This window comes from Calonectris borealis, chromosome 2 (assembly GCF_964195595.1).
Source record: "Calonectris borealis chromosome 2, bCalBor7.hap1.2, whole genome shotgun sequence".
NCBI lineage: Eukaryota > Metazoa > Chordata > Aves > Procellariiformes > Procellariidae > Calonectris > Calonectris borealis.
In genome coordinates, this window is record NC_134313.1 from 13,818,871 (window position 1) to 14,107,228 (window position 288,358).

Consider the following 288,358-nt stretch of genomic DNA (forward strand, 5'->3'; position numbering starts at 1 on the left):
CTGGAGAGGCAACGCGGTGCCCTTGAGGCGGAGAACAGCCTCCTGAGAAAGAGAAGCTCTCCAGAAGCGTGCAAGAAGGCAGAGAGGCTCCAACAGAAAAATGCTCAGCTAGCTGCCCTCACCGAGCAGCTGAAAGAAAGATGCAGACATCTGCAGGAGACCATCGGGCACCTGATGAACGCTCCCGTGCCACTGCCCATCCAAAGCTCCGCTGAGGAACTGTGCATGAAACGTTTCCTCAGCAGAGGGCTGGAGAAAGCAGAGAGCATGCCGGAGCTTTGCTGGCACAGGACCAGCAGAATGAATCCTCACAGAAGGCGGCTGAGGAGCTCCAGGCCCAAGTGGCTGCAGAGGACGAGGGCTCATATTACGTGAGCAGCCTCAGCCAAAGGTGTGAGGAGTTAGAGGTGCCGCTTCTGGAGATGACAGATGAAAACACCACACGGGCTGAAGAAAATTCTCACCTCCGTGGGCAGATGCGCTGGGCAGAAAAGGTTCAAGCTGAAAATGCTGACCTGAAGGGACAACTGACGCGAGTGGCAGAGGAGCGAAATTCTGCCATCCAAGCCATCAGCAGTCTTCAAACCCCGCTGGAAGCTGCAGAGCACAAACTGAAAGCTGTGAGAGAAATGGCAGAAAGTGCTGAGGGAGAAGTAAAAAGGGACCACGGAGAAGCCGGGCAACTGTTTCGAGCCCAGGTGAGTGAACCAGAGAATTGGTTTCAGAGCCCCTCCGAGTCACCTTGGGCAGAGGACAGTCTTGGGTCCTGCCTTCTTTCAGAGGAGGACCCCACAAGTGAGACAGAAGAACCAGTAGCAGACAAACAGTCCGTCATCCTGCGGGCTCTGGCACAACCACCGGGAAAGCTTTGAGCATCCATAGCTCAATACAGCTACAATCCTTTTGATGGTCCCAGTGAGCAGCCTGAACTGGAGCTGCCTCTAACTGCTGGACAATATGTTCATGTCTTTGGACAGGTGGATGAAGACAGCTGGTCTGTGGGAGAGCTGGCAGATGACACGAGGATTCATCCCCTCTAATTTTGCTGACGAAGATTCAGATGACGACCTGGAAAACGAGAACTGGGATGATCCTCATTATATTTTGCCTATTTTGGAGGAAGATGAAGAGAATCTAGATGTGGGTGATGGGGGCTAAAAAGCATAAATAAACGTAGCCTATACAAACCTCCAGAAGATCTACAGAAGTGAATTTGTACTTAAAAGTGATTTTTTTTTTTGACTTTCAGATTTCTGTAGAACGGGGGGACCTCTGGGAGGCAGCAGGGGCCTCCAACGGGCCACAGCAAAGCCCAGATGAGGCCCCGGAGCACTTTGGAGAGTAATTGGGGGCCTTGCAGGGTGCGCCCCAGAGCTGGACGCAGTACTCCAGGTGGGTCTTGCGAGAGCAGAGTAGAGGGAGAGCATCACCTCTGTCGACCTGCTGCAGCCCAGGATATGGTTGGCTTTCTGGGCTGGAAGCGCACATTGTCAGCTCATGTCCGATTGGATCGCTCATCCGCCAGTACCCCCAAGCCCTTCTCGGCAGGGCTGCCCTCAATCCCCTCATCCCTCAGTCTGTACTGATACTGGAGATTGCCCCAGCCCAGGTGCAGGACCCTGCACTTGGCCTTGTTGAACCTCATGGGGCTCGCATGGGCCCCCTCCTCCAGCCTGTCCAGGCCCTCTGGGCGGCATCCCTTACCTCAGTGAACCAACTGCACCACTCAGCGTGGTGTCACCCGCAAACTTGCTGAGGGTGCACTGTGTGGCAGCAGTGTTTGTTCGAGCCCTTCCCTCGCAGCAGACGGATGAGGTATGTCGGCATCCTGCCGTCACCTTCCTGGCAGGTAGTTTCTGCAGCTGCCTCTAACCACACATTCCCCTCATCACTGAACGATCAAGCTTGTGGGGGCCTGTTAAGATTTTTGGCGTATCTCATTGCTGAAATTGTAAACTCTGATTGTTTTCCATCAAAACTGAAATTCCATTCATTTGACGTTCAAGTTCAGCTGTCGTCTGAACTAGCACAATCTCTATCCCTGATCCGGGGCTGAAATCGGCTCTTCTTAACTCACAGCGCTCCTTCTTACCTACTTTTCATTATCTGTGTTCTCCAAAACTTCTGTAGGCAAACTATCTTGCCCCACAGAGACGAGAAGAGCTCCTTCATGGATTTCATGGGTCATGGTCACCCGAGGAAATGAAGGCTTCAGAGGTAGTGGTCTACACACTTCTCCCCATATCCCCCTCTGTGCCACCCCCAGTTGGGCTACAATGGGATTAGGGAACTGAACCAAATTTAGACGAAAAATCTTATTTAGGCTGCGGGGACACGTAGTTTAATTCTGTTCCTGTTGATTTCAGAAGAAACAAAACGTGTTTCCTCTTCACCTGGACTCTGACTGTATGGAAGTCATTTAGCTTTTGGAAGAGAAGAGAGTAAGGTGCACAACTCAAGAGAATATGAAGATACAAAATGATTTTGTTTTAATGAAAGTCTTCTCTTTTATTTGAATGGTTGCCATATTTAGATAATTAAGTAAGAATTCATAGGAATGAAAATCAACTTTCCCTTCTTCCCAAGGAATCCGAAAAATGTTGCTATGTACAAAATTTACAATTATATGCAATAGTTTATTGTTATTCTGGACTCCAAAATCTGGTATCACAGGTAAAAATGTTCACACCGAAGCTAGAGCAGGATGTGTCCATCCTGTACCTTTCATAATGTTCTATAAACTTTACGGGTATCCTTTCAAAATGATTGTTCTTCCAAGGATGAGAAACTTTTCTCACCTGAGATCTTGCTGCTGCATACAATTTTCATCATCCACAGCCTAACTAATTAAATTGTATTCCTTTTTGAGCAGGTGAGAAGTCAGGCAAAATGGGCCAGGTGTGCAAGTGTGTTTAGGTTTCTGTTTTCTGTTTGAGTCAGATGAAAGATGATATAAAGCAGGTGTAAAAAAAATAATCTACTGAGAAATCAATAGATGTTAAGCATCTAGTAACTTTGGGATTTAGATGGAAATCCTTTGTTTCATGAATTTTCTTACTATTTTTTGCCTTTCGCTTACGGAAGCTTCCATCGTTTTCATGGATTATTTGGCAGAAAGTTTTTCTGCTTTTGGTTCAAGCTGCTGAACCTCTGTAACTCCCTCTGTATTCAATGGGCACTACAGATACCCAGTTTCTCTCCAAAAATTAGAAACCTTGAACAACTCTGAAATAAAGCATTGTTATCTCTAACTCAACGTTCAATCAAATGACCACTGAGAGGATTTCTAAGATCCATGTGCTATTAAACGAATTGGAACTCAGTCCTGCTGTGTTACTAGTAGGACTTTGCTTCTTTACTCAGCTTCCTTTGCCAGTCAGAATCTACGCAGCTGCTCTGCAATGAGGAAAATTGCTCTGAGCTGGTGGGATTGGAGGTTTGTAACAACGCGTGCTGGAACACGCCCATGTTGCTAATGAGTGGAAGTGAGCATAAGGTGGCTGCAAGATGTCCTCTGTAACCCGAATTGTCGGTCTCAGTCCATGTCATGGTTCGCAGGCCCCCTCCTAGAAACGCTGCGAACAGACGTCCTTGCCGTGCACCTCAAGCAGTCAGCTCGGAGACAGCGCGATGGAGCTTCCCCATCAGCCCTAAAGGAGTCCTCCTAAATCAAGACTAAGGTGCAATGACAGCACAAAGGTAGACTGCTGCTGCCAGCATCGCCTCAGTTTGGCACGTAAATAGCAGCCTTCAGTCTCCTTATGCAAGTGCGTAAAACGCATAGTAATAAACTGTGACTTACCCCACTTTCAGGTGCCTGGCCATATCAAAAACAGTTACCCACCTAAATCTACTGCTACACAAATATGCCTCCACGGACAGGTGACAGGCAACACCAGTGTTGCACTGTGAGCAGCATTATGTAGATGTGTTCTTCCTGGGATCGTGATGCACCCAAGGTTTACATGTTAGCAGGCTTGGCTTTTTAATTAGGGAAAGGAAGCATCCATAAGCAGCAAAACAAAACAAGAGGCTTGAAATCATCCTCATTTTGTATTATACAGAATTTCTATATTCATCAGTACACAAGCGATTGCTAAACAGGTCCTCACTACATTTACTTGCAATTCAAAACAAGGTGGTTATTATGCAAACAGGTTAGCTTTGTGGAGGCATCTCCAGGGTGAGCTTAACCCTGTCCTGTTTGGTTCCTCTTGTCTAATTCTTATAGGTCTGTAAATGTTCATGTTGTTGTACAGAACTGTGGAGTTATCGGCCACGTACTGCGGCTGATAGTAGTTAGCCTGGATGGCCTTCTGCGGTGGTGGGGGTGTGAATGAGACATAGCTGTGGAAGGAATTAACTCTATGGAGAGGTGACGTGGGGGTTAAGTTGCTGCTGAACATGAGAGTTCTTGGGGGTTGCTTGCTCTGGTGGGTGCTGCCGGCTGAGAGGCTGCTGAAGGGATCGGAAAGAGTGTTGGCGCTGCCCTCGTTGCTGTCGGGGAGGCTGCGCTGGGGGGCCCAGCTCTTGCTGAACAGGAAGGGCATGATGCGCGGTGGAGACTTCGGTCCCCTCACTGGCTTGGACAGTGCGTAAAGGTGTCGGAACTCTTCATCAAACAGCTCCACAACTTGACCCGTGAACTTGGAGAGGAGGTTGCGGTGAACCTGGCCGCATAACCATGTGAAGCTGGAAGGAGAAACAAGGTAAGGGCTAGCGTTAACGTCAGCCATTAGGAACTGGATATCCCCGCGGGGGTGGTGCGAAAGGCAAATGCGTTTTACTGCCGAAGCTTCTTGTCTAAACACAGGATGAAGATGGTGTCGCAGTTGAATTTCAGGTCAGTTCACATCAGTGCTCTTTGACTGGGATCAAGCTTTGTTATTGCAGCTGCCTCTAAAACCTTCAAGAAACCTTGTAAAGTTATACAACCTCCTAAAGGGAGTGGTGATCCAGATCCACTGCAGGACTAAATGTCAGATACAATACCCGAGGTTTGGGTGTCTGTTCCATGGAAAGGAGTTTAGACTCCTCTTCTGGGTACCTCTCTTCCATGCACAATGCTTAAATTAAGGTCTTACCTTGTCTTGTCTGCACACACATAATTGTAGCTTCCCTGCAGAATGCTATGCCAGCTGGTAACTCTCACCCACTCAAAACTGACATTAGAACGACTAGTAAAAAATAACCATCCTTTGTTTTCATTTTCCCGTACTTTTTCTGCATTGGTCAAGAGAAACACATAAAAACCCAACCTCACTGTTACATCCCACTCCCACAAAACAAACCACCACACCTGACAAATGCTTATTTTCTTCACTACAGAGAAAATGAAATTATAAATATTTCCTACAGCCTTTCCAAAAATAAAAATGCTACTTTGCTATAAAGTAAGGGAGAAACACTGCAATAGTTTTCATTCTGGTAGTCCAGAGACACACCTTAGGATACCCCATAGCTTTTAAATGATTTTTCTTTTATGTGCTTCCCTAATCCACTTAGTAAACATAAATTTGTGCTCTTTTACAAAACCACAAGCCAGCCTGGTTGTGCTGTGCAGGCTGCCTTGTCTGAACAGGAGCGGCATCAATAAAATGAGCATAGTTGAGAGAATGAAATGTAATTACTCCCTGAGCTGACCGGGGCTTGAGCCGTGCAGCAGAGGATACAGAGCAGCGTTGGATTTGAACCCGAGGTTATTCTGTGTTGGCAAAACTCTGCCCCGGTTATTCCGTGACTTTATTAGCTACGCTGTTGTGCACAAGGATTGCCGAGAGCCAGATTTGGCTGTAGGTGTGTGCACTTTAAATCTTGTTCTTGTCATGTTTTGACAAAACTCCTGTGAAACTCAGTGGGACTGACAGCCTGAGCTGATGCTAAGGGAATAAAATCAGACGATTTACATCTGCCCGTTCGGAGCATTCTTAAAGAAGGTTGGGTTTGAGGCATACAGTGGTTTTATACTGTTGCTTCAGGAGCAAGGAGAGGAGTGAAGAAATCACTAGTTCAATGCCACCGGGCAACCCTACAATATATACTGTACATTTTATGATTGGACATGAAAATATACACTGAGTTACTAGAATACAGGTACTTCTCATCCACTTTGTTCAAATCATTCTAAATATGGAAAAAAACCTTGGGAGCTGAGGTAAACAGCACAGCAAGCTAACTCCCTGCTGTGTGGGTAACATCTGCTGTGCTAGCTCAACATTGCCTTCATTCACTAAGAAGCACTCTCTAAACCTTTGCAGCTCCTTTGTCTAACTGTTAAGGAGATAATAAGCCAGGAACAAATACCAAAACACGTGCAACTAGTCTGGGATATCTGCGCTGAAGGTTACAAACTCATGAAAGGGCTGAGGTGTGGAGTGGCCGGTTTATACTTTATGTGCTAGAGAGAGATCTAGTTTATAAAAGAAAATTTAGAGAGAAATAAAAATCAATTACACTTATAAATGGCTTTTAAAAACCCAACATAATCAGAGGAAAAACTGTTGCACCCAATTTTGATAATTTACTCCCACATGTAACTTCCTGGAGTACCTGACGGACAGATACTCATTTGTGGCTCATCAATCTTATCTGTAACCCTCGCAAGCAGAGAAAGTTGGATCCAATTAATAGCCCAAAGATTCCCCATGGACTGATGGCAAATGGGTCAGCTGTAAAGTAACAAGGTGAGACCTGTGCGATTTTAGACAAACATTTGTGGGCCTCACGTAGTGAGTCACAGCAATTTACATTCTGTGCACTTTGCTGAAGAACAAAGCAGAACTTGACATAAAGACTTAACAGGTTTTCACTGGCTTCATTCTAAGAGGAAATTCATTGTTTAGGTTTTAGGCCCTGTTTTGCTCCTTAGTTTACAATTCCAAGTGCTCTTTTGGGAAAGGCTTAGAGAAGTCTGTTATTGTCACTAGCTGCCCAGGAGGATCATTCTTCTACCAGGCCTCTTTGAGTGAAGCACATCAGAAAGAAAAGAAAGCACAAAGAAGCACTGCCTAGCTGGGGGCCAAAGCTGTATCACAAATTCAGTCATTAATAGATACTTCTCAGCCACCTTTGCAAGGCTTTGTCCGAAAACTTATGTTCTGTTCCAGATCCTTTCATCTATGATTGTCTGAATCAAACCCCACCTCTTCTGTCCAATCTTCATTTGCACTGGACTTGTTTTTTTCTGAGTGTACCCTCTGCATTACTGCAGCTGCAGTTCGTTAGGGATGCTCTCACCCCTTGTGTTTACTGTGCTACAGTAACATGCAGCGTTACACGCATTCATCTGAAACGGAAGGACTGGGTTTTTCAGCTGAGCTCAGGTTTGAATTAACCTACGCGCTAGTGTTGCCTGCTGGTGGGATAACCTCTGTATGAGAAGCTGGCGCCACCTGAACCAATGCTCTCGGCAAAGCACCCCAGTGTTAGGTGTTGGATACTGGCTCTGAAGAGGCCGGTGGCTTTCAGAGTGGCAGCCGGGGAGGTACTCAGCTGCCCCTGAGAATCAAGGTCTATGCTTTCTGCTGTTTTTGTTTTGCCTTCTTCAGGCGCACCGAGTCCATGCGCTACCTAACTTCAAATCAATTAAAAAAAAAAAAGGAATAACATAGTTATCATAGGATGGAGTAGCGTAACACAGAGACAGCAAAACAAAATACTGCATCCGAATCCCACACCACAGACATTGGTAATAAAAATCGAGAGGAAAACTGTAACTTAAAACACTTACTCATGCCTGCACTTGTGCAGACACATGGCTGGAACGGCCTTCAGAAGCTTCTCATCTCCAGCCTGCCCTGTGTGGCAGGCAGGACCTCTTATCCACACTAACCCAAGCAATGGCTTTTTAACATGGTTTTAAAAACCACTCCAGAGCAGGAGATGCCACAGACTCGGTGGTTCCTTTGCCTCTAACTAGTTGCCAGCTTCACTCCTCTTGTTGTCCATTAGGCAAATATATTTTGTCCCCAAACGCTTGGGCTAGAAGCAGTGAGCCAGGGTCCCTTTTAGAGCAGTATGTCCTGAAGGGCTATTTTACTTCCTCAGCCTTTTCCCCCAGCCGCTATTACAAAGTCATGCAGAGCACAGCACTTAGGTGAAATTTGCTGTTGTATTAGTTTTAAGATCTATTCCAATTTGATTTCCAACAAATGCATTGCAGAAGAGTTTGAGTCTGCTTTACTCAAAATCATTCCTGTTTATACCTGCAGAGGTTGGTGGGTAAGGTTTAGGGGTAACAGAAAACTTTCAGATTAATAAAGTGAGAGCTAGCAAGCCTACAGAAATGCCACGTACTGAGAGCCAGCTAAAACCCACGTGAATCTGCAAACTGGTGCTGAGCATGCTGAAATTAAATACTGTATAGATTTGTTCCTCACCACCCTCTCTGCCTCCTTGCTGGATAGGGGATTATGTAGTTTGACAAGGCTCTTGAGGTTAGAAGATATTGCAACAGCACTAGAGAATGACAGAAGTGACTCTGCACAGGACTTCGAGGGTTTTTCTCTTTTTTTAGGATTGAAAAGAGAAGCCAAAAGGAAGCTTCCTGGCTAAAGAAAACAGATCTTGTTCTGTCCCTCTTCTCCCACACATCCTTCACTTCTACTCTCTCTATAAATCTGCTGTTCATTTCCACACACCTTTGGGGAGGGATTAAAAAAAACCTGAAAGAACAAGAAAACCACAGAGCGGCCAATTAAAAAAAAAACCACTCTGAGCGTTCACTCATTTTTGTCTGATGGTTTATTTGGAAACTGAATGAAAACTGGTTGCCGGCCTCTGTGGACAGCTGAGCCCCGGCAGCCTGTGCTAACCCCACGCATCCACCTTTACCTTCCTTTCTATAGTTATGTAATCTTCCTGGTGGCACAGTTTTATCGGACTAGAGGCATTTAAGCCTCCAAATCATAAACCAGGATTAAGAAAAGCAATCTCATTCTTTTAATTAAATAATCACCTCTGTAATTTTTTTCTCTCGTCTTTTTGTATCTGGATTTCTAGGATACACTTCGGTCATTTGTGAAGCTTATCTATGTAGCCATGAGGCGTAGGAACTTTATTTGATGCAAGCTCAGAGTCTCCTGAAATTCCCTGACCTGAGGATCTTGGATCTTAATCAAAAACCCAGTTGTTGAGATGCTACATCCTCTACCTGAAATAATCATAGCAGCACAAAAGTGGACAGTTACAGACTAAGCTCACAAAAAAAAAAAGGAAAAAAAACAGGGAAGGTACAACAGTCACATAGACACAAGAATGAAGCACAAGAAAAAAATTGTTTTCCCTTTAATCACTAAACTTGTCATATGGAGAACAAATCCTCAGATAAGCTGAGTGACATATGCTACATTAAGGGATCCCGAGGGAGACGGAAATGTATCATGTCTCATGATCACAGCATCTGAGGACCCAAATAATGAGGAAAGCATAATATTAAGCTATACATATTTCTAGTTCTGCTCCAGGGCTGCACCAGCAAAGTTGTTTACCTTAGTTTCTGAACATTTAAATTAAATACCACACTCCATAAAGAACTAACATCAGCTTTAAAGCAAGTTAAATGGATTATTGACAAATGGCACATATTTGAAAACATGAGGGTTTTTGTTCAAAAAAACCTCTCACCTGTACAAAAATTTCTATGGCACTTTTTTGTGAAGTAATATTAAAAATCATAGAAGAGCACCTAGACATGAACTGCAATGGCTTATCTCACCTGTAAGATCCAGAGAGCACGTATCTCCAGTCGGAGATAAGAAATTTTTCTTGTATTTGTCCTGAAAATTTCCTGCCTGATTTGGCACAGTAAACCTCTCCAGTAACACTGCGGACTGAAATATTCTGTAAAGAAAAAAAAAAAGAACAGAGTGAATTCCTTTTTTTTTAACTTAAAAATCAGAAGGAAAGGGCCCTTTCCCCCCACTGCCTTTAGCACTTTCCCAATGTCTCTTATGATTTCTTCATGGACTCTCCAACGTTAAATTTGAAGGTTTGGGGCTAGAGGAAACCTAGCCAAGCTCTCTCACCTGCCACAGGATTACTTATTTCAATGGGGATATAAACCTGCATGGAAAATTCACGCAGATGGAGCTGTGCTGTGTAACGATAACTGGTGCTACCCGTACCGAAATGAGTACGAGATGTGACCATAGCTGTGAGCAGCCTGTTACCTCTGCTGACACCCCAGCAACAATTTGCTCTAGCCATAAGTTCTCGTTTTACGTTGGCTATGGCACAATACGGCAGGGCAAAACCTCTGCTCTTCCAATCACCTGGGCCTGCAAGGACGTACATGCTGCTCTTCTAGCACAGCCCAGACGAATGCCGCACTGCAGGATCAGATGCAAGTACACATGTGAGTGGAGAAGCAGGTCAATTTGACCCACGCGATGCTCTGTGCTGTCCTTGTACCTGAGCAAGCGCATTTAAGGCAGGCCAGGCACCCAGACTTGACTCTGCTGTCCATACACACACTTTGCAGAATCAAGGCCTTAGTAAATGAGTGGCACCAAGGATTTGGCTCACACGTTGTCGAAGCCTGTGTATTGTAGCAGCATACTTACAATAAATAGCACCGGACAAACACTGTTATGAGCACGTTTTATTAATTTCTGTTTCTTTATACGTTTGGGTTGGAATTCAGCTGTTGAAACGCTGGTGTCTGGTGCCCTTAAGGGTCTCCTGCCCGCCCTCCAGCTGCCGTTCCAGACGGCCGCTGCCTCTGCGGTATCAGCCATCCCCACGAAGATACCACAGGTGCCCTACAGCATCTCAAGCAACAACTGAAATGGTCCCTAGGAGGTTATTTTTAAGGTCAGTTCGCTCTGGCAGAGATAATGTGGATTAAGCTAACAGCCAGCTAAATTTGAGGTGTTATCTTTAAAACAGAGCTTTAACGACATGTTTTATCAGAAACCACCTAGTGCAACCATGGTATTGCCATGCAAAAGAGTTTTGTGTGCCCGCTACCCGTGGCTGCCAGACCACAGCTGCTGCAGAGTTATTGAACAGTTGTCATGCTTACGTTAGACTAAGGGACTAACTCCACTAGGGGACTTCAGCTCTGCTTTAAGACTTCAGGGCCCAGATTAGTTTCACTTAAGGACCTAATGGAAATGCTTTAACTTCCTGTAACATCCATGGAAAAATGTAGGCATCTTCAGAGAGGAATTAGGTGTGCTAATGCTACCTCTGGAAATCTCTTGCTCCCTTTTAATTACAAGGTGGACTGACCCGAGCATAACCATGCTTCTAGCTCAGAGTGCCTGAAGTTAGGCAGATGAATCTGAGCCTAAGAGCTTCACAGTCCCACAGTACCTTGAAGAGATCCTCAGCAATTTGCAACTTGTCGCACATCTCCGAGAAGAGATTTATATTGCCGTGGTCGAGCAACAGGTAGACAAACACCATGCGCTTGTTTGCTGCCTCCAGGAGGTCACAAAGAATCTCAGTGTCTGTGAAGACATCCATGACAATAGCTAGCACCTAGGGGGGGAAAAGCAGAGGCATTAGCAGGGTCAATTTACATAACTTAAGGTTGCCTGTGAGGCCACTGAAATGTAGTTTATTTAAAAAAAAAAAAATTCCAACAAACGCAAATCTTTGGAGATATATGTGAATATTTCTTCTGTTTTTCTCCCTAAGTGCCTGAATCAGTAAATCGATGAGACACGTTGCGTCATTGTTTTATTGCTCATATAAAGCCAATGTAACACACAACATACGCACTTCAGTTAAGCTCTTTTAATCATAAAATACAAGATGACCCATGAATTTGTGGGTGAGATTTCACCACTAGGAAATATATTGAAGTGCTAATCGGAGAATAATAAGGATGTAGCTAAAATAAGAGATCACGGCCCTTGTCAGACAGCTGACTAGCTTACATAAGTCAGATGCAAGAATCACTGGATGATGCTTTCTCTGTTACAACTTACACCTGGAACGGTCCTGGCTTTTTATCCTCACTCTGTCGTTGGTGATGAAGCGACAGACTGCAACAGCTCCATCTTTTTTTGTTTTTTATAACGATTTATAAACTAATTGTTTCATTTTAACCATACATCCATGCTTCCCAAGTCACAACTGGCAGGACAGTGTGTAAAAGTCTCGTGACTGGGCATAAAAGCCCCAACAGCTACTTAAATGCACAGCCTCCAGCCAGTGTGGATCGAGGGAACAGTAAATATGATATAAACCCACTTCCATACTCTAGCCCCTACGCTCAGCATTGGGCACGGCCTCATGAAGGTGCCGGTCTTCGCTGATGTCTGCTATTGTCCACGGGAAGGGTCATCTCCCTAGGGCAATTCAGTCCAGCTAATACCTGACTTATCTTCAGAAGGTGCCTACTTCTCCATGCACTAGAAAGGGAACCCTTGATAATTGCACTCTCAAGATATCATCTTCAATCAAAACAAACTTTACAGTATCTCTGCAGATCTGTCTTACTAATTGCTTCCAACTTGCACTGAATCTTACTCCAAATCCTGTGCCCACACCTGCCAGCAGGCTTATTCCCTTCGCCCCCGCGAGGAAATCCTACAAGACCAAGCACATCCTGTGCGGCCAGCACCCTGTTCAGGCAAGCCAAATGTTTCGCAGAGCAGTGAGGATCCCACACCTTCCTTCTGCTGCCAAAGCACGGTGCTTCAGAAAGGGCCTTGCCAGTGCTAGGTAAGTGGCACAATTATGTCCAGTATCTCACATCCACACTTACTGTTAACTCACTTCGTCTTTTTAAACGGCACAATACCACATCCAGCCTCACCGTAGCTCCAGACCACTCTCTCTAGTACTGCTTTTTCACCAGCTGTTCCCAATTTGTATTCCTGCACCTGACTTTCCTCTCTTACTTGCAGTACTTCTCGCTTCTTTTGCCTGAATTTAATTTTATGATTCGTGCCCGTTCCACAAATGTGCTAAGATTATAATACTACTATGTGCTAAGATTATAGTACTACTCGCCAATCCTTTGCAGTTTGATGTCATCCACAAACACAGTCTTTATTCTGTTGTTTAAGTCGTTAATGGATGTATCAAATACCAGGCTATCCAGGATAGACCCTTATCAGATACTAATTAATAAATACTGCCATTGAAAAAGTGTACTCAAAAAGCAGTTGCCAAATTTATACTGTGAGTAAGTGTTGTTCCAGCACCCTCTTGTAATGTAAATTAGATGGTTAAGAAGGTCACGTGAACCGTGGATTTATATTACTTTTCCCTCTTTTTCCCCTACAAGTTTTCTCCTTTTGGGACAGAAAATTGGCCTGGGTTGATACTTTACCTGGTGCTTATTTTATTATTCCAGAGACATTTCTTCTGTTACTGTATCTTTCTGATGCCGCCAACTTAAAATGACTGATCTATAATTCCCCTGATGTGCTGTCCACTTGCAGCCTTTGACAGGGCAGTTGCCAACGGGGATTCTTCTCCCCTGCCATTACACTCAGCGTTATCAGACCCAGCACTTGCCCTTGCCTGAGAATAATAAAGTGAAAGTCTGTAATTCCAGCGGGCTCCGCAGCCTGTGCCAGACAGCAGGCACTACAGCATGGTTTTGTTCCTGGCTGTTCCCCTGTGAAAATGCTAGTGGCGTCTCAAGTTTATACAAGGGGAAAACTCCTGGATGATGGTAAATACAGCCCTGAAATGTCAATTTTTTTTTTTTCCAGGAAAACAGGAGAGCTGCCAGAACACACATGACAGAGACTTTTTGTCACCCTCCAGCTGCTCAGCTTCTGGTTTCCCAGTGCATGGGCAGCCTGGCTTGCGCTGGCACCTCTCTGCAGCCCCTCTGTCACTTGTCTGTTGTCAGGGGCGTCATCTGCACCTTTCCCACATGCCAAGTTATGCTGCAGAGTCTCTGTACGAAGCCCACGTGGCATTCTTAGTGACACTGACATCAGGGATAAAAGGTATCAGGGATAAAAGGTCTTTTTTCTGAATAATTTCCTTCCTCTGGGGATGGCTGCTGGCACACCACGACACACATGCCGTTCTCCAGGTTCTCCTTCACTCACATCTCCCGTGAATCCCCTAAAACAATTGCTAATGGCTCAGAGCTCACTTAATTCTCATTACCGGTGCAATGGTCTGAACAGAGCAAACCATCCTGCTGGTGATGCACAAGAAGGGATAGAGCCCAGCTGCCCTTTCTATGGCACATTTGCTCTGCCGGGTTAATGGGAGTTTAAAAGAAGAGGGAATGCCTTTTTTTTTAAGTCACCAACATAAAAAGGTGTTGGTGTGAGTACAAAAAAAAAAAAAGCACTGCCTGTGTTCAACAACAGGCTCTTTACAGCCACTTTCTAGAGCAAAGCTACACTGCAACGCACAAGGCTGGTTTGGATCAAACACCATGTTTACCTGATCTTTTTAAGAGCAGGAAGACAACCGCGTGCAGAGGGAACAGCAATTCTCTCCCCATACCTGAGTGGTCTTGTTGATGTACCGGCGTATGATGTCTCTAATGTTGCTGTTCTTCTCTGTTTGGAAATACACAGTGGCAGTGGATTTTTCCTTTAAATAGGGCTTCTCCGCTGTAATCCATGTGTGCAGCAGAGCTGGCTCACTGCTGTCAGAAATGGTGGGGAAGTAGGTCCCTGAAGGGAGCGACCCGGCATCGTTCTGCTTTGTCGCAGCCGCCCCATCGGTGGCCAGGGACTCCTGTGCATAATAGGACTCCCTGGCATTATCCTTGATGTACTGAGCTTCCACCGAGGAGAGGAAATCCACCTCGCCCTCTTTGCTTAAAGTTTTGAGGTAAGAGTCTGTCCCACCATCCAGGAAGGCGTCGGTGGCCAACCTTATGCTTTCATTGTGGCTGAAATCCGCTTTTGTCAACTTCGGGGACTGGTTCTTGATATCCTCCAGCCTTTTCCTTATCTTGCCCATGTGTCTGGAGTGGCTCATGGCTCTTTGTCGCAGCAGTCGATCTGCCGGGCAGGCACCATGCATATGTGCGGCGCAGGCAGCGCAATCGTCGTCCTTGTTTGGAGACTGCATTCTGGCGTGAAATCGCCTCGGCTGAACGAATTAACTATGAATAAAAATAAAGAGATCTTATTACCTCAGGCAAATTCACACTCCCTGATTTTGTTGGTACAATTATCTTCAAAAAAAACCCGAAGCTTGCTTCTCAGGTGGTGGTGTACTTCGGCAACAATCTGTTTCCAGATGGGACACAAGTGCAAAGTTGATTAGATTGCTTATCTGAGAGGCACCCACCTCAGCCCCAGGGCATACGAAGGATTCGAGTCCAATTACCGGGGCCGTCCGATTTGGTTGTATTTCCCCTCCTGTCGCATCCTGTGAAATGTGAGCAAGGAAAGCACTCAAGCAAAAGCAGGTAGGCTCCCAAGCATCGTTGCACAATCTTCAAAACAGCTTGAGGCTTCTCTGTCTTCCCGTAGTATTCGTTAGGGAGCAAAAACAACTCTGACGTTGAACTGGGACAGAGACATCAGCCATGTCCATAGCTTCAGAACAGCAGAAAGGGTGACGGACTCTTGTCTGCACCTACATGCTGCCAGGCAGTCTTAAAAATAGACTTGAACATCGTCTCTGTGCCCCGTTCGTATTATGTTGCTATTACCATGGACGATTCACTCACTTACTTCTTTAAAGCTTTGTGACTATGCCATCCTATTAAAAGAAAAATACCCCTTCCCAAACATCCTGAATATTATGTGGAGGGAGGGTTGTGAGCTGGCCTCAAAGCATCAGAAATACAAACACTCATCACTTGATTGTGCACATTTAGGGCTGTTTGGTTGGTTTCTTTTTTTTTTTTTCCAGGCTGCAGCTTCTGGAGTCACGTTGTCCCCGTGGCAGCTCGGCTGCTGTGTCATTAGCAGGACGGAGGCGCAGGTTCGCAGCGGGGTGAGAGGCACAGTGCCTCCGGGGAGCCAGGCTGACTGGTATGACTGTGCGGGGGCGAGGAGAGGCAGGGTGGGAAGGCACCCGGCCTGAGGTATGCCATAAATACCTGGGTGCATGCTTTTACGCACAGGCACGTGTGACACAGTTTTCTCACACAGGTTGAGTTTGCCCTCGCCCTGCATAGCTCTGCATCCATAAACTGGTGTGCCACGGCTCCAGAATGCACATCTGAGCAGGGAAAGGGTCCTGCCGCTCTGACCAACGCACTCGGGAGCATGGACATCTTCAGGGCCACTCAGAGTGACACAGGCCCCGTTTTTCCAGGGTAGTTTCCCAGATTCTGGGTCTATGTGTGTGTCAGATGCCTTATGTGGGGGAAAAAAAAAGTAATTATACGGGAGGATGACACAAATGTATATATATGAAAAGAGAAAAGGGTATGAAATGGTTCAGATCTTAATCCCAGAGCCACGGAGGGCAGGAAACACCCACCTGGAGGCTGAGGAGAGGTGGTGGCAGGGCCCGTCCCAGAGCTCCTGGTGTGATTTTGAAAACTATCTCGTCCCTCCCCCCACCCCCAACATCCGCCCGCAGCTGTCAGACGCGGCCAAAAGTCACTAATTATCTACTGACCTGTTCTGCGCAATTATGCCGAAAATGATGCTGCCTAATGAACCCGACGTGCAAGATCGCGCCCTGTCAACGCTGATCGGGGCCTCCCTGTGCCCAGCCCGGCCATCACCCCCCACCCCGGCTAGGGCCAGCACTGTCACCTCGGGTCCCACATGGTCATCCCAATGTCCCACACAGTCACCCTGGTCCCCACATGGTCACAGCAGGGCCCCATGCAGGCCACCCAAGGCTGTCACCATGGGGCCTCACACTGCCACCCCAGGGAACCCCTGTTGTCACCCTGGGGTCCCACATGGTCACTCCCATGTCCCACATGGCCACCACAGGATCCCACACCATCACCATCAGGACCCACACGGTCACCCTGGAGCTCCATAGCCACCACAAAGCCCCACACCGTCACCATGGGGCCCACTCAGTCACTGCGGGGTCCCACACGGTCACCCCGACGCCCCACGCAGTCACCGCGGGGCCCTCCTAGAGCAGCCGGAGGACGGGCCAGGCCGGGGCGGGCCGTCCCTCCCGCCCCTCGTCCTCCCGCGGCGCGGGCTGAGGCGGCCGCCGGCCCCTCCGCGGCCGTGCCGGGGCGGGAGGCCGCCGGGGCGGGGCCGAGGGGCAGCGTCGAGGGCCGGCGCAGGAAACCTGCCTGCAGCCGCCTCGTTAGCGCAGTAGGTAGCGCGTCAGTCTCATAATCTGAAGGTCGTGAGTTCGATCCTCACACGGGGCAAAGGCGGGCAGCTCTTTTCTTCCTCCAGCGGGACGGGCCTCGCCCGGCCGCTCCGGGGCCCGCGCCCTCAGCTGCGACAGAGTCGTACAAAACTGCTCTCGAACCCCTCAGCGTTGTCGTTGCTGTCGTGATTTACGAAGCTGTAGTTCCAGGGCAAGGGCCTGCGTCGGCTGGGTGTGGGCTCACGGAAGTGACTTCCGCAACCTCTCGTGTTCAAAAAACGCGCTGTGGCAGCGGGTTTTCTGCATTCGAGCTGTCTGCAGGCCCGTTTCGGCATTTGGGAACGGGAAATCGGTCCCGCTCCTGCGGCGGGCTGTGGGGCAAGCGCGGGCCTCCGGCAGCGGGCAGGGGCTGGGAGCTGCCACCGGGCACGGCCGGGAACACCCCGGCTGATGCACCCCTGTGGCGGTGACGTTCTTATGAACCGTAAGTGTGTACAGATGCGGCCCAAGGTGCTAGCCAAAACCTTTATGGTTTATTTTTTCTCTTTATGCACAGAAATAATCACATGTAAACTCCAAGACAGTCGTCAGAACAAGGCACTTTTCTCATCTACTTCTGCCTCCCAGAGACGATCTTTGTTGCGTTTTTCTCCCTCTGAAAAGGAACGATGCCTCTTCCCCGCGCTCTGCTGAGGGCTGCGATGAGATTTCCGTGGATCCCGGTCGCCGCTCATGTGACTGTTTCTGGTTCTAGACGCAGAGGATGCTCATGTGATAGCCAGTGAAAATCAGTCCAGCAGTACAAAAATAATTGTTTTTATTTAGATCCTCTGTCCCCTTTCTTTATCATGAAACCTACCTGCTAATATGTATAACAACTATATGTATCATCTCCAGCAACGGAGGTTCCACAGCCTCTCTGGGCCTTACTTTCAGTGTTTGGCTCTCAGTGGAAAGGATTCTTTCCTCTAACTGCAAATTTCCCTGCTGCAACTTGTAGAATCCACTTACACATCACTGACAAAACCAACATTTAACAGTGGTTTGTTTCTTCAAGTCACGGCATTCACCAGAGCAAATAAAGTACACAAATACTGCAAGTGTAATAACTTAATGGTAAAAAGTGAGTTTATTTTAGAAGTAAAAATAGCATAATAGTTACCAAGAAAATAATGAGAAGGTTACAAACAACACACATTTTTCTAGCTAGCATTTTATTTTTATATAAAAATATTTCCAAAGACCTTTATAATAAACAATGTATGATCAGTCCTTAATCACGCTATACATATTTAGCATTTCACTGATTAATAATTTGGAAGTACAGATGAGGTCCAGAGCAAACCATCTCAAGGTGTCCACTTTGTAGCTTGGAAACGAGTTGGAGGATGTCTAGTTCGAGCCTGCGAGGTAAGCTTTTGTCTGAGCCGTCTGACTTCTGCCATCAGTTCCCGCTCTTGGCATGCCAGTTCTTCTCGTCTTCTGTCTAAAGACACTGAAGTGCAAGAAACTCAGACTTAATATTGCGACTAACAGTTTTCCATAGATACCATGAATGCTTATTGGAAAACTGATACCTCCTGCATAGAAACACTATGTTTTACCGGTACCGCTGTATGCGAGACAGCCCTAAGACCCGTAAAAGCAAGGAACAACTCCTCCTAAGTTCTTTGAAAGTGGTACCTATGTTTTATTACAAAAGGGTCAGATGCTGATGGGTCGCTATGGCAGGTCCATAGATACATGTTTCCCATTGTGTACAGTTTTGTACGTAAGATGCATGTGATTTTAAAATGTGCTTTCACTGGCCATAAAGGTTAGGACAGCCCAGAGGAAATGATTACAGGCTAATTCCTGACTATAACTCTCAGTAAGATTTTCATGAAAGACAGTTCTACATCTTCTCAACATCCCCAAATCATACATAACTATGAAGACAGGAAAAGCACAGGTAAAATGATCAGGTCAGAATGACATTAAACTAGGCTGAGATTTAATATGACTGTTCTCACAATGTGACACACTTCAGGCACTTCCTACCTGTGCTGCCACTGGTAGTGAAGACATTTTTTCAGGTGTGAAATAGAATACAACAATAAACTAGTTTACTATCCACTAAACACCTACACAATGAATAATGACTCAATCGCACAATGAGGTGTTCCAGTAATGCTTCTGAAATTAAACGTTAAAGAAAGGAGGGTTCTAACTGAGAAACTTACTGTGTGATGATGACTCTGATGCAGACAAATCATTCAGACAGATGTTTCCAGACCTTGGCACCTGCTGGAGTTCTACCCCCCTCTCTGTACGTCCGGCCTTTAAATCACGCAGTCTCTCTGTGGGAAATGGAGAGAAGGATTCTTTGTAAATTAAAAGTCTTTAAATTTCTAGTGAATTTTTCTAGCTTGAGGTGAAACCGGTTTTCTCCAGGAAGCAAAACTGGAACAATCACTCCAGCTAATGGCAAGTACAATTTGCTCAGAACTAAAAGTCGATGTTTCTAGTCTATAGGTCAAAGCTATGCATCACTGCACCTCATTTTAAGAAATTACAGCTCCACATATGCTGTTTCTCCCTATATAATTAATCTTCTGACAAATGGTCCAGTAAGATCATGTGGAATATGGCTACTTGTACTTGCAGTTTTAGGAGGAGACACCCATTTTAATAATTTGCAGTTGCAAATTACTCCATATTAAGAACATTAGGCAAATAAGGGCAAAGTCTGAAAAAGTTCGCCCAAAGCGATATTAATCACCTAATCTTAATACTAATCACTAATCTTGTGTGAGCCTTGCAGAGATGAAGGAATAGGAGAAATCTCTGCAAAAACGCACAAATGCAGCATTTGAGAAGGATGTACTGGCCAATTCAGGGCATAAATGCTTTTTTCCTGTGAACAAACACTTAGCAAAGTCATTTGTTGGCAGTGAGTTTGCTGTTCTTTACCTTATTTGACAGAGGATTTCTAAGGGATGCGATTTTACGATCGGCTTAAGCTGACCTAAACCTGTGCTCCTATCAAAAATGCCATTTATTTTGCTGCATCTGATCAATGTCAAACTGAGATTCCTTCCCAAGTCAGGTCTGGTATATTGGTTTCATGAAAGAATACTGCCAAAAAGTACTTATGTAAAGGAGTTAAACTTAAGTTTGTCCCTAATATTGGACACTTAGTTTGTATTCAGTTGCTGAATGCTTCATGCCAACATCCACACAGGAGAACTGCATTATCTATACACTCACCAAAATAGCCATCTTCTCTTTGCAGCTTTTCAGCCAATTCTAATGCATCATTCATTTTGTCTTCTAAAAACTGCTTCCTGTGCTCATTTGCAGCAGCAGCAGCCTTCTGCTCTTCTTCCAGTTGAGCTTTTTTCTGTATAACTTCTTCCCACTGTGCAACAGAGATATTAAATGTGTCCTCAACAGATGTGTTGCAAGGAAAAAGCAACAAGTAAAACCACCTGGATTCCTACAGACTAAACTTCACCCTTAAATCAAATTATATGTTATTAAGCTGAGTGAATGTTTCTTTTTGAAAAATTTCTCATTCAAACACCTGGAGAAAGGTAAAAGTCTTGGGTCAGAGAAAAAAAATGAGAGGAACTTACAGAATTAGGAATATGTTTTCCTAAGCCTAAAATATCCTCACCAATTTGCTCTAGTGCTTCCAGAAACTTCCAGTCAAAACAGGAAAGGAGATTCCTAACAAAATATTTCTTCAATACCTTTCATAGAATCATAGAATCATAGAATCATTAAGGTTGGAAAAGATCTCTAAGATCATCAAGTCCAACCGTCAATCCAACACCACCATGCCCACTACACCATGTCAGTTTTATGATGTTATGGGCAAAAGACAGTTACATTTGTGCCAGTCCCACTTAGAATAAGAGATAATGCAAATACCTTTTTTTCTTCTGCTTCCCTCAAGGCCTTCAGCAGTTCAGCTTCTTTCACCCTGTTGTCATGCAGAAGCTTGGCTATCTCTTCATAACGCTTCTCACGGTCCTGATCATCACACCTTAGTTTATGCAACGCTTGCAACCTCCAGTCGGTTTCAATGCGTTTCTGCTCTGCTTTGGCTAAATTTTCTTCAGTCACCTAATAAAACATCTTTCTTAACAGGAATCCAATTACTCTATTTCAAGTACGCAGCCTTACATACAGATAAGGTAAGATGAACTGAAGTGTTCTCCAGTATCACTCTTAGATGTCCCTGCTGGGAGACTGTACCTGCAGTGCCACTCTCCATTCATTACAGCAGGCTGTCTCATCTATCAGGGCTTCCTTCTCTTCTTCTTCATCCTTCTTATTCTTTCCCTTACCGAGGGTCTTTTTTTGTTTTGTTTTGTTTGGGTTTTATTTTTTTAAAAAATCTTTTGGAAAGAGGCATAATCCCTCTCCATGATTTGGGGAATTTTGCTTTTCTAGCATGTATTTAATATGATTTACAGGTGCCATTAACATAAGATGGATACCTGGATGCCAGTACTTCCACCCACATCCATCTGCTTCCAAAAATCGAAGGCTGTTTACAAAAATTCGGACCCATATGTTTATTTCTAGACAAAATATAAATGCAGATGCCAAGCATATGGGCAGTGGGTTAGCTGCAACTATTTTTCCAACCGTGCAGTTACAAGTTCTGAGCTTGAAAATCTGAACAATTCCTAATGTCAAGCTACACACATTCATTACTGTGATCCAGAAGACAGATTCTACAGCTGAATTTCCTGCCAAGTACTACCAACTGAAAGTTCCTTTGCGGCTTTTGTTTTATTATGGTTACAAATAAAACATGTTCCTTAACAGGAGGATGTCTTATTCTGAAAAGCACTTCTGAGTGTTATATGCCTTCTAAGTTCTGAGAAGTAAAGAAAAATTAATATTCATGGCAGGCCCAGAGAATTTCAGTATTAAATAGCTGTTTGGACACTTCAGTCAGATTTTTGAAAACCTCAAAACTTTAAACATACTGTCATAATCTATTAATATAGGTATCTAGAAATTAGATTTTTTTAGAAAATATTTTCATATTAACTTGAATTAGCTAATTGCAATTAAAATACTGTTAACTAGTACTACTTGTACTAGTTAGCATACTAACTCCCCAAAACACATGTTAAGATCCAATCATCTTACTATGTCAGCTTTCTGTTTTTCTTCTCTATCTATTTCCATCAATCTCTGAACAAGATGATCTTCCAGATCCACCCTTCTTCGACGGGCATCCACCTCTTCTTTCATTTGCTTTGTAACTGCCTCTTGATCTTTGATTAGATGCTGCCAAACACACAAACATAAATTATTGTTGCTAAGCTACTAACCCACATTTGTAATTCTGTCTCTTTAACATCTATTAGAATTTCATTAAACTAGTACTTGAATCCACACATCTCATCCCACTACATATCATAACTGTCCAAGAAAGTGATAGTCCCTGCTGTTTTATCCACTTGGAATTACACTAAGCCTGAGTCATCACAGAGGTCTCGCAGGTTGATACTGATGTAATTCCATTTCCTGGATTACAGTGGAGCATAAAAGCAGAATTCCAAAGCAGAATTAGATTAATCATGAAAATATTCTGCACTTTTATGGCACATTTCAGCCAAAACATCAAAATGTTTCACAAATATAAATCATGTTTCATGGTACAGGGACTTGTAATAAACACATCTGCAGCTTGAATGCAGAGATGATTTGCCAAAGTAATACAAATCATCAATAGATCTAGAAATAGAATTTTAACTCTCACCACCTTTTCTTCACATTCATCAGGGCACATCTGCACAGTTTTCTGGAGAAGACATAACCCCTTCCCAGGTCTGCAGGAATCTATTGAGCTGGGTCAGCAGGGTACTGAAGCAAAGTTAACATACACAGCCTTCTAAGCTTGAATAGAGCCCCTCACTGACGGCAGTAAAACAGTTAGTTCAGGGCATGGGCAGGGAAAGCCTGTCTACATAGAGTCTTGTGGGCAGACATATATCCTCAGTTAGTTAAATAATTGCTACCTTTCTCACCTAAAGAGGATGATCACTGTAGAATTAGTTCCCTTAAACAGCTGACTTTACATGTACTGGAACACAAATGAGCTTAGCCTGGTTTGCATTATGTAGCCACAATACAGCTGGCCGTGTATTTAATAAATAAATGCTGAAAGAAATTTAGCCCAGTTATGCTCAGCATGGGTTATAAAAAGTCTGTGGCCAAAAGCTTTAAAAAGCTGAATATAAGCAGACACATGCTTCAAAATAAGGGTTAGCTATCTGGATGTCCACTTCTGCTTGCATTCCATCGGATCTGCAGGTATGCAATATGGGCACATGTAGCTGTGATTTCTAAACACTTAACTTACTATTTCTAACCAAAACGGACATTACTAAAGCCTTCCATCGGCAGTCTTGCTTTTCAGTCATTAACTATTCATAATAATTAACTTATATTTAACTTTAAACAGTATTATTGATTAAAACCCTTTATTACTGAATAGTGATCTTTTTGAATTGTAAGTCAGTCATTTGAGAAAAGAACTGCACATTCCCGACGAACCATCCATTCTTTTTTGCTTAATGATGTTGTTGGCAATTAGACATTTTTTCATCAACTACATCAATCTGCTATACTGTTCTCTCCAGAAAACGTAGATACCACAGATGAAAAGGTGGGAGTTTCTGGGATGAGGAACATATTGTTATAGACTTACTTCTTATTTACACGTTCCTCGCTTCTCTCAACCAGCTGAGCACCCAGCTAAACCCTGCAGCAACCAAATGATACCTTTGCACAGAAGAATAAAATGGGGAGGATACGGGTATTTTCTCCCATAAAACCAGATAACAGTGATTCTACTAATGATTTTATCAACAGAGAGTTGATTCTAAAAAAGGTATCAGAGAAGAAAGGGAAAAAAACCAAGAAGGCCCCCTTTTTCCTTACAAAGTCTGGTTGAATGAACACAACCAAATCTGAGAACTGCAAAGGAAGAACCATTAAATACAAACATCTGTATAGTTCTCTAATAATTACCTGTTCAAAAAGCTGTCTTTGTGATTCAAGTTCCATCCGTCGTAATTCTACATCTTGAAGAGTAGCAGCTGTTTCCTGCTCTCTCATGGATGCCTTGAGAAGAGAAACACATGAAAATACAGCAAAGGAGACATTCTTCTCCGTTAAAAAACAATATCAAGAAAAATGTCCAAAACCCCAAGCCACACCCTACTTCTAAATTCTAGTTAACTTGCTGTCATACCATGAATAACAGAAAATATTGCATATCAGAAGTACAGGGCAAGGTGGAAAAGAGGCACAGAAATAGTTTTGCATCCAGTCAAGCATATTAGGGAAATGTCAGGATTGATCTAGCGCTAATAATCTGCCAGATGCAGCTCCAAATCAACTAAGGAGTCTCTGAACCCAGAACGTTGTGGAGGACAGGACACAAATAGGGAAGTGGCCACTTTGCACCTGGCAGAACCTGTGCTGAGCTGGAGCTAACAAATCTTACGGTGCCCTGACTGTGGAAAGAAACACACAGCTGCTCTGCAAAGTGTGGTGCTGAGACACGAGGAGTGGCCCTGCAAAGACTCGATTCATGCCCACGAGGTTCAAAAGCTTCCATTCTCAGCATCTGCATGCCATGGTGCTCGAGCTAGTAACATGGGAGCAGAGCCAGGCCTGGCCAGAGGCTGCTGCGGAGCCTCTCAATCAATGGCAGAGTTAATTTGCAATCTGGATATACAGCCCACAGACAGCTGAGAATTCACTAGTCCTTTAAGGAGCTCATTACATTTTTCAACACTGCCAATATATCTGGCTTTTATCAGGAATTTTGCCAGTTAAAGCAAGCCAGTGGAACATAGTAAGTGCCAAATAAAACTGTTAAATTATGCATTTGCCACTTAAAGCTTCCACCTCATGCTAAATACACCTCTGGGCTCACAAATCACAGTATATCAACTGAAATTTTAATTATGCATTTTTTCCTTGTTTATTTTCACTAATAAACCTTCAAGAAAAGAATTGCTTGAGCAATACTCAACCTTTCTCGCAATTTCGTCATCAAGACGTTTCAGTTCCATTTGACACTGATCTTGCTGGTATTTCAGAAAACGCCTTCTCGAAGCATCTAGAAATTGTAGTTCCTTTACTTTCAGTTCTCTTTTCACAGCAGCTAGTCTTCAAAGCCAAAACAAACAGAAACAAGGGAACTTGTATATATGAAAGGTCAGTACCAAACAGCACAAACTTGCACTGCAGTTATCCATTAGTTACTATGAGCTAATCTCTAACTTACAAAGCTTAGGACAGTTGCTTTCATTCTTTTAAATTGTGCAGTTTTCATTTACAAGACAAAATTAAATTCACAGACACACAGCCATCCTCTAATGGCAACATCCCCCATTAATCGTTGAAGTCCTGTGCCCTGTTTCTGTTCTACCTTAATAAGCACTAGTTCACTATTGCAATGATCCAGAACTGGAAACTATTCCTTACAATAATTGCCAGTGCCCTGGTACCTCTTTCTGCACAAAACTAGTCCTAAGTTTATTTGGAAAATATCAAACTCTTTCAAGGAACAAAACCACAAACTCAAGAATTAGTTTGCAAAGAAAGGCTCACTGCTCTCTCTAAAAAAAAAAAACAACTTACTCTGTAGGTTACAGAGGTTTAAGAGAAGTGCCTGTAGATGTGGTGCTTAGGGACACGGTTTAGTGGTAGACGTGGTAGCGTTAGGTTAATGGTTGGACTTAATGATCTTAAGGGTCTTTTCCAACCTAAATGATTCTATGATTACTTGTAGTTGATCTAAAAAACTATGGAGATGTTGAAATTTTCTTAAACCTTCACAACTACAAAATGTACAAACTAACAGTTCAGCTTCAGTACTATCATAACTCTTTGCTCAGCAACTGATATATAAAGCAGTCTTTTTTCTAAATCCACTAGACATACAAGAATGTGTAGAGTCACTGATACTAGAAGTGACTCTCATTTGCAGTGTGAGTCTGCCCACAGTGCAAGTCTGAAGTCTCGGTGTGCAAACACACAGCAATTGACTGCTTAAAAGCATTCACAATCCGAAGAGACCAGACAAAAGGCTGGGAGTTGAAACAGAAATATGAAGTGACTTGGCCTCTAATCTGCTGTATTCCCTCAGGCAAGGCAGTAATGCAACCCAGATCACTTCATTCCCACACCAAAATCTGACCCACCAGACCACACTCTTTCCCCACATTATAATTTATACAAATTAGTGGTTATTTCTCCTTTACTCATGGTTAAAAATGTAATAGCAGGATACAGTAGCCAGGCCCCTAATGTTTCTTATATTATAATACCTCTGCCTCTGTTCCGCCAGCTTCTCTTCTTCTTCCAGTAGCATTTTTCGCCTCTGTTCTTCAGCTTCTCGAAGTAATTCCTGCTTTCGATACCAGGCTTCATCTTCTGCTTTCTGTTCCTGTGCTTTAGCTTCTAATTCATGCGCTAATTGTCTAAATGGAAGGAGATCACCAGTTAACAATTCAGGCCAAGAAATTACTTGATTACTTAGAAATTGATGTCTGTACTAGTAAAGAACTGCTGCAATAAGATGTCATGAAAGAGTATGGCATCCCCTTTATGTACTGATAAAGTACATGAGGAAGAGTTACAATACTGACTGTTACAGACAACAGGGCATTTCAGATGAGTGCAGATATTTTCTTCCACACATTCTTAACAAAAAATAGTTTCTAAAGGTGCTGTGGCATCATGGTACCCACTGATTTCAATAGCAAGCTAAGAACTCCTGGCCCTTCACAGAAGTTTAGGCTCTGACTTACAAGCTTTCAAGTTTGAAGACTCACAGCCCAATATTTTCTACGAGTTAACAAACATTTTTTAAGATAATTTAACTTAAAAATGTGTCAAATCAAGTAACTCTTAACCTTTAGCAGCTATTTAAAGTAATCTTCCTGAATTTTCTTAATTGTCTCTCTTCTCAAGCATACAGATTACAGCAGAAGAAGGCAATTGTGTCCACCTGTCCCTCCCAGTCTGATACTGCCTTCAACAGTCCCATTAATACCTCTCTCGTAAGTATTCAATTTCATCCTGTCTGATCCTCTCCCGTTCCCGAGTTTGATAATCCACAATGAACTTGGGATATTTATTAAATACAGGGTATTGTCCTTTTGTAAGTGGTATGAAGTCATCAAGCATACGCTGTGGATGGATATCTAGTGGTGTAGCCTCCATAAGATGATAAGCTTCCTTAATCACAACGTTGATGTCCAGGTTGTTACGATGATGAAAGAAATACTGTAAGAGACAAGCTTCCATTTACACTCTACAAAAGATAAAGCAAGTTTTTAATATACCTATTTGGGAATAATTAGGTAAATTAGCAAGATCTATATTCCAAAAGTTTAAAAAGGGATTATTAAGTTAGCCCTATCAATTAGTAAAATATCACCGGCTCAAATGACTTGACCCAAACCTCTTCAAGTTGTAAAAGTATGCTCTGGTTCTTTTCCTTCTCTTCTAACGGCAGTTGCGTAAGGGATCTGGAAAGCTAGGTGTGAATTTAGAGTTTCCGACTGCCCGCACAGACTCTCCTACCACTGGATAAACCTCTCTCGACTTCTGGTGTTAAAACATGAAGCTTGGAAGTTCCTCTTCTTGAAGGACTATTCTTCCTGTCAAAGATCTTATTCACCAAGAAAATCTTTAAATTGGTTATTATTAAATGTAGCAATAATGTTGTCTGTTTAATGTCTGTCAAACTGACTGCTCACAAGCACATTTTCAAGGTGTAACCCTTTGTTTGCCTACAGAGATGTTTTCATATGAAAAAAACCTCCTCCTCCCATGTAAGGCTAAACATAGGGAAACATTTTCATTTAGCTTCAGAGAACATCAAGTAATACTGTCTAATTTTGCAAATCTGAAAGCAAAATAATGAAACAACATGACAGAATGACTGTGTCTTGTCTCCACAGGCACAAGTTCATATTAGATCCCCAAAAAAGAGGCAGAATTATTTTGTGGTTGATGAACTATTGACATTTACAAAATGGCTTTTAGTGGCATTAGAAAGCTTATGAAAGCTTTTAAAGATCTCATTGCATGAAACGGCAGGAAATTGCTCAATATTTTACTCATTTATTGTATATTTGTCAGGTACTAGATGACGTTATTCAGAAACATGTAATAATATATTATTAATGGGGAAATGAAACATCTCCTTCTAACCTCCGTAACAACAGATACAATGTTTTATATGTCTCTGTAAGTACCCTTTTATACGACTGACTTAAATATGAAGATGTTTACCTCAAAATCCCCTGTTTGATTACAGTGAAGCAAGGGAGCTCTGGAACATATAATATAGGCAACAACAATCATTAGAAAGTACGTAGGATGGTTGGAGAAGATATTGTCAAAGACTTTCAGCCATTCTTCTCTTGTCAGAACCTCAGAGAACAGTGTTTCTAGAAGAGGCCAAGCATAAACCTACATTATTTGGGAAAATGAACAAAATAGTCCGTTAGTACAATTTTACCATCCCTTTTAAAAAAATAATACGAATTTTTCTTGCCTTATACCAAGAATCTACTGATTTATGAAAGAAACAGGAACTAAACCAGAATATCTGAATATAAGTTTTATCACCCACTGTAAACATTCAAAATTAATATGGAGTGATTATAAATAAATTTCTTATTTCACTGGATGTCTAAATCTTCTGTTTAGATTTGTGAAGCTAAAATCATCCCTAATGATAAGTAGGGATTACAAAATTAATTCATTGCACCTATGTCCACTTTAAAAAAAAAAAAGTACATTTATGATTTGATAAGTAGATTTTCAAGCAATGTGGACTTAAAAACAAAGGACTTCTAAGAACTACAGTAGCATGTATGTGAGATTTATGATTATGGAAAAGGAAAAGCTGCAGGAAAGCAATGATATATTCTTTACACTCCCATATCATTCACTGTTATTTAATGAAAACTCCCTCAGAAAAGAATTATTTCAAAATAAAAGACTACTGCACTATCATTCACTGCAGCGACATTTTGTATACAAAAGTTGGCTAGAATATTACCTGTGAAGTCACATTGTGTTTTATTAAGTGCTGAAGTAGTTCTTTGTCATGATGTGCCAAAACATTTTCCATCATACTAAGGACATTAACTGGAGGATTGGGAAAATACTCAAACCAGTGCTGACAAAAATTAACTGAAAGAGAAAAAAAAGCCCAACACAACCCACTGTAATCCAGACTGATAAATTCTTGACAACCTTAAGGTGTCGTTATAAAGGCTATGAATTTAAGAGGTAGGTTTAGGCACCAAAACCTATTTAAGATATTCCCCCACTCCTCTCTCCTAGCATGTATTCCTAAACCATTCCCACAGTACACTGCTCCTCCAGCTGCACTGGCATGAGTGTTCGTGTCAGTACACTGTGAACCAGACTGGGGAACTAATCTGGCTCAAAAATAAAATGAAAAAAAGTCTGTGTGCTGTGGGACTAAGTGGTTGGAGGCAGATGGGAATACTTAAACCAGTATTTCTGTCTCATGAAACTACAGCCTGGATCAAGTAATTTTTAACATACTAAGAATAATTTCCGTAAACTTGGATACTTATTCACTAACAGCATGTGTTTGCAAAGTGGGTATGTATGCTTGGCAGCACATACCTTCTGTAGACTTAGCAGCAGCTGCAACAACTAATTTAAGTGTAAAGCACTTTAATTTAGAATGTTTCTTCAGAAGACAGCCATAGCCAGCTTTCAGCCAAATGTCTCATTTTGAGTTACCACATGCTTAGGACAACTAAACACAGTAAAACTTTAAAAGAGATCATTCCCTTTTGACTGGGAGTGGGTGAGGTGGGTGTGTGTGACTACTCTTCCCATGTCTCAGAGATTTTAGTTATTATGATATAATTATGCTAGATACATTTGTTTTTACTGATTAGACTTTACAAATACTGTTAAACTGCTAACTTTTTGCTAGAAACACTGCAAAAAGGAGTCTAATACCTTGTTTTTATTTACAAGCAGGTTTTTGTTTTAAGTATACAGTTGCTACATATTAATTCCTGGCAACACCTTTAGAAGGGAGCCTGATGACCTCTTGGGAAATACCTCATTCATTTCATCAGGAAAAGCTCTTTTGCATGGGAAAGCTTAAACATGTTGCAGCATATTTGAGTTTTTAAAATCATTACTTACCTACTACTGTAGCAACAACTTCAAAGCAGATCAGCTGGTTGTTCTGGAATAATTTTACAAATGGGAATGCTAGCAAAGGAATATAAGGCGTCTCAGCAAAGATAGCAGACCAGTGAGCTAGAGCTGATAAGGTCCTATATGCAAAGGCAAACAAAGGTGTAGAAAACATCAATCCAAACCCAAACAAAAATATAATATGCATTTTAGAACCACAACATAGAAAGACTGTAAACTTCAAGACAGATGCAGGATTATACGAGTTATAAAACCAAAATTGCATGAGGGCACTACTATTTAATTTTAGAATTTTCCTTACAGTTGATTCCAGCTATTGGAAACATTTCAGATCACTATATGAAAATAAAAATCTATAATATTTAAATAAATATAAATATATATTTTACCTCTGTAAAACTCTCAGCAGTTTCCTACTTTTGATGGGATACTCATTTTGAATATTCACAAATGCACTGTGGGTACCCTTATCTATTAGGCTACTGAATGCTAAGTGGTTTTCAGGAAGTTGTAATAAGGAACGCCAAACAAACATCCTGCAATTAAAAAGCAGACTTAGTCAAGCAACTTCTCTTTCATAGGCCAGTAAACACAAGCAATTTTATTTTGTGCAAGCATGAACATGCACATGAACATACCTGTACTTTGCTGGATATTCTCCAAATCCTTTCAGTAAGGCCCGCAGACGTTTCTTGTTTAATCCACCTGGCAATTCGTTCTACAAAATAGGGGATCAACAATAAATGTAAGGATTTCTCCTTCTTAATCTCTTTCCTTACACTCTAATTGATGATAGTAGCTAAATACTGAAGTTCCCAGCATACTGTATTTTTTTTTTAATATTGTGTCCCAACTATCCGTTACATAATCCTAGGTATTTCAACAACAAAAAAGATAATTCAAAAGGTCATTCATCTATTGAACTCAAAGAACAGCTGCCGTTGATTTCAGTCAGAAGGAAATCTGACTGACTAAACTATATATAATTCAATGAGGTATACAGCCAAACCATAAAGAATATTGACATAAGGAATAGATCATATTGTGATGAATGTTACACGAGGACATATATAGATATAGATGTGTATATACATGTGTGCATGTGTGTGTATATATATGAGAATATATATACATATGAGATGCAAGACAGAGAGAGAGAAGATGGCACAGTGATGACAGAAGGGAAATAAATGTAACAGTAATGCATCTTCTAAATAATTAATAAAAAATGAAATGGCTTCTAGGCAGACATTTGAGAGGTGCCAGTTTGCTAGCAGGGAAGCAGATCAGATCTAGCAAACATCCAAACGTGTCACAGGTTGCTTGAACAACTTCAGAGGTACCCCAGGCTGACTGGAGGCAGCTCTGGCTGTGTCACGTAATACTGGAGTACGCTAAACAGAGAGAGGAAATGGTACTAAAACTCCTTCAATCCCCTCTCTGCTCAAACATCCAAGTGAATCAGTGCCTGAACTTATTCTTTAAAGGAAGTGGCTAGATTTTTTTTTGCAATGAATTTTAAATGCTGCAGACTGGAGAACAAAATATTTGCAACTTCTTCCTACCTCTTTATTTTCAACTGATTTGTTCACTTGCAGTTTTAGCAATCTGGTTTGAATTTTGCTTCCTTTAGATTTCCAAGGCCGCTCTGACCTTCCTGAAGTCATTCTCATTGTCAGTTTATTTGCCTCTGACGTGCACTTGGACCAATCTTCTACTACTTTGAACATGGGTGGTGGAGGCTAATATTAAGTGAAAATACCTTGGTTAACATCTTGTAAGACAGATTAAAGTAACACGATAATTTGACGTTTGCTTTACTTCATATGCCGTATTTTTGAGCTTGATGGCCATAGCAAGAAGAATAGAGACACATTTATACCATAAATAAATATATATGGACTGTATACTCCTGAATAAGTATGCCAGTGAATAAAACTGCCAGCAATAAACTAGAAAGACTGTGAGAAGGTTTATGTAGCTTCCAAACCAACTCAAACATCATGTTATTTCCTTGTTTAGCAAACACTAAAATATAATTGGGATCATATAAATGTGTATAATGTACTGTTCAGGTTATTTACTTTAGTGTGTTTCTCAATGTCACTAAATATTTTGCATTTCTATAGCACCAGTTGAAAAGAATACAAAAGACCTTTACAAACTTTAATTAGTCTTCAGTGTCAGGGAGGTATTAATTCAATGTTGGAGATTGGGAAAGCAAGTAACAAAGTGGATATCCCAGTTCATGTCAAACCGGCAGCAAAAGTGCAAATGGAATGCATGTGTGACATCTTTACACATCCTTCCTCAGCTCCAACTCCATCATTATCCAAAGCTGGTTACTGTTTACTTCAAAGACATGGTGATTAAAGATATATGGAATTCTGGATTTAGAAACCTGACTCTCATTAATAAATTACTTTAATAAAATAAGAACTGGTATTTAGAATGTTTGTTATTTAGGAAGGATTAGGAGTATGATTGTGCCATAATGATGGATGCTGGTATACAAGAACACAGTAGGAAGAACAAAATCACAGTAACAAAAACACCATTCATGCCCGCAGTTTAAGACAGCATCAGTTGCAAAACATTTCCTATTGGAAACGGAACAGAAGCAGCACAATTACGCTGCTTCCACCTCCCCCAAAATGTCATTACAAAGAGAAATTGGTCCATACAAATTGCTGTAGAAATAAATACCATCTCCCCCTCCTCCCAACACCAGAAACAGAGTGATATATATACTTTAAAAACATCGTATTACTTGACAGGCTGGAGTAACTATGAAGGGAACTCTACAAGCCACTCTTTCTTTATTTGTAGTGTTAAATATGGCACTCCAACACATGTCTGCAAACTACTGCTGATACAAAAGTTATGCAGACAAGTATCAACTTTAATGGGATTTACTGCTGTTTTAAGAAATGTAAAACACTCTACCTTATTTCCTTCTTGAGTCAAAGCTTGGACACTGTATAAATTAAGGCTACCATTTTCCATTACTGATGCAATATACCGTCCATTGGGGCTAGTTGCTGCTGTACTAATTCCTTCTTCATGACTCCCAATGTCAAAAAGAAGTTTGCATGTTTCTATATGGATAAATCTCATAATGTTATCTTGACTTAACACTCCAAGGATCTATAAGTTAAAAGGATTCATCAATTAATATTGTCAATGTAAGACACAGAGGAATACCCAATTCAGCAATGACATTCCATTAAGCTAAAAGAGCAATTGAGCAAACATTTAGCACAGTAACTTCCCTTTTGTATGGTATGGGCCCATATCCCCAGTGTCCCCAAAAGCCCTCAACATATATGTGCTGAATCAACTCCAGTGTTAAGCTTTGTAAAAAACTGACCTGGTTGGAGCCCCCATCGAAACTGTCAGGGAGGAATTCCAGGTGACGGACAGCTCGTACTTTTGCAGGCATCTGGATTATTCGTATCAACTGCCTTGATTCTAAACACCATAAGTGAAGATGATTTGATTTTCCACCAGCTACAAAAATCCGGCCATCTCTAAATCACAGATGAGGCAAAGTTTCCATCAGAATACTATAATTTAAGTTAGTATTAGCTAAAAAGAGAGAGATTGTACATTTCCTTCTATGCTCTCAAATCACTTTTGAATCTGTCATTAATCCTGTCATACTCTCCTGAAAGAACAAAATAGCTCCTAAATAATAAAATTTGCTTCTTTAAAGGATAGTTTAAACCTTATTTTAGTGGTCATTAAAAATCAACTTACTTTATTTCAACTGCTATGGGACGGTATTAAAAACCGTTATTGATCCTTGCTGAAAGTATCAGTCACAGCAGAGTTCAAAAGCTTATCATAGTTCAATACTTCCACAAAACATTACAAATAAGGAAAGAAAACCTGCTTTAAAACTACAATCTTTGGAGTCCGCCTTTAGAATGTTTAAAATAGCAATTTACCTGGTAACTGCAAAGACCTTATAAAGTAATACAGAACCTTCTACGGGAGTTGGCAACTGGTATTTACAATGAAGAGTATCAAATTCCCATGCAAAAACAGAATTATCTTTGAAACAGCTGAGGATGGTGTTACTCAATGGAAGGAAAAAAACCTGGAAGAATATCGAAAAGAAAAAAAATGGAGTATGTTGTCAAGGAAGTACCCTTTAAATTGGACCGAAGTGCATGGCAGAATAAAACACAGCAAGAAACCATGACATATGGCTATTACTGTAACTGTGTAATGCAGCTGCAATGCAAGGCTGAGATCCCACGGGCAGCGGGGTCCCCTTCCCTTGTTACAGCCGAAGCAGGCCTGCTCTCCCTTTCAGTGGTTCAGAACTTGTCGTACCCTTTGCTAAGCCAGTTTAACTCACCGAAATGACACAAATTTTTATCTGTGTTATTTTTATGAACGTTAAACCATCTTGTGGAGGTTTCGGATGAGTGCCCGAGAGGACGTAATATAAACGGTGGGAACGTGAACCCAGGAGCAGGAAGGGATGGAAGACATGAGCCAGAACTGCTCATTCAACAACTGCTTGTTGTATCTTCTACAAACTGGCTTCAGCATTCAAATAGTACCAAGAGCCTGCAAATGCACTCTATGAAGCATTCACCTGTAGACTTAAAACTCCTTAGTTTTACGTACAACTATTAAAAGTGAAAAATATTGTAGAAAGTTTAGCAGTGTATTCTCCAACTATGAAATGCGGATTTTACTGTGAGGATGAATGAAGATAAAACCAGAAAGCTTATAAATTTTTTTTTCAATTATTCTGAACATGCTTATTGTTTTTGTGTAATCTCTTTCAATAAGGAAAAAAAATGGATTATTTACATTTTTGGATGTCATCAGATACATTCCTGCTTAATGACAAATTATTGGTTTAGATCACAGGTTCTATTTTCGCAGCAGCACATGCAGCTTCAGCAAATTCCTTGTACCTATAATTTTGAAGGTTAAATTGAAAATGTCTTCTGGTATCTGAACATTGAGGCACTACCTGAAGGACTCACTGGCTGAGATTTAGAGTCAGTGCTACGAAGTTCAGAGTTTTGGTCTGAATGGTCTCTTGGGGCCTTGAATATCTGTAAATCTGGGTACGTGGGATGGGATTCATCTTGCTGAATGTTAGTGACTGAAAGTTGGAAGTTCAGGCCAAATTAATCACTTCACAGTGAGCAAAAGTTACCTGTGGGGAAAGAGTCACCTCACCTACCAGAGTCATTTATCTTCAGACAGACTGAGCTGTCTGTCCTCCTTCAGGGACTCTGAGGAAGTCTAGACAATGAATTGAGAGCAGATGCCTATCATATAGATGGATGAAGTTTACATTTTGGTAATGTGGAGTACTGAACAGTTCCTAATTTTCTGCTTTGCCCTAGAAAAATACCAAAGATGGTCACAAGCAGCTGTTGAATAAGCAGTGATGCTTTGAAAATGGTCATTATAGATGTCTTCTCTTAGCTCTTCTTTCTCTTTTTTTTTCACCTGCTATGCTTACAGTGTGCAGCTCAGTCTCTGTCTCTTTAAATTAGCTTTGCCCCATACCAGCTTAACAGAAGGTGTATGTTGGAGTGCAACTGGGCTTAAGTAAAGAGGCACCAAAAAGTACACCGCAGAGATTGGTATGACACTACTACGATGGCTCAGACAGCAAGCAAGAATCCAACTTCGGCCAATGAGCGTTAGGGCTGCGGTCTAATAATAAACCTGATCTTTAATAAAGCTCTTATCTGTATGTCTTATGGGACGTGGGATGGGAGTAAGTATCATCATTTCTATTCTAAAGACAGGAAAGTGAAATCCAGATAAATATTTGCATAATGTCCTATCAGAAATGGTAGAGCCAAACCAAAAGTGCAGGCTCTTGATTCCCAAACAGTGATTTATTCATTCAACCATAGTCACTATTGTTTGGATTTAAAGGTTATTTCCATACTGTAACACCCTGATCCTACCAAATTCCAAGAGCCATTTATCAGTAAGAAGCCCCTACACATGGCCTACACAAAGAAAGATACTGAGCAGTAGAAAAATCTTGTCCACTAAAGAAACACAGCCATCTTTGGAGGGAAGACACAATAATTATTTTAGCAACATGCACTACACACCAGTTTTAATAAAACAAACAAACAAACAAAAATTTATGCGTGACCTTCCACAGTAATTGCTAGGTGACTACTTCAGGCTAGCAAAATTTCTGCCTGACCTAGAACACGGTGAAGACACTCAAATGAATAGCCTTGTTCTCTGCAAAATCAGCATGGCTTTTTAGTGACCAGCCTGATGAGAACTTTGGTTTGAAGTGGTGTTTGTAAGACTGTTCACTGCAGGGCAGCACGTGTGTAAGCAATGCTCAGGCACTGCGTCAGTACTTTCTGTAGTACTTATGCCAAAGTTTGACATTTGGTGGCGCAGGCAGACCTGTTTAAAGCAGCATAACGCTAAGGAAGACCTATTTAAACAACTCCCTGACACAAACACGTCATCCTTCTCATCCCCTGTTGTTCCAGTATAAGTGTCTGAGCAGCAAACCGAACCAAAGAAACCACTAAGCTGAAAAGCAGCAATTTCTTTTTGCTGAGTTACTTTTCAGCTTTGTTTGTTCCCACATTCAGTGCTTAGTGTGCATAGAAAGAAGAGCAGCTTTGGAATAAGCAGCTGAATGGGGTAGGTGGTGGTGACTGTTTGAAGTTACCATTATGACACCAAAACTGTTTTTTTAACAACACCCTTAAATCCCAGTATCATTCAGGTTGGAATCAATCTCCGGAGGTCCTCTGAGCCCATCCCCAGGTCAAAGCAGGGTCAATCTAGAAGATGGCTCCAACTTCCAGGTTAAATAGGGTTAGTCAAGGTCATATCCAACCAAGTTTTGAGTATCTCTAAAGATGGAGGTTCCTTAAAAGTTCCCAGCAGATCTCTGCAACTACTGAGTCATGATTCCTGTGGTCTGGGTGACATGACAGGATGACAGTTAAGGAGATATGCCCAAAGAACATAGAAAAGATTCAGCTGTATTTTAAAAAATGTTTTCAAGTACCGTGATTTTAACATGCGGTGTTACTCCTACTGAGGTATGCTTGTTCACCCTTTAGCAATTGCTTTTTACTCACCTTCTGTATACCCACAGACTGACGAACATTCAGCTTTCTTTTTCTTTGAAAGGTGTCCAAGTCCCACAGTTGTGCTGTATCAGTGGATGTAGTGATGGCATACCTGCCCGAGCCATGGACAGAGATGGAAGACACCGAAGAATCATGTCCCCTCATCCAACTAACTAGCTCCTTGGTTTCTGCAGGATTTGATGAAAAAAATGAAAAGGATATGAAAGTCATTCAAAGTGAAACAACTACTACTTTACTCTTTATTGCCAACACTATGCTGTGAAAGACACTTTTAAGCATACCTAGTATGTGACCATTTACCACCACAGCCCAACAAACAAGAAAAAAAGGTATCAGTCTTCATATAGTTATTATGCCTTAGAGAAACATAACCACCTCCTTATCTCCAAGTAACAGATTTTATAAGTTTTCTTAGTTCTACACAGAAAGCCAACTTGCACAGACTTGTTTAATTTAGCTTAAGAATCAATCTTAAAAAGTCACGAACACTGTGATCAGGTAAGTTCAGCATGCCTCGTAGGCAGATTATCCGATGTGAACACCCACAGTAATCTCAAAGTTGAAACTGAATGTTCTAGTTAGAATTCTCCACTTGTTTTTACTTGTAGACAATACGTATGGATGATTACGCAGCTATTTACAGGTGCAAGGAAGAAAGGTTTAATGACAACAGGCTATGACTATAGAAAGGCACAGTCAGAAAGCAACACCTCATTAATTCTTTTAGAGTCCAAAACATTTTTATGCTGTGTATTGCATACTAAGGAAATGGCTCCTCTGACTACATTGTCTCCCACTTGTGACTGCATGACCACTAATCCTCCCTCAGCAACCAAACTGTATTTGTGGCAATTACACTATTTACGTTGGGTAGTTTGCCTGACAGCCCAGGGGTGGTTCCAGCTGACCTAGTGCTGTGGCATCAAAGATGGGAAACGGCTATGAAGCAGCTCATGAAGCCTAACAGTGAAACTTTCTGCTGTGCGTACAGACGATTGAGTGCGTAAAGCTATTGTCACATGGGAAGATGACATGGGATTACAAAGTACGGCTTCTAAAGCAAAGGATGGAAGCTTAGCCCACCAACTAAGTATTATCTAATAGACCTCTAAGGATAGTTTACCCAATACTGACTTATGTGAATAACATTTGTATTTTAAGACATTCTTTAGTATGACTTGGTATCTGGAAACAGCACCATATAAACATGCAGGACTCTGGAATAATTAAGAAGATTTCTCTAAGTGCATCCAAAACCTAAGTTTGGTCTTACTGTGGATGAAAGGAAGAGAAAAAGCAGAGGATTTCAGACCTTAACTTCCTCTATTTTGGCAAACAGTGTGTTACATTAAAATCTTCACTAATAATATCAGACCCTCAAATTGCAAATGAGTGATTCCTAGGGCTTTTGAAAAAGATTTAAATCCAGATGATGAGAGACACTACAACTGCACTTTTTGATAGGTTAAGATTAACTTATGAAGAATGAATTCATAGAATCATAAAGGTTGGAAAAGACCTCTAAGATCATCGAGTCCAACCATCAACTGCACCATGCCCACTAAACCATGTCCCTAAGCGCCTCATCTACACATCTTTTAAATACTTCCAGGGATGGCGAATCAACCACTTCCCTGGGCAGCCTGTTCCAAGGCTTGACCACTCTTTCAGTAAAGAAATTTTTCCTTTCACCATTTAACATTAATCAAGACAGAGACACACAGCTGGCCTGTGAAGTTAATTTTAGATATCGCTTTTGAATAAGGATACAGATCTACTTGCAGCTCAAAAGCACTGACAGTTCTTTTAGTGTATATTGTCACTTTGTTCAAATATTTTACTGTAAATATAGTTAGCAACTGGTTCAGTTGCAAATTAACACACTGTTGACTGATTTTAGTTTGATTTTACATACAGCACCTCATTTTAAGCAAACACACAGAATTGCTTTAAAAAAGGTAACATATATAATTGCGATCCTGCGCTAGACTTCAGTTAAACAGACGCCTGCGTGACTCAGTGGGAACAAGAAACTTTGACAAAGCAAAGGGTTCGTTTACCCACAGGACTATAACCCCCACGGGCCCAAACTGTGGGGTTTTTTTTTGGAAGGACAGATGGCATGAAATACATAATAAGATTTCCATCAACAAAATTTACAAAAAAATTGAGATTGAAACTAAAATGTAGTTTTTTAGAACAATCCAGATTGTAAGCCTCTAAATTTCTCCTTACCTGTATCAAAGCACTTAATTGAATAATCTGCCAAAGCCACCAGGAATTCTGTCTTTCTGCGAAGATTAAATGCCAAAGCAGTGCAAGCCTGCATTGTCCGCTGAACGAGTTTGAACCTATTTAAAAATATATGTTCTCATTGTGTTAGGAAACTTTGGTTCATAATATCAAGTGAAGTAATAACTTAATCAGCTTCAATATATTTCACTGAGAGAAAAAAAATAACTCAAAAGAGAGCAAAGAAATCATATCTAATTACGATAAATATAAAAATATTAAAACTCAGTAGTGTAAAATTGAGAAGACTGATTAATATATTTCTACAAATTACAATACTAGGTCTAATTTATTGTAATTCATGGCTCATATTATTAACTGATCGGTACTGTTCAAAGAATAACTTCTTGTGGTAGTATTTAGTCACTTAAGTTCTATGAAATTGCTGTTCAGTTTAGAGTTACAAACTACTCAACTTTTGGAGCAGCTAATAAAATAATATTCAGGGAGCCTACAGGGGCTTGCAGTTTCAGCTCTGAGAAAACCGCTATTTCCACATTCACAGCACCATTAACTGAGGGTTAAAACCAGACCTGTGGCATGCTGTCCAGGCAAGTTCTATACCTCTGAATGTTACAGATGTCCAGACAATTAAAATGTCTTGATAGAAATACTCTTACCTGTTTCCATTCAAGTCAAAAACATATATATTCCCTTGGTGGTCTCCAGCGAGCAGAGAATCTCCGGAACTGTCAAAAGCCACATTCAGAAAACGTATTGTCTTTGAATGGTATCCTTTGACACTATGAATTATGTTTACTATAACTCTGTGAAGAAAGCAAGCAAAACAACCATGCTTAGAACTGTTTTATTATCACATATTTCTCCAAGGGCTAGCATTAAAATGTTCCTAGCTTATGGTTTTACAATTCTAATCATCCATAGTGTTCTATGAAAAATCTTCTTCCATGAAAAATACGTATTTGTAATATAAAAAATATACTAAACAAAGGAAGTCATTCGCTATGTTGGAAGGTAGTTAGGAGACATGTAAAGCAGATGGGGGAAACCTATCATTCGTGATCCTTTTATGTGGCTCCTAGTTAGCTGATTTTCAATTATATTATTAATGAATAACACTAACATATATGCTGATGTATCATCTACCAATGTATCTGAAAGCCCAATTCAGCACTCAGTAAGGAACCTGGATCTTCATTATCACTGTAAAGAAACATGCTAGAAAAATGAGAAGCTATGAACTACTGTAAGAAACCACTCAGGTTAGATTGGGGTGGGGGGAAAAACAGTTTTAATACCACTTCTTTTCAGAGTCTTCAAAAAGCATGATGCAAGCCATTTTTATCATTATTCACAGTGAGATATTATGGGACAAAAGTTGCTGTTTTTTCACATGCTATCCTTGTACCATGCTGTTGGCATAAAGTGGAGCCAGATGCAGAACCAAAGCCTGTATGCAGAATAAGAGGAGGGTTTCTCCAGGAAGCAGGACATTAAGATTTGGGAGATCTGCTACTCCTGGATTTTTTGGTTAACACTGGGGAAACCAATTATTTTCTACCATCACTTGGTTGTAAACTCAGAGTCAAACTAAATATCTAGAACTGTACCAGTTATCGGGAGGCTGCTTAAAGACTGCAGGGCACTTGCAGAAGACTGTGACCATGGCTATATAAGATGCTGATAGCTATCTGAGACACCAATTTCTAAGAGAGCAGAATATGCAAGCCAGGACCTGCATGCAACTGTTGGCGTATGTTACAAAGTGTGAGTGAGTATCAGAAGAAGAAGAAGGGCCGTACAGCCATGGTACAAACTAGAGACAAAACTAATTGTACCTCATTCTATTAAGCCCATTCTTTTCTGCGATAAAAGGGAAGGGCCATAAAAATGAAATTAGAAAGATGTTAAGCTAATTTAAATTATAATTAAAATTTAGTGATGTCAGGGTCTTTAATGTCATAAAAAAATCCCACAAGCAAAGTATGACTTCTGATTCTAAAAACACCCTGAAACGTGAGTAGTTATCAGTGTAGTTACAGCATCTCCCTCATCTTCCTCAACACCACTCTCTGCCTTTCCAAAGTCCCTTTGCCACTAACTAACCTAGGAGAATAAAGTCAGGAGTTCACAGAGCTGCATCCAGGTTCCCCACGTCAAACGGTATACAGGTACTCCGAAGCAGCATTCATACTGCTGCTCTTCAGCTTGGGCCAGACAGTATTTTCACATTTTAATTAAACTCTCCTGGGAATTCGCCTATGGTATTTTGTTCAACACAATGAAAACAAAAAAGCTAAAATGGGAGAGTTGTCCAGGCGCTTGCCCAGCCAAGCTGTGAGCACCCCTGAGCACGGAGGTTTCACAGCCTCCTTGGGGACCTGCGCCACCTTCAACGTTTTTCTCCGTTATCTAACCGGGCGCCCCCCGCCTCCAGCCTGCAGAAGCTCAGGTGGGCTCCAGCCCTGCCCCCTCCGCCCCTTCCCCTCGGCCTGCCCACTCCCTCGGCCTCTCCCCCGCGGCGCAGCGCTGGGGGCGGCCGCGGCTGCCGCCGGCCCGGCGCTGAGCCCCGGCTGCGAGCTGAGGCGGCAGCGCTGCGCGGGGCCGACCCTGCCCGGCCGCCGCCGCCGCCGCCCCCCGTCCCGCGGCGGCCGTTACCCCCGCCGCGCCGCCGGGCCGGGCTTGCGGTGCCAGATGGGGCCCTGCTGGCGGCCGCCCAGGTCGGAGCTCTCCATCCTCGGCCCAGCGCCGCCGCTCCCGCGCTCGCCGCCTCCCCTCAGGGCTCCTCCAACGGCCACCGTGGCGGGGGGCGCCGCACGCATGGTACAGCCCGCTCCCGCTTCACCAATGGAGGGCAGTAGGAAGGAGGCGGGCGCCCCCCCCCAGATGTCGGCCTGCTGGGGAATGGAACTGCCCGCCCGGCGGCCTCGGGGGCTTGCCGGGAGTTGTAGTTTCCCTGGCGGGGGCCACGCGAGGAGCGGGGGTGGGAACAGGGGAGCGGAGGGCGGTCAGCGTATCGTAAATGAAGTGGAGGCCACGTCTTATAGAAAACATATTTTTATAATATAATGTCGCGTCCTATCGGGCAATTACTTTTATAACATAATGCAATGGAACATTTAATACGTTTTTTCAGGCTTTCGCAAGCGCAGGGCTTACTGCCGGTTCACTCCTGTTACCAGCGGCCTGGCGTCGCCGAACACAGCCTCGGGGGCAGGGCCAACTGCAGGCCCAGCCCGCGGGGACGGCGCCACCGCCGGCAGCGGCGCCACCGTCACCCGGCAACGGCGGATCGCCCCCCCCGGAGGCGGGACTTCCGGCGCTGCCGTTGCCCCGGCAGCCGAAGGGGCGGGGCCGGAAGTCGCGGCGGCTCGGCCGAATTCGGCGGCGCCACGTCTGGCTCGGGGCTCCCCTCCCTGCCCGGGGCGGCGGCGGCGGCAGCAGCGGGCGGAGCGCGGCCGGACCCTCGCCTCACCCTCGCCTCTTCCTCAGCGGCCGGTTCGTAGCGAGGCCTCGGCGGCGGCCGGGCGCAGCAGCGGTGACATGTCGGACCTGGGGGACTGGTTCCGGAGCATCCCGCTGATCACCCGCTACTGGTTCGCCGGCTCCATCGCGGTGCCGCTCATCGGCAAGCTGGGCCTCGTCAGCCCCGTCTACCTCTTCCTCTGGCCTGACGCCTTCATCAACCGCTTCCAGGTACGGGCCGCACTACCGGTCCCGGCGTGCCCTGCGGCGCCCGCGCCGTGGGAGAGCCCAGTCCGGGGCGCGCTCGGCATTCTGGGAGTTGTAGTGAGCGGCCGGGTGTGCTGCGGGGCAGGGGGCTGCGGGCGGGGCTGGCCCCCTCCCCCGGCCTCCGCGGCCGTGCTGGGAGGGAGCGGCGCGCCGAGGCCGCCCTCAGGAGTCACCCAGGTCACCTCCAGCGGGAAGCCGGGCCTGCCTTCCTGCTTAACCCGCATAAGGCCTGCGAGCCCTGGGTTTAGCTAGCGCTCTGCCTCGGCAGGCCCCGGGCTCCCCACCAAGGTGACACGGGCTGCGGTGCCCGGTCCTGCCAGGGCCCCCGGGTGAGCCAAGGAGGGCTGTGGCCCTTGACAGGCCCTGGGCTTCGTCTTGCATCTCATTTTGGTACCTCTTTTTCCTAAGTTTTTTTGAGGGGTTGTTCTGGCTGGCACCGGTTGTTGTGCCATGGAGCTCTACACTCATAAAACCTGTGGCTGTGACTTCAGGTCACTTGCCCAGCCTCCCTTGTGCGATTGTGTGGGTGTGACTTTGGGAACAGGGGTTACAGGCAGGTGCGCAACTGTCCTAAACCGCAGGTGGCTGTGGAGATACTAAGGCAGAGCTAGAGAGGTGCATCTTTTGCACCTTCCTAGTGTTTCTTGCTTGGAATTTGAAAAAGCTTGTGTTCGGGATTGTCAACTTCTGTGCCTAGGCGTGGTTGACATAAACTAAAAACTGAAGTCCTGAGGTTTTGGATGTACAGTGTCTCTGGATGTCTTAGCAGTATCAAAAGTGGTCACAAACGGGACAGTCTCTTTCCTTGCATTCGGAGGTTACGGGTTCAGTGTTTTGCTGTGCAGGTGTGTAAGAGGAGAGTGTCCATGGGATGAACTGGAAAATGAAAGCGAAGGAAGAGGAAAGATCCCAAACTTTACATTTCTATTATGTGTGCTCATTATGTCTTCAGTGAAGAAGACTGAGTGAAAAAAAAGATAAAGATAGCTCTATCTGTAGTTTGTTTCATGTATTGTCTCCAAAATTTAGTAGCTTAAATGACTGGTTTTTTCATCTAGTTCTGTTATTTCTGCTGGAACTGTGATGTTCAGGATCCCAATACTTTATTTGGAAGTGTTGCTGGTTAAAGAGGTCATTCATAAATGGCCAGACGTTTTCTGTCCTTGCTACATGCTGCCATGGAGTTGGCTGTGCCTGGTATTGGTATTTGGGAGACTCTCTAAAGCAGGTGCAAAATGCTCAGAGCAGCGTATGCTGTCTGGAATGGTATGCTAAAGGCCGTTGTATGAATTCCTTGGCCTCTGTTCAACAGGTAAGAATGCATTCTGCCTTTAAAATAGGGCAGCATCCTTGCGAGCATATCCCTTTTGCACTGCAGTAAAGACTCAATATTGCAAAGATGTGATGGAAACCATCTGGGAAGTTGTGTATGATTTCTGTTGTAATCTTAATAGCTTTGCTTATCAGATTAAAAAAAAAAAAAAAAAACACACAACCAAATGTAAAAACTGTGGACACAGCAGTAATTGATACTTGGGCTATTTTTAATCTTCTCCTTCATCTTCCAAGTAATTGATTACGAATGTGGACAAAAAACCAATGCATATGAGTTCATTCTACAGTATATAAATATATCTCTTTTGATCTGGACAGATCTGGCGGCCGATAACTGCAACTTTCTTCTTCCCAGTGGGACCTGGAACAGGATTTCTCTACTTGGTGAATTTGTATTTCTTGTACCAATATTCATCACGATTAGAAACAGGTATGTTATCCATTAAATTGTATGCACATGGTGAACTCTGCCTGGAGTTGATAGAGCTTACCAGATAGAGCTTCTTTTGGGAATGTTTGTGGCAATGGGGTTGTGGCTGATTCAGACAGAATTGTGAGAAAGATGTGCCACTTATGTTGGTCAATGGGAAACTGCTCTGAAAACTGATTTTCTGTGACTGGCTCCTTCCCTTTGGCAGGGAGCCTGTTCATGTAGGATCTGAACTTGATACTTCTTTCAATAGGAGGGCCCGGTGCTTTTCGTTGTTGGATTTCAGGAAATGAGAGAGAGAGACTAAAAGAGGACGTTACCTCTGTTTTCTTGTGTCTGATGTCCTTTTACATGGAAGGGTGATAGAACATAAGTAATAACGGGTATATCCATCTTGAGAAAATAACAATGTCAGTTTTTCCTTTTTTTAAAAGGCAATGATGCTTACTTGTGTGATTCTATTGGTTATGTTGAATTGAGAGATACCTTGTACAAATGAACTGTACCCCTCTGTCAAATAGAATTGTGAAAAAGTTAAGGAACTAGTTGGATTTTCAGTTAGGGGGAAAAATTAAGAGTGGAAGAAAGGAGATCAAATAATGGATCATTTCTCTCAAAAAAGAGATTGTTCTTCAAAACTGTTTTCATTTTGCATTGCACAGTTCATTAAAACTAAACAAAAATGGTTTCAATTGAAGTAAATAGTTAAACTGACATATTTGCAAAGCTAAGCTCCTCCTGAAAGCCTTTATGAAATAGAATTTCTGTGTAGTTCTAATGGAGTCTTAGAACTGATGGTGTAAGTGGAAATGCATTGCAACATGATGTTTGGGAAGTCTCACAATAGAGATCCCCGGTAAACCTGTCATCCAGAGGGTATTGTGGAATCCCATTTAAGTCGTAAGAAGAGTAGCAGGGAAAGGGAGGAGTGGTGCCAGATTGTATTTGGTTGTTTTCTTAGTGAAAGTAAGTAGTAATTTAACAGCTAGAAACAGTTCCTCCTTCTCTTTGAGCCTTTCTGCAGTAGATTATGAACACGTGAGAGTACTGACAGTTACAACATTCTACTGTGCAAAGCTATGTGTAGTAAGAGTTCCTGATTAATATATGCAAATTATAAGATATCACTGCTTGTACATATACTTGCAAAATGCTCTAGTTGTCTATGCTGTGACATGTCTCATGGAAGGAAGTCAATTCTTTCAGCAGTAAATTTACATTCCTGCTGTACCACACATCTGGATTTTGAAACTGGGAAGTCAGCTGTGTTGTTGTTTGAATCAATGCATTTCTTTTATATTACAGTCATTTTTCTGGGTATAAATGAAGTTCTTGGTTAGGTCGGTCCTTCCTCTATGAAAAAATCTTGAATCCTTCTGGACATGGGAGGTGTGTAAGTTGCTGATAATATCTTTACAAGTGGAAATCAGCATAGGTCTATACCTCCTTTTGTCTGTGAAACTGAGGAAGTGAAACTTCTATTTTCAGGGCTGTACGTGGTTTTTGAGCATACGCTGGTGTTGCATGCTAGCTTCAAATTTAGCGTCAAAAATATCCATATGGTTTTGTACTGTGCTTATGCTTTCCTAACAAGCTGACCTCTAGCTTCCTGAGGAAAAGGAGATTGATGTGTTTTTGTTTTGTTTCTGTTGGAGAAGAACATAACAAATATCAACAGAGAAAGCAGAATATGCAGAGTTCACTCCCCAGCAGTATGAATGATGAGATTGAGTCTGCAGCTCTTCCCCGATGACTGGTTTATAGCCAGGGCCCTACTAAAGGACCCAGTGGGCTAGAGCTCGCCCCTGTGCTGAGCTTTTTGGCAGTCTGTAGCTCAGTTTTCTTAAGTTGACTTTCCAATGAATATCTAAATAGTTTGTCTAATATTCTTCATAGTAATCTCCTAGATAAGGAGAAGTGAAAAACTTTAAGGGAATAATACTTGCTTTGATTTCTTCCTATTCTGGAGGAATTCCTGTGCTGGAGTTTCTACAGGGTTAGTCAGCTTCCTCTCTTCATTTGTTTCTATTTGCTGTACGGCAACAGTAAGGAGAAAACTCCAGTTTATGTAGTTCTCCAACTTTAAAATTTTCCAAAAGATTTTTTCAAAGGTTTTTTTTTTCTTGTTGTGTAACTTGCATGGCTGAACTGAAATAATAAACTTAAAAAGACTAAAATATCAATTTTGTTTTACATAGGCAGAGATACTCTAGTTATTCTAAACAGCTAATGCTTAAAAATAGATTTTCTTTCTTTAAGTTTCTGGAGACATGTAAAATAGTTGTAGGAAGTCAAAGAGTGCTAACATTAAGCAGTGGCCTTCTTTCTCGGCATTTTGGTGTTTAATTTTTAGCAAGTAATTCACCTTGTTCATGGTGCGCCGTGTTTGTCACTGTGTGGTTTGGGTCTGTTTCAGCAGTATGCTCAGGCTTTCCTTGCCTGCATGGAGCTATATGAAAGTTGATAGGAGTCTTGCTCAAATGCCAAGGTCTGTGCCAGCCTTTTACCATAGTTTGCAAACTGTGTACTCTCCTTGTCATATATGTTAATTTTTCTGGAGTGTAAAAACTATCGTATCTCTTGAGTCTGACTAGATGATTCAAAGAGGATGCAATTTGCCTAAATAAGGACTGGTTTTCACATGACTCGATCATTAAACTTGGTGCTTCTGCTTTTGCTGTGCAAGTATATTTCCTTATTGTGCGCTTCTGACTGGCAGCTTCTTATGAAGGATAGGGTCCAACTCCATTTTGAAATCTTATGAAGTTAAAATCACTTATCTCCAGAGTCAAAGTGTGTTCTTTGAGTAGAGCTGCTGTGTGTGTACTTAATGCAATAGGCTGAATGTCTTACTTCTTTTGGTCCTGAATGTTGTTCTATGATAAGGCCTTTTAAAATTAAAAAAAAAAAAATGGTAAACCACAGATTGCATGTAGGGCAACTGTTATTAAGCTTTTCTTAGATGCCTAAAAGTAAAAAAAAGTCTTAATTTCTTATTAAGATTTCAGTACCTTTCCTAACAATTCTTTTTATTTGCAGGAGCTTTTGATGGAAGGCCAGCAGATTACATGTTCATGCTTCTGTTTAATTGGATCTGCATTGTTGTATCCTTCTGCTCATTATCAAACTTTTAGAATATTTTGGTTCTTCTGTTTCTGCCTAAAATACATTCAAAGACCAAGTTTTAGCAATGTGCTGGTCAGGAATCTCACGAAGCTCAGCAAAGGGAAGTGCGGAGTCCTGCCCCTGGGGAAGAACAGCCTCAGGCACCAGGTCAGGCTGGGGACTGACAGTCTGCAAAGCATCTTGGCAGAAAAGGCCCTGGGGTCCTGCTGGACACCAAGTTGACCATGAGCCAGCCATGTGCCTTTGTGGCAAAGGTGGCCACCAGCCTCCTGGGCTACATTAGGCAGAGCATTGCCAGCAGGTTGAGGGAGGCGATCACTCCTCTCTGCTCAGCCCTCGTAAGACATATGGGGGGCTGCATCCAGCTCCAGGCTCCCAAGTACAAGAGAGACATGGACATACTGGAGTGAGTCCAGTGCAAGGTCATGAAGGTGATTGAAGGGTTGGAGCATCTGTCACATGAGGAGAGGCTGAGAGAGCTGGAATTGTGCAGTCTGGAGAACAGGAGGCTCAGGGGTGTCTTACCCATGTGGATAAATACCTGATGGGGGAGGGAGTAAAGGAAACAGAGCCAGTCTTCTCTCAGTGGTGGGACAAGAGAGAACAGGCACGAAATGAAGCACAGAAAATTCCATTTAAATGTAAGAAAGACCCTTTTTACTGTAAGGGCAGTCAAACACTGGCATGGGTTGCCAAGAGATGTTGTGGAACCTCCATCCTTGGAGATGCTGCCACTGTGTCTGTGCTGTTGCTACCTCCCTGTAGCAATTTGCAGTGGCACAGCATGTGGAAAAAAGGGAGCGGTGACATCAGTGTGAACCACATACAGCCAGGAAAGCTAGCATGTAGAAATGCTGTCGCCTTTATCAATAGATTAACTATCTCTATTTGCATTCCACTGTATGAGGGGATTTGCTATTCCTGCTAGTCCTGTTGAGCCACAGCAGTAACTAGAAAAGCAATGTGGGTTTAGTTATGTTGTTAAGAAAACCATCAGCTTCATTGTGGTTGCAGGCTGTTGGCTGTGAGCTATTAGATGAATCTGATTGTGACTTGAGTTTCAAACCGGTCATTTAAAAGCTTCCAGTTGCTTGTTCCCTGTGTGATGTAAGGAGCAACCTGGATGCATGATCTGCGAAGATGCTTGGTGCCATTTTATACATATTCATGAACTGTTAAAAGCATTCTGATCATAGCAAAATTCTTCAGCAATTGTTTCTACTCAGCAGTTACTACAGCAAGTAGATCCTTTGGGTTCCAAGGTAGGAGAGTAGTATTAAAAGCCTGCATTGATGCACTTCAAGAAATTATTTATTTTCTATGACTCAGTGGCAATATATTGGAATTTTTTTTTATGATCTGGTATTTCTTTAGTTAGAAACCCAACATTTTAGTCTTTAAAAAACTAATGAAAGAATCCAGCTGTTAAACCTGTAACATGCTTTTATGCAAGGACTGATTGAGTTTGTAGTTAGCCAGTTTCATGATGGAGGGAAGGCCAGTGCATCTGTCAGCCCTTGGGGTAATGACTTGAGGTGGTACCTTGAAAGGCTACTGAAAAGCAATTATTGAAACTAAGTGTGTAAGTCTCTAGATCATTGGAGGTTTTTCATTTTTTCCAGTGGTTAACTTAATACTACACAAGAATGCTGTTTTAATTTTAAACATTAAAGACCTTTGCATGTGTGTTCAGTGTGTGTGCAGCTTCTTTTTGTCGTTCTAGTCTATCAGGTTTTGCTGCGTTTTTCTTAATGGTGCAATGACAGATAACTGGCTTGGCAATGGACATGCAGGTAAGTGCAGTGCAGTTTCTTAAATAATAATCTTATGGAGCTTTCTGGCTACTTAATGACTTTATAGAGAGCATTATCGGCATAACTGCAGAACGTAGTTAAGCTAGGCTGGTTTAGTTTGTATCAAAATGGACTGCTGTGTGTTAGTTTTTTAGTTTGGGTTAGGCTTGGCTAATGTCACAAGCCTGTATCTGACTGCCACTCCTAACCTAGTTAGGGAGTCAAGGAGTGAAAATTGGCTCTTTGTGCAGTCAGGAATTGCTCAGCCTTTTACTAAAATGGACACAAGATGTCACCTATGCACTGTTTCCTCTAATGAATGTGATCTGTGTTCTTACTTTTTATCTAAAAATGATTCTTGGTTCATTAGTCTTCTCAAATTCAGTGTGCCTTTTACTTGCCAACAGAAGTTGGCAACAAAAGTTTGGGGACAGACTTTTTAGCAGGGCCTGTTGCAACAGGACAAGGGGGAATGGTTTTAAACCAAAAGAAGGTAGATTTAGACTAGATATAAGGAAGAAATTTTTTACAATGAGGATGGTGAAACACTGGAACGGGTTGCCCAGAGAAGTGGTAGATGCCCCATCCCTGGAAACATTCCAGGTCAGGCTGGACGGGGCTCTGAGCAACCTGATCGAGTTGAAGATGTCCCTGCCCACGGCAGGAGGGTTGGACTAGATGATCTTTAAAGGGTCCAACCCAAACTATTCTATGATTCTATGATTTTTTGTGAAAAATGCAGCTTCAGATTCAGATCAGAACTGTGAAGTTCAAAATCCTCACAAGAATGACTAAAATAGTGGTCTAAAGAACCAGTTTCAATGAGGTAGTTCTTATCCCTCCACATATTAAGGGGGAAAATGAGGGAGTGTTTTTTGGACACAACAGAGTATCAGATAACTGCATGTCTTCAGCCTGCCTCTGCTATTCTCTCCTCATCTTATTCTGTCCCCATCACCCAAAGCCTGCACCAGTATCTCTAATATTCTGTACAATATTATCTTAGCATTTATTAGATCACTTATCAGGCTCCCCTGGTAGACAAAAATAGCGATCATGCATCTGCAGTCAGGACTGAGTTCTGTTAAGGGCTGTCTGTAACTTTGCACTTAAACTTTTTTTGCTGTGGGGAAGATGCCACAAATTTCTTCAAAAGCATGCTGAAGTCACCCATACATTGTATGAATTTTAGACTGATTGTGTTGATTTGTATATTTTTTAAAAGGTGCTTAAAATGGTTTTATATCTGCATACAAAGTATTGCTTAAAAGAGAATCGGTTGTTTGATGTACAAATGTGTTTTTCTTAGAAATAAGGGTGTTTTGCTTGTGTTGAGTGGCTTGCTTGAAAGTGAGAAGATAGAGTAGGATAACTGGGCCTCTATTCCCATGTCAAATACTTTCCAAAATTAGATATTACTTTGTTTTTCCAGTAAAATAAAAATGGTTTTAATAAAGACCCTAAGGTGCTTGTGTGACGAGTCAGACTGCTGGTGCACTGTAGGGCTGGGGGAAGGCTGGACTGATGCCGATATGCCAGCTTTAACGTGGAACCTGTTAAATAGCAGCACCCCTGAAGGGATGAGTTTTAACCTCTCTTCCAAACACACGAGCTGGTTTGTAGCATTAAACCAGTTCATGGAAATGTTGCTGGCACAGGCTGTCTTCGGTTTAGAAATCAGCAGATAGCTCAAATAGTGCTTTATATTTGTTTCACTAGAAATAGTCCAATCGGCCAATATACAGTCACAGTAGGGAGGTATGTGAAACAGTCTCATCTCCTGGCACGGAGCACGGGTTAACTCCGAGCTCTAACAAGGTGGCTTTGCCAAGGCTGGCTGCGGTACTCTGAAACAGTGATGTACTGGTGCACCTTCCCTCTGTGGTGCTCTGAGGGGGACGCAGCTGGCAATTCGATGGAGTAACACTTCATCTGGCGTATTAGCTTAGCTCCAGATGAGTGTGTTTGGGTTAGTGCCCTGGGTTGTGAATGGAAATGGTTGCGGCACAGATACATCGCTGACTCTGCTGTAGGTGTGCTACCAAGCAGCCGGGAGCAGAGGAGTTCGCCACAGCTGCTCTTTCGCTTGGTGCAAGTTGGAGCCCTTTGCTTTGGCGTGGTCTTGCAAAAGGGAATGACCAAGTAGGTTCTCCAGCTTAGCTTTCTCAATAGCTTTTGAACAGATCCATGACACAGGATGGCAAAGATCCTGGGGCAATCTTTAAAGATTTTGCTGATGTATCATGCTTACAAGACATTTTTGAAGCTTATAGCTCCTGCTGCTTGTTTAAGTTTCTTGGGCTTCTGTGAAAGTGATGGTAACTTTTTGCCTTTTTCTTTTTTTTTTTTAAAAAAAACATTGCAGTTGCTGATGATTCCACTCATCATGTCAGTACTTTATGTGTGGGCCCAGCTGAACAGAGACATGATTGTATCATTTTGGTTTGGAACAAGATTTAAGGTATGGTATGTCAGACAGGATATTGGAAAGGTTTCTTCCCTGAAGATGCACATGAAGGCGGTGAGGGGCAAATTATAAATATTTTCTCATATTAAAGATGTCCCATGCTTTCACATAGCTATATACTCCTTGAGGTGCAGCAAAGACAAATTTCGTCATGGTCTTCCATATGGTGTCACTCAGTGTGGCTTTACTGAAAAGATGTCCTGAACAACTGAAACTCATCGATCTGAAAAGAGGAAAAAATTCCTGATAAACATTCAGCTGGATAAAAGCTGAATGTAGCAACACCGTAGTGACAAAATGTTGATATTTTAAATTGTGCTTTCCTGTGCAACCTTGTCTGTTTCTGCCAGGTCTCGTAGTGAAAACTCTTGATCATTATTTCCAGACCTTTTCAAAATCAGAAATATTAGGACTTTGTTTCAGATGTAAGCTTGCTGTGGAACGTAGAGTGCAAAAGACACATCTGCTTATAATGTTTTAGACAAATCTAAATGTCTAAAAAATGTTAGTGGTTGCTCAGTTTGGAGTATCCTACCTTGTTGGGTAGAATCTGCTTAACTTAATATATCAGGATTTGTGTAATGCCTGAAACATTGAGATTATAACCATGCTTATTTGTGCAGTGGGAAGTTGAGCAGGTTTATGTCCTTAACTTGTACTTACAACTTCTCTGTCTCCATTGCGTTCTTTTTCAGGCCTGTTACCTTCCATGGGTTATTCTGGGATTCAACTACATCATTGGTGGCTCGTACGTATTTATTTATATGGCTAATTTGAAGTTATAAAAGCTTTGACAGCTTATTGCTGAATTTAGAAACAATATTAAAATAAGAGGCTTAAAGCTGTATAATGTGACTGATAATGCTTAATGTCACATGGTGGTCATTTAGGATAAAATCAAAGAGGAGATGTGCATGTGAGAACTAGAGAATGTAGGTGAGGGGAAAGTAATAAGAATTTGGTTTATTTTCTAGTATATCTATGCATTAGGCCTTTTCCTTACTAAAAGAGTAATGCACAGTAAAGAAAGATGCCATCCCATATGACAAACCATCGTTACTGGTTTTAGAAACAAATTTAGCTTGACTCTGTGTGCTGTTACTTCTTTCCCTCACAATCTCGCCCAGCATGATGTTTTTTTCAGTTTGTGAAACAAGGGAAAATGGCAATAACAAGCCCACAGAGTGCCTTATTAGCACCTGCTGAATTCATTGGTCTGTCTTGGGTTTCTTTGACTAAACTCCTTGATGCAGAAATCCCCTCTGTGCACGGTCTTTCCCATTGGTGCCCTGCGTTGGTTGGGGCCTCTTGGTGCCGCTGTAACACAATTAGTGACAATAACAAGTTATGTGGTTGATTTATGAAAGGAGGAGATAATACAGCAAAACTAAATTCCCTTTTCTGGCAGTGCCTCTTACTGACTCATCTGTCACTTGAGAAAACTGCTTGCTGTTAGATACCTGCTGTTTCTATGCATGACGGAAGATACTCAAGGACCTCCATTCAGCAGTGGTTTTGCAAAATTGGGAACAAAACAGTTCAGTCCAGCAGGAGACAGGTTGTCCAGTGAAAACAGTGGTAACTTCTCAAGCTTCGCAGACTATTATTTTAGACACTAATAGCTGTACGGTCTAATTCCCTGATGTAAACAAGTATTTAATTGCGTTTTCAGTACAGACTGTAGAGAAGGCTTGGAAGGGAGGGTGGAACAGCCTGCTGATGTGTTGGCACTAAAGGCTGGCCCTTCTAAAGTAGTGGCTGCAAAATGCTGAGGGAAGGGAAATTTTCTGTGGCTCATGGCCCCTGGCAGTGCCCGTGGCAGGTGAACAGTAGTAACTGGCAAAAGATGGTCACTCGTTTATTTTCAGTGAAGGCAGCATGTGAAACAGTTTTTCTTCTTTTGCCTTGCAGAGTCATCAATGAGCTGATAGGAAATCTGGTTGGACACCTGTATTTCTTCTTAATGTTTAAATATCCAATGGATTTGGGAGGAAGGAATTTTCTGTCCACACCTCAGTTCCTGTAAGCTGCCTTTATTCTTTAGTTCACTGTTTGTTTGGTCCAATTTTCTGTATTGTTCATGAGACATATTTGCTGGGATTGTAAGGTGTAAAATACTTTGCTAAATCAACCTGCTTCAGAGTATTATATTGACTGTGCTGCTGAGTCATCAAAAATGTTGTTTCTTGTAAATGTGAGCGTTCTTCGTTACCCCTATGGATGGCTTGTGTCCTTTACCCACTCTTAGGAGTGAGAGTAAAAGTCATAGTTCTGCTAGTGAATTGAGCTGTAGTAAAGAGAACTGCCTAACAATTACCAGACGGTATAAGTTTTTTTTTTTCCTGTAAATGATCTTTTATCTGTATTTCCATGTATCATTATAGAGGCTACCAGTTCAGCAACCTGTAACAATAATAGGAGTCAGCTGCAGACTTGTTCAGGACTATAATATGTATTCTGCTTTGCAGTTGGTACCAGTCACCTTGACTGAGACCACAGGTCTTGGTTTCTGAAGTGCTTTTTCTTGCGATCTGTTCATTGTTTTGGCATTGAAATACTACGATCAGAAGCCAAAGTTTGTAACTTCAGTTGCCCATGTCCTCATCCTTTTGGGCTGTAAATATTCTTTCTCTACCAAACTTTAGTTAGCAACTCAATTAACCCTTTTTATAGCATAAACTGTTAATTATAAGATGCAAAATTGTATTACAGCTATGCTTTCTGTAGAAGTTTTAATGAGTAGGGAAGCTTTGTATTCTACTTTTGCGTTTGCAAGCCCTTCTGGTAAACCTAATTTTCCATAAAGATTAGAAGACAAAATGTTGTTTTAAAATGTCTTTCAAGGTAATAACAGCTCTGAAACTTCCATCAGTCTTGTTGGTTATGTGTAATTCTCTTGATTCCTCATATGTGTATTTAATTTTTCTCTATATTTGAGAAGCAGGAACAGAAGTACTGCAAACATCTCTAAAAAGGGATAAATTGTGCCTTTGCACTGTAATGTTTTGTTAAAAAAAGATACTGTGATGAATTACAGGTGTCTTTAATATAATAGTGAAGAACTTTTTCTATACAGGATCATTTTTCTTGTAGAAAGGAGTCTGGGTTTTATGTATGGACCTCAGACTTTTGTGGTGAAATTCAGCAAGGGATTTGCAGGAGCTCAGTGTGACTATTGTAGAACTGAAATGACTCTGCATTGATGGCATCCCTTGCAAAATGCAGAAGCTGTATTTTAGATCACTCTGTCTATTTAGATGGTAGCCTAAGTTGGATGATAAGGTCTTACAGCTCTGATTTGCTTGAGATTTGGTTTCAGACAAGCTAGTTGCTTGAGCCTGTTTCCCTTAGTCTCTTTGGTCCTCAGATCCTCAGGAATGTTTACTTAGAGAGCAGTGAGATGGTTGGGTGCTGTGATGACAGGAGCTTTGTAACTATTGAAGAGAGAGATGCTCAGAAGTTACTTGGATTTTTTTATTATTTCCCCTGAAAAAAGAGAGAGAAGTTAGGGGAATTAAGTTTGTATCACAGCATTTATTCTCAACAATGAGACTCCCTTATCATGTTGGCTTTTTTCCCTCTGTTGGGATTATTGTATCTAACCATATCCCAGAGATGGAAGTTCCCCAGAATTCCCATTTCTCAGTGTGCTGAGGGCTTAGATTTGGAAAGAATTCTGTGAAGTGCTGTGAAAAGCCAGTTTTATTGCAAAGTCTAGCAGCTAAAAGGAAGTGCATGGAAAAGTAGTCTGGGATTTACCCCCAAAGGTACGGCTGTTTCTCAAACTCTCTCCTTCTCTCCTGGCTTGTCTTAGGTACCGCTGGCTGCCAAATAGGAGAGGAGGAGTGTCGGGGTTTGGTGTCCCACCTGCTAGCATGAGAAGAGCTGCAGAAGATCAGCAGGGTGGTGGAAGACACAACTGGGGCCAAGGTTTCCGGCTAGGTGACCAGTGAAGAACTCCTGCCCCTGGAAAACAGCAACTCTTTGGTTTTAATTGGACATAGGACCGACCCTTCCTGGTGCAGAGCATGCTTAAGAACTGAGCTCTCTGTAGTGCTGTTGGATTTAACTGATTAGAAAGAATGTTTCTGGTTCAAGAGAAAATTTAAAAACTCCAGAAGGGAAAAATGTAGATCTTGCTTCAGGTTAGCCAGTAGTGTCCAATTTGATTCTGCCATTAAAAAAGCCTTTATACAGTATTGTCTGTCTGTCACAATGGGCATCCATTATGCCATCTTGTTCCGTGATGTGATGGAACAAGCTAATGGTGTTCTGTCTCGCCTGGTACGTTAAAAGCTTTGTTGACCGTGGTAAGGTAAGAATCCAGTGTGAGGCAGACGGCTCAAACTAACCCCAAAGTTTAGGAAGCTGACTTTTTCTATAGCTGTGCTTAAGTCCCAGGGTCTTTGGAAACATTATTTAAGTGATATCTCTCTGCTGCATTCATAAAGCAAAATGCAAATGTTTCATTTCCGTTATTAAGCTGTATTTTGAGGGGAGTTTTTTCTTGCCGTGCAGCATTTGTCCTACCTGCTACAGCATGGGATGGGCAAGACTAAGGATAAGAGGGCTTACATTTGAAATGGCAATAACAGATATTCACAGAATTGGAATATCTGAACTCTTCATGTTACAAGGCTTGCTCTGTTTAAACTGAAGTTGTATGGCTTGGTTTTTTCCCCCGAGATCTGTGGATTCTTGGCTTCAAGGTTTCTATTTGATTGCAAAATTGGGTAGCACAAATACTACTTAAACTAGCAAATGTAACGTATCATTGTGGTTAATGTAAAGGGTACTGACTGCAGTTTGTTAACTGAATCTTCAACTTTCTCTTAAAAGCTTTAAGACATCAAAGAATCAAAGCTGGAAATAAACTTTTCCAGGGTCAAGATACAATAGAACAGATTGCTTTACTACAAGACTCTTTCGTTGTCAAATAAGAAATTATGTACACTGTTTATTAGTATCTGTACGTTTTTGGTAAAACTTTCTGACGTGGAGAAGGGAATGATTCTGTACAGTAGTTTCCTTGTACTGGGTTCCTGTGGGCAGAGCACAGGGCTAAGATCCAGGAAGCTGTAATGCTAGCTTGTTACTGACTCACCGCATGGACTTGAGCAAACTTCTTACTTATGTCAGTTTTCCCAGCTGTAAGGAGGACTCATGCATGTCTCGTAGCATTCTTACAAGTTAGCTGTTCCCAGCTCCCCTGGGTGGGAGCTGCTAATGAGCAAGGTAAGGCTTAGGTTCACATAAACGACAACATTTAAGGTAGGAATGCAATTACTCTAAGCTTAACCAAGACTTGTAAGTCGGAATATCGTTGCTCTGTTTTTGTTTTATAGTTGGAGGAAAAAGAGCACTGTCAATAGGATGAGATTCAAGACTGAATTTCCCTTTAGCATTTGTCTGTCTTTTTACTGGGTAGGTAGGGCACAGAAGGCTGTTCTGCCCCAACTTAGGTATCTCAGGTATCTATAAGTAGGTGAAGTGAATCTGGGCCAAAACATTTTTATTACTACTTTGTTTCTTCACTAAACCTGGGTTCTGAAGGTTTAAAAACTTGTGAATACTATGTGATGTGAAACTGAGTGGAAAATAAGCAGTTGGACTGGCAGTTTTTAGCTGGCTTGCTTGAAAAAAATGCATGCTCCATTTCTTCACTGCAACTCAATTTTGTTGATCTGGCGTGTGGAAAAATGTAGAAAATTGATAATGATCATATTATGGGCTTAGATTTTACAGGAATTTGGAGTTCAGAAATCACCTGCCATTTTGTTTATACAGTAATAAGTTTTAAAGATGCTCTTTTCTCTTTCTTTGTATAAAAGGGTAGGTAGAAAAGAGGACTGCAGTGTTGTAAATACTAATCTATTGTTGACTGACAGCTGTTTCTTGATGCTAACTTGAACAGTCTGGAACTACTGTTTATATACGAGTCATGATGCAGCTGGTTTTTTAGTCACAATAATATCACTGTCTCCAAAGCATTTGTCTTCATTTTGAGACAGGACCTAACTGTTAAGTAAAGATGCAATAGTTTGTGACTCAGCTAAAACCCTGGCACACTCAAATTGCAGAACGTCTTTTTACAGAAGGCCAGAAGGAAGGCTTGGGTGGGAGGGAGGATGACAAAAGTCGTCCTGGCCCAGTGCACTGCGCTGGGTCTTGCTTTCTAGTGTATCCTCCTTCTATAAATCAAGAGGAAAAGGTTTGTGAGGCATATAGACTTCTGACAAGTCTTGATTAGCTTTTGAAGGGCTTCAAGTCAATTTACTTTGGTTTATGGAAGATTCACTTCAGAATTCTGTATTACGAGCTCAGTTTTTCTCTCACTTGTCCCGAAGCACTGTTTGTCCTCCAGCGTATGCTGACAATGGCAGTCTCTTGTTAAATGAGTACCTCCTTTCTTATTTTGTACAGGTAATTTCCCTTTTTGTAATCAATTTTTGTTGGCAAAGTTTTAAATTAAAGTTTGAATCTCTGTTACTGTCTCTGTTTCGCTAAATCATATTTCAGCTTAAGACAAGCCTTGTGATCCGCACGTCTCCGGGGAATGTCTGACAGCTGCACTGTGACACCACCTCCTGCTGTTGATAAAAGTATTCAAGAAAATAACCTGCTTTTGGGTGGGAGTTTTGTCTTCTCTGATCGCTTGCAAAATCGTAAAGGCATTTTTTTTGTCTCTATTTATCACTATGAGTTTTGACAGTCTGTGTCCTTCCTGGAATATTACCATTTTACAGCTTTTTTTTGTATACTTGATGATTCATTCTTTATTGTTCTCTGGGAGGAAGTATCCTTCTACTCACCCTCAAACTTTGTGGGATTGATAGAGATCACTTACTTTTCCAGGAGTAAGCTTGGTATTCTGCAATATCCTCTCTCTGTCCAGCCAGATGGGCACAGCTGCCAGAATTCCTTCTGAGGCTCTTATCTCAACTCATTTGGAGACACATCGAGCATCCTGTGAATGACTCTTCTGGTCCTCATCATTCATCTGACTGCACTTTTCCTGTTTGGTACCATAGAGGCACCAAAGAAGATCTTCGACTTGGTACATAACGCACTGTGTGAATTTGTTGTGCTCCTTGAACTGGAAAGTCTTGGTCCGTACTAAGCGCACCAGATAGAACAGCGTAGCAAGTGTGTCCCTTTCAATTTTGCTCCAGCTGCATAAAGAGTCAACGGAAGAGCCAGGAATATGAAATCAAATGTTTCTAAAATGCTTCATCTTTCATTTCTATCACTTTGCCTTGGCGACAGCTCCTCTCTCAACACAACTCGGTAACATGGTGTTGCCAGTGACTTAATGAGAAACTGGACCTGTTGCTTCATTCTGTCATCTAATTGTCACATTAGGAAAACTGAGAGGCTTTAATTTTCAGAATAGCATATTGTTTGCAATACAACATAAGATTCTTTCTGTGTTTATATATCACTGTGTACCTTATCGGGGAGGAAGACTGCTTTGCCTTGATGGTTAAGGTAGTGAGCTGGAGAGATACATACTAATTTATGGTCTGAAGCTTCTGATATTACAAGTCACTTAATGGCTTTGTAATCCTGTTCTGCATCCATAAAGTGAAGATGATTCATATTCTCCCTTTTCTGTGCTTGGCTTACGATGATGGATCAATTTGTACTTGCCGTAGTATGGCGGAGCACTAATTTTGGTGAAGATGTTCTTAGCATTGCCATCGCCTGCAGTAGTAAATGGCTTTTCATGTTTTGTGTGTGCCTAGATTCTTATTTTGCCATGGATGATAGTAACAGTGACTTGAAACTCAGAATTGAGTCTATTGTCATGGTTTTATTAATGAAGTTAAATATGTAATATATGCATATTAAGCAGAAGTACTTACATCTAAAAGGTGATGATGTGCTGTTTTCTAGAATGGAAAAGATGAAAAGACCTCAGCTGCTTATATTTTTCAAGCACACTTTTTTGGTGATGAAAGGAGTTCTGTTCACAGCAGTGGCTCTCCTTTTTATCATCTGGAACATGATCTAGGAGGAGTGATTACAACACTTGTGAGCAAAAGTTGCATAAAAGGAGCTGTATCTGTGGGATGCTGGCAAGGCCTCTGCAGAATCTTGTTGATGTCGGGGGAAAAAAGTGATGGTGAAACCTTAATTCTGGTGCTTGGAGGTGGTTTGGTTTTTTCCCTCCAGAAGACAAAGCCCTTGCAAAATGCCATTAGAGCTCAAATCGGCTCTTAAGACCAAGTTTCTCTGGACTGCTAACTGTCAGCCATAGGTCTCCTGTGATGAAGATGATGGCAACTGGAGGCAGTGTTTAAAAACAAAACCACCACAAGCAGTCTGCTTGCACTGAATGTTTATATTTATTTGTTGAAAGAAATGTGTACATTCAGTCCCTGGACTGGCCATGGATTAAAGGACAGTGAGTAGATCCCTCTATTAATGGCTTCATTGACTTGTCATTGTAACTGGAGGTGGGGGGATGCTTGCCTGCACCAATCCTTGGGCTTGCCAAGCCGCCTGGTAAATCTCTTCACACCACAGAGTTTAGGTCACCTTGTGATAGCTAGTTAAATGTAGAAAGTTTCTTTGCAGTAATGTTTCCCTTTGCTTTCAAGTTAGAGTATTAGCTGTAGTTAACCCCAACAGACCCCAAAGCCTGTTTTAAAATCAAAACACTGTCACGTACTCTACTACAACACTCTTAGTCATATGGTTTAGTTCTAGGTAGTCCTGCAAGGAGCAGGGAGTTGGACTTTTTGATCCTTATGGGTTCCTTTCCAACTTCTGATGTTCTATGATACTCCAACTGGAAAAGCTTTTTGTAGCACTTGTCTTCATTAAGACTTACTTGACTGGCCCTGCTCAGCGTTGGTGCTGTAGAAACTCTAGCAGGCAACTGGGTAGAAAGTTCATTTCACAATCATAAGAAGGGAGAAGATTAAGGGGTCTTCCCGTTGCCTGTCCCTCCCTGAGCAGCGGGCCAGTGTGCTTTTCCTCTCGGATTAGGCTGGAGGGGCTGTTGTCTTCTTGCAGTCCATATAGTGCCCCTCCTGCATAGTGCTGCTCCTCTACACAGGAGAGGGTCTCAGATCAGTGGGATCAAAACTGTTTAGGTTGCCTGATGCTTGGGCAAGTGGTGTGTGCTTATAGCCCCAGGCTGTGGGGAGTGAATGTTGCGACAGAGGAATGCAAGTCAGGTTACGTCATTGCTGCTTTTTTTTTTGATGAAAATACAGTATGTGTATGGTGGTGTTGGATGTATGAGGTAGAGAGGCCTAAGGTTCCAGTTTTTGGAATAAGAAGTATTTTAAATCGGTCAGGAAGGAATCTAAAGATGCTGAGAAATTGGTTTTTAACTGGACTTGAGAATGGGGAAAAGGATTGTATTCGCTGTTTGATCAAAGAAGGTTTTTCAAAGTGCTTTTTCTCCAACATGGGCAATCTCTGCTCAGGCTGCAAGGAAAGCAACGCTTGTCTCTGTTCTCACCTACTGAACCCTTAACCCCACAGCGGGTGGAGGGGCAAGATGGGACACTGTTTAGTATTTATACCTGCAACTGGACTCAGCGGCTAAGCCTTTCACTAGAAGGAAGCCTTGAGCACGTGCCTGTAACACTGCCTCACCTGCCCTTTTAAGCAGTTGTTTGCTCTGAGCTGCCTGTGCTTATTGCTGTTAGGAGTTTAAGCAATTGCAAAAAGAAAATGGCAATGTGTGTGCCTTGGGTGTTGGCCTTGTATGTTTTAGGGGCTCAGGCTAAGGAGTTAACTGTAACTGATGTTAATGTTTCAGTAGTTTCGCTTAGGAGCTTTTACGTACAGGCTAATTTTCTTAAAAGCTGATTCAAAGCCCAGATGCTAGAGGGTTTGGGTTTTTTAATGTACAGATGAGTAGGAAAGTTAGTCTTGTTCTGTTCTCTGTTCTGTCTCGCCCTTCTTCCCCAAGGTACGTAATTTAAGATAAAAATCCAATTAACGTTGAAAAAGTACAGCAAAAATTCTGGGGCAGCATCAAGAAGCTCAAACATCCCAAAGCTTTATGCAACCGATGGCATAAAGAGCTTTTATTGTTCTTTCAGCCCTTGTGTTGTGTAAATTCAGAAAACAGATTAAATCTTGCAGGAATTGATATTCTTAGAAGATCCTGGACCTATGAGCAGAAGAACAAGATTTTTTTCTGAAATTAGAAGTGCTCTGGATCATGCAGTACAGCAATATTTACTTTTGTTTTTCCATTCTCCAGCTCTGTCTTAGCAATATTCAAACCTAAGCGCAGTCTGCACTTTTTCACAGGGACAGATGTACTCCTCTCTAGCTGTATCAACACCTGGTTTGGCTTTAGTAGTCCAAGGTGCATGTAGCCAGGGGCAGGGGCTCCCCAAGGAGACCAGCAGACCTAAACACAAAAAAAAAGAAAATCTGTGGGGACTGAGTTAAGGGGAAGGAGAGGAGTGTCAGGCATGACCTGACAGTCAGCTTTCTCTGTTTGACTTTCCTCAGTTGGCTGTGTTGAGCTGGTGGGGTTGCACAACCCAGACGGGAGTAGGACAGACAAGGATGAAGACGTGGCCTAATCATTTTGAGGAGACCCTTGTTTGGTACCTCTTGGGTACAGCCTTTCCCAGGGAGTTTCAGGGAAGTCTCTTGGGATGTAAACTGCTGTTCCTGAAGGCTGTAGAGGGGAAGGTAGCTCCTAATCTGAAAAGAAAGGGGCAAAACCTTGGTGTGTGCGGAGGAAAGGTTCCTAGCTGGAGAGCAGACTTGTGTGTGCTTGCAGCGTGTGCTGGTTTCACTGGAATAGCATTGGAAAGAAATTCTGTGTGTGGTGGGGGCTGGTTTTGCAATGTGAGAATATTTCATTTGGATGATTCTGATGAGGATGATATGCTTCAGGTTTTTATTTCTAAAATGACTTTTCAGTTAGGTTAGAAAATACAATGGGTTTTCTGTTTGCTTTTAGAGCTCAAATCAACCCTTAAAAGCTGAAATCAGAACCGACTATTTTGATTGGGGCAAAACACTTCTGCAGCCTTTGTTTCCACAAGTGTTGTGGTGGCTTTTCGCTGCAATAAGTAAAAAAAATGGTATTTGTGACTCTTGCCTGAGACAGGACTTGCATGTTGGAAAAAGGCCTAACTTGGATCATTGTCAACAGGTTTCGAGCTCCTTTGCTCTGTGAGCAGGGAGTGCCTGGAGAGGTTTAAGAACCTATAGCTTCTGGGCGGAGAGTTTCTGCATTCCTGGTGAAAGCTTCCTAGCATGTCTGCTGCTCTCATTGGGGTGGTTACAATCTGATTTCTAGTTTTCCTGTATATTTGAGTTAGAGCAGTATTATTTCATTTAAATCTCCCTTCCCTCTTTTTGATCTGAAACTGCACTCAAAGAATTACGCCCAAATTTAATGTTTCACAATAGTACGGGAGGAAGAAGAGGGATATTCTCAGCTCTACTGCATCATACCTGCACCCGCTGCCTGTGTTCTGCAGAGGCAGGGAAGACTTACAGGAATCATCAGATGCACCTGCAAAATGTAAATCCTCATCACTTTAGAAAGCCTGAGCAGGCTGTAACATAACAGGGACTCTTCATCCATTGCCTGCTGTGACAGCCATCGTATATAAAGAAGAGTTCCAAACCATTTTCAGAAGTTGAGACTTGATACTTAAAATCATGTGCCCGGTAGCAGTATTGGTTTTATAGCAATTTACAGTCTTTTCCTGCCTCTTCTGTTGGCTGTCATGCAGGCAGTAAATTACCAATCTATTTTTTTTTTTCTCCCCCATAGGTGATAACCAGTTTAATACCGCTTCCCTTGCTTGCATCCTTCTCTGTTTTCCAGATATCAGCTACTTATTCTCTCAGATGATCTGATGAATGTAACTAGTTAAACTCAGAGTAATTGTCCTCAAATGCCATACATGCTTTTGGAGCCTGCTGTTGCTATTTCAGAAGAAGAGCTTTTGTGCTTTCAGTCTTACCCATTATTTTTTTCTAGCTGTGTTAACTGAGCGTCTAATGAATTCTCCAAGCCTTCTCCTTGTTTCTGTTCCTCAGAGCCACCCCATGAAGACGTGCATAGGCTGTTTCGGTCGCAGAGGGGAGTGTGAAGGGCCATGGCAATGGCATGTCATTGCAGACATACCACTCCTCCCAAGCAGAGGGAAAGCTATCATTAACCAAACGGTGAGCTCTGCTTCTCACCTGGACTCTCTGGCACTGGGAGGTCTCACCAGGCTGTGGAGTCCTTGGACAGTCAACTGCCTTCACAAGAGACGGATTTTTGGGGTTCACAGAGCCGCCTGTTAAGAAACAGCTTTTCTTGTCTCTAACAAGGCGCTTTCCCCTCTCTTGCACCCGTCACTCTGTCCTTTTCAAATAATGAATTCTTCTGTGTAACGTATTTTTTAAGAAAAGAAGAGAAAGCAAGAGCAATTGATACAAATTGATGCCATTTAACCTTCCTGGGCAAGGGGATAGTAGCATTGAAGGAGAAAAATCCTCTATCAGAGGTGTCCATGGTGCGGTGATACTGCACTTGAAGGTCTAGCAAATCTCTAAGAAGTGTATCAGTCTAATTTCTTGAAAGCAGACAGATAACAATAGGCCCTACGGCTGTATTATTTGGTTGAGTAGCGAAGTGGATAGGGGGACGTTTTAGCTGGATGCAATCCCTGTGCTGAAGGATCTCAGATAGCTCTGTAGCTGCTATTAGAGCACAGCTCACCAGGACCAAATAATTACTGTATAATTTAATGCCAATACAAACAACATAAGCTAATGCGTTCATTCCCCTATAGAAACACTTTGTCCTCTAAATCTGCTCCTGCCAGTTCCTCAAAGTCAACCTACGGCTTTCTGTGTCCCCTCGTGCATCTTAAATGAGATCAGTAACTTCCTAGGCTGGCGCTAGTGGAGTGGCTCGCTCCACAGAGCTGCTCTCTGAAGCCGAAAGCAGTGCAATCCTGAGGAAATCCTGCTGAGTGAGGAGAGTTTCTGTTAACGTGTAATCGAGTCATGATAAGACCAGCTAATAAAGATAAGGTTCTCAACAAGTGGTATGGGACAATGAGCAGGGAAATGGAGTATGGAAAACTCTGATTAATCACGACACCCAGCTACATTGTTCAAAGAAGAAACCACCCCAAATAGGATGTGTGGGCATCTTACTGAAGGAGAGGGAGAGCAGGAGGAACCTAGGGAAAAGAATACAGGAAAGCGATTGTACCTCCGTGACCACGAAGGCAGCACCCTGACCCTGGGGAAAGCTATCTAAGAATAGGTCAGCCTTGATGCCTCCATAGCCGAAAGGCCAGAGGGAATTAAATCCCGCTCAGGTGAGTTGGTTGGTTTTTAATGCGTGGAGATGGGCTTGTTCCTGCTCACTCTCTGGGGGGGCTTCGGTGGAACGCGAGGTGCCAGGCAGCAGAGGAGCTCGGGAGGAGCACCCTGCCCTGGAAGAGCCCGTCGGCGGGGGCTGGAGCAGCGGGGCAGGGCTGCGCCTCCCCTCCAGCCGGAGCGAGGGGCAGGCAGCTCGTGGCATCTCCTCTACACTTGGTGATCTTTAACTCGGCGCTGCGGCCACCGCCAAGATCACTCACGCTGGATATGTACCTTGCTGTATCGCTGCTATTTTTTTGACCCAAGCTAAATTCATCTGTGGGCCAAATCAGTAGGGCCACCACTCCCAATTCACTCGCTATCTGGTCTATAAAGCTTTAATCTTTTCCCCTTTCAGAGGAGTATCTTAAAATTGCAAGCTATGCTAAAGTAGATGCTAAAAGGTAAGCTTGCTTACACTTAGATGTTCCCTTCTGGGCAGGGAGCGATGGTAAACCCTATGTTTCCCAAATGAGGGCAATTCTGTGGACTTGCATTTATTTCTGACTATGCCACTGTGTGTCAGGCTTCAGCTTTGCTTCATGTTTGCCAGAAAACAGCCACTGACTGGTACCGCAACCCCAGCAAAGAGGGGCGGGAGGGGAGAAGGTTGGAAGAAAGAAGTATATCGGTGCCCGGGATCTGTAAGTCCTCTTTCTGAATAGCAGCAGCAACAGATAGGACATGAGCATAATTTCCCCCCCACCCCTCCTGTACATCTATCTTGCAACCTGAATGGTGATGGTTTTAAGAAGCTGGTAGTCTGGGTTATATTTGAAGCATTGATCTAGTGTTGAACAAGCGTAAGTGTCCATTAAGAAATTGCTATCTGCACATGATAATTCAGGAAGAACGTCATTCTAAAGAAGTGCTGATCTTTCTTGTCCATTAGTTTGTTTCTTGGCTTGCTTAGGTACTGGTGGCTGTGGTTCAGGAGTACCAATTAAAATCAGTTATGCAAGGCATGGGAAGTAGGGCAGTTCTAGCTTGCATCAAGAAGTGGATGGTAAAAGCCTGATAAGCTCTGAATAGCTCTTATATTTAATCTTATGCTTGTTACAAAAAATAAAAAAAAGGCGTGATGATGAATTAAGAACTTCAGTGTGCAGGATGCTGAGGAGACATTGATTTTGGCTCTACCATCAGAGAACTGGGATGAGGCTCGCTGAATATTGCTGAAAGAGTCTGTTAACAACAGGCCAGCAGGAGCTGTTCATATGAAAACTGCCCCATGCCCGTGTCCTTCAGTTCTTTTGCAACTGTTTAGGTAAATCAGAAGCTTTTGCCAAAAAGTCAGGATTAGGAGGAGAGCTAGGAGTTATGACTCTGGCAGGCTGAGGCTGCAGATGGCCACAAACAGTGGCTCTGGGAGAGGTGGGAATTGCTCTTTTTCAGAAGGGGTGTCAACACTACAGTGAAAATTTAAACACCGTGTGATTTTGCTTGTTGAAGGTCAGTGCGGCAGCATCTGCAGCTCTCCTGAATTGGTGGGTGGTGCTTCTACTGAGCGAAACCATTTCTCTCCTGCCAAGGGCCACCTGGAAGTTATTTGTGAGCAGAGGAGGAAAGCTTCAGCAACCTGTGTGACTTCAGTTCCCAAGTCACTTGTATAAAAAAAAAAAAAAATCTCCTTCTAAATGAATAAGGGGGGGGTAAGAGCCTCAAGAAAACAATTCCACCCCCTGAAAGGCCAAACACACTATCAAAAGCCCGTTCTGCGGCATGACTTGCTGCTGCCCAGCTGAGGACAAAGCGCTGAAGACGTCCTTCAGTGCCACCACCCCACTGCCTGCTCGCGCGGGGAGAGGCATCCTTCATCTTTGTTTAGATGCTGAAATGCCCTTGAAAGCAAAATCCTCAGAGAGGAGGTGGTTTGGAGATAAATTTGCGTTTGGCAATCCCCCGTCGGTGCGGCAGGGCTGTGCTGTGCTGTGGGGACGGCAGCCGGCACTCTGGGACGGCGCTCAACGCAATTGCACCGCGGCGCTTCGTGGCCAGCACTGATGTTCGGTCCAGCGTCCTTCCCTCAGACGGCATAAAGTTGGTGTCTGAGAGTCCGAAAAGAGAGCGGTGCTGCCCAGGTTCAAGCATAGGCCAAGTATGAAGAAAACAAACCAAAACCTCGGCAGCCTCCTGTGATTTAGACGAGCAAAACTCCCGCGCTGGAGGACAAAACCACGCTCTTTGAGTGAGTGCTTATCGTTCTTGAAGCTGGCACAGCAGAGCAGAGCAGCCCATGCTTCAAAAAGCAAAGTAATTAATTCTCCTTGCTCCCAGCCGCAGCAGTCTCTGTTGTGCAATGCTGCACTGCAACCGGGCATGGAGAAACTTTCTTTCCAATCAAAAGAAGTATTCATTTTTTTGCTCTGACACAGCAGGGTTGGTCTTCCTTTTAATATTACTGAAGACAATGTCTGCCTTGCCTTTCCGTGACCTTCAGCATGTGGCTTCGTGTTAAAATTTCCATCCCCCCACATTCAAATGCTGGCATTTAAAAAAAAAAAAAAAAAAGATTAAAATTCTTTTTGTTTAAATCCCTAATAGGGAGCCTTAGAGCATGCTGCCCTTCAGATGTGGAGATAGGGCCTGGCTTGTGCTCCTGGCTCTGGGCTTTTCACCTGGGCTCTGTCGGCATCGTGGAGAGCGGGTCAAACCCACAGACCCCCCACCCTGACCTGGCTGCTCTCTGCCTGCTGTTTGCCCAGCTGTGGTTGAAGCCTGGTAGCTGAATTTGGGCTGGAGAACAGGTTCGGAGCTGTGCTTCCCACTCCGGGGTACTTCTGCTCTCCCTCTGTATAATGGGATTAACGGCACCAAAACCACTGGCATCCTATTTCTGTTGCAGCTGCTCCAGGTGTGTCCCTTGCTTTTAGCGTGGGGAAGTCCCTACCTCTCTATGTCCAAATGTGTCACAATTAATAATTAATAACAACATCAGTCGATCAAATTTAGCGCTGATTTAAATTCCTGGTTGCAGGGAGCCTCCCTGGCTCTTCAGGGCCAGCTCTGCTGCTCAGCATCCCCCTCCCCTGGAGGCAGTTTTGGGGGAGAGCATGGGGGGAACATGGCCCTTCAAGTGAGGCGGCAGCTGATGGGGCTCAACGATTGAAGCTACGGCCAACCCAAGGGAAGGTAAATGTTCAAAAGTGCCTTGGGAGAACCTGGAGCAGAGTTGCAGGCAACGGAGCAGAGAGCAGCCAAATAAGCCTGAACTTGTGTGAAACCCTGGCTACAATGAATAGGCCCTGGGAAAGATCCCGTTATGAAGACGTTTAAGTCGGGCGATAAGACATGACGCTGCTGTTTAATGCCTGTCTTGGGAGCGCATCGAGGCGGGAGGCAAAGTCAAGTGTTTCCACCTCGCCGGAAAGGATGTCCCTCCATCCTTCACCAGCAGTAGCTGACGGCCCCAGCACTGAGATGGCAGGGACTGCCGGGGTTATGGGATGACAAAAAAGCAAAATATGTCAGATTCTAACATTTAGGTCCAGATATATGTTTAATGCCACCATGTGGCAAAATGCCTTTTGGTATTAGTGACCTCGTGTGAGGAGTTTGGAGAGGCCAAAGAGGCTGAACGGCTCCGTTGCTCTCAAGGTGAGGAGACAGAGATGCTCTTAATGCCAAGACGGATTTAATCACACATGCATGCTAATTTATAAAGCACCCCGGGGCACGCCGTGAGCTCCTGCTTTAAAGGGAGGAGAAATTCCCTCTCCGTGGGAATAAAAGAGCAGCTGCAGCAGCGGCCAGGAATGCCAGCTGGGCTGGGGGGAGCACCTGGCACCTCCCGCGGGGGCCCCCAAAACGACGAGGGTCACTGGAAATGGGAGACAGAGGGAAGATGTTTAGGGACTTAAAGGTGGAGGGAATTGAAGCAGGAAGGTGAAAGCTTCGCCCAGAGAGCTGCGCCGGGGAAGAGGGATGTCCCGGCGGGATCGCGCGGGACGTGGGTCCCTGAGGAGCCCCAGTCCCGGCTCACTCGTTTCTGCCCTTGTGTCTTCGCCTCTTGGAAAGGGAAAGGCCTTCGGTGAAAGAATAAGAAATGCCAATGAAACGGCAATGATTTGATACAAATATAAAATGAAGCTTCCTTGCTGGAAGTCAAGACAAGGCCAAGCTGAACTCCAGCTCTTGCCTTTAGCACATTTCTTCTGCAGTCTTGTGAATAACTACATACGTCTCTCAGTTTCTCTGTCCATAAACTCGGGTTAATAGTATTATTTCTTTAACTGTCTCATAGATGTGTTGCAAAAACAATGATTTTTTTTTTTAGAATAAGATTGCTGCATGCTAAATTTTACATGGTACATTGCACTGGGATGATACAGACTTTTAAGAAAGAATAAAAAGAGCACGGAGAGTATGAGTTTTGAAGAAGCTTCATAGATGTCCCACTTACTGTGCCCGAGCCATTTTGCTGACTGTGTGGTTTTCACAGTACACTTAAATTATGAGAATTGTAATATAATTAGAACTACCATTCTGGAACATCAGGTCTGATGGAAATAACAAAACAATGGAAAAATCCCTGCTTTTGCTTACTGCGCTCAAGATGTGTGCTGTGCGATTAGGTCTGACCATTACTCGGTCACTCAGCTCTTACCTCCATCCTCGCTAGAGCTTGCAATCGTCTCATTGGGATGTGCTTCAACCGCGTAACACCCGCGATAACACCCGCGAAGCCCTGCCTCAGTTTTTATGCTGCTTTTTCATTCCTTCGTTGCGTATCTCACATGCTCTTCTCGTGATACATTCCCTTTCCCTGCTGTACTATGAATATTTTCACAATTCTGCTCAAGAGCCACGGGCCCCATTCATAACAGCTTTCCATAAGTTACTGCCCAAACGAGTACACAAGTCCTTTCTCTCGCTAATCTAAACGGGCTCCGGTTTCTCTTTTTCTTCAGGAGATAATTAAAAAAGTTCCTTCCCATCACTGGTGTGCTCTTTCCTTGCTATCAGGATGCCAAACGGACTTCCTACAATGTTGCCTTATGTGCCTTCAAAATTAATTCTATTTCCCCCTTCTGTAAGCAAATAAGATTTCAAGATGTGTCATTTTGCTACCTAACAATATCTGAGGGCTACAAGAAGATGATAGGGAAAGTTTCAGTGATTAGATTTCTGCTAATGGTGAACGTAATGCATAAATATTACTTAGCTTGGTTGCCATTTTACGTGTGTATTTCTCTAGATTTTAAGTTATCACCACATAATTATCATTATGGTCGTAATTACTCAGATTTCTTCCATAACCCAGCACTTCCCCCCCAGCCTGTGATGGTCCATGTGGTGCTGGGACACCCCTTCTTCTGAGAGTGATCCCTGCAACTGCTGGGCTTCACCCTGCAGACGCAGACTCCCTGCATCACTTGCTGGCTGACTTTCAAAGCAATGTATTAAATGAAATTCCCAAAGGTCAACACCAAAGATTTGAGGTTAGAAATGGTGCCACTGCAGCCACGTGGTTGAAAAGAGCTTTTTTTTTTCCTTAAAAAAGCTCTTAATTTTCTTAAAAAAAAAAAGATTTGTGAAAAAGGTATCTTTTAGGTTGCAGAGAGCTTTGTATACGCTGAAGTTTCTGCCCCAAAACTTCCCAAGGTCAGGCTGGATGGGGTTTTCAGCAATCTGACCTAGTGAAAGACGTCCCTGCCCACGGCAGTGGGGTTGGATGAGATGATCCGACCCAAACCATTCCGTGATGCTCTTATTCTATGCTGTCCGAGTGGTGTCTCACCATGGTCACATTTAATAACGCTTCTGTCTGACCTGTCCTAAATTGTACCTGTGTTATTACGTGCTTGGAGTCCCCCGATCTCCCACAGCTGTAAGGAGCTAACGGCAGCTCATTTACTGAGCAGCACCTTCCCAGCATCTTATGGACCAGGCAGGAGAATTAATGTGTGTATATAATGAAAACCCATCCTCTTGTCAGCATACAAGCAGGCTAAATTAAGAAAGTAGAGGCCACCTAATTCAAGTTGTTCCAGTGATGGATTTTTTTACAAGCCACATTAAAAAAAGTGTTGCACAGGTGCAAAAATCTGTTGTTGGTGGTGTGTTTTGGTTTTGTTTTTTTTTGGTGTGTTTTTGCATTAACTAGATTTCTTCTGATTAAAACGCTTCAAGAGAGTTAGGTTGAAACACATTGTGAAGGATGTCAATCAAAACCTGAGCACCAGGGACTGCTGGTCCTGGGGACCCTGCCCAGGCAGGGCTGCCCCGAGCCACCCCCTCCCTGCGGGGCTTCACTGGGCAAACGCCAGGCTCCTGCGCCGGGGAGGCAAGGCTGTGCCGGAGGAACCTCGGTGTCAGCAGCCTATTTTCATCCATGTGCAACGAAACCCCACGGCCAAGGCCGTCTCTAATGGCTGCCGCATACAAACAATGTCCCGATTGTGCCTCGCCGCTTGGACTCGCCTAGAAACGCAGCCACTGCGGCGGTATTAATTAAAAACAAAGCCTGCTTGCAATGCCCAGTTTGTGAACCCGTTCCGGCAGCCGCACTGAAGCAATCTTTGTGGGGACCTGTGTTGCTTTAAGCTAAAAAAAAGGGGCCACCGGATCGGCTTTCCCCGATGAAACCTGGGGTCCGAAGGTTTGGTATCACACCACGACCTGCCTGCACAAACCCAGCCGGTGCTGCCGTCCTGCCGACGCCGGCAAAGGCCGTGCCAGCCTTTTGCAAGCCCATTTGTTTGCTTGGGAGAGCTTCAGCTTTATTATCTGTGTGATGACAGACTCCAGGGCCGGTGCTATTGTTTTATTTGAATTGCAGAGATCTTAAAGCGCCCCAGCCCTGGCCGCTAATCCCACCGTGTCTGGGGCTGTACAAATACAGAAAAACCCAGGTGGGTCTTGTTCTTCCTAGGCCTCCTGCTGAGCTCCCTGGGAGCGCTGCTGGTTAAGCAAAGTAGGTCAGCGCTCCAGACTCACAGACGTACGCGCACATCAGACAGGAGAGATGCAAACAGGAATATTAAGCCGCCAAGTGGCTGTTAAAAACTGTGCACAAGGGCAATTAAAATGTTAGCATCCTTTCATGTAAGCAAAGCAGACAGAAGCGGCAATTAGTTTCAGTTACAACTTTGGAGTCCTGGAGGAGCGTCCTCGGAGGCATTTTCTTTTTGGCCACTTGACGCTTGCATCCACCGATTTGACAGCCCACGCAGGGGGTACGGACGTGACTGCGCGGGCATCTGCCTCCATGCACGCAGGAGTACGACGCACAGCGCCGCGTGTGATGGGACACGTGCATACTGACTGTCAGGCTGCCTTTGCCCGCGGAGGAGCAGAGGTTGCTTCTCCACTTCTTGCCGTGGCCCGTGACGTGCAAACGCAGCCAGTGCAAGCGCTGCCCCATCCAGTTACTTATTTTTGGTGATGAACTAGACAACTTTATTGTAAGGAAAGTTGCCGAGCGTTTCCGCCGCCCACTGCAAACCTCCCTCGACACTTAAATGTTGTGCTGATGATTAATAAAAATAATTCCATATAGGTGAGTCATGGGGATGGTTGCATTCATTCATTCAGGTTGTGACTGCAACCAAAATAAAGGCACCCCCAAATCTCCATTCCCAGGCACTATCCAACCCCCCCAGCACAGGGAACAGCCGTCCAACACCGGGGAAATAAACATCAGTAGTTCATCAAGTTCATTTTAATCTGGTTAGCGTTTGCCAAGCCGATTAGTGCAAACCAAGTTAAAACCCTAATCGTGGCTCTAAAGCCACTGAGCTCTTGTGCACCAAGGAGAGCTGGTGGGGGCTGAGTTTGGGTTTTAAAGGTAATAAGATAAAAAAAAAAAAACAAACAGACGAGAAAAGGTTACCAAAATGTTTAGCCTTTGTTTTATTGAGTTACAACAAATGAGCAACAAGTTAGAAAAGTTGGATTTATTCAAACTCCCTAGCATCGTATTTGTGCAGCGCACTGAAAGGTGGGCAAGTTTTCTGAACCCAGCTCATCAGAGAACGCACCGGACGGCTCTCGCACCCGCTCGCCTACGCACCCACGTTCCTGCTCTCCCTCCTCCTCCTCCTCACACGTGCACGGACAGACACCCCCACACAAATCCATATTAGCAGTATTTGGAAAAAAGTGCACTCAGGAACCTAGGATTGATCTAAAAATTTAGTGGCAAGGATTAATCAGAAATTTCTGTTGTGCGCTACAACATCTGAAGCTGGAGGGCAGACTGTTGGTTATGGTGTCCATTGTTGTACCAGCCGAAGAAACACAAACAACTTCAGATTATAAAGCATCTTAATTTCCTCGCTCCAACCCCTCTGGGGGTTGTGTACTGCATGTTTAAACAAAAAGTGCTAAAAAAAAAAAACCAAACAAAAAAGGCATTCTAGCCAAGTCTTCAGAGACCCACAGCCGGGGCTGGCTTGTGAAAAGTGAAGTACAGGAGCTGGAGAAGACTCGCCTTGTAGGAGCATGGAAAAGCTGAGATTTAAATACTTCAACCAGTAGCAGGTGGCCATAAAACGAAACAAAAAAGTCAAAACAACAAGAAAAAAACCAAACCCCAACCACTCCAGAACAACCCTCCCCAACCCCGTAATGCATTTAAGTGGGCTGAAATGTAAACCGGGGTGGAGATCTGGGCTCAGATGTTGATCTGCACCAACGAGACTGCAAAAGATCACAGATCTATCTTAAAACGCTTCAGAAAAAATTCTCCTCTCCCTCCCCCACAAAAGACACTTCCCTCCCCCAAACCAACCCCCAAATTTTGCAATGGCATTATATGCAAGAATAACTTGCACCTATTAAAAAGTTAACAAAATTTCCACATTGTACAAATCTGTTCCAGTAGAGGAAGAGGCTGGGCAGGAAAGTGGGTGGGACAGAAGCTAAGGAGAAACCTATGTACAAGGACCCTTTTCTCTTTCTTTCTTTCTTTCCTTTTTTAATGCAGTAGTAGGACTTTGGCACTATTAAATGATCCCATGATGATGCTCCACGACAGTATTTCTCGCTGTGCCTCCGCAAGTGCGGTTTGAGACTTGGAGTTGCAACACGCTATCTCACCCCAGGCAGGAAAATAGAGTTTTCTTCTATTTTCAGACAGCATTTCCCCTTCAACGTCAGGACAGTGCAGCTGAGGATACCCCCTGCAAAAATTATAAAAGCAGCATATTATTTTTGAAGGCACTATGAACAGCTATTTGAGCTGTCAACTAACACGGCATCCAGTTTACATCCCTGCACACACGCTAGCACTGTATTTTGTATTAACCGTACTCTGAAGCCTATCCCTATCCCTACCACAGCATCAGGCTGTGATAGGGTGCTGGATTTTTGTTGTATGTAACATGCAGCTAATCATCCCCTATAGATTTCTAACAGGGACATACAGCCCAGCCTTGACTCTGCCGATCCCTCACTATTATAAACCTCAGGCAGATCCTCACGCTGGCTCAAAGGCGATGTACACATGGGTTGGGGGCAGCCACTTTGCGACTACAGGACAGATAGTGCTAAAGGCAAGACAACTTCGGGTCTTTCTTCCCTAATAAATCCTCTTTTTTGCATAATTTTAGAAAATAATTATACAAACTGCAAGACAATGGAAAAAATTGCATGTGCCAGCTCCCTGACTCCACTATGACTCCTGCACCTACATAAAGGCTGCACCATGGACCAGAGATTAAAAAATAACCCCAGCAAACACAACCTTCAAATGCTCACCCGCCTACACATATCCCCAGTTCCCAGCACAGAGCAAGGGCTCTGCGACAGGGATTATGTTCAGCACTGTTTTCCCCACTGAGGTGTAAATGTGCAAGAAGTGCAAGCACCCACTCAGGCTGCAGCTGCACGCAGCAGCACGAGGCGGCTTCCCTGTACCATCCTCCTCGCCCGCCCTGCAGCAGTGCTCACCAAAACCTGAGCTAACCCGTTACTTCACACCTTTTGTGAATGTTGCTACCAGCTCTGTTATTTCCCACAAAAGCAGTAAGCTCTGCCTGGCATCTGCAACGCAGAAAGCAATGCAGTCAAGCTCAATAAATGGGCACGGGCTTGCACCAACACCAAAGGCAAAAGTCCTCCCCGTCCTTGCAACCTTTCCTCAAACAGCCCCCTGCTCCTCCTAACTCATTGGAAAATGTTAATTGCCGCGTTGGGTTTTTACTTCCCCCTCTGAAGTCCTTCATTGCGTTACAGCTTTGGTCTCCGACACGCCTCACTGGTTTCAGGGGAAATGGCAAGTCCTCTGTACTTCGGCGTCACTCCCTGAAATGCTTTAGGGTGACCAGAGTTCTGCAAAAACCACTGGTCAATCCCACACTGACTTTAGAATGGTGCCTTGGAGCCCACCACCAGTAAAGGTCACTATAGTTAGCTTTATGGATCAAACCCTAACCCACAAGAAAAATGAGAACTTGGACAGAAAGGGAACCCCAGGGCTGTTCACTTTTGCCACTTTTTGGACACTGAGGAATGCACTGGGCCACCAGCCACTGAGTGATCTCAGCTCCCACAGCGGCACAAGAGGGGTTGGAGACACCAAGAGGACCCAGACCACCTCTAGTGCCCAGTACGATACATACAGCAGAAGCAAGGGGTGACTTCCTTTGGACTCTTTTTTTTTTTTTTTTCCTGGTGTGCAACTCCCAGACATGGTTTTCCTTTGGCACATCTCCACAGAGCAGTGGTCACAGCCATCAAGAGCCCGCATCTTCTGGGGTGCCCACCTACCTCACTCCCACCATAAGCCACAGACTTTGGTGCCTACATCTTGCAGGGTTTGGGCTTAAAATGGAGGTCATGAGACAACTCTAAAAAAGAACGTTTATGGCGGAGGTGGTGGTGGTGGGGAAAAAAAGCATGCTTCTGAGAAAAAAACAAAAGCTCTGGGCTGAGGAAATATCGATCTTGGGAAAACCCCACGGGGACACCATGCTGTGAAGAAAGCCAGCGGTAGCTGCCAACCACTCTGGCACGTTCTGGTCCCGCTCTCATGTCTGAGCTGCAATTTGCTGTATTTAATGTAGGACCAGTTTCTGTTTGTCAGGCTTGCGCAAATGGGGACAACAGACCTAATTTTGACCTGTGCTGTTGTAAGGCAGGAACACCTCTATTGACGGAAAGGGAGCTAAAGCACTCCCTTAATAGAGCAGCTGGCCCTCGTTACAAGAGGCTTCATTACGCAGCATCTGGAGCATTTTCAGTGATGGCTTTAGTGCACCCTACAGCAGCCACTCAACGTCTTGAAGGCCCCAGCACCCTATGGGGACAGGTCTCCCAGCCTCGCTATTCAGAAAACCTGACCTGCTCTGTGGAATAAATCCAATTTTGCCAAAAGCTTCAGATACGGACTTGGTAATGGAGCCTCTTCGTAGTCCAGGGATGGTATTTCCATCCTGCTCCCACTAGCTGCAGCAGCAGCAGCATCTGCCAAAGACGGCTCAGTTTTGAAAAACTCAATTTTCTAAGGCATAAGGTCTGTCTAGGCTGTAACACAAATACTCCCTAATAGTTTCAGAAATTCTAAAGCTACAACCAGAGCAGACACTGACTGAGATGGTCTGGAAAAGCTCAAGTTTTACAGAAGCCACACACAAATTCAGCCAACAACAGGAGTACGGAGATCAATCACCGAAAAACATTCACTTTAAACTACGTACATCAAGCCGAGAAAATAACACCACTTTGAACATCAAAGGAGTGTGTTTCTGCCTGATGTAGGGTTCAGCAGTGAAAGTTTCACATAATGCCTGTGGCTGTGTGAGAGTCAAGAGGAGAAGTCCCTTGTCAGCTCTTCAGTCCACCTCTTATGTGCGGCCAGGACACTGACACGACCCCTCTTGGGCAGGAGTATGATGTTAGGAAAAATCAGACTTTTGTATGACAACAGGCAGAAAAAAGCTCTCCGTCAGGTCTTACGCAGTCTTTGCTTTTGAGTCATACCCTGATGTCACCTAAAGTAACGCCTTGTTAATTTAACACCAAAGTTTTGGTTAAAAATTATGTAAGACAGGCTTCACAAACATAAGAGTGAAAGCATATCCTGAGGGAAGAAGGAGCCAGTAGCTGGGATTTTTCCATGGGTCCCATCAGTGTGAGGTATAAAGCTTCCAGCTTTTGTAACAACGCCTCCACGCAGGCACCGGAGAGCAGGCACTTGCATTTCTGGGCTGAGACTCAGAGGAAGAATAAAGGAAAATGAAAGAGAAAAAGACTTTGGGCTTCTGTCAAGCCCCCAGGCCAGCATGCTGAGAAACGGGCAAAAAGCAGAGGACAAAATGGTCCTCTCATCTTACTGCATGGTCTTCTCAGCAGAAGCCCTGCTCCAGTGCATCTCTTCTCAGTAGGTGTATTTTACAACCAGCCACCGGAAAGCTCCTCATCAAAAGGATAACTCAGTGAAAGTTTAACCGAGATCAAAGTTCTTATTAAAATTCCTCTCTGATAACACTCGAGCACTTCCACAGCCCTGGAGCTTTACAGCCAGCACCTGGGCCAGGACATGAAGGCAGTAGGTTCACCCCAGCATACCCTACACTGCTCACAAGCACAAAAAGGCAGGCACCAAACCTATGCTGCTGGAAGAGGGTTGTTGCAGAGCTTGGTTTTGTGGTACAAGAGGTTTGTAAGAAATAGTGGTTTCAGGCAATGCCCCCTCTCCTGCCCTCCTCCCTATTCCCTCTCCTTGCCCCTGGTCTGCTCCCTCTCCTCAGTACGAATGTTTATAGCTGGAAGGGGGAAATGATCTGGAATAACAACCCTGAAAAAAAAAAAATCCCACAATGCATTTATTCATCACGCATTTGATTTTAAAAGGCAGATCAGATGCTGGATCTCCTTTCTTATGTGGCTGCACAACAGCAGCAGCCCAGCATGCCTCCGGCTGATGTTCCCACGTCCTTCCTCTAATCTCTGCCTTTGCCACACAGGTAACACAACCTGCTCCTCACATCCCTAATTACCAACTTCTGCAAGCACAACGCAGGACACTGCCTTGTGTGGCAGTCTGGAGCTTTAAGATACTTTGCGATACAGATGCTGTGATAACGCTTCTCAAAATTAGCCAACACAATTTGTAGTTCAAAATAAAACCACTGCAGGGTTTCCCTTTTCAACTCAGAGCAAATGTCCAGAAGACTTTTGGACAAGTATTGTACAAGGAAAAAGTGAAGGGCTCTAGGCTAGCCAGCAGGGCTTGCTAAGAAAAACTGCACCTCTGCAACAGTGAGTAGTCCAATTGAAGTATTGCCAGCTGCAATAGTAAGTCTTCAGTGCAAGTGTGGAGAGACTTCTATCAGTCCTGGCTTTTGTATTTCCTTTTTTTTTTTTTTTAAAAAAAAAAAAAAACAACCCCAAACCAAAAAACTTTTCAAAAACTTTTACATATTTTTTAAAGAAATGCTGAAGTATATTATACTTATTAGACACCAGAAAACTACTAACTCTTTCTAAAATAGGTGTTCTCTCACTGTGGTTGCTAATGCAGGGCACTGAGCTTTCTGTGGGCTAAGTTCTAGCTTAAGGAGACCCCAGAGTTTGAGACAGACTCGGTTATACTGAGCACAAAATGTTACGGGCTCCAGTGAACTCAATTCAACATGCAAGTCAAGAAATGCTGACGGTGCCTGCTCCAGATTTATACCTGTGCAACTGTGATCAGAAACAGGCTTCAAGTCTCCAAATAACACATCGTTTCACATTGTGAACGATCGTATAAAACCCCCTTAAAGAAAGGCCCTGCAGCTTGCTTTTAAATTCAAGATCCTGTGAAGCAGAGCTGCTAAAACACCCACACAACTTAGTCTGGGACATTTCCTAAGCCTCTAGAGTGAGCAAGCAGAACAAAGCAAGGTTGGAGACAGTTCTCACCTGCAAAAGGAAGAGAGCACATTTGCATGAGCCACTTCAGTCCTCACAACATTGTTTTTTTTTTGCTTGCTGTTGCATAAGGAACCATCTCTGAACCTCACTGGGCCCTTCCCCCAGTGACCTTTTATTCTGAGCAGGGCAGGATGCTGCAAAGGAAGGACCGGAGGTGCAAAAACAGGCACAGCCTCTATTCACGGGAGATCAATGATCTGTTAGCAAGGGGGATATTAGCAACTAGTGTTACTTACTATGTCTTTGCGTGGCTCAGCTGGTATGTTTTACATCAAGCGCTGCAGAGGTTACATAGGTCATTTAAAGGCAGAAAGTTTAAGGTTTAATCACTTAATGGGGGGGGTGTGTGTGTGTGTCAAATCTCCCCTATCCAGGACTTGACCCACAAGGAGACAAGAAACAAGGCAAACAGCACCAACCCCTCCCCTACCATGCAGTTGCTTTAATTTACAAGCAGGATGGGTGTCCCTTTTGTTCAGGCATCCAGCAGGCACAAGGATCCGGCAGGGATGGGCTCCAGGGATTTATACTGAAGAAGGGCTACAGGATGCTGGAAGCGCACCCAGACAGAGGCAGGCTCAGAGAAACAGGGCACCATCAGCATTACCTGTCTATACGTGAGAATTGTCTCCAGATATACTTTCAGAGTCAAAGTCCGCCAGCTCTGCCTGGCCTTCGGGTGCCGTTTGGCTCCAGCTGTCTGTACAGTCCGATGCAGCGTCATCCTCGCCCACCGTCACCTCCACCCAGTTGACCTCCGCTGGCTCCTCGTTCTCCTCACTGCCGTGGCCATCATGGCTGTTGCACTCCAACCTGTCCGTACCCTCCGCTTGATTCCCCAACAAAGAGTCTTTCAGTGGTTCACAGTCTCTTTTTGCTCTCACCACTAGTTTCCCCCCATTCTCTTCATTCAGTTTTTTATGCTCCTGGTAATGCTGCCGAGACACCTCATTACCATTCTTTGGGCTCTCGATGTGTTTTGATCCCTTTTTCTGGCTTTGCTCGTTATGACCATCAACAATGTACTGCTGCTGGTACTGGTCAATCCATTTAAGTGACCCCGTTCTTAGAGAAGATCGGTTTTCCTTGAACCAGCGAACTATTTCAGTTCTTGTGAGCCCAGTCTGAGATGCTAACTGGTCATACTCCTGGGGCGACGGCCACTGGGTCCTTGCAAATGTGCTTTTCAGTAGATGAATCTGCTCTTGGGTTTTCTTAAATGTGGTGGAGGACCCAGATAAAGCACCAGGGAGCTGGGAGCTACTCAGCAGTTCTGCCTGGCTTATTGCACCATTGGGAGTTCCTTGTTCTTTAATTTTTCTATATGATCCCATTGAGTCCAAGACAGCTTGCTCCATGCTGTCCCTTATCTTTCTTCGCTCAGAGAACCATGAATCTATCTCCCTCCTACTCAGCTTAGTCTCCACTCGAAGCCTGTCCAATTCTCCTTGGGTAGGAAAAGAGCATCTTAGGAAACTCTCCTCAAGGGCCCTAAGCTGCTCTTGAGTTTTTTCTTTGAATCTCTGGGGAGTAAAATCTGTGTACGGGTGAAACGAACGGCTGTGTCGACCAGCTGAAGGTGCTATTTGATCTTTGCCTAAAGCATCTCCAGGGATGTGCACAATGCCCCTTTGACTTCTGTACCTGTGGTCACTGAACCACTTCTTGATCTCGCTCCTGGAGAGACCCGTTGCCTCTATCAGCCGGTAGACTTCCGCATCATCGGGAAACTGGCTTGCCATGAAACTGGCCTTCAGCTCTGCTATCTGCTCCTTCGTCTTTTTTCGTTCACTGGCTGGCGTCAGTGGTACGGCAGTCAACTTGGCAGGAATGTCAGGCACCTGAACTACATGAGGACGCTTGGCCTCTGGAGCACTTGACAAGGTCTGTATTGTCCTCTTTTGCCCCTGGTTCGGGGCAACAGCAAGCGTAATTGGTGAGCAGGAAACGGTTGAACCATTTGATACGGGAGTCAAAACCAGACCGGTCTGGCCCAGTATCTGACAAGGCAAAGCTGTCTGGATGATGGGCTGGGGCATTTTTGCAGTTGTCAAAGGAGCTGGCAGGACAGTGATCGTTTGGGGAACTGCCTGGATAGTACCGTTGAACATCTTCTTTCTTGCCTCCTCCACTTCTTCAGGAGACCAACTTATACCATGCTTCAAACGTTGCGTAGCAAACCAGATTCGGATTTGTTCTTCCGGATGTTTTGATGCTGCTGTCAACCACGACAGCTCTGCTTGCGTTGGGTAAGGAAATTTATTAAAGGAGTTGATCATGGTTGCATTAGTGTCCAGTGCAGAGTTGTATTTGGTACTGTTCAGAGGTACCGGGACCTTGGGGACAAGGTTAATATTTGGTGGCAGCTGTACAGAGGGCATAACATGGGCTAACACATCATGGAGAAGGTCTCCATTTATACAAGCAATAGCTTCAGTGGCTTCAGTTATGATGCGGGGGAGAGTGCCATCCACATGGTTTTCCGTAACTCCCTCTTCTGGCTTTTTGGGACCCTTCTTGGTTTCCCCTTTAGGCTTTCCCGGTTTCATCATTGGTGTTTTACTCGCACTAATTCCCCCATGAAGTGAATCATCACACTCTGCATTTTCTAGCCCACCACTTGCAACAGTGACATCATTAGCGGTGGTCTCAATGGACTGCTCTAAAACAGTCTGATTATTGCGTTTAATTAATTTCAGTTTAAAGTTAGTTTCTCCTGGGTGGTATTTTGTGTTGTGGTCAGATAAAGAATCGTATTTTTTGGTTGTGAAGTTGCATTCAGCACAGACATACAGGGGGTTGAGAATGACATTTGGATGCTGAGTGTCAACATGCTCTGTAAATTCATTTAAGTTTTGTGTTGAGTAAGGGCAGTATTTACACTCATAACCACCCTGGGGTTTCTTAGACTGATTTTCAGCTGGCGGCTTTGCCTCAACCACTTCGCAGTCTTTGACTGAGCTTTCTGAGGGCCAATTTTTTTTAAAGTCCTGCGGCAGTGCACCAGCCCCCTTCTCTTTAGGAGCCTCTACGCCCTCGGCGCCTTCCTGCTCCATGACTTCAGAAGTTCGCACCATACAGGGAGTCGTTGACTTTCTTTTGCTAGCCATGGCAGCCGCTGGCAGCGGGCTGTTGTCCTAAATGGTGACTTTTTTTGACAGGACGAGCAATCAACTCAGAAGATCTTGCAAATGGCTCCAACCTTCCTTGATTATTTTACTCTGTTCTGTTTAATGAAGAATTTCCACCCCAGCTGTGACCATCAGCTCTGCCAGCAGACCTGTCAGCTGCATGACACCTGTGAAACAAAGCACACGTCGTTAGGCACTGATATATAAAACACGGATTTAGCAGAAAGCCACAGCTTAAGATATGTGCATTTACAAGGCCATTTTGGACAATGCTGAACTCTTCCTCCACCGCCGTCATCAACTTAAGAGTCAAAAATCTTCCCACAAAGAACAAAAGCAGTGGATAATTCGCAATGAAGTGTGCCGCAGGTAGAAAATGGCTTTGAAACAAATAGGATGAACAGACAGGGGATTTTAATCTCCACTGGACTCAATGTGTTTAGTTGGAAAAGAAAGAGGATACTGCTATAAATACTGTATCCTTTTATAGAAGCTGCAGTTTCTATTAATTATTATTTTGAAGCCTGCAGATTTGAAATTGAGTACGATTTATATTAAACTTAATTACTTCCCACTGTCACTTACCTTGTAAATATGTCTACTAAATGATTGTGGTTACTAATGATGGATGATTTCTAAATAAAGCTATAGGGCCTGCCTTGGTTGTAAAAGTAAAGGCAGAAAGAAGAATTAATGCAAATCAACATTTTCAAGGTCTGTGTCTTGACAAGAGGTGGGTTCAAAAAACTGCAGCAGATCTATGGAGGCCTATCAAGTCTCTTCTGGAACAAAAGCTTCCTTAAAACACTACTTTTCATTCAATATTGACAGAGGTAGCTAGAAAAGGTCACAGAAGCCCTTAGATCCCTTTTAAACAGGGTCCCTTCCTGTGACCCTGCTGATATTCCCATCAAGCCCTAATCTTGCACTTCACTCCCTACAGAATTAAAAAAATCCATTTTTAAGCACAATTCTTGTGTCGAAGTGGTTTTAGAAGTTCCCAAATGTAAGAATTCTGTAAAACACATATTTTTAAAAGAATCTGAGGCCAACATCAGTCAGCACAACCACAAAGGAAGACTACACCAGCTGTCTTACAATCTACCTGCACTCATCGGGGTGGGTGGAGGGAGGGCAATTTAATTGTCATAACAGACATCAATAAAAAATAAACTGATGTCAATCTCCTATTTGAGAAGATGCCTTTTCTAATCAATTGCTTGACTCCAATTTGCTACTCTTCCTGATCAGACGGGCTCTGGATTCGTAACGCTTCCAGGCCTGATGAAAACTCATCTTTTACAATCAAGGAGTCCTTGGGATGGGTTGGGGGAGGCACCAGGGTTTACAAACTGGAGGAGGATGGAAAGTGGACCTTTGCAGAGTAGGTAAGACCTGCACTGATTTTTGTAGAAGCGTATTAAATGGAGAATCTGAACTAGAGATCTAATGAAAGATGTCCCTGCCCATGGCAGGGGAGTTGGACTAGATGATCTTTAAAGGTCCCTTCCAACCCAAACCATTCTGTGATTCTATGATCTCACACCTAACCAAACACAGATTTTCTCATTGTGAAACTTATAAATAATGAGCTGCATCCAGTACCCAACAGACAGAAGATCAAGTGAGATAAAATCCCACTGCAGTTACATCTGGACACATCCAACATCAGCAGACAGTTTATAACCACCTCAGTGCTTCCCGGAACCTGCTCCTCTGGCTTGCGCATTGGCACGAGAGCCAGAAATAATTGCTGTAAAAGCAGCCGCTAACTTCTCAGTTCTGTTTGCAGCTGATGAATACTTTGCAAGTCTCTAGAGCATATTTCTGCTACTCTGTCTGTCACAGATCATACCACTCCTGTATATATGTGTGGTGGTGCATTCCTCCCCCGCTCTTTTCCTCTGGACTACGATACGATCTCAGAACCTTCTGTTAAGCTTTAGCCATTGCGTATGAGTTGGGTGGTTAAGCGTCCCTTGGCCGTACCAAGCACTCTTGCATGGCTAAGGTGGGGATCAACACTGATCGTACCAGGGACACTAGATACATGATCAAGGTAGGGAACAGAAACAAGAGATAATTCGTCATCTCTGACAGCTCTGAAGCTTTCCCTACCTGGATCATAGCTCAAGTGGAACAATACCATTGTTACCGTGAAACAATACCATAATTACTACCCTGGACCACCTCGGATAGTAGCCAAAATGGAAATTTACTGATGACTAAAGCCAATCATCTTGCAAACCTATAAACAGCGGTACCAAGTGAGACCCTTTGAGCTCTCCTGGACTGCAGCAGGCTGCATCCAGAACCTCCCTCTGAGTGGGCGCCTCTCAGAGTCCGCAAACTCGAATTTGCGATACTCGGAGGATCCCCGAGATTCTGGGCTGAGACACTCCTCGGGGCTCAACTCTTCGCCCGTTGGGAAATGCCAAAGCATTTGACGTGAGTATTTCACAGGACTCGAGGGGAATTTTTAACAGGTATACCTTTAACTCTAGGCCTTTCATTTAGCTTTGGTACCATATTCATATGCATATATATGTGTGTGTGTGTATTGATTGATCTAGATCTTTTGTGCGCTTACAGTTATAATCCGTAGTTACATATATATGTATTGATTGATCTAGATCTTTTGCGCGCTTACAGTTATCTGTAGTTATTGATTGATCTAGATCTTTTGCGCGCTTACAGTTATCTGTAGTTATATATGTATTAATTGATCTAGATCTTTTTACACGCTTATCTATATGGATACTAGCAAGTACTACCTGTAGTTGTTTTAATCTTTGTAGTATCTTAACTAATTCTTTGTGTAAGCTGTGAAATTGATCAATGTTTAAGCATTGTAAGACTCCAAAACTCTTAACCCTTTAGTCATAAACCATTGCCCAGGTCTGAGACTAAGGGTAGATCCAGCCACACCTAGGCTCCTTTTTGAGAAGGAGTTTAGAAACCAAAAAGGTCTACTCTGAACCTCGTGACCCAACGGGAGGTCCTTCCTATCCCTTTCTGTATTAGACATAAACAGTTGTCCAAGTCTGAGACTAAGATTGGGTCCAGTTGGATCTCTTCTGAACCTCGTGACTCAACGGCAGGGTCCCCCTTTTACCTTTCACCTTTTTACCCTTTTATCTTTTAACCCTTTTACTCTTAATCTCTGTACAAATCATTCCAACACAATTCTAATACGATTTTCCCCTGTGTAACTTAATCCATGTAATAGGTAATAGAGTGAACCTTGCCATCAAATTCTGTTAAGTCACGTTTCTATAAATTTCTATTAAAATCGCCCTTTGCCAATACCTTGCCAGTGATTTACGCGGCCTTAAAACCACCCATTCATGACAATATGGAATCCCAAAATCATATACTGCCAGAGGAAGCAGCTCCAGCTGGGGATAAGAGTAGTGATGGCAGCTTCCAGCTCCAGGTACTCAAAACCCAGCATGAAGCAATTCTCCATACACGAAGCACTTCATACACGAATTCTCCACAAAGCACCTTTGCAGATAAGGCTCTTGTGAAACGCTAAACACACAGCATGGAGGAGATGCTGTGCAGAGACACTATTTGTTATATTGCAGATGTGCCAGCGTAACCGCAGTGTGCTCTGCGTTCACAGTCACCCCCACCTCTGCACCTCGCAGCCCCGACGGAGACCGGGGATGCTCCCGCACACTCGCTCCAATTCAGAAGCACTGGAGCATCTGGTTGACTTTCAAGGGTGCATTTAAGCTCTGGGCATTTCTCTGGGAAATGGAGCATCTTTGTTCAGCTCCATGAAACAGGGATGAGGCTGCCCGTGGGCTTAGGGCTCTGCCTCAAGCATCTGGCTTGGTCAGGATGACAAAGTGCCATTTCCCTCTAACCTAGGATTACCAACATTGTCATCGCCACTCCCCAAAGCATGAGCACCTCTGAGCCAACACCTCCTCTTCTGTTTTCTTTTTTTGCTTCTCCCTTTTAATAATAAAGCAAGCAGATGAACAGTGGAACAAATGATGCCTGGTTTTCTACAGATTTGTGCTGACTGACCTTTAAACTGGATTACACTGAATATTCTCTATTATTTCCACATATTCCTTCAAAATTCCCTTCTACTTCCCCTCACAATCGTCCTCCCGCAGAGTATTTTGGCTGTGATCTGTGGCTTGCTGTGTCCCACTGCAGACAGGATCAGAAGTTAGAGACAAACACATGACTGTCCAAACGCCCATCTTCCCGGCCACCCATTTTTAATGATGCTTGCAGAGAATTAATTATCTTTGAAGCGTCTTCCCTTGTAAAAATATGGCTGAAACGGGCAGGGGGCAGAATGGGCTGTGTAAGCCTGGCTGCTGCTAGAAATAGGGTGAAGGTGATTCGGTCACCTCACTCTACCCTGCAGATCCCACTGCGCTTGTGACTGATTTTCATAGACAAGGGAAGGGAGGCACAAGGCAGCACCCTGGGAATGGGTGGAGGAGATGAGGACGGAGCCATGGCTCCCGGGATGCTCCTCTGCGGTTCCCTCTCCCTCCCACGCCACACAGCTGCACCTAACGGCCTGCTCCTTTGCTGGTATATGACCTTCTGCAAAATTCATGTGGGAACATCAGCAAAAGGAAGAAAAATCAAAGGACATCAAAGACAGAGCAAGGCTTATTTATATTTCACTGAATACCCCTCCCCCCAAGGAAGAAAGAGCTAAGAACAAAAAGACAAAGGAATGGGATGGGAGAGAAAGACTGGAGAACAAGAAACAGCTAGGTTACAACTTTGAATCAATCAAAGGTTTCTTAAAAGTCAGACTACATGTTTTGAATTCCCCATTCTTGGGAAGCTCAGTGAGCTCTCTGCGACATTGGGTTGCTGTGCTGAGCTCCCACCTCTCATGGGGATATAGAGATCAGCCCCAAGCAAGGTGCTCTGATAGGGAGGAAGGGCCAAGGTCCCTCCAAAACAGATATAAATGGGAGGACGGATGAAAAATTCTGTCTGCTATAGTTGTGCTAGAAAATTGTAGAGATTGTTGCTTCTATTCTCTTCCATGTTCCATTCCACAAAATGTTTTTCTGTATTTCTAACTGCTGTTAATGTTTTTCTGTATTTCTAACTGCTGTTTTGATAATCCCACACTCTGAATAGTTTTTCTGCCACACAAGAATCATTATCCACCGTAGAAATCTAGCCCAAGTCAAATGTTTCTTTTTGGAGGTCAGTAACAAAACAAATGAGTTTCAGTCCAAGATGTGCAGTTTTGGGAAGCAGAGGAAGACCATGACCAGCCAGAGACCATCTTTGTCCCTTCAACCTGTGTCCTGAAAGAGGGGGAGGAAACAAGACCAACACTGGAGTGAGTGAGGAGAGTTTACGGCCCCTCCAGGAGACCTTGGTAAGGATGTCATTTGTGATAAATCAATACACAGTTGCTACGGAGGACAGCCCCCCCCGTGGCACATCTCCAGGAGCCACACCATGGACATTTGCCACGTCTCATCTGAGGAGCATCTCACAGCTTTCAAACACAAGCTGCTTGCCGGAATATCAAAGCCCCAGCGGACAGCTTTAAATACACAGTGTGGTTCCTGACAAAGCTGCTTAAATGATGCTACTTCAGCTCCTCTGACTCATGAGCAAGACAGCTCTCCCAGGTGGTCCGCTGGATTTCAGCGGGCAGGGGAAAACGCAAACCTGACCCCACAAACCTCTGTATTTCACCTGCAGATGGCTGATGCTCCAGCTAGCAACGACTCCCAAAATTTAGTGAGGGGGAGAGAAGTTACCCCTCAGCAATAGTCAAGGCTTAGCAACCAGCACATCGTGATGGGAACCCAAGCTACACTTCATCTGAGCTGTGTCCATGGCACACGTGTCCCTTCGAGGGACAAAATTCACATCTGATGCTTGATGAACAGGGCTGCACCATGGACAGGTCAACCTCTACCCCTAAAGCCAGCCTGGTTCACTCTGTTTCGTTACGGACAGGACCCTGGACAACTGACCTCCTTTTTGGGCTGCGGCCACTGTGGGGTGCCCACAGCCGTGGGGTGTAAGGGTGCTGCCGGCAGCTGCCCCGCGAGCAGCCAGTCCCCCCAGACATGGGGAGGGAAGGCAGCCCTCACCCCTCCAGCTCACCTGCCACATCTCCTGCTTGTCTTGCCATGCTGCAGAGGGTTGGGGGGCGGGGGGGGGAACACCAACCTAAAACCCAGCCACAGTCCTCCGATCTTTCAAACCCCTGTTAAAATGGCTCCGGAGCACCCAATGTGAGAACGAAGTGGGACCTAATTTGGCGACTCTGTGCACGACTGAGGAAACTCCGCATTTCCTACCTGGTCGCCTGGCCCCAAACTGGGGAAACCGCGGAAAACCACACAGGGAAAATAAACTATGCTTTTAGGCCTGGCTGGCACTGGAAAATGTCTGCCTGTGTAGCAATGCCACCTTCCAGCAACAAAAGAGAACTGTACAGTTCAAGCAAAGGGATGGAAAACAATAAATCAAAAAGCTTTCTCTCTTGCTGAACACTGAAATCTTTTCATGGTCTCCCATCTTTCCCTTGTGCGCATAGCTAGTTTTATAAATGCTCCCCCCTCTCCCCAGAAAGCAAATATTTGGGTAGAGACTGAACTCTCCTCTTCTGCAGCGCTGTTCCCATATGGGTTCCTCTGAGGTGGTGGCACAGCGGGAATTTTCCATGGCAGCTGGGACACAGCCCAGTCGCACAAAGCATCGTCCAAAACCCTGCGAGCCATGGCTGGGGAAGTGGTAGGGCAGTGGAGAGACAGGGCTGTCTGTCTTCTCTCGTACCCCAAAACATGAGTGAGTCTGAAAAAGCCTGTCCAAAGACAACCAAATTTGAAGGGATGTCAGATTAAAAAGCAGGGAAAACCTTAACTTTGGCAGAAAGGGAAAAGCGCACCAGAAATATCACCAGTCTGTGCTGCATCTTCCTTCCAGCCAAGGGCTGGAAGAAAGTAATACAACAGAGGCTGAAACAGGTTGAACCTCCCACCCAGTGCAAATGAATCTTTACTTTTCACAGATATACCTTGCTTTTTTTTAAAAAACAAAAACAAATCAGAAAGAAAAACACTTTAGGGACACTGGTGTGATTTGCCAATAAAATTTTTCTTATTTTTCACCTCACTGCATCGTTTGCTCTGCCCTGTGCTAGCAGAGAGTTCCCAGCATGTGGCCCATCTGAAAATGAACAGCGGGAAAACCACCACCACGAGGATACCTGCAAATCGGCGCAGAAATATAGAGGGTTTCACTTGCAAGGGCCAGCTGATGTTTAAAGAGGGTGGAAGCATTTTAGTGCTTTGCTGCTCAGGACCTCAGTCTCTATGAACAGCATCCTCTCTGCTACAGCAAATTGTAATTTAAAAATAAGCAATCATCCCAACCCCCAAAAAACCCTCCCCCATGTCTGAACATGATGTTTAAATCAGAAAGGTACGCAGCGTGAGTAACAGGAGGTGCACAGCACAAGACCAACCAGAGCTCACTAGAAAGGACTTGTTGGACAAGTCTTTCAGTCCCTTGTTTGTTTTTGGGATACTATTCCACTTTATCATGCAGTAAGTGGATCCCAGCAAACCTCAATGTGGATGCCACGCTCTGCCCTCAGATGCCAGCCAGGCCCTGCTGCCCACTGCCTTGCAAACACCACAGGCTGCTTTTAAAGCAGAGACACCACCTGCACCAATTTTTCCCTGAGCTGAAGAATTTGCCACCGCTTCCAGGACGTGTGACCAACCACACTGCGATGGACCTCAGTGGGTCTGTTCATTTCTGGCTAGCCTCAACGGTGGTCCTCTCCCTCTCGTAACCTTCCAAGCTTGTGGGTCCCTGTCTCCCCCAGGACTCAAAAGCGCGTGTCCCTACGAGCATCTCTGCTTTAACACTTGACTCCAATCTGCGTGGCTGCCCAGAAGTCATGCCCATAGAGTTCAGAGCAGAGCAGAAATTAATTGATATTACTTAACAGCATCATAACCCCCCCCACAATCATCTACTCTTCACCCACGAAGGCTGCAGCAACACGAACACATGCAGCACAGAGCACAGCTATCATCCTGCTCCATACCAGAGATGCTGAACTCACATTCAGTAACGTTGCGGTAATATTATTCTCCTACAAATCCAAGGATGAGAGGTGAGATATACCATGGTGCAAAAAAAGAACGTGCCTAGGGTGATGTTTTACCTTCCTTACAACTGTTTTTAGCATGCAGCTGCTACAGTAATATCAAAAAGCACATCAGCTAGCACAGCAAAAAAATGCTGTTGCTCTCCACTGTGATAAAACATTGCTTAATTATATGCAGGAGAATAAGCAGACGCAAACCAGGGCAAATAATTCCTGCATGATGGATCGGGACTGTAATGGTTTGCAAAAGAAAACCACAGAAAGAAAGGCAGGTTTTGTGAACTACAGAGCAGAGCTTTTAAAACAGCATTTAAGTCAGAGCAGCCTAGAGCTCCAACACTTCTGCAGTTCTTTGCTGAATAAAACACAATTAATGGGGAGGTATACAGATCGTTACAGCAATAATTTTTCCAGACACATGAAAAAATGAATTTGAAAGTGCTATAGATTCTCAATTCACATATGCTGGTGTAGATATTTCTAATCAGAAAAGAACCCCACATAGATGTTTGCAGCAGAGTGCCATGGCCATGAATTTTTGTCTATAGAGAAGCAGCAACTGATAATTTTTCTTTCTTTTAAGGACCAGAGGCTCACACCTTTCAAAGGCCATCAGCAAATCAAACTGCCTCCAGGACTCCCGATTCCCCCAGCAACGTGTCCTGTGAAACTGGATGTCAACACGTCTGTGAACAGGGGCAGAAACAAACCTGGCACGCATCCCGCCTCTGCCTTGCACCCCTACAGCACGGTCACCAAGAGACTCTGTAAAATTACATAGATAAAACAAAAATGAGGGTTGTTGGTGGAGAGGGGCTGAGGGTAGGATGAAACAGAGTTTCAAAAGACACCAACAGTAGTAGAAAACCCTGGAGAACTGCATGCCTAAGCCAACCCACATGAAAGCTGCCTCTTTACATTAACAGCTCAGCTGCGATGTGACCATTGCATAGAGATAAAGAAGCTTACTCTGGAAAACAAGGTATTCTGGAAAAAAAACCCTCTATAGGCTTTACAAGAATAGGTTGTATCAGGCAGTACCGTGCAATAGGCATATTTCAGAGTACACCACTCACAGGTGTATGTATTCTTTTGAACTAAAATGTTCTCACTCATGCTGCTGCAAAGCCAAAGACATGGGAAAAATGGTGGGTTTTCTGTGCTGCACGTTGTATCAGCGCAAGTGGCCAAGCCCTTCCCAGAAAAGGGAAAGTTCAATATCCTGTGCTGTGAATTTTCTATTATAAGTACCTATTTGCAATCGCTGGCTTGTATTTTTTATTCCTTTGTTAAATGCAGGCTTAAGTTTAGTTGCTAAAATCTGGTTTAGGCCTGATTTTAGCTTTTTTGCTCTCTGGAAAAATAACAGAATAATCTACCCAGCATGAAAAACATGACCTTACGGACTGGTTCATGTCCTGAATCAATATTTATATTGTATCAACGGTCACTTGTCCTATCCAAGACAGTGGCCTTAATCTCAGGTGCTGCCAGAGATGGTCCCTCTCCAGGAGGACACACACGTGGATGGGGCAACGATGAGCAGGAGGGAAAGGCCCAGGGTGCCGAGGTGAGGACAAAATCCAGGTTTCCTTGCTTCCCGGCCACTGCTTTCTCCTCCAAAAAAAGGGCTGGCAACCCACAACTTGCACACGGAACGTGGTACATGGGCAACCGCAATTGGCATGCAAGGGCTGCAGCTCCCACTGGTTTCTGAAGTCAGTGCAGTCCAGGAAAACCTTTTTTCCTCGTAGTGTGGTTTTCTGCCAGAGACACCTGCTTCGGGGTCCTGCTGAACACGTGGCTTAGCTCCACCAGAGTCGCAGATGCTCAGGGACAGAAAGGGACCCAAAATCCCAGTTGCACCTATGACTGTGCACGCTCAAAACCCAAAAGGCGCTAGTAGGTGCACTCCTGGGGCCTCACGCTCTCCTTTGGGAAGGAAAAATATGAACTGACCTCTTCCAAGCAAGATGATGTATGAACCACCCATGCAAGATACAGCCAGATACATCAGCAGATGTTCTCAATGCCCGCAGGGGGCCTGAACCTCTGTCCAACACCCTCCATCGGTGGCTTCCAGAGGCAGTGGGCTCCAAAGATTAGTCATGTACCCTGTCAAAATTATCTCCTTTAATCAGTGGTGTGTTTACTCCTAGGGTGGGTACTTGCATGTTCATAAGAGAGAAATAAAGACCAAAAGATTTCTTGAGAGAGAAATAGAAACACTATAAAAACACTCATTCTAATTAGTTTAATTATTTGTCTGTGCAGCTCACTGAATCCTCATCATTGGACTGGATTAAAGTCACTGGATTTAAGTAATTCTTCATACTGAGTTTTCACCCTGCACAATGTGGTGGGAGGACAAGAGACTCACAGACACAAACCAAAAATTATCTGTAGACACTATCTTCAGCTACGTCGGTAAAACCTGGATATATCCGCCTTTGATTTTACGCAGGAAAAACCAGTTTATTCTATCTGAATATTCAGCTTCATTTCTTTTCAGGTATGCTTTTAAAAAGTGAATTTTTCTAGGAAGGAAAGAGTGTTAAAAGAAGTACTCTTTGCTTAAGCAACTTTTAAGTAATCGTTTCCCATTTGTTAAGATTAAACATCTTAACAACAATGTCTGGTCCTTCGTGTGATCATTCCATGACACTGCCACCTAGACAGGGTACAGCTGTATACATTTTATTTATTACTATGCATTTTATGTATTATTATATATTCTCTCTCTTCAGATTTATTGTTATTATAGGGTCACTATCACAGCTAAATGCTTCCAAAACAGGAAGATGAGTTATGACAGAAGCAAGACATTTGATTTTTTTACTCCATGTGCTTACAAAACTTAAAGAACAGTACAGAAGTTTTCCTGCTTTAGTACTTATCACACCACTTGTCTCCCTCAGCAAATTTTTCTGCTCTGGGAACCACAGTACCCTGCCTTTAGTCAGCTGAGAGTCAATTTTTTCAAGTAAAATCATCAAGGCACTCACAAATGCTTTTGCAGCTGAACTGCAAAGGGAAAACAAAAGTCACATGCACATTCTGGGCATCCCTCTTGCATGGCTGTGTGGTAGAAATAAGCGCTAACCTTCTCAAAAAACCCCCCTTTCATTTCTCAATGCCCCTAAAGCCCCACGACTCTTGGCTCAGGCAGCACACGGCACACAGCACAGCAGGGAACGGAGAGAAAAGTGCCCAGAGAACCTGATGGAGGGGAAGGAGTGAGGGCTGAGGCTGGGAGATGACTTGGTGACCACTTCTCAGAAGGGTTTAGATTCGAGAGAAAGAGAAAGGATAAGAAATCCATGTCACCAGGATGTCAGGTCTGAACGAGACAGGCGATACACGCAGAGTTATGGGATGCCTGGCCATCACTATTTGTCTGACATGGAGAGCATCCCCTGCATCAGCCTCATCCAACACAACAGCAGCACTGAAGGAGTCTATGAAGTTCCCAAAAGAGACGAAGGAGCTCAATAATTAACACAAAACATTAGTAAACTGCGTATGTCTATAGCTGCACACCTCCCCCTTTGACTCATTCACAATGTGTTAGAAAAACACAGATCGTTTGTGATTTATAATGCTGATGAGTCACTGTACCTCTTTCCTCCCCCCCACAGGCTTCTCTGTGTATCTTCACGTTCCCCATAAGGAGTGGGGATGAGAGGATAAAACACTACAAGCACACTAGCGTAACGTCTCCCTCCCACAGGATGGTTTTAAGCGTGCCCCCCAAACACCGCTATTCTTCTCTCTTGCCCCCATTTCCCTGTTCACTCATCTACGCTCCAGTGAACTCAATGGCTATCGTTTCAAGTCATCCAGACTGACACTGCTTACGCAGCCTGAACCTTTGCACTGCCAGGAAAAGCTTCAGTACACAATAATTTCCCCTTTTAAAACATTAGGTCTGGCTTATAATTGTAATACCTACAAACATTCACTTCCTGAATGGAAAATCTTGAGCTACAGTGCCAGACGCTATCGAAGGAAGCCCAAAAGCTGGGTTTGGGGTACAAAAAGGCACCTTGGAGCCCACCACACTGTATACTCGCACAGCGATGCAATGGAAACATTCACCTCGACATTTCCAGAAGCAGGAATTTCAACACACCTCCTTCGAAACCAAACCACCCCTGGAAACTTCCGGCTGGATTTTCACAGGACCCAAACACCCAGTGTCCTCCAACTCCAGCCAGACGATATCAAGTAAATCCGATGTCAAAACCGCTTCAGGACAGCTCCAATTTTAAGCACATGAACAGTTAGCCGTTGGCCTAACTCACATGGTTCAATACCCTGATGAACCAAAGAGGCAAATCTCAGGCGTCCCACATCAAAATGCCACGTTTCTGTCTGGGGGTGCAAACAGACCCCCATGCACATACTGCTGCCGGCTTGGGGGAGCATGTTGCAGACACCCATGCTGCCTGTGCCATGGCCAGGCTGGGTCCCCCACTTGCTAGGCAAATTCAGATGAACGACCTTAAACTGCTGGCAGATGATGCAAGTGCGTTTCCCAACCTCGATCTCTATTTCGGAGACTCCTGAGATACAGATAACTCCTGTACTGCTGGGAAAATACATCTCCTTCCTCAAACCTGATGCAATTTCCCCCCAACCATAGCTGGTGACCACTCTCCCAACTAAGACAAAGACAAAAAGCAGGGGTACGAGATCAGCAGGCCACATCTCCTGTCCCAGCATGCAGGAAAGGTGCTGCTGCTGGTTAAGAGGAATGAGGTGCTATGCAGTGCTTTGCATCGGTCTGACCTCCTCGTCTCCCTCCGGCCCTGGGGACGAGCGGATTTGGTTCCGCTAGGGGGCTTTGCGAGTATCTTGGTATAGATAACATTCACTCTCGTCTTGTCACATTTTACATTAATTTTGTTGTGCTCTACACGCTACTTGTTTCAAAAGTGTCCTTTTACCAGACCATGAAAAACGTAGTTCCACATCTGGAGGCTTTTCTTCTCCAAAAGCAATGATGTGACTTCTACTGACTATGTAAAATAGGTATCTTTTCTGGGTCCTTTCCCCTCACGTAGGAGTCTGCCTTAGATAGTTAATGACCTACGGTGATCAGAGGATCCCACTAGCCCAGTATTTGGAGGCTTTACAGCTGTTAAGGCACCTATCCTCACAGCAGGCCTGTGAATTAAGGCACTGCTATTATCCCCATTGCTCAGATGGGCAATTAAGGCATGAAGAGAGTGTGGCTAAGGCTTCGTTAAATGGCCAAGTCAATTTACAGCCTGCTGCCACCAAAAGGGATGGGGTAGCGACAGTGCAAAAATCATGCCTCACCCAAAGTCTTCAGCAGTACTGGAAACCGCATCCAGGTTTTCTGTGACAGGCTACTGCTCCATCCTCCAGCAAATTCAGGTTATCCTCCTGGCTGGTGAGTTGGAAATATTTAACAGCCCCTGCAAAAGGAGCTGGTACTCTTAGATTAGGATCCAGCGAACAAGCACCAAAGTCTCAAAACCACCACAACTCTCACTCACCAGCGGGCTCATGGGAGGAAGCAAAAGTCTGAAGATCAAAGGTCTGAACTATCTGCCTTCCCTCAGAGATCACTCATCAGGACAAGTGCACGTACACAGCAGAGAAGCCCGTCTGCTTCTAATGATGCCAAACCTCCTTCTGTCCTTACACAAGCTAAAAGTTACCTTCCTCTGCAGCTGCAGCAAAACACATCACTAGCAAAGCCACACCAATGCCTCCTGGTCTTCCTTTGCTCCAATGCTACAGTTCAAGAATTCAAGAATTCTCCCCTTTCCTTTTTTTTTTTTTTTTGGCCTAAATTCTGGAAAGGTCTAGTATTGTAGGGAGCATTTTCATGTGATGAAGACCTATGACAATCCCATCTCAACCAAAGTCTGTGGGCACCATCAATGCACTTGCTCTCTCCTCTCTTTCTGGCTCTGGAGGCTCTGGAAGAGTTGAGCCACACCTCCTTCAGTCAAGGGCATATTTCTTCCTGCTGTCAGTAATACAAACTGAGCATTCCTAGCATGCATCACGTTATCCCTTCATCAGTTCCTTGGTCAGCTCTGAGGTCAAATACTGAAAAAGTGACCCTCTAAAAGATGCTTAGCTACTCTGTTGTCCATCACATGCTGTGCCTGCTGAAGTTGTTTTGTTACATCTGCTGTACTTCATCTCCTGCTTCCCACTTAGATCACCTCTGCACATCATTTTCCTCTTATTGGCTTCAAATTTTATCTCAGCACTTTGTTTTCAAAGCGTATTTAATTATCTCTCCTTCTCTTAGTAAGCGCCCAGACCTCATACCCATACAAAACACTTTGCTTTAGTATAATCCTAGCAACTGTGTGACAGAGGACCTACTACACGTTCAGCAGAAGAGGCGAAGAGACAATAAATAGCAAGTCCAGCAAGATCTTTTGAAACATCTGCATGCATCCCCTTCACTGCAGGTCACAAAACACTTCCCCCAGCTTACTGGGCATTTAAGGCATCTAACACAAGACCAAAACCCACCAACTATTGTCCATCATCAGAAACCAGAAGCCAGCTGAAGCATCACTGATGTTCCAGATGTCTACACCATCTGAAGCTCAAAATTAATAGTTGTTTGGAGCTGAAGTTATTCACCAAGTAACACATTCCTACTCTGTACCACTGTTCTAATTTCTTCTGTCATCCAACAATTATGCTCCCAATCAAATATTTATCTTCCTTAGGATAATCACAGATTATATATACAATTCTTCAAAAAAAAAAAAAAAAAAACCCAAACAAAACCCACACAAAACAAAATCCAACCCAACCCAAACCAACAAAAAACCCCAGAACACAGAGTTGGGGAGCCTTTCAAAACCGTGCTTGCTTATGGGGAAAAGGCCTGCCTCGCCATGCAGTACGCCGAGATTTCAGGTGGGTGTGTACACTTTATTAATCATCCCTACAGGCACCTATTAGGCAGGATGGAAAACAAATGCATTTTGCCCCTGGGGATCACAGGACCGAACGAGCTTCCTCTTCCACCCCGCAGCACCCGTTGCTGCTGTGATTTGTCACAGGGCAGAGCCACTGCCCTCTGTGCACAGTTACAGTTTTGCTGTTGGGAGAATTTGGCACTGCCACAAAGGACCTTTGTTCGTGCCAGAAGTTGGGCGCACAATGCAATCCTTCCCCCTTGTCACACAGAGTTGGTTTTCCATAGCCGGGTTAGAAACACTCCCCGACAACTGCAACTCACAAACCCAAACACCGTACCTCTCCCCAACGTGAGATCCTTATTCCCACATGAAGTACTGCAGGATGGAGGAGACAGAGGGGAGCAGTCGCCACTTTTTGGGGCATTAATTCCTGCAAACTCTAACCTGACTTGTGGCAAAGATGGGTCTGAGGGACTGCCAGAGCTCTGCCCTCAGTCTCTTGGCAGGACTTTTGCTACCTGGATACTACAAGACCATCTCAATATAAGGCTCTCCAGTTTCCAGGTATATTCTTGTTCTCAGGAAGCCAGAAACTTGGCAGATAGATCTGATCTAACAACATACGATTCCTTTGTGCCACATTTCCCCATCTGTGTTTAATCTGCCAGCCTGTGTGTGTGTGTGTATTTATTTCAGCGCAGCAGCTCTGGGGCACTGCTCTGAATCCAGCCTGTCCCACCTTTTCCTCAACTGGCTCTTGCAACGAGGGTCCCCAGGCCAGGATACGAGCTGCCAGCACCCTGGAGCTCTGGGAAAGGATAACAATATGGGGGGCAGGGGACAGAGGGTGAGCACACCCTGACACAATGCTGCTGGAAAAGAGTGGGATTCAGCAGGATACAAATGTCTCTGCATTTTCATTTCACCAGGAAATCAAAGAGGAGACGATTACTGCATCATTCACAAATTATTTAATATCACAGTTCAAAAGAAACAGTGCTGCTTTTGGAAACATGCAGTGGAAGAGAGCGAAAAGGACCTTTGGAATTTTCATAAGACCTGATTATGTATTAAAAAATGATAATAATTGACACACTTGTAAATACGATTAGACTAGCACAATCCATGCCTTTGCAGACTTTTGCCACAGAGCGCGTCACAAAGGAGGACACATTTTGTTTCTTTCACTTCTTATTTTAAACATCAAGGGATGCAGAACAAACCAGTTCCTGCTTCCAAAACTGAGCTTGATCTGGACCATCCAAAGCTTGGATGCTTTGGCATCCGCCTGGAATGCCCCTTATGCTCCCAAACCACAGAGGGACCATGTTTCACCCAGACAGATTATTACTATACTGAAGAATAAACTGCCAAGGAAAACAAAAAAAAGAATTGGAAAAACCTCCCATTCATTTATTTCTTACCAGCGGAAGTGTTTGCCATCACAACACCTTAAAGCGTGACAAAGTACACTTGGCGGTTGCCTCCTCCCATCTCCTCCCACGCGTTTTAATCCGGGTGTACTCACTATTCCCCGTGCGGGGCCGGAGTCATCGCAGGCATCGGCCTCTTTGTCTCCCTGGTGCCTGGATTCCCCCCAGGGCTACTTCATAGCGTGTCCAGATGAACAAACTGTAACAATGATGCTTGAGCAATACTTGAGAAATGCAGAAAAGGAGGAGAACTGCTCCTTAAAACAGTTTCTCACTGAAGGGCATTTTTCTCAATTTTTTTTTTTTTTTTTTTTTTTTGAATCTGAGTTTCTTGTCCTCCTGTTTCTGGTGAGTAGGAGGGATCTCGCTTGAAAAAGCAAAGGCTGATTTACACACAAGGAAAAACATCTCCCTGGGGGAACGCGTCTTCGTTGCCTCTCACGAGGTCAATCGATTATTTCGTGTTGCCTTTTCGTATGTCAGAAATCTATCGTTGAGCAATTTTGCTCCATTAAAAAGCACCTGAAGAAATTATTTTTGAAGAGTTTCTTATAGGTAATTGATATCCCCCCAAAAGCAAAAAATGGAATAGCTACTCTCCAAAAAGATGACACTCCAATGAGTAAAAGACAATACGACGAAGCAGCCATAGGAAGGCAGAAGCACAAAACCACGAGTCAACTCAGAAGTCGGCCACTCTCGCTGCTATCTAGGTCAACAGAAGGAAAGCAAGACCCAAGCTTAAGTCTGTAACACCTCATAAGCCTCATTAGTTCCGTTTTCCTCTTATTTCATATGATTCATGTTCCCTTCCCAACCCACCTTCCCCTCCTGCTATAAACTCCAGAGCTCTGCTGGTCTTGCGGATGATCATCTTGTTAATTTTTTTCCAAAAAGGCCAAACGGAAGGTGGAAAGAAAGCGTTAACCTCTTTCTATCCGTACCTGCGACCTGCGCAGGCTCCAGCCCCCCTTGCTTGTCAGCAGAGCCTGGCGACGTCCGCAGAGGGAAGGTGTTAGAGAAGCGTTAAGTCTCACTGTTTCCGAAAAAATCCCGTCACTTGGGCAGCCTGCGCTGCCTCTCCAGCCAAACGGAGCTGGAAATCCTGCAATGCCTTGAGCGTAACCACCACAGAGAGCGTTCAGGAATGGCTTATGAAATGTTAGTGCCAGGAAAGCCCCAAAATTTGGGATCAACTGTCTGGCACGGGCTCAGAAATCACTTCCACTCAGCCCATGTACTCTCAGAGCCAAGTTTTACAAGAAGTTCGAAGGCCTATCTACTCCGACACAGTACGTTAATGACCTGTAACACTGCATGCCAGGGCCACGGAGCACGACGGGCACAGAAACTGCCAGGACCAGGTCTGTGGCAAGGCGCCCAGGGTGCACACTTGCTCCCACCCGCTCCAGCAAACTCTCCTCCTTCCCCCTTTCTCCTCTGCGCTGCAACACAGGCTTCAACCAACCAGTCATCAAAATCCAGCATGACACTAATATTCAGTATTTGTTTGCCAAAACACGTGTGCTCCTTCTAGGGGAAGGGAAAAAAAAAAAAAGAAAAAAGATCCTTAATGATACAATTTCAAGAGCCACTGATTTTGTGACCAGCTTGCGTTAATTTAGTTCATCTCCCAGTTTTATTATGTTTGTAAAAATCTCTCTCTCAAAAAGAAACCACCAAACACCCCACTATGAACTCAGTGCGATGTGGCAGCTCTTTCCATGGCAACCCACCAGCACCGAGCCTGCTTTTCTGCACGGACTTTGCTGCACGAAGAAGGAGGGCAGGGAAAAAGCCTGCTGAAAAGCTCCGGCTGTCGACTTCAGCCTGGCGATCCTGCCACCCGGGGAACCGAAGACATTGGGGAAAGGCAACGCTTCTACAGCCTCAATGCTGAAACGTGTCTTAGCTCCAACTGTTAACCAGCTGCTCGGTCATTTGCAGGTTGGTTGGTTTGCTTGCTTTGTAAAGCAGAGTCAATGTATTTCGTCTCCCAAACAGCATAGAAAACTACCTTTGTAGTCCCAAAATCGTTCTCTGCAGAACCAGAAGGGAGTGGAATTAAGGCAACTGGGCCATGCTCTCAGATGGTCTCCACATGCAACAGCAGGATGCTCGCTGGGGGATATCTCCTTCTGGAGGATAGGCAGAAGCCTGTGTCGCTCCCAGCACTGGCAGGACAACCACGCTGGGCTCACCACTGCCATGGGCAGCCTGGCTGGTGTGGAGGGCCGGCAGGCAGGGTCTCGCGAGCTCCCTTGCTGCCTGTGATAGCCATCACTGGATATTGCACCTGATATTCTGCTAGGACCAACCTTCCATTGCTGCTGCACCAATTAAACATGGGCTACACTCTCAAGCTTGTTTCTGCAACCACAAGTTTTCCTCCAAAACACGCCATGCCCTCCTCCCCCCCGCTTTAATGAGCACTTTAGAAATTCAGCATCCCCAGACATGTGGGAGCTAAGACCTCCAGGCACATCTTGTCTTTGGCTATTCTTCAACCTAGCCATGCAGCCAAACCCTTTGTGTAACTACTTGGGATCCAAAGCTGACACACAAGCCAGCTCCCAAAGACTTCCCCCCACCCCCCCTTCCCAGCAGCATTCCCTCCCTGTCTTATCACCTGCAAAACTCCGCCTTAAGCACTACGATTATCCAGACTGGAGCCGTCCAGGGTTATGGGGCTCCTTCTCATAAAGCTCCTGAGGCTTTATGTGAAAGTTTAGTTGCACAACAGTTTCTGAGGTTTAGGAAAAACCATGTTCCGCAGCAAGAGCTGATGCTATTATTTGAAGTCACCTGATCCCAAAATCCAAAGAAGCGGGGAAGGGGAAAGACAATAGTCCCATGAACAAGGCTGGGGATGGCAGAGACCTGAAACCACATCTCAGAGGAGCATTCATCAGCTATCACCTCTCAAATGCAGTCTGGGTTTCAGGCACCTTTCCTGACAAAAGCATTGGCAGAACACACATTTATGTGAAGAGCTTCAGTTCCAGCAGATCAGCTGCCTTCTGGCAGGGAAACACTTGCTCATAAACATTTCCTGAAGCAACTCCTATCTCAAGACTTTTGTAATATTCAGGGAACTAGATCAAGACTTACTGCATGCTCCATACCTGAAAGAGGAACCCAAGAAGAAAAAATGAATTCTTGAATTACTTTTGTCCTTTCTCCCCAAAGTTCCTCTGCTCTTCATGATTTCTGTGTCTTGTGGAAGCGATCTGCTTCTCCTCCTATGCCTTTTGCCTTCTCCACCCCCACCAAAATGTTCAGGGGATGAAGGAAGCTCAGGCAGAAGAAACCAGACAAACTACTCGCATAGCTCCTGATTTGTGTGGCCTTCAGAAATTCTCCTCGTAGAGGCAGTCCCTGCAGAGCAGGGCTGCTTCTGGCTTGGGGAGGAATTGGGCCCGGTATGACCCAATGCACTCAATTCCCCTGGCATCTCCTGTGGCCTCACTGGCCTTTAAATTAAAGGGTAAAAATCAGAGGGGAAAGAGAGGGAACAAACAGGAAACCCTTAAAAGCCCTGCCTGCTCATGCAGGCCATAGGCCTCCGCTCTCCTTTTGAAAAAATTCATTTCTAAAGCAAAGTTACCCCGTGTGCGGTACTGCAACGGGAAGAAAGACAGCCAGGGAGCGTGAAAAGGCTGCAGAGCCTGTAATGGAAAATCCTTGCTCAGTCACTGAGCAGTCCTCTCGTAACACTTATTAAAATAAAGCAAATATGATGAAACACAGCCCAATTGCACGGAACACTGCTGAGAAATTGGATCCGGCTGCTGAAATCGGCTCCCAAACTCCTCCTCTCCAAATACTGGCGGTTCCCATCAGTTAACTGCATCCAAACCACCCCTGGGCAAGAAGGTATAGGAAAGACAAGATAGGACGGGTCACTCTGGTTCATCTTCAGAGTGGGGCTGGTGTCTAAATCTTCTCTGGTCTCTTTTGTCACTTGCCGAGGTTCAAACGCGGCCCCTCTAGCTGTTTCTTAATGATGAAAGGTGGCACTGACTAAGAGTTCAAGTCCGTGGGACTCCGCCTTAGTGTTGCGTGAGCGAGTGAGAAAAGGAGCCTTAATATTAGGTCTAGGAAAGCAAGTTAAAAAAAGGCCTCTCGGTTTTCTTCTCATCATTTGTTTTTAATTCTATATCTTACTCTTTCAAAACTGAATTCAAACAAGAATAGACAGATTTTACTCCTTTTGTGGAATAAATCAGCCTAATTGCTAAGGTCAGTGTTTTCAGACCAACGCACAAAAGCAGAAGACCCAGCTGAGGAAATTCAGCGCTCTCCAATTCATCCTCTAGAAAGGATGAAGAACAGCCACCCTGGAATGTCAAGTTTGCTCCTCTGAAGGCGAAAACAATTTAGTGTTGGTATTGGATGGCAGGAACCGGGGAAAAAAACCCAAAACAACCTTTCTAGACTGCCCCGAGATATCTTTTCAGGGCTTCAAATGCTGATCAATGGGATAGCCCCCGTGGTCCATTGAGCTTGCAGTGAACCAGAGTGATGTGAAAGGCATCCTTCCCCTTTCACTTCTTGGCATCGTGGCTCAGCACCGCTGCTCGCCCTGTGTCTCCTGCCCCAGACATGCAGAGAGAGACTGGGGCAGCAAAGTGGGAGGAGAACCACAAATTATTTAACCCATCAAAAGGGGCTTTGGATGGGATCCACGCCTTACATTTCAGAGGAACGAAAACACTACCTGAGGCTTGGATAAGCAAAAACGCCATCACCACCCCCAAAACCACACAGCAAAACCCCACCAAACGCATACTATGAGAGAAAGGGTGGGGGAAGAAATGCAATGAGATTTCATTCATATCTGAAGAAAGAAATCAAGCGGGTGTTAGTGGTAAAAAAGAAAAATGTCTTTCCTCCTTGGACAACCCCATTTCAAGATGCATGCGCGCACACACACGACGTGTATCTAGCTATACAAAACCAGCACACGCCACCGCTGTTTCCTTGGGGTGTAAATAGCACCAGGAAAGAAAAACCTTTGAACCCAGCCCTCTGTTTGCTTCCAGTCCCAAGTGACTCAAAAGAAGGACTGTCTGAAGATGCTCAGTAGCGGGTCAATCTTTCCCAGCAGGTAGGAGAGGTATAAATCAATTGCTTTAAAATAAAAAAAAAAAAACAACAAAAAACCCCGAGGCTTACTGGTAAGAAGTGAAATTGGGGGGAAAAAAAAGGTAAAGATGAAAAGCACCTGTAATCTCTTTAATGCAGCACTGAAGTCTTATGAAGAGAAAGCACAGAAATGATAAGAAAAGGAAAGAAAGGAAAAGAAGAAAGCAGCCCATTGAGACCAGCTACAGATATATTTTTTTTAATGGGCATTAGGTCAGCAGGGCATTTTCTATCTGCCCTGCTTAAACCAGAGCTTTGATGATGTTACATGTGTGATTTTAACACAGCATTTATCCTAGTAGGGATGTAAGTTTATTTTGTGTGTGTGCATGGATGATAGTGCAGGGTTTTCCTGAGAAGGGAAGGAGGGCGATTTGTAGGTAGATGATGAAAACAGCAGGTGTTGGGTTGCACCTCAACTGGATTTTGGGTTACTGACAAGGGGAAGGGGGAGAGAAAGGAATAGGCAGCAGCAAAGGGCTACGTGGACTTGGAGAGAAGGGAAGAGGAGAATAAAAAGAAACAGTTTTGCCCTCAGCCCCCTACAGTCCTCCTGAATTCAGCTCAAATGGCCAAAAGGCCAGCCTTGCTGCTGCCCAATCCCGCCCTGCAGGGATTGCTCTACCAGCAGAGCCCTGGTCAGGGGCTCCAGCTTTCCTCTCCCATGCCGAATGCACAGGAGCTGCAACGTCCCCTCAACTCCCGCCCAATTTTTAGCCCAACCTACAGGCATGCCCATCTCATCTCTGAAGGCTCAGCACATTGGCCAAGGCAGCAGTGATAAAACACATTTTTTGCTATATTTTATTTGCTAGCGATTTATATCTACACATAGATGAAGACACCCCAGGCTTCCTCCTTCAAAAAGACTACAAAAAAGGAAAGATCACAAATCCACATTCTGCTTTTCTTTCAAATTCCACAGTGCTTTTCCAATCTAATTCAATAAGGACTGTGTAAACAGACTGGAGCTCGTAAAGTTCCCAGTGAACTAGCTGCTTGACTAACATGGTGGAAGTTAAAGAAGGTTAGCTAGAAGCTGAAGTCAACATTTAAAACACAGACTAGGGACAGACTGAACAGATTTGGAAGCTGGCTTTCAGAAAACCCTACCCTACAACCTCAGCAATCTCTTAAGTTTAATTACTGCAATTTTAGGATAGGTTACCATAATTAGACTAGATTGTACTTTCTCTTAAGGTGCAAAAGATCCCTGGAGAACAACGCCGTTTGTGCCAGCACCGACTTGCTGTGCACTTAACTGCATGCGATACGCTTAACTACACGCAATGCCTTTTAGTTGAATATATCCTATTCAAGCCCAGAGAATCTTTTTCTGTCCGTTACGTTACACGCAGCAACAGTGTTACCCAAAATGGTCACTGCTTCAGGAGATCTGAAGACTCGAAGAACAGCTGGCAGACATGAAGAACAAAGCAGAAGACATCCATACCTCTACGGGGATTCTCCACCACAGGCAGCATGGGTGTAGTGATGCTACAGATGGATGGTGCACGGATTCACTTTGCCCTTGGGTAGGTGAAGTTGGCGTAGGAAAAAGGCACTCGAGACCCAACAAGAAGCTTAATGTTCACAAGTTGCTGTAAGAACCACCAAGGGGTTAACAATTTCCAGCGGTTTTACTTTACAAGGGGCAAGATGGAAATGGGGATACGTTTCCAAATTTAATTTTACATTCCCTGAGGATTATATTCCAAGAAATTACTCTGTTATGTGAATATTGTTACTGCATGACATTTTGGTCCCATTATCTCAGACTTTTTTTGGCATGTATGTCAGATGTGATTCACCATATGTTTAATGACATGCAACACACTGGTTCAAATATATCCTACTAATGCAACAAGACAAGAGAACCTTTATTTTCTTATGCTTCAAGTTACAACTCAACTCTGAAATGCCTCAGTTAGTCACACAGTCCTCATCCAATTTTAAGATCTCCCATGTAGATTCATGGAACTTTAAACAACAAAAGAAAACCTCCCGAGACAGATAAAACTGCTTTTCATAAATTTGAGAAAGGCAGGATACGGTTTAACTGTTAGCACTAGAAACATCCCAATCTCAATACCTTCTCCAGCATTTTTGAGCTATTTACGTAAAGTGGTTTCCCTACATGATTACTAGGCAGGATTTTTATAGCAAGAAGGTTTTCCCAGATCAACAGCTTTTCCCCAATCACAACTTCAGTGCTACAAAACCAAACAAGCCCCAATCCCTGTCCCAAAGACTTTACACGCTATTTCCCTGTTCAAAGGAGAGTTGGGAGGATTATTAGCTGTAAGTTGCTTTGAAGGTAAAAAAAAAAAAGTACGTGCTAAATATTGCTGTCTCCATGAGTCAACACATACTCTTCAAAACTCTCTACTAACCATTTATACTATGATAAAAATAGCAATTTTGAGAAGTAAGCTAGATGCTCTACAATTGGTGGCTCAGGAACAACAAGCAACACCAAGCGTTACTGTCTCTGACAATAGCGCCTTACAGGCAAATATGTTTTAAGGTTAAACCAAACAAATTTCAACTCATGCAGTCAGACAAATTTTGTTCAATCCCTTCAGTCCAATGAAGGTAAAGAGCTGAGTGTGCTTCTACCCTGCAGAGGGCAAAGAGCAAGTGGTGTCCACTAGACTGATGTCAACCTTTGCGAAGGGACCACCTGCCTGGACTTCCTATGAAACACAGCTCACTGCTGCGGTGCTGAAGGTGCACAGAGCAATTTGACACCCAGCCTCTGCCAAAGAGGGTCTCTGATAAGGAGAGGAACACCAGTCACCTCCAGTAACCCACATGGGAAAGGATGCACAGGCTGGCAGTGTGCATGGATCTAGCCATGCTATCAGTAATCCTTTTGACCAAATAATAAAAAAATCCACCAAATTCACTCACAGAAATACAAAGCCCCACCCCCCTGAGCTTCCAATTGCCTGGAATAAAATCCAGCCTTTGTAAAGCAGCCACAGACTAATTTTCAGTTGTGTCCAGTACACAAATCTCCAAGCAATTTAATGGGACCCCCAGGAGTTCAGCGTCCTGGAAAAAAAAATATGGAAGTCCTACGCATTTTATATAGGTGTCTGACACAGCACTGGCACATAAACCCCAGCAAATATGCCAGCTATGATGTTATCTGGGTCTGCACTGCCATCCCAGCCAAGACTCCCACCAGCGGGAAGAGCGATGGGAAACGCCAGGACGCACACTGAAGTCTTTACATAATGCCCCGGCTACTCTTGCCGAAGCAAATGGGACGGCTGGCTCCTTTACTCAAATAGATTAGGTGCTATCTAAAACAGAAAGCACAGCTAATTACTTGAAGTTTTTGAATATCACCATCTCCTGGGAGGTGACACCAGGGATTATCCCTCCTTTTGGAGATCTCGGGACTGAGCGTTGGAGGAAGATCAGCACGGTGTCGGACGGTGCTAGCAAGACTAATCCCTCTAGAGCCTCCTGAAAAGCAAAGTGACATGATTGATAGCAACTGATGGGGCTATACAAGAAAGGGTGGTTTCTCCCCCAGAACGGGCCTGGCATTGGACAGCGGCAATGATGACACAAAATGTGAGCATGCTGTAATACTCGATGTGCCCCAGGAGTCTCCGCCTCAGTGGACACTACGCTGGGCCCAGAGGAGGCCACAGACATGCACTGCAGGGGTAAGAACCGATGCATTTTGGAATTATCATTTATTGCAAAATTTTGGGGTTTGAAAGCAGCACAAAAGCAGCATGTTTTAAGGGAGGCTTTCGATAGCCAGCTGGCGGTTGGTATGGCGTCACCTCAGTGCTCAGGATGTTGGGAAGGGGTCTTGGAAAGGGACTCTGCAATTTTCCAGCAGCTGTCATGCTATCGATGCCATACATCGCTCAGAGCTCATTGTGTTGATATTACCGCAACTAAATTCACAGGCATATGTTTCAGGCAGCCACGGAAGAGGACGTGACACCTGAGCCCACTGACAGATCCCAGAGCACAGTAAATAGACTGAAGTTTTTAGGAGAAGCAGCAAGTTTCAACAGATACCTATGACTGGCCAGAGACCTGATGGGCATGCCTGTGTATTCTCTGGGAGACGAGCGACATGTTGCAGAAGCAGGTGTCCGAAGCAGGAACTATGATTTGTAGGGATAATTCACCAGCTAAACCTACAGGTTTTTTTGGTTTTTAGTATTTGCTAAGTGGGAAGCCCCAGCCACTGCCGCTGGTACAGTAAGCCCCCTCCTGCAGACCCAGCGCCTCTGGGTGAGGAGAGCATGGACGGATGAGCAGAGAGAGTGCTAGGCAGGTATGGAGCTGAGCCTCCGTGAGCATGTGAAGCAAACCAACACACTGGAACGATCACACGGCTCCATCACCCGTAAGAGCTTTGCTACGGAGCGTTTCTAACCCGGGGATGCTGCTCAGGAGCTGCAGCCTAGAAACTCCCCACTCTTATAAATGAGATTTTTTCATCTTTTCACATGAGCTTATGAAACCCTCAAAATACCTTGCTATTGTTTTGATATTCAAATGCTCTTTTGGAGTCACCTGCCCCTCTACCAAAACCAAGAGCAACTAAAACACCCCCCGCTGCCACCACAACAGCCGTTTGGAGGTCACCATCTCCCTCCTCTCCATTTATCGTGTCCCTGAGCACACAGCCGTGCGTGGACCAGATACACCACGACTGCAGGGCGGTGCTGGGGCCACCTCGGGGGGCTGAGCACAGGATTTTTTTTTGCCTGGTCAGCCTCAGGCTTAAGGACACATTGGGCCCGTTCTCTCCTGGGAAGGGAGGTGTGCACCACCATCCCCTTGTGCCTGCCCATGCCACCACTGTGGGCACACACCACATGCCAGCGCATGCAAATTCAACCCCCAGCCTGCCCCGTCTGCTTTCTATACTCAAAACCACTCTCCAGGATCCCTGAAGGTGGCAAGCTCTGGCAGCTTTACACGACTTTTAACATACAGGGCGTACCTCCAATTTCACTGCCACCTCTGAGGTCAGGGCTAGCGCGTGGCTAACGTACACAGTCAGGAGTTCATCCAAATGACACAATTACTCAGCCAGACTCGGCTGGAAAGAGATGCTCAGAGATCCTTATGACACGCACGAAACGTACCCTTCACATATTCACAGACAGCAAAGTAAGGTGCTTTTGGATCTTCTCTTACAAAAAGTAGCACAATTTCTATAGTAACAGACCAAAACTTATCGCTGCAACGAACAGCACTACATATTATGCTACCGCTGCAGAAGTTTCTTTCCTTTTGATAACATGCACCAAAAGGAACGTGTTTATAATGCAGCAACCCCTATTAAGAGTGCGTTCCCTTCCCCCCCGCAGGCGCATATGGGCAGCTTCTCTCCTACTCACAAGGGCTTTCTCCAAGTGCCTTGGGAGTATTTTTAGAGGGGCTGATCCCGGTTCATTGAAATCCTCTGAAATTTTGCTACTGACTCCAGCAGAAGCAAAATCAAAGATGAATGCTGCTCCTTCTCTGCACTCCTCCAGTATCAGAGGGATGGCCTGTCCATGGCCACTCAGCAGGCTCTTTTACTTAAGAGAAAACCATCAGAGAGCAAGGTCACACCAGGATGGAGATCCACCAAATGCTTTACAACAGAGCTAAAAAAAATTGGAGTTCCTCTTCGCATTTATATAGTATATAATAATTATAACTAATGATTAGATATTAATTAAGTATATAGTTGTTATTGTCATGGTTTAACCTGGCAGGCAGCTAACCACCACACAGCCATTTGCTCACTCCCCACGCCCCTGAATGGGTTTTCCTCTACCCGAAGCAGGAATAACCTAGACTGTCTTCCCCAGCATATTTCCCTGCGCACTACAGGGACTTTACCCCCTTCTACAGTATGTAAAGGTTTTGACTGGGCAGGGCCAGCCCGATTGGCAGATCCCCTGGTGTTGACTGATCAGGCGGCTTTTGCTAAATGTGTGTCCCAATGCTTGAATGTCCCACCACCCACTGCTCTCAGCGTAGTCTTTAGCAGCCCATTGTATCGTTCGATTTTCCCAGGGGCTGGTGCATGGTAGGGGATGTGATAGACCCACTCAATGCCATGCTCTTTGGCCCAGGTGTCTATGAGGGTGTTTCTGAAATGAGTCTTGTTGTCTGACTCAACTCTTTCTGGGGTGCCGTGTCACCATAGGACTTGCTTTTCAAGGCCCAGGATGGTGTTCTGGGCAGTGGCATGGGGCACGGGATATGTTTCCAGCCATCCGGTGGTTGCTTCCACCATGGTGAGCACACAGTGCTTGCCTTGGTGGGTTTGTGGGAGCGTGATATAATCAATCTGCCAAGCCTCCCCATATTTATATTTCAGCCACTGTCCTCCATACCAAAGAGGATTTACTGGCTTGGCTTGCTTGATTGCAACGCATGTTTCACATTCGTGGATAACCTGTGCAATAGCATCCATGGTCAATTCCACGCCTCGATCATGAGCCCATCTATATGTTGCATCTCTTCTTTGATGGCCTGAGGTGTCATGGGCCCACCAAGCTATAAATAATTCACCCTTATGTTGCCAGTCCAAATCCACCTGAGCCACTTCAATCTTAGCAGCCTGGTCCACCTGCTGGTTGTTTTGATGTTCTTCAGTGGCCCGACTCCTGGGTACATGAGCATCTACATGACGTACTCTTACAACTAGGTTCTCTACTCGGGCAGCAATATCTTGCCACAATGCGGCAGCCCAGATGGGTTTACCTCTGCGCTGCCAGTTGTTCTGCTTCCACTGCTGCAACCACCCCCACAGGGCATTTGCCACCATTCATGAGTCAGTATAGAGATAGAGTACTGGCCATTTTTCTCGTTCAGCAATATCCAAGGCCAACTGGATGGCTTTCACCTCTGCAAACTGGCTTGATTCACCTTCTCCTTCAGCAGTTTCTGCAACTTGGCGTATAGGACTCCATACAGCAGCTTTCCACCTCCGATGCTTTCCCACAAGGCGACAGGACCCATCAGTGAACAGGGCATATTGCTTCTCGCTTTCTGGTAGTTTATTATACAGTGGGGCTTCTTCAGCACGTGTCACCTCCTCCTCTGGGGATATTCCAAAATCTTTGCCTTCTGGCCAGTTTGTGATCACCTCCAAGATTCCTGGGCGACTTGGGTTTCCTATTCGGGCCCGTTGTGTGATCAGTGCGACCCACTTACTCCACGTAGCATCGGTTGCGTGATGTGTAGAGGGGACCCTCCCTTTGAACATCCAGCCCAGCACCGGCAGTCGGGGTGCCAGGAGGAGCTGTGCTTCAGTACCAACCACTTCCGAAGCAGCTCGAACCCCTTCATATGCTGCCAATATCTCCTTCTCAGTTGGAGTGTAGCGGGCCTCGGATCCTCTGTATCCCCGACTCCAGAACCCCAAGGGTCGACCTCGAGTCTCCCCTGGTGCTTTCTGCCAGAGGCTCCAGGTAGGGCCATTCTCCCCGGCTGCGGTGTAGAGCACATTCTTCACATCTTGTCCTGCCCGGACTGGCCCAAGGGCTACTGCATGAACTATCTCCTGTTTAATTTGTTCAAAGGCTTGTCGTTGCTCAGGGCCCCATTTGAAGTCGTTCTTCTTCCTGGTCACTTGATAGAGAGGGCTTACAATCAGGCTGTAATCTGGAATATGCATTCTCCAAAAGCCCACAACGCCTAAGAAAGCTTGTGTTTCCTTTTAGGTAGTTGGTGGGGACATGGCTGTTATTTTGTTGATCACATCCATTGGGATCTGCCGACGTCCATCTTGCCATATTATTCCTAAAAACTGGATATCCTGTGCAGGTCCCTTGATCTTACTTTGTTTTATGGCAAAGCCAGCCTTCAGAAAGATTTGAATTATTTTCTTCCCTTTCTCAAGAACTTCTTCTGCTGTGTTGCCCCACACGATGATGTCATCAATGTACTGCAGGTGTTCTGGAGCCTCACCCTGTTCCAGTGCGGTGTGGATCAGTCCATGGCAAATGGTAGGGCTGTGTTTCCACCCCTGGGGCAGTCGGTTCCAGGTGTACTGGATGCCCCTCCAAGTGAAGTAAACTGTGGCCTGCACTCTGCCGCCAAAGGGATGGAGAAGAACGCATTAGCGATGTCAATTGTGGCGTACCACTGGCTGCCTTTGATTCCAGTTTGTATTGGAGTTCCAGCATGTCCAGCACGGCAGCACTCAGTGGCAGTGTGACTTTGTTCAGGCCACGATAGTCTACTGTTAGTCTCCACTCCCCATTAGACTTTCGCACTGGCCATATGGGACTGCTAAAGGGTGAGCGAGTCTTGCTGATCGCTCCTTGGCTCTCCAGTCAACGAATCAGCTCATGGATGGGGATCAGGGAATCTTGGTTGGTGCGATATTGCCGCCGGTGCACTGTTGTGGTAGTGATCAGCACCTGTTGTTCTTCAACCCTCAACAACCCCACAACAGAAGGGTCCTCCGAGAGACCAGGCAAGGTGGACAGCTGTTTAATTTCCTCCGCCTCAAGGGCAGCTATACCAAAAGCCCACCGATACCCTTTTGGGTCCTTGAAATACCCTCTCCTGAGGTAGTCTATGCCAAGGATGCACGGAGCCTCTGGGCCAGTCACAACGGGGTGCTTCTGCCACTCATTCCCGGTTAGGCTCACTTCGGCCTCCAATACAGTTAACTCTTGGAATCCCCGTCACTCCAGAAATACAAATGGGTTCTGCCCCTTTGTATCTTAATGGCATCAGGGTACACTCTGCACCGGTGTCTACGAGAGCCTTATACTCCTGTGGCTCTGATGTGCCAGGCCATCGAATCCACACAGTCCAGTAAACCCGGTTGTCCCTTTCCTCCACCTGGTCATAGTATTCGTTACTCACTTCTTGTAAATACGAATCAAGAATTCCTTCATTACAATCAGAAGTAAGATCAGCCTTTCTATTCTCTCTGGGGAACTGTTCACTGGAAACTGGACCATCGTGAGACAGGTTTTTTCTGGGAACTGGAGCAGCAATTTTCCTGGGAGAACCCCCTTGTGTGATTGTTTTTCCCTGCAATTCATGTACCCATGCCTATAGGATTGAGGTAGGTCTTCCATCCCACTTCCTCATGTCCTCTCTATGGTCACACAGGTAAAACCACAGGGTGCCCTGTGGTGTGTACCCTCTGTATCCTCTCTCTTGAGCAGAGGAACACTTACTCCTAATAGCTGAGACACTGATCCGTACAGATGGGGAGCAGGACGTATTCTCTTTGAGTTGCTGGACCTCCTGGGACAGTTTCTCCACAGCCAAGATGAGGGAGGAAGAAATATTTTCTTCATACTGCCGGAATTGGGCAGCCAATTCATCCACCGTTGGTTCCTCTCCATCTTTCCAGGTCAGTACTGCCAATGAGTTTGCATACGATGATGGTATGCTCTGTACAAACTCCTGCCACATAGGTCGTGTGCACTGGACTTCATCTGGATCTTTGGATAACTGCTCATTGTCCAAGTCATCAAAAATCACCTCCAGCACAGCTAATTCTCTCAGGTTCTGGATACCTCTCTCCATGGTGGTCCACTTGCCTGGGTGACATATAACATCTTCCTTGAAGGGACACCTTTCCTTCACGCCTGACAGGAGTCGCCCCCAGAGGCTGAGGGCTTGTGCCCTTTTTCCAATCGCTTTGTCAATCCCTAGAAAGGGATCCCAGCTCCTTGGCTTCCCTATCCTCTAATTCCAGGCTACTGGCCCCCTTATCCCAGCATCGGAGCAGCCAGGTGACAACGTGCTCGCCTAGACGACGACTGAAATCTTTTCGCATATCTTGCAGCTCACTCAGGGATAGAGATTGGGTGGTTACTGTCTTGTTTATGAGTTCTTCCTCTTCTCTGGCCCTGCTTTTTAATCATCCCTTACTAAACAAGCTGACTTTTGCTTCCAAGATCCTTCTTGTGTATAAGACCAACTGATACCGGCACAGGCTGGTTCTCTGGTTCAGCCGCAGTGCCTGTCCCAGGGGATGGAGCAGCCGCAGTGCCTGTCATTTTGTCGACAGATCCAGAGACCTTCTCTTCCCCTTGAGGGTACCGAATAGTGTTGAACAGGGCTCCATAGGTATGGGCCAGGCCCCAGAACCTTGCAGTGATCTGTGACTCTCTGGAGCTGCCAGGTGACAGCATACTTTTTTTTTCAAATATTTTACTAGTTTTTCAGGATTCTGCACTTGTTCAGGGGTGAAGTTCCAAAACACTGGAGGTATCCACTGTCCTAGGTACTTGCCCATACTATCCCACACACCCTGCCACTCGTAACTACCCAGCCTTGGGGCAGATCTCTGGGTGGTATTCTTAAACAGTTGTTTAACTTTAAACAAGACCTGAAACACATTCAGGATTAGGAGCAATAGGAACATGCCAGTTTGAACATCCCAAGGATATTCAAAATTCTCAAGAGCTATTGTAACTAGCCTGGAGGAGAAGGGGAAGGTGAAGGAAGGCGTCTCCCCTGTAAACTGGCTCTCCGAGGAGAAAAGGTAAAAAGTGTAATTATTAACAGTTTCCGAGAGGTGGCTCCCAAAGTACGGAGATGACAGCAATGCGAGTACAAATACCAGATTAGTCTCACGACCAGCCATTTTATCACATCATAAGCTAGTGCTACAGAGTACAGCAAAGTGATGACCTTGACCCAGCTCCCAGCAGTGATAAACAGCACAATAGGGAACATACACTGCAAGTAAGGTGTTACATGACACAACTCTGAGAACAAGCACGACAACTTTGAGAGCAAATAAATCAACATTGTGACCAGCGACTATTAAACTAATATAATGAATGTTTATAACAAATTTGTTATAACCCGCTCTGGGCAGATTTGTTGTTATCTCAACCTGTCGAGCCCCACGTTGGGCACCAAAAGGACTGTCATGGTTTAACCTGGCAGGCAGCTAAACACCACATAGCCGTTCGCTCACCCCCCGCCCCCAGTGGGATGGGGAGAGAATTGGGGCAGGGTGGGTGGGTGGGAAGTAAGATTCGTGAGTCGAGATAAAGACAGTTTAATAGGACAGAAGAGGAAGGGAAAATAATAGTAATAATGATAAAAGAATATACAAATAAGTGATGCACAATGCAATTGCTCACCACCTCCTGACCAATGCCCAGCCAGTTCCCGAGCAGCAGCCCCCCTGGCCAGCTTTTCCCTAGTTTATATACTGAGCATGGCGTCATATGGTATGGAATATCCCTCTGGTCAGTTGGGGTCAGCTGTCCCAGCTGTGCCCCCTCCCAGCTTCTTGTGCATCTCCAGCCTTCTTAGTCGGTAGAGCATGAGAAGCTGAAGAGTCCTTGACTTAGTATAAGCACTACTTAGCAACAAATAAGCCATCAGTGTGTTATCAACATCATTCTCATACTAAATCCAAAACACAGCACTACACCAGCTACTAGGAAGAAAATTAACTCTATCCCAGCCAAAACCAGGACAATTATAAGTAAATAATGTAAAATATATTTAAATATTATATTAATAACAAATAATAACAATAAATGCAAGACCATTCCCCATCCTGCTGGGGCTTGAGTCTCCTGTAGTAGATCCCGAGTGCCGCACTTGCTCCTCACCCTTCCTACACACATGCACGGCAGCATCTGAAACCCAGCCACCCTGAGCGCTGCGGGGTTTGATTCATCTGTAGTAAACCTGGCAGGATTTCAGAGCGCGGCAAATGCAGTTACAGTCTGGTTTGAGGCGTGCAAGCAGAAGACCGTGCTTGGAGAAGTGCAGACAGGAAACATGCCAGATTGTTTATCCCTGAGTCATGACTAATGCTGACAGTGAAAACCGAGACAACTCAGAGACCACTACTGTGCTCAGTGCATATGTGGTGCTCTATCCTAACTCCACCAACAGCAAAACCAGGACTAAGCACACATTACCTGTGCAAATATCATAGTTGCATTGTGTGAAACTATTCGTGATGCAAAGCATGGGATACTCATCCCTCATCGCATTTGCCAGGTTAGGAGACCTGAGTGTCTTCTCCAATACACAAGCAGACTTGCAGGTTCAAGTGCTCCTGCTTTCAGGATATCAACCCTCCCTGATTTCCAACAGACACCCTAGCAAGCGAGCAGCCACTGAGAAGACAACACTACCAAAGACTACTGATGGCAGTAGAAGATAAAGGAAAGGTCTGGGACGGGTGGAGACAGGAAGCTCCAGGAAAGTTCACTGCAATTTTTGTCACTTCCCATCTCTCTCCTTTCAATTCACCCAACTCTCTATTCCATCCCTTGATGTTTTGCTTACCAGGCAGACATGGAAGTAGCAGCGTGTGTTTTAAATCAACTGGGACAGGTGAAGAGGAAAGCAAGCAAAGCCTGGGTTAGCTTTAAGCGTAGGGAGTGAGCGTTTGGGTGAGGGGAAGAGATCCCATACTTGGTTACATGGGGATTTGGGACAGATCACCGACTTGCAATACAAGGTGTGTGCATGGATCCTAAACCACCATTAAAAGAAAAAGAGAAAGGCCCTCGGGCTTCATTTTGGGGAGTCCTTGTTACTGCAATTTCTCTGAGCACTTGCTCAGGAGAGATGTGCTCTTCGCTCCCGCACAGGGCTTTTTGCCAGCTTGGATCCACCCTTATCCTCAGGGGTGGGAAAGTCAGACCTGCCAGAGAGCCTGTCATGCCTCTCCAGATGACGTGCCAGTCCCAAATTACTGTAAATTGAAAATCTATATATCATATTACACCCATACAGAGAGGCCGAGTAGTTGAGGCTGAGCTGGGGACCTGGCAGGTAAATTCTTTTACACCAGTCTGTGTTTGCAGTGGAGCCTTTACTTCCCCTTACAAATCACATTTCAGCTTTTCCAATACGACTCCAGTGCACATCTACTCAAACAAAAATATAGGCTCTCGTCTTCTACTTTTTTCCCCTCCTGACTAGCCTGATTTCCCTCCTCGGGAACCGTTTTCCAGGGCAGATCTGACCGTACAGACCTGCCACCCATCACAGCACTCGAGAGCAATACGCAACAGGGATTCCCCAAATCGCTCACAGCCAGGTCTGCTCCACCACACAGGCCCCTGGCACAGCCATCCCTTCCCAACAGCCCGCCGCTCGCCTCCGCGCCACCCCCGCTCGGGGATGGCGGTGCTCCTGACCTTCCCTGCTCTCCCATCTGCTCTACTGCCCATATTTTGGCTATCAGCCACATCTCTCTCACCCGTAACCTGGGGACATTTCTCCTACACCCCAGCACGTAGCCCAAGCAGGACGGCTATCCTGCAGCATTTTTCTCTGTACCCTTCTCAAAATTTTGCCACAGAATGAAAATTCCAGGTAGAAACATTTTTTCTCTGCCTTCTCACCACAATTCCCATTTCAGCTACTTAACCCTCCACCCTATAATAGTCAAAAGCATCGCTGCTCAGACCTCTACCCATGCCAGTCACCATCACCAGACCCTTCCCACCTCCTCCCAGAAAGTGGCTCTGCAAGGCTCCCCTTGGTCAGGGTGTTCGGTTCAAACCCCTCAGCCCTCCTTGCCCCTCTGCAGTTGCCTGATCGTGTTCATTAACGTAGCAGCGCTCGCCTCCTCCGCTCCACCAGCAATGCCAGCTTCATCCATCTGCTTGGCAGCTGCCTCCACAACAGTCACTGCCTGTCCCTCCATGCTGCCCCTCCAGCATGGCAGGACCTCCTGCCATCCGTCTGCAAAGCCCGTCCCGGCTGCTGCCTTGCAAGCCTCACGGAGACCCACGTTTGCTATGAAACCAGACAAATTTGATTTTGATTTTTGCAGTACGTTTCAGTTCCTTACTGGTAGGAAATAGAAAGGATTCCTTCCCAGTTCTCTCGGGAACCAGCAGCTGACTCGGGCGGCTGTGAGCATGTGCTGCTCTGTGCTTGTCACTATCCACCCAGAGATCCTGCTCCCACCACAGCTCCTTGGACTCCCTGAGGTTGTCATCGGCTAGCAGAGGGGTTTAAACAGAGATCAAAAAACTCAGCATACCAAGGACCATAGGATGCTATTCAGAAGGATGCTTTAAAGAACTGCCTAACACACCCATACTGTTTGCAGCGGCAATAATATTATCACTATAATTTTGGTCGCAACAGTACATGTCCAGCACAAACAGAAAGGAAAGCCTTAGCTCTCTTCCTGGCTTGCTAGAAGAGTTCAGGAAAATCTTTTGCACCTCAGTTTACATGCCTGGGGACTGCGTTTCTATCTCCCTCTGAGCTGTTCAATCCTGGATACCCATCTGTGAGCAACAGGCGGCAGAGATCATCTGTGCTGCTTTGGAAGGGGGACCTGACACTACATGACCAGAGCAGTGTAACGAGTGAGGACATCCTCCAGCCTGGGACGCCATTACAGACCACCTGTAAAAATGTGTATAGAAGATCTTCCAAGCAGGATGGCACTTCTCTCACCTCATTTTCCCCATCCAATTCATAGCTCAGAGTGACTGGGGAGAGATGGGCAACTCTGAGGGTTACACCTGCGACCTGCCTCAAACATATGTCCTAAAACAGGGTGAAACATCTCTGTGAACAGTGCAGTCTCTCAATTGATCCCAGAAGTGGTTAGACAGCTACTATAGAATAACTGCTTAACTTATAGGCAGCTGGGGTGAAACACATCCTAGTCCATCTCTCCAGGTCTACCTTTCTCCATTTATAAGATGGGATAACAGCACTGTCCCAGCCTCTGAGAGAGCAAGAGACTGAGCATATCAATCCCAGGGACCTGGTGAGATACCATGGTGGTACGTGATGGAGTACCTACAGTTTCAGACTCCTTGGCGTGACTCAAAACACTCAACAGCCTTGCCCTCCCCTCAGGAAATAAAGGTGTTATCTTCCAAATAAGGTTTCCGTACAATATTAATGGATGCAATGTGAATAGAGACAAAGTGTTCTATACTGAAGTTAATCACAGAAAATAGGGTCTGGGAGGGAATCCCAAGAGAGTGACACATTTATTTCATTATTATATCACAGATGACATTAAGTATCCACTGAGTCCCTCAAGGCAGAATTCTCGCATAAAAAGCATCCCCATTTACCAAGCATGATAGAACCTGCAACAGTTCTATAAATAAAGGGTATTTACAAATAGAGCTGTTAAATATTTATTTTTCTTTGGAGACCGAGTTCTCTGTTCATTTGTCTCTGTTGCAGAATCGTTTGGTATCAGGGAGCAGAGGAGCTCACCTAAAAAAAGACTAGGAACCAGTCCAGAGCCTGATCCGGACACAGCACCAGCCTCCTCTACAAGCTGGCGAGGGAAAAGCATCCAACCTGACACAGAGGGAACATGAAGCAAACAAAATGGGAATGATCTCATCCAGCAGGCAAAGGTAGAAGAGAAGGAACGCCAGCGACAAAGCAGTGATTAATAAACGCTATCATACCGCTCCGTCCTGACGGAGCTGGCTTGGCACTATACGTTAAAGAAGTGACAACCTTCAATTGTGAAGAGTAACTGCAGATTTGCATTACATTTGCTTTGTGTCTTGGGAACAAGCATACGTTTCTCACAACTAAAGAATTAGTGATTTTTTTTCCCTTTTTTTTTTTGGAAGCTGACAGTTCTGTGAGGGGGGGAAAAAAAAAAACAACCAAAAAAACGTGGATCTGAAATACACTGCTAACCCTTTGTAGTAGCAATTGTAATAGTTCTTACTCCGGCTTGCCAAAAGCTGAGTTTTAATTAAATATTAAAAAGCTATTTGTTAAAATAAAGTTGCCATAGCAACTAGAGAAAGCTAAAATACCCTGGCGTTTCTGACTCACAGCATATTAATCAACCACCAGCTATTATATAATGAGCACCCCCCTGCAAGTGCCCGCGGGAGCTGCGGCACCGAATGCCTGAACCCGCAGCCCCCGAGCCGGGCAGCGCTCGCTGCCGGACTCTGCCCTCTGTGCACTCGCTGCCTGCCCCTGGCTCAGCCCAGGAATCACGTGCCCAAATATTTTGGGGAAGCCACGCTGGAGCACTCGGGGTCAGTACATCCTCGTGGGGGCACGAAGGGGGATGGCGCTGGGCAAGGGAGGTTTTGGCGAGGGACGTGAGGATGGCAGCTCCCTGTGCGCCCACGGCAGTGAGGGGCTTACGCCGCCCCTTCCCAGCTAGCCCTCACCACCTGCCTCCAGTGCTTGTCTCGCAGATGCGGCGCTCACACCAGATCTATTTCTGTAAAAATTTTTTTCTTAAATTATTGGAATTATTTCTTGCAGCAGGTGTCTTCCTACCATCAGGCCAACTGTGCAAAAATCCGAAGGAGCGGAGATTAAACCTTGCAAGGGCAAACCAGCTCTGCTGCTCACCCAGAATAGCTTATTTTACAGACTTTAAAAAACAAAACAAAACCAAACAAAAACCAAACAAAAAAACCCCCAACAACCACCCCCCAACACATCTCATCCCCAACCAAGCTGAAAAAACCCTTCTCTGTCCATGCACTGCGAAGATGGCAACGTCAGCCATCCAGCAGTCAAAGCTAGCTGACCCACGGCTGCTGCTGGCACTCGCTGCCAGCCCCTGGGAGGCTTTTCCCTGGAGACACAGCTTGTGTTAGAGGCGGTGGGACTTCGCCCATTGCCTTCGTCCATGCCATGGCATCACCACGTGGTCTGCGATGATGGGAACGGCTACAGGAAGGAGTCGAGCGGTTGAAGTCCAGAGCAACGTTGGCATGGAGGAAGAGGATCGGGAGGGAGAAATGCAGCTGCATTGCTCAGATGGAGTTGGGGACAATCTTCCTCCCTCTCAACGTCTCAAGTTTGTGCTTTTAACCCCCCACTCCTCTTTTTTCCAAATGGAAAATAAATACCTAACCACGTAGTTATTAACTGAAAGGAATGTGATGAATATTACAGCATTTGTATGCCAGCTTCAGTTTCCTGCTGCTTTGTTTGGGTGTCACAGGCTGTGACTATGACAACCGCAAGCAGTTACTGGACTGATGTCATTTGTGACATCATGCTTAATGGAAAAGGAAGAAAAGACACTACCAAAATAAGAAGACTGGAACAAAACCTGCTTTTGCCTCTTCAAGCACCATCAACTCCTGTCTACCGAGTAAGGTCCCGAAGGACCACCATGCTAGGGCTACTGGAGAGCCAGGCAGCGGCAACCCCGTCCTTACCGAAGCCCAGGCAGCGCTGAGTACTTGGGAAAACCTGCCCTCTTCCCTCCCCTCGGCTGCAGGACGAACTGTGAGTTTGCAGTCACACGGAAGAAATCTCCTCACCCCTTCCCGGCTGGGAACCACCGGCACGATCCAAAGCCTAAGCCTGGCTTCCAGGTCTGAGATGATGGAAGCAATGGAGGCTTTTGGCTAAGCCTCCCCTCTCCTGACTAAGTTTCTCCTGCTCTCCAACCAACTTCTCCTCCCCATCTTTATTTTTCAGTTATAGCAGTATTTTCCCTCCCTTTTTAAAAATAAAACGCAGTCTGCCCAACATTTCTGCACCGTCGCCTGACCGAGCATGGGGGAAATGTGCATTGATTTTGTGAGGATTCCACTGTTTAGAGAGGTGGCTTTTTTGGTGACAAGTACAAGTGATGGTTTCAGCCTTTGAGGGCTGCCCCAGCTAGAGCCGAATCTGTTGTCCCGTATAAAAGCAAGGAGGCAGCACCACTGCTGCGTTTTGCAAAGCGATTACCTCACGTACCTCATAGGACACACTGATGTCAGAGCCTTTCTTTGCTTTGACAGAAAATGTTTGCAAATTCACTGCTGAAGCTCCAAGTAACAAAAAAAAACCCAAACACCACCCTGAAGCCTCCAAACCCATCTAAATCTTATCTGTTCTCCACTGCAACAAGTATCTCCTTTATAGCTCCACACCCAGAAGCCTTGACATAAACCAGTTAATCTTTCCAAGTTATTTTTCCCCAAGTTTTTCCAACATATGAAAAGTGCTTCTCTGCCCTCCATGCTCTCCTGCCAGACCTGCTGTGCCTCCACAGCCCAATGCCGCAGCCTGCTCCGGGCAACCCCCCCCCCCACCCCCGAGGCCCCACCTGATCTGCAGCCAAGCCACCAACCTGTCCTCACATACATCATCATGGGGTGGGAGAGCAGCCACGCCACCGTGGTACAGCTCCTCGAGCACATACAACCTGAAGGAAACCCTCCCTGCATCCTCCCAGGGCTTGGTCCCCCACGAAGAGATGGCTCTGCCTTGCACTGCCCAGATAACAAAACCCCATCAGGGGGATCTGGTCCATTAAAAAAAAAAAAAAAAAAAAAAAAGGGTATTGCTGTTAAATAGCAGAAGAGAGATGCTGCCTTACAAACAGGGGTGGATTAAAGCCTAACAGGTGAAGCAACCGCTGCTCGCAGCTCCCTGCTCTGCCTCCCTCCCCAAGTCCACTGGAAGTGGCAGGAGCTCCCCAAACCGACACCATCCCTGACCGCTCATAACACAGCACATCAGCACTTGGTCTAAGTTCCCTCTGCTTTGGCATCAGCCGAAGCCACCCCGAACCACTGCTGCACCCCACGCTGCCACCCCTCACAGGGGACAGTACCTCTGGGAGCAGCCATGGGCAAATTTCACCCTCTGGGTGCTGAGCTTCTGAGCAGGACATAGTTTCTCGGTTGGCATCGCCCTGCTGCAGCCATCTTGCGCTCCCCAGTTCCTCACTCAGGCTTCTGCCACACAGCTAGAGTGGTAGGAAACATGTAAATGGGAATTTGCAGTCTCCTTTCTCTGCTGAGCAACAACTACATCTCGCTGCAATAATTTCGAGCCATCTGAGACCATACACCAGTTACCTGGGCAGCTTCCAAGCAGCCTGCTCTTGTTTTCTCTCTCACCCTCTTAACACGGCTATGATAAATCAGAGCCACCCGCGGACTGCACGCCACCCTCAGCATCACTGCTTTGCTTTGTCTTAACAACACAGACAACATCTACCTGGGACTAGCGGTCCACCTTTCAAGAGCAGAAGCTGGTCCCTTTGTTTATTCCTTTTGTGGAAGCAACCACCACAGGGGTGCATAAGGACACAGATTCATTAGGACCTCAGAAACACTTGCCAAATTTCAACACTGCCTACTTAACAGAAAAACAAAAAACCAAGCAAACTTTGCTTTTGAGATGAGCAAAGAGCATTTCTAGTGTATGGATATACTTGAGAGACACAGTATGTACACATGGCATCTTCCTGCTGAATTTTCTTCACCTAAATCAGTATTTACTCTTCCCATCACTCCAGAGCCAACACAACTGTAAAAAAATGCTTGTTAGGTATTTATTAAGGAATTTCTACCATGTCTTTATCAAACACTGATAGACTCAGTTTCTCTACTGTTAACAAAACATAGCCCTTTCTTTTTTCAGGCTGATTTCAATTTGGGGTTTTATTCTGCTCTAGCCCAAATAGATTTGTGTTGCTGTAACAGAAAACAGGCTGTAAGCCACTGAAATAAAAATGGAAACAAAACTCTGCTGATTTCCAAGTAACCATAGATTTCCATCACCATAGAACAGGGTAAAAATGGGCCAGGAGTTGGGCTGATTTTAAAAACCTCAAAAAAATCCCGTATTCAACCCCTCTGCTAAGAAAATTTACTTACAGAAAAGCAGCAAAGCCCAGAGCAATGGCATCTAAATCCCCAGTCCAAATTTTAGCCGTTTTCCAGCCTTGTACCAGCACAGAGGAGCTGCCCCAGGAGCCCACGCTGTGCCAGGCACACAGCCAGGAGCTCCAGTCAGGGCTTGCCGAGGTTGGTCTAGTGCAGTCCCGGCTGGTCCACCTGGAAAGCTGCAAACCAGCCACAGCTGCTGGGAAATCACAGCCCAGATCCTTTAGCAATGCATAGGAAAAGGCCATAGTGCAGCTGCTCCTTCAATATATACTTTTATATATGTGTGTGTACACATATATAAAAAAAAAAGCTCCTGGCTGAGCTGCTTTGAAGCAAGGGAGGGAGCCAACCATGCAGGTGAATCCTGTGGTGTAAAAGTTCCTCTAAAGTTATTTTACCAGATCAGGGAAGAGCTCAATATTGGATAGTTTTCTGCTTCGACGACAGAGCTGGGATGCTGTGCACACGCACAAAAACAACCTCACGGCAAATCTGTGCTCTTCTTCCCTTTCAAAAGATGCAGGCTTTCTTCCTGAGGAACGCCTTGCCTCAACTCTCCAGCAAGATTTTGTCTTTCAATGGCTGGTAGAGCTTGGAAACAACAAACAAGCTTCAGATGGTGCTAACGGTCCATTCTACTGACCATATTCTCAGTCAAATGCATTCATGTGGTTCATATCTGCAGTGAGATAATTATTCTGCCTATGTGGTAATACAATACTGACTTTATTTTGTGGGTTGCAAAGAGGTGCCAAAGGCACACAACTGGTTCAAAAAGACTGGATTGGCTTGCTATAAACATTTCTTAAAGTGCCTTTTTAAAAGAAAAACCTAAAAAATCTTCCTTCTGTTTGACCAAGCTTGGGTTTCTCATTTGAAGGAAAATAGGAAAAAAAAAAAAACCTACTCACAGCACTGCATTTCTTACATCCTGGGAATCTCAGTACTTATACCTCTCTGAAGGCGAGCAGAACTTCTGACACCTACAAAAGAGGGAAAAGCTATGTAAGTCAGAGAAAAAACAAAAGGAGAAAATAGCAGCCATCCCTTCCACTCTCTGACTAGCAATTTAGATTTTTTGCCAGCACCCGGGAATGCCGACTGACAGGAATTGCAGCAATTCCCTTTTCCACTGACCACCACTGACAGATGCAGAATTTGAAAGATTTGGTGCTCCAGCCCTGTTACAGTAACACGATGAATGTTGGGGGCCTCTTGGGGAAAAAAAAATCCACATTTCTTAGGCCAAGCAGACAGGGGAGAGCACTTGCACACTGATGTCCAAAGATACCGCTGCTGCTGCGGTTTGGACTGGAAATACCCACAAAACATCTGCTGCAGCAGACATGAACCAGAACAAGCTCTGTTTGGCTACTGGGAACTTCAATAAAACGCCATCAAAATTGCCTTTCTTCTCCTTAAAGGAACTCACCTGCTGTGTCCCAAAGCTAAAGTTGGCTTTCCTCATTTTTGCTTTTTTTTTTCCCCTAAAGAAATGGGAGAGGAAGGTTTAGCTTCAGCAGCTGCAAGAGCAGAACGGATATAAAAAATTTCCCCCTTTGGCAGCGGCTGTGCACATGTGTGTAAACACACCTGAAAAACACCATGCCCGTGGGTCTGCAAAGAATAGGTAAAGAGAAAATAAATGGTCATGGGACCGCTCTGAGTAGAAGAAATACATGCAGCAAAACACCCTGCTAGTCCCTCAAGAAAAGAGGTAGAAGCTTATCGATTGCTTCAGCAGCACCAAGAGCACAAACCTGCATTTTCAGCACCAGCTGAAGTATTTGAGTTTGAAACTTCACACACTTGTTATCTGGCCAGAGGAAGGTCAGCTGGCAAACCCCAAAGAAATCACTCAGAGTCTTTTGCTCCTTCCCAGCAGGTTAGGAAGATTTTTTTTTTTGCTTCTTTTCAAAGGAAGATACAACTTGATTTCCTGAACGAGCATCATGGCTACTGGAGGAGCTGGGAGGCCAGGAGCTGTTACACAACCAAAACCATTTTTTAAGAGCTTAGAATAGAAAAAGCTGCATGTTTATTCATAGAGAAAAGGGAAGCTGCTTCCTGCTTTGCTCCATCTCAGAGTAAGGCAAAAAAATGCTAGTTTCACTGAATTGTAAAAGAGAAATAAACATACAGGATAGCGGCAGATTTTGTGCTATTTACACCTCCACCCCTTTTTGGTCTTGGCAGGCCGCCTTCTGCTGCCCTTCCTCCCTCTTTTGGGTCAAATTCCCCATTCTCCCATCGTAGGCTGCAAGCCCGGGCCAAGCAGTTTCTGTATTTAATGGGCTTAGTCCAGTTATCTTACATCCACTACCTGAAATCTTGTATTTTTAGTGCTGTGTCCAATGCGCAAAAGTGACCTTACATCTTGCCAACAAGGACCAAAACCACCCCTACGAATAAAACGCTTTTAAGGAACAATAAAAATGCCTATAGTGCAACACAGCCCTCTCTCTCCTGCGATCTCTAACCTCTGCTTAGAAAGTTAACTAAAATAAATGCATATGTATGGTGCTTCTTAGGACTGTATAAAGAGCCTCACAATTTTTTGTGTTTTTCCTAAAGACCCAGCTGGTGAAATTTCTGTGAGGATCCCCACTTTAGGAAACATAAAGCAAGAAGAAATCTCCAGGGTTATTAAATCCAGACCCGTGCTGTTGTACTCATACCACACAATCCTCTTCAGAAAGTATGCAAAAAGTTTCTACCCCTTGTAGCTATGAGAATATAATTTGGGTTTAACATAACAGCTCAGAAACAAGCTGGTAATATATATATACACATATACATACACATACATATTTCAGATCTTCTAAACAATTTCATGGTTCTGGGAAATCTACTACTGCTTTTGAAAGCCTGGAGTTAGGCAATAGTGAAATGAAGGAGTCACAAACACGTTTTATACAGAAATGCCAATTTTTTTGCAACAGGTAGGTAATTACTAATGAAAAGAAAACGGGTCTTGCCCAAGTTTGTTCATCCTGAGCATCCCTGCGTGGTCAGCTCTTGAACAGCCTCCCTGGGGCCACGCTTACTCCAAGCCAGCTCAAGGCAGGGGAAGCAGCCCTCCTTGGCACGAAAGCATCACTACCCTGAAGTACATCACATCTCCACGATCAGCGAATTCAGACCAGACCTCTTCACTCCACAGGAGGGCATTCATGCGGGCGTCATGTCCTCACCTACATGAGCCGTGCCACGTAAACATCTGCACAGTCACGGACAGGAGCTGGGGAGATTTGTATCTGCTGGCTCCCGCGCGGTGTCCTGGTGAGTACACGTACGAAACAGGTGACGGTGATTTATGAGTTACCACGCACTGCCTGGTTCACAGGAATTGCCTCTCTGTGTGTGTACATAGCCCGCAGCACACAGAGGGTAACTCCAGCTACCCCAGCCATCCTTCATTCTCCACACATCGAGCAGGAGACTCAGCCACCAGATGCTTCATTATTCTAGATGGTTTCCAGAAAAAGTAACATCTTATGGCAAAACAAAACAAAATAAACACAAACATTTTAAAAATACTTTTAAAAAGTATGTAACTTGATAAACACCAGCACCCCACACGGTTTCTGCAACCCAAACACTACTGCACTAACCACCTAAAAATGGGATTATTTTGCTTTGTTCGGCATGAAATTTCTTGCAAAAGCCAGATCGTTGAGGTATCTTTAGTGAGCTAAAATGTAAATCTCGAGCTGCTGTTAGGGCAGGGAAGAGAAATAACAGTACTTTTTAGATGCTTGACAGAAAAGTTCCTTTGAGACTCTCTCAACCTACGGAAATGATCAATTTTGCAAAAGAACATTTTACAGAGAGAAATGGAGTTGGGAGCCCTGAAAGCACTTGTTTTCCCTAGCTGTGCTCGAGATGAAGAAAAATAAAACCGAAACTCCTCCTGACCTCTTTTCCTGAAAGATGCCCATTTGGTGGCTTAAACCCTGCTGCCAGTCAGCCGAAAGCATCACTACGGAGCAGGTCGTGCCTGTAACGCCAACCCTCCACAGCCCCACGAGGCTTTGGTACTTCCCCCTGGCACTGCCGGTGACCCATCCCCATCACCCGACTGCCCCAACGCCCCAAAGTTGGTGGGACAGGCAATAGGTTGGGGCCACTTTTCCTTCATCAACCTAACGAGCCCCGGGACGCTGTTTCCCTCTGCTCCTGGCTCAGCGAGGCAGGAATACGGCGAGGCTGGGGTGCAGGTTCATCCCCGCTCCTCACCCCTCGGCATCTGTTTTGTGCTAGGCATTTATTAACTTCTCAGTCTAGCTTATACCTAGATTTCCCTAAAAACTACCATGATCAAAATTACCACCTTAGCGATCTGAATTACTTCTAACGCTAGACTAGAAAGGCCTTCTCTTGAATTAAATATGCGCAGCTGTGTTGGAAATGGGGAGTTTGCAGCCCGTAGATTGCAGGCTGTTATTACGGTGTGATTAGCAGATACAAGCGTTCCTGAAAGTCATCTGTATCCGCACAGTGAAACTCCCAGTTATCCCGGTGGATCCCGAGCGCCCCAACAGCTCCCGGCTGCCAGTCCGGTCCTCGTTAAACATTCACCAAACCTGGCAGACTTCAGCACAAGGGATTAACATGCTCATGAGCATCCTTCACTTCAACACCTTTTTATGATTAATTTTTTTTATGATTAATTTTTTTAAAATTAACCCATCCTTGTCCCCATCCCTAAGACAAACGCATAAAACACAATCCAGAGTTTCCATCAAATAACTAAATACGCAGTGAAAAAGCCGTTAAAAAATCCCAAAGCGCTCTGAGGTCTCTGCGTAAGCACACACACACCATGCGGACAGTGATGCTCGGAGAGGCCCGGGGATATCCCCCGCACCTCTCCATCCCCAGCAGTCTTACTCCTGCCCCACTCGCCGCCCAGCCGCCTTTCTCCAGCCTTTTGAACGAGGCTATTTCCACCCCGCAGCAGCTGCTGACAGCAGCCACAGCACTCCCTGGGAAAACCACCAGCTGACCTGCAAAACACATGGAATCAGACAAAAAGAGGGAGACTGGGGGCTCTGCAGCCTCTGAAGGGGGGTGGGAGGAAGGGGAGGCCGGGAGCGGGGAGGCTGCCTGCAGCTCCTGGCGCTGCACAGGCAGGGTAGGAGGCTCCTGCCAAGGGTCGCCTTCTCCACCTCAGCAGTGTGACAACTGCTCACGTGAGGTCTTAACCCACGCTGCACCATTTGCAGGTACCCGCGAGCAGAAACTGTCCCAGGGAGTCACTCCAAGGCCGTGGCACGCTGCAGCTCTGCAGCCTTCGCTTCCCCCAGGAAAATGTCTATAAACTACAGGAATGGACCAAGCCCCTATTTGCAAGGCCTTCTTAATGCTACCAGCTGGTTTTGGAAATATGCGGAAGCATAAAAATAAGCAAAGAGCAAATAACAGCAAAGTAAGAGTAAATAAGAGCAAAAAGCAAATAAGCTGTCTCAAAAAAAAAAAAAAGGAAAAAGTTTCCTAGGTTTAGGCAGATTTTCACTGTAACTGCAGCGCTGCCACAGAAACGATTCCCTCTCTCTTAGAGCTTTGTAAGATTTCAGAAAACATGCTCTCTGTCGGGATGAAACCGATCTTCTTACATCCCGCCAGGGAGAAGCACGAGAGCGATGCTCCAGGGCAGTGGGTGGCTGAGCCAGGCAGCCTGGGCAGCCAGCGAGGCTACCGTTGCCTGACTGCCGCTCCCAGGGGACTGCTCCGACCCCTCGGCCGCAGGCTGCCCGGGGCCGAGACGTGCCCATCCACAGTTTTACTTGAAGCTGGTAAGAAGACGTGGTTTGGCTGCCGGCAGCAGCTGCAGCTGGCCTCGGCTGCAAGGTGAGGCAGGGGCTGGCGAATGTCCTGGCCTGGCTTCCCTAGCACTGGACAGAGAGACGGACTGTGACTCTCTGCTGCTTCTCATCTCAGCGCCTTCTTAAAAAATATGCAAACAAACAACAACATTAACCCCCACGGCCCCAGCGCGGGGGGATGATTCCCTGCGTCTCCATTCAGGTCGTACAGCCTTTCTGCACTTCACTTTCCGTTGTTAAGCCTAGCTCATCGGGAACCAGAGCACTGAACCAAAATGAAAGAGAATGGGAAAGCATTGCCCAAAGCGGATTATATTTACTTTTCATCCCCCAGCTGCGGATGTCAGCAGAGAAAGGTATATTACTTTCCTTCCTATCTCCTTAACTGTTCCTAGTTTCCTTCAACAAATCAAAGTGTTTTCTTGAAGGGTGAGAAAACTCAGTCTCGTATACTACTTTAAATCAGCAGCAATGGCTTTAAAGCAAGGAGAAGAATGTTTGATTGTGTAAGAAAATTCAACCAGAGAGAGAGCGATGTCCTGTAGGGTTCTGGCCAACAGAGAGTTCATCATTAATTTATTTGGCTTTTAGTAGAGTTAAACTATTTCACATTATTCCTCTTAAACCTTGCATTTCAGACTGTCACCCTCTGGTTAGTTACCTACTTGCCCATAGTAATAAACGTGTTGGAAAACAGTTGTCAGACCCTCCTCTGCCAGAACCATGATTGATAACTGTTTTCCAACACAGCGGTTGCTACAGTAGCACTGTTGTAGGATGCTTCTGTTGCTCAACATACGCACAGCAATAACTTTTATTTTATTTTTAAACAACTGAGCTGCGGACTGTTCATCTGCTGATTAATTTTCAACAGCATGGGATGTCCAGTCCCTGTGTTCAGATCCATCCAGGTGTCATCATACAAGTTTGCTGAAGAGACGTGGTGTATGCTGTACACAGGGACACAGACAAGAATCACACGTTCCTTCCTCTCCCCTGCAAACACCCAAGCTCCTAACAACAGCAGTGCTATAGAGGAAAAGACCAACAGAGAGAGAGAACTGAAGCAAACACAATACAAAACCATGCTAACCCACATCAGTCCCCACGGTCTAAATGCATGTGCCAGTTTGGAAAGGACAGGGGTCATCATTTGAGACTGCCTATAAGAGGTATCACGCAGGCAGGTGCAGCAAATGATGCGAGCAGACGCCCATCAGCATCACTTCACATGTACACAACGCTATTTAACCTAGACTGCAGCCAGAAACATCACTAGCTATTTTCACTGCTTAGATCCGCTGTCAGAGTGACACAATTTAAAGCCTCCCAGTACCGCTGTTAGGTCTGGCCCGGTCTCTCCAGTTTCAGCCTGATTTCCTTACCACATGACACAGCTCAACAGCAGACACCCTTTTCTCCTGCTCTTAATTCACTCCCTCTTTTGTTTCCCTCAACCCCCAAGCTGAAAAGAAAAAAAAAAAACAACTTAAGAGGGAAAAAAAAAAAAAAGACTGATCAAGGCCAGCCAGTGACTACATTTTTCTGTTATAAAAATAAATACAAGAGGAAGGGGTTTCCCTTTTCCGGCTGTTTAGACCATTCCTACTTTTGGCTGTAAGCACCGACGTGTTTGCAAATTCCTGCCAAACGCAGCAGCCGTCAGTGCAAAAGTGGTACAAGAAACAAAATGAGCACAGGGTGTAAATATAAAGCAAGAAATCACTTCACTGTTCAAATAATGTGCTCCTTTTGCTCTTAAAGACCAGCGCTGTTAGGTGTTACTGAGTCTCTAATTTTCAGTAAGAGCATCCATGTGTCTGTATCTGGAAAGTTAAGTGAGACGCACCTGGGCCAGCAGCCCTAAATTCGTGCCAGTGACCTACTTTCAGCTACGAGTAATCAAGGAGCCACAAGGAGACCGTAGGTGAGGTTGCCCGGAGTCCCCTACACGTTGCTATACGGTCCTACTTGGTGCTGAGCTTCATCCGCTCTCCTGACTGCAAACTCCCGGAGCAGCCTGTTTGAGGCGAGCATCTCCCGGGGCAGCTGCCTGCCTGCTGCACTTGCTCCCCGGCTGCACAGCCCCAGCGCCGGCACTGCAGCCCTCCCCCGCGCTCCAGCAAACGCAGCCGAAAGGGGAAAGTCCGCAAACACCGAGCACTGAAAAACAGCGTCCGACCCCGATGACTGGAAAGACTTGAGGAAATCCCCATGCAGCAGCTGCTTTTGGGGCCTTTTCTTCCTATCCTGGGGATAGCCAGCACAGCCTGGGCACTGAGTCTGCTTATTCTATTAAGAATCAGTAACTTTGGGCCCATCCTTCCCCTCCAGCTAGACTTTAACTTTTTTTTAAGGCCGAGAATACAAAGCGATGGAACGAAACTTTCTCCTTACAGCCTGCCAGTCTTGCGGTCCCACAAATCTGTCCTATCAATTTATCACCTTCACTGTGGTGATGCCTGCATTGAACGCTGATTTGTTACGCCTCCAGGTCCACAGCCCTAAACAGCCTGGGATGTTTTTGGAAGCCAAAGCAATATAGGCTCAGACACTGAATGTCTGATTCCCGCAGATCTAAGTGTTGTATTTGAATCAAATTAAGATTTGGATTCTATTTATATTGGAATACCTCTGAGGCAGCAGATGCTTTTTACAGCCTTCTACCTGATTCAGGATCCAGGGCATAATTACATTTCTGAGAGCAAATCCTGCTACTGTTTGGATATACCTTTGCCACTCACTCCAGTAGGAGCAGGTCTGAACCAAGGAAGATAAAGTGCAATTCACATGCTACTGCGAAGAGCTGTTCAGGAGAAAAGCACTTTCACCCTTTAAAAATCAGACAAAACCAGATTTCATACAAAATTTATCCTATACTTCCACATAATCAGCAACATGACATTAATTTCTTCCATCTCACGATATATTTAATGAGGGGGAAAAGGAAAGGTACATGCATGTGCACACCCCCTTCTCCAGTGCTCCTTGTTATTCTTCCAGAACAATTCTTCAAAGCTGCCAAGATCACTGTATGTTACCTCCTTTTTCAAGGATCAGATACATTGCATCAAAAAGCATGCAGGAAAAGTTCTAGGGCATGAAACCAATTTTTGTGCACTTTTATCTGGGTCAGCTTTTCTATTGATTCTGCAAATACCATATCATTTTTTTAAAGCTAAGGTTTTTTTAGTTTAAAAAGAAGAAAAAGAGAACATCAGAACTTAAGTCAAACATCCATCTGAGCCAAGGATTAGTTTTGCTGGGTGACTCCAAATCAAAAAGATAGATTTTTTTAATAATGAAGTCTAACTAACAGTGAAAGAGCATCTGAATTGATTTCTAAATTCAGTAAATGCCCTCTCTTCCCATACTGCTTCTGTTTTTATTAAATACTATTTAATGTCTTTGCTATTAGGTGTACAAAACTTAGACAGCTGACAACATCCAGGAAAGCTAACGGGAGACAAACACATTAAAAATACTCACACACACATTTTACCATTAATTCACCCCTCCCTTTCCCTGCCCCTCTGCCAAGTTTTCCTCCATGGTTATGAACTATTTGGCACAGCCTCCAGCTTTATGTCATTTCATCAACCCCAATGTGTGTCTTGAGGCGCTCTGAAATAGAAATGATAAGTGAGAATTGGCCTCGGGTGACACAAGGCTGGATCCTGTTTTAGGAGGAAGTGACTTGCTGCAGACATCTTGAAGGTCTCATATTAACTTCACCTGTACACACAGGTGGGAAATGGAGAAAGGACACTTCTAGGAGGAGACCTACCAACAGCTGACAGTTTGTAGTAGGAGCAACTCAGAAAATTTGCTTGCAACTCCAGATGACAGCAGAAAAAATATATAAAGTAGTTGGGAATTCTAATTAACTTCTGATGAAAACAAAAAGCTAATGAACTGGTTCTCAAGTTCTTTTCCAGGATGGAGTCCTTTTACTTCTGAGAGATGCTTTTTGCATATTTTGGTGGTGGTGTGGTGCTGGGAATAACAACACGTTGCCCAAGAGCCTGAGTAGCAAGTGTGCTTCTGCTGGAAGGTGGGCGCCTGCTTTGGCAAGACCTCGTTTCGCAGGGACCCGGGCACACGGCGAGCGGGGCCATTTGCATGCGCGCTTCGAGTCAAAGCTCGACAGGGGTCTGACTAAGCCGAGCATTTCTTTCCTGGCTCTGGGACGCCCGTCTGGCACGCTCAAGATCCAGAGGATTGTCAGGATGGATCCCTCAGCCTTTTTATATTCCATTTTCCCCGTCTGGAGAGCTGGGATGGAAAGATGAGTAATCATTTACACAACACCAGTTGTGTAACACAAACAAAACCCCCAGCCTAACAGCTGAACAATTTCTGATACGTAAATGATTAAACCCCAACATTTTCTCGTCATGATTTTAACTAATTAAGCCTTGTCTTCATTAGGGACACCGTGCCAGTCCTGCACTAGGCTCCAGCTCCAGCATTGCACATCTATAACCAAAGAGCCGCAGACAAGTGAACTGCCCTCACCACGGCAGGGCCAGAGGTCCCCTCGCCCACGCGTGACCCTCCTTTCAGCACCCCACCACGCTGTACTCCATCTATGGCTGAAATGCAGTTCTTAATATACTTCTAATTGCAAGAATTATTGCTATATTACACCCGGACTTCTCTCTTCCCCCATGCATTGACTGGTTGCTCGGAGCTTTGCAACCTTTCGAAGAAACTGCCTTGAAAAACAAGACCGGGGAGGCTCACGTTAAATAGGGAAATGAAAACGCATTGCTAGCTACCCCGGAAAACTAGGCCAGGCTTCTCTCGACCAAATCTCCAGGTATCTCTAAGGCAGTAACAGTTGGCACGCTTCTTAAAATACGCACAGGCTGATTAAAGGCTGGCATACAGCGCTCGCTACACTTAAAGCATTAGCGGTGAATTTTAAAATCAGACAGCCACCATGATTTTTCAAAGAAACCTTCTCCAAACGCAGGGCTGTTCGCTGAACCCCCTCTCTGGCTTGCTCTCCCACCTCAAAACACACCGAGAGGTCACCTCGGGAAAGCCGGAGGTACCAAACTTGGTACCTACAGACGTACCAACACCTTGGGTGTTGGTCCGAATTCAAACCAGCGGCTGTTTCAGCGTTGAGGCGGGGTTGCAAACCACAGCTTTCCAGGGCTCCTGCCCGCCAGCCGCCATACTGCTCCTTCCCCGGGGGCTGGGCTGCGGCGCCGGCCTCGCTGGGACATGCGGCGCGGAGGGCAGAGGGGAAGCGGAGGGCTGAGGAGGGACAATCGGCCGATGCACCTCCCTGCCGGAGGAGGCAACGGCAGAGCTGATTTTAACACAAACGCATATCCCACCCTAACAGGACACTTTCCCTGGGGGAATGTTTTTTTTCCCTGTGCGCCACACTCCAGGCCCTCTCCTTCATCTGCTCCCCTCACGCTGAAAAAGCTTCGTTAGCGGAGAGGAGCCGAGCTCTGCCTGCCCTCCTCGCTCCCGTCAGTGGCCGTAAAAAGCAGGACTGAGCCACCAGCAAGTACCTTCCCCTCCTCCCCCTCACACCAGGGGAAATGCGGGCTGCTTTCCTTCAGCTGCCTTCCCCACCTTCCCACTGAGTATCAGAGCACCCCCCGCCGCAAGGAATTTAATATGGGAAGTGTTTTCATCCTCTTATTACAGAAAAGGTAAAGCAAGACTGATGGTTCGGACATATTTATGTTATTTCAGTTTAAATTAAGGCTGCGGCTTCACAAGATTGCAAATCTGGCTTTGTCGCGCCCATTACTCGACTGAGACCACCACGTCCCAGCAGTGCAAAGCGCTGCCTGGCTACCACCCCCCGGCAGACCCCAGCTGCTGGGCGGACGGTGCCCCCGGCAGCGCATCACCCCTGCCATCGCCGCTGGCTGCCATTTCCGTAGCGGGCTGAGGGCTGCGGCGCTGCAATGCCCGTGGGAGCGGGGTGGGCGCCGGCTGCCACTGCCACCGGGTCACCCTGTACTGCCACTCGCCCCACACCCTCGGACGTGCGTTTCAGCCTGCTTACTAACACCTCCTAATTTAAATATTTAGGCCACTTTGCAACAAATGCAGATGGTTTTGTGCCCGTGCTTTTGCATGTTGCCTTCAATAAACAGGTTTTGGCCTGGTGTTCCACGGCAGGTCGTAATACGTGGGGCAGTTTATCCTCTTCAACAGAGCTATAAGGCAAACGGGTTAATGTACGAATATGCTGAACCTCAATGGACTCTCTCAAACTGGATTGAGAAAGGACTACGGGCAAATACAGTCAGAGGTCACCGGAGAAAGCGACTGGTAATGCTCAGATTTATATAGAATCATGGAATAGTTTGGGTTGGAAGGGGCCTTTAAAGGTCATCTAGTCCAACCCCCGACATATATACAACCTCTCAGTGAGGGAAACAGCGGTTTTGAAGGATCTCGTATAAAAAGGTGTTAAGTAAACACCTTTAAATAAAGCTCAGCAACCCTCCAGATCCAGGCAGGGTAGTTACGCTCTCTTTAGCCTGTCCTTCTTCTATCTTCAAAGTGGTCTGTGAAATCGGCTTTAACTTTGCCACTCGATTTCTTTCCTTTGCGACACTTTATGACAACTGCTGAGTAACTGGGAAGCAGCACAGCAACATCACCCAGAACACCCTCCACTGTCCGAAGGCAAATTGCACAGCTTGGATTTAATTTGTATTTATATGCTTGCATTTTCCACACATTAAATGTGTGGTCTAAGCAAAAACCTCAGCCAGAGTCTCCACTGCCTTCATCCAGACTCAGCCATGAGCTCTCACATGTCCCACTAAAACAACCAGGACCCCGCCTGGGCCCCAAAATCCATTTTATTTAGAGCACTTTGCTTTACAAGGAGCTCCGTAATGCTCCGTTCAAAGATAAATAGTGCTCAGAAATTTTATTCTTGATGGAAGCTGTATTTAAAATGTTTTTCTACTGTTCTCAGCGGGGATTCACATTTTGCATGTGTGACAAAGCAGACATTGTCTGCAAGAAGCTATAAAGCCTGAGTGCACAAAACTACCCTAAATCTAATCTAGAGCATCCACGGACCAAATTCGACCCCTAGAATCAAGATGCTCAAATCTCCTCTGCTGCTAAAATAAAGGCAGAATTTGGTCCTGGAAGCTTAAGGTCGTTCCTCAGTTTGCAGCAGAGCCTAACTAGAAATCTGTCAAGTTTCTAGTCTGCACCTCAAATAGCCTTGTGAAGTTGTACAATCGGGAAGAAGCAGCCAAGGCAGGGTTTTATTGCCAGGGAATGTAAACAAATAGCAGGCAGTGCTGCTCATCTATCTCAGGTTGGTGCATATAATTTTAACTAAAGCATTTATGTAAATACAGATGCAAATTAGGTTCAGTATAGCATCTGGCAAATTACTATCAGAGCCCTGAGGCTACTGGCAAATTATCAGCATGAGCTTTCATGATGTGAAGGTACCAAATCTAGTCTTGGTCCAGACGCTGTATATTTTATTTGGCTTAAATTGGCAGTAAAACAACATATTGGTACATACATAAGAAGTTAAATAGTCTTCCATCTGACAAAGAGCTCTGAGGAGGTAAACCAACATCATTAAAATCCGTCCTTTAGACAGCCTATGTCTAGCAAGAAAAAAAAACCCTTTGCATTTCTGCAACACCTACCAAAGGAACTCAAAGCGCTTCTGAAATGTTAATTAATCCATACTCTCCCCAAGGGAGATCTAGTTTAAAGATGGTTATATGGAGTCTGCATTCATCTCTCATTTGCCAAAGGCTCGCATGAGGGAAAGCCACAGAGATCGAATCTGGACCTAGGAGCCTTGATTCCCTGCTCCTCCATGTTCTCATCACAAGACCTCCCTCCCCAAAAATCACAAGAACTCGCTCACACCAAAGAGGTGCGAACCTCTTTGGCCTAGATATCACTGCCTCAAAGTAGTGTTAACTTCAAAACCTTGTTAAAACTGCAAAGGCGATTACATGACAAGAAAAAGAAGGGAAAACAAATCACAAGGGGAGAAAAAAAAAAACAACTTTTGAAAATTGAAGGAATCTTTATATCATGCTGAAAGGATCTTATCCTTGGAAAATGAGAAGGTACGACCAAGATAATGTTCACAGCAATATCAGCATCAACTTCTGGTGATTATTCCTCCCCTCAAGCTGCACTTCCATCTTTAAGGCCTTGCAAGTGGAGATCAATTCCCCTTCTTTCAGAACCCCCATTAAGGCCAATACTTGGAAAGAGGCAATAGCTCCCAAGGTTAAGAGCACACTTAACTTGATCAACATCAATGATGCTTAAGCACATGCTTAACATTTTCCCTGCAATATCCTTGCAAATTTCCCAGGGTATGAATTTCCCACCGGCAATGAATGAAGTGAAATCACATTTCCAACTTATTCAGAATGGATGCAGAAGTTGACTGGAAACAATTGTTATTACTGGTGACAAAGAACAGGAGAAGGAAACACAGTAAGGTTTGGAGTCACATGGGTACATTCGCAGCGTGACAAAACGTGACACATACATGACATATCATTACTATGACAATGTTTGGAAGACATGTAATCAGCATTTTGTTAGCATATGGTCATATACTGGCCCCTTCCTGTGCTCAAAATTAAAAACAAAACAGAGGGACAGAAGCTAAAAGCATCAAGCCACAGACTGGCCTGTTTGCATTCCTTTGCCCTGATATCAGTTATAATGACATTCATTTAAATGCTTTGCTTATTGACTTGATTGTTTTATTTAGCATTTTGCTTCAAAAAAAACCCCCAATAAATAGGTAAAAATAGCAAGTGGTGTTTTTGAATGTTGGGATGCCAGTGTGAATTCTACAAGTAACGGTGAGTTCCTGGCTGCAGGGAGAGTGTAGAAGAGGGGGAACAGGGAATGGAGACATAATTAAGGACATTATGCTGAGGTCCCGTCTCCTGTGATCTATTGGAACAGGCTAAACATGAGAGCCTCATGCCCTGGGAAGCCGGGCATCCCTGCTCTCCACGGTATATATATAGGAAACTTGCTAGAGAGCAGCAACATTTCAGGCTCAGCTCCTCCATAGCATGTTTGCATCTTGACTGTAACCTGCTCTAGCAAAATCATTTTCTGGGTCCCCTTTGCAGGATGAAAAAATGCCAAGTTTCACTGGAGGGGAGGGAAAGACTATTACAAAAGATGAGACACTTCCCATTCTTTTTTTGGGACAAAACCAAGCCAAAATCACTGCCTTGCCATGTAGCTGTTTCAAGTCAGAACGCACATTCCTCATGGAGGCCAAGTTGGCGATCTTGGTGCTTTCTTGTTGATAATCACATCTCAATAGGCTTTTATCTGATCTGAGACTTAATTGGGCAATTCCAATAGACCGAATGATTGCACTAGTTTTGCCAAAGGCAATAAATAACTTTAAACATACAAGCAAACAGACAAATAAAGAGACTCGCAGGTCTGATGTGGCCTTTGCCATCCGTTGCACTCAGCTGGCACATCCTTAGGGACCTGTTCGGAAATCGGTGCATCCTACACTGTACTGAGAAGCCGAGCTGTTCAGGTAGCAACTCACAACCTAGGGACACCGGTGCACCAAAAGGAGCGGCAAGAGGGTTTGGTCCTAGGCAGGCTATGGGAGAGGAGGTTTTAATCTTCTGCCTGAACTTGTGTAAATCATTTTTATTCCTCAGTGCTTTTACACCTAATTCTTGTAACAAAACTTTTCTGTATCACAAATACTGGGATGGAAAATATGCAAGCAGATACCAGGTGTTTTAAGGGAGATACCAGGTATTTTAAGAGAGACGGGATTAAATAAGCACCGATAAACCGCTCTCTTCTCTGCTTCTCCAACAAGGCTGGGGATGACCTTGAGGTGTATTTCTGGAGCAAAGAAACGTGTAACTCTAAAAGGCTGGGGAGGAAGAGAGGAGCAGTATTTCACCAAAGGACCTGCAGTAGCAGTGTAACAACATAAGCTCTTGAAGGGAGCCAAGGATTAAAACTTGGTGTGGAAAGACAGAGTAGGTGGTAAAAGACGGAGTTATCCGTCTTTTGAGACTTGGGCGGTGGAGCTGTGCTAGCAAAAGCAAGGGGGTTGCTCTGCCCAAGAGGTAAAGTTGTGCCTTGTTTTCTCTGTCTGCATATTTTTCCACTTTTTATTTTTGGATCTTGCAACATTATCCAGCATTAGATGGCACATAGCTAGAATAATCGCTGCCATGCCCTGCTCCGGAGCGTGAGGGGAACACCAGAACCTCCCCGCAAAGGATGACAAGAGAGGATCTGCAACATTAAAAATGCCCTTTTCACCTCTTTTTTACTGAGGAGGATCTGAAAACGCCCCTTTAAAAATTTACAGGAACTAAGACCCCAGAAGCACTCCAGCAGCAGACGAACACCCACGTAACCTTGTTAAAACGCTACACGGCAGATAAGGCTATCGCAGCAAAGCCCTGGTCGAGAAGAGCCCAGCACAAGCCCCTCGCAGGCTGGAGGAAGGGCGGCTTCCCCAGCGCACGCCCGCCGTGCCTCGGGCTGTGCCAGCACGGCCGTGTCACTCGGGAATCACACCTCTCCATGCTTTTTGGCCAGTACAGCTTTGCTGGTAGAAGTCTGTAGTGTAGGCACGGCTTAACCCTAAGCTATTTTCAGAAGGCGGCGAGATGCGAGCTAACTTCCCAGCATACAGTACAACCTGCGTTGTAATACAAAATTCAGCCTTTGTGCCTTTCCAGACAGAGCTGCTCAGGCCACTGGAGATTGGGACCATGGGATGCTGACAAGTAAGTGTCAAGATGCCGATGCCATGAAATAAAAGGTTTCATAAAAAGCCTGACAGGACAGTTTTCATTGATATGCAAACTCTAGATGAGCGCTGTTTCAGGAGAGGATTCGGCACCCAGGATGGAGCTGTAACACTCACGGCTTACACGCTCCCCTGGAGCACTGGTGGCTGTGGCCCCATCACGTCACCTTAGTGCAGAAGGACCCAACTACGCGAGCACGGCAGTCGCAAGGCGACTTTGCGCTCCTTAAGCCAAGGCAAGCAGGAGACATACAGCATCAGCGGGAAAAATGATAAACTAACACACCTCAAATGACGATTAAAATCTCCTGAAAAGGCCAAGTTTAGCAGGTCTTGCAGGACAGCTTCATTCCAGACTCAACCAGGATCTATTTTATTTGGCCAGTTGACCTGTTCCCCCATTTCTACCCATGAACCGTAAGGCTGGGTTTGTCCTTTCCTCCTCTTAATTTTAGGCTTAAATAACATTTTCCTGAGTCAGAATTTAATATGAACCAAAGCGGCTGCTGGCTGGAGTACCCACCTATCTAAATGCATGTGAAAATTTAAGCTAACACTTCCAAACCTGGATACCCCCCCAGGGACACAAGGAAAACATGGATATAGCTAATGAACAGCTGTTTTCTACAAAAAATGCTGGAGACACACAAGTCCCAACGAACCACTGGGACCATTGATCACTTAGATGCCAAGACATCACTTTAAAGGCTAGACTTTAGAAACCACTATTCATAAATGTTAGCAATCATTTTTATCTTGACTTGTACACGAGTCCACTGGCAGAAAAGGAAAATGAATAATGAGTTGCAGCATCCTCCAAAGCACGGTCCAGTCCTCAGTCCGGAACTGTTGAAATCGGGAATCTGCCCAAGAGTGCGAACAGACACGCTTTTTCCTTGGAAATGTAACCCGCAGCTGAGCGGCATGCAGAAGACACATCTGGTATTTCTCTGGCTGCCGGCAGCTCTTTTAGTTCACGTTATGACACCAAGAACCGAAAGTTGGTGTTTCTACAGAGAACCCCTCCCTCTTCCAGTTATTTCATAAGTTTCTACTTACTGAAAATGTTAATCATCACTGTATTTTCTCATGTCATTGATACCTGATCATTGATGCCCTTGGCAGGGACAGGACACAGCCCCCAACGCTTTGAATTACACTGGTGTTCCCTCTGCTGAGGAACAGAGATTTTGCAACATCCCCCACCTGTGATTCAACCCCAAACTCAGAGAGGAGGAACAGGGCCTCTTTTGGGCAGACTCCTCCTAACTACCAAGGAAGAAAGCAAGGAAGGGGCTCCCAAAACTTAGGCAAAGCTTCATGCCACGGGATGAGGCGGGGCAGATCTTCCACAAGGAAGAGAACAGCTCTACAGATGGAGAGGTGACGGCACCACTGGCAACTAAAAAAATGATGATGATCTGCTCCGCAGCCTCTACTGCAGCTGTCTCTGGAAGAGCTGCACCAGCCAAGGGTCAGGGACTCAATTCCTGTGTCTACCCGGGAATTGCTTCAATAAAGAGTGACAAGAGTTGCTCAAGATCTGGATGCTATTCTTGTAGCAGCAGAGTCCCAGAAGTCTTCCCCAGAGACACATATGCTAGTTTTGAGGACAAAACCGGATGGCATTCAGCACGCTGCTGGGATATTCCTGGACATCAATGTGACAATGGAGTCCCACCAGGACCTGCTGCAATGTGACCATGTTCTACCACTAAGCTGCGGCTACCATCAGGATATCTGAGTAGGCTCTTTACCTCGTAGCAGTATAAAATTAAGGTGTTAAGATAAACTCTTAAACATCACTTTGGTGAAGGACAGGACTTTGAAATTCTACCCTGGATCCATCATAACTTCACTCCACCAACTAAAAGGAATGGTTCCAGGAGAGAAACCAAGCATCCCTTGTAATTTGAAATTATGTGGGATAAAATATTCACACTCTGTAAGAAATCATAGTGAGGAAGTTGTACCAGGGAATGCTCCTGATACGGATCTATTTTGCCGTCTGGCTCCACTCCGGTGCTATCTGCAAGTCCAGAAGCTTGAACAACATTAAAGGTTGGTCATTCCAAACACACAGGAGCCTTTTTATTCTAAAGGCCAGCTGCATATGGAAAAGACGTTAAACTTTGTCCTCACCCCTGGAGTCATACCTGTTCTCTTTAAAGCATATTTCCCTACCTTACCAAAAAAAGCCTCCCACATGTATTTACACCAGTGTTTGCTCTGCAGATGGCTGTGGGAAAGAAATACAGATTTTAATCTGCCTCGGCGCACCACCAGCCGAGCTGCAGTTGGGATTTAGTGGACAGACTCTTTATTGCTGGTAGATGTAAGCAACAGGAAGAACACAATTTTATCTCCAAAATCTGGATGGAGGGGTAAAATAGCTTCCCTGCTGTTTCTTGTTACCAGAGGGAGCTAGAACAACTGGCACCTTTCCAGGAAAGCACTACTCAGTGCTCCTCTCTGCAATCATGTAGGAGCTCTGTTTGGGATGGGACAGGAACAACTTGTAGCAATGGCTTCAAATGAAGCTTGGTGAATGTCTCCCTCTTCCACACTACCAGACTTTAATCAAAAGCAGCATTACAGTTTTGGGCAAAACCATTTCCATCCTCTACTGGCTTCCCATTGCTTGGCTCTAGGCAAACTGTTCAACATTTCTGACTCAGTTTCCCCATCTGTTAAACAAGAATAATAAAACCTCCCCTGGAGAGATCATTTACACTTTGGCGCTTGTAGAGCACCATGCAAAGGAAAGCGCTACAGACCATCAGTAAAGCAGCCAAGACTCTGCTAAGAAGGCTGAAGACCAGACACTAGACTAGGTTAGTCTGGTGATGAATCTGACGTGTTTCAGGGGGTTGCCTGAAGTAACAGCTCACCAAGGGACCAACTGAGCCACCGATGCTTCAGCGCACCACCAGCCCATTCAACCCCTACAGCCAGACATGTAGCGCAAGCCAAAAAAAAGAGAGAAGCTGCCAGCTTCTTCATATTCATGAGCTCTTTAATAATGCTCAACAAAACTTGGAGGCATGTTCTCTGCTGTTGCTCTTGCCCTTTTGCACAGCGAGCAAGTCATAAATATTTCAGGGGAAGAGTCCAGAAAATTTGCAAGATTGGTCCTAGCTTTTTACAGCATTAATGAGCAGGCCATTAATAGTTAATGAAGCAGCTGCTGGTAATTTCAGAGGTAAAGGCAAGACGAGAACAGCAGTGTTTGCCCATCCACTACGATGTGATAATGTGAAGGAATGACTTGATCCTTTTATCAAATCCTCCCCATCACAGTAAGACCTGCGAGCTGATCACAAGACCTCCAGCAGAACCGCACCTGACCCGTCGGCCCCGCTGCTGTCACCCAGCAGGGACGGACACCGCTGCCAAGGGTCTGAACCGACCGTCCTGATGCTCCGGGCATACCTGCAGGAGTGGAAGGCCCTAGTGCTGCATCTTACTTAAACACACGTGCACTGTCCCAAACACTTACCCAGGTTGGACCATGCAATGCATGTATGCAGGCACGTGTGCGCACCCTGTAGTTGTACATATGTAAAAATGCCAATAAAAAGAGTGGGGGGTTGGGCCTTTTAAAGGTCTCAGCTGCTTGTGCAAAGCCAAATTCACAACACGATTAGGCAGCCAACTTCAAAGAACAGCTCCTGTGATTTCAGCCTTGCAGGCAGCGAGGACTCCAGTGAAAAGGTATTTTTGCTGTACTTACTCCTTCATACCTCTGAGCTGACATCGCCTTGTCTGCATGTTCGCAGCCGGCAAAGTACGAAGTGTCCCTCGGCCGTCACCGTTTGGTTACTCCACTTGCCAGCAGCTTTATCGAGGAAGCGCACCACCGGCTGCGCCTGCCAGCCAGGCTGCCGGGAGCAACTCCAGCCCTACAGCCCAGGCAGGGGCAAAACGGAAAGGGGTTGGCAAGAAGAACTGGGTAAAAGTTTAGACATTGCCAAACTCTATTTCCTTCTTTTTACCCCTGCCGGTACCACTGATTTAAAGGATTTGTGAGGTTGGTTTCTGGCTGCTTCCACGTTTGTGTGTATGTGGGTTTATCAATCCCAGCGCAACTTTTTTTTTTAACTTGCTGGCTAATGTCTGTCATATTTGACAGAGGTGAAAATCTCAAAGACAGTAACTTTCTATCGGTCTCATGAAAACAGACAGAGTGTGGAGGAAAGATCCCCATCACCGGTGCCATGAAGGGGAGAGGATGCGGGGTTAGTCTGACCCCTCTCCCACTGCAGGCAGGAATTCAATCTCACCAGTCAAACACACTGGAAAGAGGTCTGTGTCAGTCCCGCTGCTCCCAGGAGTAATCAGTCTCCTGGATTTCAGCTCACATCACATCTGGCTTGTCACAGATGAAGCTGCTTCTGCTCGACAACTGATAAGGGTCTGCACAAAAAGCAAGGATCGGTAGCAGACAGACTCCCTGAAGACCCCCAGGTGGACAGGGACAGCACAGACCCAATCTTCTTCAACAGCAAGCCCATGAACTGAGTGGGGTTTGGACGCAATCTGAATACCTCCCTTTTATGTAAGTGTCCTTAGCACAGAGTGCAAAAGTTTGCACTTTATCCGTTCGGGACGTAATGCTCAGAGCCAGCAGTCAAGAGCCTTGAATTCACTGGGAAGAAGAAAAGGAAAATAAAAGCTTAATTTCAAAGTTATAGTCTTAATTCCACCCTCCAAACCAGATCTGTTAAGTAGTGCAGGTGTCAAAGGCAGCTGCAGCGTTGGGCCTTTTGTTAAATAATTAGCTATAATTTGCCTAATCTATCTGCAGGTACTCACTGAAGAGATGAAAAACTTCTCTGTCAACACCCTACTCTCACCTAAACTTCCGGACAGGCACCTCCGGGGATGTTGTCTTCTAGTTTTTAACAAACCCAGTCCTTGGCTTTGCTTGCCTTCAAACAAGACTCTGCCCACCTACTTTCAATGCAGATCAAAGGTGACCGTAATAGGTCCTCACTGTATTAAGACCTGTAAAATAAGTAAGTTTATGATGTTAAATTTCAAGTAATTATTTTATTCTGCAATTTGATTAAAAACTATCATTTGCCAAACATGCCTTGGAAAAAAAAATTACTACTTGGACTTAATAATAAAGTATATAATTAACAATTAATGTATAGTGCTTCTTTTTAAAACCCATGGCATGTAACATTCCTTCATGCTTTAAGAGGGGAGCATCTTAAAGTCATTATAAACCTTGATTTAAAGACTTTAATCACATTAAGGATGAAACTTCACGTAAGAACCCTGCCAAACCCAGATATGCATTGGGCTGTTCCTCACCCTCATACCATCTATTTTACATAATTTAAGAACAGATATTTTAAGACTCCAGACAAGTCAAAAAAGAGTTTAATGACCAAAAAAACCTACCCAACTTCAAATGTTTCTTAATCAGCTTCCTACTAGTTGTCTGTTTCACTTAAAAAAAAAAGAAAAGTAAAAATAACAAGATTCTTGGTATTTTGCCTCCTCCTCTAGCTACATTGTAAAAGCTTCAGTATCAAGTGTGTGTTAAAGCTTGCTGTTTCTAACTTTCTGAGTACTTACTTTTTACTGATTTGAAAACACAGTGAAGGGACAAGGGCCATTCACGCACTAGCCAAAAATTAATCAGGCTGCAACACCAACCAAGCCAAGTGGCCACAGCGAAAGGTGAAGAGTGTTTCAAGATGAGTACCTGCATGTTGTAAAAGACCAATAATAAAGGGTGGTAAATCACAGTACTTCTCCACCGCTGTGCAGATCAGCGGTCACGAATCTGGGCACAAGAAGGGTCTCCCGGCCGGTCTGTGCCAGAAGCTCGGCGCAGGAGCTCTTCTGGAGGATGCTATGGCAGTGCCTAGACGCACAAACCAAACCCAACGTGACAGCAACTTTCTGACACTTGGTAACAGCCTCCCCCATGAGATTCAGTAAAAAGATCAGGATGAGTGAGAAGGAACAAATAAGACCCCCATCGACACAGGCATGAACAAAATACAGGCAGATTAAAAAATAAAATAAAAAAACAAAGGCATGTTAAATGAAAACACGGGCCAGTCTGAGCGATCATGTGAGACCTGCACCTACTGCAAGGTACTGCCTGTGCCAGTGAGCGGCAGATAGGAAAGGATGCATCACGTCCAAGGAAGCGAACAGAAAAACACAATCAAATTCCAACCTTGGCTGCAGAAACCGAAAGGAGCTCATGTACAAAATCAGCAAATACACCATTTCCAAAACGCAGCAAACTACACCTCACACCGTTGCACATAAAACATCCCAAAGAAAAGTTAAACACGTGGCAGAGACTGAGTGGCAATCCCCATGCCCTCTTGCTGCCTGCTACCTTCTGTAAGTAAAGCAGCCTGCAAACAGCCACAAATCCTTTGCCAGACAGTACCCTGATGTCTACCACATCACCACCAATTTTGGGATGCAGCAGTGCTAATGTTAAATATCCACTACCCTCCTTGCAACGTACACTTTTCAGGGGGTGCTTCACATTTAATAGCACATTTCGAAGCAGGTTGCCCACTCCATCAAGCACCACAAAAGCTCTTTCCCTACGGACGGAAAGGAGCTTGCCCTCCCCTGCAAGCACCCTGCCGCGGCAGGCTCCCCGCCAGGACGTGGACGGAGCCCCCTGAAACAATGGCAGGGCGGGAACAGGCAGGTGGAGAAGGAGGGGAAGGAAGAAGGTACCGCAAAGAAATTAAAAATGCAAAACATGCTGTCAACAATGTACTTCCGCCTAAACTGGGGACAGGGTGCAGACAGGGGTTTGTGGCTTTTTTTTAAAAAAAAAAACCCCAAACATATTTAACTCCCCTCTAAATTTTGTGGGAGAGGTGCAGAGGGCTCAGCAGGGATTTGAGGCCAGCCGGCGAGGGGTGTGCCGGTGCCCGGTCACTCCCCGTGCCCCAGAGCTGCAGACCCCGAGGCTGAAAGCACCCGCTCTCCAGTGCTTTGCTTTGCCGGGAGAACGAGACCGTCTGCCGCTCGTACTGAAGCAAGAGCAGAGCAAACAAAAAAGGAGTTCAGATTTCGGGAGATTAACTTTAAATCCACCGACTCGGCGCTCTGATCTGCTGCTGGAGAAGGGATGGGGCTGGAGCTAAGATCATCCCTATGTACGAACTCTTTTCAGCGTAAGTAGTACCTTGTGACACTCCTCTCCTGGCTCGGACACACACACAGAGGGTAAACATGTAAAAATAAGGTAAAACATGAAAATAAGGTACTTATAAAGGCTAAGATACGGGATAACAGGACAAGCAAACAAGATTTAAAGAACTTCAAGTACATTTAGGCTTGAAAGCAAAACACTTTAGAGAGCTAACATTTTTTTTCCTGTATCTGATTAACTATGGATTTCGAAACTTGTGTTCGCCTTGAGCAATATTTCCCAAGCCACCTCTATCCCCCCGACATAACCACAAGGCACACAGACGAGATGCTGGCAGATACGCAGAGGAGTCCTGTAAAAACTGTTTTAGCAACAGCAAAATTGTGAGGATGCTCTAACTCTAAAGAAAGAGAAGATGCCAAGTTAAGAGCAGTTAAGAAAACAGTCCCCTCCAAACACATCGTTCTTCCTTGTCACTCCAATTGCTTTAAAACACACGTGGAGCCTATTCCTGGCTTATGCCGGAAGATCCCAGATGGATGGAGGGACGTAAAGGCTTCCTAAGGCAGCAGTTTCCTCTGAATTTACTCATCACCATTTGTACCTGGAAACTTCCTACCTGCAGCAGTTGGGCAAAGTCCTGCAGGTCCTCAGTGGCCACCAGCCCCTGCAGCCAGCAGCCTGGCATGGCTGCACCAGGGACTCTGCCGTGCAGCATCCCCAGGTACTTTTCCTGGTTCGAAAATCCCACACGAGGCTTTTTCAGCATCTTATCACTGAGGGCTTCTCAAAGAAAATTAAACCTAACTCTCAAAATGGTAGCACAGTGGAGCTGGCGCCTTCCTGGCAAGATGCTTGTACCCGAGCACCGGTTGGGGAGACCTGTGTCTTAGGTTAAAGCCCAGGTAAAAGGGCTTCTGGCTCCCAAAAAAACCTGACTGCTCAGTACTGAGAGATGAGGAACAGATCCCAAAAATCTGCAACCACAGGGTCACAACTCCTCCTGGTACTGAGCATTACATGACAGTGATGAAAAGTAGCATCATAAACGTGACAGGTGCAAGAGATGCCATGGGGATGCCTGACGGTGACAAGGAAATAAATGAGGGATAAAAGACTCGGAAACCACCTTTGCCTGAGCAAAAGGAGGGTGTTGGTGCAGCGGTTGTCTCACCACAGGTGGGAGCAGTGACAGCCGCGTGGACACCCAGCCAGGCGACCAAGCGCTCTCCCCAGGTGGGAGCCGAGCGTTCAAACAACTTCCTCGCCTTCCAATCACGTGGAAATAAATAGGTCCGACCCAGTGCCGCTCTTCTCAGAAGACCAGAAAGGGGAACCTCTTTAGAAAAATGCAGGGTGTTTACTCGGGGGGGGGACCACGATCCTCTGGGATAACCCCATCTTCCACAATTTTCAAGGAAACCGTACCGAAGCTCGGAAGACGACAAGCCCCGAAGCCTGCAACAGCAGTGTGCTTCCAGCATATCATTTAAATAAATCAGTTTCTGGAGAGACAAAAGACAAGGAAAAACTCCCTGCGGTGCCTGACAGTTCGTGCTGAAGAGGATGCTGAAAAAAAAACCCACAACAAAACATATTTGCTTTAGAGGTGGGAGGCGGGAAGAGGGGTGGGGAAGGCATCTCCTCAAAAACACTTCAGGCCAGAACCATCAGGACTTTCTTTTATTTCGTACGAGAGTGAATCAGCAGCGCTCTGCCAGCCTGGCAGCAAAGCTCGGAGATGCCGGCGCTGTCTGCTTCGTACCGGCTTCCCCCGGCAGGAGAGGACGGAAAACCTCCCCGCATCGCTTCCCGGGGCCTCTGTCCCAGCACTCTTTGAAATCCAACAAAACTTACTACCTCCAACTGTTCACTCCTGGATTTTCTTCTTGCAAATAAGATTTAAAAAAAGAACAAGTATTTTCCCACTTCTGCTGAGTGAAGCGTAACATAAAGTAACTGAAACTAATACGCATGAAATTAGGTTTACAGATATTAAAAAAAAAACATCCAAAGCTTGGAGAGTGAGAAAAAGCAACACATACGTTGGAGACAAGGGAAGGGGCACAGAGTTCCTGAGAAACACTGGTATTTTATTAAACCCCTCTGAGGGTGCCTTTAGCAGCAGCTCAGAACCTGCTTTTTTTGGGTGCTATTTAAAATAACCCACAAACAACAAGATTCTGTTTAAGAAGAAAGGAAACACACTTCTCCCTATATAGCTTTGCTCATAGGACTTCTTCCTTTGGTCACCAGACTGGACAAGAGGTTAAATAACCCTGAACTTGAGGCTTCCTTAGTTATCGTCACTGACTCAAAACAAGCGAGAAAATCTCTTTCCATTTGTGGTTTTTTTTTGTTTTAAGCTACAGCATGTCAAATATGCATTTTTAACACTTACTAGAAAATTGTGTGAACAACAGGCAATTAACAAACAACAAGAGAAAAGCCAAAATCTACAGGTAATGTGAGGTTGCAAGTTTAAAAAAATATTTCGTATTTAAGAGGGGAAATAAGGTCAGGACAGAAAGAATGGGAGAAAAAGAGGGAAGGAAAACTAAGATTTCCGGCCTGTGATGGCGCATGGAAACCAGTGCAAGAAGTTCCCGTCCCACCCCTCCCACCGCTCGCATGAAGTTAATCGTCCCCTCCGTTGGTGCCAGCTGGGACCATACTGTAAATCACATCACCGAAATGCTGCAAGTTAAAAAATAATACTAAAATATATATATCTCTATCTCTCGCTTAAGAAAGGAGGGAGTGAAGCAGAGGGTTGCTTCTCACCACAATCGTTTCTGCGCAAACCCACAGCTGAGGGGACAGCGAGTCGAGTAACACAAGGGAAATAACTCTGGTTTTCGGCTTTGCCACATTTTTCCAGGACAGAAGATGAGTTTCAGGCTGTGGAGGAGTCTTCCAAGTGAAGTGAACTACGCCACGGCCAGGTAACACCGGTCTGGAGGGAACTCCGCGATGCGCACAGAGCCATTTGTGTTTGGGCCAGGATGCGCCCGCTCCTGCGGCCCAGAGCCTCCAGCGCCTGCTCCTGCAGGGAGGACTGGGCTCAGCTTGGGCTTAACTCAAGCAGTAACGTCTCACGACAGGTCTGGACCACTAATGTTTGCCATGCGGCTGTATCAACCCAGGGCAGGACATGTCACTGATGTAGCTGTGCTGGCAAAACCCACGAGCAGAAAGGCTGTTACACCAGCAAAGGGGCATTTTCTGTTAACGCCGCTTATCAAACTCATCATGCAGGGCTGGGCGGATAAACTCACAACCAGCAAATTCACCCACAGAGCAAGTTGTTGGTGCGGTCGTGGGATGCTGACCCCACCAAAGCGCTCGTGCACTCCTAGGCTCCGGGTACCCCGTGTAATGAGATACTAAGGAGTCTGAAATATATAGGTGCTCACTTTTTACCAAGGCCTGTAGTGACGAGACAAGGGGCAATGGTTTTAAACTAGAAGAGGGTAGATTTAGACTAGATATAAAGAGGAAATATTTTACAGTTAGGGTGGTGAAACACTGGAACAGGTTGCCCAGCAAAGTTGTGGACGCCCCATCGTTGGCAGTGTTCAAGGTCAGGTTGGACGGGCTTTGAGCAACCTGATTTAGTGGAAGATGTCCCTGCTCACAGCAGGAGGTTTGGACTAGATTATCTTTAAAGGCCTCTTCCAACCCAAATCATTCTATGGTTCTGTGACCCTATGGATGAGGCTGCCCGTCAAGCCAGAGCCCCAGGGTGTGGGCAGCCAGCGGGCTTCCCCCGGCTGAGAGATCAAGAGCAGCACAAGACGGAGAAGACCTACATCACTTCAGAGCTTGTGAACGGTGTAGATGGCAACTGAGCCCAACAGAGAGCCTGGGCGACGGCCCTGCTTAACCTGTAGTCTACGGGGGGGGGCGGGGTGGGCGCATCTGCAAATTCCTCCCAAAGTGTCTGCAAAAGTTAATTTGAGAGGCAGGCCAGTGGTGAGCAGGCTTCGCTTTGTTAGATCAGGTCCCCACTGGAAAGCCTGCCCGGGGCCCACAACCTCGAGAAGATATAACTGTAGATGTACCTGGGGAGGCTTGTTGCTGGAGTGACACTGAATTCCTCGCACGCGCCATGCTTCCACCACCCAGCATGTACCCCGCGCACCAGGTCGATTCGCAAAAGGTTGTCAAAACTTGCTGAAATCCATCCCCTCTGCTCCTGACGTGCAATTTCTAACCACGGAGGCGTTACAGATCACCTTCTTCCCCATTTGCTTCCCGACCCTTCCTCTCTTCTCCGTCAGCCCTCCAGATGGCAAACGCTCCCCTCTGCCAAGCGCCGACAGGAGCCTTCCCACCGCCAGCCCCGCTCGGGCATCGCCCGCGGCAGGCAGCTCGGGCACGTCCCATCTCATCCGCGAATTCCAGAGACAAGCCTGCCTCTGTCACGGGGGATGTGGCACCGCAACCCATGCCCTCAGCTACCAGAATAAAGCCCCCCAGGAGGACTTTTTTAAAGTCCCCTCCTGGTTACTAATGCCAAAACCTCCTCTGCTTGCCTGTGCCATTCTCCCTCCGCTCACTAATAAAAACCAGACTTTTGAAGGTTCTTCAGTGCTAAATACACAAAATCATTTCACACACCTCCCTGAAAAACCCTATATCCCTCAATTTGACCAGATCTCCCAGTTGCACCAGCAGACTCACAATACTGCCCGTTCTATGTAAACTCATTTTACAGAAAACTCAGTTTTCACTTTAGAAACAGGTTTTGGGTCTCACAGTTCTGAGAAAAGCTTGCCAAGTACACCACCTTAAATCAAACTCACAGCGTTTCTTGCAACAACCCAAAGTGCATCTTTTTTAAAACAAAACAATCAATCACTTGACTTGCAAAGGCATGGCGGTTTTGGGGAGGGAGGGCTGGGTTGGTGATTTCTGAACTGCCTCCGGATGGCAAGGCTGGAATTGAGTTCTCTTCCCTTCATCTCCCAAGGACCCGATTCACTTCATTCCCGTTTTGCTCCACCTTTGCAAACCAAACTCTCAAATACTACCCTGTATGAAAAGTATTTGTAACATTCTGGACATCAACAGCTCTTTTGGCTTTTACAGAAAAAACACAAACTTATTCCTACCCTGGGACTGAACCGTATCATGACATCCAGTAAACCTACCTATTTTTGAAGGGTTGATAAAATAAACCAAACCCACAAATATTATTTCCAGCTGACATGACACATGTAAACACACCTTGACAGAAGACCAGCAATTACTTTAAAGGCTTTAAGTGAAAGTCTTTATAGATTATTTTAATGCCTACTTTTGTTTATTACTTACTTTCAACACGAACAGATACCATCATGCAGATGTGCATGCTACAACCTTCAGTTTGCAGCAACTTTTAGGGAAAGAACACACTTGCTGTATTATCATCACACTTGAAAGAAAGTCAAAACTACAATTACACTCTCTCCACACAAAAAGCAGATGCAGCTTTACTGCAACCTGACAGCCATGCTAAAATCTCAGGGAATTCAGTTGTGACAGTGTCCACTTCTAAACAAATTCTAATCAAAATACTATTATGATTTATTTTCAGTGTATGTTTTCATTCCTTAAGTGGACACACAGGAAAATAATTTAGACATGGGTCAAAGCATCCCAACCAGAAGAGACTCCAAATAATATCACTGAGGATCATGCGAGTTAGAGCAAAGCTAAAAGGAATAAAACCCGAAGATGTCGCACATGCAAATACAGTGATGTCATGCCTGGCATTAAAATCTTCATCTTGTACGAGGACGAGCAAAACCTGCTGTGTTCTCATTCCAGCCTGCAGCAGTTTGAAACTGGTTTGAAAATGTAAAAAGAAGCAAGTAACTTTGCTATATTTAATGTTAGCTTTATTTTTTGGACTTTAATAAAAACACAATAAAACTCCCCCCGCTAACAAAAAAGAATCAAAACGTGACGCTGCCAACTTGGGCTGTCTCATACAATGGATTATTGATTTTACAGACACTGTCTAGAAATTGTTGATTGTAACTAGGGTAAAAAGGAAAAAAAAATGGTACTTAGAGAAAGCAGTTGGAAGGAGCGCGCTCCCTTCAAACACCGACGGCAGAGACGTCCTGTGGGACGCAACTCTGACAGGAGAACTTTAGGGGTGGGCAGGCAGGAAAAAAGTCGTTTTATGAAGGTGAGTAATCACATGGGCTTGGGGCTGATAACTGAGCTATGCACATCTATAAGCGCTTTCCGGCACTGAGTTCATCACAGGTACAAGAAAAGAAGACGAACACCGGAGAGCTCTTGGCCATTCATTTCTGCAGATACGCTGCAGAAGCCTGGAAGGGGATAAACACGCACACGACTGCTGAAGTAAAATAAGGACCGGCCAACAACTTTAAAAATGCGTGGGCTTTTTAGCATTTATATTCCAGCTGATTGCTGGCCAGTACCTTCCTTTCCCTGACCCGGAGATCAATTTGCAATTCTGTGTTTCAAAGAGCTGCTGAGTTCATACAACAGACTGAAGCCACATCTACATCAGAAAGGCTTCACCGGGACAGGAATATATTACACTGGCAAAGCACTTTGGTCACAGATACCTCTTAAACAACAAAATTACTCCTCTACTGGTCTAATAACACGACGGCAGCACACAGCCGTGTCACTTCACGTGACATTTCCCAGTAAGGTTACGTGCAAGAGGTTTCTGGTAGAGACACCGGACCCCTGCTAGTCACACCTGCGCCTGCACAACTATCCCAGCTCCAGCCAGGAGGGACAAACCCCACACAACGTTTAACCTGTAGTTAAAAAAAAAAAAAAAACAACTCATTGACCAACTACTTGTGGATTACTTGTTGGTGAGCTGGATGATAAAGCAGAGAGTGGCAGATTTACCATTGTTTGCTGTACAACAATTACTTTGAGGCATTTGACATTTTAGTTCTCAGCCCCAATTTGGAAAGGGGTTTGCTTGGAGAGACTATCATTGTTCCACTAAAGGATGTGCTAAAATTCCTTCCTGAACTGCGATCTTGACGCCTATGCATCTGAACCGAGATGGGACAAAAAAAATCAAATACGAAAGACCAGTTTTGCCTAGCTGACAGCCTTACACTTCGATCCCGGCATTGCCAAGGGAGATCCCCGGAGCTGCCAGAGGTGCAGCTTCACAAAACATGGCACGCTCCGCCACCCTCGCCTGCTGCTCCCCGCGCTGCCGGCTTGGGACCCAGCTGGCAGGAGGTGCTGACGCCCAGCAATCCTGATCACCAAGTCACCTTCCCACTCAGCAAGAGTCCTCCTCTTCCCTCCCATTCCTACTTCTTTGGATGCTTTTCCTCCTTCTGCTCTCCACCTTCTGACCCAAAACTTTTGCTGAGTTCTGCTGCATGGCAGGGTCCTTGCAAGCTCTTGAGGTTTAAGAAGAGCACCTGCCCTGAGAAGATGGGGAGCCTCCATCGGAGAGGTGCCTGTGGAGCCCAAGCGGGGAGGAAATCAGGGCCATGTCCCCCCACCGCACTCTCTCCCTAAGGAGAGATTCACAGGCGCAAAGCAAACAAAAGGGCTCAGGAAAGAGCCAGGCAGAGGGATCCCCCAAAGTCAGGCGGGCACATCCCAACTCCACTTCCAAGTTTTATTCCTAGCAAAGAGGGGAGAAAAAGCTGTGTCTTTTGCTGTCTCCCTCATCCCAGAGGAAGAGAGAGAAGGGGAAAAAAAAAGGAGACAGTTGTGTGATGGCTTTGGAAACCAGCTAAAACAAAAGGGAAAGTCACCTCTCCTAAAAAAAAAAGTGAATGCACGTGCCAAAGGCCGAGTTTCCCCAGATCTCCCCATCTCGGGGAAAATAAAATGCCAGAGGAAGGCACAGACTTTCGCGAGGCAGAAGGAGGGATGGAGCGGGGCGCCCGGCTCTGCCCCGCCGCGCTCCCGGCTCGGTGCCGCCCGCTCCGCCCCGCCGCGCTCCGCAGTTACCGGCAGCGGCGGGGCAGGAGGCAGCGAGCCCCCGCGCCACGGCCACGGCGACACGGGGGAGCAGGCAAGGAGGGGAGGGCAGGGAGGGGAAAAAAATTAATAAAAAATTAAAGCAGAAGAAACCGCTGCCAAGTCCGGCCGCGGGCGCGGAGCCACGCGTGGCAGCGGCGCCCGGGCCCCTCCTGCGCCCGCAGCACCCCCGGGGCAGCTTCCCCCCCCCCGGAAGCCAGCGGCTCCTTTTTAAAGACCGCACTGACAAAATCGCCCTGCTCGCCTCTACGTAACGCCCTGTCGAAAGCGGACGCCATATTTTGTGTTGCTGATGTCGACATAGACAAACGTAGACATGTTTTTTCCTCCCCCCCCCCTTCCTCCTCCTCCTCCTGCCTTCCCCCCTTCACCCAAACTTGCGACCGGGAGGCGGCGGGGAGCGGGGAGGAGGACGGGGGGAAAGGAGGCTGCATGGCGAAAAATTAAAAATAGATCCGAAAAAATTAAGAGCCCACCCCAAACAACCCTCCCGGCTCCCTCCCCGCGGCGCTCTCCCCCGCCTCCCCTCCTCCCGGCCCCCGCCGGAGTCCCGGGCACCGGACAGTTTTTTGCGGGAGGAAAAGTTGGGTGCGAGCGGCCGGGGCGCGAGCGCCGGCGAGTGCGTGTGCGCAGGGAGGGGGGCGGCCGGCGGCGGGGGGGCCCCGCCTGGGAAGTTTCCTACCTGCGCCCAGGGCGGCGGCACCGACTGTCCCGGGCGGAGCGGCACCGGGGCTCCGCGCGCCGCTCCGCGCCGCTCCGCGCGCCGCCGCGGCAGCCCGCGGCCGCGGGACCCCGCGCCCCCCGCCCCCGCCGCGCCGCTACGGCCCGCGGGGAAACACGCGCGCACCGCCACGCGCGCACGCACGCACACGCCGCCCCGGCCCCGCCGCGGAGAAAAAAAAGGAGAGGGGAAAAAAAAAAAAAGGAAAAAAAAAAGAAAAAAAAAGGAAAAAAAAAAAAGAGCCCTCGATCGGTGGGGATCTACGCCAAAACCCACATGATCTCTGACGTCAGCGTGCGTATTTGCATACGATACCACCGCCGGCGCGGCCGCCGGGGTCCCTCGGCGCGGCGGAAAGTTGCGAGCGGGGCTGCCCCCCCCTCCCCCCTGCCCGGCTCCGGCCGCTCCTCCTCCGGCGCAGCCCCACGAATTTTCCACGCACCCCCCCCGCCCCGAGCGGTGCGCGCGTGGGCTCCGCCGGCCGCTCCATAGCCCGTGTGGCGGCACCGCCGGCCAGTGCCCGGCCCGGCCGGCGGCATCGGCGGGCGCTGCGTTCCGCCAGTCCCCGCCGCGCCCCTCGTCCCGCTCCACGGGCGGAACCACAGGGACCCCCCCACCGATCCTCCGGGCGGAGCCGGGGGTCGCAGCGGGGGCGGCCCCCCCGGCCGCGGGCGGTGCGAGCGGCGGCGGGGGGTATGGACCCTCGGTCCAGGGGCCGGAGCGTCAGGACCCTTGCTCCAGGACCGCGTGGGCTGGACCTCCCCCTGTGGGGGTGGCAGAGGCTGGACCCTCGTTGTAGGACGTGGGGATGGGACCCCCATCTTAGCATCGCGGGGATGGACCCCTTGCTATAGGGACGGCGGGGGCTGGATCCCCGTTATAGGGACGGCGGGGTTAGACCCCCGTTGCAAGGACGGCGGGGGCTGGACCCCCGCTGTAGGGACGGCGATGGGATGATGAGGGGCTGGACGAGGCTGTGCCGCTTCCGTGGAGCTGCCCCTCCGAAACGGGGCAAATTACCTGGGGAGGTGGGGGGCATCTCTTCATCCTCGGCTTGTGATGGAGGTTTTCCAAGCCACCCGATTTGGGGTGGGCTTCAGGCTGTTTATTGCTTTGCAGAAGGTGGTGTGTATTTCCAAGGGATGCTGCAATAATCTCTGCTCCTCCGCTGCATCGCAGGAATCCTTTCCCCCATTTAAAACTGTCGTTGAACTCTTGTGCCTCTTCGCCTTTCTTCCAAAGAGATGTAGACAGATAGGACTCGGGCTATTTTCTGTTTACTTCAATGAATTAATAAAAAGAAACAATTTACCGATCGTATCTTGCTACTAGATAGCAGATCTTCCAACAAGTCCAGGCTGATAGGACTTGGGAGTAGCATAACCTCCCCGTAACTCCAGGGGTATGGTGTCTGCCCTGCGGCGGCTTTGATACCCTGCCCCGTGTCACCAGCGCCGCGGCACGCAGGGGCAGAGCCGTCCTTAACCCCGCTGAGTAACTTCGTTGGGCAACGTTCTGTTTCCCTTCCCCGCGCAGGGCTGGGGACTGGCTTGTGTTAGAGTGTCAGAAGAGGAGCTCTGAGTTACTGCAACTGAATAATCGCGGCAGAACGTAAATATGTCAAAGCAGTGTCAAGAGATTTCTTTGCAGGGATACCCTTATCTGAGTAGGCGTGTTTTTGACTGCCTGATTGAGTACAGTCTCTGCAAGCATTTGATATCAGAATGGATTCCTTCCTCGCTGCCACCAGCTCCGAGATTTCCCCTAACTCTTCTTTCTAGATCGAAGCTGTTAGGAAGGGACAAGCATGGACATCCTCTCCGCCCTTCCTGGGGGCACGGAAGATGACCATTAGAGCTTGCTAATGCTCATTGAACTTTGGCTTTCCTCCCTAGAGATTTGTTTTTTGTGTTGTGTTTTTTTGCTTTTTTTTTTTTAATGGAAATTCCTCTGTCTTATAAATAATACTGAATATATTTTGTTTCAGTAGCTGTTCAGCCCTGGAAATGTTTCTGAATTTTGAATGCCTGGGGAAAAAAAAAAAAAAGAGCTATTTTAGGGGCAAAAATATTTGCCCCCCCAAGATACACTTGTCTTAAATTCCTTTTCTATGATTTGGAAAAAAAGAAAAGCCAAAGTGTTTTAATAAGACTACTATGCCTATGAATATAAAATATTCTTGAAAGGGCAGATCAATGGAAAAACAGGTGAAAAATCATCTGCTTGCTCTTGTCCTAATTAACACTTACCTTAAGGCCTCTTTAACTTTTTTTTGCATTGCCAAATGCAAAAGGCTCTTTGATTGATTGGGTGATACGGCGGCTAATGCTGCCTTTCAAGTGCAAACAAGGGCCGTCAGTGGGAGCCGGGTCCGGGGTTTCAGACTTTAAGCCCGGGTTGTAACAAAGACAGTTCTAACCTGAGGTCAAAGCGACCCCTGCGCCAAGGCCCCCAGTGAGGCTCATCTGCTTTCCCCAAAACCCTGGATGATGTCACACAAATTAGGAGCTGAAAGGTCATTAAAAATGGAGCATAATTCACTGTATTTAAAGTGAGGAGGATGTGGGTTTGAAAGTGCAGCTGTTGCTATTGCCGTCCCAAATGAACAAACTGAGGACAACTTTTTGAGCACTGTGTATTCAATGTTACTGCTAGAGAAGCTGCTCATACGGTGTAGGTAAGTCTAAAGATACCTGCTTGTGTGTGACTTTGCATTTTCCTACATTCAAGTGCAAAATATAGTGCACAGAGATCTGTTCTGTGAATGTTTTTCAGCTTGGTCATCAAACTCCTCCTCTGAATCTTGGGTAGTGCGACCAACAGGCTGTACGGCATCTCTACCCAGACGCTGTCTTTTAGGAAACTTGTGGTTAGTCAGTTAGCTTTGGCTCTGTCAAATTTAATTGAAGTTAACTGAAAGGATCAAAAGTTTACTGAAGGATGGAAGAACAATGTTTATGATTAGAGTTTATAATTACAAAAGCCTTGATTCCTTGGGAAATCATCCCCCCCCCGCAAAGTATCAGTGATGAATGCAAAGAGAATACTCGTGCTAACTCCAGGTATGTAACTCATTTATAGAAATCTAACATTAAAATGATGCAGGGTAACATAACAAAATGGAAATTGCTTTTACAGAAGATGCAAAAAGGAAATTTGCAATTTTAAATTTCTTTTGCATAAGGCCTCTCTTTTTAATTAATAACACAATGGAAGCCACACTGATTACAAAGCACAGTGAACATGCATGCAAAATTTCCCAGGGAAGTGAGGGCAGAGCACTTGCTTGCTTTAAATCTAGTGCCCTCTCCATTTCCTCTGTGCACTTTCTCTAGATTTAAAGCGACATCTGCTCCATAAAGCCCTCAGATGAAGTTGCGAGCTCGCCTGTGAAATAATACCTTGGTCAGAGATAATGAACTGTGTGCTGATATGTGTATATATTTTTTTTATGGTGAGGAGATGAGTGTCTGACATATGTGTTGTCACATACGTTTCAGTCTTTTTCAGCTTAATGGTTTCTTTCTGACTGTTTAATCCTGTGAAATTGCAGGCTGAGTCAGCATTACAGATCTAATTCCCTCTCTTGGAGGTGCAGCTCCGAATTTCGCTCTGAACAGACTGCGAAATGTCCTCGAAGGGAATGTGCATCCTTTAAGAGCCAAAACAGAGGCATGTAAATAAAAGAACCAGAGAGTCATTTTCTGTTGAATGTGTGGCTACATGTTGCTCATTTTTATGCTGGCCTAACTCTGCAAGATCAAGTGGAGTTTTGCCTGCAGGATGCAGCAGCAGATGGGTGGGCTGTGAGCTTCAGGATGTGTTCGCTTCTCCCGGGCGAGGTGAAGCAGCCCTAGGCTGGCGGGCCAAGCTGCTGCCTTAGAGCTGGTCGGGAAGAAACAGGGTCAGCCTCAATTGCTAATTTTACGCCTTGCTCCTAACTCCTCTTCCACCCCTTTCTTCTTTCCCCGCGCAGGTCTGGCGATTCCCCTGCTCCCACTTGGGGTTTTTAATGACAGCTCAATAGTGGAGTTAGGCTTTCTATGCAGTCAGCAGTAGAAATGAAGGTAAAAACAATTTAGAAAGAAGTCAGCAGACAAATGCTGTTACTTTTTTTTCCTCTCTTGTGGAGATCTTGATCTCCGTGCCGAGGGCAGGAAGCAGTGCTTGGCTGGTGGGCAGCGCATGTTGTGCAGGCCAGTGCCTGAGAAACAAAGCTCTTTATCCTCGTGTGTTTGCCACTCACTCCTCAACCTGGGTGGTTTGGTTTTTTTCACTCCAGCAAAACAACTCCCCAAATCAAGCTTTCTCCTTTGCTAAAACGCTTTGTCGATCCTATCAGTGTTCTCAATCACCGGGGTGTGCAAATGCAAGCTCAGGTAGCGAGTGCCGATCAGATGCGCTGTCTGCAAAATGAGATGTTAATATAAATGCACAGAAGAGCAAAGCAATATCAAGGTCTGATCCAATTATAAGGGCTGACCTTATGATTTGTAGTGCCCTTAAGCCGGGGGAAGCTGTCAGAAGGCAAGATGCCTCCCCTTCAGGACGCAGGGCTGATGGGGAAGATTAGTTGTTAAGCCTGGATGGAGAGAATCCCCTGAACACAACCTCCCTAAGCATTTGCACTCATCGCCTGAGCTTAAGATGAGTCCTGGCAAGAGGCACGCAGGCATCTGTCTTTTTCTGTTTCAAAAACTCCAGGAGAGCTGATCACTTATCACGGGAACCATCTGGCTTATTCTTAGAGAGATCAACAGTTAGTCACTGAGCGAACGAGGAACATGCTGCACTGAAGTCTGCTCTCCCCATTAAAATATGAGGACTCAGCCCAAGGTCCCTGAAACACCGTGCGTGGTGCCTGCTGCAGGCGGAGGGGAGAGAGATCTAATCCTGCCCTGAGGTTGCGGAGCTGCTGCGATGTGGAGAGGGCTGCTGTGGCAAGCTGGGGATGCCAGCATCTCCGCAACAAGCTGTGGTGGCCGCAGGGATGGGGACCTGAGGCTTCACTTCCTCAAGGTCACCGCTGCCGGGGACGAGGGGGGAGCAGGGCTGCACCACGGCTATCTGGAAAGCTCGACGCCGTCTGCTCTGCCTCCATTGTTTGCTCCCAAGTGCAGGGGCAATAGGTGGGACTGGGTTATCGCTCTGCGACAGAGATGCTGAGGATGCAGGGCAAGGCCAGCGTAGGCTACTGTGTGGGTCGGTGCTGCTGGGCTGCGAGAATTACGGGGCCAAGGGGTTGCACTCTCATCTTGGAGGGGTGACACTTCAGGATGCGAGAGCAAACACATCCATGTGGCTCTGGGCTCCTCACGTGCTGTATTAAAAAGGACCATATGAGTACCTAAGCCAGCTTCCTTGCTAAAAACTTCTGAAGCCAGGGCACTACACCTCCCCTTCCGTTGGGCAGTTCGTGTTTTAATAAAGCCTGCAGCACCCTCCGCCTGCCCTCTGCCATTCCTATCAGGCCCTTGCGAAGGGCAGCTGGCCGAGCCCCGGCGTGCTTTGAAATGCACTGATGCTTAGGGGGGCTTCGCTCGCCCACCGCTGCTCTGGGCCTCCTGCAGCCAGGCAGGCTCCAGACTTTTTTGGACCCATCAGCAACCCCAGGAGATGGGTGAACTCGGAGCAGCAGCTCGGCCATCCTCCCCTGCGGACGGCCACGTGAATCCCGTAACCTTTGCTGAGAGTGGCGGTTGGGGATTTTTCTTTTCTTTTTAATGTCTTTTTCTATTGCTCTTGCTAATTACTAAAGCAATTTTTAAAATTTAAATGAGGGCTTCCTCCCTCACAGCCCATCTGCTGTGAAATCATAGCGCACATCCTTTGTGACAGTTCAAGCATTGCCATGGCAACGTGTTGTGATGTGATCAACCCTGAGTTATGACCTCACTGCGGGACCGGGCAGGCCAGGCTGCTTTGGCAAGAGGAATAAAAAGCAGCTTCTGTATTAACAAAAGTGGGATCTCTGCTACAAGCCGATGGGATTTGTCCTGGAGCAGACAGGCTAAAGCCCTCCCTGGAGCTTTTTACAGGACTTCAGTGTTAGGGCTGGGGGGGGAATCCACTTGGGAAATCATGTATTTCTCTCCTTAGAGAAAGTTGCTTTCTTTGAGAAGTCTTTTCCACCACTTTATGGTACTACTTCATTAGAAATCCTTGGAATTTTTAAGACTTTTTTCCTTCCCCCCCCACCCCCTGGTGCTGGGAAAGAAAAGATTGAAAGTGCTGGAGACCGAACTCTCTTTTTCCTGTTTGGAGGCAGGTATACTGCATGGCTGGTGGCAATGCATACTTCACCTATGCACCCCCCGTGGCTTTGCCCCGACCCCATCCAGAAGATAGCAGGGCGGGGGGTGGGTGCTTTGGCTTTCCAAAGCATTCATCTCTCACCTCCCTGCTGAGCCTGGCGTGAAGGGTGACAACTGTCGCAAGCCTTTGTGGACAACTGGAGTGGATTAGCGACCAAAGACCACCCAGCAGGTGTCATATCCAGTGTTATCCATTTCCAATTAACCAAAGACCTGGTTCAGAGACCCTGGTTCAAAGTTGGGGATTTTTTTCTTTTCTTATTTTTTTGTGATTCCTGTGGATTTTGGATCAGATTTTAACCGTCAAACTAAGCCTGCTCTTCCAGGAAGCTATTTGCACATGTAACTAATTCACCGAGACAGCTTGTATATTTATCTGTACTTTAGTATGTATTTCGGAATGTGTCTTTATCTGTCCCTTAGATTAGAATATAGCATCTTAAGACTGGTGGTGCAAACAGAATTGATGGGGATATTTGGCAACTCCAGAGGGACTGGTGGTACAATTTGCCACCTCTCTGGGGAGCTGGGAATTTAACAGGCAGCCTAGTTTGGCTATTTTATTTGTTGCTGAGTAGATATGGTGCTGTTTATGAGGACTTAAATGATACATGTCTATTAAATGATGTGTGTTAACAAAGCTGAGAGGTGTTTTGGGAAGGGGAGGAGAGAATCTGGGAAAAATGATGCAGTTCTTCAAGTGGCACATTGTGCAGAGAAGAAGTATTAGACTTTCATAGTATTAGACGTTCAAGTATTAAGACTTTCAAGTATTAAGACAACTTCTATACGATGGTAAGGTCTAGGGGACCACAGTGGGTCTGCTGTGCCAAGGTCTGTATGGTGATAGAAGAGCACACAGCCCTTAGCTGCTATAGGTTCCTCTGTCCTTCATGGTTGAGCTGGTGCATAAAGCTGCCAGACCTTACACATCCGTTCCTCCCGTGTCACTTTTTTAACTATATATATATGGCTATATATAATCAATATAGCCCCAGTGTATTACTAATCAGGCCATTTCATTTTGCACTGGTGACTCTCTGCTTTACCTGTCGAGTGAGAAAACTGGCAAATGGCTGCTGCAGCTTTCTCTTTAAGCCATTTTGGAGAGCCGACCTCGAAGACCTCCATAATTTTTTAGGCTCACAACCAAAAGGGGGGAAAAAAAGAAATCAAGTGTAATGATTTTCTCCCTCCAAAACTGGCTTTAAAAATAGTCCCTGCTCAGCCTCTTTATGCCATCTTACAGCCTCCAGCAAGTTTTTACAGCTGAGCTCGTTCCAACCCCAGAAAATGCAGCACAGCCCCTGAACTATTGAAGTGCAAATGGCTTGACCGTAATCTAGGAAGATTCAAGAGAAACGGGTCAAATGTTACACTAAACACTTATGGCAACATGTTTTAACAGCAGGAGGATAGAAGCGTGTTTACCCTGGGCAGGTTTAATGCGAGAAGATTAAAATCTCTTTTCTGAAGGTGAATGTAATCAGGTCTTTGGCTGTGCATGCTCAAAAATAACAATACCTCTGTAGCTGCGTCCATACCAGGGTCTCAAGGTGCTTAGAAGATTAACTTCATAAGCTTTACAGCATGCTCATATTATCAGTCCCTATGGTTATCCCAATTTATCAGTGGGAAACTGGGGCTTGGGGAAGCTGGAGATCAAGTTCTCCAGTGGCTTTGGCTGCAGCCAAGCATTCATAAAAATCAGTACCGGCACTGGGGATCTTGCGACTTTTGCTGACTCCACGCAAGGAACCCGTGGCACAGTCAGATCCCCTGAGTCTAAACCTGTTGGCTTAGCTACATGCCCCATCGTTCGTCCCCATCGCTGACACCAGCAGGAATGCTCGGTTCGGCTCGCTACGCATTGTGGTAAATATTTATAGGACTGGCCTGCATCTTAGCAGTGGCAGTGGGAATTTTCCTGCTTTCAAAGAAAAATGTACCCGTACCGCTATCAGAAATACAAAAGCGGTGTCACAGTGCTCACAGAAACAAATTGGAGTCTTTATCCTACCAGGGCTCAGCCAAGAGTTCGTATCATCTTCTTAGTACGAGATCTGCCCTTAGGTCCTCAGCGCATAGATTTTCCCTGCATGCTGGGGTAGCTCCGGGGTTTTGTTTTGCTGCAAGGCCATGCTAGTAATAACTCCTGTAAGTTTTGGAAAGCTGGATTTGCAAAGCTAGCTGCTGGAGAATGTGCTAAATTACAGGTTAGGCAATGTGTATTTACTACAACTAAAGGGAAATGTTTTTTTCCAATCTTGAAAAACCCAGAAAGGCAGCTTTCTCAGTGCAAAATATTTTGTCACAGTAGCCACCTTAAATGTCACCCTGGTTCGGTGACAAATTTATGGTGACATTTTTTCCACAGAGGTGGTTAAACTCAACTCAAGTGCTGCCTGTAAAATACTGATTTTCCTGCACTCCGAGGGTGTCTGGGGAAAAAAAAAATGACACTGTATGTAAAATTTGATTTATAAAAAACATGTGCCTGTTGCTTCAACCTCTGGATGCATTTACATTACAAGACATAAATTAAATTTAACGTTACGCTGCCAACAACTGTGTTTCATCCAGGACTGAGCCGGCAGGATGGGATGTGATACATGGGTGGCAATACAGGAGGAAGTTTGGATAAGGCATGGAGGGGACAGACCAAGAGGGTAACTGATAAAGGCATATACCTTTAAAAAAGGCATGGGCATACATTTTGCTGGCTATGAACTGTATAGAGCCACCTGGTTTCAGAACTACTCTTTTCAATATTAAAAAATACGAAGATAAGGGATCCCCCTTCCCCTAACCCCTTGAATTTATTCGCAACAGTTTTGGAAGTCAGCAATAGAATGCAAAATAAGCGTAGAATTTATTAATGATTTCCTTAATGCCATAATATTGGTGCAGATCTTTCAGAGGAGTGCTGGGATCTACTGTCTGGGGGGGAGGTGGGTGAAGGGTCTCTCTCTGTCCAGGTCCTATTCACCTCTTCTACTTATGTCTTAACACTTTAATGAAATACATTTAAAAATAAATGTTATGCTAAGGATGGTATGATGGATACTGAATTTGATGGATCGTGATACAAATGCAGATTAATATTAATCATATCTGTATAATTTAATGAAGGATATAATGCCACCTGCTGTGTGATAAAAACAAATTACGGCTTCTTTGGCTGTTTTTGTCTAGTTCTGGAAAGAAAATGAATTTGGACTAAACTAATTTCCCACATATAATGTCTTATATGTGTAATTAAAGATTCACGTGTTGCAACTAAGCATAAATACTGTGTAAAATCACACACAGGAGAGGCCTACGATGTTAACCCAGCACTTCCCGGAGGGTTCAGCATCCAGCATCTTCTGGTTGAGTTCAGTGGTAGTTTCCTTTTCTTCACCAGGGACCTGGAAGACACCCTCTTACACTTCCCTGCTTTGTTACAGGTACAATGAAATCCCCTTGGAGGCAATAATGACCTTTTATTCACAGAGCAGTGCCAGGCAGAGACGTGTATTTATACGCTTAGCGTGGGCAGCGCACTTGACCGGTGATTCGGGGCCAGGCGGTGTTGGTACAGCCCTTTGGTGGTGGCTGCCCAGCGGCTCTCTGCCCGGGGACGCCGTATGAATCCAAAGAGGGAGCGATGGTGCCTCGGAGCAGGCGTCTCTGCTGGGTGCAGACCGCAAGTGGCACCAAGAGAGGCATTAAAACCCAGGCAGTGGCTCGGGCCTGTTGCCACCGTGGACCTTTCTGAGGACTTGGTGGGTTTTTTGGCTAATTATTAGGGGTTATTTTGCAGCTCAGGGTGCCCAGTCCGGCCAGAGCTCCTGCCCTGGATGTGCTGTGTCTCCTTGCCATATCTAAAGGCTGAATGGCCTAGCTGCTGGATGGCGTATTATATATGGCAGACTGGCAAACGGTGGTAACAAAATAACTTTGTCCCCCAACAAAGTTAATTGAATGAGATTTAATGTTGCTAAGAGATTTGGACTGCATCCCTCAAACTTCAGGAGATCAGGCCGCCGAGCAGGAGGCACTGCAGAGGGGTTGGCGCCGCGCCAGTAAACAAAGCTTTATCAGGATGATATGTTAATATTTGTGTGTACTGTAAAATTAAAAAAAAAAAAAAAAAGGGGGGCGGGGGCAGGGTGGTGGACTGCCTCATCTGCTTCTCTGGCATAGCGGTTCCTGTTGAAGCTGACGGTAAAACATTAATGCTTCAGCAATGAAGACAAGTGATTTCAAAACAGCTTGATTGCAACGGAGAACAGATGCCTAATGCAGCCAGTCTACTTTCATCTGCGGTCCCAGCAGATCTTACATGGAGAAATATTTTTCTTATGAGAAGGCCCAGAAGCCCCAGCTAAAATCAGAGCTGAGTTTGGTGCGGGGGCTTCTTCAGGATGCAACGATGCTGACTCAGCAGGTTGTAGGTGGATGCAAGCGCTCTCTGCCTGGGCACCAAGCTGGCCATGCACGGGTTCACCATCATTCGAAAACTGTGTAACCACGTTAGTGTGAGACTGCACCTGAGGTAACAAACCATGATGAAAAATCCGACTACAGAGAAAAACCCCAATGAACCAGCTGGTAAGAAATGCAGGCAGTGGTGAGATTCTCGGTGTCCTTCATCTGACACAATATGGACGGGGAAAACGCTGAGAGTGCAGCAGTGGATCTTGCAGGCTGAGAAGGTGCTCCTGAATTTCATCTAAACTTTGGACAACTGAATCATTGAAGCTGATGTCAAAGTGGGTTTTTGTGAATTAATTGCTGGAAAGAAGTTAACTGGAGAAGATGATGGAGCAGATGCTGAAGATAAGAAACGACAGGATGGTGAAGAGGGAATTTCCTCTTGGTTTAGCTGGTGATGTGTGCCAGCGTTAGAAGAAATGTTTTATGAGTGTGGATGTGTGCGAGAGGTTTGAGGAGGGACCATGGCAGCGCTCCTGCCCGGTCCTGACTTGCTCACTGCTAGTAGGTTCTCACCCTGGAGATTTGGGAAAAGTGGACCTGAGTGTGCCAGGCGCTGGAAACACATGTGATGGTGTAAAGGGTGTCACCACTCCACCACGGCTGACCTGAGTCCTACCAGAAACTCGACTAGTATTTTCATCTGAGGAAGACACGCTGCAAGTGTGGTCCATCTGGTGACCATGTCAGCAAAGTGTAGCATATAGTTTTCTCACCATATGAAACCTGCAGCACCTGCATAGGGCATGGGAAAAATGGGGAAACCCTGAGCTTTCATGAGATGGAGGACAGCACAGTTTCTACCCACAGAGCTTTGTAGTTTCAGCTATGGTTGTAAGACGAGAGCTACAGCTCTCCTTTATTGCCGGTAGACAGGTAGGGCCTAGGCTGTCCAGATGACACTTTTTTCCTCTCTTCCAACCTACTGCCTACTTTCATAAGCACTTTGCCTGAAATCCTGGTCCCAGTGAAGCAAAATGGCAAATATCTCATTGGCTCCAGTGGGACCAGGGCTAATTCTCAGATAGAATGACGTACTAGCCCTATGCACTGGCTATACTCTGAACTTACACACCCAGAAGTCACATAAAGACAACACCAAGGTCATGGGAAATCCACATTTTCTGTATAAAGCATCGGAGTACAATTTGTAGGCTGATGCAGCTTATCTTTAGATCACTAAGGGGATGGATAAGGCTTGGGAACCTTGTGTAGCTCAGCCCAGATAAAGGTTCAAGTCCAGACTGATTAAATGTTGTCTGTTGCCTCCACAATGTGGTTCAGATGTATCTACCTGGATTTTAGTAGACAAGTTTTACACCTACAAGATGTTCCCTCTTTGCCAAATCACCCCCTGGCATTGGGGTGAGGTACAAGCGTGAATTTGTACTGTTTCTATAGCTGGGCTACAAGCCTGCCAGTTGCTATTAACATTCCCTAAAAAACCCAGGAGAGGGGGACGAGGAATGCATCAAGCGTTTATTGGCTTTGCTGCTGATAACAGGGTGAAGATAAATATTTGTGCAATGGTATGTCCTCTTATCTGGCTCTGGGAATAAAGTGATGATTCAGTCCAAGTGCTTTATCACAGTTACACATCAGAGAAGAACTATATAGAAATCTTATCTCAGGACTGTCTTGGCTTTTGCAGATCTGAATAATTATGTGGATCTGATTAGTTATAAGTTTTACATTCCTTTAACGGGGCTCTTCCATCTGAATAGTCAGTTGTGTGCACAGAAAAACTCCTCTCACCTCACATTATTTTTTATTGCCCTGGTCTGCATGTGTCTAATTCATTTTTGTATCCCAGAAATGGTGTCTCTGGTTATATTTTGGGGGATTCAGCTTGAGTTAGGCCCTGCCTTCCTGAGTGCTGAGGAAACACACAGGTTTGCAGAGAGCACTCTGTGCTGTAACACAACAGAAATGAGGAATACTAAAGCTAAAGTCAAATTCATCCTGGTGGAAACTTTATTATCGTGAATGAACCATATCCCTGAAGAAAAAGCTGGGTTTACCTCCAAACACCACACCTCCCAACTCCACAGGAGTTCAAATGAGCTAATCCTAGCGACTTTAAGTGATGTAAGGTGACCTTCACTCCAGAAGCCTTTTCTCCTGTCAATTTTCTCCATTCCGGTGTCTTTCCATGCTCAACTGGCAACATCAGCAGAGAGGGAGGAAAATAATAACAGCAGCAGTCACTGCCAGAGCAAAAAAGAAAGTGTGCAATCTTTTTTGTGTTGTCCAGAGGAGAAAGGTTATGAGCAGAGAAACTTGTGTGCTGAGTTCAATCTTAACGTTCCTTCTAATAAGCCCCGATGTTGTATTTAAAAAAGGAATCTTTAGATTGGTGAAAACAGGTCTTATATTAAAAGTATTGTCTCTGGTTTAAAAAACACCAGTGGAAAGAGCTTTTGTCTATATTTTTTTCTCTCTCTGGGCTGCAAGGATTGATTCGTCTGTTGGAGCACAACACTGGTAGCCGAGACTGTCACAAGGGCTGGCCCCTTGAAACCAAAGCGCTTCGATCCTCCCCCATGTAATCGGCTGGGAAAGGGCTCGCTGGCCCCGCGGGGAGCTTGCTCCGTCAGGAACAGCCTCCTTCTGCTGGAGCTTCAGGAGCTGGGGGAACGTGGGGGAACGGAGAAGCTAAACCTCCTTCTCCTCTGTCTGGTTTTAATGTCACTTATGAAGGAGCTATCGGAAGTTCTTAGCTTCACATTTTGATCTCATTTCCCATTCGGCAGCTCGGTACAGATGTGGATTTTCCGAGCCATCTGATCTGTTTGGATAATAAAAGCCCGTTTGGTCTTTTGGGGAAAAGCTGATATACAGTTGCCAACATTTTTGTAGATGTTTTCCAAACACAATTTTCCAACTGAACCCCAGAGGGTGGGCAGGCTGGGAGCTGCTGGAGGGCTGTGTGCTCGTTTTCATCCATTTTTAATGTGCTTAAAAAAATGAAAGAAAGAGAACAATGCCCTTTCCTATTGACCAACTTCTCTAGAATGATACAGTTTTGGGGTTTTCATACTGAAGAATTTATTTTCTAATAAAGTCTTGATTTATATCTTTTAATCTAGGTTTCCATTTTTCTGCCAAAACATTAAAAGAGCAGCAATCTCTTCCCCATCCATGTAATGATGAGAGATCCTCACATGCTCTGAATCAAGAAAAGCATATTAAAATCCTTTACTGTGTTTTTTTATAAAGCATTCGGAGCTGTCATTTGCCTTTGAAATCTGGTAGTGGTAGTAAACGTGTAGCACTTCTAGAAATAAGGTCATGGATGCTAATCCACAAGCTCCCAACATCACTTTCCTCTCCTGTGTTTTATGGGCTTCTCCCAAGAACCAAGCTGGTAGCATCGCATCCACCAATTTGATGAGCAGTCCTGGAGCATGTTACATTCATCTTGTGGGACTTGAACTGGTGAGAGGCTCTGACCTCTTTTCTGGCAAGTCTGGATATATTTACAAGGTAGGAAAGAGTGAGTGTTGGGAATAACTGTGTTGACTCTGGACAGCCTACTGCTGGGATGCTCCTGAATCTCGTTCTTAGGAGGCCCAGTTGGTACCCGTGGAGAACACCCAGGACATGCCTTGCAGTGCACTGTATGACACCTTGCAGACCTGTTGTGGGATGGCCATTTGGCCAAGGAGACGTACCCAGGTCCTCTGTGCTGCATGCCTGCTTCTCACTCCCTTCTGCAGTTCTGAGTGCCTCTAGTCTTTCTCTGAGAAATCTCGGCTCCTTCTGAAATTGATCTTTTTCCTTTCAAGTTTCTTCTCTTCCTGCGTTTTCTGTAGTTCTTCATAATAAAATAGAGGAATGTGAATTCCTCCCTCATCTTCCCTCCCTTCTTTCTTATGATACCTTCTCCTGCTGACAGTGCAAGTGCAGTCTGCTGCCAGGCCTTCATAACTGCTGTTCATGGGCTGGAGCACTTGCACACAAAGCTTTGTGTGTGGATCTAGAGATCTGTGTGACGAAGTGGATCCGGGACTCAGCAATACAGATTTTTCAAAACTAAGACTGAGGACACCATTGCTTTATAAAGCTGCGTGCAGTGAGACCCATCAGAGAGCTCTCATTGACCTCAGAATGTGAATGCAAGCCTCGTCACAGCAGAGCAAATGGCATAAAAGCAGGCGTCTGTTCTCCAAACCTGTTTTGTTTTGCTGTTATGTGTGAGCTGGAGAGCCTCCTGCGTGCTACTGAAGAAGGAAGATTTATTTTTTTAAGTTCTAATATAATCAGAAGATTTTTCTCTTAAAACTGAAAAACAGCAAAGAAAACTTCAAACAGCAGGCGAGACGACTGCTACAGGTGACCCAGCCACAATTTACAGAGAGACCTCTACCTTACAGCACAATAACGTTGAGGATCATGATGCTCTGGCCCGTTTTTCTTCCCTGAACTGTTCAGATAATGGTTGGGCTAATTGGTAGCTGTCAAGCTTGTGCTGAATGTACTGAGGGTTTCTGTGATACTGCTCTGGCCACTTGAAGGCAAGCGGTCTAGTTTGGGTTTCAGAAAAATGTCAATTAGAAAGCAATTTCCATGCATTCGCAGCTTACTCTTCCAAAGCTGATCTATTTATTTCTGTTATCTGCTTCATTGTAAACTCCCAGAGCACAGACTGTCTCCCTTATTGTATGCGTGCAAAGTGCCCGCTGCAGTCTGGCTCTCCTTCGTGCTGGGACTCCAAGGTGCTGCTACAATTAATGCGAGGATGGAAAGTTTGAATAAGCTCCTTGTAGCTGCTCTGAGTGATGAATGTGTGTGAGGAAGTCTCCTAGGATTTTTCCTATAATAAAGTATTATTTTTCACATTAACAATTCCAAAATAGCTGAACTCTGACTTGGACTTTTCAGTGCATGTTTCCCACAGTATGTGTTCACTAAGCTGTTCTGCTGCTGAGAGTGAAATTCTGGCCCCTGTGAGCCGTGTGCAGTCCCAGGGAGCAGTGGCCAACCCAGTTGTCTTTTGCTGCTTGATTTTGAGGAGCGGATCTTATATCTTTTTTGTTTGCACTTCTATAAACTTTCAAAACACACCATAGCTTGAGCCATCCCTTCAGGAAACATTTAAAAATACCTGGTTTTGAAGATGCATCTCACAAATAGGTATTTTTAAATGGTCAAGGAAAAATTGCTTATTAAACGACAATGCTCTTTTTACAGGTATGTCACGGTGGTGGTGGTGTAGGGCTAGAGCTGGTGGAGGTTAGTGGCTTTTTAGCTTCCTTTGCAGCTTGAGAGTGAAGATATAGTATTGGGACATGACCTCGGAGAACTGGGCTCCGAAAATAACCTTACCCCATTTTTTTTGGCAAATCACTCATAGTGTCTCGCTCTCTGAATATCTTGTCTGTAAAGTGGGGACTGCAGACAAGGGAGGTGCCATCCTGGACTGCCACTGCTGCTTCAGAAACTGCTGTGCCACCCTGCCCTGGAGCCAGGACTTACCTAGGTGCTACCTGTCTGGAGGAGTGAGGGGTTGTGAACGTTTACCAGGCAGTTTCTAAGGCAGAGCTACGTGGTACGTCTGATGAGGGCCTTGATGGAGGGCTCTGCTAGCTCTCTGCTTAGTTTGCAACTTGTCTTACCTGCACAGTGAAGCAGCTGATTTCAGCAGGTTTTGACGCTTCATCGTCTGTGGAGACTCATAGTGCAATACGTTGGGTGACTCTTGCAACTATTATCCTCTCAGAGCTTCTTTCTGAAAGTATTCAACAGGGGCAGGAGGGCATGGTGGAAATGCGGGAACATTTGAGAGCTGTGGTCGCCTATATGATTTGTTCTTGGCACCCATTTCATGTTCCTAAAGTGCCTGGATCCCTCTGTAAGACCATGGTAAGGGGCCCAGCTAATCTGCAGAACCACATCACTTTTAGCCATTTCCCATTGAAAGGCTGAGAACAGATGAGATGAGAAAGCCCATGGCAGTGCAAGCGATGGGTGGGGTTGAGTGAAGCAACTTGAATATCAAGTAATACAGAAAGTTTGGAAAACCTTGGATTAGGCTGTCACTAGGATATGGCCTAAATCACCAGATGTGAGGAAAAACAAGTGATATGTAACGAGGGCTTCCTTTGTGTTTGACTTACCCTACAGGACTCTCAAAGCTGCGGATGATCATGCAAACCATATGTGGTGCAGAGAGGACAAATCTGAGTTACTGGAGAGAGGGATTTGCTGTTCCTGGGCTCTGGAGTCAGGGCTCTTCACCCAGATTAGCCCAGAGAATTTTTTTTCTTGGTATAGAATAAAGATTATACTATAAAAGCCAACAGATGCTTAACTGTCATGTTATGAATGGCATCACTGTAATTAAATGCCTCCGCTTGTTGCCTTAAACAAGTAGTTTCTTTGAGAATTCATCACTGCAAAAAAAAATGAATGCTGTATTTTGGAGAGGGCAAAGGGGGATACTTTACTTTCCTTCCTCCTAATCTTGATTCAGCACCTAAAACTCCCCCATTCCCTCAGCAGAACCTGCTGCCTCATATGTGGGGATGATGTGGGCAGCTTTGCCTGACCTCAAGCCCCATGTTCTCTCAGGAGCTTTATGGAGGGGAGTGAATACCGTAGTCGCCCTTTACAGATGGATGCATCAAGACAGAAATCTTCAGGTTCAACACCACGACTCAAATGCTGCATCACTGTGTACCTGTAAGCCTTGTTTTTAGGTGCTCTGCTGTCCTGTGAACTCACACCTCCCATTTGGGAATTCACGGTGGGGGTGGGAGGCCAAGGCTGGGATTCGCAGACCCCTGCCCAGGCGGTGGGAAATGCCGAGGTGTCGAGTCGTGCTCTTGTGGGAAGCCTCTTTCTTCTAGTAGCTCCTAGCTGTGAGTGGGGAAGGGCTCAGCCCTTTCCTCTGACACGCGCAGGATGCTCCTCTGATGCATGAAGAGCTCCTCATTTCTTCTTGTCTGCCCCAACCCCATCCCCAAGGTAGGCACCGACCAGCGGGGCTGCAGGGCAGGCTCAGTGATCGCCTTGGTTTCCCTGCTGAAGCTGGATGGGCCCTCCACCTACCTGCACATGGCATTTTGTCTCCTCCCAAAACGCCCCTTGCAAATGCAAAAAGTGGGGGAAACTTCTGGTCTGGAAGCTCCCCTATGGAGCTACATCTCCATTTTGGGGCTATTTAGAGGCTGAGTGCTGCAGCCGAGGCAAAGGATGAGCGAGTGCCAGGAATGCCTGAATGTTAGACATTGCCGTTAAACGAAGTAGGCGAGAAGCTCTCAGTTCTTACAAATTTATATCCAAAATGACTTCCCCAGGCTCAGGGGTGCTTGCAGATGCAGAACAGCCTCTTGATTTTCCTCTTCCCAGTGGTCTTTTCACTCCTTTTTTCTGTCGCTCTTCAATGAGGGCCTGACCCTTCCAGCTGCCCCATGGAGGGCTGCCCCGAGTTCAACACTCATGCCAGCTGAAACCAAACTTGGCCTCAGGCCAAGGATCTCAGCTTGAGACCCTCAAAGTTATTTAGACTCCCAATGCCTGAGATGGCTCCTTATCAGTCATGCTGTGCTTGGGAGGGAAGGGCTTTGGCACACGAGACAGTTAAAAGTTTGGATGAGGGGTGTTTAAGTACTTGGGCAGAATCTTTGGGGGTCATGTGGGAACCTGCAACTTGGGGAAGGGCCCCTCATCTGCGAGTCCCAGGTCAGCCCAATTGCCAGCCTCTCCAGGTCCCTCTGAACAGCAGCCTGCCCTCCAGTGTATCCCACTCCACGGTTTGGCGTCTGCAGCCTTGCAGAGACTGCACTCAGCCCCGTCGCGCAGAAGACAAGGAGCAGCACTGGTCCCAGGGCTGGTCTGAGGGACACCGCCAGTTCTTGGCTGCCAGCTGGACTTTGCGCTGCTGGTCACACCTCCTTCAGCCTGGCGGCACAACCGATTTTCCACCCACCTTATTGTCCTCTTATCCAGGCCATATTGCATCAATCTGATGATAAGGACTCTACGGGAGACTGCGTCAAAAGCCTTGCAAAAGTTAAGGGGTACAACATCCACTGCGCTCTCCTTGTCCAGAGTGCCAACCACCTCATTACAGAAAGCAGATTTTTACTGGCTCAGGCAAGGTTTAATTTAGACGCAAGTCCAGCCAGCTTTGCCCTGCACTCCCTCCACCCTCCAGGACGTGGTGTTAGTGGGGATCAAACTCGTTCCGTCTCCCTGCCTCCCCTGGAGCTGACATACCTTCAACATACGCTCATGCTGCTGTAAAAGCAATTGAACCCCGTACTGAGCGATTGAGTCCCAAATATTCCCTCCAATTATCCAAACCACTTGTATTCTGGGAGAAAGTACAGATGATGGCATTCAAGATGGAATAATTATGTAGTGGAGTCTTGCAGTATTTATGTGAAGGGTTATTATGCCAGAGCTCCAAATGTTAGCAAAATCACCCCAAGAAGACAGCAAGCAGTGTTTGTATGTCCGTCTCCCACTCTCATAACGCTCGCTCATGTTTATGTGCAGACTTATATGGGTTTTTACTGCTAACGTCTTTCTCATTAATAGCCCGCTTGAGTTTTATGGTATATCTTTTTGCCACAAAATCAATTGAGGGTTTGCAATTACATTTTCGGATAGAAGACGCTGTTTACAGCATGTTGTTTTGTAAATCTTGGACAAAGAAATCTATGTGGGAGCATCAGGCGTGGTGCTGGGCCAAAGACACCAGAGGGTTATTTGCAGGACGTTTATGGCCAAGAGGACAGAGTCTGCTGCCAGAGTTACAGTGCCTTCCCTCAACTGGATGCAACAGCACGACCGGAGCTGCAGAAGGGACAGGAACTTCAAACAGGGTTTGCCCTGAGGCACCGTGGGCTGGGAAATGCAGAGCTCGGTGGGATTTCGGTATTCAGCTGAAGAAGGGCAGGAGCATTACGGGCAGTGATGTTAGTCCTGCCTGCCCTTGCAGAGGTGGGACCTGCCTTAGTGCAGGGCTCTTCCCGCGCACTTGCGAGGCCTCGTATGGGCACACTTTGTGCAATGTTAGGCAACATGCCACATGAATCACTTTGCAAAGGCTGGAAAAATGTAGCAACATATGGAGCTGAGTTTGGGGAAAGAATTGAAAACAAACCTCATAACTTGAGCGGTTTCCTCCCATGGCAGCTGTTCACATGTGCTCTTGATGCTTGATATGGGCCTCCCTGCTCACTGGGGAGATACCTGGAAGTCGTCAGAGGAGTGCTTGCTTTCCAGAAGCCTTTCACCACCTCTGTTTGCAGCTGCTTGGGATGAGGAGTGAATTCTGCACTGACCTGAGGAAAACGCAGTTGCCTGCTGCCCTGCACAAGCTTCATGAACCTCTCAGACAGCATCTCCACAGCCTCTGAGCTAGATCACATCTAAACCCAGCAGCTATTAAATAGTCTGCACTGAGGGTACTCAGCATGACTTGACAAAGAACCTTATAACCAGGCTGGGAGAGTTTCTAGTGGACACAGCATAGCCACATCCACATCTGATTAAAGCTCCATAACTCCAGGGCAGCCCAAGTTGGCGTGACAGCTCCTATCAGGAGATTCAGCTCTTTCACCAACAACCACAAAACCTTGCAAACCAGGTAGAAACCAAGTGGGTGGCAGTCCTTGCTTTAGTTAGGATGCTGCGAGGATAAAGCTCAGGAGGAATGGGTTGTGTCTGCTGCTACAAACTTCATGTGTGACGCTGGCTAACTGGTCCCTTTGGACCTCAGCTCTCCATCCATAAGAGAAGAGAGGAATAGTGCTCTCTGCCTTAGTATTTGCACTTGACTTTTACAATGGGCATGTTACCATACCCAAGGTATGGTACCCAAGGTCCAAGTCTTACTCCAGGGACAGAAGCTGCAAGTGAGTTAAACCAGCTTAGAATAAACAACTTCAGTAGAGAAGGATAAACACAAGAGTTAGAATAGAATAAACTCACCTGAAAGCAGGAACTCAGCAAGAGTTTGATGGACTGAAAACACAGCATTGCCAACGTTAAAGATATACCCGTTGGGGTATCTCCTTCAGTCAAGCTGCATGTGATGCAAGTGGACACTGAAATGCAGAGCTGTGACACACGGTGACATCACTTACAGTTTCTCTGTTGGATGGGGTTGGGGGAGGCAGTTTCTGGGACTGCCACAGGGCCAAGGGCTGGGGAAAGGAGACAGGAGGGTCTCCATCTCAGCGGTGGGTGGGCAGTACAAGGGGGCAGAGGTGTCTCCCAGGCTCTGCTGTTGTCTGGGGGCCCTCTTGTGGAGCATTTGCCTTGCACATCCAGTGATGGGATTGGGTCTCATTTGGGACAGGGCTTCCCTTGAGCTTCAGAATGGCTTTTATGGAGAGGCAGGGGTTTTTGCTCAGGTTGCTCCACAGAAAGATGTGTGCCAGCCCCAGTTTTGCTGTGCTAGGCCAGGCTCCCCATTGACCCTCACAGCTGGGTTGGGTCTTAACTCCTCTGTAAGGGCCTGGGGGGACGGACAGTCCCTGCCTTCAGCAGATAGGTGGAAGGATTCATCCCCTAAAGATAATGTGTCTATCCTGAGCTGGCCCCTATATAGTCAACTGAGTACTATCTAACGGGGTGTAGGATGAATCCCCCAGACAGGCCTCTAGAGAGATCAGATGAAGAACAGTTCAAAAGAACATTATTTCTCTCCATTTCCTATAAAGGGAGTTGAAGGTGATATGTTAATACCTGTATTGGAAGTATCTGCCATTAGGTGAACCATTGTCCCTGAGAGCTTGGTGAGATCCGAACAAACTCTGCTCCTGGTCCCACTCTGGACAAGAGTCCTTCATGCAAGGGGCCCTGCTGCAAGGAATTAGGTATTGATTTTGTCGGCTGCTGCCAATAATCCATGTTTATTCTTACTCACTAGGGGCCCTGCTCCAGCAAAACTTGAGTGTTTGTTTAATGCCTAAATGGGAGGGGGATAATTATGTACTTAAAGTTATTTAGTAAATGCTCTGATGGAGTGAGGGGTGCACAAGAATTAGCTGCAAAGTTGGTTGCAGTAGATAGAAGCCAAGGTGGAATCTGGCCAGGGATTCTCTCACTCATTTCCTTATCCCAGAGCATTTCACTGAGTTTAATGGGCAAAATATGACCAAGACTATTCTTTCCATAGTCTAAGTTTTCAACTAAAAATATCTGTACCCCAAGCACTTTTTCCTGTAATGCAGATAGGCTGTGCCTTCTGCCATCTGGGACATGTACAGACCCGGTAACTCTGATCATGGTTGTTACTTATTTTCCTTTGTGTCAATATAAATCTCTGATTTTTTTCCCAGTCCTTTTTGTGTCTGAAATGTGAATTTGTGCAGGAAGATGTTTCACCTTTTTGGGATAGGGCAGAGCTGGCCCTTCTGGTGTTCAGCTTATTTTCAAACAGTTGGAATGACTCCCACCACTTTTTGTGGGGAGGGCTCAGCCATCCATGCAGCAGCAGCTAAACTGCCATGAATTACAGCCTGATGTACTAAAGATTCCTGAAATTGAAGCCACTTTACCGTAATACCTTGTGTTGCAAATGGTGGTAATTCATTCTCAACAGCTTGTGAAACAGCTGCTGGAGCTTCATGTTAGGTTCATGTTAGGATTGTAGTTTGCTACCAGGACAGGCGGTCCTGCTTTTTCCCCACCTCTCCAGTGCAGCTGCCTGTTCTGCACTGCACGTGCCATAGCTGCAGGAGGGGAAAAGCCTACGGACCCAGCAGAGACCTGACCCGCCAAAACTGCAGGACTGTTTCTCTGATGCTTGGACAAACCTCTCAAACACAACAAGGGGAACCTGTCTGATAAACAGTGGGGTCTGGTTTAATTCTTGTGAAAGCAAATCCGCCTTCCGCAGAGCTGCCTCTGCTCCTCGCGGGGCCGCGTTGGCCTCAGGTGTCAATGCTCTGCTGGTGTAAAATGAACAGTTATTGCATCAGAAGCCTTCAATCTGCAAGTGCAAATGTGACATAAATGGGTCTAATGTGCGTGGGGCTTGTAATGGGTGACAGCTTAAGAGCTGCATTTTGAAAATATGGTCCTCTGTGTCCCATTTTCTTTACTTGGCTTTCGTTTACTTTCTCATACACATGGGGGAGATTAAGAACAGAGCACTTACTATTCTCCAGCAATTGTGCGTTACTGATCCTTTCTCTTTCTACACTAAAAAGAAAGCAGGGGCTATCACAGAGCTCCACCGTGGATTAGCCGACATGCTGCAGGAATGGCAAGGAGATTCCTGTTTTCTGCAATGCTGCAAGTTGGATTGGATGATTTTTATCGTCACCTGAAGTCTGAAATCTGTGCACCTACAAAATAACCGGGGCAGACTGTGAACAGTTTTGAATGGTGCTCTGCATATACTGTGTGCCTCCCTTTCTATTGACTTTTGAGCATAATGAAGGGAGCACTGAGTCAGAAGGGCCAGATACCCGAAGTGTAAGGTTTTCTGAACACTGGAAACTGTCTTTGCTCTCTGCTCCGTGCCCTGCAGCAGGCACATGAGAATGCTGTGCTTTAATATGTGTCTGGAGACGTTTCACATGAGGAAGGGGAAGGAGTGAAGTGTATTTCTGTGAACATTTTGCAGGTGTGAATGAAGCAAGAACAGTTTAATTGTCCTCATATCACATACTTAAAGTTACTTTTCCCTTTCAAAGACGTAATTTCTAGCTGTCACTAGGTACACTTTCCTAGGAAGGCCAAGTTACTGTAAAAGACTGAAGCTGTATGGTGCCTTCCCACGGATGCCAGAACAGCTGTTTCTCTGAGTGCCAGTCCTTCCCCTGCCTTTTCTTCCTGAAAAAAACAAACACAAATATTACAAGCTCATATTACTTGCAATCAATGAGACAAATGACTTAAGAAGGGTGGTATTGCTTTTAGTTCTGTGTATGCTACTTTAGGGAAGCCGTTGATGCAAAGAGAGCTGTTACCATCTTTCCCAGTACAGAGAGAAACCTGGATCTATCCAGGGACGTTTTGCTTTCAGAGGTACTACTGCCCCTGCTCCGTGTGGTTTTGGGGGGCCAAAAACCAGACCCAATGATCCAATACCAAGTAGAGAAGGATAAGGACTTCCCATGGTTTGGAGCCTTGCTGCTCCAAATATAACTCAAATTGCAGTTTGCCCTTTTTCCCTGTGAGAATACATTGCTGTTTTATAGTCAGACCGTGTCCGCCGTAACCCTTGGGTGCTTTTCAGCAGGGTCCCATCACTGCCCAGTTGATGATGGAATTGGTCACAACATGGAAATTGCCACTTTAGCTAAACTGTGGCAACCAGTTGTGCGTGTGCTGCTGGGACCCTGAGGGAGACCCCCATGGCAGGAGGGTTGGGCGAGATGATCTTTAAAGGTCCCTGCCAACCCAAATCTTTCTATGGTTCTATGGATCTATAAAACTTGCTGCAGCAGTTTAAGGTGTCTGCGTCTATCTGTGTCTAAGCTGCTCCAGAGTTTTAACAGAAATCAAAGGTAGACTCATTGTATTTAATGCATTTTGGGTTTTTTTTGCAGGAAAGATAAAGTCCACCTGAAAGCAAAAAAATCAACCGGACGCTACAAACTTTCTAGATTCCCGTGATGGGGTGTCTGATCTCTCTCAGGCTCTAGGAAGGACAAAATTCATTCCCCTTTTTCTATAGGAACATAGAAACATAGGATAAAATAATAGAATCGTTTAGGTTGGAAAAGACCTTTAAGATCATCGAGTCCGACCATTAACCTAACACTGCCAAGTCCACCACTAAACCATGTCCCTGAGCACCACATCTACACGTCTTTTAAATACCTCCAGGGATGGTGACTCAACCACTTCCCTGGGCAGCCTCTTCCAAGGCTTGACAACCCTTTCAGTGAAGAAATTTTTCCTAATATCGAATCTAAACCTCCCCTGGCGCAACTTGAGGCCATTTCCTCTCGTCCTATTGCTTGTTACTTGGGAGAAGAGACCAACACCCACCTCCCTACAACCTCCTTGCAGGTAGTTGTAGAGCGCGATGAGGTCTCCCCTCAGCCTCCTCTTCTCCAGGCTAAACAACCCCAGTTCCCTCAGCCGCTCCTCATAAGACTTGTGCTCCAGGCCCTTCACCAGCTTCGTTGCCCTCCTCTGGACACGCACCAGCACCTCCATGTCCTTCTTGTAGTGAGGGGCCCAAAACTGAACACAGTATTTGAGGTGCGGCCTCACCAGTGCCGAGTACAGGGGCACGATCACCTCCCTGCTCCTGCTGGCCACACTAGTTCTGATGCAGGCCAGGATGCCGTTGGCCAAATAGCCATGGCTAAAAGCAGTAAGCTTCTATGTATTGAGAAATCTTTTGCTGCTCCCATACGTTAGGTGGAGACAAATTTGTGGACTATGATCTGATATGAAAACTGGAAGCAAAAGTGTTATTTAATTCCAAATTTTTAGTGAATTGTGTTTAGCTTAATTTAGTGTGATAAATCTGTATCTTCCTGGTTTAGAATTAAAAAAACCCCAAACCTCTATACATTTTTTGTTGTTCTGCTCAGTAAAATTAATGTTATTCATTAAATTTAAACAATGGTTAACTTGCCATTCTCCTCAGTAATTATCTCTTATCCCTTATGAGTACATAACACACACAACACTTGTAGTATACAAAGACCTATGCCAAACTTGCATAAGTAAATCAAGGAAAGCATAGTGTGAGCTGCTTTTGTGATACTCTTAATGACTGATGGACTATTCCTCTTAAAACACCTCCCACTCGCAAAAACATCAAAAGTGGGTCTTGCAATAAGCGTTAGGTACTTATGTTGAATTCACTTCCTGGAATATAGAATTTGTTAAAGTGTCTTAAATTATTTATTTACAGATTTCGGTTCAACATTGAAATGCTCATTTTGATGAGCTAGTGATGAGATGTCATTATTTGTTCCACTGCCAACCTTCTATTCAATAATTAGCCACCCCACTCATAAAATTTTTGCTTGATCCTATCAAGCATGTATTCACTTTGATTGGATAGAATATTCATTGGCAAAGGCTGCAAGGAGGCACGTAATTCTATTTATGTTCATCCCTCAATCTATTTCTGCAGTTTAAGGGATCTAATAATTCCAACTCTCTTTCACCCATGATTGTAACTTAATTTAGTAAATTCTCATGATATATTTTATAAAAAATTTGAAGACTTTCACTCCTGAAATGGGCTGCTCTATTCTCTACCGATAAGAGAGCATTCTGCTGAATGAAAGGTATTCACAACTTCTTTACGATTAAGAATACTAAAATTTAAAGCGCCCATGCAAAAATTACCTTTTTTGCTTGTGTACAGGAAGAATAAAATCCCGCAGGAAAAACCCTGTAATATGAGGAAGTGTGTTCCTTGGAGCATTTCTCATCTGATCAGATGAAGATGGCTACAGCATTAATGTTTGTATCTGAGCTCATCATCTAGAACCTCTTTATACTCAATGAACAGCAATAGACATGTTCATGATGTGATTCATGTCATCACAAAGAAGCTCTCTAAAGTAGTTGGTGTGAACTGCTATTTTCTCTCCAATGACTGTAAAGGGATATCCTTTGTCCACACGTATGCATCAAGTGCCGTTTGAGATGCTGTAATGTGTTTGACGCACCTGCATGGGGCTGGCAGATATGGTGTAGGACCTAAAGGAGACCTGTGCCCTTCTGGAACTGTAGCTGGAGACAAGCATCTCAAGTGGCACTAGGTGCCTGTGTTAGGTGACCAAATCAGGACAGCCTGCATAAATATGGTCCAAGATGTTCTGGGATATCAGCTTAGGAGATCATGCTTGACCTCTGACGTTGCTCAGGGAGGAACTGGACATCTCATGGGTCCAGTGCCATGTCATCCAGCTCTGTGTAGATCTCCTGGATCCCCTGGAGCATATCAAACAACATTAGACAGTTTTGTTCAACAAAATCAAGTCCTGGAGCTGACTGCAACGTGAATTTACACTACTAGTGCACATGCGGACAGTTAAGTTTCTGCCTATGAATCTGGAGCTGAATTCCACCCCAAAAGTTAGGGATCTCTAATTTCCAATCTTTGTCACAGATGGTTAGTATTTAGGGACAGGTATGAATGAGATCTTCTCATTGATCTTGCTTCAGAAAGTGTCTGCTTGCTAGTAGATCTCAGTACAACGCTGATATATTGCTGATATATCCTTTCCACAGGAGAGATGCCTGCAGTCGGTCTTGGGTGGTGACTCACCGAAAAACTCTGAATTGCCACAGTTGAGATTATTTGTCTGTTCTAAGTGAAGATTTGGAATTAAACGTCTTGCAGTAAGAATAGAAATCTTCCCTTAGGATCTGCTGGAGGCTCCTACATGCAAAGGTATACATGAGTAGTTAGCTTTGTCCCTTGGAAATGGTCTCAGAGAAGACAGAGGGACTATACTCTAGATAGCCCTGCTTGAGCAGGAGGGTGGAACACATGACCCCCAGAGGTCCCTTCCAACCTCAGCCGTTCTGTGATTCTGGGATTCGATGGTTATACAGAATTGGACTCTGTCCGACTGCCGTGGGGTCAGTACAGCTGGGGTTTAAAATTAGGTACCTGATTCAGGAATCCTGAATCAGGATTCATCCAAGCCTGGCTGAAGTGGAACAGAGGGCTGCCATGAACCAGTGTAGAAGGAACAAGGCCATGCCTGGCTTCCATTGGGGTGCTGAGATCCTGCTGATTTCACTGAGATTTCTGTATCTACAGAGCAGTTAGTAGTGCAAATGCTTCTTTGGATCTGGATCTGAGATCAGAAAGGATGACAGCTGGAGCCTACCTATCTCCCGCTAACACTGTCTTTATACATTGCTACTAAATTAGTTTCTACATTAAAGCTATTTTTACATTTTTTGCTTTCTGAGATTTTAGCAGTTTATTACTAAATCTTGCTCTTTTGGGATAATCCCGTCTTTAAAAATTAGATTTAACACAGATTCAATGCAGAGCTTAGTTCAATCCGTATCTGACTATTGTGTGATATTTTAAGAGGTTTCTTCTGAGGTACCTGGGACTTGCTGTGCTAAAAAAACAGGATAGTGAGCTGGATGGATCACTGCTCTGATCCAAACCAGCAGTCCTAGGACAATTTTTGACCAGCCCACTGAACTCCCTTGTATATCACAATTATAGCTTAATATAAAAATGTGACTTATATGTGGCTCTGTAATCTGTCACTTTGGTTGACACAGGGCAGGCCGAAAAGACCAATGCCATCTGCATTTGATTGACAGCAGTTTGCACTGGCCTGGATGACCCCTAGAAGGAAGGTATGGGTTAAGAGAGAGACACCACGGTGACTCCAATGAAACGGACACTCGAGAGATGGAAGTAACAGAACAAGTTAGTAAATTAACTCTTACTCTCCAGACAAACCTTCTAAATTAACAGATACTGGCATTAATATGCCAATAAACAACGACTTCTTAAATAAAAGGGAGTGGAGAATAAAACTAATGTAATCAGTATATTTTTTCAGTTTCACCTGCTAATTTTATCATGCTAACTTTTATAACATTAAAAATAAAGCCTCATACACCAGCCAAAATCCATGTTTAACAGAGTCGTGATGCACTGCAGCTGATGTGGGATGCTGCAAAACCTGCAGTGGCAATTGGTTTGGATGGGACGGCCCTGTAAGGACAGCGAAACAGGGTGCCCAGGGAGCTTGTGGAGCTTCCTTCATTGGGGAATTTTCACAAATAGGTCAGAGAAAGAAGAGCTGGGAGGCTTCTTAGGCAGGATTGCTTCTGCTTCAGTGTTGTGTCTCCTGGGTTCCCAAAGCCTCTCTGGGAGAGTACTCTGTGCAGTCTGCAAAAGAGTTTTTGAACTGGGGGATTTCTTTGAATTGGGGTATTCTGTGGTGGTGGAGCCCCCAGACTGATAACCCAGTGAAGGCCAACACAGCCGGTTTCTCAGTCTTATCACAGTCTGAAGGTTTAATGAATAATAATTGACTTATTAAATTTTCTTTCATTTTACTACCATTGGACTTGAAGTTTTACAGAAGCATGCTGTTTTCTTCCTTTTTTTCACTAGCCGCTTGTACTAACACTTCAGTATACTCCTCTAATTCTCCCTTCTTACACCACTTTCTCCTTCACATTATACTTCTGTGATCATAACCCCACACTGATGATATTTTTTTTGGCTTTTAAAATTAGGACGTGAGCATGCAACATCTAGGGGAGCTGTGAATAAGAGTACCAACGTGAGCAGACCCATTGGTCTCAGCAGGACTGTTTAACGTTAAGCAGCCTGGGAGCTGGCAGGAATCACGTGCTGAGCCTGCAAACCCTTTGACCTCATGGTCTGAGCTTTGCCTGTGGATTCTTCTGCCTCTGGGGACACACTGACTTCACGGGAACCTGCCTGGACGTGGGGATCTCCTGGACGTGGGGATCTGGACGTGGTGACAGCGGCAGGCTCTCGTGAAGAGAAGAAACTAAAGAAGGAACGTAGTCCCCTTCTCAGGCAGGGGTGCTTACTTTTAAGCAACATACAAGATCAATTTTTTCTGAACTTCGACAGACTCGGGCGACAAGAGGCAGTGATTTTTCTCTGCAAGCCGCGTGCTCTTTCCCTGGCACTTCTGCTTTCTCTTTTACCTTGTCATGCTGGTGATGTTTTTTCAAGTTGTATCCTTTGCATTGCTGTTTCCTTTGATCTCTCTGTTTGTCTGCTTAAAATATGCATGTTCACAAAAGCATAGCAAGTAAAACCCTTTTGCCTTTTGTATGTGCTTCTTTTTTGGGTGATGGCATGTGCCATGTTTAGGCTGGAGGTGGCTATTATTTCAGCTATCCATTCACATAAAAGAGCTCCTAGAAAATTAGGGAATGGTTTTCACAGACTTTTTAACCTAACACATAATACCAAGACTGAAAGAATCAATATTAGCTCTTATACTGAAATATAAAACAATATAAAAAAATTTAGTAAGGTTTTTCCTTTTGCGAACTCTACTGGATTACAGCTACTATGGAAGTTAATATACCTCGTCCAGTGTATGAATTTTAAAGCTTATTTAAGTAGTATAATAAAATATAATAATACCGAGAGTACCTTGCGATTTGCAACAAAGACCCTTCAACATATTCAATTTAAGAAGTGGTCACAAGCCTTAGATTTATTGTAGATGTTTATAGCTCTTTGTGAATTTCTGTGGAGGGAAGGATGGTTATTCCTGCTTTGCTGACACTACAAAATGTAAAACTTCCTCAGGGTTTTGTAGAAGTTCCACTTTAGTTTTTAAATCATTCCTAAATTGTGCTGAATGTAACACTGAATATTTTGCTTTATTTCATTATTCCTTGGGACTCTCAGTTTGCCCTTATTGACATTGCTGGGACTTCCAAAGATGAAATTACAGAGTAGAGAGAAATATGCACAGTGCTGAAGGGATGATGGATTTTGCTCTGACTCATTTAAAACAATTTTCTTTGCCCTAAAATCTTAGACTGATTAAAAATGGTGATCTAGCTAATTCTCCTCAGGAACTGAAATCAGTGAGTTGCCCTGATTTACGCCTGTGAAAGAGCTTCCTTGAGCACTTGCAAAGCGCAAGAGGGAAGTCCCATCATCCAGGATCGGTTCAAAAGCAGACTGCAGTAGTGAGGGAATTTGTCATCATGTAGCTCCAGAGACCTTCTGGAAGTCTCCCCAAGTACATGAATTTTAATCTACTAAGATTCTGAGACAGGAAAAATATTCTTGAAATTATCCAGAGGGAAAACCACTGTCCCTCCAGTCTAATCAGAGAAATCACTGACTGCAGAAGAAGGGTCCAAAAGTCAGTGATAGTAGTAAGCTTTTGATTATGTCAGGACTGGTTCTTCTTCATTAATATTGATCATTTGACAGTCATTGTCACCTTCAGCCAGGACATCCTGCCTCACTTTGTCATCTTTGACCCCAGCCTCAGTTCAAGAATGGGTTTGCCCTTCTAGTTCATTTATTTAGGAAACACAGTGAAGTAACAAGCCATCCTGTCAGTAAAACGTGCTATATAGCAGTCTGACTGCGGTGGCACCAGTTCTGGTTTGCCTCTTCTACATTTGATGGTTACGTTTTCACTATCATCTTGTTGGTTAACTGTATGGTTTTTTATGGGTCTATCAATTAATTGGTTTAGCTTCTTACATGTGTGCTTTTCAGACCTTTCCCAGTTACGTATTTTGTATGTCACCCAAAATGGGCCAATATATGTCCTACTGACACATGTTCCCCATAGTTGTCAGAAGACAGCTAGAGCATCGCTTTCCTGTCTTTGTATTTAGCATGACTGATTTTCTTGCTCTTGACTTATCATGTGGTGGTTTCTGCCTCGTGCTGCCTCCTGTTTCCATGACCTGGAGAGAAGAAACGAGCTGGAGGCTTCTGCTTCTGGTTCCTTCTTTCTGGACAACAATTTCCCCAGTACAGCAAGAAACTGGAAGAGATCTGTTTTTGATATGGCAGTTTTCTACTGCTTGGGAGTTCATCTGCTGCTGGAAAAGATTAATGAAGGCAAAGCAAACTTGAACTCTGTACAACACTATCTGTGGGCTGTGTGTGCGGAAACTTAGGTCAGCTCAGCTGGGGCATGGCAACGTGCAATCTGTCATTAAATAGTCCATATGCCGGAGTCTTGGGAAGGTGAAGGTCTGTCCCCAGGGGACCCCAGAAGGTTGTGTCTGCACCGTGACATGGAAGTGGGACAGCAGGTCCTGGCTTAGTGCTAGTCTGGCTGGTCCAGACCCCTGTATCAGTGACAGGCTGCAACATGAGCTGCTGGGACGGGGTCTTGGGGTCCTGCCTCTGTGGGATTCGCACCCCGGCTCCATTTCACCCACCAGGGAGCTGAATGATGTCAGATGATTTGTGTGAGCTAAAAAATGGGTGTCAGCTTACTGCATGGCCAGTGGTTAAGTTTTCATATGTTCCTGCAGGGAAAGATCTATTAAGTAGATGAAAGGGGACTCTTTCATGGGATGGCTGTGCATCCATCCACATTGCTTCTCTTCAGTTTTGTGGGCAAACTGCTTTCTCTCCAGCACTGGTGCTACTTTTCTGTTTGTAATTTTATGCTTGACTCAATATATATTGGTCTTTCAGAATGAATACTACCTGTTTGTTCCTCGTTTTTCTTCCAAAATGCGGTTGGAGACCTGAGGGACCGTCACCGTGTGCTTGTGAAGCTCTGGAGGAGGAAAGGTCCAGAGCGAGGGAGACGGCCGCAGCAGAGAGCTCCGGGAGCCCGCGCCAGGGTTAGGAGCTGCTCCATCTACTGGAACTACCAAGGGAGAACTACTGCACTCCTGCTTAAATGAGGAGCTGTCAAACTTTAGTATTTCTATGTACATCACTGTGGGGGGTTGACCCTGGCTGGACACCAGGTGCCCACCAAAGCCGCTCTGTCACTCCCCTCCTCGGCTGGACAGGGGAGAGAAAATATAACGAAAGGCTCGTGGGTCAAGATAAGGACAGGGAGATCACTCAGCAATTACCAGCACGGGCAAAACAGACTCGATTTGGGGAAAATTAATTTAATTTATTACCAATCAAAATCAGAGTAGCGTAATGAGAAATAAAACCAAATCTTAGAACACCTCCCCCCCACCCCTCCCTTCTTCCCAGGTTTAACTTCACTCCCAATTTTCTCTACCTCCTCTGCCCGAGCGGTGCAGGGGGACGGGGAATGGGGGAATGGTCAGTTCATCACACGTTGTTTCTGCCACTCCTTCCTCCTCGGGGGGAGGACTCCTCACACTCTTCCCCTGCTCCAGCGTGGTCCCTCCCATAGGGTACAGTACTTCTCCACACACTTCTCCAACGTGGGTCCTTCCCACGGGCTGCAGTTCTTCATGAACTGCTCCAGCATGGGTCCCTTCCACGGGGTGCAATCCTTCAGGAATAGACTGCTCCAGCGTGGGTCCCCCACGGGGTCACAAGTCCTGCCAGCAAACCTGCTCCAGCGTGGGCTTCTCTCTCCATGGTTCCACAGGTCCTGCCAGGAGCCTGCTCCAGCACAGGCTTCCCATGGGGTCCCAGCCTCCTTTGGGCATCCACCTGCTCCGGCACAGGGTCCTCCATCAGCTGCAGGTGGATATCTGCTCCCTTTAACCTCCATGGGCTGCAGGGGGACAGCCTGCCTCACCATGGTCTTCCCCATGGGCTGCAGGGGAATCTCTGCTCCGGTGCCTGGAGCACCTTCTCTGCCTCCTTCTTCACTGACCTTGGTGTCTGCAGAGTTGTTTCTCTCACATATTCTCACTCCTCTCTCTGGCTGCAGTTGCCCAGTTTTGGGATTTTTTTCCCCTTCTTAAATACGTTATCCCAGAGGCGCTACCACCGTCGCTGATGTGCTCGACTTTGGCCAGCGGCGGGTCTGTCTTGGAGCCGGCTGGCGTTGGCTGTATTGGACATGGGGGAAGCTTCTAGCAGCTTCTCACAGAAGCCACCCCTGTAGCCCCCCTGCTACCAAAACCTCGCCATGCAAACCCAATACAATCATATGACAAGAGGTCCTATTTGGTCTGATTTTTTAATTGCTATAGTGGAATGCAGAGAAATAAGATTTTCTCTGGATTTGGAGGACCCAGGTCAGGACAGAAGCCCCAGTCTCCCAGGCAAAGCACCCACCGATGGCCTTTCCACATCGAGCCACTCTGCCGAGGTCGGGAGCAGGCAAATATTTACACACCTGGTTAGGATGAGTCTGCAAAAAGCTCATTTTATTCAGGCTGCTATTTAGTTTTGTTAGCCCCAGACTCGGCCCCATAACAACTGCTAACTGTAGTAATGCCTCTTGGAGCATTATCGACCTTACCCATACGTGCAATTAGAATTTATTATTGCAACTAGTACCTTGCTGACTTGTCCATTTGTAGTGTCACACACAACGAGGGTTTTGAAAGACAGCAACAGCCTAGCTGGAACGACACGAGAGCTGCATTCGCAGCAGTGCAGCTCACATAGCAGTAGCGACACAGCCAAAATTAAATCACCGCTCCGGGAATACTTGGCAGCGCAAGCCCAGATTGGAAGTACCCAACAAGCCTGGTGACATCACAGGTACTTTTTTCTTGACCTAAAACACTCCAGAATAATGCGGGAATCTTATTTCATAAAATGTGATGTTCTTCAAAGTGTTCTCCTATGATTCATTTGTTTTGGGTGTGGTAACATCTCTCTCAGTTCCCTGTGTACTTACACACTCATTAATCTTCTCCCAGTGGAGAATTTCCATCTTCCTTGTAATTATTTGGGGATGGGAAAAAAAATTCCAGATACATCATCTAGTAGGGCAATCCCTTACTGATTGACTAAAGGGAAGATCGAGACTGCAGAGTTTTGGCACTGTGTGATCCAAAGTCTATCGGTGCCGGTGAGCTCATTGACTTATTTGTGCAATGGATCCAACCTTCTATCCTATCTGGTTTTAGAGGTGATATCTCTAGTAATTATGTTTTCAGGATTCTGGTAAAAGTGAATTTTGGAAGCGTGTCCTTTTGAGACACATCCGAGTTTCGTCAGATAAAAGGAGAACTGGACCAGCGACTCCCGACCCAGGGACAATCCAACCACTCTGCTTTGAGAAATTCTTTAGGGTCCTGGTTCAAACCTTCATTAAAGCTCACTGATACTATTTGCAAGAGTTGTTATCTATCTCCTTCTGCCACTGTTGCAGGTAATCAGTCTTGTGGTGCCTAACTCTGTGAAAGCTGGGTGCTGCTTTCTGACCTATTGGTTGATCTGGGGGTCTTCTAATGGAGCAAGGCGCTGGGGAAGACCTACTATTTGGATCCTTGTGCTCTACTGTGGGACTTAGCCTCATCACAGTGACCACAGCACTATCTCCTCTGCATAACACAGATGAAGCTTTGAGCAATTTTGATATGGTTTTGATTATTTGAAAATCCTTTCCTAGCATTTATAAGTACATTTGATGGGTGGAGACTAGATCTTCTGTTTCAAGGAAACTCTGATTTTCCACTCCCAACTGGAAAGGAAAAATTACCCTTTCCAAGTAAGTGAAATTCCAGGAAAGCAGATAAATGAGACAAAAGGTTTGGTCTTAATTTCAATCTTTTGTAACTTTTGTAACTGAATTTTCTTTTGAAAGTCCATTTCTGGAGGAAGAAAATCAAAACTGCCATTCCGAAAGGACAAAATAAGAGACGTGAACTTCACAATGTGTTGTTCAATTTCTTTCTAGGGCAAATGCTATCAGAATGAAGAGATTTTTGAAAATGTATAAATTATGACAAAACTAGATCTTTTTTTGGCCCCCCAACTACTTTAACGAAATCTTGCCAACCAGCTGCTACTCTAAGTGTACCCTTGGGCTGAACATCCAGGCAGATCTTCTGGAATGGGCTTGCCAAATGCACCTGGAGAGTCTAACCCTGAAGTCAAAGCAAGCAAACATAGCAGAGTCACATCAGACTAGGATACTTTGGAAAAAACCCACTGTTTTAAAGGGGGTTCAGCTGCCATGAAGGCCGGATCCTCTTTTTCAATTTTTGTTTTTGGGAATTGTCATCCTCCAATTCCCTCTTGTAACTTCCTGAACCAACCTTGGCTGCAGTGGAGTAGGGATTCTATAGCAACTTCATTTATATTGAAGAATGGAGAGAGAAAAGTTAAATAAGAAAATGAATAATTCAGTTTCTAGTAGAGTATGCTGTGTCTGTTATTGTGATGTTGCATGTGATATATGATGCTCCGTCCATATAACTTCTTACATGGATTTTAGTACCAGGTACCTCAAACTGCATGTCAGAAGCCAGCATGAGCCTGGGAGACAGGAAAATGGGGATTTAAGTCACCTGGATGAAAACGGTCAGGACTCTGTCGGATACAGTGTTTGGGGTAGGCTGAAATTGTAAGATGGAAGATGCAACTTGACTGCTTCTTTTTGTGAAATACGGTGAATCTCTACTGCTTCAAGCATTAACAGAGCTTTAGGAGTATATAAAATCCAAGACTATTGGTGCTTAAATCCCTCGAGTTTCTTATTTTAGTGCCAGATTTTCCTAATTTTCTTTATGTCTGTGCACGCATGTGTGACTGTGAACTACATGTAGAATGCAAGCAGCAGCAAGCCCACATTTTAGCTTTGGTGATCAATTTTGAAAATGATTATTTATTTGATAGCCCCTAAAAATAAATGAGGTTCTTGAAAGGAAATTGTATGGAAAAGGAGATTACAGTGCAACGAAGGATTGACAGTTCAGTGAGGAGAAAGTGTGGGGAAGAAAATGGGTTATGGAAATTGGAATATGTGGTTACTGAAGTTAGTGTGGGTGGCTAGAAATAATTTTGCATGTGAAGTGTATGTACATCCCTTTTCTAAAAAGCATGTGAAAGAAGTGAATTTTTATTTTAAGGATAAGGCTTCTCTTCGAAATGTTATTTGAGATCTGTAGATGAACAAGAATTATTATTTACTGAGGAACAGATTTTTGGAAATAGCCAAGTAAAATTCACTCCTTATGATCGCTCATCCTTGTATGACTCCACAGCTTTTGTCTCTCACACTGGCATTTTCCCTTTCTTTATTGGAAAAAAATGTGAGCAGCTAAAGCCAGTTGGAATATTCCTTTGAAAATACTGCTTGAAAAGAAATCACTTCATTGTCAAAATAGAAACTGATGTGGAAAATTCCTGGTTTTATTGAAACAAACAAACAAACAAAACAATGTAAAAGCCAAATAATTTTTTCTGTTTAGTTCATGATAACTAAAGGTCCAAACGTTTTTGTCTGTGAATTGGGTTGGGGGCCAAAAACTTTCCTTTTTGTTAGTGGATGAAACCTGAATCTTTTTGTGCAAACAAAATAATCTTTCACTGGACTATTTGTGATAGTGCAAACATTTAGCTGTCCTAATAATGCGAATGCTTATGCATCCCTTACAGAAATGTGTGGACATGGCCATGCAAACAGATAACCTAGCCACAACTGTGAGTTCAGAGTTTGCCTGACACAAATAATTGCTAATCACACAAATTTCTTTACTAAAAGAATTGCTTTGGATGCCATAAAGACCATAAAACATGGTGAAAAAATGCTCAGCTATGTCTTTTACATTTTGGGCATGTTGAGATGGCTTTTGAATTTCAGTGGGCTACAGGAAAGTAAAGCTCTATGTGCAGAGCTCTCAGATATGCAGCGCAGGTCTGCCTAGGCCAGATAATATTAATCGCATGCGAGGAAATTGAGATTCTTTGCCCATTTAGAGATCATCCATCATTTTCAGAATTAAGCATCCGAGCAGTTCTCACATGAAAGTTAAGTAAGGTAAGGAGAGTCAGCATAATAGTACGTGATTGCGAGGCAATGAAAGGTGCTGGGGCTCATTACTTAATTACAAGAGGTCTATCTGCCTGCCTCGTAGGGAAAAGTCTTTGGCATCCAAAGCGCTGAGACAGATTACCCAGCCCAAGGAGCGCAACGCCATTCCCCATCCATCATTCATGAGGAGCTCAGGGGCCTTGCGGTTAACTGGTCCAGAGACCTGGGACTGGCAGAGCTTATTAATGTTAAGAGCAGGGCTGCGTGAGCATGGCGATGGTGTTTGCAGATTTGAGTCAGTCTGGGAAGCGGGTGAGCTGTGTGTGCCCCATGGAGAGCCAGAGCTGATGAGACCTGAAAGCGCTGCCGTGGGTCTCTCTGCATGCACTCCATGTCCAGAGGATGAGGTGGGACCAGACACAGGCACCCCAGCACCCTGTGAATTAGGAAGGCAGAGCTTGAAGTGCTGAGGTGCAGAGACAGCTGGGCTGCCTCGGCTCAGGGAGGTGCACCTAATTTATTGGGGGCTCAGGCTGAGGGCTATGTCCAAGGTCAAGATCACCACCACATACCTGAGGCAGTACCTGTGACTAGCTGCCCTAGAAGATTAAAAATTTTATTTCTAGGACTGCAGACTGGTTGTATCTCAGCACACACATAGCTGCAAGGTTGCAGCCTTTGTTTCAGATTTTTACACCTCACTTGACTAATTATATATCTTTGTAATGACTGATTAAGCAGAACAGCCATTTAATGCATCTGTCCAGAGTGAGACAATTGCAGAGGGTGTAGCTCTTAGCCCTTCTCCCCACTGCAGCTGCCCTGTGTGTGAAGGTGCAGGGGCCACCTTTGCCCTAGGAGACTGCCAGCACTTTGGGACTGTCCTTCACCTGTGCTGCTCCGGGGGAGCAGAGCAGCCGACCCGCTCCAGGCGTGGAGGTGGAGAACAAAGTGCCTTTCCAGGGTCTGCTGCTGAGAATTCTCCTGCTTGACAGCATCAGCTTTGCATTGCTCCTTACAACCAGGCTAATGCCCAGTAAACGTTGATAGCACACAGTATCTTTGCTATCACTTAACAAATGTTGGTGCGAGAATAAGTGCAGGGAATCTGCACACTGCCTCCAAAAACCAGTGTGCTATGTGTTGCATTTTGGGAAAGGGCAATGCTGCGATGAGATCAAAGCAAAAGCTATCCATAGTGAAGAGCTTTTTGTTACTTCTTGATGCATGTTTTGCTAACGCTGTTTTAACAGATGTGATCAAACTCCATTTGCCTGAGTTTGAAAAATGCACATCGGTGCCGCAGGTAATGGGGTGTAAATGTGTAGACTGTGATGGTCTCTGTATTACAGAGCTGGGGCAGGCTCTGGAAAGAAATAGCAACCCATCCGCATGCTTTTTAATCTCTATCACTACTCGCTGGCTGTTAGGGGAAAAGATTTTGAATTCAGGAAAAAAGCATGTTACACTTCTTCATATCTGGACATGAAGGATCTTGAACAGTGCTTAAATCTCCAAATAACTGTAAAAGGCAGTATTGCTCCCCATTTTGGACACAACTGAGGTATCTGAATAAATAAAATAATAATGAACAGAGGTTATTAAAAGAAAAGAGAATCAGGGCCACTGTCCTTCAAGAGCTGTATGATTCTTGAGAGTTGTTACAGTCCCCTAACACCTTCTTATCAGGAGGTTCACTGTCCACAGCAGGGTGAGTCCTCATAGCCCATTGTAATGTACAAAACATGGATTTCTACAAACAGTTGCTGGAAGGACCAGAAATGTGCACCCACACCTGCGCCAGGTACAACCTCTCTGCAGGAATCTGGGAACTGTGGAAGCCTCTTGCAATATTTCAAGGACTTGTCCAGTCATGACTGCCTAAATTAGACAGTGCAACCAGCTGTTAAACAAACAACTGGTCCCACAACTGGTTGTTTTGAAAAAACCCACCTCCAGCAAAGGGTGTTCTCTTCTCTCCTACAGACGTGTCGCAAAGCCACCTGCTTCCCAGGGCTGTGCTTTAATCATCAGATGGCACCACCTCAAAACAAAAGCTGGAGAGAGTTAGGGATGCCCAGCTGTTAGCCTTTTCCTCCTTGCACACAGAAAATGAAATGATGGTGGATCCAAATGACACCTCAATCATAAGCACCAGTGAGGAAGGTTTTACACAAAATTTTCTCCAGGGAGCCACACTGTGGCATCAAGCTTTGCACTTTTGATGAATATTTTTGCCTGTATAGCAGCTGTGTGGCTGACCATTTCACACTGTCCTATGAAGCTGAGGTAGGAACCTGTGCTAGGGTCCGTGAATCATTAATAAACTCTGCCAGAGGCACTGAAATGTGTATTACTTGAGTAGTGGGATGCTTAAGTATCTGGATGACAACTACATTTCACTTTCACATCAGTACTTCTAAATATACTGTTGAGTTCTGTCTACAAAAGGGTAAGAGCATGGCACAGTCTGTAATATATCTGGTGCAGACAGTGCAGCATCATGTTTGTAGGTAACAGTGTGACCCGCCTGTCACAAATGGTGACTTTTCCATGTCAGTAGATGTCAAATAACCAGTTTGGAGTCACCAGTGCTATCCTAAATTACACCAAGGTGTTGTGCTCACTGTTGTTACAAAGGTGTCAAAAAGGACTTTTATTTTGTGCTTTATGTTTGCTCAACTTTGGGCATATTTGAAAACCATTGTTCTTACTCCATGATAAAAAGAGGAAAGGACATGGGGGAAAGCAAGGAGTCAGAGTGAGTCAGGAATTATTAAAGTGCCAAATGCCCAGTGACTCTCCAAAGTCCATACTCACCACATCTGATTGCAGACTCGTGGATTGCATCAAGGAGTGGGAAAGCCATATTGTCCACAGAGAGAGACAGGAGGTGGTAAGTCCTGAGCCCTCTGGATGTGCCTCTGTCTGCTTTCTATAGGGAGTGTGCCCACCCATCCTCCCGTGGACTGCTCTTCAAGGACCCGCTCTCTGCTCTTCAAGGCCTGATGGGTCCCAGCACTCCTAAAAGGAGCATCTTCTGTAGGGCTTTCCTGCCCTTTTCCTTTCAAATTAAAGAGCTTTGCACCATTCTCCTATTTGTCACGTAGCAAGTGACTAGGAATTTTTATGTCCTTGCAAAGGACAGGAATCTCTGCTGGCCCATGCAAGGGAAAGGCAGGCTCTGATATAGGCTGCCCTGCCTGCTCTGCAGAGCACTGCTTAATAACAAGGGGGTGTACATGGCTTTGGTTTGTAAAATATTAAATAAATTAGTGTCTTCTGCTGCTGCCTTTGGATAGAGTGTTAATATGAGCAGCGTAACAACTGCTGCACTTCATCCCAGGGGCAGCTTCATTTTAGCAGCCTTGTAAAGCCAGGGTGCATGATGCAAAGTTTTGATTTGCTACTGTAGATGCATTACACAAATTCAAATATTTTTTGCTATTTAGCAAAACATGCTATTTATCTCACAGTTGAAGTGAAGCTTTGAAAAAACTACTCATGTAACAATAACCTAGCCATTCTGTTCTTTCCTTTCCCGTTCAGTTTCCCACGCTGCTTCCTGGTAGTGCTGAAAATGGACTGATTTTTATCATCATTAGTGTGCTGTTCTTGTTTTTGCTAAAACTCTGGAGAATCATACCAGGACTTGACCCTTCTTCCCTTTCCCCTATCCCTCCAATAAATTTAATCGCAAGATTTTTTTTCTGTTTTCTTCCTGACTGATGCTATGAACACCAGGATATCCAATCTGTTAAAACACCGGGATGTATACACAAGAATATATAAGTATTTCAGTTTTACAGGCATAGACAAGTGAAATGACTTCCACAGACAATGCAGCAGTAGCAGGGGCAGGTAAGAAGTCCCGAGTTCTTAAATTTTTACACTGTACTTAATCCTTTGTGTACAAATCACAAACCTGCCCTTTTAAATCCAAACAAGAACACATTTTATAAGCAGGTGGCCATGAACTTCATCTCTGGGTTGGAAACAAGCTGTGCCTATTCATTGTGAGCTACAGTTTTATTATCGAGTTGGGACTGATATTACTGGCATTCGACATGACCACATAGCAATACTGGGTGCCAGGTCCTCTTCTGATTTGCTTTTGCTGACAGGTATTCTAACATCACTCCGGTTAGCTCAGACCCAGTTTGCAGTCCTGTAGTCCTGTCACGGTATTATAATATCACTGCAACAAACAGCTTTTCGCTGGCACTTAGCAGTGGAGCACATGCCAGAGATTCATGTGAATCACAAGGAAATGGTTCCCACTACTGAGTACATTAAGTTAAAGGAGAAAGCTATTTCCATAGTAACCACATATGGTAGGTCAGGTGGTGACTTTCCAGATTTACCACCAGTGGTTTTGATCCTGAATTATTTATACAGCGAATTTAGCTTCTCCGGTCTTCTTGGCATGTTGCCTGTGAATCTCCATGATAACATGTGGGAGAAAAGAGAAGTTTTATATGTAGTGCCAGAAAGGCTTAAACTTGATGGTTTTATTCATAGATGAAACATTGCTATTCTCATGGCTAGTATCAACGCAAATAATAGTGGAAACCCTTGGGCTTACTAATCTACTTTTTACTAGGCACTCCACAGTACATACTAATTTGAACATGTTATAGGTGGAGCTGGTAGTAATTGCTATGCCTGTATTGCCAAACATTTTTCCACTATAAGAACTGCTTTTCTCACTTGAAACTCCTTGATGTTCAAAATGCTTCTGCTGAAATTCATCAGTTCTCCTGTTTCTTTGGACTGTGATTTTTGGAAGAAAATTTCAGCCAATTGCAGGCTGAATTTGGGAGTGAAGTATGGCTTTGTTCATGTAAATTTTTTCTTAAAATTGTTTTGCTGAGAAACTTGACTACTTTTATTATTGGGACCAAGCACCTAAAATTGCACAGTAAAGTCATCTTAACATCATGATTTCTCTTCATTTGTTCCCAAGAATTATAGCCAAATGTGGTGAAAGTATAAATATTTTATTAATTTCACAGTAGATTTACATTATCTGCTGCTTTTCCAACCCTCTGAGCTCATTAGGGCTCTGCAGAGCTCAACCTTTCAGCTTTTACTAATAACAGACCTAGGGGAATGAGGGACAAGATAGGACATGATGTTTTATAACCTTGTGGACACCCCTTGTAGATCCTGGTGTAAAATAGTCCTGAAACCCCTCTGTTGTTGGTGATTATTTCCGAAACCCACTGGCAGAGTAAGAGACAGCCCTGCGTGGAATAGAAGAGCTCCCTGCTAACAGGTGGATATGGTTGAAGTCCCCATCCCAGCCTAGCTAAGGCATCTCTACAGCTCCCCACTACGGCATTTTGATGTTTGCTGGCTGGGAAGTGGTGTTTCAGTCAGTACAGATTAGCTGTGAGCAGCTCCCTCGCAGGGCAAGCAACAGAGTGTTTAGCACGGTCTCAGACCCCTGGGCTGCCCTTTGGCAGAATTTGGCACTGTTAAACATGGGTTTCTTTTGTACTTTGTCCTATCAGACATCACCTCTGGTCCATAAGGACTCATTGCACAGCTCCGTCATGCCAGTTGGCCCCTTTGCCCAGGAGGTTTTTACTAGGGGCCCTCCCAGCCAGACCGGCTTCTCTGGCTCACATAGGCAAGAGAGGAGAAGTCATCCCCTGAAAGGAGTAGAGGCTGCTGGGCCAAACTGGGTCACTCACCATCATGGACAAAAGTAGTGCAATCAGCCTGGAGATCGCACAAAGACAGGAAGTAGCAGAGGTTGAGGGATGGACCAGTTTCTGCCAGACAGCAAAGACTTGGGCTGGGAAAGTCCTGCCAGGGAAGATACCCTGCAGTGAGGGTGCAAATTTGTCCTGATCAGCTAGGGGTGTAAGGTGTGACCCCGATGTACGTTAATTGTGGGCAGGAGCTAACCGAGGAGACGGCCACTGTGGAAGAGCTGTGTTGGGACGCAGTTGTGGAGAACTACCACATGGACATATAGCTGCCAAGAAATCAGAGACACAGACATCACGCAATCGTGCCTCCCTCTTTAGCTGAGGCTCATAGTAGTGTTTGAAACCAATATCATGTGCGGTTACCAGTGAGGTCCATGTGCTGCCTTCCACCCCTTGCCATGGGGCTGAAGGGCTTTTAGCCAGCACAATTAGCTTAAAATCCAAATTCTTTGGATGGGGAAACTGCTCAAAGCGCACCAGCTTCTCTATCCAGTAAAGTGATTTGCAACAGATTTGCTTATGCGAAGATCTGGCACCCATTCCCCTAACACTTGGCTTCTGTGTTTTGTTCTCATCTTTTCTCTGATTTCTCCTGTCTTCATGATCTCTTGTTGCTTTGTCACACCCTGAGTCAAGGCAGAGAGAGGTGGAAAAGGTCCACTGAGGCTGCTGTGTATTTCTGGAGTTGGGGGCTTAAACTGAACTGCATGCTCAGCCATGCCTTCATGCTCTCTTAGTGCAAGACACCTTCCCTTCTCCCTTGAATCATAGAATCATAGAATCATTAAGATTGGAAAGGACCTCTAAGATCATTGTGTCCAACCGTCAACCGACACCCAATGCGTGTCCAACCGTCAACCCATGGGTCCCATGTGCAGGAAAACCTGGCTGGACAAGGGCATTATTGGGGAGGGTGAAGGAAACAGGTCTCTCTCTTCTAACCAGCTATGGACTCTCCACATGCCATGGTATTCTTTTGTAATATTAAAGACACTCAATTATGTGGGTAAGGAAGCCCTTGGAACTGAGGTTCCTCTAAGCATTTTGTTCTTGGGTCTTCACTTTTCACACTGTTTTGAACTCTCAAATATAATGGCTCAGGGAGTTAGCTGTCAGATCAGTGTGACATTTTGGGTAATTGTATGATTTTTAAGGACTGAAGTTCACCTGCTAGAGTCTGGTGTGTTAAATGCACTGGAAGCAGGTACTCAGCAATGTCAGATGGGTCTTTTCCAAAACAGAAGGAAGGGGGTTAATTTGATTCATGCTGGCATTTTTTATTCCGTGGAAGAAAACTTCTCTTTCAAGGTCATCTTATCAGCTCACATCACTGCTTCAGGATGACCTGGGTAGGGAGCTGCTGTCCCATCACCTCCCTTATTCTTTGCTCAGCTTCTGGTCTGTGGTTTTGGTTGCAGGGAGATAGAACATTTTTCTCTTTCTGTCTGAAGCCGAGCAGATTCTTGTGTCGAAGCACAATCCTGGAGTTTTCCTGTTTCAGTGTGACACTCAGCTGGTATTTGAACAACTTGAAACCAGAAGGAATGCTCCTAGTGCCATATGCTTTCCTATTGATGGCCCAACACTTGTTCCACAACCCTGCAAAGACAGTGCTAACACTGCCCAGCAGGATATGGAGCAGCTCATAGTGTTGAACACAGTAATGTTACCTCTTTTGACTCACAGCTTGGTTGGGTTTTAACCCTTGGAGCCACAACTTTTCACTGGGACCTCCTGCTCCAGGTTGAATATTTTCTGAAAAGTTTGGCAGAGACTGCTCAGTTGTACATGAGGTGAGAGAACGGTCCCTTGCTCAACCCTTGCCTAAGAGAGGAAATACCCATGCAGCCATCTGTTGAGGACAGTCGGCACCTCGCCCTGGAGAAAGGCTGGCCACTCTCTTGGCCAGGCTGTCCATGTGCTGGGCTGACTGCTGTGGAAGCCTGCTTGTGTCCGGTCATAAAAATCCTGGTTTGGCAGTAGACAAATCAGTGAGTTTTCTGTTTATTTCAGTGGGAGCAAAACCAGGCCTGTAATTCCTAACAATAAAATACAGAAGAATGAAGAAATAACTAGCAAAAAAATAAACACAGAAACCACCCTTGTGTCAAGCCGGTTTGCCAGCAATTTTTTTTCCAAATGAATATAACCATTTTGCCACTCTGGCTCTGATACGAGAAGCATTAACTCCCTCCCTTTGCCCTACCCCAAATCCTATTATTTCATCTCTAAATAGCAGCGTGCCTTGATTTGAAACATGTAAGAATTGTTGTCCTGAGCTGCTGAATTGTTGATGAGAATGTGTCACTTACTAATTCTTCTGCATTTTAGTTTCTTTCTTCAGTGATGGAGAGGTAGAGGGTGATTCAGAATGGGTCGGGACTGGGTGGCCATACTCCTAATGCAGGTACCTGAGGTTAGGTGGGATGAATGCAGACCGGCAGTTGCCCTTCAGATATTGGGTCTGTTCCACAATCTCAGATGTTGGACTGGTCTATTTGGCTAATCTCTCATATAGTCACCACTCTTCTTCAAAATTGTCTTCACCAAAGCCAGGGCCCAGATGAGTTATTCAGTGAGTGAGAGATGCAAAACAGAACAATTTGGATTGGGAGAAACCTCGAGATTTCACCTGGCCTGAGCTCCTGCTCAAAGCAGAGTTGACTTTGAAATAAGAGCACGTTGCTCAGGGTCTTGTCCGATCAAGTCTTGAATATCTCCAACGCTGGAGATCCCCATCTTCTCTGGGTACTTTCTCCACTGCTGAACTGTGCTCACAGTGAAATATTTTTTCCTTGTGTCTCTTTAGAATTTCTCTTGTTCTGGCTTGTGTCTGTTGCCTTGTGTCTCTTCACTGTCCACCTCTGAGAAGAGATGGACTTCACCTTCTTTGTGCCCTCCCATTAGATAGTTGTAGACAGCAGCAAGGTCTCCTCTGAGCTATTTCTTCTCCAGGCTGAACAAGGCTGTCTCGCTCAGCTTCTCCTCCTACACTGTGTGCTCTAGCCCCCAACCACCTTGGTGGCCCTCTGTGGGACTTAATCTTATTGGTCAATGTCTGCATTGTTTGGAAGCCCAAAGCTGGCCACAGTTTTCCATCTGTGGCTACACCAGTGCTGAAGAGAGGGGAAGGATCTCTCCCTTTACCTGCTGGCTTCAGTCTTGCTACAGCTCAGTATGAAGTTGGGAAGAGTGCACTGCTGACTTGGGTTCACTTGGTGTCCACCAGTATCCCAGGTCCTTTTCTGCAAAGCTGCTCCCAAGCCAGCTGTCTCCCAGCCTGTACAGCTGCATGGGGCTGCTCCATCCCAGCACACCTGAATGATGGAAAAGGTGTGGAATATCCTGGTATATAGGTGACCAGGAGGCCGGGAGGAATAACATCCCTCAGAGCATGGGGGGCTGATATTTGGCTTCTATCACCACAACAGCTTAATCTGTATCAAGCTGCTGTGTGACCTGGTGTTAAATGGTGAAACAAAGGCACAGAAACGCCGTTGCTTGCAAATTGTGTGGTTAACTGTGATGAAGCACGTCACACGCAAGTTTTGCAGCACTCTTCGGGCTTCTTCTTTTTTCCACTAGAGGGACCCAAATGCAAATAAAAGCTCTAATTTATCAGCTGGGGAAAGTGTGTGTGGGGTCAAGTATCTTAGCATTGAATGAAAGGCAGTATTTTCTCCCTCTTAGTATTTGTATTAAGGACCTGATTCACCATTCATTGAGTTCGAGGTGGAAATACTCCGAGACTTCAAGCTAAGACCTGTGCTCCCTATTTCAGAACCGGTTTCCAAGGCTTGAATATCTCAAATGTTAATAGCTAAAATAGCTGCAACCCAAAGACAAGCCTTGACCATTAGCCAGAGTGTGTCCTTTTGTGGGCAGTGCATATTTCTGTTTCCACGTCCATTTTACTGGTGACCTTTCTGCTGTGGCTTCCTGACACATCTCTTTTCTGCCGGATGACGGCAGAACACGGTTTCTGTTTCAGCTGACTGAGGGGAGGGAGGGAAAAAATCACTGCTCATCACTGAGTGTTTGAAACCTATTAGAAACAAAAGCGCAGAGGAATGGGGATCTGCATCTTCTATCCCAACCTTTTGGAAAGAATGGCAAAGGAAAAAAAAGCTGAAGGGAAAAAGTAGCTGATGTTTTTTGGGTTTCATAGTGGAAAAAGCACAGGATTAACCCCTTCTTCCCCAACCAAACTTATCCACAACAAGATTCACTTACAAAGGCTGCTTGAACGTCAAAACACTGCTGATTAGCTTCAAGTCAGCTGAATAAATGTTCCACCTGGAAAACCAAATCTGAACTAGGTACTGGGGGAGGATGAGACAAAACCCTTATTAAAAAGCTGAGTTTCCCCCTTTTTTCTCACTTGGAAAAAAAAAATAGCTAAACACATGAGTGTGGCTTAACCTTATGCACCCACTGGCTCTACCAAAAACTCAGCCTTGAATGTCTCCTAACTACAGAAGTGTTTAATAGAGGAACAAAGATTTACCACTGCCTGGGGTGCATAACCAGTTTGACTGCAGAAAGTTGTGACCGTCTGTCCTGGTCCAGCAGGACTGCTCAGGGTTTTCTCTTAGCACACGATCCTGCTCGGAAACAGACTTAGTTTCACTGGAGGAGGCTGGGACCAAACCACTCGGGGATGGCTGGGCTTAATGACCCAAGCACCCGAACAGGCAGGATCAGAGGGGAGCAGGTAGCTGGACTTTTAAGCACCGACTATTGGCATTGGTGGTTTGTTGTGTCCCTCTTGATTTGCTTTTTTGAATTGCCAGGCTCATATCTGTTCCTTTCTCACTCTTCTGTTGCTGGCAGGTTTCTTCCTGTGCTCTCCAGCAAAAACCTCGCAACCCAGCCACTCACTTCTCTTCGGCTCACCCCTTATCAAGGTTAAAAGGGAAAGGCGTCAAAGGCTGCCAGAAATAGGTCCTCTGGGCTCCGTTCTTCCTGTCTGCCATGTTATTAATACCAACCCCCCTTTCTGTCCATCTTGGCAGGACAGAGAGTTTAACTCAGATGGGAACTAAAATTGAAGAGGGGGAGGGTGCTGGCCCTGGGACCAGTGGTTCAGAGTCTGGAAAGGGGGAGAGGGAGGGGAGCTCAAGCACATCTACCCTCTGGTCAGGCATGGGTCCCCCATGCCCATTTTCACCTGCCATGTTGTCCTCACCCATGGACAAACTCAGACTGAGGAGTGCTGGAGCCCTCTGAGGGAAGGAGGATGGGCAGTGCCTTCACGCAGCCCCTGCTCTTCTTCTGTGCTGACACCCAGACCCCATCCCTGCATGGGGAAGGACTGGTGGGGTGGCTGATTTAGTAAATTTTGGATTTAGAGGCAGACTCAACCAACAAAACAAGTATTTGGGGTTTATGTAGTTTTCCTAAATTCCTGGAGCAAAGAAAGATCTAATATTTTTATGCTGCTAAGATTGCTAGGGCTTTTGCCAATAGAGAAATGCTGAAAAAATAGCACCACCAGTTGATGTGGTTAAGCTGGCAAAAATGCCAACTGGTGACCTGGCCTCCGTACCCAGACCCACTGCTCCTTCTTTTGTTTTCCTGCAGGTCTTCGTATTTCTCTCCTGCCTTATCGTTACCTGTCCCACACACTTCTCTCATAATCTACTGCTGACAGTTTTCTATTAGGCATAATTTCCTGACCATCTTGTGTATAACTTTGACATGCTGTAAATTTGGAGATTTATATGGAGTTGTATGAACTGTGCTCTTGAGACACTTGAAAGAAAAACATTGAAACGAACAATCTTGGCAGGAAAAGTACAGTTGGAGAGCTGTAAGGCCAATCCATAAGAGGTAGTTAAAGCTAGTCAGTGTGAGTTGATTAAGATGAAACAGGCCCTCAGCTTTGTCCCTGCTTGGGACTGAGCCATCAGTGACTGTAAGTGCTATGATGTGGATTTGGGTGGATGCTAGACAAGAAAACCCCCTGAATTGCAGCATATTCCTGCTTGAAGCTCACCAGTATCTGGAAGCCAGGTGGGCTTGGAGAATCCTGAGCAGCCAGGGCTTTGCAACAAGCTGGCAGAGCTGAAATATCTTTGAGTGACAAGAGTGAACTCTCCTTTCGAGGCATGCCTGCCTTAAAACGGGCTCCTGTCTCTGTTTATTTTTCATTTTTCATTTCTGAAAGTATGCTGGTTTGCAGAAGAAACTGCAGTCAGCAGTCATGGATGTACAGGCAGCATGATTCTTTAAAAACAAGCAAGTCATTAGTGGTTTTGGAATCTGGCTCATAATCCTAATGATCTCTCCCCCCTGGAGAGCTGCTTGGTATTGGAGTCAGTCTGGTACAGTTAGGTACTGGCACAGTCCTAGCTAGCGTGCTAGGACTGGTCTTTCCTGAGCTTACAGCAAAACACTTCCCTTGCAGCTGGACTGCCTCAGCTCCTGTCCTCAGCTGGTAGGTCCCCACTACCAGCTTTGCTAACCCAGGCCCGAGACAGAGAGGAGGAACTGATGGTGCTGGCAACTGTCTTTGTCTGTAGAGTCTCTTTAGATACTGTGCAAAGCAGAGAAGTCTCTAAAAAAAAACCCCATTTAAAAAAAATATTAAAAAGAGAGCTCTTCTCAAGAGCCATGGCCATGCAAAAGCCTTCATTGCACACAGCCAGTCTGGCATCTGTGCCCTTGCTGGGCCAGCATAAACCCAGGAGGGAGTATGGAAAGAGTGTGCACTTAATTCGTTGATCAGCTATCACTGATCCTTGCTAAAACACAGCTGACAGACATGCAAGACAGACAATTTGAAGAACTCACTTAGTGTGACCTATGGGTCAGTTCTTATACATGAAAATGTAGTTAGAGGCTGACAGAGGTACTGGACGTACACGGTGAAAGCTGAGGTTGTGGCCTCCTATGTGATGTAGTATAATTCGACAAGGCAGGGCTCTCTTTGACTGTGCTGGTGCCTGCCCTCCACCCTGAACATAATGCCTGAGACCCTATATCTCTAGCCTCCTGTAGCATCTCAGAAACGAAGCTGAAAATACCTATTGCTAATCCACTCAAAGGCTTCTGCTGAAAGCAGAGTGTATTGAGATGTTTAAAGGCTTGGAAGGCTTGAGGTGGGTTACTCCTACTTAGGTCCGTGTTATGAGTTAAATCTTTGGAGTAATTTTCATGCCTATGGTGCAACAGTCATGCTGCTGTTTCATTTGTGGGCTGCAGTGGGAAGTTTTCTAAGATTTGTAGGATAATTTACCTTTGTCTCAAAATTCTGGGTAATATATCTTTGAAGGTTTAGTATGCCAACTTCAACGTACCTGTGATTGGTTTGACATATGGAGCATTTTTGTCCTGGACAGGAGTTTGGCTCTTTTTTTAAAAAAGACCTAGACTGCATCAGACATCTTTTTACAGCAGGGGAGATTCAAAATAATTGGGCCATGGAAAGAGCAGCAACTCAAGACACTCTCAGGACAAAGACTTCAACATTAAAGTAACCAGTTTGTAATACAAGCTCCATTGTCAAGTGGCCCATCTTTCAGAAAATGTATATCCTATGGTAAACCTCACCATTTTCACAATGGATGGTGTCTCATGGAGGACAGCAAGACCACTTCTTGGGGGAGGTAGACAAACCCAGAAGAAGCAAGCAAGCAGGAATCACTACATTTAGATTTTCTAACATTCACCAAAATGAAACATTTTCTATTTATAATGTTGTCAATTGCCAAGATCTTACATTGGTTTTTATTTAATGCAGTTACTAGTATTCTTTTTCAAGGGTCAGCAAATGAAAAAGGAATCTTTAATTCCTCTTTTGTTGAAACCAATTTTGAACTCTCTCTTGATCTCACTGAGAATAGGGTGGGGCCAATATTAATTCCGTGTGATAAATAAGTAAAAGAAGAGCGCTACGAAAATGTTTTTTTGAGCTGGCATTGTTTTGGAGCTCTGACAGAAAATAGTCAATGGTGGCTGATGCGCTGAGGTCAGGATCATTGTATATGTTATTCATTATATTCCTTATTGCCAACTGAAAGCACAATGGTATTCCTGTTCTCGAGATCCTTTGTACCTACTGCTATTTGTAGACAAGAAAAAATTATTGCAGCTTCTCATAACTGAATGCCAAGAGAGATATCAGAAATTTTCATTTTGTTGCTGCTTTAGATTACAGAACAAAATCAGTTGCATATGTAATAAGGCTACTGATGCCATGAGAAAATGATTTGTGACTCATGAGAAAACTTCTTAGCCAAAAATATACAAAGCTAATTGGGAAATGATTTTTTTTCCCCTATGTGGCAAGACATGTCAGCCATATATTTCTCACCACATAATTGGCAGGAAAACAAAGCAATTTTATAGTCTTGTATTGTGCTACAATACGTTGGTTATTGTAAACCTTTGCAATCACCCAATTACAAGGTACCAAAGAGAAATGAGATTCAAAACATTAGTTCAGGACTTTATTCACTCATAAGTACCTCCAAAGCTCTGAAAATATCCCAGTTTTCTCATCCACACATCTATTACTTTTCCCCTCTAACAATGGTCAGGCTAAAGCTGTAGTTTCAACCCAAATGTGTTAGGTTTAACTCTGCATGCTTAGATAGACTCAGCGTCGCACGTCCACTGCCTATTTGTCCAGAAATTTCCATAGATTACAGTGTAGTCATTAAATCACTTCAAAAGTACTAATCTTCCAACCCAGACATTGGCAGATGCATTTCCCGTACTTCAGTAGAGCAAGAACAGTCTAATCTACCTCTTTGCGACAGCTGATCTCTTAAATCTGGAGGAAGTACCAGCTCAGTGCAAATGTTGCCAGTCTTTGATTGATGCAGGAGCCATTCTCTTTCCTCCAACCTAGGAAGTACGTTTGGATTGTTAAAGTTTTTCCTGACATTGCCATGTTTTCCTACCCGAAATGATGGCATGTTCTTTCATCAGGAGGATATTCTGATGATTAGCACCATAGAAATGTGAATAACAAGTAAATAAGATCTGCATGATGCATGTCACAGTGAAAGCTCAGAACTTAATGAGATTTTCATAATTTAAATTTACAATAAAACTAGTCAGTTTGACAGCTATGGCCAACTGCAGTGACATAGCAGGCTTGAGGTCCTCAAGATCATCTGTTACAGAATTCAAACCATGTTTTCTCTTGTTAGGATAGACATACATAATTATTTAAACTCACAGTAATAAAGCTATAGTTCTCTGGGCTGGTTGACAAAGGACCCATAATAAAGGAGAACTAATCCATCTTAGGATAGGGATAGCTAGCAGAAAAAGATTATACCCTATCATATATTATTTCTTTCTCAGGATCCTTGCTACATGCAGTGCATAGGGTGAAAAATGTTAATTGAGATGGTGTGGGACTAAGGCTATTGTCTGTAGGGTCCCAGCCTCATTAGCTGCAAAATTTGGAAAGTGTGGAGGGAGCAAATAAAGGGATTTCAGAAGGAGAAAGTGCAGCCTAATGTTTAATGCAGTTGAATACCACCCTGAAGAGCTGGATTCTTGCCTAGCCTCTGAGCTACGATGCGATGCTGAACTGAGGTTTCCAAAGGCGGGGGAAATGGCCCTGCTGTTGGTGTAAGAGCTGGCTGGTTGCTCGCCAGGAGATGGGATCCTGGGGCTTGGGTCTTCCTGCTGCTTGAGAAAACTGAAAACTACACTTCCCTGATCCCAGGGTGATGGGCTACAGAAGGGGAGAAGGGAGCACCAGGGCCACTTTCTGGCACTATCCAGGGTGTCGGGGCAGCAAGCCAGCTCGGGTCAGTGCAATGGATCTAGAGATTGTCCTGGAGTGTGTGGAAGAGAACACAGCTGGTGAGGGAGCCAACCTCCCCAGCCAACTAGGGAAGGCACCCCACTGGGCCTGTTGTTGGCAAACAGAGAAGGACTTGTGGCTGATGTGATGGTTGGAGGATGTCTTGGGCATACTGATCACAAAATGATAGAGTTTTCAATTCTTGGAGAAGTAAGGAGGGGGGTCAGCAGAACTGCTACCTTGGACTTCCAGAGGGTAGACTTTGGCCTGCTTAGGAGCCTGGTTGACAGAGTCCCTTGGGAGGCAGTCCTGAAGGGCAAAGGAGTCCAGGAAGCCTGGACGTTCTTCAAGAAGGAAATCTTAAAGGCACAGGAGCGGGCTGTCCCCATGTGCTGAAAGATGAGCCGGTGGGGAAGAGGACCAGCCTGGCTGAACAGAGAGCTTTGGCTGGAACTCAGGGAAAAGAGGAGAGTTTATGACCTTTGGAAGAAGGGGCAGGCAACTCAGGAGGACTACAAAGATGTGGTTGTGGAGAAGAATTCTGGAATCAGGAGTTTCGGATAGGACTTTGGCAATACAAAACCATAAACAAAAAAGGGGGAGATGTGGAGAAGACTTAAGAGGTGGCCTAATGAGTACCAGCTGATTCAAGAACAGAAACAGGTGAAGGGAATTGTGAGCAGACATGTGATCGTTGCCGGAAGGAAGATATAAGAAAGGCAACAGAGAGAGACAGGGGAGAGAGGTGCAATGAATGGAGAGAGAGATGGTAGGGCTGCCCTGTTATGATAAAGGCTGTGCATGTATGCTGCAACATGTGGTGACATTATGCAGGGAGAAAATTAGAAGGGCCAAAGCCCAACTAGAACTTAATCTGGCTACTGCCATAAAAGACAGTAAAAAATGTTTCTATAAATACATTAGCAACAAAAGGAGGGCTCAGGAGAATCTCCATCCTTTATTGGATGTGGGGGGAAACATAGTGACAAAGGATGAGGAAAAGGCCGAGATGCTTAATGCCTCTTTGCCTCAGTCTTTAATAGTAAGACCAGTTGTTCTCTGGATACCCAGTCCCTGAGCTGGAAGACAGGGACGGGGAGCAGAATGAAGCCCCCATAATCCAAGGGGAAATGGTTAGCGACCTGCTACACCACTTAGACACACACAAGTCTATGGGGCCAGATGGGATCCACCCAAGGGTACTGAGGGAGCTGGCGGAAGTGCTCACCAAGCCACTTTCAATCATTTTTCAGAAGTCCTGGCTAACCAGGGAGGTCCCAGTTGACTGGAGGTTAACAAATATGATGCCCGTCTACAAGAAGGGCCAGAAGAAGGGTTCGGGGAACTACAGGCCTGTCAGTCTGACCTTGGTACCAGGGGAGGTTATGGAGCGGATCATCTTGAATGCCATCACACAGCACGTACAGGACAACCAGGTGATCAGGCCCAGTCAGTCATGCCTTCATGAAAGGCAAGTTCTGCTTGACTAACCTGATCTCCTTCTATGACAAGGTGACCCGCTTAGTGGATGAGGGAAAGGCTGTGGATGTTATAAACTGTAATTTCAGTTTGAATTTCAGTAAGTTCAAACTATTTAACTTTAGTAAAGCCTTTGACACCATTTCCCACAGCATTCTCCTGGAGAAACTGGCTGCTAATGGTTTGGATGGGTGTACACTTTGCTGGGTAAAAAACTGACTGGATAGCTGAGCCCAGAGAGTTGTGGTGAACGGAGTTAAATCCAGTTGGCAGCTGGTCATGAGCGGTGTTCCCCAGGGCTCAGTTTTGGGGCCAGTTCTGTTCAATATCTTTATCAACGATCTGGACGAGGGGATCGAGTGGTCCCTCAGTAAGTTTGCAGATGACACCAAGTTGGGTGGGAGTGTTGATCTGCTGGAGGGTAGGAAGGCTCTGCAGAGGGACCTGGACAGGCTGGATCAATGGGCTGAGGCCAACTGTATGAGGTTCAACAAGGCCAAGTGCCGGGTCCTGCACTTCGGCCACAACAACCCCATGCAACGCTACAGGCTTGCGGAAGGGTGGCTGGAAAGCTGCCCAGAGGAAAAGGACCTGGGGGTGCTGCTTGGCAGCCGGTTGAACATGAGCCGGCAGTGTGCCCAGGTGGCCAAGGCCAACAGCATCCTGGCCTGTATCAGAACTAGTGTGGCCAGCAGGAGTAGGGAAGTGATCGTGCCCCTGTACTCGGCACTGGTGAGGTCGCACCTCGAATACTGTGTTCAGTTTTGGGCCCCTCACTACAAGAAGGACATGGAGGTGCTGGAGCGTGTCCAGAGAAGGGCAACGAAGCTGGTGAAGGGCCTGGAGCACAAGTCTTATGAGGAGCGGCTGGGGGAGCTGGGGTTGTTTATTCTGGAGAAGAGGAGGCTGAGGGGAGACCTTACTGCTCTCTACAACTACCTGCAAGGAGGTTGTAGGGAGGTGGGTGTTGGTCTCTTCTCCCAAGTAACAAGTGATAGGACAAGAGGAAATGGCCTCAAGTTGTGCCAGGGGAGGTTTAGATTGGATAGCAGGAAAAATTTCTTCACTGAAAGGGCTGTCAAGCCTTGGAACAGGCTGCCCAGGGAAGTGGTTGAATCACCATCCCTGGAGGTATTTAAAAAGTGTGTAGATGTGGTGCTCAGGGACATGGTTTAGTGGTGGATTTGGCAGTGCTAGGTTAACGGTTGGACTCGATGATCCTAAAGGTCTTTTCCAACCTGAACGATTCTATGAGGTCACACAAGCCTGTTTTCCACAAGTTAAGAACATACACACAGTTACTATGGCTCAGCTGGCTGTCAGAAATTTTATCTGAGCCCTTATTTTTACTGCTCAAGATTATTTTGATTAAATTTCAGTTTCTGTTTTAGCATGACAAAAAAATGTTTCAGGAAACACAAATTCAGTCTATTCCACTGCCTTGCCTTTGTTCAAGCATAAATAATAAACAACTGAAAGTCAACTGATGGATCCAGCCTTACCGTTCTCTAACCTCCCACACTTCAATATGAAAACAGTAGGGGTAAGTAGGCCTTCACATCAAACCAAGAAGCTGGTTTGCATTTGGCTGCTGTCCTTTCTTAGAGTTGCCCTGTCAGCACAGGAGGTGAAAGGTCTCAGTGCATTTTATGAGGTTCATGTTGCTGACCCTGCATCAGGCCCGGACTAAAAATTCGGGGGCAGTGTTTAGACAGGGCAGGTCTTGCTTTCTGCACTGCTTTTTGGGGTGTCTGACTCTCTCCGAAGTTTGTGTCTCAGCTCTGGTGATCCGAGTCACCCCGCTGGGGACAGCTTCCTAAACCTTAGATGTTGTGATACACAGAGTCACCAAGAGCTGTTCCAATTCTGGGCCAAAGAAAACTGGCTTCTGCCTCTGTTCATGTCAGTAGTCTCCCTCCACTACGCCTGCCTCCAAACTGATGTCACACTGGAATTCCCATAATTTGAATCCCTAATACTCTTCTTTTGTTAAAACATTTAAATATGTAGCAGACTGACACAGGGCACCTTAGCCTATGAACATGTGCGGGTGAAGAGAAGGTGAGTTAAGGTGCTAGAAAATAGAGGAGCTGCAGCTCAATCCCCATCACTGCGCAGCAGAGCTGAGAATTGAGGCCAGGTTCCCAGATTTTCCCTTGCTTGTCCTTGGAAAGTGAATCCTTCCTTTCAGAAAATGGTCTGTGGTCTGTGCCCATGCAGCCCCTTGCAATGGACTCAGAAGTGCTGGTACTTCACCCCCTCACTACTGACACATGAGCTATCTCTCACCTGGGATAGCAGGACAAGCGCACTTGAAGGTTGATCACTGGATATATCCAAAAAGTCCTCTTTGCTCTGAATTCTGCTTCATTTATCTAAGTAAGTGGAAAGTGAACTCCTCAGACTGAATATTAATTAGGCCAAATAAATGCAAACCAGAAGGGAAGCAAAAAAAGAACTGTTAGTAAGGATCATCCACCAGTCTGCGGTTGGATAATATCTTTGGAGAGCATTGCTTTTTTAAAAGAGTTAATGAAAGACACCAAGACACCATTCGTGACTGTGGCTGTGTACGAAGAAGTCAGCAAGCCCCCGCTCTGATTTATTCAGGAAAATCTATGGGAGTGGTGGAGAGGGGGAAAAAGAAAGAGCAGCCTAAACTTCTGGTGCCAGAGCTTTTATGCCTTCGTATCAGCTCCAGGAGTTTTCTGGCTGCCACTTGTAAAATTCTTTGGATGTCCCCTGATGTTTCTTTCCCTTCAGCCCAGCATCACGGGCCTTGTGCCTACCCATTTTACCATGACCTACTTCTGCCTTATCTTCACACTGTCTCTCTTCTGATCTCCACCCACCTCCATGGTAGTCCAGGCCTCCTTAAACAGAATGGCCATTGTATTGTTTTCTTTCGATTAACACCTTTTCCTGTGACCCTGCTTGTCCAGCTGAGCTCAGGTGTCACCTCATTCTGGCTTCTAGAGGACATTCCTTCTCCAAGAGCCGATTTGCTCCATGAAAACTGATTCAGTTTACCTTAAATTAGGCACCCCCTATCTGGTGAACTGAATTGCTCTATCAAGCATGTTGTCAGGAGCTTTCTCCAGGGGGCCATACACAGCTCCTGAGAGACACCTGATACTTCAGGGAGTTGCTCCTGGCCTCCATCTGTCTGTCCACTATTGGTCCTATATCACATCTGCTAGCACTTTGCAGATATCTCACATGTTCCATGGCAACTCCCTTACCACAAGATCCCTGTGTGTAGGCGGCTGAATTGAGGTCTAGATATTGGCTGATCCTACACCAGTGCTGTAGGATGCTGGTCTCCAGCTCTGCCACAGCTCTGTCCTGCTCAGCCATGGGCCCTGTGAAACCCATTCTCATCCCTCTGGCCCTGCCCAGCCATTCCAGAGCTGTGTCTGACCCTGGTTTACCTCACTGATCCTGGTCCCGGTCCCGACCCCAACCTGTGCCCTGGTATCCCAACATGGCCTTGGCCCCATGGGGGTGCCTGATGCCTGGGGCTGTGGCCTGATCCCAACTTTTCCCCACAACCTACCCTGCTTCCCCAGTTAAAGTCTTTGCTACTGAGTTCTTGCATGCCCTCTGTCTGGTTGGTTTAACCAGTGTTGTGGTCCATGTGGCAATGAAAATAAGCTGTACTATAAATGGCCACACTAGAAGTGTTGGCCTCAAGACAAGTATCACAAGCAGCTTTAATCACAAATCACACTCAATGGGGCTGCACAGGAGCCAAAATGGAGATAAACTGAGCAACTTTTGAAAAAAAATTGAGCCATTTCAAATACAGCAGCTGATTTATTAGTACTCATTTTCCATGCACTTCATTGAACAGATTTCTCTGTTTATGAATGCTGTTTCAAGTATTTTTCAATACTGGGAAGCAGGCCTGACCCAATCCTTATATTCCAACATTCCCACAATTTTAGCAGTATTATGAATCTATGTCTAACTTCTAGATTGCCAAAAGACACCATATTTCCAGGGGAGGGAGGCAGTATCCCAGATCCATACAGCCCTTAATCTTGGAGTGTTCTAAATTTTGAGCCAGCTCTAAATGTGACTAGCTTACAGCATGAGTCCTTTTTTTTTTTTTCTCTTTTTTTTTTTGTGTGTGTGTATGAATACAGTCCAATGAGGTGTAATGAATCTAACACTTTGCTGCAAGGAAAACAGACACGGCCAGGTGCAGGCTGGATTCCTTCTCTAGCTGAAAAGCTCTGGTCCTCCACCCCTCTGGGTGGGATTAAGTCAAGGCGAAGGGCAGGGCTCAGTTTCATGACAGGGGAGATGATACTCTCTTGAGTACTCAAGATGTCTGGATGGATCTGCAAAATAGGGTCCTAGAAGAGACTCATCCTGTTCTGGAGTGGTGCCTGAAGGTCATGTGGGATCTCCTAGGGCATTTCTAATGGCACCAAACTGAGCCCTAGATCATTACTGACTGAAACTCAGATATCTAGTGCACAGGTAGTCACATGGGGACATTTATCTTTAGGTGTTTCAGTTTGGAGTTGGATGTCCCCATTTGTGCTAGATGAAGTGGATTAGCAGGGCACAGACTAGGCCGGCTTGGTGTGATGCTGCATAAAAACGTCCAAGAAAACAGCCCAGCTGTGGGAGTCCCATACTCGGCACAAGAGACTTGACAGGCCTGTAATTCATTGTCGTCTGGTACGAGACGCTATTTGAATATGGGCTGTTGCAACTACTTAGGGAAACTGTAATGTGAGTGCAGGCCAAGCAGAAAAATCAAGTGATGTTCAGATGAAATTGATAAGCCATTGAATTGTCTCTTCCTGCATCTTGAATGAATGGAGCTTAACAAATAATTTTTTTAATGGGAAACATATCCATGCTATGCACACAGTTCTGAAAATTGTCAGGCTGGAGGCCAAGCAAAATAAGTTTTAGGATTTTCTCAGCTTCATAATTGTGTTATAACATTGTATGATAGAAATTGGGCTGTGGCATTAATTCTGCTCTCTGGCATTAAAAAGAAGAGGAAGTATTCTTTAATTGACATCTAAAATTTCATTCATGGGGTATTAACTGAATTAGCTTTTTGCCTACTGAACTCTCTTCTGTGTTTCTGATAATATGATTTAACTTTGGCACTAAGGAATTCTTTTATTTGTGAAACGCTAATCTGTATCAAGCAGAGAAGAGGAAAAAATCACTTATGGGAGACACGGAAGAACTGCAATGTTTTTAAACTGAAGGAATGGATCTGCTATTTCAATGCTCTGACTGATCTATCTCTATCCTACCTGAAAATCATTTTGAAAAAAGTCTCTGACCCCTGCAATGAATATTTGGACCCCCCCCCCCAAATGCCCCTATAAAGGCTACTGGCATTGTATGCTTTCCTTGCCACTGAATTCACCTGTTTGTAGGTTGTTTTCAGCATCACAAGTCTGGGATGTGGTGGGATGGAGAGCTAACCCTGTTCAGGACTTCCCTGAAAACAATGTCTGGAGGTCACTGCTGGATTGGTGCATAAGTCTTGTCAGCAAGAAACACTTTCCCCTGTGAGCTTAATTTAGTATATCCATTTAGTATTATTATCATTACTGTCTTCATCTAGACACAAAACCCTATGTTTGCAGTTTTGCTTTGTCCAGTGAGGAAAAAAAAACCCGAATGGCTGAGGAATTTTCTCTTTCCTGTTATTTATGAGAGTAAGCTGGGGTTTCTGACAGATGTCGTGTGGATCTTTGTCCTTTAAGAATTTGGAGAATTTTGGCAAAGGTTTTTGTGAACATTTCACACCATTTCAGTGGTGGCAGGAGGGTAAAAGCACCTTGAACAAGCATGGGTAGGTCTCATCTACGCACAAGAGTTGTGAGAGAACCTGAATTTTCCTCCACTCCGTTGCCTTAATCGATGGCCCAACCTTCTGAAGGTTGGCCAGAGAAGTCCTTCTGCCATGGGAAATGGATGGAGATTCTCTCTCACAGTCGATGCAGTGTTGTTGATGGATTTGGTGGGAAACATGTGTTCACTCCTGAAAGATACTAGCAACATGCTGAGGTTATTGTATTATTTCATGAGTGCTGCAAATTGCTCTGAAGACAGAAAACCCAATTGTCTCTTCCATCCTTGGAGAGAAATTAACCTGGAATGTCAAAGCAAAATCATTGGAGCCTCTAGGCTAATCATGTCACCAGGCTGGTTCCCTGTGTTAATTATGAAAGCTGTTGTCGATTGTTTCTATTTCTCACTCTTCCTCATTGTGATAAATTGTCCATTAAAAGGAAAAAAACCCCACCCAAATGTCTTACACTGATTTCCTATTCCAGCATACTGGCTAGGGATAGTAGAGAAGGGTACTGACAAGTTGTAGAGCATCTGTTCTTGTTTACAGAGTGCTCAATCGCAGCTGAGTAGCTTGCTGGAAAATAACTATAATCCATGGAACTGAACAATCCTAGAAAAAAAATTCATTGCCTTTGTTGCTGTTACTCAACCAAATATGCGGAGGTGAACCAGAGCTTGAGGTTGGTTTGCCAGTTGGTGTCTCTATTCTTTTCCTTTAGCAGAGGTGGAGACAAATAATTTAGCAAACACTGGAAAGTAGCTTTTACAAGGCAAGCATCTGAACATGCTGTGCAGATGAGCAAAGAACAATCCTTGTTTGTGATGGGCCTAAAACATCTTAGCTCTGATCCTGTCTAGGGTGTGTGAGTGCTTTTGAGGTGGTGCAGGGCTGTGTTCTTCATCACTCTTGGACAATGAAGATATCCTGAGGTGTATTGCAAGGGACATCAGTTCAGACCCCAGTTCAAGAAGCATGTTATATCTCACTGCGTTTTGCTTTGTTGTGTAGCCCTTGTTTGGATTAGTGATGTGCCATGGTGTGCAGGACTGAAAATGGAAAAAGAAATTTTTGAATTGCAGGAGCTTCGTATGAGGTATCAAAATCTGGATTTCATTAACTGAAAGCAATTTTTCTGCTTCTTGATAAGACTGAGAAACCAAGAGTTTCTAGTAACATTACTGGGAGTTGCTGAGCTTTGCTATTTAGGTGTATTGAAGTGAATTGGGAGTTTCTTTCCAGACAACCTTTTTTGAGAGAAACGCTGACTATGGCTCTTCCCAGTGAAACATCACCACAGGAGGACAAGCCAAATTCCTGCAGTACTTCCCATGTCTTATTCTGAAATATTTTTTTTCTTATTTTCTGTTTGTGGTTAAACAGCTGCCAGGCTTTACCAAAGAAGCAATCGCCAGTTAATGCAGGGTTATGTGATATATGTTTAAGTGCTTGGGGGATCTTTTTACTGTAAAGGACATTGAAATGCAAGATATCATATCTGGTTATAGAATAGCTCTGAATGTATATTAGTTGTTCCCCAAGACAATAAACAAGCAACAGCTGGTGTAGTTTTAAAATGGGCATTCAAATTAATCTACCCCTTAAGTTTTGAGGGCAAAGCTGAGTGAAAAGCCTTGCATCATTACATAACATTAATTCTTACAAATAATAATTATACGTCAATATCATATTTATTTTGACTAAAGGCACATTGAAATCGAAACAGTGAGGTGTTGAATAAGGGAAAAATATTTTCAGCATGAGGATGGTCAGACATGGGAGCAGATTGCCCAGAGAGGTTGTGCCATCTCCATTCTGGCAGGCTTTTTAAAGACCCGACTGGATAAAGCACTGAAGCAGCCTGGTCTGGTCTTGTGAATGTCCCTGCTTTGAACAGAAGGTTGGGCTAAAGACCTGCTAAGGTCCCTTCCCACATGAATTCTCCTATAAGTCTATGATCCTATGTTCTTTGATGGTGTGTTAAGATTTCAGTCAAGCAGGTCTATTTGTGCTGGTGCTGTCAAATACCATCCACAGAGGCCTTATATTTCTTGCCCTTACACAGAAGTAGGACCATTAGGGTTAGTCGTTCTGAACTGGCATGGTAGAGGGCTTTCTGGAGAAAAGGGTGTTAGGGCTGTTGCCATTGGCAAAGCCTGGGATTTAGTTGACCTTATAGTAATGGATTGGGTTAATAGGATGGGACAGTGTTTTGGAGGACTTCCAAAGCAAGGAGAGAAAGCTTGTGTTTGATAAGGAAACAAGGGAGGAATATGGCTGGAGACTTGTAATAGAACAATAGGATGAAGAAGTGAAATGCTCTTATGGGTGGTGTTTTGAATGGACTCCCAGAAATAATCAAATGTAGCTGAATATAGCAGAAAAAATCCTGCTGGCCTCTTTTTAATTTATGCAGCTTATGTTTTTGGTGCTAGTCCTAGGAAAAGGATCCCAGTGTTATCTGAGGATAAATATCAGTCCTCAATAAAACCCTTGAGTGATGCCAATATGTCCTGTCAGAAATAAGCCACCAAAGCAATAGATGGAGATACCTCTGGCGAACCCTACACTCTATTGGCTGAGGTGGTTTTTTTGTTCACTTGTTTTTTCTGAAGCATCTTTTTAGCAGATTAGAGAATAAATTATCACCCTCAGATGTTTCCATTTTTTTCTCACAGTTTCCCAATGCTCCTGTCAATTCCTAAGGCATAATTTTTTTTAGTATTTGCAGTCTCCAGTCTAAACCTCTTGATATGATAATTCTGAAAGCCTTGCTTCAGTGCCAGTACCAAGGTGTGCAGTCTGCTGAGAAAACGTCCCTGTGATGTATATTCTTGCTTGGGCCCTGTGTTGCCGTGTCGTGCTGAGCAAAGGAGAGCTAATACAGGGAAGATGCTAGCATGCGGGCACTGCAGAGGACATAGTTGCTATTCCCTGTCCTACATAGTCCCCTTTTTCTGGAGAGGTCACAAATCCTTCCTGCTCACTTTCTAGCTGCACAACACTGCTCACTGTCATCTAATTCATGAACGCTTGGCACAGTTGGCAAAACTTTTTCATTTTCCTGCAGCCCAGATGGATTGTGACTTTTATGGACTATCTGGACAATAAATTATTTCCCATCATTAGAGGTAATCTTGGATAATATTACAATGTCGGGTTTCAGCATGTGGTTTTAAAAGCCTTGCTGATTATAAGTAAAATAGGTAAAAATATTAATTTTTATAGAATTTGGAGTTTTTTCTGGCTTTTAAAAGTAGGTTCTCCTATGCAGCTGGTCAAAAAATGCTTGAGGGAAGAGTTATATACCCCTTTTCTTGATTAGATTACTTGGCAGTGAGGACGATGAGGCATGGAGACCCCTCAGAGAACCAGGAATCAGCCCAGCTCTCCTGAACCCAAGACATAACCAAAAGCGTGGCTGGTGCAGTCCGTGAGCCTCCCGAGCAGTTCTTCTGTAAAGTCAGTAAGTCCACCTGCATAGATCTCACCAGCTGAAATAAGGAAGCCCATTCAAAGAAAAGCTCTTACTTTTCAAATATTTCAGATTGCTCTCCAATAACGATTTTCATATTTCACATTCCCATCTCAATGCTGGGACGCATCATGGGAAAGATGGATGAAATGATAGAGTCCAAATGGACGTCTGCGCTCCTCTGAAGAGGCACAAATGGTTACGGCAGTGGGTGTGCATCCGACCCTACTCTAATATCCATTTATTTTTAGCAGTTTTCACCACTTGCTAGTGCACGTTTCCCATGGAACGGGGAGCTTCAGAAGCCATTGGAAGGGTGCTGAGGTCTGATTTGCATTTCCATGTCTACAGCCAGGAGGATGTCAGTCAGCATCTTTACAGGGTAGATTCAGGGGGAGAGCTCTTTCTGTGGAGATGCTGCCAGACCCATTGTCCAGACCCATGGGAGAGCTCGCCACAAGGCCGATGCCAAAGGACCATGCCTACACCTTCACATAGTGCTTGCTGCCTTGGCCCAGCGAGTCCCCGCGTAGCGGCACACAGTGTGTGGGTGCGAGAGCTGAGGAGTGCGGCTGCCTGCCATGGCCCTGCCATCACCGGCTTGGGAGGGTTCCACTCTGATGTGCTTGTGCTGCTTTCAGACCCACGCTCATCCCGGTCAGGAGTGTTTCCACTGGTTCCACATGGGCCTGGCCCCAGAGTATCTGCACTGGGGTGGAAACACAAACCCAGTAAGGGAACGTTGCTACAAGGGGCACTTTTTTTTTTTGGTGTCATTTAGGGGGTGATCTGATGCCCAAAGTGTCTCCGCAGAATTGATTCAGCAGTTGCACAGTTTGTGAGCAGTCAATGCTGCTCCTAAGGGCCTGCTGACAGTAAATACCTAATTGATTTTTTTGATTTGCTTCTGCAGGATACGCTTAGCCTTAAAAATACATTCCGATATCAGGCTATCACTTTTTTCCAGCTATCCTGCTTTGAATTCACTACTGATCTTGGACATAAGTAATGATACAGTTCTTAGATTTCATTCCAGATTCTGGTCATTTACCTTGACTGACTTCAGAAGAAGTTCCTGCTAAAAATGAAGGTCACCAAATCAAAAACATTTCTGTGTACATTATAATCCCTCAAGCACAGTGTTGAGTGCCAGACTGACTAGGAGAACAGCACTGGTCCTTGCAGTTAACTGGACAGTTTCTTCCTCACTGATGCTTTTCCAGAAAGGTATTAGCACAATGGAACATGTGTTGCTGAAACGCATAAACACTGAGCACCGGATGCAATGGGCTTGGTCGATTTTGCTCTCTCCCAGTGTGCCCTGATGAGTTCGGAGTGGGATCCAGTAATTTAATTTGTGATATCTTTAAGATCACTGCAACAACTCAAAAGCTGTGGACAGAGGCAAATAACATTTTGTAATATATTTATTGAATGGTAATACAAACCAGAGAAATCTATAAAGAAGGGAGGAAATCATATTCCCTGTCTGGGAAGGTACTGAACTGAATTTTAAACCAGAGAACCAGACATGGTTGAGACTGAGAAGGGAAGGGGGAGAGTTCACCCGACTTTCCCCTTAAGAAATAAATTACTGGTGAGACCACACAACATTCTTCCAGTTTTCTGTCCTTCTGATCTCCCTTTACAAGTAGACACGCTCACATTTTGATGGTCTCCCCCATTTTTGGAAGTATTGCCCTTGTTGAAGGTTTACATAAGATTCTTTTATTTTTCTCCCCAGAGGACGAGTTGTTCTTGCAGCTGAAATCCCTGCCAGAAAGTCCTACCCTCTGCTTATAGTACGTAGAGAGTAATAGGACACTGAGACAGTGAAGCTGTTTTTACTCTGTGTTAGGCAGCAGTTTCCCTTCATATACCACCATTACTGCTGAATAGCATGGAATGAGAAAAGGCTCAGTCTCTGTAATAAAGTCAATAGCTCCTCATCTGAAGGATAAGAGGGATTTCAGCCAAGGGAGCGGAATGGCTTGCTTTCTCTTCATTTCTCATTTTAGTTTCTACTTTGTGTTCCTCAACACATACATTACCCCTTTTTGCAGTCACTGGGGGATAAATTAGTCCAAGATCCTGCTTACCACTACTTCAGCACTTATACCATTTCTGATCAACCTATACTTAACATGTAACCTATACCCCTTCTGAATTTGTCATAAAGATTTCCATGGGAATTGTGTTCTCCAGACCAGATTCTGCTTTGTTATTTCAGTATAAAAACACAGCACTTCCACTGAAACCCTACCATTTTTTATCTCCACCCACATCTATGAAATTTGTGATTCCCTGGAATTATTCTGGATTTGCACTGGAATAAGTAATAAGTTGAATATGGCTGAAAACAAATTTATTGTGAAGATTTACTGCACCAAATAACTGCAATGGTTATAAATCTTTTAAATTTCAGGTAAAATGAATTTATATTCTGATGCTAGTGTTTGAAGGCACAAACTTTGGAATTGGTTTCAAATAAATCTCAGGATTGCAGTTAGGTAGATTTTGCTTATTATTCTTTGTTTGTAATAGGCAGGCTAAATTTGTGTCTTCTGAATTTCATATCATAAATACAATCGTATAGAATCATAGAATAGTTTGGGTTGGAAGGGACCCTTAAAGGTCATCTAGTCCAATCCCCCTGCCCCCTGCCATGGGCAGGGACATCTTCAACTCGATCAGGTTGCTCAGAGCCCCGTCCAACCTGACCTGGAATGTTTCCAGGGATGGGGCATCTACCACCTCTCTGGGCAACCTGTGCCAGTGTTTCACCACCCTCATTGTAAAAAATTTTTTCGTTATATCTAGTCTAAATCTACCCTCTTTCGGTTTAAAGCCATTACCCCTTGTCCTGTCACTACATGCCCTTGTAAAAAATCCCTCTCCAGCTTTCTTGTGGGCCCCCTTCAGGTACTGGAAGGCTGCTATAAGGTCTCCCTGAAGCCTTCTTTTCTCCAGGCTGAACAACCCCAACTCTCTCAGCCTGTCTTCATATGAGAGGTGCTCCAGCCCTCTGATCATCTTTGTGGCCCTCTTTTGGACCTGCTCCAACAGGTCCATGTTCTTCTTATGTGGGGGCCCCAGAGCTGGATGCAGTACTCCAGGTGGGGTCTCACCAGAGCAGAGCAGAGGGACAGAATCACCTCCCTCAACCATGCAGCCCAGGATACGGTTGGCCTTCTGGGCTGTGAGTGCACATTGCTGGCTCATATCCAGCTTTTCGTCCACCAGTACCCCCAAGTCCTTCTCAGCAGGACTGCTCTCAATTCCTTCATCCCCCAGCCTGTATTGATACCCAGGTGCAGGACCCTGAACGTGGCCTTGTTGAACCTCATGAGGTTCACACGGACCCACTTCTCCAGCTTGTCCAGGTCCCTCTGGATGGCATCCTGTCCCTCAGGTGTGTCGACCGCACCACTCAGCTTGGTGTCATCTGCAAACTTGCTGAGGGTGCACTCAATCCCACTGTCTGTGTCATTGATGAAGATATTAAAACAGTACCGGTCCCAATACAGACCCCTGAGGGGCACCACTCGTCACCAATCTCCATCTGGACATTGAGCCATTGACCACTACCCTCTGGGTGCATCCATCCAACAATTCCTCACCCACCGGACAGTCCACCCATCAAATCCATATCTCTCCAGTTTAGAGAGAAGGATGTTGTGGGAGACCGTGTCAAAGGTCCAGATAGGTGACATCTGTAGTCCTTCCCAAGTCCACTGATGTAGTCACTCCATCATAGAAAGCCACTAGGTTGGTCAGGCAGGACTTGCCCTTGGTGAAGCCATGCTGGCTGTCTCGAATCACCTCCCTGTCCTTCATATGCCTTAGCATAGCTTCCAGGAGGATCTGCTCCATGATCTTCCCAGGCACAGAGGTGAGACTGACTGGTCTGTAGTTCCCTGGGTTTTCCTTTTTTCCCTTTTTAAAAATGGCGATTTTGTTTCTCCTTTTCCAGTCAGTGGAAACTTCACCAGACTGCCACAACTTCTCAAATACGATGGATAGTGGCTAAGCAACTTCATTCACCAGTTCCTTCAGGACCCATGGATGGATCTCATCGGGTCCCATAGACTTGTGCACCTTCAGGTTCCTTAGATGGTCTCGAACCTGATCTTCTCTTACAGTGGGCGGCTCTTCATTCTCCCAGTTCCTGTCTTTGCCTTCTGTGGCTTGGGTGGTGAGGCTCGAGCACTTGCTAGTGAAGACCGAGACAAAAAAGTCATTGAGTACCTCCGCCTTCTCCATATCCCAGGTAACCAGGTATCCCGCTTCGTTCCGGAGAGGGCCCACATTTTCCCTAGTCTTCCTTTTATCCCCGACATACCTATAGAAGCTTTTCTTGTTGCCCTTGACATCCCTGGCCAGATTTAATTCTATCAGGGCTTTAGCTTTCCTAACCTGATCCCTGGCCGCTTGGACAATTTCTCTGTATTCCTCAGAATAAAACTTTACCTTTGAATGGGATGGGGCCTTCTTGGAGTAAGAGGAAGCAGAGGTTACATGTAATGACAGACGAGGACATTCAGAGAGATTCTAGCACTGTCATTCCTCAAAAGATCAAATTATCTAGATCAAATGATTAGATCTCACCGAAATGTCCAACAAGATTGTCCTCCAGAGGAACTGCAGTTATCTGCTGTTTAATTTTATAAAACTATTCCCCATTCATTTTTCATATAAATGCACTCAGCTAAAGTCAGAATCAGTCAGACTAATTTGGTTAGGTATATTTTAAGAGTAACACCTATATTTTAAAAGTTTATAATTTTCTCAAGAATCTGAGGAAAGCCTTGGATAACAGGATAAGCACTCTAAGTCTAATTTTTGTATATGGTATATTAGTTTGTATAGTTTCAGGTATATTAGTTTGTAGTAATTTTACATTTGCTTCAATTGCTAGTCTTTTTTAGGACCAAGGGTGTTCTGAGACATCCTTATCCTTTGTGTGTGATTTTGGGAAAGTGAGTTCCTGGAGTCATGGTCGGTTGTTGTGTTTTCAGAAGACAGCATGAACTATTTCTGGTGAAGGTGATGGGCTGACAGCCCTCTTTGGCCCCAACTCTGTGGGAGCATTGTGGTTTCCGTGTCCCTTGATCTTATTCTAGGGGGACTGCCCCCAGCTTTTTGCCCTGACCCTGATCCATGCTGTGCTTGCTCTGTTTTTTACTGTAAGGTACATCTGTAACTTTGGGAGCAAGGCCTTGCTATATAAAGCCTGATCCTCCAAGGCACAGACACTCTGCCCTTGATGAGGTACGTGCTTTAATTTACACAACACTTTTGTCCCATTGATTTCACGTGAATAAAATGTAAACATGTATTTAAGCATTTTCCTGGATCTGGCCCAGAATGCTCAGACTTTGAAAGTCTGAACCCATTTTCTATCAGTTGTGAACCACTATGCTCATAGTTGGTACAACTTAAACTGTGATGATCCTCAGCCTCTGGCATGAGTCTCTCAGAGGAGAGGTCAGCGAGGATGATGTAGGCTTTGGAAACTCGGTGCCCTGGAAGGACATTCACACTCTGTTCCTCCGCCTGTACCGCACTGATCAGCATGGTGTTTGAGACCACACATGGGTTTTGCACAGGCTGCTGAAGAGTCAGAAAAATGCAGTGGTCAGGGCTGAGCTTTCTCCAGCTGTGTCGTGGTCCTGTGGTGTTGAACGACATGGTGTCCTGCTGCCACCCCCAGAGCTGCCCAGCAGCACGGCCGGGCAGTAAATCTCCTTGGTCTACAGTGTGTGAGAGGCACCACTTGGCTTGGCATTGGATCTCATGATAATGCAGGAGTATTCTCCTCACTGAGGAGAAAAGGGCTGGATGATCCTGAGACTGAAATGGGCAAATGCACTTTTGAAACCTCTTTCCATTTATTTGTCTGTTATTTTGTAGTAGGATGACAACAACCTAAGAATACTTTTTTTCAAGTTCAGACATAGTCTGCAAATACAGCTCTCTGACTGAAAGATTTGGGCACCCCCAACTTTCCTGTATCTACCAGCAATAACTCTCCTTCCACATTCTCTTGGAAATATCGCACCTGCAGCAGGGTGGCTGGAATTCAAAATCTTTTCCTAAAACTCCCTGTCCCTTACAGCTTCTGGTTTTCAGCTACAGATGAAGTATTCTGTTCACACCAGATCAAGGCCACGTAAGCCTGGCGTCTAAAACCCCATTTTCTGCTGGATTCCTCTCTAGTGTTGGAGGTTCCTGTGCTGAATTGAAAGAGTTAGATTACTTTGGTATCTCAGCTCAAACCACCCGGGCTATGGAGGGATGTGTATTTAAACTGCTTTGTTTGAAAGGAGTCTTGGGAAATATCTCCATATCACAGGACAAGATGGGCTCTGATACTAATGAAGGCAGTATGAACCACAGCTGAATGCAGATTGTATTTGAAAACTGACTGTCAGGGAGATATCCTAGAAAACTGTGAAACAAGTTCAAAGTTTACCATTTGGTTGTTAGCAGAAATTTTTTGAAAGCACAATCTAAGCACAGTCCCAAAAGTGGATAAAGTGTTTTTTAGAGCTCCCGTCTCTGGCATGGCTTGGAGGGAGCAATAAAATTAGACTCCTGGAAATGAGGAGGTGACCTGTATTAAGCTTGCTTTGAAAGTCTGGTGCAATAGGAGTTCAGTTCCTGAGAATATATTTTAAACAGATCCTACCCCTAAATTTGTGTTTCCTGGTAGAAAAAGCTGGCAGAATTGAGTCGGATTTACAGCAAAGTTGTGTGTTGCTGTAGTTTAAGGTCCTGAGGGCAAAACCATCTTTGTAAATCCACTTCTGCAGAAACAACTTCTTAGTGCTCCATTGTTGCTACTAAACTGTGATTGCCCTGTACATGGTTAAAAAAAGTTTCAAAAAGGTACAATAATCATGGAGATTAGCAGACAAGAAAGAAATAGTTGTATGTTTGCTTGTGCATGAAAATGCTCCTTTCCGAAAACCTTGCAACTAATCTTTTTAGCCATGGCAGGAATAGGCAGAACTGTAGCCTTGAATCAATACCTGTGGGAGATGATGACTAACAGACTCAACAGAGTTTTTTGTTTGGAGGGGAACGCTTAAACTTTTGGAGTTGGTACCAGCTGTTCCTTTGAACAATGCTGTACTTATGATTCAGACCAGGGCGGTTGTGTTGTAAGCAAGCAAAACTGATTATTTCCCTTCGTATGCTTACTAAAAAAATATTTAAAAAAATGGAAAGAAACTTTAGGTGGGCCTGAAAGATAGAGGAGCCTCTAAAGTACTTGTGAATCAGTTTTCCTGGTATAACTGCATCCACATGTGAATTTATTGAAAACACATGTGACTTTGATAAAAGATTACATTTAAAGAAGGGGCTAGAACTGGGCTACAGACAACAGGGTACTGTGTTTCATCAAACACTGAGCTACACATTTTCAAATGTTTCATGTTAAGAGAAAATGTTTAGATGATTTTAAACAGTGCACTACTCCATTTCCATTGGCTTGCTTATCACAGACCCCTTATGAGTGTTTCTGTTACAGAATAATCCACCAAGGCCATTCATCTGGTTGCTTGCTTGGGGGAAGAAAATCGAGTTACAATATGTTTACTCTAAGGAATGGTATTATGTATTTGTAAGGTTTAGGGTTGGGTGAGCTATCTGGGGAGAAGAAACAGCAAACACAAAACTTGCCTGAGATTCATTATTGTCATTACCTTGCCCTGCATTTTCAGAATATGAACTGATAATAACTAGTATGTGGTGTAATTCATATTAACCAAATCTTTAAGAGGAGCTGATATGAATTCAGACAATTACGTGTTTAAAAACAGCTGCAATACTTTCAAAGTAATTAATAGACAATAGATAACATGATCCAGTTCTGGGAAAAAAGATGTTTCAGATAACCAAAACTCAGGTCATGGAAACTCCACTGTAAATTGTATATTAGGGTTTAAGCTGCACTGTGTTTTTACAACATAAACAAAAATAGTCTTGGGGCTGGATTCAGCTTTCCCTGTGTATATAGTGTGCTTTGAGTATATTATATATACCTAGATTCCTCATGGATTGAATCCTCTGTGAATTCACAGTCTCTCTCCTGCCATTCTGACTTTCATAATGAAGCTTAAAGTCAAAGTCTACTCAAGACCTTTGGTCTACTATTGGTCCAGACGGGTCGGGTTCTGTAACTAATAGCTAAAGGAATAAAGCTTGAAACACATCTTTGCCTTTGACTTCTGCATCCCAGTCATGAAATGTTTCTTGCTGGGGGCAGCGGTGTTAAGTGTCTGCAACAAGGCCTGAACTCCTACTGACTTCAGTAATGCTGTTTTGCTACTGTGCCCTACCGATAGTGATGTGTGTGGACATTTTGCTCCAGAAATGCAAGATTATTTTAGATTTGTGAACAGCAGTGAATGCCTGTCAAAATCAATAAGAAATCTCATTATTTTCAGTATTGTGTTTGGCAATTTATTCTCTTTCCAGGAACGAATTCCCACAATCTGAAAAAACTCCAGTGATCATAAGATGCAGCAGCACCTCAGTGTCCTAGGCAGTCTGGTCTTTGTTTAAGGGAGGTGAACCATTATCCAACGTCTTCGTAAGTGGAGGATTTTTGCCACCTTTAGATATTGCTAGGTGCAACTACCAGCAGCAACCTTCTGCCCGGACAGAGGAACTGCTTACAACAGGGTGCTATCCTTAAGCCACAGGTAAGGTCCCAAAACACAGAAGTTCTACCTGAGACAGTAATGACAAGAATGTGATGGAACTTTTTTCTTGGATTTAGTAGTTTTTTTTATAAGGAGGCAAAAAACAATCAAGTTATTTTTCAAGAAGGAAAGAGATAAGCAATGAAGACCAGTTTTGTCCTTACAGGTTTGGGAGAAACCAAATCCAGGATCATGCAAGCACCTCAACAGAGCTCTAGACTGCCAGGGAATCAAGCAGGTATCATTCAGTTACCTTTGTGTTTTTACCCAGTTAGTTGCCCATCTACCATGCAAAGAAGGCTGGGGTCTAATAAACACCAAAGGGGATTCTTTAAGGAGATGACTAGATGGTCAAAGGGAGTTCACAGGATGGGGGACATGGCCTGTTATGCGATGAACTATAAAAAAGACAGCTCTCATGCTCATCTGCTGTAAGCTCCATAGTCAATCTACTGTTGATGTCATCTGACACAGAAATATCAAGTGCAGGCTGCTCTCTGTGATTATCTGATAGCAGTGGGTCAAGTGATACCATTGTGGGTGCTTCATGCAGGTAGGGTATCTGCTTCACTAAATTACTGCCTCATCTAGTTGGGGGTAAGTATCTTGTTTTGGACTGGACCTGCCTGAATCCCCTAATCTGCACAGCAATGCCATGAATGGTAGGAGCATGGTATCTATCCATGTTTCCTAAGGATTTGGGTCTTGAGGGTAAGTGCATGCAGTTGTAGATTCTCAGCTATTTAGTAAGGCTGGAGCTCATAATGCCACCGTTTCTATAGTGGGAGATTAATTGTTTCAATAGACCTGGATATCTAGTCACATGAATGTTGTAGGAATGTAACGGTTTTGAGATTTCTTCCCTTCTGTGCAATTTGACTTTTAAGCTCGAAAGTTATTAAGGAGAACAGATGATGATATTATAGAATAAATCAGTCTGAAATGATTGTTGTCTAAATTAGGTGAAATACAATGAAAAATGTGGCAATGCACTGATAGCTGGTTTGTGAAGGTTTGATTTCCAGTAAGAACTGTGACACAAATGTAGGTAACTGAAAGATTTGCGGCAAGAAGAAGAAAACCTTCAAGTCCTGAATTTCAGCTTTCCTCTGAGCTGGAGGAAGGGAACCATCCACGTATGCAGCACTTGATAAATTACTCCCTTCTGTTTATTATATCAGTTTTGTTTTCAAAAAATGTGGTTTATGATTATTTGTTTTGGATAGCAGAATAATCCCTGACTCTTGAAAGCCTCCAAAGTGTTTACCATTAGCAAACATAATGCTCATTAGAGGTCCTTCTTCAAATGCAGAGTGAATATTGGTGTCTTCCATTGCCAAATAAAGATATTGGCTTCAGGGCCCCAGTTTCTTTCACAGTCTGCTTCCTTGGTCCAGTGGGCTTGGGGGAGTTAATTTTCATACCTAAATAAATAATGTATGTATAATAACAGGCATTCATAAAAGGCATAGAAACAATTAAAAGTATAGTAGACATTGTCATCCCATCCTTCTCCTTAAAAGCATAGAACAAAGGGAAGGACTTGTGTGTCCTTTACATTATCACTGTGTGTATTAACATCATATCTACTAGTCCTGACTTTGTCCCATTGGCTGCCGAGCATCAGGTCTTGTCATATCTTTTTCTGCCTAACTGAGGAGCTTTCTATTGTCTGTGGTGCTGCCCCACTGCTACTTTTGACTGTGACTTTCCCATTAGCTTCATTCAGTGTTGGGCATGTTTCCACATAATGAGATATAGCTGTGCAGCGTCCTGCGTGGTCTTGGCTACACGGTATTGGCCCATATGCAAGGACATGTTTGTTTGACAAGGACAGAATAAAAAAAAAAGAAAATTCATTCCTTTGTGTGGGCCCTGAGGAGGCCCAGGGGTGCTTTTCAGTGGCCAACAGGCCTGCTGTGCCTGCCCAGAGCTCATGCTTTGGAGGGCTTCTTCGTCCTTGGGCTCCGGGACTTAGGCAGCTCTGGGCAAGTAGGACCAGGATGGAGACACATGCTTTAGCATTGCCTACTTTCTTCCCACCAGCACATGCTGCTCCTATTATTTCTAAGTTTCAACCAACCTTTCTAGTGTCTGTTGCTAGGGGATGTTGAAGATCCTGCACATAATGTGGTCTACAAACAGAGACTGAGTTGAATTTTTCAGCTTTTAATTTCAGGGAAAATCATTGCCTTATATTCTGGCTATTTTGGCTATGTCTATACTAGTAACTAAACTAAACAAGACTGGGGCATAGGGTGAGCGCTGTCCTACAATAGCCTGTATTGTGTAATTGTTGGCATGCTTGTAGGCATGGTGTTGGCCCATGCCAGCTAATAGTGTCCCAGACAGAGCCCTGGCATGGTTCAGGAACAGGTCAGGGACTGTTTCTAATAGGAAATCCAGACTAATTTATATCTTTTTTTTTAGGGAAAAATAGTGTGGCCATATGGATGCAAATTGTGTTGTGCTACTGCATGCAATGCCAGAAAACAGCCCTTGTCCATTGTTTTAACTTGGATAGATGTAGCTTTTGATGCCTAAGAAGCAGAAAGTTGCAATTGTGGAGCATAGGCCAGGCTCTTTTTTGACTTAATCACAGTGTAATGGGGTACTAACTGAAACTAGGCGGAATATCACATTTTTCATCAAACAAGTATAAAGTATCAAACAAGTACCATCAACCGGGAGCAAGTTCTATTGCCAAGAGATTCCCACATGCGATGAGCAGCCTGGTGTAATCAATTTGTACCTAAAGCAGAACTCCATCAATAATAGCATATGATCTATGTTTTGTCAACAGATCAACAGTAGTATGCTGCCCACTTAACTTGTGATGGTTAAGATTAAACTATCACTGGATCATAATATCCTTTTACGTTGTCCCCTGAAGGTGTAAATGGAATAGGAGAATTATGCTGATTTGCATCAATCCAACATTTGACTGATAAGTGTAAAAAGGCACAGCATATTAAAGATCTATAATTTTCAAAACATCCGCACACGTGGTAAGATTAATCTCATGTAAATTTGGACACCTAAATGGTAGGTGCTCAGCCCAACTTTCTAGTCTGGCAAGCACCTCTCGAGGCTGATTCATGCCATGCCCAGGGAGGCATCGGGGACAGGAGGAATGAATTGTGCTCTGCTGAGCCCAGCTCTCTGCCCTGATACCAGCTCTTTGTGTTGCTGTTATCCAGGCATCATTTATCATGCAACTTTGCTTTTTTCTCAGTGCTTTATACCTTTTTTCTCAACAATTTTCTCTTGAATTTTTAACTGTCACAAGCCCAGATATTTCTTTTCCATCTTTGTTTCTACTTATCTTGCATGGCTTTCACTTACTCTCTCACAGCTCAAGAATTTGTTTCAATAAAGCCGAGTCAAGGCCGCACCAAAGTGATTAATAAAAATGTGCTTTGGGTTGCACAGCTTTGAATTTCTTTGAATCTTCATGAGGTTTCTGTCAGCCCATTTCTCCAGCCTGTTGAGGTCCCTCCAGATGACAGCATGACCCTCTGGCGTATCAGCAACTCCTCCCAGTTTTGTGTCATCGACAAACTTGCTAGGCTACACTCTGCATCATCATCCAGATCATTGATGAAGATTTTAAACAGAATTGGACCCAGTATTGACCCCTAGAGTATACCTCTAGTTACTGGCCTCCAACTAGACTTTGCGCTGCTGATCATCACCCTCTGGGCCTGGCCACTTGACCGTGGCCACCTCACTGTCTGCTTATCCAGCCCATACATCAACAGCTTCTCTATGAGGATCTTATGGGAGACAGTGTCAAAGGCCTTACTGAAGTCCAGGTAGACAATATCCACTGCTCTCCCCTCATCTATCAGGCCAGTCATTTCATTGGAGAAGTTTATCAAGTTGGTCAAGCATGACTTCCCCTTGGTGAACCCATGCTGACTACTCCTGAGGACTTTCTTGTCCTTAATGTGCCTGGAAATGGTTATCCATCACCTTTCCGGATATGGAGGTGAGGCTGACTGGCCTGTAGTTTCCTGGGTCCTCCTTCTTGCCCTTCTTGAAGATAGGAGTGACATTTGCTTTCCTCCAGTCTTTGGGCACTCCCAGTCACCATGATCGGTCAAAAATTATTGAGCGTGACCTCACAATGATGTCTGCCACCTCCCTCAGCACTCATGGGTGCATCCTATCAGGGCCCATGGTGTTATGTACGTCCAGTTTGCTTAAGTATTCCTGACCTGATCCTCTTCTACCAGGGGTACATCCTCCTTGCTCCAGCCTTTCTCCCTGGTTTCTGGGACCTGGGATTCTTACTAGTAAAGACTGAGGCAAAGAAGGCATTCAGTACTTCCACCTGTTCCATGTCCTGTGTAACCAGGTCCACCATCTCGTTGAGCAATGGGCCCACATTTTTCCCTAGTCTTCCTTTTGTCACCTATGTACTTCTTGTTGTCTTTAACATCCTTTGCCAGATTCAATTCCATTTGGGCTTTAGCTTTCCTAACTTCATCCCTGGATGCTTGGACTCGTTGGTGAGTATGAGGTCCAGTAGAGCACCTCTCCTTGTTGACTCCTCTATCACTTGGAGGAGAAGTTATTATCAATGCGCTCCAGGAACCTCCTGGATTGCTTATGTTCCGCTGTGTGCCTCCAATAGATATCAGGGTGGTTGAAGTCCCCCATGAGGACCAGGGCCTGCGAACATGAGGCTGCTCCTGCCTGTCTGTAAAGGTTTTCCTGGTCAGGTGGCTTATAGCAGACATCTTCTATAATATCACCTTTAACTGTCCTCTCTTTAATCCTCACCCATAAGCTCTCACTTGGCTCCTCATCCATCCCCAGCCAGAGCTCCATGCACTCCAGCTGCTCTCTCACATAAAGAACAACTCCCCTTCCTCATCTTCTCATCCTGTCCTTCCTAAAGAGGCCTGTATCCTTCCATTCCGACACTCCAGCCATGGGAGCCATCCCACCACATCTCCATTCCCAACAAGATCGTAGCCCTACAACTCCACACAGATCTTTAACTCATCATGTTTATTCCCCATACTGTATGCATTAGCATGCAAACGCTTTAGAGAGGCACCCCAGCATGCTGAGTTCCTGGAGAAGGTTTGGGGTATTTCTCCATAACGGTGCATTGTAGGTACTTCCTTGCTTACATACAAGTGCTGGAGGTCACCCCGCTTAAGCCCCATTTTGTTCATTTTGTGATCCCTTCCTGTCACATCACCCCATGCCCTTCGCTCAGTAATCTTGTCTGTCACTCCCTCACAGGACTGCTGGTTACTCTTTCCCTCTCCCATCATTCCTAGTTTAAAGGTCTCCTTATGAGGTCAGTCATCCTGTTGGTGAAAAATAGCTTTGCCTGCTTATTGAGGTAGATCCCATCTCTCCCAAGCAGATGCTGATCTGCAAACATGGTCCTGTGGTCACAGAACCCCAAACCCTGCTGTCAACACCAGTTCCGCAGCCAATTACTGACTTGTCCTATTAGTGTCCTTCTCCTCACACCCTTGCCCCTCACCAGCAGGATTGAGGAGAACACCACCTGGGCTCCCATGCCCTTCATTACTGCCCCTGGAGCTCTGTAGTCACTTTTGATAATGTTCAGGTTTCCCCTGGCAGTATCATTTGTGCCCACATGCAATAACAGCAGGGGCTAGTAGTCAGAAAGCTGGATGAACTCCTGCAGTGCCTCCACAACATCCCAGATCCTGGCTCCCGGCAGGCAGCAAACCTCTCTAGATGACTGGTCAGATTGACAGATGGGTGCCTCTGTCTCCCCCAGCAGGGAGTCATCCATTACAAAGAATCGTTGTTTCTTCCCGGTGGTCTTGCATGGTTTAGGGTTAGGTGGACCAGGTCCTTTTGCTGGTCCACCTAACCCTAAACCTTTTACCAGCAGAGGACTTACAGTTTGCTGGGTGCTATCTGGCATGCCAGACTACTAGCATTTTCTTGTTAAAAGTGACCCATGTCTTCTATTCTGATACAAACAGCTGTGGGGTGGTAGAGCATACAATGGAAATAAAAGCTTGTTTCAGGGCCAGAATAGAAAAACTATTTCTCAATTAGTTTTTTGATTTAGAGACAACAGTTGATTAACAATCATCTTTCCATAGGCAGAGCTGTGCTTTGAAATGGGTATTAAAGAAAAGGCAGTATTTTCATTCAGCATAAAGTGGTTTTTTTTGAGCAGGGCATAAGCTTCCAGGGGAGAAGATAGGGTGATAGAAACCTTCCAGCACATGGAAGTAGGGAATCCGAAGTCTTGGAATTAAAACAGAGACATCTAAACTGATGACAGAAACAAAATACAACAATGAGAGAAAATGAGCCCTTTAAGGCAGAGTAAAGGAAGAAACCTCTAATATAATCCCATTTTTCCGCAGCTATGAGGCAGGATAGTGAATGAGAAAAGGCCGTAAGACAATTGGGTAAACTGCTATGGCAATTGCTATAGCAAGCTCATAATGGAACTCTGCAAAGTGAAACTAGAGAAGGTCCCAGTCCTGCCTGGCATTCCCTTTGCTGATTGCCTGCATTTGTTATTCATTTCAGAAAACTCTTTGAATAGAAATTAAGAAAAAAATCTCCAACAAACCAAACAAACCCTGCTGTTTATTCCAGCTAATATATAGAAAGTCAGCGGAAGATTTAGGAACATCATGAATGCCAAGTTAGACATTAAATTTGTATTTTAGTTGGCTTTAGCATTTTGGAAGATGACATTTGAATGTCACATTACTTTAATGTAGGGCTGGGAGCCTGTATTTACAAGAAGGCCTTAAATAGAGCATTCATTTTAGGTTTAATTAAATCTCTTGCTCTCTATTTTTTAAAGGAAACAAAACAAAGCACTGACTATAAATTTCCATTGAATATATTCGTTCTGTTACTTTTTGTTTTGCTAATTCTCACTCAAAATGCTGCTTCGTTCTACTGCCATTTTTGAAAAGGGAAAAAAAAAGCAGATTTAATTCCTCAAAAGGCAACTGCTTTAATTTCATCTTTCTTACGATAGTAGAACATTTAAAATGAAAGACTGATGACAGTCCTCAGGTTTATAGCCTCTTTCCTAAGCCCTGGGAGAGATGGCCTCATTTGGCTTTGCTTACCCAGGTGAGCAGACTCTTGCCATGAGCTCGTGGCAAGACCCACCAGTGGTCAGCAAAGAGTTAAGATGATGTGAGAAATGGTATGGCCGGGGTCCTGGCACACTGAAATCCACCCACCTAATGCCAGACTTTTGCTTTAATGTTAGCTTCACCTTAAAATCATTATCTAAAGGGTGGGAAACAAACTTTTCAGCTTGTAAAGCAAGAAGCTTGGTTGGAAACAAAATCCAAGCCGCTTTGGTAGGCCTGATTCAGTTGCTCTGATTCATCAAGTGAAAACAAGCCATTTGCCATCTGGTAATTACCTTGGGGACCGAGGTGTAAATCCCTGTTCCTTAGTCTTCCCCTCTTTAAGAAAACATTCTCTCCTAGGTGGTCCAGATGGCGAGAGGCCTTCAGACAATGCATAGAGGTGACCAGTGATGGGTTGCTCCAGCGCAGCAGGAGGTCCCCGCGGCGTGCACGCGGAGGGAGGGAGAGGTCTCCTTTGCAAATGGTTTGTCAGACAGCTGACAAGTGCTGTATACGTGAGTGTGAGAAAGCTCTCTGTGGGATCACACAGCAGTCCTGTGTGAAGCACCCCCATCCCTGGGCTGTTTGAGACAGTCAGCAAGGATGGGACTAGGTACAGGCAGAACTGACCGACACAGTTATTCTTTGTCTCTCTCTTTCTATTTATTCATGCATCTAAACTATGGTTGAAATGCTTCTCTCAACTGGTACTGATTAAAAGACAACCATATTGATCCTTCCCTCCTTGGTTCAAAGAGAAACGCCCTGTTTTCTTTAGAAATCCAGGCATCTGAGCCAGCCATCTCAAGAAAGAAGAAACAACATTATTTTAGAGGCTGTTTAGTTACGGTATCTGCAGCACTTCCCTCCAAGAAGGATACTCCTTCTTCTTCTCTTGTGACTTTAAAAGTAGTCAGAGCCTGAATTAGGCCACTGGAAGAGAGAGGCTGCTGTTTCTCAAACTCTGACGTGGGTTGCTCACGTAGTCCTTGGCAGATGTCAAATAGCTCAGTATAGGTTTTTAAGCCTCCTTTTAATTGCAGCTCACCACGCTGGGCGTGCAAGGCTTTACCAAGGCGATGTCGCCTGCTCCACCATTGCTCAACTATCAGGCGGTGTTATTTCATTAGCTCTGAAAAGGAAGAGAAGAAGCAGGTGGAGCAAGGACCATTTCTTTCCTACGCTCATCTCCCTTGTACACGCGTAGCTTTAATTCCCTCCTCCCCTGTTTTCCGACCTGGAGACAGTCACTATACAAGCAGCAAAGAAAAGATGCAGCATTGGCATGAACTAACAGGGAGGCAGATAAAAGTATTTTGGAGAGCTGCTGCCATCAGATAGGAAATCAAAGTTCCTTGACTTCACCAGGGTGTGGATCAGCCACTGCAGATGATCCAGCCCTCAGATAATCCACCCTCTTCTAAAGGGACTATGACTGAAAAGAAGTCATGAAATAGCCTGCACCCACAGATAACCTTTGGATAACCCCCATGCCTCCAGAGCTGCTGTACAAAATCACAGATGGGAGCAATGAGGCATCTCAGGGCCAGGGGAGCCCAATGGGAGCAACAAGCAGGACCTGGAAAAAAGAAAGAAAAGAGAGAGAAGACAGGGCTGAGGAGTAAATTTCTCCTCCCATTGCCCCCAAATGAGCATAACCACATGATGCAGAAGAGCAGAATTTCTTACAGGCATTAGACTAGTGGGTGCAAAAGACTTAGTTAAAAAATGTTGCCTGAGACTTAAGGCCCAGGGATATCTGTGCCACTTTGAGGTCCCAAGGGGGAAAAGACAGAGGGCTGATAGTTGTGCCCCAAACTCATTGCCCTTTCTGTTCTTCTCCATCACAAGTTCAGGTGCCCAGAAAGACAACCAAGGAAAGTAAGATGCCATTTCATCCCCTTGCAGGGATCTTGGCAAGGGCATATTATATCCTGAGTAGTTTGTGCCTTTCCAGTGATGTCGCAGTGGGGTTAAACACCGAACCTCGGCCAAATGGTACCCTTTTTGGAATATTTGAATGTATTGCTTCAACCAGTTTTGAAGTGTGCCTTTCATGCTCAAATAGCATTTTTCTTGTGTGTTCCCCACAGAAATGTCGTATCAGAGCTATGCACGAAACCTGGCCAAATCTCATCATGAAAGTGCCACACAGGAGCTTATGATGAGCAAGTCCATTGATTTCAACAGGGCAATCTACATCATCCTGGGAAAATTATTGATTGACATGGTTGAAAAAAACAATTAAAAATCAGCTAGTCTGACCTTTAAAGCTGATTTAGAAGTTGTTATCTATTAGTGTTTTTGAAATAAATTAAGAAATTATAGTAATATCAACCATCTTTGTTCCTGCCAGAAGTGCAGTATGCAAAGTTTTTAAAGCAATTCTATACTGCATGAGTTGATGTTGAACTTAGAATGATGTAAAAACAAAAGCTATTTTATGAGATGTAGGCACTAGGAGGCAAATTTAAAGCTGTGCTTTCAACTTGAAAGCTTACAATTTCCTGACTTTGCAGTGTTTCCCCTTTTCCTTCCAATTTGAAGTAATGCCTGAGGTGTTTTTGTTCTTTTTTTTTCCTCCTGTGTGATATACCTGGAAGGAGTGGAATATTTCCAACATGTATTGATGAAGCTTAATTGTACCTTTGCTAAAATCAATAGATGATTCTATCAATTATTTAAAATACCAAAGGAACTCAGTTTCCTAAACCTAATTTTAATTTCTAAATATTTTTCTTTTAAAGCAAATTTCTTAACTGTGTGTATAATGCTAAGGAATGAATTATCCCAATAAAAATTACTTAGCAAATGCTTTACTCTTGTTTTTTCCTTTTTTCAAAAATCTGTGAAAACACTTTAGGCGATTGCTGGAATTAAAACAATATTCCACAATGAAAGGTTAAAAACGGCTAATTAGAAAATGCTGAAAGAAAGTGTTATAATTATTAAGAAATTTTTACAATTGTTTTTGCCAGAAAATGATATCTTGAATTTAGCTGCAAAACCCTGTGCTGCAATACTTGGCAAGTATATTAGATGTCTTTAAAATTTGCCACAAATCCACTCCTGAAGTGACTGCCTATTCCAATTGCACATGCCAAAATGGATTTTCCCTATGGAATATCAGCCACTAATTTGGTCTGATCTGCACTAAGTCTCATTCTTCTCTCGCTTACAATGTCTTTGATTTTGTACTCTTCCAGCACTGTTACTGGCATAACACTGGATGCATGGTGGGTTTACAGGAGGTGAGTTTTAAATCATGAGTGTCAGGAGGTCTTCCACTTTTACGGAACTCCAGTTTCCCCAATAGGATGACGTTATTTCCCTACTCAAGATTGTAAAGCTCTGATATACTATAAGATATTGTTATTATTCTACTCAATTATACCTACTTTCCATGTGGCATTTTCAGGCACGACCTCCTCTTCCTTCTGCAGTTTCTTACAGAATTCATACATGTGAATTTTAGGTCAAATATATTCTCCTGACCTCAACATCCAGAATGTGAAAATTATTAGCAAAATTGATGTAATTTCATGAAGACTTTTAAGTCTCAAGTACAAAAAACTTTCCATCGATATTCTACAAACCCTTCAACCCAGTTTCCAGCAGCCACCTACGAACTCAGTGTTCATGGATCTGGACTTTTTCTTCCCATGCAGTGTATTCATTGCTGCAAAGGAGCAGTTTAGCACTTTATAAAGCCTGTACCTTGGGAAGTGTGAGAAGGCACACGTGCAGTTAGGAACACTAAAGATGCATTACAGACAGTTAGTAATGCAATGCTTATCACTTGGTTTATGAACAATCTTAATTTTTCTACAGAATTTTTGCAAATCATTTATCCCTCTTGAAAGGATCACATAGTCTGAACTGAAAGAAGGGAACATGATATTAACCTGAAGGCTTGTTAAACTGCACTGTGGTTATAAATTTTGTGGAATTCCTTTGTATTTACAGTAACTGCCAAAACAGATTTAATCCTTTAAGGCTTCAAGATGTACATTTCTTGGCTTGTGTGCTGGGACATTTTCATACTGGAAAATGATGTATATTTTCCATATACACTGTGGGCTGCTTAGAAGAAGAATGGGTAAAACCTACTTATTTTGGGGATAACGTAAAGACTGAGAAGCCAGGAAAGAGAATGGGAATTCAATGGGGCGATGGACTCAAGTCCCAGACATTGAGATATGAATTGAAATAAATGTGGGCACCGAGATTTAACAACTAAGTCCATCTGAGGTTTTGCCTGAGCACAGAGACTTTCTGCTTTCCCTATAGCCATGTAGCTCAGCAGACTAACATAATCAATGTGGGGATGACTGTATTCCTGTAAGCATGCTTATATCCATGCAGCTTGTTATGGGATGTTTTAAACATCTATATGTAATATAGTGATAGCAAATGCCAAGGGATCTTCAAGAGCTCAGAAGAAGTGAAACAAGCCTCATGCAGAAATTGAAATATAGAAGGAAAAGGGTATTGAGGTAAAAGGAAGCTGCAGGTTATTAAAATTGCTACTCTTTGTGGATTAAGAACTACAGGATTGACTATGTATTAAAAATCTCTTACTTTGCAAGAAAACAAATAAAGGATTTGCGATGCCTTTTTTTTTTCCCAGCGTGGTGAGGGGTAAGACTGGTTGAAACCTTCGCATCTTTCTTCTTTTTTTTAAAGGAGAGCAGGTTTTCACTTAAACAAAAACAGGCACAGAAAATGTTGCCTTTCACTCAAAAAAATCATCATTGATTAATTTCTGTATTTAAATTTCTTTTGCTAATTAGTTTGGTTGATTCCACTCTGAAGATGATCCTGGCTCCTGCTGGAGTCAGTGAGAGTTTTGCCATTGACTCTACACAACATAAATACAGGATAGACAGTATATTTGCATTATAAATCCAGGTTGTTATAATTAGAAGTGAGTTTAAATGCTGGTGTTTTACTCTGCATCGCAAGTTTCCAAAAGTCTCATACTGTCTGGAGCCGTGATTTTGGTTTGGGCCCACCTCCAGGGCAGGGAGAGGCTGATTAGCTGTAGAATCTGTCTGAGATCTTGGTCAGCGATATTTTTATATTTTTGTGGTTCAAATGATGTATGCTGTACTATGAAAGGAATACTTTTCCCTCATTAATCATATTTCAGAAAATGGGAAGCACATGATAGCTAAACAAACCAAAGCATGAAAATGAAGACAAGAATTATGGTAAGTTAGGCAGTGTGAAAACCTTTATTGGACCAAGAAACACAGCCAGGAAGAAAAAGATTCCTGATGAAAAATTTCACAGGCTTTTTGTTCTTGTTGATGTTATTTTTTTTCCTCAGAGGCCTTTGTAAGTTGTTAGTCTAATAAACATAGTAAAATATTAGCTATTACTCTTTTAGTAAAAATAACTAAGAAAAGGAACATTTTGTTTCTAAAATCTCTGGAAGAAAAGCATGTGTATATATTAACAAACTTCTTATAATGATGTTGATATAATAAATTATTCTATTGAAGATGACTATTATTTGTTTTTTAGGGATTTGACAACCTAGGTAGAATATATTCTGCTAAAAAACTTAACAGCTAAGTAACTGAAACTTTACCTCTACTTACCAACCATAACTTGAGTTTAAAGTTTTGGGTTTTTGCTGGCAACGAAAGGATTTAAAATGACATGGAGCGTGTATCTCCCACCACCCTTTGATGACAGAAGCAGCTGCTGCACTAGAGAAAAGTAACTCCCTGACTGCTCTTTCATGTGATTCTTTCCATAGTTTATCCTCCCTGCTTCTTGCAGCCAGCAGTTCGGGGCTTCCCATATCCAAGAGAGGATGATTTTTAGCAGTCATGGATAGCTCCAGGAAGTTTGAAGGGTTTCGAGGAGCAAGTTAATGCTTTTAGGCTCCACAGTGCTCTTTGGAAGGAATCGCACATTGTGCTTGTGCACCAGGTAAAAAGTGCTTTCTTCAGGTTTGTTTTAAACCTGGTGCTTGCTGGCTTCCTCAGGCGCCCTGAAGCAATTGCATTATGAGAAATAAGCAGTATTGGCTTCGTTTTGGATATTATAGACCCTTATTCATAGTCTTGACCACTGTCTAGCTCTAGCTCAAGCTCCAGCACCTCTGTCATGCTCAGGAAGAGACAAGCTCAAGATATCTTCTAGGGGATGGGGCTGTGATGGGCTTAGTCCTGCCTGTGCCTGAGTTATGCAGATCTTGTGGAAAGGAACCACTGGCGTGCGTGGGGCTTTCCTTTGGGGAACTTGGGAGGTCATCGCCATTTTGCAGGTAAAGTATGTAGATGTGAAAGAGCCAAGTTTAGGAAAATGGGCTTAAACTAGCACTTTAATACGAGCATCCTGACAAGCTTTGTTACGTAATGATAGTAAAAGCTGAGTTTTTAAATGGTGGATGTTGTCTTTCTTTGATTTCTATTTTGTTGCCATATGCTCTTGTCTTTTGTTGTGAACAGTAAAAAAACCCACTAAGCCTACTAAGAAAAAAAAAGGAAGGAGTCACTTTTTGTGAGGTTCCCAAAGGTCGAGAGAAAACAACTTCCAGTGATTTAGTGGGGGAGAGCCTGGGTAGGAACCGAATAGATATACTGCATCTGCCAAAAAATGGCGGGGAACAAAGAAAGCCTTAGATGGAAGGAGGAACTGTGAACATGTGTGTGTGCACGTGTATCTGTAAAGCAAAACTCTGAGCTCCGGGGTGATTTATTTATTTGTAAACACTTCTCATTTGGAGGGCCTCCTGAGATGCCCATCTCATTTTCACGGGGGTCTCCGCCCTGCTTGTTAAATTAAGAATGATGTATAACGCTGTAAAACAAGGAAATAAATTTCTTTGCAAAACAAAGCCTAGCCAGGGTGCCTCACCACAAGACATGCTCCTAGCAAAACCACAAGGACTGTAGTCACCAGGAATATGGACAAATCATTAGGAGACAGCAGGAACCTTGAAGTGCTAGGATGGAGTGGTACACTTTATTTGGTTAATAAACAGTTGAAGTACAACAACAATGACTTTCCTAGAGAAAAAGAAGTCTCAAATTCTGTGTGTTCTGTTACTGATAGATCAATGGCTATGGTGAATCTAAGCCCTAAGGCTTCAGGCTTGCACATATTAACACACGTGTAGCTGTTTGCACAAGCTAAAAAGTTGTAGGTTGCTCTTTGCTAGATTGTGGCAATGAGGTACCGTTGTCATGACTTCTGTGACAAAAAACTATTACTTTTAGAATTCAATTTTACTGTCCCAAACATCTGGGAAGAGTGATCAGTCATCATGATTTTTTCACATTTACGGTTGGACTTGATGATCTTAAAGGTCTTTGCCAACTTAAATGATTCTATGATTCTATGATCACATTTAATCAGCACATTTGCATTTTTACAATATAAGTGACATATAAATTGCCAAACTCACTTTTACAATGATTGCATGCTAGGGCAGTTTTGCCTTGCAAATTTAAGGCTATCTTCATATTTTAGAATAAGCAAGCACTTAATAAAGTTATTCCATAAAATCTTGCCAAACATCAGAATTGGCACCCAAATTTTTGACTTGCAAGGGAAACTGCATTCAAGTATAATTTTGAAAACCTATGCAAAAAAATTACAGTAAGATATCCCTTGGATTTTATGAGTCTGAAATCCCATTATTCTATGAGGTAGACTAATACAGTTATGTGTTTATATAAAAATACAGCAGTTATTCTTTCACAAGAGTGCTTACTATATTTTTTCAGTGATTTCCTTCCAAAAAATAGCTTCAGCAATTGTGAATATCCGGGCTGACCCTGTCCCCATGTAACAGTTGTGTTTTGCAGTACTGCAGACTGGCTCCAGGGAAACCGCTGTGGTCTCTCTGTTCCCAGGGCTTGAAAGCTCTATTGATATGATCGACCATAATGATTCCGAATGAGGATTATGGTCTATCAGTAAATAGCACGGTATTATGCATATACCATAATATAGTTACTACGATTTTTTTATGACATATTCCTGGAACCCTCGTTCATTTGTGTAATAATAACTCACCCCAGCGTAACTTGTGTGTAAAAAGAGTGGGATTATGCTTTGGGAATGCAAATAGGAATTGCATTGGTGCAGGTTGGAGATGCAGAACAGCAGAAAGCTGAGGCTGCATGATTCTTAATGGGAAATGGTGGCCTATGCATTTTATTCTGAATGCATCTTTTTGTATTCTTAAGAGTACACTTATGTAGCCTTCCAGAAATTCAGATTATGTATAAATATGGGCTTCCAGAGTATATAGCAGGGTGCAAGCCAAAATGAAGTGCCAGAGGTCCTTTCCTTCTGAACTTCCCTTCGTCCTGGGGAAACAGGTCACTAAACCAAATTCAGTCTTATCTTACTTATAGCTCTATAGCTTCTCTTTGGTTTTTATACTTGCACTGAATATAATAAAGAACTTATTTAATTCCAGGTGACTTTTTCCAAACGGGGACAAATTTCGCTTCCGAGAAGTCTGAAGCAAGACCGTATGTAGCAGATGGTGTTGGTGGCTTAGTAGGATTTAGCCACAATGGAGGGAAGGTTAATGTTCTTAGAACAAGCAGAAGCTCTAGGGCATTACGTTTCATCTGTAATGTCCAAATATATCAATGATATACTTTTGAGAGTGATTTCATGGCTCATTGACACCAGTAGGAACAGTTTTCTGATTTTATTTTTTAAGGGTACTTTCCTCCATAAGATGGGAAGTGTCTGTTGATGCACCACAAGGGTGTGTTTTACAGAGAGGTTATACAGCTGTAATAGAGAGGTCAGGAAAAAGGGGGCTTCAACCATCCTTTTCTCTGTTCAAAGAGAGAATGAACAGGAGGGCTGACTTATTTAATAAAAAAAAAGAAAGGAGAATTTGACACAGAAAATAATTGTAATTGTGGATGAAACAAAGATTCTGGCTGGAGCCATAATCAGAAGGCAAGTCAGAGGATAATGCCATGAAATTGCAGAGTAGACATCTGAGTGTACACAATGTTTCCTGGTGGCTGCAGTCACTACCAAGCACCAACAAGGTACTTCCTTAACCCCACTGGGTTCTTACTTCTTTCTAAGGTCAGAAACAAGCAGAGTTTGCAGAGTCTTGATGCTGAGTTTCCATATAAAAAAGAATAAATACTTATTTTCAACCTACATAAATTATCGTATAGGAAGAAAGCAATCTTGAAAAAAGGGTATGTTGTCTAAATGAGAACTCGGCTTTTATGTATGTCTTGTCTGCAACCCTCTGCCCAGCACTCGGTAAAAATATGGCTCCTGCTGCCCTCAGCAGAGATCTGTATAGAAAAGAGGTCAACGTCACATCTCAGCTCTTAACAGGCTCTTAGACATGCAAACCGTCTTAACAACTAGAAGGCTAAACTCACCACACAGTTACAGTTCAGCCAGAGAGAATGGTATTCCACATGATTTATGTGACATTGTGTGTGGTAAGTGAGTGTGTTAATGTATTTTTTCACTCCATATTTATTGCCTGGCTAGACTTCTCTTGTTCTGACCATGTGCTCTTCTCCGACAGATCAGGAAAGTCATAATAAGCAACTGCTCCTTTTCTACAAACACTCTTGCATTTGGAGCCTTGCATGATCAATCCTCCCTCTGTTTCTCTTCCCATGGAACAATGCCATGAAGGAGCAGAGATGGAGACCATCAGAAATTGTGACCTATTTTAAAGATGCTGGAACCTAGTGTGCAACGTTCACATTTTTCTTTGATCGAAAACTCTCTTTTGTTTTCCATAGGCAATATTTCTACAGCTGAAACAGAACACAAAACAAGAACTCTTGTTGTGGTATGCTAAGTTGCTTCTCTGTGGAGAGGCAGCTCATCAACTGCAGCAGCCTACCAGGAAGCAGAGAAGTGCAAAAGAAAATCAGGACGCCTGAGCCTTCAGCTATGCAACCACAGTCAATGGAGTTAACAGAAAGGGACAAAGATCTGAAGAGTGACAATCTTTGCTAAACTGATCATACTCTGAATAATACTTCATATGGTAAAGGCTGGGCCTTGGATTTATATATTGTGGTTTTAGACTTGATCTCCTTGATTTACCATTTGATGCTGCCAATGTAATGTGCCTTTATTGTCTGTTATCAGCGCATTTAAAAGATATTGTGGAGACACACGTTACATTTAGGAACATTAGGGGCAAATTCATTATCAAAGACCTATGGGTCACAGTTACAGTGTTTATTTGGATAGACATTCAGCACCAAAGAAAGACCTTCTGGGCAGGATTCCATATATAAAGGTATGTAGACTTCGATGTGTGTTTGTAAGTGAAGTGTCCAGTTCTCATTACAGGAGACTGAGAGCAGGAGTCAATTGCTTCTTCATAGGGTTTTAGCATTCCTGAGGTGTCCAGGATACCCTTGGTGTACGGCTGATACTCTGGATAGACACAAATCATTTCATCAGCCCTGTGTGGATGTCTCAGACACCCTGGACATCTCCAATGGCACCACACACTTTTCCTTACTGACTTTTCCAACTGACTCAACTCTGTCATTAAACTTTAGGGCATCATTCAGCTCTCTAGCCAGTAGCTGTCTCTTTCATGCTCAACTGCTCTCTAAATTGACCAGAGGGGTCACTTAGTTGTTCTAGGCATTAAGTATTGTTTGAAATGCCCACAGGCATCTTGCCTTTGTCTGGTCTCCATCTGTTGCTCCAAATGGGTATGGGCCTCCTATAAGCTTTGCATCGACCCTCCAAGCCCACATGGGCCCAGATATAGGCATCTCTGACGGCAGTAAAACCCAGTGTTTAGGCGACTGAATTGATTAGTAGATCTCCAGTGACTACAATGGGATTGCTGGCTCGCAAGTAGGTATCTGTATTCAGATGTCTGGTGTCTTACTTTTGAACTGCAACCTGCCCAGTGGGTCAGAATTTGAACCTCAGTCTCCCAAGATATGCTATTTCTCAAACTGAAGCACATGGACACCTGGGAATCCAAAGATTGATCCTGAGAGGTCTGTGAGAGATGACTTAGCAAAACAGGTATATATATGTATGCCAGAAAGCTGCCTAGGTATGTGAAGCTTTGAAAGGGTCTGCATCAACACTGGAGATTCAGCAGGGCTCCACATATTGGCGTGTTTACAAAACATGGATTGAGATTTTAGACATCCCAGTGAGTGGGTGTGCATGCTGCTGCCTTTCCCTACCATGGAACATACAAACTTCTGAAGACATAGGTTTTGGCTGCAGGGAATTGTTTTGCTAGGTTTAATTAACCACGAATAGTTACAAATGATAACGTGAGAAACACCATACTGTTTAGACCAATGGTCATTCTAGTCTAGTATTTCATCTCCAGCAGCGGCAGAGAAGGTGGTTTATTGGGAAAGCGTCTAAGTCTAGTCCTTTTAATATCCTGGCTAGTCTTTTTAGTATCACTTCACGGACCTGTTGTCTATAAATTTGTCTAATCCCTTTCTGAACTGAGTTTACTTATTTCAGTCTGTACCAAAGTGGCTGAAAGCCATTTATGAACACACTGTAGTCAGCTGACACCTTAACAGTCATGTGTGTTGACATTATTTATACTAATATTTAAAATTTATATTTCAGGCATATCTTCTGACCTCTACAAGGTTATGGGCTTAGGGTGCTAAGCACTGTGAAAAGCTGGATTGTCCGTAATACGTCTGTTGTGCAAGGGCTTGCTGGTTTTTTGTTCCAGGAAAAAATTAACATTTAAAAGGAATATTATCTGTGTGATTTGGTCTAATTCTTTCCCACTGATAAAAGAAAAAAACATGAATGCTTTTATTTTAAAAATATTTGAGTGAAACCTTTGTTAATGTTGTGAAACAGCGGTAACTTTGAGTCACTAAGTACTGGGTTGAGATATTACACAACCGCGATTTGTATTAAGTCCCTCCTTCTGTTTTAATTTTTGCCTGTGCCCGTTTTTCTTGTTGACTTTGACAGGATCAGGATGCAGTCTTAGAAATGCAACATTTATCTTGCAGCGATAGAGCTTATGCCTTTAATGTTACCTTTCAAGAATAAGAGAAGTCTGACAAACTGTCTGGGTAGTTTCAGAGTTTATTTGCTGTAGTGCTCGCTGAGTGTTCCTCATTTATTTCACACAGCTACTGAAGTTCCAATTCATTAAAGCAATTTAGTCATATAGATTTCAACAGGACCAGACACCTGCTAAGAGTTATGCATGTGCTTATATGTTCTTCTGAATCAGTCTTTGCCTGGAGAGCTGTCAGGAACAATCTATGGGAACTACTGAAAGTGACTTATGATCACATCTTAGTCAGATGCCTATTTGTACTGAATTATTTTGATATGTATGTACTACACTAGGTAAGGTAATACATCCTACCTCTGGCTGTGTGCATCCTTGGTATTTGTTCATAAAAGCACGCTCAAATAAGCAGACTCCTCTCTACCCTCATTTTTAAAGTTACTCCTACCTGCTATGCCTTTTCAGTTTTCCTTTCTTGTTCTATGAGGTCAAGGCTGGCAGAATTTCACAACATTCAGCCAACATCCGTGCTAAGTTTTGGGAACAAATTGATATGTTCTTCCTTTTTCTAATTTCAGCTTAATAAAACCTTCTCTTGTGCAAATTCTCAGCAAATGACAATTTGACATTTGCCAGATGATGCCAGATAAGAACTGAGGATCTGTTCCTTCTTTTTAAGAGAAAAAATCAAGTAAAGCCAGCTGGGAATTTTGCCAACAGGAGCTGTACCCACACAGAGACGACTGAGTGAAACAGGCAGAGGGCAGAGAAATGCAACCACGCTGCCAGAGAGGCAACTGAAAGGGCAAACCTGAAGAAGAAGAGCCCATCCCTTAGTCGAAACCCACAGGTGGTGAGCATGTTTTACAATGTCTGCACCCAGCAGAGTATCTGAATGGATTGCTCAGGTATCTTGCTGAACTGGCGACTAAGTCAATGCCTTCGAAGGAAGAGCTGATGTTCAGCAAAATGCTATGGTGTTGAAACATAACTCTCTTTGTGAATCTGCCTCCTGCCTTCACATGTTCATGTGGACCTGGACACAAGGCTCACAGAGTGATAAATGACTCAGATGAAGCTGACGTATCAGTCTTAACTTGAACAGGGCCTTTTCTGTCTTTCCCTTTCTTTTTTTTGCAGAGGGTAAAGGATGTGGCCTTATCTTGGGCACTCCTTGACTTCTGTCAGTTCTTGTCACAGCTGGAATGTTATTTAAATCCAATTTCTTTTATCTGAAAGTATTTATGTGAGCAGATAAAGCATTAAGCCTTTACCCTAAAGTGCCCTGCTCCACTTTAGTGCTCCAGATAACATTGACTTATGCTGGAGCTGCCACTCCGCAGACAGGAAATCAATTCTCTCCCCTGTTCTCTGCTTGATCTTTCATGGTGTATAATGGGGATGTGTGTGTGATGCTACTGACAGACCTCAGGATGCAGTCCATTAAGAGGTTAAAGGGAATCTCCTCTTCAAACTGTAGGAATCTGCTTTTTTTTCTGCTGGAGTTTTATTTATTTGAGGTGGGGAGAAGAGTGGGACAAGTCAAATCTGTATTTACTGCTTTCCTCTGACTTGAAACCTAAGTTTAAAAGCAAGAAGGTCTCCTCTCACTCTTCTTACCCCTCATAAAGAGCTTACTCAAGCAGGTCTGTTAATGTAGCTGAGAGAAAGTACTATTCGGCATGAGTGAACGTGTCAAGAACTGTCTTGAAGTGGAATATATGAGATTTATGGATTTGAAATGCAAAAACCATGAACTGAAATGGAGTCAAGTGCTTTTTAAGACTGCTGGTAGAGCCCTTTTTAAAAGGAAATGGAAGAGTTGGGAATGAGACAGTAAAGTTGAGCCTGGAAGAAGGGGAGTGAGGGGAAAGGTGCTTTTAGTTTTGCTTTTTTTTCTCACTATCCTACTCTATTTTTTAATTGGCAATGAATTAAAATATTTTTCCCCAAGTTGAGTCTGTTTTTCCTGTGACAGTAATTGGTAAGTGATCTCCTTGTCCTTATCTCAACCCATGAGCTTTTTAATCTTAAAATCTCCCCCTGCCCTGCTGAGGAATGGGAGTGAGAGAGCGGCTGGGTGGGCACCTGGCAGCCAGACCGGGTTAAACCACCACAGTCATCCATGCACTCTCTGAGGTTAGTGCTAGCAACCTCTATAAGAAGTTCTGGAAAGTTAATTGAGATTTGTGGACTGGGAGATGGGAATGATTAGGCTGGATTAAAGTGTCGTATGCAAAAAAACTTCTGGACACAGAGATTCTTATGGCTGCACCTGATTTTTGTGAATACCCCTGATGTTGCAGGAAGAAGGACGTGCAACACATGTCTTGTGTAAGCTCTAGTAGAAACACAAAGAGGAAACGTGTAGGACAAATGAGTCACATGTTTAAAAGAGAAGGTATAGAAAATTAGCAAGATCTGGACCAGGAATTTACGTGAAAGACTTGAACAGTCCCCACGAGCCTTCTTTTGAGGAAACATGTCACAGAGAAAAAGGGGAGGCAAGGTTCACGGGGTCAGAGGGGTAATAAAACTGAGAGGAAGTTGTCACATGCATCATTTTCCCTGGGAAACCTATGTACCGCAATGCAGAAAGTCCATAAGTACTTACGACACAGTGACCCAGAACAGCACCAGCTAGGAGTTAAGCTGTGGCTCCTAAATAATTCATATGTCAAGGACAAAGGCAGCATGTGTTGTTTTTCTGATGGATGAATCACTTCAGAGGGAGAGTGTCCTGGACCTCAGAGCTGGTAACAATATCTCCAGAGAAGCTCCTTTCTGGCAAGGCTGAAGGTGAGTCCCTCTCCGCAGCTGCTCTGAAGAGTGCGTTTACCATGTGTGCCATGGGCCCTTTATCCACTTCATCCACATCACCTCTCATAGATTTGGAGGAGGGGAGAGGATGGTGGTGCTCAAATTTGCTTCTTCGTGAAGGATTTCTGCAGGTATGACTGCTGAGACATCCTCCCAGCAGCAGAAGGGAAATCAACAACTCTACAAGGGCCTGATGCCATCTGTAATGCTTCGATGTGGAGATGACCTTGTCTCCACTGTTTCAGGGAAACTTCTTTGTTTTGGACACAACAAATCTCCAAGGTCACAGGACTCAGAGATTGTAGCATACAGGGTCATAGTTAGGCTGACACTTTATTCCTATCTAATACTGCTTTTTTTCTTCCCTTATGTGTCGTAAAAGAGTAAAGTATCAGCAGTTCATAGCAAAATCTAACACAAGGCTCTGGGCAGTGAAAGTAGCTCATTAAACTCATCATAATTGACAGCTAGATACTTTGGAGGTAAATCTGACAACGAGCAGGAATATTTGTAACAGTGAACACTGGAACTGGATGGTTCATTTCCTGGCAGATCAAAGAAGCCTCTTGGTTCTTTTCCAAACTGCTCTCACTGAGATCTATTTGGATAAAAGGAAACCAACAAATTAGATGAAGCAAAACTGTGTGTAAAAATGGTGGTCTTATTGCTTCAGTCTTGTACCCCATTTACGTCAATCTTCCTGTCCTCTGGAGTACTCTTCTGTAGCTTGCTTATCTCCTCTCATACACCAGCTCCTATTGCTCTTGTAGTTCATGTGCTTGAGAACCCTACAGGTTCTCTACAAATCCAGGTGTGTTGCTTTGGATACTTTGGAGCTTGATCTTCTACTGCAGGAGTGATCGATTGCCTCTTAGGAGCATCCTGGGAGAGGGTGATGTGTTGCCATGAATTGACTCCAACAGTAGATGCTGCTGGGAGGTGCAGGTCTGCTCCGCTCTCCTCGCCCTGGCAGTGAGCTCCCACCGCTCCCAGTACAGACAGCTCACCCTGGGGCCCCAGACAGCTTTACGGTTGATCAGCTGGTGGGATGGACTCACTCCATGGTTGGAGCAGTGCTAGAGAAGGACCGTGGCAGAGGTCAGGCAGGAGCTTGCAGCCAGGCTGGGAAAGCAGAACCACTCTGCCAGAGACAGCTCAATGCAGTATCAGCTCAGCTCTATGTAACCTACATTGGTCTATATATACACGTAGGAATTTCTGCTTTTTAATTATAACTAGTAATCAAAGAGAAACAATGAAAAATGTTATCGTATGCAACAAAAGTTTAATAAATCTCTTTAAGAAATGGACACTGACTCACCTTCCTTAATCATCTAAATAGTGCACCTAGATGCCCTTTCATGTCAGTGAAGAGAAAGAAATGTTTCTGGTGTCTGATTCCTCTGATCTACCACTTGGAACAAACATAAGGAAACAACTTTTAAACGGCGGGTAATGAACTTCTGGAACACGCTGCCGTTGGAGGGCACGTAGTGTCTGCGAGCACAAAAAAGGCTTAGATGAGTTCATGGACAAAACGGATGTTACAGGGAATGGAGAGGGTTGTATCTCTCACTGTCCCTAATCCGGTGACCCTGGACACGGGTAGGGTACAAGGGCAGTGGCCTGCAGAAAGTGGCCAGGGCCTTTGCTGACAGCATCCTCTGTTATCACTGCTGCAAGCAAAGCGCTGGACCCTGAAGGACATTTCGCGTGCTCTTATACCTTCTCTGGCCTCAGACATGACTCCTTGGTTTCCATCTACCTCTGGACACTACTTCCTCTCCTCCTTTCCCTCCCAGGTCCTACTGCACCGTGTCACCCTGAATATTTGGAGGCTGGGACACGAGGACAGACAGGTGAGAAAGGATGGACAGACCATACTGAAGTATGGGTACTGGGTATTTTTTCATCTTTTACTCCCAAGATACTCTCTGAGGATACTCTGCTTGAAGAAACATTTAGATATTGTTTTAATCAGTTAGAAAGGAATTATTTTTTGTTGAACTGATAACTGGGAAATGCTTCTTACCTAACAGCCTTGAATATTGTACTCAGCCTTGAGTATCTCAGCCTTGAATATTTCTTCCAAATAGTTAATAAGCACAGCTCTTATTATTAATGCTGTGTAAAGAGCAAAGAGCCACTTAAGGGACACTCTTGTTTCATGGCCAAAACCGGAATAACTAGAGCTGAACTAAAGAGATCTATTTGGTTGGAGTGGAAATAAATCCGAAATAACTCAGACCACAGAGACCATACATGCCAGCCACCGCTCAAGGTGCTGCAGAGCAGCTGGGTAACTCCTGTTGCTGCTGAACAGCAAATTCTACAGAAAGGGTGGGTTAAAGGGGTGGTATTTAACTCACCTACCTTGAAACATGGACAGGGTGGAAGGAGACACCTGAGCTTGTTGCTTAGATGCCCTTTTCAGTCAGTGGGAGAAATAGATGTTTCTGGGGTGTGATTCACCCAAGGTACTTTACACTTTTCTTCTGGGTTGAGACTTACTGAGATGAAGATGTCTGTCTCAGCGGTGCCTACGGTTTGGCCAGAGAAATCCCTACCCCAGGGACTGAAGTCAACAGTATGGGTTGAATATGGCAAAGAGCTTCTGTCAAAAGTGGGAAGAGGCAAAAGGAAATGGTCATGTTTTGAAAATTTAATTTTCGGACTTGCCATTTTTAGGCAGCATTTCCATGTCAAAATAAACACATATAGAAAAGGGTTAATAAAAAGAGTGAAATAACCTTACAGGGAAGCAATGCTCTATTTTGTACTGAACAATACTTTTCATTTTGATCCAAAATTCACTTTTCTAATTCATTTTCTTCTATTAATAATAAAATAGTATTTGGGCTGACCCACACTGAGATATTTGTGTGGGCTTGATCACCCAACCAAAAAGAAAAAAACCCCAAACTATTACTTTTGCTTGCCTTTAGACATTAATTTTCCTAGTGCTATGGGAAATAGCTGTGGTTACAATGGTAACATCTTTTTTTTTTCTGCTTTTGCTTCTCCTGTTATAGATTGCCATGTTGGGGACCAGAGATCACCTACAAAACCCATCTGCATGCGATGTGCTTCATTCCTGCTGTTCACCCTACTTTCTGTGTAGATGTTGTACTTTTCACACAGGAGCCTGGACAAGTGCTATGAGAGATGAAGGTGAAGTTCTGGAGGGATTTTTAAGAGAGTTGAGATCAGCTGGTGACAGCAACTTTTCCCTGGGTCTTCTGATTCTGCCTATGGCATGGAAATGGAGGTGTAGGGTAGCAGAAGTCCTTGGGAGGTTTTGAATCCTGCTGACTTTCAACACAAAAAGCAATCTTTCGCTGGCATAAGCAAAATAGAAATATATCTACTTGCCAAAAATTGGTTTTGCTGATGTCTTATGAAATTAAAGAGAGGAATCCTTCCTCTAGAATTTTTAGAGTAAATACATTATACCCTGAAGAGAAGATGCGGTTTATGTTGAATTTTTGGCAGCTAAATATTTTTAGGTACAGCTCAGGAAAAATTTTCTGGCCAACCTCTTTGGAATGGAAATATTTTTTGACACAGTTTTTTAACATTGTGTTCTGCAGAAAACAAGTTTTTTCATAAATTCTACTTCATAGGGGAAAAAAAAAGTATTTTGGGTTATTGCCAAACCCAGAAATACATTGATTTGGAAATGCTGCTTTGATGCCTTGTCAGACTTTGTAGCTGAACTGCGTAGTTTTTCCTTTCTTTGTGAGCTGGGCTCCCCTGCTGGGCGCTCCCTTTCCTCACCACTCCCGGCAAGGTGGGAGTCCCGTAAGGCCTTGCCTCCCCCAGTCCGAAGAGGGGAGGGGGAGGAAGAGGGTCTCTGTGCGTGATGGAGGCTGTTGTGCATGTAGGAAAATGTGGAATTAAAAGAAATTCATAGGACGAGGAGTCTCAGCTGCATCAAGACTGCTTTTGTAAAGAGAATATTTCATTCTTCACCAAAGTATTTAATTTTTCAATTACTAGCTTGGAAGTATGCATTTTTCCCTTTTTTCCCTAGCTCCATTTTTAGGTCATCATTCAAAACAGGGGCTTGTCCTACACTTTTAGTAATGGGGAAAGCAGCACAGCTCTTTCTGGGGCTAAGCAGGAGCCTGTGTAAAAGATTATTCCTATCACACCTCAGCAACGATTCTTTCTGCAATACTGAAACAGTGAACTGCCTTCAGTTTTCCGTGAAGAAATGCAGGATAACAACGGTTCTTAAAACCCCACAGGCCTTATGTGGTTTATACCGAACTCCGGTGAGAGTCAGTCGGGGCGGCTTTATCTGCATCCGTCACTGATACCACTCAAAAACGCTCACGTAAATTCTTTGTAGGAAACAGGCCAGGGCCAACCCACCGTGACTTGTGACGGCCAGCTGGGCTTCAGCTCAACACAGAAAAGCCCAAAGAGCATTTAAATGCCTGATCTTCATTCCTCAGAAACATCAGATGTTTTACATTGACACGGAATAAATTTTATGATGTGACTCACATAACTCACTTTGTAAATCCAAGTCTCTTCTTCCTCACACTGCAAACTTGTGTTGATTTAGGAAGTCTTTGGGACGGAGGGTTAGTTTCTTTCAAGCTAATCTGACTCCTAACTCCAGGTGGAGGGTATGAAGGATTAGGTCCTTAATATTGTTCCAGTTGTTCTGAAGTTAATAAATGCTCTCAGCAAACAGTATCATTCCTCATTCCTTCGTTGGAAAACTAGTTGTATTTGTGGACAATCCAGAGAGGTTTGCCAAGCACTTCTACTTTTTACACTTTTCTAATTAAGATAATTAAGGTGTGCTGTTTCTACACGACTAAACTCAAGCAACCATTCAATATCTTACGTACATTCTTGCCTATTTCTCAATAATTTGATTATTCCTATAGATGCTTTTGACTATTATTCATTACCTACCAGTTGTCTTTTCAGCATTTTATTACAGTTTGACAGACTAAACAGCTGTTTAAGTACAAGGATATATTTTTCTTGGTCTTTGTTCAGAGTCGCTTTAGCTTTTGTGAAACACTGATTTCCAGCTGGGAGCCAAAGCAGTTTGAAATGTCTGCAGCAGACAGCTAAGGATACAGTTTAATTAGCCTACTTTGATCTTTTGTATGGTGGCTGATGATTTACTACAGCTTGCAGCATGGTGAGGCAATTATATTCATGGTCATTATGACAGCATCCTTTGAGCCAGAGTTATCGTAGAAGGAAGATTAATTATAATGGGATTTTGTGGGGCCCAGAAGCCAAGATAAAGTAATGTTATATCCAGAAGAGTGCAATAAAGGAGAGCTTCACAATCAAAATATTGGGTGAAACCTTGGCCAGGCTGAGGTTAATAGCAAAACTCTTTGTAACTTTGGAGAGGAATTCACTCATAGGGTATGCCAGACATACAGTAACTTGGACAATTTTCTGGAAGATCTTAACTATGTCCTCTTGCTTGGGCTGATGCCATTGTCAGCCCAGGATATGGTAGCAGCGCCATTCTCCATTCCCTTCAGCATTATTTTCTTCCTTCTTCTAGAAGCACAGAAGAAAATTTTGGAGAATATAGTTAGGTACACTGATAACTTTAGGGTTTTTCTTTCTTTGCCCTTCATTTTTTATTTAAAACACTTCTCAGGTTATTGTCCTCAGGTCCCGTGCAGCTGCTCTGCCACGATGGGGAAACACCTTTTGAGTGAATCTGCGCAGCATAATGCAGTGTGTCAGTGTTATGATTTTATCTGTTCAGAGGAGACTATGTTTTGTAAATATTATGGCTTTGGTAGCAGTTGTTGTTGCATGTCAGGAGAGCTAATAAAACTGGCTAGCAGGCAGAGCCCAGTCTCTTCCAGCTATGGCCTGCGAGAGCCTGCTCGTCCTGTGTATCTGCCTCTTTCCTTGGCAGCGTGCTGTACAGTTATCTTCACTACTTCTAAACCAACTAGTTGGTTTACACAACAGTTCTTCAGGGTTTCTCAGCAAGAGAAATTATGCAGGTGAGTGTTTCAATGTTGTGTTAATGCAACCTTGTTGGTTCTGCTTCTCCAGGAACCTGTAAAAGCCCGAGCAGCTTTTGAGGGATCAACCCAAATGCCCACTTAGGCAGTAGTAGTGTTTGAAACAACAGACAAAGCAAGTGTCTAGGAAAAATTGTAAGGAGAGAAAAAGTATATATGAAATTCCCCCAGAACACTCTCCTAACCTCCAGCAGCCTGTGACCCAGAGGCGCATATTTGCTGCTAATAGCTCTTACGGACTTCTATTTAATGAATTTCCAGTCCCTTTTGGACCCATGTAAACCCTTCTTACTACACCTTCGCGCTGCTCAGACCACTGCTGAACCATGCTTTGGGGGAGGACCTTGCCTGCCAACTGCTGTCCCACCCCACCTGCCTGGGACCACTTCTCTGTATGGTCTGGAGCAGCCCCGCTCTCCCACAGGCATTTCTTTGCCGTGAATCCCAACATCGTTCAGTTTACAGATGGCAGCAAGTTCAGAGGAAAACAATGTCAAACTGCAAGACACGGTGCAAATTTCAGATGTGGAAGTGCCGGTAAAGAGGAAACTTACTCTGTAAAGCCCAGCTTTAGGGAAACTACTGAAATTAATGGGCTAGATAAGCCCATAAAGATGACTCTTGCACTGACTTTTCTCTGGATTTTTATATATTCCTAATATTATTTTTGCAAGTAATGAAATACTACAGCTGCTGTGAGGAGGAGGGAGAACTGAACATGGGATGCTGGAGATGAGAGCCGGCCAGCGGGCTGCTCCGCTGCTTACAGGAAGGCGAGAGTTCACCTTTACCACCCAAGGGAAACTAGAGTACGTGATTTAGTGCAACTCCTGGCTTTGGTTTCTGTTTCATCCAGCCTTTCTACAGGTTTCTCCATTAAAGCAGGTTGCCGCTGACTGCCAGACGTCGCCTTGGCGGCTGTGGTTTGGCTTGCTGTGCCGGTGTGCTCTCTGCCTCAGTACCGACGTGCTAATACGAAACTTGGTGTCTTGTAGCTTTTGCTGCAGTTGGACCCAGCTATTTCTGACCCTGTCTCCACGAGCTCTGCCAGCAGCTCTCAGCAGAAGTGTTGGGCACGGGGGGGTTGCTCCCCTCCCTCCCTGCCTGCTGCTTGTCGGCTGTCGGCTCCCCAAGGTGAACCATTGCCTCTTCGACTTGTGAAGGGAGCTGGCCTCACAAAACACACAGTTTTCCCAGGGGCTGCTGCGTTTTGTGGTTTCTCATCAGCGTGCTACTCTGTCCTCTCTCAGTTGCTGATAACGAATGGCTTTGGGAGATTTAAAGCCAAAGATTAAATGGCCATAAGGAGTGAAATGCAGGAGTCCCACTGGCTTACTGCTCGGGCAGTGGTCCGGCAAGTTTTGCTCTCCCACCGTTTGCGGTGGAACAGCTATAATGTAAATTTTTTGGCTTCACTCATTCATACTACTTCAGAACAAGCAAAAATCTCAAAGCTTCTGCCTTCGACTGCTTTCAATTAAATGCCTGAGAGGAATCCTTTGTCTTCAACGTTTCGGACCACGTGAGCAGTCATGGGTTAAAACCTCCCTAGGCAGACGGGAGCTGCTAGAGCCGCCCGAGCCAGTGACCCTCCGATAATGAGGTCACGGGGAGATTTCAGAGCCATATGTTTGTCTCTGCCCAGGTGTTCTGAGGATGTGTAGACATGTGTCAAGGATATGTCAAAGCTCATGGACACTTCTACAAAGCTCAAGCCTTCCCCAAAGCGACCCGCTTACCGGGCACTTCCCTTCCGCATGTCAGCTCTGACGAGGCTTGCTGAAGTGCTCTTATTTAAAATATGGATCCTACCTAACCAGTTTTAAATGTGAATTTTGATGCACTCCTGCTGTGGCTTTTGTCATTTAAAAGATATAATTTTAAAAATTATTATTATTATTATCATCATTGTTATTAACAGCTAACGATTACCATTGTTGTACTTTTATTGTGGCTCCTGGCAATTTCAGATGTCTGTGGCCAACATTATCTTTTCTCCTATCAGCTGTTGACACAGATGAGTTGCTTACTCTCTCAGATCAGAGTTATACTGCATTGCATTGTATGGTTGCCCTCTTCTTTTCTTTGGATATTACTTTTGTCAGACTTTAAAATGATGTCAGGAGCCCTCTGTGCACAAGAGCTGGTATTCCTATTTTGAAGGTAGTAAATCCAAATTAAATGAATCCTGTAATGTGGCCAAGGGGGCTCAGTGCACTCTGCAAACATGCTGGCTGCAAGTGTCAGACTCACCGAAATGTCTCCATCACTTAGGGCTGCGTTTTTAAACACAGACAGTGCCTACAGCAGACAGGATTTCCAAACGTACCCCACAACCGACTTCTACTGCTTATAACACAGCTTTGGAAACCAGGCCCTCAATGCTTAAGGTCTTAGAAAGGACTCAAGCCCCTAACTGCTCCTCACAGGGGTAGGAGGGGGGGATTCACGCATTGCTCTATACTTAATACTCCTATCAGCTAACTTCAGGCAGCTCTCTACACTGCTAAGTGTTCAGGCTTTTTAAGATGCCCTCTGACGTGCCTCGATATCCCCCAGCACTAGAGAGGCTGCCTAAGTGCTTGGCAGTGGCTTTGGGCACCACGCTGGTGATTGTCCTCTGACAGCGTGGTGTTGCCCAGGACGAGGGTGGTGGCGTGTGGCTACTCGCCCAGCCTGAACCCAGGACCCCTTGCAGAAGTCGTGTATAACTGGTTTTGAAGACCTTCCCCTTTACAAACAGAAAAGCAGAAGGAGGTTTAGCAGGGTGAGGCTGCAGATTGACACTGATGTTAGTGAGAAATTTGCCAGACTCTCCCAGAGGTGGGATATGGACTACTGTGATCTCCATAAACACCCTCCACTCCTGCCCTGCTCCAATGACAACTCTCATTTTTCATGCCGACCACTCCTTGGAGACAGGGTGGTCCTCAAGTGTCCTCCACACACCATTTGAAACCCAGAGATCTTCCTCCCACCACTCTGTCTCTTTTGCAATTAGTAACTTTTGCAAGAGTCTTGCAGATCCCTATCTTCCAAGCCTGACTGCCAAATGTCTGTTGGGGACTGAAACTTCACATACAGGTCCCAGTGAGGGAACGTGGTCTTGCAATATAATGATAATAATTATTCTTCAGATTAGACTTTGCACTCTGCAGTTGTGCTCATTGCTTTCCCTCTCTGTTGGCTGAGTGCCTGAAATAACAAAGCCAGAGATTGTCTGCAAGGCAGTACTACATCTTATTTTAATAACCATAACTCATCGCTTTATTATTTTTTTTTTCATTTTTCAGAGAAAAACTCTGAAGAACCCCCTGGCTTTGACCATATTTTATAGATCTATTGGATTGCAAAAGGACAAATAAAAAACATTCATAGGAAGGTGTCGTGAGAATGGGTAACTATTACATGCCTGCAAGGTGACAAATTCTGGCTACTGTGTGCACATGAAAGGAGTAGGGAAAGAGAGCCTGGAGACCTGTCCAAGAGCAGGAACTGGAACAGGGCCAGGTGGTTTTGCTTGCTGCTTGGGTAGCTCTGCAAAGGGAAGAAAATTGTTCCTTCTGGCCCCTGCTTGATGATTTGAGTTAGTTTGGGCCTTTCATGTGCCAAACCCTGCTGGAGGGGGGCACATGGGAGGGATGGGGAGAGAGGTACTCTGTAAGATGTTCCCAGACAGGTATATCTGGCTTTATGGGGTGAATGTACCAGCCACCAGGACAGTGCTGCCAGTAGTTTATCTTATGGGGTTCAGTGCTCAAGCAGGGCTACCTCTAACCAGTACCTTGAAGGCACCTGAAAGCAGTAGGCTCTACATTTCTCTCCACGCAGGATTACTGTTAAGGCTGAAGCACAAGCAGCCTTTTGGGTATAGCATCCCCAAACCCCCTCACACCAGGCCCACCTTTACAGAAAATTTCCTAAATGACCTAAATCTTTGTAGGTCCAGCACGCAGCCTTTTTTATGTCAGACCCTTGAATCTTCTTCTTCCACACACCACTTGGGAATTAGCTACAGGCTGCCTCATTATCCCAGAAGCTTTTTTGAGATCTTAGGTTATTTTTGTATTTTAAAGTCTTCCACGTAAGTTGTTAACTTGGTTTCCAAAGAGGAAAAGGCTTTCTAATCATACTGTCTGACTCTGTAATTCCTGAAGGCATGAGCTGATTTGATCCAGGTTTTACCTTCTTTCCCTGGTACAGGAAAGGCACGGAAAGCTCAATGTGGCCTTTTCTGCTTGGCAGCACCTCGGAGGCAAAGCGGCAGGTATGGACCGGCGGGCTCCAGAGCAGCCGCACCAAATGCTGCTTCTGCCTGAAGAGATGTTTCAGAAGAAAAGGACGTGGAGCTGAGATTTAGGGTGGGAGGAATACAGGCAGTAAGCTCCTTAGCACATCAGTGAATATGAGTAGGTTAAATTAAGTACGTTAAGGACATTTTTACTAAAAAGAGGTGTAGAAATACCAGAAAGGATATGATGATGGAAAGATAAAATAAGGGGAACAACTAGCTCTTCTCTTTATTTTCTTCTTCCCTTGTGTTGTATGCTATCTTCTCTTCTGTAGAATAGGATAAATATCTTCCCGTGTCTGGTACACAGCTTCTGATTTTTCCAAGAAGATATTATAAAACCAACATCATCTAATGACTTCTGCAGTCTGTGCCATTTCAGACAACGAACACTTGGCAGTTTAGTGGAGGTGCCGGGACTGTAATGATCAGTGAATGAATTCCAGCAATGTTTTGGAAGGGTTCCTGCTTCCAGTTGGCATTCGCTCTCCTGTCTGATTCTCTGCTCGAGCTCTGTTGCATATGAGTAAGGCATCAAGCCATTACTGATTTTTAAAGCTGGTTCCCTTTGGCACCAGTTGCACTTCAGCTGACTCCTGCAAACAAACAAAACATTTTTCAAAGTTTTGTGGAAATTTGGAAGGAGTCTTCCATTTCTCACTGCCAGCACTTTAAAAATAAAAACACTGCTGTATTTCCCCCTACCTGAACGCGCACGGACTTCACCTCTTCTGGAGCTGACAGGGGTTTCCTACATGTGATCCTGTGTGCAGGTTGCCTTTCAAACTGTTTTCCCCTGTTATTTGATAGTCTTCCAGTTCTGAAATAATCAGAAAGACTTGAATTGTCAGACTGATTTATTTCTTTGTTGGGATAGAAATGAAATGAAACAGGCACAAGCCAAGAGTTTCCATAATCAGGAGATGAATATCAGGCTTTGACATTTTTATTTAGGCTAATAAATAAATAGGTATGAAAAAATGCTGAATGGCTCCCAGCAGCTGTGTTTGGGGTTGATGGTTTTGAGTTCTCAGTTCTTAAGAAAAAGAGGCTGTTTTACCTACATGCATAGATCTGAAGGCAGAGGTCTATGCTGAGTGACTATATTTAAAATCCTGGCCATAACGTTGGTTTTTTTCATACAGTCTAATAGGTAGGCATATTCCAGCTGGGAGGTTCAATGCCAGTGTCACGAGTCTGATGCTAAGCTTGTGCTAAAATCTTGGCCTAGAATTGTTTCATTCCAGCTCTGTTCCAACAAGGAAATCAGGAAATCACTGTTGCTTTCAGAGCTCCAGTTTTCTGCTCAGTTTTCCATATCTTCTTTTAGCTGCCCAAGTGCTGTACATTTTCCTCTAACTATTATCATAACAGCTTTTCATCAGGGTGAAAAGAACTCAGTCTGACTGCTGTACTAACTAGAAATCTGTTCTACCCAACTCAGCAGACAATCCAAATCTACCCAAAACTTTATGATGAGCTGCCTCAGTTGCTTCATGGACAGAGCTAATGGGGGTTTTAGTATAGCTAGAAAGTGTCATGCCATGGTGCAAATGGGATGCATGTGGTAAAGTTTTTGAAATCCTATCAAAACGTTTTTTATAAGATTTCACTAGAAAATATTTGATAGAAGAAAGCTGGAGCATTGATTCAGAAAGGCTGAGATTTTAAGATGCCACAACATCCTGCTGTGCTGTGAGTTTTTTATGGAAGACTTTCAAAATCTAGGGTCCAACAAGTAACATGTGATTGCCTCCTGCCTGAAGGCAGAAACTACTGATTCTGGGTCCAGCTTTTCTTCCAGATTTCCAGTAACTCAGGCAGTGGTGCGGGTCAAATGGTCAAGGGCTGAGGAGTTATTTTAACCAGAATCACAAGCACAATGTTGAGACAACACAGGGATTTCCAAGGAGTGGTATGTCAGATGGAAATGTGCACATCCGGAAGGAGAGGTGACTGCAAATATGTGGTGGCTTTGGAAAAGGTAGGCTGCCTAGAGAGATTGTGGGTTTTCCATCCTCTGGAGATATTCAGAGCTTGAATGGAGAGGGCTCTGAATCCAAATTTGAAGTTAGCCCTGCTTTGAGCAGGGGTTTGGACTAAATGATCTCCAGATGTCCCTTCCAACCTAATTTATTTGATTAATCTCATTTTGTGTGTGTGTGTGTAATTTCCTAGGTTGTCTAAGTTGCAGCCCTGTCACTTTGGTCAATAGTAAAGTGCCACCACAAAGCCACCTATAGAAAGTATTAACAAGCATTTCTCCATAGTGGGTCCCAGATAAAAAGGAGATGTTGAAATGGGAAGGGGAAGATGATTGTAAAAGTTTTTGTAAGTAGACAGTTTAGAGGAGGAGAAAAGGTAACCAGAGGGGACAGACTTTTGGAGTTATCTCACCAGGTTCATTCCTCATCTTTTCCAGGTTCATTCCTCATCTTTTCCCTATCACATCTCCACTGTAGTCACCTTGATGCACAGCACCCATGATGTAAGCTAATCAGGGCCTTGGGAGAACGTATGAGCTCAGTGCTTTTCCTATCAAATTTTCTCTGGCATTGATGAGAGGGGCATTCCTACATCTGATCTCTCCGCTGGACCTCCATGCAGCAAACCGGAACAGCTTAATGCTTCAGGTCACTAAAGCTATTCGTTGCACAAACAAATAACAGCTTTATGAGCTTTTCCAGGGCAGAAAAGAGCAACTGGCTCTATTTGTTTGGAAATGTTGACAATTATGTTCATCAGAAAGTCAGAGTTACTGTTGAGAGATACTTTTTCCTTTTTACTTTTTTCCTTCAGATTCATGGGTTATAAGGTTGGAAGGGACAATAATGCTAACCTAGACCAATGTCCTACATAACACATGTCACAGGAGTTCCCTGAATTAATTCTCATTTGAAGCTTTCTTTTGGGAAAGAAAAATCATGATGGAAAAGTTCCCAGAAAAAAAACCTGTAAACTCTGGGTTTAGTTTTTTGATAGCTACTCACCTTTCTAGTGAAAAATCTGTGTTTTTATTTTCTAACTTGACTAGTAGACTTTGAGCTATTAGAACTTTGTTAAACATCTGCAGAGCTTTCCATCATCTGCTTTTGTTCCCCATGGAGGTAGTTACTAACCCAATTAAATCATCATTTTGATGAGCTGAAGCTCTATCCTGCATGATCCCAGGACCCTTTCAAAGTTGCACCTTGTCGGGGTAGATATCTTAGTCTATGTCTACATTTTCTGTCATTGGATATATGGTTACATGGTGCAAGTCTCCTGTGTTACTCAGATGATATTCACTCTGTACCAAAGGCTTGTTCTACCCATCTCCTTTTCAAAATTTTTTTTTTGAATTTGCATACTCAGTACATGTTTTTTAAGATGTTTTAATTGATTTCTTAAGATGCTTGTAACCAGCAGAGCTTACAGAAATGGGATCATACTGTGGCTGCTTTTATTCCTGCTGGTATTGGCAGTTAGAGCAGTTGCAGCATATATAGACAGGCAAGGGAGCTAACAGGAGTGAACCCTTACACTAATGTCATAGCTGCCTTTAAAGGTGTAAGTAAGTCCTGCTAAATTCCTTAAACATCCAGGCCTTGATCAAGCTCTACTCAGACCTCATGATCATCCTGAAAAATTGCCATTGGCCTTTCTGAGGCACCTGGAAGTCCAAAGTCTTTGGGAATTGCTGGCTGAGCTCATGGTGCTCATGCAAAGCAAAGCTGGCGAGGAACAGGGAGTTGCGTGAGCTTTTTACTTTTTACTTTTCACTTTTACTCAGATCTGTGTTAGAAGTGTCTGAAGATTATTTTTTCAATGCTTCAGCCAGTTTTCCAGATCCATTCTTGGAGCTGTTATCCCAGTGGCAAGAATAATACATTTATAACTATTTTCATTCTTTTCAGAGGAATCAAAGTAGCAGTACTTTATTCCTTCCACGCAATTCCTTTAAATTTGCCTTCTTAAGGTCTTATTTAAACTTGCTTCTGGGCTTGGAGGAGATGAAGGGTACTTACCTTTGCTCTACAGAGAAACATAAGGAAGAAGGAGGAAAAACCAGGCAGGCTGAGGAGTTGTTACTTCTTGATCAGAGGATGATCTCCTTTGGGATGTAAAGGGCAGGGCTTGCATGTGGTTGGTCTAGGGGTTCACTCCTGCCTGAGCAAATCTGTGCGAGAGGTAGGAGGGGGTCCATCAGCAGAGAGCACAGTGCCCGGAGGCACAAGCAACCTGTGAAGAAATGGGGACACTTCAAAACAATGCTTCCAACTTCTGAGTTAGCCGCGTGAGTATGGAAAATATTAAAGTATAGATAAGGAATCTTTCCCATAGGGAAAAACAAAAGGAGCTCAGGAAAAAGTAAAGTGTAGTTGCTTGAGAAATCCCTCTGAGATCTTTATACTGGTGTGTCCCATTCCCGTGCATTTTTATTTTGCGTTTCTTAGTAAACATAAGACATGATTAAAAAATCACAGCCAGATGGTGAAATCAGCATCCTGAAGAGGTGTCAAGTGAAGAGAAATGAAAGAAGGAGGGGAGATTCTTATTCAGTGTTAATTTATCCAGGGAATATGATTGAGATGGTTGCTGTCTCTTTAAAAATATGATGTAATTCTCAGAAGCTTTCCTTTTTTTTTTTTTTTTTAATTGCTTATTTGCTCAGTTGCAGCTATAGGGGAATTGTTATTATCAAAAGTGCTCTGATAGCCCTATTTGAAATGACTTTGGAATCATGCTGCTTTGTTGAGAGTTTTGGAAAAACATGGTGGCCCGTCATGTATTGGAGAAGGGTTTCTTGTTTGTGAGAAGAGTTGTTGGCATATTATGGAAATTGCATTTCTCATATCAGTTTTGTGCTTGTGTTCCGTAGTGCAAATTTTTTTGTTGTTTTGCCCAGAGAAATAACCATGTTTTATATTTGATTTGTTACAGAATTAAAATACTGTCTTATTATTTCTTTGAATGATGTCATGGAATGGAAAAATGACGGCACAGCCTGGCATACAGTAATTTAAAATAAAGTCTGTGTTTCCTGATAGGATTCTGTTCATGTACATGTGAATAGGTGTGTTGAAAAGTTAAATGTTACTGAGTTTCATAGACTATAGTAGCATCTGAAAGGCTATAAGGAAAGGATGTGAAATGGCAGCAGAGACAATACAGAAAATACAGACAACATGATAGGAAAAAGAAAAAGGTGTCAGAGGAGGGATGTACTAGAGTAAGTGTGACTGAGCGGGAGAAGGCAAGTGAAGAACAAATCCTGTCTTTGGAGGGAGCTTGCCTTTAGGGTTCCTAAACGCCAATTGTGATTAACAGGGATCTTATTAGCCTTACCCTAAAACAATAATTGGTAATTTTTCAATGGGAATCTCATAGGTAAAATGGATGTTGTTATCAAGTCTGATCTCCTAGATATTGGACAACCAGTACCCAAGACTCTTTTCTAGCAGACGCTTCTTTTGACTGTTTATGATCACAAAGCAGGTTTCCAGGTTCAGTTCTACTATTTTACCTAATCTAGCCTTCCATTTCCTTAGCACAAAAGGGGGGTGTTGTCACAGAGGAGAGAACAAACAGTCCTGCAAATTCATACTAACACAAGGAAGAGGGAGAACTGTGGGAATGGGAAGGCCTCACTGCAAAAACACAATGACCTTGTCAGCAGATCCAGAGGTGTGTATGTGCCTGGAGTGAAGCTATAACATGTGGATGCAAGTTTAAACAGGATCCTGTGGGGGCCAGGACAAAAAAGAAAACACACACAAAAAGAGAGCTGCTGAGGGAAAGGGGAACAAATAACAGAGCAAGGCTGTGCTGGAGAGGAGCTAAGACAGCATACCTGGCTGGGTGGGGAGCTTTAAGCAATGGTAGCCCTTTACCAAAATTCTGCCAAGCCCTAGGGGGGCTTTGCATATTAAAGTAATGAGGACCTTTAGGTGGCTCACTTTCGGGGCTGTTCTGCTACTGAGGTGCAGTCATTGATTTTTCCAGAGGAGGGAGTCTATCTCGGTATCCAGCACATGGCCTCCCTTTACCAATGAGGTAGGCATGATTGTGAAAGCTATTTAGATTAGGAAAAACTAGTGTAATTTTGATGTCTTTTCCTGGGAAAGATACAGAAACAGAAGGAAGGTTGTCAGGTGACCAAGATTATGCAATTGATAAAGAAATTGGCCGCAAAGGGATGACATTAACATTGAAGACACAATACTTAAGGAGCTGATGCAGTTATTGCTAGCAGTGTGCCCAAGTGGCCAAGAAGGTCAACGGCATCCTGACCTGCATCAGAACTAGTGTGGCCAGCAGGAGCAGGGAGGTGATCGTGCCCCTGTACTCGGCACTGGTGAGGCCGCACCTCAAATACTGTGTTCAGTTTTGGGCCCCTCACTACAAGAAGGACATTGAGGTGCTGGAGCGTGTCCAGAGGAGGGCAACGAAGCTTGTGAAGGGCCTGGAGCACAAGTCTTATGAGGAGCGGCTGAGGGAACTGGGGTTGTTTAGTCTGGAGAAGAGGAGGCTGAGGGGAGACCTCATCACGCTCTACAACTACCTGAAAGGAGGTTGTAGTGAGGTGGGTGTTGGTCTCTTCTCCCAAGTAACAAGTGATAGGACGAGAGGAAATGGCCTCAAGTTGTGCCAGGGAGGTTTAGATTGGAAATTAGGAAAAATTTCTTCACTGAAAGGGCTGTCAAGCCTTGGAACAGGCTGCCCAGGGAAGTGGTTGAGTCACCATCCCTGGAGGTATTTAGTGGTGCTTAGGGACATGGTTTAGTGGTGGACTTGGCAATGCCAGGTTAACAGTTGGTCTCAATGATCTTAAAGGCATTTTCCAACCTAAATGATTCTATGATTTGATTCTGTGATTCTAAAGTGGAATAGCATTCCTGGCTTGATTTTAAAGAAAACAAAGTGTCCAACAAAACCAGAAATAAAGGTAAGGATAGAATAATGCACAATTACTTCTAATGATAATCATTTGTTCAAGTAAATTCTTGGAGTAGTGGTGCTGTGTTGGATCTCAAGGGTGAGAGAGGGTATCAGAGATAGCAACAGGTATGGGTAGACACCATAACAGTGTTAAGGAGAAGCAGAACACTGGGGATTGTGCTAAGCACTGTGAGATACCCTAATTTGTCTGGTGTAGGCTGGAGGACAAGTGGTACTGATGACAGCAGGGTCCAGGTATTCCAGTGTGTGAGCAGTCACAAACTTCTTTGTTGAAGTGACAGGATTCTGTATTCCAGCAATGAGGAAAATCTTACAGAGAAACTCTGCAGGTTCAGTAAGATAAGTAACTGCCTCAAGAAGGAGATTAGAAGAGAGAGATATTTCCAAGAGTGGAAAAAGGGCCATCAGCAGTCATAGAGGTCAAAATGGGGTGGAATGAAGTGCAAATTGCCAAAAGCCAAGCTGAGACAGACCTAGCAAAGGATATTAAAACAAATAACAGAAAGTTCTTGAGTCATATAGGATGAGAAATGAGTCTACTATGCAGTGAGAATTTTATAAGGGTTAAGAATAATAAAATGTGACACCAAAAGAAAATTAATACTTAGATTCAGTTTTCAATAGCAACTATGGTACCAACTATGAGGTAAAGTCATAACGCCCAATGGGAAAGAAAATAAGAGAAGTTTTACCACTAATATGCTTCAGCTCTAATAAATTGAGGATGGGAGAAAATGCAGCATGGGTTTGGCAAAGGTGTGTAGTGGCTGTGAAAACGGATAGGCTCCTATCTAAAAAAGAAGAAATGTAACATGTCCTGGACTTCAGGTTTCTTACTGAACTGTATGGGAAACTCGGTCGCGCCGCAGGATGTGAGGATGAGCAGAGGGGTTGCAGGGTGGGTAAGCACCTGCTCAGGCAAGGCAGGAGAGAGCACTCATGGAAAAGGCAGTGTCTGGGCAGTGCCAATGTGCAATGTGTTTATATTAATGACAACAGGGCAGAAAATAAGTGTCTGCTGATGACATTTTGTTGTTGCTTGAAGCTGAGAGGGCCTGACATTATCTTCCAGGAAGAGCTGGATGCCCTGACAGGCAAGAGTTACAGAAGAGGTGAAACTCAACCAGGCAAAGGCCAAACCTCTGTTCTTGCAGACTAATTAAAACTTCTGCTAATAAACTGGGAATTTTTGCTTGTGTGGATTCATATATCAGTCATGGGATGCTCATGTACTGTTAATCTGCTAGATTCAAGGAAAAAGAATAAAGGCAAAGCTGTCCTAAAAGACATTAGAGAAAGAATTTCCAGCTGACTTATTATGTATTAGAATCACAGCAGAAGATGCTGGAGACACCTAAGGTGGGATACTATGTTCACTTCTGGTCATGGACATTCAGAGATGAGCTCTAGAGGAGGACTGCTAAAGATAATTAAGAAAAGGGTCATCTTATGCAAAAAGACTGAAAGAAATTGTCCTGCTTATTCTAAAATCTTGAAAGCTTAGGAGAGGACAATCCATAAATATGTAAAAGAGAGAAAAAACCATGCCTCTGTTAAAGTTAAAGGCATGTAAATGGGGGTCAAGTGAATATGATGAATACCCTTTTCCTGGAAAATGGAAACAAATTCCTAACCCCAAGAGGTGCTTAACTCTGGAAAATCATTAAATACCTGAATGACTGTTAAGATGGAGCTGGAAGTTTCTGAAATGGTTTATATGATACTGCTATCTGCAATAGCAAAGGATTGGCTTAAGGACTCAGAGATATTTGTCAGTTGAAAATCCAAGTATAAGAAAAGATGAGAGCATCTTGTACACACTTGCTACTTTTTATATGTCTTACAGCTGCCAAATCAAACAGAACGATAGTGAATACAATTAATTCCTGTGTTTTTTTGCTATAAGTTTGAGGTATCTCTGAAGCCAATGTCAACAGTTATGCCTAATTTAGCTGAAAAGTGTATATTTAATAACTGAAACTCTGTGATGCAAGGAAAGAATGATGGATAACATTTCCTTTTTCCAAAAATAAAAGACAGGATATGGTGCAATGCTGCTGGTCATCATCACCAGCAATAAATCTCTACTTATGTTTAATTATTCATTGACACTAAATGTCATCTTGTACACACCCTGCCAACATAGGATTGCTCTTCACATTGCTTCTGCCTCTTACCGAGTGCCCTCACCATGAGCCATATGAGTGCTACATATCCGTTGCAGTGTTGGTTATTAGCTTCTCCTCCTTGTGGAAAAAGAATGCAACAGGGAATGACTTAATTTTATAATTAATTTGATAGGTTTTTATGTTTTATTGGTTTTTCAAATGCATGTTTTCTTTTTATATATAAGAAAGGCAAAGTCTGGGAATCTTGTTCTCATAGTATAGCCTGGTGAGGGATGTGATGGTCTTCTGTGTTTGTGGAGTTTATTTCACAGTATGGGCAGCCCATTAAACAATTACATCTCGTGACTTGTACCAAGAGCTGCTGTGGATCATTGAGTTTTTTTACGAGTTTCTGGGAAAGGTGCGTTAATATACCTTTAAATGACATAACCCTTATGACCTGAGTTATAGCTATCCTGTACAAGAGAGCAAGGAACGTAATGCTGTGAACAATTTTCCTCTTACTGGTACAGTTTTTTCACAACCAGGGTGGGATTCATCTCTCTTACCTTAGAAGAGACAGCTACCTTTTAGACCTCTGAAGTTGGGTGAGACATTGAAAGTGCAATTAATTTTGTCAATAATGTCATCTTTGCAGTCAGTAACACGCACTCTGAAAGACTAATTTTGTCCTAGTGAAACCACAGATGAGAATACAGGGAACATCTCAGGGGGAAAGTTAGGGAAAAAAAATTGGAGCAGAGAGAAAAGTGAAGGAAGAAATGGTGCAAAGTGAAGATGGCAAGATCAGCAGCCTCTGGTTGCCAACTGCTTGTGAGATAGCATGTTTGAAGAGGGAGCAGAAGACAGCCGTTAGGAAGACCAGTTTTCTGGCCAACAATGTTGGCCAACAGCACTTAATGTAAAAACAAAAATTGTCAAAAGAAGACCAGGTATGGTGTGATTTTGCACAAGGGAAAAGAGATTTTGATTTGAAGAAAAAGCAGAGCCAGGATGGTCAGACAGAAGAGGGACTGGGAGAGATTAGGGCAACAGTAGAAAAGGTTATACAGTTCCCTTATGTGGGAGAAAATGCATAGTAAAAAGCATATGACAAGGGGAAAGGAACAGCAGACACAAGAGAATAGTCTCAAAAGGAGATAAGGTAATAATGGAAATGATAAGCATGTGTAGTTCTATATGCTGCATGACGACAGAATTGGTGTGTGTGTTTATGATCACTGGAGACAGGAATGAACAAAAATGTAAAAGCTGAGATTTTGAACCAAGAACATAAAGAGAACGTCCAGGAATAATCCACATTTTGAAATGCACATTTCTGTGAATTTCTTGCTTTTTCAGTTTAAAGTTCATCCCTTAGCTGGCATGCATTGATATTTGCAGTTTGACAGTATGACCAGCTGTGTTTTATCAATTCAAAAGGGAGGAATCCATGTTAAACCTTGTGGAGAAGGAAAAGCGATGAACAAATCACATTACAGAAGGCAAAGAGGGAAAAAAAGTTTTCTTTTTCTATGGCTTTAAAGGGACCTAGACACTATAAACACAAAATTTGCAGTAAGCATAGTCAGAAAGGGAAGAACAAATAAAGTAGGGAATGTCCCACCTGTTAAGGCTATAAATGTTTAGAAGATGTGATATGTTATGTTTCTACGTGTAACAGACAGATTAACAATTTTTTGAAAATATGAATTATGGGCAATCTTGTCTAAGTAGGTAGCAAATCTACAGAGCAACATTTCAGTTGCCTGAAGAACTTCTGCTTCTGGAGACACATTGATATTTTCTTTATTCATTTTGTTTTTCACCTAAGAGTGTGAGTAGATGTGCATTTTTAAGTCAGATGAGGTTCAGATTCAGTACCCAATTTCATCCCATCAGGTGAGTAACTCAATCTTAGCTAGTCCATCTGAATGATAAATTAGAATTAGGATTATTTCCTCAGAAACAGTAGAGAATAAAAATTTGTCTGAAATACCAAAATAATTTGAAATTGAGGAAGCATTAGTATATTGCTCCCCCTTTTAAAAAACGCCAAATGTTTGTTGTTTGCAGTTCAGGTTCTTTGCTTTAGCTCATTGGTATAAGATTTCTTCCTGATCTTTTTGTCCTATAATCTGCCTGCTACTCTTCAAAAACTCCTGTTGGAACAGGAGTTTGCACACAAAATTATTTTAAATTCAGACACTTCGTTCTCTTCCCTTTTGCTGCAAATTAGGCTTTCCTGAGTGTCTCAGATTAATTTTCACTTATTTTTCCCTGCCAGATGAATTTGCAGTAATTTTTCTATGTCAGGAAAGATGGTTTTACCTCTGCTCCAAATTTTTTTGAGACAATTTTAATAGAAAGGCTAAGATTGGCACGAATGGAGAATGCCTGGGTGTGCTGGCACCTTACGGAGCCCACAGCAGAGAGCGGCTCCCAGAACGGCCTGTGTTAATGGCATCCAGATTATCAGTTCATCAAGACCCCACCACATCCACCTGCAGTATCATGACGTGCTTGGAAAATCCAGCTTGTAGAAAGGAGATCAGTGCTATGCAGTTCTGTGTTGTTATGTTTAACCATTGTTTCTTTTGCCTTCTAGACCTGATGAGAGAGTTTTGGGAGCTGTTCCAAAAACAAGGCTTTGTTGGGGTTCAGTGAGAAAGGCTCTGTGTTTCACAATGTGGTTTTGTTCCTTTATAAAAATTTAAGAAACTCGCAGTAACAGCCCCAAATCATGCTGCACAGTGTATGATTTTTGGAGCTCCCTCTGGGAAGACTTTTGCATGGTTTTGCTGTGGCAACCAGATAATAGTGAACAGCCCACGCAGCAAGTGTTTCTGCAAACTGTTGACACAGCTCACAACAATAGATCTATCCGCTCACTTGTAAAAGATGCAGCACCCGGCAGCATACAGCCAGGAAAAGCTTCAAGCAATATGGGATGATCAGTCCTCCCTGTAAAATACCCAGGTAAGGAAGGTGGTATTGGTGAATACACAGTAAAACCCTGCCTTTTAAAAAAAGTGTAGCTTTTAAAAAGTCTTGCTTCAACACTGACCTCTCAGGATAATTTATAAGCCTTGCAAATAGTTGGAAGGAAAATTTAGGTAAGACTCGGGCAGGTGGGTCTGTCATGCTTACAGGCTAGGATGAGACCTGGCTGATATTCAGCCATCCAGAAATACGAGTGGTTCTGCTGGCTCCCCTTCACTGGGAACGGGTGAGCTCACTTGGGGCTGGTAAGAGCCAGGTGTCCATCAGAGGCAAACAACAAGGCAATTGTATAAAGAATTTGGTCGTCACTACTTAGAGGAAAAGGGTAAGCAAACAACCCTGGAGCATCTTCTGTACTCCCTGGAGTAGATTTAATCTACTCCATTGATTACAGCATTTCCAGGCAGCAGCGTGAGTCTGAAATCAGTATAACCTTTACTTTATCTCACCACAGGTGGTGGTCTCAAGTGTCTCTTGTGTGAGATAACCAAAGGCTCTGGGAAGGCAGCTGGTGGGAGGTCATGCACTAAAATATGGGTAATACAGGTTGAAAGCTGGCTGCAAATAGCCCAGAGACAGCATCAGCTGTATGCACTATTCTGGATCTAATGCGTTTCTAATTGTCCCTTAAAAGGAAATCATGCTGCTTCTCTTTCTGGCGGATCTCATCATGTTTTCTGTGCAGTTTAAGCCAATTACCCATCTATCTTCAATACTGATAAAAACAAAACCAAGAAATGATTGCTACTGGACTCCTTTTGGAGATCTAGTTCGGCTTTCATGAAGTGATATGCAAACATATTTTTTTTGTCTTGCATAAGTTCTTGCACAGTCCTACAGACATTTGTTCTGACTAGCACTTTCCTATGAGAAACAACCAGGAGTGATTGGGCCACCTCTCGGGCAGAGCTGCGGCACGCTGGCAGGAGCTGGGGAAGGCTATTTCCTGCCCTGTATTATCAGACTTGGCACTGGATGACTGATGCCAAATTATTTTAATTGAAAAAGAAAAAAGTAATTTTTCATACCAGTATCAACCATCAAGAGGGTAAACTCTCTGCTCTTGGTTTTGTGCTGAGCGTGCCAATAAAAGCATCATCAGCTTTATGTTGTCCTCACGGTGCCCTGCTCTTCAGCGAACAGCAGAGCGATGTCCAAACACAAATCGACAGTGTGAGGAAAAAGGAAAGCTGATTTGAGTGTAACAGACTGTGATTTTTTTTTTCTGGAGGGTTTCAGTCCCTGGAAAGATTAAAAGATAATTGTTCTCTACTACAGGATTGCAGAAGGGTTTAAGGGAATTACAAAATAACTTTTAAAAAGAGGCCTTTCTGTAGAAGGTTTAACAAGCCTATGATATTTCTATTATTTTATTCTTATCACATGGTGAAATACTTTTCCATTAGAGTGGAAATAAGATCTTCTCGTTACCATTTTAGTACTAACTCTGGGCCAGGCTGTCAGTTCAAATGGCAGGGCAAACAAAAGCACAGCACTGCCTCTGGGAGGTCCCTCATCTGAGAGATATTATGAGGGATTATGAATCAAGCAAGCTGATTTACAGAACAAATCAAGTTACTTCTCTCATGAAAGTTTCTGTCATAATCATTAAGGTCCCTTTTACACAGTGGAACAGGTAGGATTGTAAGATTGTACATTCTGTCAATTTTGGCCTCTCTTTTTAACATTAATTTCAATTTATCTTAGAAGAACTTTTATTTGCACAGCTGATCTCAAATGTCAACAAAGTCTACCTGCAAGCAGATCTGTGCTGCCATAAATCACGTGGTTATTGCACCTCAGGGATGTTAGAAGTTCAGTGCCCATGAAGACACATTAATATTTGAAAAAAGTCCCCATTTTAGCAGGCAATCTGACAGATGGATTCTTTCTCCATAGGTATCAAGTAACCACTCCATCACTTAATAGTTTATTATAACAATAATCACCATGAAAATTTCCCAAAGGGAGGCTTTAATTTTTCACTTCTGAAGCCACACCAAAGGAATTGCGCCTGATTTTAGCATTCATGTCTTCTCATGAACTGTTCTCTGCATCTTTGTGCTCACAGATGGACATGAATGAAAATGAAATGAATGAGTGTTTACAGAAAAACAGACCGTGGTAACGTACCGGGGGGGGGGGGGGGGGGGAGGGGATTAAAACACTGTCCTTGTAGGCTTTATTCAGAGAAAATGCTCAGTGACTGCTAGTGGTCTGAGAAACCAGTGTGGGATCAAGCCCTGAATGCATTTCAGTTGTACCTAGGTTATTTATCTGAGGAGAAATCATGCGCAGAATGTTTTCTTAGTTTTAATATTTCGTAGCAGTGAGCTTCTACTGCTGTACACAGATGTGTACATTGCAACACTGACCAATAAAGACAGCCTGGACTGAGTTGCAACCTGCAGGTCACAAGCTAACGTGGTGCCATTTGCTGGTTCAGGTATTATTTTACAATGAGGTGAAGCCTGTAGATTTTGTGAGTGCCTAGCATGGGGTGGAGGACGCGTGGGGAGCCACAGGATTGGGCTCAGAGATGCCTCGAGGCACCCCATGATGGTCCTGTGCCCCTCCACAGCTACTGCCTTTGGGAGTCCTGGTCCACGTGAGCTCAGGGGAGGTTCAGCCAGTGACTGCAGAAGGGTGAGGGTTCCTCCCTCCCCAGTGTCCCAAGTCAATGAAGTCACTTGCAGGGTCCACAAATCCTGTGGGAAGCAGTGTTACCCTTGGGAAATTTCTCTTTTTCACGTGGAAGTTTAGCAGCCAGACCCTTAAATGAGTTGTTTGTTTTTTTGGCCAATTCTTTTATAATACCTGGATATTAATATAATCTGTTTAGCATCTATGGGCTGTCAAGGCCACCTTACTGCCATAGCATGGGGTCAATGTCCCTTGTCACTGCAGAGAAAGACAAATATCCTGATTTTGATCTTTTTGCGTTGACAACTCATGTTTTCTATGACTAACGGCCTTTTTGCAATTTACTTTTTGGAAGCTTGTTTGTGTCACCAGAAGAAGGTACAAAGACTCACGCTGCTGACTTGTTTGTTCTCACCTGGACGGTGGCTGTGGGAGACATACAGTGCTGGTTCCCTGTACCGTCCGCTGTGCTTCAGCTCGCAGGGGTTCACATGCTGTCAGTTCACACTGGAACCAGATTTGTGCCCAGTCATTTAAATTTTAAAATACTTGGCTTCAGCAGGAGCACGTTTTGACAATCTGTTTGAGAACAGATTAGGAGGATATTTTTCTTTCTTTCCCTTTGCTTCTCTTGTGTGTTATCTGATTCATAAGTTGTCATCAAAACCCCCCACCTTACCTGCTCATGGAGAGCTCATTTCCTGAGAATTTAAAAGCCACTAAAGAACAGTCACGCACTGTTATTTTATTTTTATGTTTAGTGCAGTAGAGACTGAAATGCATGGCTTTTCCCCCAGAAGTTTATTATCCCATTGTAAAAGTGAAGTTGAGCGAACGGAGCTATTAGTTAAAAATGAGGGACAAAGATTTCAACAACGAAATCAGAAAATTGCTTAATTGAAGGGAGCCGCTGCCAGCTCCCCCTGGAAGCCAGCTGGAAGCCAGTTCTGCTCTGCAATGGAGTGGTCTCCAGCGAGGTCCTCCTGCCTCCTGCCTATGACCTCCTCCCAGAGATTTGACTTCTGCAGGGCTTTGTACGGTGGTTTGTGCCTGATGGCTCCTAGCCATATGAAGCTGTTGCTGTGTAGCTTGTGGGGCCGGGAGGATTGGCTCTTCTTAGTCTCCGAGTTGCCAACTCCCTCCTCTATGTAAAATGTAAAAGATGTTTCCTAGCTGTAGGCAAAGCTTCCAAGACGACCTCAGTGGATGCAACTTAAGATAGTGAAAGAGCATCAATTTTCACCATGCTCTTATCTTTAAAATTCTTCGATTCTGGGATTCTGGGAACTAGTAATTTTAATTGAAATGCATAGCATCATATTACTGAAAACACTCTTTTGCTCTGCCTGGAAGAAGAGCTGCAGGGAGAATGAGGCTGAGGGAAAACAGCGTCTACCTGTTTCCAGCTGGAAAAATGGTCTGTTGGCTTAAAAATGGTGTGGGCCACCAGGCTCAAGGGGTGTTAATCAATGACTCAAAGTCCAATTGGTGAGTAAGAAGTGAAGTAAAAAAATGTTTTTACAAATATATTAATGACAAAAGGAGAGCCAAGGAGAATCTCCATCCTTTATTGGATGCGGGGGGGAACATTGCCACCAAGGACGAGGATAAGGCTGAGGTACTTAACACCTTCTTTGCCTCAGTCTTTAATAGTCAGAGCAGTTATCCTCAGGGTACTCAGCCCCCTGAGCTGGAAGACAGGGACGACGAGCAGGATAAACCCCCCATAATCCAAGAGGAAGCAGTTAATGACCTGCTATGCCACCTGGACGTTCACAAGTCTATGGGGCCGGATGGGATCCACCCGAGGGTACTGAGGGAGCTGGCGGAGGAGTTTGCCAAGCCACTCTCCATCATTTACCAGCAGTCCTGGTTAACTGGGGAGGTCCCGGATTACTGGAGGCTTGCCAATGTGACGCCCATCTACAAGAAGGGCCGGAAGGAGGATCCGGGGAACTACAGGCCGGTCAGCCTGACCTCGGTGCCGGGCAAGATTATGGAGCTGTTCGTCTTGAGGGCGCTCACAAGGCATGTGCGGGACAACCAGGGGATCAGGCCCAGCCAGCACGCGTTCATGGAAGGCAGGTCCTGCTTGACCAACCTGATCTCATTCTATGACCAGGTGACCCGCTTAGTGGATGAGGGAAAGGCTGTGGATGTGGTCTACCTGGACTTCAGTAAAGCCTTTGACACTATCTTCCACAGCATTCTCCTAGAGAAGCTGGTGGCTCACGGCTTAGACAGGTGCACTCTTCGCTGAGTAAAAAACTGGCTGGACGGCCGAGCCCAAAGAGTTGTGGTGAACGGAGTTAAATCCAGTTGGCGGCCGGTCACGAGCGGTGTTCCCCAGGGCTCAGGACTGGGGCCAGTTCTGTTCAATATCTATATCAATGATCTGGATGAGGGCATCGAGTGGTCCCGCAGTTAAGTTTGCAGACGACACCAAGCTGGGCGGGAGTGTTGATCTGCTGGAGGGTAGGAAGGCTCTGCAGAGGGACCTGGACAGGCTGGATCGATGGGCTGAGGCCAACTGTATGAGATTCAACAAGGCCAAGTGCCGGGTCCTGCACTTCGGCCACAACAACCCCATGCAACGCTACAGGCTTGGGGAAGAGTGGCTGGAAAGCTGCCCGGAGGAAAAGGACCTGGGGGTGCTGGTTGGCAGCCGGTTGAACATGAGCCGGCAGTGTGCCCAGGTGGCCAAGAAGGCCAACGGCATCCTGGCCTGTATCAGAACTAGTGTGGCCAGCAGGAGCAGGGAGGTGATCGTGCCCCTGTACTCGGCACTGGTGAGGCCGCACCTCGAATACTGTGTTCAGTTTTGGGCCCCTCACTACAAGAAAGACATGGAGGTGCTGGAGCGTGTCCAGAGAAGGGCAACACAGCTGGTGAAGGGCCTGGAGCACAAGTCTTATGAGGAGCGGCTGAGGGAACTGGGATTGTTTAGCTTGGAGAAGAGGAGGCTGAGAGGAGACCTCATCGTGCTCTACAACTACCTGCAAGGAGGTTGTAGGGAGGTCGGTGTTGGTCTCTTCTCCCAAGTAACAAGCGATAGGACGAGAGGAAATGGCCTTGGATATTAGGAGAAATTTCTTTACTGAAAGAGTGGTCAGGCCTTGGAACAGGCTGCCCAGGGAAGTGGTTGAGTCACCATCCCTGGAAGTATTTAAAAGACGTGTAGATGAGGCGTTTACGGACATGGTTTAGTGGACATGGTGGTGTTGATGGTTGGACTCGATGATCTTAGAGGTCTTTTCCAACCTTAATGATTCTATGATTCTATGATTCTATAAGTACCTCAGGGGCTGACACTAGTAGCTCAGTCATGGCACTGGTCATATTTTCAGCTCTGCATGAGGAGACAGAGCACACTTTAGAAGGTATGGAGATAGCACTAAATTAGAGGAGGGATTGATGTGCTAAATGGAAAATATTTGCTTCAAAAGGAACGTGAAGGATTTTGAGGATTGACTTGACAGAAACCTCACCAAGTTCAACAGAGGGGTGTGAGGCTCTACACGTGGAGCAGGATAAGCCCCAGCACCAGCTGACCTGACTGGCTGAAAAGCCACCCTGAGAGAAAGGACCTGGGTCTGTGATGGACACTAGGCTGAATACATTAGCCAAAAATGCACGTATACAAGAAACAAGGCAAACTGCCCACTGGGCTCCAGCAGAGGTAATGTGGCCAGCAGATCAAGGGGGATCTGTGTTCCCCTTTGTTTAGCACTGGACAGCCAGCTGTGGGCTCCCCAGTTCAAGAGGGATGCGGATGAACTGGAGAGGCCCTAGAGCAGAGCTCCCAAGGTGGTTAGAGACCTTGAGGAGACACTGGGACCCGTGAGAGCTGGGCTTGTTTGCTCTGGTGAAGAGGTGGCTTCAGGGTGATCAGCTAGCAGTGCACAGCTGCTCAATGGGGAGTTACATTGATGACCGAGCCAAACTGCTCTCTGATACAGCAGAAGCAATAACAGTGGGCAATGCCCAAAATTGCCTTTGGGGAAGTTCAAATTGGGTATGAGCAAAAACTTCTTCACCAGGAGGGGAGTGCAGCTATGGAGCAGGGACCCAGGGAGTCATTGTCCTTGGAGGTTTTGAAGCTGTGGTACACCTGACCTAGCGTTAGCGATAGCTGTGCTTTGACAGGAAGGTTGGATTAGGGACCACCATAGATCCCTTCTGACTAAGGTTTTTATGATTCTGTGACAACAACTATCACAAGGATAACTTGGATTTTATATCGGGGAAATTATACTTCATTCATCTTAAACTTGTTTCTTCTGCTATATCCCAATATTTAGCTTTCTAAGACCTTAGAGTACTGGAAAGGAATCAAATACACAAAAAAAAAGCTGTGTGTGAGGGAATACTATTACATTTAAGTCAAAAGAAAATCTCATTTCTCTTCACTTGATTTTATGTCTGTGTTAAGAATTATACAAATGAACATAAATGATTACCTAAATACACACACACACACGTAAAAGTTTATATTTAGGTATATAAATAACTGGGTCAAATGATGTGAGACTGATTAAGAAAGTTTAAAGTTCGAATCTGGCTGAGTACCCAATAATTCATATTGTTCTCAGCAGGACTTGTTGGCTGCTCAACAGGTTTGAAACTCAGACTACTTATTTATCTGCCTACTTAGGACCTGGGATTTGATCTTGCACTTACTGAAGCCACTGGTAAGGCCCTACCAACCAAAGGATTGGAGGCTTTTCCAGCTTCACCTTTTAGCTCAACTGGACTTGCTGTTTCTTTGGCTCATGTGTAAAACGACTCTAAAACTATTTTATTATGGTTGGGCAGAGTGATATGTCTGTTTTAAACTCTGCAAATCATAGCCACAGAGTCTCAGTTTGGGGGACTGAGATACACTGAAGAGTTAATGATTTTTGGAGTAGAGGGAAGAGACAGGGTAAGGTGGAAGACGTAATGAAGTGAAGGGGGTGAGCCCTGGCCAGGGGAAGGGGTAAGAAGTGTATAGAAGAGGCATAGCTATAAAGAGTTGGGATGTGCGTGGGGCATAAATAGGGAAATGATTGCTCTGAAACAATCCTGTGCGGGAAATTGAAGGGTTTAAGGTGTGTTAAAGGCTTTGCAGCCTCAAACTAATATTTATGGCCAATCTGGAAGAAGGAATTTTGTTCTTTTGCATATCAGCTCTTAGTAATTACAGATGTTCCTCTAAATTTGCTGGAACAATCCATATGTAATGGTATGTTGCAGAGTTTCACAGGGATCTTGTGAAATACATTGTGGTATCGCATTATGCCTATTGCAAGTCAGTGTTTAATGCTGGCTTGAGGAGCTTAACCTAGAAATTTGCTAGCGGTTGTTGAACACAAGCCTCGGTGAGGTTTCTGAGAGTGCTGTGGCACTCCGCTGGAAGATCAGAAGTACTCCGCGAGCTTTGCAAGGCTGTCGGATGGGAAGAGACAAAAGGGCTGAGGCTGTCTGGGATAGGTACTGGCACAGCACTGTGCCCGTCGGTGGGGCTGCGCCGCTCCGCGCAGGCTGAGAACTCGGCGTGGGCTGCGGCGGCGGCTATTGTGCGCTATGAATGGCTGCTTCATGCTAACCAGTCTGCGGTGGCTATTTTTAATCCCAAATTCTAACATGCGGGTTTTAGAACAGCGCTTGTCTCGAATGTGAAAGAAACCACAGAGCAAGGGACTAAAGGGCTGTTTTGAAAAAGGTCCGGAAGGGAAGCCACACAGACTGGAAAGCTGCCCCGCTAAAACCCAGCTTTAAAGAAAAAAACTGAGACATCTCCTGAAGAAAAGGGAATAATGCTTTTGAAGGCTGCCAGCCGGAGTCATGGATTCAAGGCTGGGTCAGATGCTTGGATTGATCCTAGTTATGTATACCGATGTTACATTTCAATTATAAACTTGTTAACCCAAGATTGCCTTGACCTAGACGAATAAGGAATATAGTACAAAGAGTAGTTAATAAGAAGTTAAGAATAGCTACCCAACACTATGTTCTTTCAGAGCCGAAGGAGAAAGCTGTAACCTGTGCACAACTTGTGCGTAAGAGAAATGCTGCAGTAGGTGTGTAAACGACCGTGGTCCTGACAAAGCCACATTTTGGAAATGGATCCCTTACTCTGTCCTGTTGGCTGAGAAGCTTTTCTGAAGCAGGCTGCAGGCACCTCCCCTCATTATAATTTTTTAAATATTAATGACTGCTTCACACCCTTGCAGAAGTCTTTGTGAAATTCCAGCCCTGCTTGAAAATACCTGGGTTGCAGCAAGATGAGACTGAATAGAGAAGTGTGTTGGTAACATCCAGTACTGCTCAATTATGAATTTAGCAGCTCCACTCCAAGTTGAAGGGCATGAACCTCAAAGCTATATTTTTTGTCAGACATTTATGTACCTTATTCTTTTTAGAAATCAACAGCTAAATATGCAGTGACGTTCACAAAAAGAGATTTTCCTTTTTTCCAAATGGATAGGTTGGCTGAAAAGTTATTGTCATGTACGCAAGAAGCTTGGCTGAGGCATATCTGGCACGTATGTGTTAGTCAGGGGCATCTCGGACTGCTGCAGAACTTTCCTATTTACAGTAAAGGAGGCCCTTGGCCCCCAGCGCTTACTAACAACCTTAACAAAGGGTATAAATAACAATTATTTGGATAACTCAGTCAGACCTGACTGTACTCATGAGCCTTTAATGTTCCTTTTTTTCTTAATTCTGTGGAATTTTTTTGTACGTGACATCCCAAAAGAAGGTAAAAATATCCTACGCTTAATATCGTGTAAACATTACTGATTAGAAGAGCCTTTTGCCATTAAGGTAAAGAATTTTCCCCTTCCCTCCAGGTCTGGGGTGATCCTTACCTCCCACAGATTTGGATCTGATTTTTTTCCTAAAATCCCTTAGTGATGTTAGTCAGTATTTTGATGCCCTGACTTAAGATATTACTGCATTTTATATTAAAAGGAAAAGAAGGAATTAATCTTTTTTTTTTTCTTGTTCTAAAGAGCACTGTGGCAAATGAGACTGCTTCAAGGAGAGGTGGAGATTAGTGCTAAAAAAGAAAGATCTTCCCTCCTTGCTAAATGGAAAGGTCTCTTGAAGAAAAAACTGAAGTAAAGGAGGCATGATCGAAAGTGTGTGGAAGCCAGAGAGCTCCTTTGATTGCCTTCACTGGGTTTTGGTTTAGGCTCACAGAGTGTCCATTACATTTTTATTACCCTTTCTGGACACATAAAATGTTACTTTTATTGTTCAAGAAAAAGGAATAATGAATGACTTTAGCATTCACTGGAGTGAGTCATTGACTTGAGCCAAGTGTAGCGTGACTCAGGGGTTCAAAGCAAATCCCCACAGCCCCGTCCTCCACTCCGCTTTATGAAGCTCCCCCGAGCAGTCGCCGTGCCAGCCTTGCTTCACCAGCAGGGACCTGCAGCACGAGCAGAATTGCTCATTGCTGTGTGTTCTGCACAACCCTGTGTCCTGGGGGTATTTACTGTTTCAGTGGAGCTCAGCCACCTTTTTACTTGGGGCCTATTCTTGTTCATTTTATTTTTTGGTCAATAATTCTAGTCTCAGGAATTCTGGCCTGTGGAGAAATCCTGAGGTTATTCGTCAGAAATAAGCATCCTCTTGAAAGATATTAATTTCCTTTGAAAAGGATAGAGAGGTGAAGGAAAGTCACTGTGCTGTGTGCATAGTTAATTCTGGGCATGGTGTATTACCGTTGTAGTTCACTGTCTCCATCACTGCTGCCTGGGTTTGTCACACTCTATACTGTCCCATGTTTGGCTATAAGTTTCTCATGGTAGTCCTTCACTGTGTGTCCACTCTGTGCCTTGTCTAACAAAGACCCTCTCTTAATTAAAGTCTCATATTCCTGCTCTTATGTAAAGAAATAGTAACAAGATAAAAAGAAGTTGTTCATGAGATGATTATGGCCTGTAGCAAATGCACAAAACTGTGCTCTAAAAACATAAAGTTGATTTTTATCATGGTAGAAGTACATCACAAGATGGTGTACACCAAAGTAAACATCGCTGTGGGGGCTGTTGTCCCCCCTTATGATCAGCAGCCCCTGTTGTGGTTTCTGTGCTGTATGATGACATCTTGGATCCATCCCCTTCATGATTACACCCACTCCTGCATGTGCCGAAGAGATGGTTAGGCTGGAGTACCATAAACCAGGGGCTTGTGGCAGCCCCAGGCTTTGATCCAATCTGCAGAGTCTCACTGACAGCCCAGCTTTGTTTTTTCCCTGGGCGGGTTGGTTGGGCTGTTGCAGGGTGATTAATAATCACGGGAGAGACCTGCAGTGTCACACGATGGTATCAACTCCTGATGGATACTCACACATTACGTCCCCAAAATAAGTGCCTCTTATCTATCATCCTTACACAAATATGTGTTTACATTGACATTTATGGTTGCAGTCTTGAAGTGCTGCCAGACCACTGAGCTTATTTTGGGATGATGAACATATGGTTCCAAAGCTTCATTGTTGCAACAGTGGAAGTAAATCAAACATTGTCTTCTTGTTTTGTTTGTTTGCTGGACAGTGGCTGGGAGCATTAAGGTGGTATCTCTAACCATTGCATTTTTGAATTGAGAAATGCCTTTCCTTTTACTCCCTTGCTCTATTTTTTACTGCTATTCCAGTATTTTTAGAGCTTTTCTAAAGAGTTAGCTGAGTTGTGTTTTTTCCTTTTTAATTGTATCCTCCATATTTAAGAGTTTTAGATGCTTATGATATTTACTAGTGTCTCAGTGAGTCTGGTGCATGTGTTCAGTTGACTATGCATGGTGCTATGCTAACTCATTGATGTGCTTTTTGAATGTACAGGTCCAGCCTTCTGTTGTGCTTCTTTTCAAAACCTCCGGCATCTTCATCCCAAGTCTGTTCACCATCTGGGGCCAGTGTTTGTAGGGCGGAGGAGACAGAGCATGGTGGAAGGCATCATGGTTTTACATGTGGATAGAGTTGTGAAATAATGAGCACCCAGATTATGCAAACACAAACAAAGGCCCTCTAATAGTTCCATCATACTTTATTTGGACACATTGAACCGGAGCTCGTCCTGATCCTGGCTCTGAAGGAACTGATGAGGGGCTTGCAGGTAGCTTTGCCCCGCGTCCTCTGCACGGGGCACCCTGTAATTGCCCAGCCCCAAGAGCAGGATTTTGGATGGTGTGATCAAAGTGGTTTCCTAATCATGCCGTTCCCCAACACTTTGACTGAAAATAACAAACCTATTGAACATGTGAGGAGTGAATGCGTGAGAGATTTTCACCTGCTTATGGAGGCCTGGAAAAAAGAACTTGATTGTACGCGTTATGGTTCAAAGCTGGCTTAAAGTTTTGTCCTTTGCTCGGGGGGTGGAGGTGCCTCATCCTGCCTTTTGTTGGCTTTCCTTTCCAGCTCTTCCCATTATTTCACTAAGACATATGAGCTTGGTTGCCCCGCTTTTATCTGTGCTAAATATAAATGGAAAAACAAACTGAACACAGCAAGGTAAATAAAGAACAGGAAGTGCAAGACAGACCTCTTGAGATTTTCAGTATTCCCACATGTTTTACGTTACAAACCAGCAGGCGAGCACCGGCCTGCCACACAGGTGGAAATGTGTGTGTGGAGGCCACTGCACACTGAATATTTACCCTGTATCAAATGACAGAAAGGGCTGAGTGAAATAGCATTGTGCTGAATCGCTGTGAAAGGCTGTGAGGTTTCCAGTATTCCCCAAATTTCTCTAGGGTGGGCTGGTGTTTGCATAGTTGCTTGCAGTATGAAAACATAGAGGCAGTGGCTCAAGCTACTAACAGAAAACTGTTCTTTACATTGCTGGTAAATAGAGGTGCTGCTGAAATCCGGTGAGCTTTTATTACTGGGTAAGAAATTTGGGGCAACACTGTGGAGCCAATTATTAAAATGAATACTATTTTATGATTACTAGCTCTCTCCTCCATCTGCAAGGACAGGTAATATCTAACATTAGACCAGCTGATGCAACTGGACAAAGCAAACAGGGTACACTTCATTTGGTGGACAGGACCATCCAAAGCATGTCAGTAGTTGGCTGTTAAATTTTCAAGGGCTCTCTCCTAAAGTAGACAGAGCCCATAGAAAATTGGTTACTTGAGAGAGAGACAGATGAGATTGTTACTGGAGCTGGGAGCAGTGGAAGGTTGTCGAAGGCTGAATAAAGATGCAGGTGTTGAAAAGATGCAAGGGAAGAGGCAGTGGGGGGTAATTCACAGTATCACGGGAAGTTTTAGCCATTTCCCAGAGTATGACCTGCTGTCAGTGAGACGTAAAGGCCTTCAGTATTTGGCAGGTCTAGGCGTTTAGTGAAAGTTTCTGTGTTTTCACACATGCCTTTTCTAGAGGAGGTCTGGAAGGGGGAAAGTCTGCCAGGATAGAGGTAGCAGTGATCCTGTTTTCCTAAAAGGAGAGCTGAGATGTACAACATTTTACAGGCTTTATCAGATGTCCCTGGCTGTTCTTATGAGTTACTGTGAATTAATGGAGGATATTTAGTTTCCACAAGTTAATGTCCCCAAGTACAAAACTCAGGCTTCGTCAAACCCAGAATCTTACCTGACACTTGCAAGTTTACTCAGACTTATTAATTGCAATGAAGGGCTGTGAGTAAAGCTTGCAAGTTAAAAGCAAGCCCTTGGTTATTTGTTTTCTGACAGTGAGAAGTGCCCACAGCACCTCTGTGGGTGCTTCTATCTCTGTGCATGTGCTTGGAGACCCTCCTGCTGCCACTAAGTTTATAATCAACTAGAAAAGATAAAAGAAGGGATGATTCTTCCCCCAGGATAGATAGGGAATGGATACATAAGGAGATACTCACCCCACCTTGCTGTAGATACCCAGGAGTGAGGTGCCCTACCATGACCTGGTTGTGTGGGTCCTCCCAGCAGCCAGTGGTATGAAGAGGAAGGTCCACCTTGTACATCATCATGAGCGTCACCATTTCAGCATTGAGTCTACCGGGAAGGTATGTGACTCTCCTACATGAAATGAGACAAATGCCACCCTCAGTGACCTGCCCAGCTTAACACAGTTGTTGGGAGAGTCAAGAGCTGAGTGCGTTCAGGAACAAAACCAGATGTTCCAGCATCTGTCCTCTGTTGTGTTCGTCATCCTTTCTGCACATCCGTCGCAGTAGAAAGTGCCAATAACAGGTTTCTGTGAACCTTAGCAAGTTCTGCCACAAATCTGAACTCCCAGAACGTGGCAGGAAGCAAAGTCCAGGACCTCAGGGTCCAGTCTGCACACACAGCCTGGGAGAAGGGGAAGGACACATCACTACACTAGAAGTAGATAAAAATTTATCATGTTAGAGATCCTGATGTTGGCATAAAATTGCTTCAGATCAGGCAACTGAAATTGTATGTGCCACTTTGCGTCTGGCTTGTTTCCCAGATCAGCGGTGGGAAGATGAAGGGGGTGTTCCAGGAAATGTCCACGAGGATTTGCCTTTTGTTTATCATTGCTCATCTTTCTTTGTGGTGCATTTTTTCCCATTCTTTCAGGAACTGTGTGTGGTACATACCATTCACATTACATTAACTATAGATTGCTAGGATCGTAGCTGGATGAAGTATTATTAGGGAGATGATTACATACTGTGGGTAGCTGTCAATGCTCCTGATAATATGTTGCTGAGGAGTTCACACAGAGCACAAAGCTGTGTATCACGGGCTTGTTTCCACAAATGGATTATCCACACAGAGCATTTATTCCCTTGCACTTAAGGTGACTGGAAAAGAGATGTAATTGTGCCACTTTTCTATGAAATCCAGCAAAAGGCCTGAATATTTTGAATGGTTGTTTTCTCCTTTTCATACCTTTGAGGTTTGGGTCCTGTTTGGCTTCCTTTTATGGGAAAATTTCTGCAGTTTACTGCAAAGTTGCTTGCTTTGACACCTATGTCAAGGGTGTTAACCTGAGCAGGCAAGGCAAGCACGTTCTTTGTATTCTGGAGCGTCTGAGGCTTGTCTCCATTTCATTTCTGCATGCAGGCAGCAGGGGGTCTTCGGGCTGGAGAGTGACTTTGCACCCAGACAGGACCGGCACAGAAGCAGGAGCCTGGTGGGGATGTTGCTGGGGATGGGGCTCCCCCATTTGCCCCCCACGTCCGGCTGCTTTCGCGCTCATGCTGGGTACGTGCAGGGGTACCGTACCAGAAGGTGGCACTCCAGACCCTCTAACGTATGTCCTCAACACACCCCGGAGGGGGCCGGTGTTGCTCGTTGTGTTGGTACAGACACATCTGGGCTGGCTGGGAGCTGAGAGCTGTTTAGCCGCAGACGCATGGAGCTCTGCCCGGGCTTATTCCCTATGCCGGGAATCACAAGTACATCCCAGACCCCGGGGGTACATCTGTGTGCCTCTCCTACACTGGGGTTTGAGCTCTGTATGGGACCATCCTTTCTGCCTGCTCGCATGCTCCCTAGAAGAGCTTTGGCTTGCGCCTGTTAGCATTGTCCAAGCAATGCCCGGGCAGCG

The 288,358-nt window shown here is 44.6% G+C and overlaps 4 protein-coding genes and 1 non-coding gene across 17 annotated transcripts; 2 read left to right on the forward strand and 3 right to left on the reverse strand.

The window, feature by feature from the left end:
* Positions 1-3,850: 3,850 nt before the first annotated feature.
* On the reverse strand, positions 3,851-15,520 carry FAM83A (family with sequence similarity 83 member A). Of its 2 annotated transcripts, XM_075144565.1 has the most exons (4): positions 14,434-15,520; positions 11,317-11,484; positions 9,716-9,840; positions 3,851-4,692 (listed from the first exon to the last, which is right to left on the reverse strand). In XM_075144565.1, the coding sequence occupies exons 1-4, from the start codon at positions 15,007-15,009 to the stop codon at positions 4,146-4,148; spliced, it is 1,416 nt and encodes a 471-aa protein (XP_075000666.1). In that variant the 5' UTR covers positions 15,010-15,520; the 3' UTR covers positions 3,851-4,145. The 2 variants fall into 2 exon arrangements, with proteins under 2 accessions (XP_075000666.1, XP_075000667.1); XM_075144566.1 differs by lacking the exon at positions 11,317-11,484 and having other exon boundaries at positions 14,434-15,114.
* Positions 15,521-17,172: 1,652 nt separating this feature from the next.
* On the forward strand, positions 17,173-17,245 carry TRNAM-CAU (transfer RNA methionine (anticodon CAU)). Its single transcript has one exon. It is a non-coding gene; the product is annotated as a tRNA-Met (tRNA).
* A 1,043-nt stretch (positions 17,246-18,288) lies between these two features.
* Positions 18,289-42,717, reverse strand: TBC1D31 (TBC1 domain family member 31). Of its 5 annotated transcripts, none has more exons than XM_075141218.1 (22): positions 42,477-42,714; positions 40,478-40,624; positions 39,801-39,916; positions 37,554-37,732; positions 34,392-34,543; positions 33,812-33,971; positions 33,388-33,588; positions 32,007-32,183; positions 31,080-31,159; positions 30,831-30,977; positions 30,427-30,560; positions 29,291-29,424; positions 28,516-28,695; positions 27,269-27,501; positions 26,541-26,693; positions 25,242-25,377; positions 24,229-24,321; positions 22,339-22,479; positions 21,103-21,297; positions 20,437-20,587; positions 19,410-19,526; positions 18,289-18,682 (listed from the first exon to the last, which is right to left on the reverse strand). In XM_075141218.1, exons 1-22 carry the CDS (start codon positions 42,638-42,640, stop codon positions 18,537-18,539), a joined length of 3,336 nt encoding a protein of 1,111 aa, XP_074997319.1. In that variant the 5' UTR covers positions 42,641-42,714; the 3' UTR covers positions 18,289-18,536. The 5 variants fall into 5 exon arrangements, 4 of the variants coding, with proteins under 4 accessions (XP_074997319.1, XP_074997323.1, XP_074997322.1 ...); XM_075141222.1 differs by lacking the exon at positions 42,477-42,714 and adding an exon at positions 41,925-42,102; XM_075141221.1 differs by lacking the exon at positions 33,388-33,588.
* A 441-nt stretch (positions 42,718-43,158) lies between these two features.
* Positions 43,159-68,582, forward strand: DERL1 (derlin 1). Of its 8 annotated transcripts, none has more exons than XR_012672269.1 (9): positions 43,159-43,514; positions 45,204-45,315; positions 48,355-48,419; positions 50,208-50,234; positions 52,600-52,695; positions 53,397-53,449; positions 54,613-54,723; positions 59,597-59,758; positions 60,598-68,582. XR_012672269.1 is itself a non-coding variant. In XM_075141226.1 (8 exons), the coding sequence occupies exons 1-8, from the start codon at positions 43,362-43,364 to the stop codon at positions 59,627-59,629; spliced, it is 690 nt and encodes a 229-aa protein (XP_074997327.1). In that variant the 5' UTR covers positions 43,159-43,361; the 3' UTR covers positions 59,630-61,125. The 8 variants fall into 8 exon arrangements, 6 of the variants coding, with proteins under 6 accessions (XP_074997327.1, XP_074997326.1, XP_074997328.1 ...); XR_012672270.1 differs by having other exon boundaries at positions 64,741-68,582; XM_075141226.1 differs by having other exon boundaries at positions 59,557-61,125.
* A 5,311-nt stretch (positions 68,583-73,893) lies between these two features.
* Positions 73,894-156,888, reverse strand: ZHX2 (zinc fingers and homeoboxes 2). The gene is made up of 4 exons (XM_075141223.1): positions 156,777-156,888; positions 125,217-125,288; positions 80,534-83,224; positions 73,894-75,188 (listed from the first exon to the last, which is right to left on the reverse strand). The coding sequence occupies exon 3, from the start codon at positions 83,034-83,036 to the stop codon at positions 80,538-80,540; it is 2,499 nt and encodes an 832-aa protein (XP_074997324.1). The 5' UTR covers positions 83,037-83,224; positions 125,217-125,288; positions 156,777-156,888; the 3' UTR covers positions 73,894-75,188; positions 80,534-80,537.
* Between the last annotated feature and the right edge of the window lie 131,470 nt (positions 156,889-288,358).

Coding starts and splice junctions, on each gene's coding strand:
- DERL1 (XM_075141224.1), top strand. CDS start 43,362: ATGTCGGACCTGGGGGACTGGTTCCGGAGCATCCCGCTGATCACCCGC. Junction 45,316..48,354: donor TTCATCACGATTAGAAACAG/GTATGTTATCCA, acceptor TTTTATTTGCAG/GAGCTTTTGATGGAAGGCCA. Junction 53,450..54,612: donor AACTACATCATTGGTGGCTC/GTACGTATTTAT, acceptor TTTGCCTTGCAG/AGTCATCAATGAGCTGATAG.
- TBC1D31 (XM_075141218.1), bottom strand. CDS start 42,640: ATGCGTGCGGCGCCCCCCGCCACGGTGGCCGTTGGAGGAGCCCTGAGG. Junction 39,917..40,477: donor TTTGACTTGAATGGAAACAG/GTAAGAGTATTT, acceptor ATTTTTAAATAG/GTTCAAACTCGTTCAGCGGA. Junction 28,696..29,290: donor AACACAATGTGACTTCACAG/GTAATATTCTAG, acceptor CAAATAATGTAG/GTTTATGCTTGGCCTCTTCT.
- ZHX2 (XM_075141223.1), bottom strand. CDS start 83,036: ATGGCTAGCAAAAGAAAGTCAACGACTCCCTGTATGGTGCGAACTTCT.
- FAM83A (XM_075144565.1), bottom strand. CDS start 15,009: ATGCAGTCTCCAAACAAGGACGACGATTGCGCTGCCTGCGCCGCACAT. Junction 11,485..14,433: donor ACATCAACAAGACCACTCAG/GTATGGGGAGAG, acceptor TTCCCCCCCTAG/GTGCTAGCTATTGTCATGGA. Junction 4,693..9,715: donor GTGCTCTCTGGATCTTACAG/GTGAGATAAGCC, acceptor TTCTCCTTCCAG/CTTCACATGGTTATGCGGCC.